General features: G+C 32.6%; 8 protein-coding genes across 23 annotated transcripts; 5 read left to right on the forward strand and 3 right to left on the reverse strand.

Annotated features, from left to right (window-relative positions):
* Window positions 1–36,181: 36,181 nt before the first annotated feature.
* Window positions 36,182–41,831, reverse strand: LOC148620267 (transmembrane protein 11, mitochondrial-like). 4 transcript variants are annotated; one of them, XM_088576995.1, is made up of 2 exons: window positions 41,732–41,831; window positions 36,182–36,762 (listed from the first exon to the last, which is right to left on the reverse strand). In XM_088576995.1, exon 2 carries the CDS (start codon window positions 36,759–36,761, stop codon window positions 36,279–36,281), a length of 483 nt encoding a protein of 160 aa, XP_088433121.1. In that variant the 5' UTR covers window position 36,762; window positions 41,732–41,831; the 3' UTR covers window positions 36,182–36,278. The 4 variants fall into 4 exon arrangements, with proteins under 4 accessions (XP_088433121.1, XP_088433122.1, XP_088433123.1 ...); XM_088576996.1 differs by lacking the exon at window positions 41,732–41,831 and adding an exon at window positions 41,487–41,543; XM_088576997.1 differs by lacking the exon at window positions 41,732–41,831 and adding an exon at window positions 41,303–41,323.
* A 5,834-nt stretch (window positions 41,832–47,665) lies between these two features.
* LOC148620268 (uncharacterized) lies at window positions 47,666–56,289 on the forward strand. Its single transcript, XM_088581020.1, has 3 exons — window positions 47,666–49,108; window positions 54,089–54,237; window positions 56,080–56,289. The coding sequence occupies exons 1-3, from the start codon at window positions 47,988–47,990 to the stop codon at window positions 56,226–56,228; spliced, it is 1,419 nt and encodes a 472-aa protein (XP_088437146.1). The 5' UTR covers window positions 47,666–47,987; the 3' UTR covers window positions 56,229–56,289.
* A 289-nt stretch (window positions 56,290–56,578) lies between these two features.
* Window positions 56,579–81,262, reverse strand: LOC148620269 (DNA-directed RNA polymerase III subunit RPC8-like). Of its 4 annotated transcripts, XM_088581021.1 has the most exons (10): window positions 81,134–81,242; window positions 79,161–79,924; window positions 78,867–78,921; window positions 78,259–78,394; window positions 75,862–75,958; window positions 68,071–68,157; window positions 65,826–65,889; window positions 64,424–64,510; window positions 61,690–61,807; window positions 56,579–58,638 (listed from the first exon to the last, which is right to left on the reverse strand). In XM_088581021.1, coding segments are annotated over exons 3-10 (642 nt in total). In that variant the 5' UTR covers window positions 78,869–78,921; window positions 79,161–79,924; window positions 81,134–81,242; the 3' UTR covers window positions 56,579–58,587. The 4 variants fall into 4 exon arrangements, with proteins under 4 accessions (XP_088437147.1, XP_088437149.1, XP_088437150.1 ...); XM_088581023.1 differs by lacking the exon at window positions 79,161–79,924 and having other exon boundaries at window positions 81,134–81,262; XM_088581024.1 differs by lacking the exon at window positions 79,161–79,924 and having other exon boundaries at window positions 80,864–81,241.
* Window positions 81,263–81,988: 726 nt separating this feature from the next.
* LOC148620270 (jmjC domain-containing protein 8-like) lies at window positions 81,989–94,118 on the forward strand. The gene is made up of 8 exons (XM_088581036.1): window positions 81,989–82,087; window positions 82,816–82,911; window positions 83,403–83,548; window positions 85,428–85,496; window positions 85,833–85,952; window positions 88,576–88,643; window positions 90,783–90,917; window positions 91,497–94,118. The coding sequence occupies exons 1-8, from the start codon at window positions 82,020–82,022 to the stop codon at window positions 91,575–91,577; spliced, it is 783 nt and encodes a 260-aa protein (XP_088437162.1). The 5' UTR covers window positions 81,989–82,019; the 3' UTR covers window positions 91,578–94,118.
* Window positions 93,227–175,178, reverse strand: LOC148620271 (GPI inositol-deacylase-like). 2 transcript variants are annotated; one of them, XM_088581025.1, is made up of 27 exons: window positions 174,942–175,178; window positions 170,634–170,701; window positions 168,603–168,626; window positions 166,658–166,722; window positions 165,044–165,132; window positions 159,704–159,746; window positions 158,660–158,751; window positions 157,287–157,383; window positions 156,340–156,497; window positions 154,977–155,009; window positions 146,538–146,590; window positions 145,307–145,373; window positions 143,100–143,264; window positions 140,229–140,303; window positions 139,423–139,475; window positions 138,901–138,964; window positions 136,011–136,085; window positions 135,240–135,468; window positions 133,458–133,527; window positions 131,542–131,695; window positions 112,595–112,685; window positions 105,047–105,140; window positions 103,239–103,439; window positions 102,463–102,589; window positions 100,914–101,059; window positions 98,982–99,083; window positions 93,227–97,772 (listed from the first exon to the last, which is right to left on the reverse strand). In XM_088581025.1, the coding sequence occupies exons 1-27, from the start codon at window positions 175,074–175,076 to the stop codon at window positions 97,583–97,585; spliced, it is 2,760 nt and encodes a 919-aa protein (XP_088437151.1). In that variant the 5' UTR covers window positions 175,077–175,178; the 3' UTR covers window positions 93,227–97,582. The 2 variants fall into 2 exon arrangements, with proteins under 2 accessions (XP_088437151.1, XP_088437152.1); XM_088581026.1 differs by having other exon boundaries at window positions 175,064–175,125.
* Window positions 108,572–127,369, forward strand: LOC148620272 (uncharacterized). Of its 7 annotated transcripts, XM_088581027.1 has the most exons (5): window positions 108,572–108,749; window positions 109,628–109,668; window positions 114,856–114,956; window positions 117,328–117,397; window positions 122,557–127,369. In XM_088581027.1, exon 5 carries the CDS (start codon window positions 122,637–122,639, stop codon window positions 124,158–124,160), a length of 1,524 nt encoding a protein of 507 aa, XP_088437153.1. In that variant the 5' UTR covers window positions 108,572–108,749; window positions 109,628–109,668; window positions 114,856–114,956; window positions 117,328–117,397; window positions 122,557–122,636; the 3' UTR covers window positions 124,161–127,369. The 7 variants fall into 7 exon arrangements, with proteins under 7 accessions (XP_088437153.1, XP_088437155.1, XP_088437154.1 ...); XM_088581029.1 differs by lacking the exon at window positions 114,856–114,956; XM_088581028.1 differs by lacking the exon at window positions 109,628–109,668.
* A 2,593-nt stretch (window positions 175,179–177,771) lies between the features above and the next one.
* LOC148620273 (nudC domain-containing protein 3-like) lies at window positions 177,772–203,489 on the forward strand. The gene is made up of 8 exons (XM_088581037.1): window positions 177,772–177,916; window positions 179,450–179,531; window positions 182,282–182,378; window positions 184,697–184,892; window positions 186,487–186,589; window positions 190,495–190,671; window positions 201,197–201,385; window positions 203,200–203,489. Exons 1-8 carry the CDS (start codon window positions 177,819–177,821, stop codon window positions 203,326–203,328), a joined length of 1,071 nt encoding a protein of 356 aa, XP_088437163.1. The 5' UTR covers window positions 177,772–177,818; the 3' UTR covers window positions 203,329–203,489.
* A 24,835-nt stretch (window positions 203,490–228,324) lies between these two features.
* On the forward strand, window positions 228,325–250,595 carry LOC148620274 (RYamide receptor-like). Of its 3 annotated transcripts, XM_088581039.1 has the most exons (4): window positions 228,325–229,431; window positions 247,273–247,659; window positions 248,331–248,388; window positions 249,807–250,595. In XM_088581039.1, coding segments are annotated over exons 1-4 (1,149 nt in total). In that variant the 5' UTR covers window positions 228,325–228,729; the 3' UTR covers window positions 249,809–250,595. The 3 variants fall into 3 exon arrangements, with proteins under 3 accessions (XP_088437165.1, XP_088437164.1, XP_088437166.1); XM_088581038.1 differs by lacking the exon at window positions 249,807–250,595 and having other exon boundaries at window positions 248,331–249,015; XM_088581040.1 differs by lacking the exon at window positions 249,807–250,595 and having other exon boundaries at window positions 247,273–248,466.
* Window positions 250,596–288,358: the final 37,763 nt, after the last annotated feature.

Here is a 288,358-nt window from a genome sequence, read left to right on the forward strand (position 1 = left end):
GTGCCTTTGCAAAAATATTTTAAAAGCCGAGAGCCCTGATTCGTAAGTTTTCTTAGTATTTAAAGATGAAGTTTTGTAAAAGTTTATCTACTTCATGTTGCAAAACAACTGGTGAAAACTGGCCATTGATGTCAAGAAATAAAATTCGCAATATCATTATGTGTTCCCGCTATGTGTTTTGCCCGAAAAATATTATTGTTCTGTAAAGTGTACAACACAAAGGCCTTACCAGATACATCACCCTTTTAGGTTTGGAAGTTTGAGACTTTAATATATCAACTAAAGCAATATTATCAATGTGAAACATACTTTCTTATTTTGTAGCTGATTTCCCCAAATTGCCACGGACAATACTACTGGCACAAGCTCTAAAAAGGTAATGTCCCTTAAAATTCCTAAATCTGACCATGTTGAAGGCCAACCAAAAAAAACTCCGTTTGCCGCTAAAATATGCCCCGCACCCCATTCCTTCGCCAACGGCATTGTCTGTATAGAATTGAATGACCTCGTTAACTGTCCAGCCTGACTGAAAAAATATGTTTTTTCGTCATATGATTTGAAGAATTGTAACCACACTTCGATGTACTCTTTAACTTCTAGATTTAATTTTATAAAAGGGTGAGATTTCTTAACTTGTGTTGTAACATCATAATAGCGTCTGTTAAATGCCCGCGCGCAACGTATTGCTTTTCCAAAAAAAGTTCCATGAACCCACCAGAGACTGCAGTTTTTTAGGAGTTATACGATCTTGTTTTAAAAATATTCTAATTCTGAAACCAACAGATGACGTTCTTCTTTAGGAACCCGAATAACCATTTCCTCTGTGTCAATTTTTAATCCCAGAAATGTTAATACAGTTACCGGCCCGACCGATTTATTTTCTGCAATGGGTATACATAAATCCTCACAAACGTTTGAAAAAGCGTCCATAAGTTTTTTGCACTGATTTGTACGCTCTTTCCCGGCAAATATAAAATCGTCCAAATAGTGGTCTAACGTATTTAATTCCGATTTTTCTCTACTAGCCAGTGTAAAAATGTGGTACACTTTTCGAAAATTTTGCAAGGAACCGCACACCCCATCGGCAGGCATTTGTTCATGTAATATTTATCCTCAATTTTGAAGCCAAGCAGATCAAAATCTCCTGGATGAACCGCCAACAATCTGAATGCACTTTTAATATCGTGAACGGCGAGTTCGGCTCGTTTACCTATCATTTCGATTACTCTATCGAAATAAGTATAACGGACTGTGCAATGTACTTTATCAATATTATCATTGATTCCACCCTCAGTCGGATATGAAAGATGTGTGATAAATCGCCAAGATACCCCATCAGACTTGGGAACAATGCCTACTGGGGACACTTGTAAATTTGATATCGGTAAATGTTCGAACGGACCCATTACCCTACCTAAAGAAACCTCTTTTTCTATTTTATTTTTTAATTCATTGCCGTTCTCAAGTGCAGAAATTAAGTTAGGGCTTTCCCTATGAGTTCTTGGGCCACAATATTTTAAACTAAATCCATTTAAAACTCTTGAGCAACATCCCTTAGCGGATAATTTTTTAAACAAACTAACAATCGCTTTGTATTGACCGGCGTTTTACCTAGGGCCCATAAATCTTGGGATTCTTTGTCCTGGGAAGCGTGTGTTGAAATATGTTCCTGTTCTTGGTCGGTTATGGATTTGCGATCCGGGACTTTGAAAACTGACTGTCCCTCGGGGACCAAAAGGACAATGTTTGTGTGCTATTTTGACAAGTGCCGGACAAGGACGGATGAGCATTCGAGCATTTAATACATGTATGCGAATAAATGCATGCTGTGCGTTCACAAATACCCTTGTAATTATAGTCAAAACACTTAGTGACTGGCGACCTCCGCTGAGGCGGATAATTTGATTGAACCACTTAAGTTGAACTGTCATATATGTATAACAGCCAAATTTCCTGATCCATATTTCCAAAGGTTTAGTGGGATCCATGCTTAATTTTAACCGAAATTGCTCATCATAATATTTCGATCCAAGTCCCCGAACCCTAGTAGCACCTAAACGTACCACATGCATATATTTAAGGAGCCCTTTGGGTGTGCAGCTGTATATATGCTTGTATACACCAAAAAAGCATCAGTCCATTTTTCAATGGTATTTATCGTGTTATTTTTTGTTTTGCCAGCAACACCCCATCCACCATGACAACCTGTTTTTCCTGTTTTTCTTGGTTAAGCTTACTCTCAACTAAAGTTGAAAGATCAATATACTCCCCATTTATGATCTTGTTCTTATTGACAAGGGATACATTGGACCCCATGGTTGCATGAATGCTTTGTATTAGATTTATTTGTGTGTGCTGGTTTATACCTTTATCCGGTATGGATGATGAAACCACAGGCACTGTAGTTATTTGTATCGAGGAATCCTCCCTTGTATATAAAATTTCAATACTGTCATCAGTAGTCCTTTGCGTCATGCCACTGGCACTGCTACCAGGCAAAGGTTCTTCCTCCTCTGGGATATCTGGTAGGCCTTGTCGTGGCCTGCTGGATTTTTTGGATTTGCTGCTGGCATATTCCCTGGTTGATTTCCTCTTGCTCCGTCTCATGTTGATGACTTTGCTATACGACTCGATAAGAAAAGAAAAAAAACAAGACTTGTCAGTATAATGCCTGATTATACTTATGTATACGAGTTTTTTACCCCCCCCCCCCCCCCAACGGGCTCACCCGTCCCAATATACTGCTATCATTTCATCATTTCCCGTTCTCTCTTGAAACAGTCCTGTGTTGATTTCAACAATATATTATTATATATTTGTATATTTCAGGTTTTCTGATCGTCGTATGTTTGGTGACAAGATTGATTACTTATTACTTTCGACTTGTCTCTTACTTGTGACCCAGTGAGAACACCAAAGATTATTGAATTCCTACAACGATGTCTCGATTCAAAATCAATTATCATCCCACTTATCACTCTTCGTGAAAATTTTTATTTAGAAAAATTCTGCAATGTGGCTAAGTACTTCTCGTTGACAATACATTGCAATCAAATCCAGACCAATCGACCCATCAATCCTGCTTAAAATGCACAAAAATGGGTTCCTTTGAATCAATCAATCGTTCATCAGTCATTTTCCGTCATTTTTAAAATATTTTCTTGTATATTTGGCGTATCAAAATAAAATTTTTGTTGTAACCATACCCGATTGATGTCTTGAAAGCAAAGGGGGAATAATTGGGCCACATGGCCTTTTATATAGTTCAAGGGGGAATAACTCGGCCAAAATCGTATCCGGATATTTCTCAATAAATTCATCTATTCTTGTAATTGAATAGATGGTCATAATTCTCTACGAGGTCGTCATAACAGCCAGTCCCTTTTCAGTTGTGATGAACGTGGAGTGCCAGTGAGACATTAAATCGAGTTTCAGGCAAATTGTTGTGTTTTTCCGCAAGATGTATTCATTTCCTTATACTTACGTATGGCACATGTTTTGTGATGGTATCTTCAATATATATCTCAAGAGTGGTGTTGTCGTTTTCCCTTTGTACTTGCCAACTATTGGTTCTTACTTGAAATGATTCTAAATGTGAAGACGATAGTTAAACAAAATAATAATATTATCTAACGAAAACATGATCAAATTCTTTACGTTAAATTGGTTATTATACTTTATTGTAAAGCTACGAATAAGTTTAAAAACGCAAAAGATTCCCTAAGTTTATATGTATTACACATATAAATGATGCTAAACAAAAACGGCATGTATGAATGATGTAAAGTCAGGTCGGTATATCTAATGCATGTTGATGTGAAAATTTTAAGTAAGCTTATTTGTAATAGAATGTCTAAGGTTGTGGATAGTGTTATTGGAATAGATTTAGGTTACAGACCACCAATTCAACCAATGAGCATTCGGAACGTACGCAAAAATAGTCCTACGCAGAAATTACCCCTGTTCCTCATAGTGCTGTGAAAAAAGTTCTCATCTTATTTAAAAAATTTAAACAGTTTCTGAAAGGAAAAACATTTCTGTACATTTTATAGGTGCATTTTGCTTCTTGTGATGTGAAGCCTAATCTCCATAATGATTTTTAAATATACCCCTATCTTGTGAAAACACTGGGATTTCCCATGCTATTTATAGACCCTTCACTTCCGGTGACCAGTACTGCACTGCAAGTCTGCTAACCCCACATGCCATTCTGAGGATTGTGAGCTGACATATGTAGAATCATGCTGATATATAGTCATCTGCAGGTTAAAGTTAAGGTAAAGTCCAGAGAAGCCATTGAATATTGTGAAATTAGCATAGAAGCCTATGGGAAGTGGAATTAGTGGTTTTTAGCCTAGACCAAACTTGTGCTATTATGGGGAGGTCTATTTTAGATAATTGTCATTTGCACCGTAATATTGTTGATTATGTGAATCGGAAAAAATTACCATTTGCTTTTATTTCTTTAGATCAAGAGAAAGCTTTTGATCGAGTTAATCATGATTTTTGTTTAGTGTATTGGAAAAGTTTAACTTTGGTCCAAACATTATTAAGTGGATCAAGATATTATATAATGATTTGTCTTCTTGTGTATTGGTCAATAATTTTATTTCGCAACCTGTTAAAATTACTCGATCTGTAAAACAAGGGTGTAGTTTGTGACCTTTATTGTATGTTCTATGTTTAGAAAAGTTATTCTTGATATTGATATTAAAGGTATTCAGCTTCCTGGTTCTTCGGAACAATGTAAAATCTCAACTTCTGGATTTGCAATGGCGGACTATTCGGACGTGAGTTATGGGCTCCGAAAATTTTCTATGTATTTATTGTGTTTTTGGGATTTACATGGCTATATAATAGTGTAGGACTGATTTATATTGATTATGGATTGTAACATAATATTTGGATTGAAGATACACAAAAGGTAGTTGAAGTTATTTACATTTAATCGGACTCAATTTTGTTTTCGTTGTCCAAACTGGCTGAACACAATTTAGTAAACAATAACACAAAGGATGTCAATTGTAATACACCTATTTGAAACTCGATAGAGAGTGCCCGTAGAGTTTTATATGACAATACACAATATAATGTACCATGTAACACTCCAGCATTTAACCAAATACCGATTCCACAACGTTTGATATTCTCTGATCAACCCTCCCCCCAAAATTTCAACACAAACAGTCTACCATTAGAAGCAGTTCTAAGTGACATATGTACGAAATTGAATAAAATCGATTCTATTCCTGCTCTTTTGGGAAACCTTGAAGCCTTGCCGTCTATAGACAGAAGACTCGGTGCAATTGAAAACCGATTTTCACATATTGAGACTGAAATACTGCAAGTAAAAAGTGACATAAAGCAATTATAAAACAGGGCAGCAGGATCAGAAATAAACACTACAAATATTACACAAAGGCTGAATATGGTCGAGCGGCAACGAGACCAAATGAAGTATGAAAATGACGAGTTGAGGGAACGGCTAGTTGATGTTCAATGAGGGAAATGAGGGAAAATCTATTGTTTGGGGGTGTTGAGGAGCACGAGAGCGAAAGAAATGATCCTGACAACATCAACACTGAAAACGTATTACAAAAATTTATTAAAGAAAAACTGGGTATTGATGATGAAATCAGGTTTCATGTTGTGCACAGGCTCAGACCAAGACGTGATCGTAAACCTCGTACCATTGTTGCGAAATTCGAAAGGCGTAAGGATAGAGACCGCGTTTTAAAAGCAGCCCCTGGTAAACTTAAAGACTCTCCATATAGTGTCTACGAACAATTCCCGAACGAAATTATGGAGAGACGGAATTTTCTGTGGCCGGTGTTTAAAAGGGAACAAAGGATGGGGAAAAAAGTTAAGTTTAAAGAAGATAAACTTTATGTAAATGGTCAAAGAATTTATCCCGAGGATGTGCAGCAAATGCGAACACAAGGTCATCAGTACAGCAGGGATACATTTAACGGTAGACGTGTGAACAATGAAAACATGCAAGCTCCAATGGTCCATTTCCCAACACACCCGCAAGGTGGAGCTGTTCAAAACGGTTCCACATAGGACAGGCCAACAAGGGGACAGTTTGTTTTTGATCAATCCTCTGACAATCTTAAAATCTCATGTCTAAATGTTTGTAGTATAAAGAATAAATTGTTATTCAAAGAATTCAATGATATTATAATAAATTATGACATTTTTATATGTACTGAATCAAAAATTGAAAATTTAGATGTGTTGAATTTACCAGAAGGGTATAGTAGTTTTTCGAAGTGTAGAAAACAATTTTCAAAAAAAATCAGGAGGTATTACTGTTATTGTCAAAGAGAAGATATACTTAATTTTCAAGATACTGATTGTGAATTTGTGCTATGGGTTAACATTGAAAATATTATTAAACAAAAACATTTACTTTTGGGGTGCATTTATATTCCCCAGAAAACTCTAAATATTCTTCACAAGAGTCTTTTGACCAAATTGAAGCAGAACTTTTGTCATTAAAAACTGAAGGTACTGTTGCAGCACTGATTGGTGATTTTAATGCCAGATCTAGTACACTGGCTGATTATGTTGTACCTGATGACAATTTAATGAGGTTTTTGAATATTGATGAAATAAATGATGTGCATAACTATTTGTATGAATTTCAAAAGCTGCAAGAAAAGGGTATACCTGTGGATAGAAGTAGTGAAGATAGAGGTCGATGTAGTAATTATGGTTATAAAATGTTAAATTTTTGCAAAAATAATAGTATTTTTATAGCAAATGGTAGAATTTGTGATGATGCATTTATAGGTAAAGTTACATGTAGTGAAACTAGCATTGTTGATTATCTTATTGTTTCGCCAGATTTATTTCCCTTTATAACAGAATTTCAAGTGGTAGATTTTGATTCATTGATCTCTGACGTTCATTGTCGATTACATGTCACATTTTCTATTTTGATAACAAATGATTTGCATGACAAAGGTCCAACGGTGGGTGTTAGTAAACCTGTCCGTTGGATTAGTGACAAGAAAAATCAATTTGTTGACAGTGTTGAAATTAGCTTATTATTACATGTAGATGAACTTACTGATCGGATTGATGAATTTGATGTAAACAGTATTTCGTTTCAAACCGATCTAGATACTTTTGTAGAAGATTTGAATAAATTGTACCTAGATTCAGCTGTAGATACGTTTGGCACTAGGACTGTTTATTCGAATACTCAAAGAAAAATTGATCAACCGTGGTTTGATGGTCAATGTCTTGAAAAACGTAATGAATTTCACAAAGCGAAGAAAAAATATAATCGCTTGAAAAACGATGACAGTCGTCGAGAATTAAAATGCGCTGCGAAAGCATATAGAGTTCAAATGAATAAATGTTATCAAGAGTACCAATTTAAGCTCGAAAACGATTTGCGTGCCACGTCCGAATCAGAACCGAGAGAATTATGGAAAATACTTAAGATAAATAGATCAGGCGATAGTCAATCAAAGATATCTATTGATGAGTTATATGAGTATTTTAAAAATCTTAATATTGCCGCCGAAGATGTCGAATCCAATAAAGATTTCGACATTCCAGATTGTAATGATGGTGTTATTAATGATATACTAAACGGCAATATTACAGAAGATGAGATTTTGAAAGCCGTAAAAGATATGAAAAACGGGAAAGCACCGGGATATGATATGATAGTGAATGAGTATATTAAGTCTTCGATACATTTATTTTTACCCTTGTATGTAAAGCTTTTCAACAAAATACTAAATACCGGTGTTGTTCCTAAAATTTGGACTCTGGGAATCATTTTACCTATTTATAAAAACAAGGGTGATCCCCTGAATCCAGATTCATATAGAGGTATAACCCTGGTATCGTCAGTGGGCAAACTTTTTACTGCTGTTTTAAACAACAGATGGGCAAAATATGCTGATTTATTTGATGTTATTCCTGACGCACAAGCAGGCTTTAGGAAGGGATACTCAACTCTTGATAACATTTTCTGTTTGCATGTTTTGACTGAACTATATATGTCATTTGGTAAAAAATTATACTTTGCCTTTATAGATTTTAAAAAGGCATTCGATACGGTATGGAGACTTGGGTTATGGCAAAAATTGGTACAAAAGGGTGTTAGTGGTAAAATACCTAATGTGATTTATAGTATGTATAATAGCATTAAGTCATGCGTTAAGCAAGGGGGTGATATATCTGGATTTTTTTCGTGTGATCTTGGAGTAAGACAAGGCGAAAATTTATCGCCTTTCTTATTTTCTATTTTTCTCTCAGATTTGGAAGACTTTTTGAATGCCAATAATATTACAGGCCTTCAAAAAGTTTCAGAAAAATGCCAGGACCATCTAGGAGTCTTCATATCAATTTTTGTGTTACTTTACGCGGACGATACTATACTGTTAGCTCAATCTGCGGAATATTTACAAATTTGTCTTAAAGTTTTTGAAGATTTTTGTTCTCAATGGAAATTGTCAGTTAATACTGACAAATCAAAGGTATTGATATTTTCGAAAAGGAAAAATAGAAATGTATTCAATTTTGAATTATATGGTTCAAATTTAGAAATAGTGAATTCTTATTCATATCTTGGTGTACTTGTTAATTATAATGGTAGATTTACATTAGCAAAAAAGAAACTAGTTGAACAAGCACAAAAAGCCCTGTTTGCTTTGTACAGAAAAATTAGAAATATTTCGATACCCATTGATCTGCAGCTTAAATTACTTGATTCATTGATTACACCGATTTTATTATATTCATGTGAGATCTGGGGTTTTGAAAATGTAGATATTTTGGAAAAAGTTCAACTTGGCTTTCTTAAAAGAGTATTATCTATCAGGTCGAGTACACCCAACTTTATGACATAAGGTGAAACAGGTAGATTTCCTTTAGAGATTTTTATTAAGTTACGAATGTTGAATTTTTGGTCTAGACTACTGACAAATGAAACAAAATTATCAAGTATTATATATCAATTGTTGTATAATATGCATCAAACAGGCATGTGTAACTCAAAATGGGTCAATTATTTGAAGTCAATATTAGATGATACAGGTTTAAGCTATGTATGGGATAGTCAATGTGTATTGAGTAGTTTTGATGTAAAAATATGTGTAAAACAAATATTTTGTGATCAGTTTATCCAAAATGGCATAGTGACATTGACAACTCATCTAGAGGACAGTTTTATGCATTACTTAAAGATGATTTTTGTCTAGAAAAATATTTGTTAAAATTGAACAAAAACAGAAGAATTTTTATAAGTAAAATAAGATGTTCAAATGTGAAATTTCCAATCGAGACTGGTCGTTGGAATGGTATTCCAAAAGAAAATCGTTTGTGTCATCTGTGTGACACTGAATCCATTGGAAATGAATTCCATTATCTGTTTATTTGTCCACATGTAGAAATTAAACAGTTAAGAATTAAATACATACCACAATATTTTATAACAAATTCAAGCTATGAAAAAATGAAAGGTATGCTTTCACTTTGTAATGTGAGAGTTTTGAATAATTTGACCATTTTTATACGAAAAATAATTTCATACCTATAAGGAAGATTGTTGTGAACAATATGTATGTACAGTTTATGTATTATATGTTTGTTTGAAGTTCGCCATTGTATTGTTTATGTATTATATATTGTATGCCTCTTATTACAGTGTAATCTGTCTGGAGTAAAATAAAAAACTTGAAAAAAACTTGAGAATAGTTTTTGCTGATGATAGTACTGGTATTTTAACTACAGATAAAAGTATAAGTAAGTTTTTGTATAGGATTGATTTATTTGGTAGAAGTAGTGGTAGTAAGTTGAACTTACAGAAAACTTAAGGTTTATTTATAGGTGAGTGGAAAAATAAAAAAGAAAATCATCGTTTTGGTATTGATTTTGTTGATGTATTGCAAATAGTTGGTATTAAAATTGGTAATAATTTGTCGCAAGATGATTTATGGAATCCTATTTATATTAAGTTTGAGAAAGTTTTGAATAATTGGAAACGAAGAAAGTTATCATTGATAGAGAAAGTTATGATTGTTAATTTATTTGCCTGTTCTAAACTATAGTATGTTGGTAGTATTATGAATATGTCAACGTTTTATATTAAGAAGTTCCAGAAATGTGTATTTAGTTTTATTTGGAGTGGAAAAGTAGAACCTTTAAATAGAAAGACGATGTACTTAGATAAGTTATCGGAAAAGTAGAACCTTTAAATAGAAAGACGATGTACTTAGATAAGTTATCGGGTGGTTTTAATGTCATTGATGTTCAATATAAATTGAAAGCTTTACGATTATAGCACCTATGTGATGTAATTAATAATAGACAGGTAAAGTTTGTTTATTTATCGATATACTGGATTGGTTTAAATCTCCGGTTTTATAATTATAGATTTGCTTCGTTGAGTATACCTCATAGTGAGGTCATCTCGCCATTCTATTTATACTGTATTAGTGTATTTAGAGTTTAAGATATGTAACGGTAGTGTTGACCTAAGGGCGACAACTACTAAACTTTTATATTCTTATTTATTACAGAATAGGAATCATATTCCTAAGATTGTTGAAATAAATCCTACTGTGGATTTCAAATACGTATTTAAGGATGTATTTAATAAGTTCGTTGACAGATTTTCTAGAGATGTCATATTTGAAATAGTTCATGGTATTTTGCCTACCAATAGTTTGATGTGTTATTATAATATTTACAAGTTTAACACGTTCTTTTCGTGCTAAAGGCCTGAGACTCTACGGCATCTTTTCTTTGATTGCTCTTATTTAAAGCAATTAGTATTATTAATTAAGAATTGGATCTTTTCTTTATCTTCTCTTTCTCTGTTATTACAGTTTAAGCATATTGTTTTCCAAGATATTGTTGGTTTTACTAGTGCCAAAGTTAAAAGTGTCATTCTCTTATTAACAAGTTTAGTTTGTAAAAGTATTTGGCTTAAGAGAAATGAGAAAAAGTTTGACAGGAAGCATGCTCTTCCGAATGATATTTTTATGTTTTTTCTTCAGCAGTTGCACTTGCGTATACTGGCTGACTTTGAAAGAATGCCGTATTGCCTTTTTAATCAGTATTGGCTAGTAACTGATCTGTTTTGTAAGATGCAAGATGAAAAATAAGAAGTAACGTTTTTATGAGTTAAATTTTTGACTTTTGTTTAGTTAAAGTCCCCGATAAAGTAAATATTCATCTCATTTTAGGTGATATTATGTATTATTATCTATTGGTCTTTTTCATTTTAAAATGGGAGGGAGGTTCTTGTGTTTTACACAATAGTATAGTTACAGTGTTCCTGTGCATACATGGACATTGTAACATTTTTTCTTCTCAGTTACATGTATAGTATTTATTAATATATAATAGTATTTATTAATATATGAAAAAGTTTTTATTTCATAATATATAGTGCTAGTGTTAATATGTATATAGTTGTTATGTATATGATTGTACTGTCCTATCTGTGATATTCTTCTTAAATTAGTACAACGTATACACTATTTAATGTTTGAAATATAAAAAAAAATTAAGCACAACGCCTATTGATTATCAATAGCTGAACCGACCATATCGATTTGTAGCTAACGGTTGGTTGGACATTTAAATCAAATGTAGTGTTGGCGTTTTCCCTTTATACTTCGTTAGCTATTACTTCTTACCTTAAATGTATAGACGGTAGTTAGACAAAGTAATTATTTTCTTTAAAGGAAACGTAATCGAATTATTTACATTAACTTGATAATTAGCCTTTTTCCTTTGTGAGAAACTACGAGTGTTTCCCAACACGCAAACGATTCCCTAGGTTTATATGCATTACACATATAAATCATGCTAAACAAAAACGGCATGCTTGAATGTAAAGTCAGGTCAGTATATCCATTATGCACACTAATATCGTATCTTTAACCTGAAGACACATGCCACGCCAATATATTTGTACTTGACACAACTGTAGTAGTGTCGTTCCATACAAAGACATGACAGTTCCCATATGTTTGAAACTTGATGTAGGTTGTTTCAATACGGGGAAGAAAACACCAGTAAAAAAAGTGTGCTGTTTCACAAATTTATAACTGTTGCATTTTGATATCAATATCAAAATAGTATGTATAACATGTCAACGATGAATCCCCCTTTCGAGCCGATAACTCGATGTCAAGTACGCTATTCTGTAATTTTGATAGTTAAAACAAGATCAAGATTTATAAAGGAAAATGATCTTCAGATTAGTCGAGTACATAAAAAATAATACTAAGAAAACAAAAACAATGCTGAAATGATATTTCTGCAAGGAAATATCAGTAAAAATATCCTTCTCTCATGTGAACTTGAAATTCAGAGAATTTTAGTTGTATTTAAATACTTCATTTTCTATGACTACTTTTCCGATGGTAAATAAAATTTGCATATTTTACTATGATACGTATGTGATACGTTTGAATCTTTTCTTCCACTTGATTCTGTGGAGATTCGGTAATCAAACATATAACATACACTTAAGAAAAAGGATGAAGATTGTGTTGCAGGAAAACCAATGGAAAAAATTGTTTTCTTGTGATAGTTCATGTTGCATTGTTGTTTATATGCATTATACAGAAACTTTGCAAAACGAAGTGTAGAAACAAATCTTCTACGGCCATAAAGTTTTTGACTATATATTGTTTGTTGACTTCCACATCAATACAGGTCATGAATTCAGTTTTTTGCTACTTGTTAATCATTAGGCTCTACGCCTATTGATTATCAATAGTTGAACCGACCATATTGATTTGTAGTAAACGATTGGTTCGATATTTATCAATAGTGTGGTGTAGACGTTTTATCCTTTATACAGCGTTACCTGTGAGCTCTTGACTTTAATTTGTAGGCTATAGTTAGACAAAATAATAATTTAATTTAAAGGAAACGTAATCAAATAATTTACATCAAATTGATTATAAGCCTTTTTTGGTAAAGTACGAGTGTGTTTCAATACGCAAACGATTCCCTAGGTTTATATGCATTACACATATAATGATGCCAAACAAAACATGGTATGTTTGAATGCAAAGTCATGTCAGTATATCCATTATGCACACTAATATCGTATCTTTAACCCGAAGACACATGCCACGCCAATATATTTGTACTTGACACAACTGTAGTAGTGTCGTTCCATACAAAGACATGACAGTTCGCAAATGTTTGAAACTTGATGTAGGTTATTTCAATACGGGGAAGAAAACGCCAGTTAAAAAGGTGTGCTGTGCTCTTTCACAAATTTATAACTGTTGCATTTTGATATTCATATCAAAATAGTATGTATAACATGTCAAAGATGAATCCCCCTTTCGAGCCGATAACTTTTTATGTCAAGTACGCTATTCTGTAGTTTTGATAGTTAAAACAAGATCAAGATTTATAAAGGAAAATGATCTTCAGATTAGTCGAATACATGAAAAATAATAATAAGAAAACACGAAAACAATGCTGAAATGATATTTCTGCAAGGAAATATCAGTAAAAAAAGTCTTCTCTCATGTGTACTTGAAATTAAAAGAATTTTAGTTGTATTTAAATACTTCATTTTCTTTGACTACTTTTCCGAGGGTAAATAAAATTTGCATATTTTACTATGATACGTATGTGATACGTTTGAATCTTTTCTTCCACTTGATTCTCTGGTCATTCAGTAATCAAACATATAACATACACTTAAGAAAAAGGATGAAGATTGCGTTGCAGGAAAGATAATGGAAAAAACTGTTTTCTTGTGATAGTTCATGTTGCATTGTTGTTTATATGCATTCTGCAGAAACTTTGCAAAACGAAGTGTACAAACAAACCTTCTACGGACATAAAGTTTTTGACTATATATCGTTTGTTGACTTCTACATCAATACAGGTCTCGAATTCTGTATTCTTCTACTTGTTTATCATTAGGCACTACGCCTATTGATTATCAATAGCTGAACCGACCATATTGATTTGTAGTAAACGGTTGGTTCAGTATTTATCTTAAGTGTGGTGTTGACGTTTTCCCTTTACATTTCGTTAGGTGTTAGCTCTTACCTTAAATTTGTAGGCGATAGTTAGATAAAATAATAATTTAATTTAAGGGAAACGTAATCAAATAATTTACATCAAATTGATTATAAGCCTTTTTTGGTAAAGTACAAGTGTGTTTCAATACGCAAACAATTCCCTAGGTTTATATGCATTACACATATAAATCATGCTAAACAAAACACGGTATGTTTGAATGCAAAGTCATGTCAGTATATCCATTATGCACACTAATATCGTATCTTTAACCCGAAGACACATGCCACGCCAATATATTTGTACTTGACACAACTGTAGTAGTGTCGTTCCATACAAAGACATGACAGTTCGCAAATGTTTGAAACTTGATGTAGGTTATTTCAATACGGGGAAGAAAACGCCAGTTAAAAAGGTGTGCTGTGCTGTTTCACAAATTTCTAACTGTTGCATTTTGATATTCATATCAAAATAGTATGTATAACATGTCAACGATGAATCCCCCTTTCGAGCCGATAACTTTTTATGTCAAGTACGCTATTCTGTAATTTTGATAGTTAAAACAAGATCAAGATTATAAAGGAAAATGATCTTCAGATTAGTCGAATACATAAAAAATAATACTAAGAAAACACAAAAACAATGCTGAAATGATATTTCTGCAAGGAAATATCAGTAAAAAAAGTCTTCTCTCATGTGTACTTGAATTTAAAAGAATTTTAGTTGTATTTAAATACTTCATTTTCTATGACTACTTTTCCGATGGTAAATAAAATTTGCATATTTTACTATGATACGTATGTGATACGTTTGAATCTTTTCTTCCACTTGATTCTCTGGTCATTCAGTAATCAAACATATAACATACACTTAAGAAAAAGGATGAAGATTGCGTTGCAGGAAAGATAATGGAAAAAACTGTTTTCTTGTGATAGTTCATGTTGCATTGTTGTTTATATGCATTCTGCAGAAACTTTGCAAAACGAAGTGTACAAACAAACCTTCTACGGACATAAAGTTTTTGACTATATATTGTTTGTTGACTTCTACATCAATACAGGTCTCGAATTCTGTATTCTGCTACTTGTTTAACATTAGGCACTACGCCTATTGATTATCAATAGCTGAACCGACCATATTGAAATGTAGTAAACGGTTGGTTCGATATTTATCATTAATGTGGTGTTGACGTTTTCCCTTCATACTTCGTTAGCTGTTAGCTCCTACCTTAAATTTGTAGACGATAGTTTGATAAAATAATGATTTAATTTAAGGGAAGCGTAATCAAATAATTTACATCAAATTGATTATAAGCCTTTTTTGGTAAAGTACGAGTGTGTTTCAATACGCAAACGATTCCCTAGGTTTATATGCATTACACATATAAATCATGCTAAACAAAACACGGTATGTTTGAATGCAAAGTCATGTCAGTATATCCATTATGCACACTAAGATCGTATCTTTAACCCGAAGACACATGCCACGCCAATATATTTGTACTTGACACAACTGTAGTAGTGTCGTTCCATACAAAGACATGACAGTTCGCAAATGTTTGAAACTTGATGTAGGTTATTTCAACACGGGAAAAAAACACCAGTTAAAAAGGTGTGCTGTTTCACAAATTTCTAACTGTTGCATTTTGATATTCATATCAAAATAGTATGTATAACATGTCAACCATGAATCCCCCTTTCGAGCCGATAACTTTTTATGTCAAGTACGTTATTCTGTAATTTTGATAGTTAAAACAAGATCAAGATTATAAAGGAAAATGATCTTCAGATTAGTCGAATACATAAAAAATAATACTAAGAAAACACAAAAACAATGCTGAAATGATATTTCTGCAAGGAAATATCAGTAAAAAAAGTCTTCTCTCATGTGTACTTGAAATTAAAAGAATTTTAGTTGTATTTAAATACTTCATTTTCTTTGACTACTCTTCCGATGGTAAATAAATTTTGCACATTTTACTATGATACGTATGTGATACGTTTGAATCTTTTCTTCCACTTGATTCTATGGTCATTCAGTAATCAAACATATAACATACACTTGAAAAAAAGGATGAAGATTGTGTTGCAGGAAAGATAATGGAAAAAACTGTTTTCTTGTGATAGTTCATGTTGCATTGTTGTTTATATGCATTCTGCAGAAACTTTGCAAAACGAAGTGTACAAACAAACCTTCTACGGACATAAAGTTTTTGACTATATATTGTTTGTTGACTTCTACATCAATACAGGTCTCGAATTCTGTATTCTGCTACTTGTTTATCATTAGGCACTACGCTTATTGATTATCAATAGCTGAACCGACCATATTGATTTGTAGTGAATGGTTGGTTCGGTATTTATCTTAAGTGTGGTGTTGACGTTTTCCCTTTACATTTCGTTAGGTGTTAGCTCTTACCTTAAATTTGTAGACGATAGTTAGATAAAATAATGATTTAATTTAAGGGAAGCGTAATCAAATAATTTACATCAAATTGATTATAAGCCTTTTTTGGTAAAGTACAAGTGTGTTTCAATACGCAAACGATTCCCTAGGTTTATATGCATTACACATATAAATCATGCTAAACAAAACACGGTATGTTTGAATGCAAAGTCATGTCAGTATATCCATTATGCACACTAATATCGTAATCTTTAACCCGGAGACACATGCCACGCCAATATATTTGTACTTGACACAACTGTAGTAGTGTCGTTCCATACAAAGACATAACAGTTCGCAAATGTTTGAAACTTGATGTAGGTTATTTCAATACTGGGGAAGAAAACGCCAGTTAAAAAGGTGTGCTGTGCTGTTTCACAAATTTATAACTGTTGCATTTTGATATTCATATCAAAATAGTATATATAACATGTGAACGATGAATCCCCCTTTCGAGCCGATAACTTTTTATGTCAAGTACGCTATTCTGTAATTTTGATAGTTAAAACAAGATCAAGATTATAAAGGAAAATGATCTTCAGATTAGTCGAATACATAAAAAATAATACTAAGAAAACACAAAAACAATGCTGAAATGATATTTCTGCAAGGAAATATCAGTAAAATAAGTCCTCTCTCATGTGTACTTGAAATTAAAAGAATTTTAGTTGTATTTAAATACTTCATTTTCTTTGACTACTTTTCCGATGGTAAATAAAATTTGCATATTTTACTACGATACGTATGTGATACGTTTGAATCTTTTCTTCCACTTGATTCTATGGTCATTCAGTAATCAAACATATAACATACACTTAAGAAAAAGGATGAAGATTGCGTTGCAGGAAAGATAATGGAAAAAACTGTTTTCTTGTGATAGTTCATGTTGCATTGTTGTTTATATGCATTCTGCAGAAACTTTGCAAAACGAAGTGTACAATCAAACCTTCTACGGACATAAAGTTTTTGACTATATATTGTTTGTTGACTTCTACATCAATACAGGTCTCGAATTCTGTATTCTGCTACTTGTTTATCATTAGGCACTACGCCTATTGATTATCAATAGCTGAACCGACCATATTGAAATGTAGTAAACGGTTGGTTCGATATTTATCATTAATGTGGTGTTGACGTTTTCCCTTCATACTTCGTTAGCTGTTAGCTCCTACCTTAAATTTGTAGACGATAGTTTGATAAAATAATGATTTAATTTAAGGGAAGCGTAATCAAATAATTTACATCAAATTGATTATAAGCCTTTTTTGGTAAAGTACGAGTGTGTTTCAATACGCAAACGATTCCCTAGGTTTATATGCATTACACATATAAATCATGCTAAACAAAACATGGTATGTTTGAATGCAAAGTCATGTCAGTATATCCATTATGCACACTAAGATCGTATCTTTAACCCGAAGACACATGCCACGCCAATATATTTGTACTTGACACAACTGTAGTAGTGTCGTTCCATACAAAGACATGACAGTTCGCAAATGTTTGAAACTTGATGTAGGTTATTTCAATACGGGGCAGAAAACGCCAGTTAAAAAGGTGTGCTGTGCTGTTTCACAAATTTCTAACTGTTGCATTTTGATATTCATATCAAAATAGTATGTATAACATGTCAACGATGAATCCCCCTTTCGAGCCGATAACTTTTTATGTCAAGTACGCTATTCTGTAATTTTGATAGTTAAAACAAGATCAAGATTATAAAGGAAAATGATCTTCAGATTAGTCGAATACATAAAAAATAATACTAAGAAAACACAAAAACAATGCTGAAATGATATTTCTGCAAGGAAATATCAGTAAAAAAAGTCTTCTCTCATGTGTACTTGAAATTAAAAGAATTTTAGTTGTATTTAAATACTTCATTTTCTTTGACTACTCTTCCGATGGTAAATAAATTTTGCACATTTTACTATGATACGTATGTGATACGTTTGAATCTTTTCTTCCACTTGATTCTATGGTCATTCAGTAATCAAACATATAACATACACTTGAAAAAAAGGATGAAGATTGTGTTGCAGGAAAGATAATGGAAAAAACTGTTTTCTTGTGATAGTTCATGTTGCATTGTTGTTTATATGCATTCTGCAGAAACTTTGCAAAACGAAGTGTACAAACAAACCTTCTACGGACATAAAGTTTTTGACTATATATTGTTTGTTGACTTCTACATCAATACAGGTCTCGAATTCTGTATTCTGCTACTTGTTTATAATTAGGCACTACGCTTATTGATTATCAATAGCTGAACCGACCATATTGATTTGTAGTGAATGGTTGGTTCGATATTTATCTTAAGTGTGGTGTTGACGTTTTCCCTTTACATTTCGTTAGGTGTTAGCTCTTACCTTAAATTTGTAGACGATAGTTAGATAAAATAATGATTTAATTTAAGGGAAGCGTAATCAAATAATTTACATCAAATTGATTATAAGCCTTTTTTGGTAAAGTACAAGTGTGTTTCAATACGCAAACGATTCCCTAGGTTTATATGCATTACACATATAAATCATGCTAAACAAAACACGGTATGTTTGAATGCAAAGTCATGTCAGTATATCCATTATGCACACTAATATCGTAATCTTTAACCCGAAGACACATGCCACGCCAATATATTTGTACTTGACACAACTGTAGTAGTGTCGTTCCATACAAAGACATAACAGTTCGCAAATGTTTGAAACTTGATGTAGGTTATTTCAATACGGGGAAGAAAACACCAGTTAAAAAAGTGTGCTGTGTGTTTCACAAATTTATAATTGTTGCATTTTGATATTCATATCAAAATAGTATGTATAACATGTCAACGATGAATCCCCCTTTCGAGCCGATAACTTTTTATGTCAAGTACGCTATTCTGTAATTTTGATAGTTAAAACAAGATCAAGATTAGAAAGGAAAATGATCTTCAGATTAGTCGAATACATAAAAAATAATACTAAGAAAACACAAAAACAATGCTGAAATGATATTCCTGCAAGGAAATATCAGTAAAAAAAAGTCTTCTCTCATGTGTACTTGAAATTAAAAGAATTTTAGTTGTATTTAAATACTTCATTTTCTTTGACTACTTTTCCGATGGTAAATAAAATTTGCATATTTTACTATGATACGTATGTGATACGTTTGAATCTTTTCTTCCACTTGATTCTATGGTCATTCAGTAATCAAACATATAACATACACTTAAGAAAAAGGATGAAGATTGCGTTGCAGGAAAGATAATGGAAAAAACTGTTTTCTTGTGATAGTTCATGTTGCATTGTTGTTTATATGCATTCTGCAGAAACTTTGCAAAACGAAGTGTACAAACAAACCTTCTACGAACATAAAGTTTTTGACTATATATTGTTTGTTGACTTCTACATCAATACAGGTCTCGAATTCTGTATTCTGCTACTTGTTTATCATCTGCACTCAACATTCAATACTATACAAGTAAATAAAGACATTGGATTAATTACATCAATGATGGAATCCCTCACAGGTGTACAAGATAAACTCCACATTATAGTATTTAATATTTAGCACTGTGATAGCGGATTTCGGGGATTGTCCGATTCCGTTTTTATTGTATTGTATGTATTATAATTTTAATAAATGATAAAAAAAAATACTTGTTTATCATTAGGCACTACGCCTATTGATTATCAATAGCTGAACCGACCATATTGAATTGTAGTAAACGGTTGGTTCGATATTTATCATTAATGTGGTGTTGACGTTTTCCCTTCATACTTCGTTAGCTGTTAGCTCCTACCTTAAATTTGTAGATGATAGTTAGATAAAATAATAATTTAATTTAAGGGAATCGTAATCAAATAATTTACATCAAATTGATTATAAGCCTTTTTTGGTAAAGTACGAGTATGTTTCAATACGCAAACGATTCCCTAGGTTTATATGCATTACACATATAAATCATGCTAAACAAAACACGGTATGTTTGAATGCAAAGTCATGTCAGTATATCCATTATGCGCACTAATATCGTAATCTTTAACCCGAAGACACATGCCACGCCAATATATTTGTACTTGACACAACTGTAGTAGTGTCGTTCCATACAAAGACATGACAGTTCGCAAATGTTTGAAACTTGATGTAGGTTATTTCAATACGGGGAAGAAAACGCCAGTTAAAAAGGTGTGCTGTGCTGTTTCACAAATTTATAACTGCTGCATTTTGATATTCATATCAAAATAGTATGTATAACATGTCAACGATGAATCCCCCTTTCGAGCCGATAACTTTGTATGTCAAGTACGCTATTCTGTAATTTTGATAGTTAAAACAAGATCAAGATTATAAAGGAAAATGATCTTCAGATTAGTCGAATACATAAAAAATAATACTAAGAAAACACAAAAACAATGCTGAAATGATATTTCTGCAAGGAAATATCAGTAAAAAAAGTCTTCTCTCATGTGTACTTGAAATTAAAAGAATTTTAGTTGTATTTAAATACTTCATTTTCTTTGACTACTTTTCCGATGGTAAATAAATTTTGCATATTTTACTATGATACGTATGTGATACGTTTGAATCTTTTCTTCCACTTGATTCTCTGGTCATTCAGTAATCAAACATATAACATACACTTAAGAAAAAGGATGAAGATTGCGTTGCAGGAAAGATAATGGAAAAAACTGTTTTCTTGTGATAGTTCATGTTGCATTGTTGTTTATATGCATTCTGCAGAAACTTTGCAAAACGAAGTGTACAAACAAACCTTCTACGGACATAAAGTTTTTGACTATATATTGTTTGTTGACTTCTACATCAATACAGGTCTCGAATTCTGTATTCTGCTACTTGTTTATCATTAGGCACTACGCCTATTGATTATCAATAGCTGAACCGACCATATTGAATTGTAGTAAACGGTTGGTTCGATATTTATCATTAATGTGGTGTTGACGTTTTCCCTTCATACTTCGTTAGCTGTTAGCTCCTACCTTAAATTTGTAGACGATAGTTTGATAAAATAATGATTTAATTTAAGGGAATCGTAATCAAATAATTTACATCAAATTGATTATAAGCCTTTTTTGGTAAAGTACGACTATGTTTCAATACGCAAACGATTCCCTAGGTTTATATGCATTACACATATAAATCATGCTAAACAAAACATGGTATGTTTGAATGCAAAGTCATGTCAGTATATCCATTATGCACACTAATATCGTATCTTTAACCCGAAGACACATGCCACGCCAATATATTTGTACTTGACACAACTGTAGTAGTGTCGTTCCATACAAAGACATGACAGTTCGCAAATGTTTGAAACTTGATGTAGGTTATTTCAATACTGGGAAAGAACGCCAGTTAAAAAGGTGTGCTGTTTCACAAATTTCTAACTGTTGCATTTTGATATTCATATCAAAATAGTATGTATAACATGTCAACGATGAATCCCCCTTTCGAGCCGATAACTTTTTATGTCAAGTACGCTATTCAGCTATTGATAATCAATAGGCGTAGCGCCTAATGATGAACAAGTAGCAGAATACGGAATTCGAGACCTGTGTTGATTCAGTAGTTAAAACAAGATCAAGATTATAAAGGAAAATGATCTTCAGATTAGTCGAATACATAAAAAATAATACTAAGAAAACACAAAAACAATGCTGAAATGATATTTCTGCAAGGAAATATCAGTAAAAAATGTCTTCTCTCATGTGTACTTGAAATTAAAAGAATTTTAGTTGTATTTAAATACTTCATTTTCTTTGACTACTTTTCCGATGGTAAATAAAATTTGCATATTTTACTATGATACGTATGTGATACGTTTGAATCTTTTCTTCCACTTGATTCTCTGGTCATTCAGTAATCAAACATATAACATACATTTAAGAAAAAGGATGAAGATTGCGTTGCAGGAAAGATAATGGAAAAAACTGTTTTCTTGTGATAGTTCATGTTGCATTGTTGTTTATATGCATTCTGCAGAAACTTTGCAAAACGAAGTGTACAAACAAACCTTCTACGGACATAAAGTTTTTGGCTATATATTGTTTGTTGACTTCTACATCAATACAGGTCTCGAATTCTGTATTCTTCTACTTGTTTATCATTAGGCACTACGCCTATTGATTATCAATAGCTGAACCGACCATATTGACTTGTAGTAAACGGTTGGTTCGATATTTATCATTAATGTGGTGTTGACGTTTTCCCTTCATACTTCGTTAGCTGTTAGCTCCTACCTTAAATTTGTAGATGATAGTTAGATAAAATAATAATTTAATTTAAGGAAATCGTAATCAAATAATTTACATCAAATTGATTATAAGCCTTTTTTGGTAAAGTACGAGTATGTTTCAATACGCAAACGATTCCATACATTTACATGCATTACACATATAAATCATGCTAAACAAAACACGGTATGTTTGAATGCAAAGTCATGTCAGTATATCCATTATGCACACTAATATCGTGATCTTTAACCCGAAGACACATGCCACGCCAATATATTTGTACTTGACACAACTGTAGTAGTGTCGTTCCATACAAAGACATAACAGTTCGCAAATGTTTGAAACTTGATGTAGGTTATTTCAATACGGGGAAGAAAACACCAGTTAAAAAGGTGTGCTGTGCTGTTTCACAAATTTATAACTGTTGCATTTTGATATTCATATCAAAATAGTATGTATAACATGTCAACGATGAATCCCCCTTTCGAGCCGATAACTTTTTATGTCAAGTACGCTATTCTGTAATTTTGATAGTTAAAACAAGATCAAGATTATAAAGGAAAATGATCTTCAGATTAGTCGAATACATAAAAAATAATACTAAGAAAACACAAAAACAATGCTGAAATGATATTTCTGCAGGGAAATATCAGTAAAAAAAGTCTTCTCTCATGTGTACTTGAAATTAAAAGAATTTTAGTTGTATTTAAATACTTCATTTTCTTTGACTACTTTTCCGATGGTAAATAAAATTTCCATATTTTACTATGATACGTATGTGATACGTTTGAATCTTTTCTTCCACTTGATTCTCTGGTCATTCAGTAATCAAACATATAACATACACTTAAGAAAAAGGATGAAGATTGCGTTGCAGGAAAGATAATGGAAAAAACTGTTTTCTTGTGATAGTTCATGTTGCATTGTTGTTTATATGCATTCTGCAGAAACTTTGCAAAACGAAGTGTACAAACAAACCTTCTACGGACATAAAGTTTTTGACTATATATTGTTTGTTGACTTCTACATCAATACAGGTCTCGAATTCTGTATTCTGCTACTTGTTTATCATTAGGCACTACGCCTATTGATTATCAATAGCTGAACCGACCATATTGAATTGTAGTAAACGGTTGGTTCGATATTTATCATTAATGTGGTGTTGACGTTTTCCCTTCATACTTCGTTAGCTGTTAGCTCCTACCTTAAATTTGTAGACGATAGTTTGATAAAATAATGATTTAATTTAAGGGAATCGTAATCAAATAATTTACATCAAATTGATTATAAGCCTTTTTTGGTAAAGTACGACTATGTTTCAATACGCAAACGATTCCCTAGGTTTATATGCATTACACATATAAATCATGCTAAACAAAACATGGTATATTTGAATGCAAAGTCATGTCAGTATATCCATTATGCACACTAATATCGTATCTTTAACCCGAAGACACATGCCACGCCAATATATTTGTACTTGACACAACTGTAGTAGTGTCGTTCCATACAAAGACATGACAGTTCGCAAATGTTTGAAACTTGATGTAGGTTATTTCAATACTGGGAAAGAACGCCAGTTAAAAAGGTGTGCTGTTTCACAAATTTCTAACTGTTGCATTTTGATATTCATATCAAAATAGTATGTATAACATGTCAACGATGAATCCCCCTTTCGAGCCGATAACTTTTTATGTCAAGTACGCTATTCAGCTATTGATAATCAATAGGCGTAGCGCCTAATGATGAACAAGTAGCAGAATACGGAATTCGAGACCTGTGTTGATTCAGTAGTTAAAACAAGATCAAGATTATAAAGGAAAATGATCTTCAGATTAGTCGAATACATAAAAAATAATACTAAGAAAACACAAAAACAATGCTGAAATGATATTTCTGCAAGGAAATATCAGTAAAAAAAGTCTTCTCTCATGTGTACTTGAAATTAAAAGAATTTTAGTTGTATTTAAATACTTCATTTTCTTTGACTACTTTTCCGATGGTAAATAAAATTTGCATATTTTACTATGATACGTATGTGATACGTTTGAATCTTTTCTTCCACTTGATTCTCTGGTCATTCAGTAATCAAACATATAACATACACTTAAGAAAAAGGATGAAGATTGCGTTGCAGGAAAGATAATGGAAAAAACTGTTTTCTTGTGATAGTTCATGTTGCATTGTTGTTTATATGCATTCTGCAGAAACTTTGCAAAACGAAGTGCACAAACAAACCTTCTACGGACATAAAGTTTTTGGCTATATATTGTTTGTTGACTTCTACATCAATACAGGTCTCGAATTCTGTATTCTTCTACTTGTTTATCATTAGGCACTACGCCTATTGATTATCAATAGCTGAACCGACCATATTGACTTGTAGTAAACGGTTGGTTCGATATTTATCATTAATGTGGTGTTGACGTTTTCCCTTCATACTTCGTTAGCTGTTAGCTCCTACCTTAAATTTGTAGATGATAGTTAGATGAAATAATAATTTAATTTAAGGAAATCGTAATCAAATAATTTACATCAAATTGATTATAAGCCTTTTTTGGTAAAGTACGAGTATGTTTCAATACGCAAACGATTCCATACATTTACATGCATTACACATATAAATCATGCTAAACAAAACACGGTATGTTTGAATGCAAAGTCATGTCAGTATATCCATTATGCACACTAATATCGTAATCTTTAACCCGAAGACACATGCCACGCCAATATATTTGTACTTGACACAACTGTAGTAGTGTCGTTCCATACAAAGACATGACAGTTCGCAAATGTTTGAAACTTGATGTAGGTTATTTCAATACGGGGAAGAAAACACCAGTTAAAAAGGTGTGCTGTGCTGTTTCACAAATTTCTAACTGTTGCATTTTGATATTCATATCAAAATAGTATGTATAACATGTCAACGATGAATCCCCCTTTCGAGCCGATAACTTTTTATGTCAAGTACGCTATTCTGTAATTTTGATAGTTAAAACAAGATCAAGATTATAAAGGAAAATGATCTTCAGATTAGTCGAATACATAAAAAAATAATACTAAGAAAACACAAAAACAATGCTGAAATGATATTTCTGCAGGGAAATATCAGTAAAAAAAGTCTTCTCTCATGTGTACTTGAAATTAAAAGAATTTTAGTTGTATTTAAATACTTCATTTTCTTTGACTACTTTTCCGATGGTAAATAAAATTTGCATATTTTACTATGATACGTATGTGATACGTTTGAATCTTTTCTTCCACTTGATTCTATGGTCATTCAGTAATCAAACATAGAACATACACTTAAAAAAACGGATGAAGATTGTGTTGCAGGAAAGATGATGGAAAAAACTGTTTTCTTGTGATAGTTCATGTTGCATTGTTGTTTATATGCATTCTGCAGAAACTTTGCAAAACGAAGTGTACAAACAAACCTTCCACGGACATAAAGTTTTTGACTATATATTGTTTGTTGACTTCTACATCAATACAGGTCTCGAATTCTGTATTCTTCTACTTGTACATCATTAGGCACTACGCCTATTGATTATCAATAGCTGAACCGACCTTATTGATTTGTAGTAAACGGTTGGTTCGGTATTTATCTTAAGTGTGGTGTAGACGTTTTCCCTTTACATTTCGTTAGGTGTTAGCTCTTACCTTAAATTTGTAGACGATAGTTAGATAAAATAATAATTTAATTTAAGGGAATCGTAATCAAATAATTTACATCAAATTGATTATAAGCCTTTTTTGGTAAAGTACGAGTATGTTTCAATACGGAAACGATTCCCTAGGTTTATATGCATTACACATATAAATCATGCTAAACAAAACACGGTATGTTTGAATGCAAAGTCATGTCAGTATATCCATTATGCACACTAATATCGTGATCTTTAACCCGAAGACACATGCCACGCCAATATATTTGTACTTGACACAACTGTAGTAGTGTCGTTCCATACAAAGACATAACAGTTCGCAAATGTTTGAAACTTGATGTAGGTTATTTCAATACGGAGAAGAAAACGCCAGTTAAAAAGGTGTGCTGTTTCACAAATTTATAACTGTTGCATTTTGATATTCATATCAAAATAGTATGTATAACATGTCAAAGATGAATCCCCCTTTCGAGCCGATAACTTTTTATGTCAAGTACGCTATTCTGTAATTTTGATAGTTAAAACAAGATCAAGATTATAAAGGAAAATGATCTTCAGATTAGTCGAATACATAAAAAATAATACTAAGAAAACACAAAAACAATGCTGAAATGATATTTCTGCAAGGAAATATCAGTAAAAAAAAGTCTTTTCTCATGTGTACTTGAAATTAAAAGAATTTTAGTTGTATTTAAATACTTCATTTTCTATGACTACTTTTCCGATGGTAAATAAAATTTGCATATTTTACTATGATACGTATGTGATACGTTTGAATCTTTTCTTCCACTTGATTCTCTGGTCATTCAGTAATCAAACATATAACATACACTTAAAAAAAGGATGAAGATTGTGTTGCAGGAAAGATAATGGAAAAAACTGTTTTCTTGTGATAGTTCGTGTTGCATTGTTGTTTATATGCATTCTGCAGAAACTTTGCAAAACGAAGTGTACAAACAAACCTTCTACGGACATAAAGTTTTTGACTATATATCGTTTGTTGACTTCTACATCAATACAGGTCTCGAATTCTGTATTCTGCTACTTGTTTATCATTAGGCACTACGCCTATTGACTATCAATAGCTGAACCGACCATATTGAATTGTAGTAAACGGTTGGTTCGATATTTATCATTAATGTGGTGTTGACGTTTTCCCTTCATACTTCGTTAGCTGTTAGCTCCTACCTTAAATTTGTAGACGATAGTTTGATAAAATAATGATTTAATTTAAGGGAAGCGTAATCAAATAATTTACATCAAATTGATTATAAGCCTTTTTTGGTAAAGTACGAGTATGTTTCAATACGCAAACGATTCCTTAGGTTTATATGCATTACACATATAAATCATGCTAAACAAAACACGGTATGTTTGAATGCAAAGTCATGTCAGTATATCCATTATGCACACTAATATCGTATCTTTAACCCGAAGACACATGCCTCGCCAATATATTTGTACTTGACACAACTGTAGTAGTGTCGTTCCATACAAAGACATGACAGTTCGCAAATGTTTGAAACTTGATGTAGGTTATTTCAATACGGGGAAGAAAACACCACTTAAAAAGGTGTGCTGTGCTGTTTCACAAATTTATAACTGTTGCATTTTGATATTCATATCAAAATAGTATGTATAACATGTCAACGATGAATCCCCCTTTCGAGCCGATAACTTTTTATGTCAAGTACGCTATTCTGTAATTTTGATAGTTAAAACAAGATCAAGATTATAAAGGAAAATGATCTTCAGATTAGTCGAATACATAAAAAATAATACTAAGAAAACACAAAAACAATGCTGAAATGATATTTCTGCAAGGAAATATCAGTAAAAAAAAGTCTTCTCTCATGTGTACTTGAAATTAAAAGAATTTTAGTTGTATTTAAATACTTCATTTTCTATGACTACTTTTCCGATGGTAAATAAAATTTGCATATTTTACTATGATACGTATGTGATACGTTTGAATCTTTTCTTCCACTTGATTCTATGGTCATTTAGTAATCAAACATAGAACATACACTTAAAAAAAAGGATGAAGATTGTGTTGCAGGAAAGATAATGGAAAAAACTGTTTTCTTGTGATAGTTCATGTTGCATTGTTGTTTATATGCATTCTGCAGAAACTTTGCAAAACGAAGTGTACAAACAAACCTTCTACGGACATAAAGTTTTTGACTATATATTGTTTGTTGACTTCTACATCAATACAGGTCTCGAATTCTGTATTCTTCTACTTGTATATCATTAGGCACTACGCCTATTGATTATCAATAGCTGAACCGACCATATTGATTTGTAGTAAACGGTTGGTTCGGTATTTATCTTAAGTATGGTGTAGACGTTTTCCCTTTACATTTCGTTAGGTGTTAGCTCTTACCTTAAATTTGTAGACGATAGTTAGATAAAATAATAATTTAATTTAAGGGAATCGTAATCAAATAATTTACATCAAATTGATTATAAGCCTTTTTTGGTAAAGTACGAGTATGTTTCAATACGCAAACGATTCCCTAGGTTTATATGCATTACACATATAAATCATGCTAAACAAAACACGGTATGTTTGAATGCAAAGTCATGTCAGTATATCCATTATGCACACTAATATCGTTTCTTTAACCCGAAGACACATGCCTCGCCAATATATTTGTACTTGACACAACTGTAGTAGTGTCGTTCCATACAAAGACATGACAGTTCGCAAATGTTTGAAACTTGATGTAGGTTATTTCAATACTGGGAAAGAACGCCAGTTAAAAAGGTGTGCTGTTTCACAAATTTCTAACTGTTGCATTTTGATATTCATATCAAAATAGTATGTATAACATGTCAACGATGAATCCCCCTTTCGAGCCGATAACTTTTTATGTCAAGTACGCTATTCTGTAATTTTGATAGTTAAAACAAGATCAAGATTATAAAGGAAAATGATCTTCAGATTAGTCGAATACATAAAAAATAATACTAAGAAAACACAAAAACAATGCTGAAATGATATTTCTGCAGGGAAATATCAGTAAAAAAAGTCTTCTCCCATGTGTACTTGAAATTAAAAGAATTTTAGTTGTATTTAAATACTTCATTTTCTTTGACTACTTTTCCGATGGTAAATAAAATTTCCATATTTTACTATGATACGTATGTGATACGTTTGAATCTTTTCTTCCACTTGATTCTATGGTCATTCAGTAATCAAACATAGAACATACACTTAAAAAAAGGATGAAGATTGTGTTGCAGGAAAGATAATGGAAAAAACTGTTTTCTTGTGATAGTTCGTGTTGCATTGTTGTTTATATGCATTCTGCAGAAACTTTGCAAAACGAAGTGTACAAACAAACCTTCTACGGACATAAAGTTTTTGACTATATATTGTTTGTTGACTTCTACATCAATACAGGTCTCGAATTCTGTATTCTGCTACTTGTACATCATTAGGCACAACGCCTATTGATTATCAATAGCTGAACCGACCATATTGATTTGTAGTAAACGGTTGGTTCGATATTTATCATTAATGTGGTGTTGACGTTTTCCCTTCATACTTCGTTAGCTGTTAGCTCCTACCTTAAATTTGTAGATGATAGTTAGATAAAATAATAATTTAATTTAAGGGAATCGTAATCAAATAATTTACATCAAATTGATTATAAGCCTTTTTTGGTAAAGTACGAGTATGTTTCAATACGCAAACGATTCCATACGTTTATATGCATTACACATACAAATCATGCTAAACATAACACGGTATGTTTGAATGCAAAGTCATGTCAGTATATCCATTATGCACACTAATATCGTATCTTTAACCCGAAGACACATGCCACGCCAATATATTTGTACTTGACACAACTGTAGTAGTGTCGTTCCATACAAAGACATGACAGTTCGCAAATGTTTGAAACTTGATGTAGGTTATTTCAATACGGAGAAGAAAACGCCAGTTAAAAAGGTGTGCTGTGCTGTTTCACAAATTTATAACTGTTGCATTTTGATATTCATATCAAAATAGTATGTATAACATGTCAACGATGAATCCCCCTTTCGAGCCGATAACTTTTTATGTCAAGTACGTTATTCTGTAATTTTGATAGTTAAAACAAGATCAAGATTATAAAGGAAAATGATCTTCAGATTAGTCGAATACATAAAAAATAATACTAAGAAAACACAAAAACAATGCTGAAATGATATTTCTGCAAGGAAATATCAGTAAAATAAGTCTTCTCTCATGTGTACTTGAAATTAAAAGAATTTTAGTTGTATTTAAATACTTCATTTTCTTTGACTACTTTTCCGATGGTAAATAAAATTTGCATATTTTACTATCATACGTATGTGATACGTTTGAATCTTTTCTTCCACTTGATTCTATGGTCATTTAGTAATCAAACATATAACATACACTTAAGAAAAAGGATGAAGATTGCGTTGCAGGAAAGATAATGGAAAAAACTGTTTTCTTGTGATAGATCGTGTTGCATTGTTGTTTATATGCATTCTGCAGAAACTTTGCAAAACGAAGTGTACAAACAAACCTTCTACGGACATAAAGTTTTTGACTATATATTGTTTGTTGACTTCTACATCAATACAGGTTTCAAATTCTGTATTCTGCTTCTTTTACATCATTAGGCACTACGCCTATTGATTATCAATAGCTGAACCGACCATATTGAATTGTAGTAAACGGTTGGTTCGATATATATCATAGTGTGGTGTTGACGTTTTCCCTTCATACTTCGTTAGCTGTTAGCTCCTACCTTAAATTTGTAGACGATAGTTAGGTAAAATAATAATTTAATTTAAGGGTAACGTAATCAAATAATTTACATCAAATTGATTATAAGCCTTTTTTGGTAAAGTACGAGTGTGTTTCAATACGCAAACGATTCCCTAGGTTTATATGCATTACACATATAAATCATGCTAAACAAAACACGGTATGTTTGAATGCAAAGTCATGTCAGTATATCCATTATGCACACTAATATCGTTTCTTTAACCCGAAGGCACATGTCACGCCAATATATTTGTACTTGACACAACTGTAGTAGTGTCGTTCCATACAAAGACATGACAGTTCGCAAATGTTTGAAACTTGATGTAGGTTATTTCAATACGGAGAAGAAAACGCCAGTTAAAAAGGTGTGCTGTGCTGTTTCACAAATTTATAACTGTTGCATTTTGATATTCATATCAAAATAGTATGTATAACATGTCAACGATGAATCCCCCTTTCGAGCCGATAACTTTTTATGTCAAGTACGCTATTCTGTAATTTTGATAGTTAAAACAAGATCAAGATTATAAAGGAAAATGATCTTCAGATTAGTCGAATACATAAAAAATAATACTAAGAAAACACAAAAACAATGCTGAAATGATATTTCTGCAAGGAAATATCAGTAAAAAAAGTCTTCTCTCATGTGTACTTGAAATTAAAAGAATTTTAGTTGTATTTAAATACTTCATTTTCTTTGACTACTTTTCCGATGGTAAATAAAATTTGCATATTTTACTATGATACGTATGTGATACGTTTGAATCTTTTCTTCCACTTGATTCTATGGTCATTCAGTAATCAAACATATAACATACACTTAAGAAAAAGGATGAAGATTGCGTTGCAGGAAAGATAATGGAAAAAACTGTTTTCTTGTGATAGTTCATGTTGCATTGTTGTTTATATGCATTCTGCAGAAACTTTGCAAAACGAAGTGTACAAACAAACCTTCCATGGACATAAAGTTTTTGACTATATATTGTTTGTTGACTTCTACATCAATACAGGTCTTGAATTCCGTTCTCTGCTACTTGTTTATCATTAGATGCTACGCCTAATGATTATCAATAGCTGATCCGACAATATTGATTTGTAGTTAACGGTTGGTTCGATATTAAACTTAAGTGTGGTGCTGACGTGTACCCTTCCTACTTCGTTAGTTGTTAGCTCTTACCTTAAATTTGAAGACGATAATTAGACAAAATAATAATTTTATTTAAAGGAAACGTAATCAAATTATTTACGTTAAATAGATAATTAGCCTACTAGTGTGTTTCAATACGCAAACGATTCAAAAAGTTTATATGCATTACACATATAAATGATGCTTAACAACTATCGAAATAGCAAAATATATTTAACTGAGATCAATTTTGTTTATTTCCTCCCATTGCTTTCCTATGGAAAATGGCATTTGTAATAATATTTACATAATTTTGAAACCAGCCTTCAGTGTCCAGATTTCAGTTTTACCACAAAATGCACTAGATCTAGGCTTCATTAAGTTATGTTTAATGAATGTTTAGGTAGGCAATTGGTATCCTATGAAATCCTTGCTGAAGGTTCGATAACTTCATCTCCCTATAGGAGCAAAATTTTGTCTGAATTCTAACCCTCATTTAGTAATTTATTCCGACCAGAAACTCCCAGCCTGGTATGAAATAAACGAGCAACAAATTAGCAGCTATCAAAAGAACCGATTCACACACTAATAGAAAACGACACGTGTTACCATTCTAATTTATGTCGCAAATAACTCAACTCAAAGATGTGGATTTAATCCCTTCACAAAACTTTATTGGACTGACGGAATTTAAGGGTAAACATAAGTATGAACGAATGGGAAAATTTTTGCTCTTCGATGGACAACCCAGAGGAATGGTTCACGAATCGTATTATAGTTATAAAAAAAAAAGAACCGAAATAAGCGTTTACGGTAATATTCAGAAAACATACGATGATTTAAGCGAAACGTCTGAATGTTACATTAGTTTATTCTGGAATATGGTGAAAATATTTAAACATTCTGTCTCGTGAATATATTCAGAAATTGCTTGTAACAGTATGACTTGTAAAACACCCGAGACTATTACTGGTGCGTTTGTAGAGTATTTTGTGGTATGTACATGTATAAAACAAATGACAATGCACATTTCGATAAAACCCACAAAGAACATATAGACGCTATGTACTGCGAAATCGTAAATTCTAATTCTGATATGGTTATAAATATTCCCGTGGGACATATTACCGAAGGAGAGGTAAATGATATCTTTAGTGTTGAAGAGCCGGAAAGCGAGCGGCCATGATAAGATACAGAACGAACACTTACTGTTCGGAGGCCAAACTCTTGTGAAATGTGTTACTACATTGTATAATTTTCGATCGTATTGTAAATGAAGGGTACATTCCTAAAAGCTGGAAACTTGGACTTACTGTACCGTTATACAAAGGGAATGGTACACCAAAAACTGAGCCGAATAGCTACCGACCGGTTAGTCTCCTTCCTTGTATGTTAAAAGTTCTTGCACATAGTCAAGGCTAACACACCATGTCTTAGACTCTTTAAGTTTTCCAAAACGAACAACAGCAAGGATTTCAAAGATACCGAGATTGTATTAATGCATATTTTAACTTTCATGAAACGGTTTATCATAATATAGAGTGTTTTAAATAATGTATTTGTAGCATTTTTAGATAACCGCAAGGCTTTTGATAGTGTTTGGAGAAAAGGGTTAATAATCAAATTACATGAATCACGTGTAACACCTGTATGGTGGTTGATTAATAATTGTTGTATCGATACTAAAAGCGCTGTAGTAGTCAACCAGAACATATCAAACTATTTTTTAGTAAATGAAGTTGTACGACAAGAAGCTGTCTTGTCTGGTTGACTGTACTTAGTGTTCATAAATAGGCTAATATGTAATATTGAAAACGCAAATAGAAATACGGGTATTTATGTTACTTGTTGTGTTCCTTCATTGGTAGATGACATAACGTGTATCGGCACATATCCAGCTCAACTGCTAAAAATGCTTGATATTTGTTTTGAGTACTCAAATAAATGACATTTTGGTTATAATGCAGAAAAGTCGTTCATTTTACAGTTTTTACCTACGTTTAGAGAATTGAACATTAAATTTCCATGGCGTATTGGACAGAAACTAATTCAGACTAGTAACAGCTATACTCATCTTGGAATCGATATCAACTCGAAATTGAAATAAATCTAAATAAAATACGTCCGCCAGCAGAAAAGGACGGAATTTTTTTTTGCATTGAACTGTATCTCGTCTGCATCAACAAGACTGTTTTAACTAGACTTTATTAATCTATTGTTTTACCTACTGTTCTTTATGGCTGTGAAATGTGGACATGCTTGAAATCGATAGACTGATCGCAGTGCACAAGTTCCAACATTTTATAGTGGAGCACATTTTGGGACTGAAAACGTTAACTCCATCAGACACTTGTCATAGTATATTGGAACCGTACCCTATTGATGCTTATATCGATAAGAAACTGTTGTACATGTGTGAAATGATCAAGTGCTATCTGTCGAGGAAGATATTTATCATAAGACTTCTGTCGTTTATGATTGACAATAGTTATAAACATTACGTATTCATTCCAAATATTGTTGCTATCCTTGGTAAATATGGTCTACCTGGATACCTATTGGACTACATACATCCTGGATGGTGACTTTCCTTCCAAACTTGTATGGAAATTAGTAGTCGTTTGTGCAATTGATGACTACAAGGATTTAAATATATTTAACTCCTTGATGAGAAGCAAACATCCGATTAGAACAATCGTATAAGTGATAGTGATTTTTCGAGATTTCGAAACCTTCACCATAGTATTCAATTAGCCTTTTTTTAAGAGAATTCAAAAACGACAGAAATTAAGAGATCCTATTTTATTACAAAACTTTGGGCAGAAATTCCATATTCATCTAGCGGTGTATGTACTTACCGTTCAAAAATATTAATATCCACGCATGATTGAATTGTTCTTCGACTTGGCTTCTATAATATGTCTGGTGGGATATTGTAATTGACAATTATCCTTTGCAGTTGTTTATAAAACTTGACAGTCATGACGGTGACACGAAATATCAAATTTTGCTCGGAAGGATACCAAATACAATCCTGGATAGTGACGAGTTGATTAACTTAACCAAATTATGCCATGTGCACATTGTTCACTGTACTGCCCAATATTCTAGAGCGACAAGATGAGCTGATACACGGTAAGATAGTAGTCTTAGAAATCATGATGTGACTTGTATATATATATATATATGGTTTATACATTGCTATGTGTACTTATATTGTTCATTGTACATGTAATATAATGTTGCCAGTTTCGACTCAAGATTTTGGTAATACTTATCATAAGGATCATTTCAGCAACTGAAAGTTTCTTTCTATCATAGTTTTTAGGATGCTGGCTGAAAACTAAAAAAAAACATCTTTTATCATCTTTCCAGGGCAATAACTCTTACAAGGAGTCGTCTGACAAACTTGATCCCTGGAGACTTTTCTAGGCCTTATAATAAGGATTATTTTAGCAATTGAAAGAATTTGGATAAACCTTACGGTTTTGGAGATATATGCGCAAAACTACTGTCTGACTCCTATGTTCTATTTTCAGTAAAGGCGGCCATGTTTTTTGACAAATCAAAAATCCCCACATCAGTTCTATGCAAGATAAGTGGTGTCAGAGGAGAAAAGTTTAGAAAAATTGTTAATGATGGGTGACGACCACCAAGTGATGGCAATAGCTCACATGGCCTTTGGTCAGGCGAAATAAAAAATCCCATAGCTCTGAAACTAAAAATTCAATGTTCTCAAAAAATATACAGACCATAAGACCACCAAACCAAACAATTGTGTAAATTTGTATACCATAATATGACCTGTCTTTGATGGGCATGTATAAATGTTATTGTATGCAAGTGCAGCAAATATCTCCAGTACAAGTATGGTAATAAGAAAGATAACAATAGGTTTTTATTTTTTTTTATGCTTTTGCGCATACAGTAATAGTAGTTATTGTTGGTGTTTCAGACTAAGTAATTAAAAGTTAAAATTTTCAAAACCAATTATAAATTTTGAAACCACAAAGTACCACAGCTGCCAAAGCAACAGAATTGTGAAGTATCTTCCTCATTGTGTCATCACGTCTTACAAGCACAATAGGGTTAGAACTAGACAAATCACCTATTGGAATTTTTTCCAAACACTTTGTTCCTTTTTCAACTTGATATTTACAACATAAATCCCCTGATGACAAATTATACACAGCTGCAGTACAGAAGCTGACTGTACTCAGTGGAAAGTAGAACAGGTAATGGTCCTTGTTAGAATACATTAATCCTAAAGCTGCCAAACCCGTCACTACAGATACTTTGTGAAAGAAGTTTCCCGTTTTTATCCATCTTACTGTAATTTCTCCCAAATGGAAAGGCTCAAGAATAATATACTTTGGTTTAGATACTAAGGCATTCTGAAATTCTATCTCTGCCAACTCGTCATTTCCCTCGTCTTTAATGATGATATGCTTAGGTGCATCCATTCTAGAATAGAAAAAAAATGTAAAAACTTACTTTAATTGTACTAACTGAAAAATATTTACATACATGTATATAAATACTTGCTTATTTTGAAAGATATAAATATACTGAGACTTTCAATTCTTTAGTCATGCATATTTCAAACAATGACTTTTGATAAATAAAAGTTCTTATTTTCAACTATATAGCTTTATATAATATGAGTTTACAGCATTTTATTTGGCCAGGCAAAAATAAAATATGTTGTCTATTTCCTGCTATCCTACAGCCTTTTTTTTCTTACCCTTAGCAATTTATGGCCATTTTGGCTCAAGTGACATTAATGTTTAGTTTGTTTCCCCATTTACTCAATATAAAGTGTCTTTGAAAAATGCACCATCTCTATTTCTTTCCTGTTGGTGGCAGGAAAAAAGACCATATTTTTTTTCTTTGGGAGGTAAATTAAGGGGTACATATATATGTAGGTACAGATGTGTGGCCCATATCATACATAAATGGTTACATAAAAGAATGCCATATACATGTACAGGTATATAATTGGGTGTCTGTTTTTCATTGTCAGAATGCAGTCACACCTGCCCTAACTGTCACCTTTGTTGAACAACCACTTTCAAACCAGCCTGATTGTTTACCCTATATATCAAAATCTATTCAGTGGCCACCTCTCTAACCCAGTCAGCAGTTACCCTTTTACATGTATGTCCTTAAAAGACTTTTGGTTTGTTTATAATGGCCACTTTTTGTGTATTCATTTGGAACTCCATTTAAATCTTCAATTTGTTCACCATACACATCAGAATATTACAAAAGTATTACTAATGTTAAAATGAGGTTGCAAAAGGGTCAATGACTTATCAGTCGATCTTGCTAATAAATACTAAAAAAATGTGGATAGTAAAAGGCATTGTCAAATGATGTTGAAATCTACTCACCGATAGGAAATAAACAATTAAATAATGTTTAAATCAGTTTGAGACAAAATATCTTAATCAAGTGAAAACATATTGACTCTTGTCGTATGACATGATCCCAAAACAATAACTTCCTCTCTTTAGCTAAAAAAACTATATACAAAATATAAACATACGTGCATATCTATTCAACTTTTCACACTGAATTTTGAAAATTGAAGCATTTGACCAAACCTCTTTTGAAAGGTCACTTTTACCATTCCCTTGTGGTGACCATTGAATAGAAGTTGTACTGTATATGAATGGTGTGGGTAAAAATTCTCAGATCAGCACACCCTTACCCTGTTACTGTTAAGTTACCCCCAAGTGGATGAGACTTGGATAAAAATCTGAAATGAGGATAAGCGTTATGACATTTCATGAGTTAAGGTGTAGGTACAGATATGCAGCTCATATCATAAAGGAGTGGGTTAAGGAGTTAGAAGATTACCAATATAGAAGAGTGTTAATGAACAGTTATTCTATAAAACTTTCAATGATCACTAAGAAAGGACATGAAATCTAGTTATTTGTATTGAAAAACTATTTGATTATTAGTTAGGAGAAAGGACAGTACAATATTTTAAAATAAATCATATTCTGGTGTTTACCTATACTTTAATGAATACAAAAATCAACATAGATGCCAAATTTGATAATCTGAAGTCCAAAAAATAAAATGATTCCTATGAAACCATTCAATAATCAAGCCCTTTTGACACTTTGTTTTCATAATAATTATGTTTCTTAATATTTTTTCTTGAAAATTTTGATACTTATCTTCAGAGTGCTAATATATACCATGTACAAAATGCTCTCGAAGAGCCTAAATTGCTAAACTGGTAAACCATGCCCTATTAACTGAGTAAGTAAAGGTATCATGTTTTGTTACCATGTCTGACAAAAAATTGCTAAAAAAGAGCATGTATTGATGAATGCTTTAAAAGAATACATGAGGCACTGTAAATGTTGTAAATGCCTTAAGTGAGTGTTTTTAGAACCTCTGGAAAAAATTTGAACAGAGGTCCCCCAAAGCCCTGTTATTCCATCGGGTCTGAGGGGGAATTAGCTCAGTATACATTTGCTGAAAAAGAACATAAACTGAAGTTGAACATGGCTATCAAACATTTTCATAATCACCATCCATATCAGGAGACCATGTTTACTATATGAACCAACTATCGTTGAAATCAAAATAAATAAAAAAATTAGCAGGAAAATGGCCACCCAGAACTATCTTTCGTCATCATCTTCAACTTAAAACACCTAGTTTCATCTAGAAAATAAAATTATTGGAAGCTGATCAACTGGTGAAAATGGTCACACAATGGCAGCCAATTTGAAAATGGTTGCCTAAAAATAATTTCAATAATAATGTCAGTCAACTCCCCCCCCCCCTATGTTCTATTTTTAGTAACAGTGGCCATGACTTTTGACCGATGAAAAGTTTTAAATGATCAGTTTGTGCAGGAAACCCTAAAAAAATTATGCATAATTTTATTCAATTCTGTTGCAATTGGTTTCAGAGAGCTGTACACATGAAAACTGACAAAAAAAATCTGTTTCAGGGGCCATAACTCCTACAACAGGCAACTAATCATTTTGAAAATTTCGGCAACGGTCCATCTTCTGATGGTGAACATGATTATCCCCTTCAGAATTGCAACAGTTTTTGAGTTATTTGCAAAAAAAAACTGTATTTAGACCCTTATGTTGTATTATTAGTAACAGCGGCTATGTTTTTTTAACCAATCAAAAATCCAAATGGCTGTGCAGGATACCATTAAAAACAGTGACACCAACTTTCACTGAATTCTGTACAGCAGATTTTGAGGAGAAGATTTTTATAAGTAGACATCAAAAACAGCAAAAAACATCCAAAAGGACAATAGCTTCAACATTCAAATTATGATTTAAGAGCTGAAAAACAAACAAAATTAATATGAAAAACTGTTTCAATCTGGCCAGAATTTTGTCTGGAGGTCTGACACATGAAAAGGCTTTAAAAAACATGTTTATTGTTTTAAACTCTTCCCTTTCAGGCACTTTTATTCATCTAGTCGTGAAGGGGATGTTTTTAAGCAACTAAGGATAGCCAGGTGAGAAGTTACCTGGTCTACTCTTACTAAATTTAAAAGTAATATACTTGTAATAATTACTGTGAGAAATAAAGAAATTTCATGAATTAAAATTTTATTAATCATTAAGGAATAACTGTTGCATTTTTTCAGTCTATGAAGAAATAACCTCAATCAGTAGGTTTACACAATTAAAATAACCTGCTTAGCAAGTTATTTTTAAGTGTGCACCATGGGTATTGAGATTATTTCAAATAGACTGACAAAATATAACAGTCATTCCTTATAATTTTAGTATTAAAATTTAAGGAGTAAATCATCGAAAAATGTTGATGGCGTCACTGTCACATAACAAAAATTGGTCAATGAGATGGACAAAATTTTTTATCCAATTGTAATGTGTGTTACATCTGAAATTAAATTATAAGTTATCAATTACATTTTCAAAAAAAAATATATTTGTACAGATTTTTTAATGTATTGATTTAGCATGTATACCAAAAAGGAGATGTTTTATATACATGTACACATAGCATGTATGGCTAAGAAGAGATGTTTAAAATGCAAGAATATTGAAATATTTTATAGTAGATACTTTAACTTATTACTACTATTTTAATGAAGAACAAACATATATTGGGGATATTTCACTGTTTATCATGAGTTTTCATGATTTTAAAAGGATAAACGATATGCTCTACTATTTAATATGGCGTAGGCATGTACATTGTCTATAGAAGTGAGCAGCAAGAGATTCAACATTTTTTAACATTCACTTTGAGATTAAGTGGTTCCAATTCAGAATATATATAAAGTTTGGAGTCATATCAGTTCTCAGTGGACGGCAGAAATATTTTACACATAACCTGTGACATATAAAATGCAACTGACAACTTTACTTAATTCCAAATATGACTGCCTTCCCTATCTTAGAAAAGCTATGCTTCGATTTGAAAAATACAGTCTGGAATAAATTTTTTTCAAGGTGGGTTAGGTTCTTGAACAGCATGTAGAATAGGGCAGGGAACAAGATCTTATACTTAGTTATTCCATAATAACAACTTGACCTTAAATGATCATAACTAAAAAAGTATTGCGAATATTGAAATAAAACCTTCATTCTAATATGACATGTTTAAAAGCTCTTTCAAAACCACAGGCACAGCCATGGTAAAAAAGTGATAAACCCATCACCAACATTTTGTGCAACACATAGGCTGTGTCTACTCAAACATATGAAGAAACAAGTCCTTATAGAATCCAAATAAATCATGGAAACTCCATTTTATCATTGCTTTACCATAGACTGGCCATTTATGTCTTCACTCGCTATCACTTAGGGTAAAATAATGCGACATTAATGGCCAGCCCACAGTAAAAAAATGATGAAGTGGAGTTTTCATGATTTATTTCTCAAGTTTCCCATTCTACGATATCTTAGCTTCATGCTCTTACCACAAAAATGTTCTTTCTACCGAAACAAACAAAAAAAAGTATTGAAAACAAGTTATTTACTGGTCAAGGTGTAGTTCTTTCCAAGCAATTTCGTCATCTCCTGAGAAACAAAATGCCCAAAATTTAAGACAAAACGTCAAATAGATTGCTGATGTATATTGCCTTAATAATAATAAAAATAGCTATTATGCAATAACTTTCATTAAAGAATAAAATTTTAGTGCACAAAATTGGCGACAAGTACTTCTGTCTTGAAAAATAGCCAGGGCAGTTTTAACCAACCAATCTTGGCCATGACTGTTGATGAACAGGTAAAATAAGGAAAATAAAATTTAAACGGCATAATTATTTGGACTATTTCATCAGTGGCATCACAGGCCCAGTGATATAATCGCTAACAGATCAGGCGATCCCGCCAAAAAGTCAGGATTGCTATAGCTATCGCCCATACCAGAGCAAGTGTACAAATTAAAAGACTTATGAGAGTACCTTTAGCCTTTAGGAGCTTTGAAAAGCCCGGTCTGGTATTTTCACTTTTAATCTCTAACGAGGAGAGGGAAACTAAGAGCATTAACCGATTGGTGGTACTAATTAAAGACTCGAGAAGTCCAGGAAAGACTTGGGATTACGCTATTCCCAAGACAAATACAAGCGTTTACCAGTTGTTTTCATTTTCTTTGCATAGACCTGTATTATAATCTCAGATCTATGGTTCAAAGTTTCATTAAGAAAAAAATATATAGAAAATAGACAATTTCATTTGCACAAACACGTTTACAATAAATGGTTATGACATGAACAAAAACAGAACAATGTAATATACATTACATATAAAGTAAATTTATGACCATGGTGTAAATCTGATCAAAACAGATTGATCTATAGGTTTTTAATGTTTACATATTAATATAATTTCTGTTAAATTAAATTGACCTTCGATTCCAACATTCACTCATGAATTTGATAGTTATTTTTAGTATTTCTATAGAGCTACTGGTTAATATGTATGCTATGTCTCTTGGTGTGAGGTGAGGTTTTGATGAAGAAATTAATAATGGTTGTCCAATTTCATTCTGTACTGATTTAATTTCTTTGCGGTGTGTAGTGGGTGCACACCGAAAAGAAATGATATTCATCCTCTATGTTCCCACTATCACATGATTTACAAATACGTTTTTTTCTCTCTATGTTTTTGTACCGACCCCTTTCTATTTGTAGTGCATGTGCACTCAAACGAAATTTACTGATGATAGATCTTTCTATTTTAGATTTACATAAATCAATATATGGAGGTCTTTTAGACGGAATAAATATTTTACGAAAAAATGACAGTTTTTCACTCATAGCTATTGAGCCTACTAAATTTTGCTTAAACTGATCGGGTAGCTTTGTTCGATTCTTTTGATATAAAATTAAAGGTTATTAAGTTGTAAGTTAAGATGACAAAACCCTAATTTATTTAGTATATTTTTACATGGGACATCCACAAGTTGTTGTTTTTAACTTCTCTGAACACTTCGTAGACTAGTGTATCAGGGGAGTTAAGTATCTGGTTTAAAAATTTAATCGTATTCAATTTAACTTTTAGATGTATATATGTTCTGTTCCGTTCTGCTAAGCATGCATTGTTTGTAGTTTTACTATTTACTCCAAGAATTTCTTTTATGAATTTCAAATGCAAGTGTTCATATGGGTCAGAGTCACTGAAAGTTTTTCCAGCTCACAAGACCTTACTTCCATAAAGAATAACAGGTATTACCAAAGTGTCAAATGACTTTTCAAGTAAATTACAAGGAACATCTATGGATATGACTTTTTTTTTAATTTTTAAACCAGGCCTTTCTTCCCTTCTCCATTAAGTTATTTTTTGATAGATTCAAATTACCATTGTAGTTAAATGTGATGCCCAGGTAACAATAAGATTTTACTGTTTCTAGCATATTTTTATCAATACTGAAGTGTTTGAGAAAACTTTTACCATTTGAATTGAATATTTTTATTTTAGATTTTTTTTGTGTTTACTTCGAGTTTCCATGATATGCAAAAATCATTAAGAATGTTAAGTGCATTTTGCAGGCCTTTTTCTGTTTCTGACAGCAGGCAGAATTATATCATCTGCATACATCAGTGATGTAATTTTTAAATTACCAATTAACATTGGTTCAGTGTTTCCAATTTTAAGCTGATTAAAGATACCATTTATAAACAGATTAAAAAGGGTGTTACTGAGGACTTCACCTTGTTTAACTCCACTACTGGAGGGAAAATATTGACTTAAACCGTGTGGGATACATAGAATAAATGATATTAAAAACTTTATGTTTTGATAATATATAGAAGAGGCCCTCTCGCCAAACCGTATCAAAAGCCTTTTTAAACTCTACAAAGGCGACAAATTTAATATATATATATAACTTCTCAGAATTTGACGACTCTATTCGCTACACTGCTCCATCGGATCAAATTGATACAGGGAAGATATGCAAACGTATTGAAAGGTCTGAAAAATTCCCAACGATGTTAGAACTGTCAAATTTGCGAGGCAATATTTTGTCGTTCCCTCCGCGGGACTCGAACTCGTACCGCTGTGACATCTATGGCAACACCGCCTGCACTAAGTCCAGCGCCCTAGACCACTCGGCCAGCTAGGCTGTATTAAAATATAGCTTTTGCTGGCCGGGTGATTCCTCGTAGGATTAATCTAGGGCTGTAACTTAGTACACGATGTATGGTAGTACGGGTAAACTTATAGAAGGGTCTGAAACAAATGACCTTCTTCACTGCCTTAAGTAAACTGATACAACAACAAAGAACACAAAGTAACTAAAATCATACATACAAAGTAACAAAAGCAAATGTGCAACTCGGACTCCACCGGTAGGGTAAGCGTCCTCTGTTTTTCTAGAGACACCCACCGAGTTGCTCATAAAAAGTCAAGTCCGGGGTAGACAAACGAGGAAAGGAAAACTATGACCTGTTGAATAAATCAGTTTTCATGGTGCAAATGGATACACCATAACGATACACAAGTTCATGATGACGACCATAAAACATCTGTAGAGATGACTTCTTGTAGCAACATAACTCTGTTCCAGAAGCCTATTTGTTAGAGTTCTAGCGCGATACCAAAAGTCTGTGTAGTTTCGGCAAGCTCTGGCATAACGTATGAGTTGTGATATGAACACTCCATACGCAGGTGCTGAAGGGTTGTTGCCACAGATGAAAGGAAAGCTGACAATTCTGAATGAAATCATCACGTTTGTCGTAAAGTTTGGTCAATAGTTTTCCTTTACCATCGATTTCTAAGTGTCGGTAAAGATATGAGGCTGACTTCACAGTGTCTGTAATATCCTTTATCTCAAGTTCTTTGGGGTAGATGCGATGTATCAAATCGCCGAAATTAGGATTGTTTAAAGATAATACGTAATCTATATAGCGGAAACTGAGATTAAAGGATCTAGCCAAACGATATTCTTTCTTTCGGATCAGATCAGCTATAAAGTCAGCCTCATTAGAGTGAAGGAATAGGTCAGCAAGTAAAGGAGCACAATTTGTTCCCATTGGAATGCCGACCTTTTGTTGAAAAACACGTCCACCACACTGGACAAATATGTTGTCGATTAAAAATTCCAGCATTTTGTAAACATCTTCCTCTGTATATTTGGAAGATGATTTGGAATTGTTTCTTACAAAGTATGAGGAATCTCTACCAAGAACTATATATTTGTATCTAGGTGTACCATCTTTTTTTGGAAAAACAACGATATGTAATGTTTTTAGGTCGGGATTTTCACTGAGTGTGGGGAATAGAAGTATACAGTGTTGAAAAATCATATGTTTTAATGCAATTATATTCAGATAATAGTCTTGGAATTGTGTTTCCGATATTAAAGTACATTCATAGAAGTATATACATTCGTGTTTGGTAATGTAATAATTTATGTCATTGTTAGTATTTTCCACCACGCCAAGTGCACTTGCGTATACCTTAATAAATTTTTGTATATATGTGTGTGTGTGTGCCAGTATTTTGTTGTTGTTATTATTATTACTATTTTTTTGGTTTGGTTTGGTTTTGGTTTTGTTTTGTTTATCAGTGTGGTTTTTGATTTGTTTTTGTTTTTTACCATTTCTCCAGATATGGTTTGTCGTGTACATATATATACTGTACAGCTATTAGTGGTTTTGATATGGCAAATTAATCGTCTGATCAAAATAAGAAATAGTAACTGCAAAAGTTATGTTCTTTCGAGCCCATGATTGGAAAGTTAGGAATTAAATTTATGGATCTGTAGAAGCAATGATTTTTATAGTCTACTAATATGGATTAGGCTTAGCCTATATCAGCGAGCACCGTGAGCTTTACACGTATACCGTCTGTGCGAGACTCGTAAGAATAGTCAAGGACATCAAAATTTCGTAGGCAAAAGAGGGGATCCGGGTAAGAATTTCGTCATGAAGTTCACAAGCGCAATGCTTTATTTATATTTCAGCAGCAAGCGAAATCAATATTTTTATAAGAAAATCTTCATTGTTTAATAGCGGGGATTTTTTTCAGTGAATTTTGAACATTAAAAAAAAGCCTGAACCCAGTCTCCCCCGTTCCTCCCGTTTTAAAAATGGTCGAGGACTTAGTAGCACTTCGCCATACTTTACAATTCATATTCAGGAACACATGATCCTTTTTAATTTTTTAGCGGGTCAGATTAACTTGTACAGATACCGAAAATATTACAGTTCTCAACGGATGGTAGGAATAGTGTACACATATCATACATAGAGAAATTCAGACGCGACTGACAGCTGTTAACTCCAAAAAGAAAATTATTGCCATAATATCTTAGAAAAGCTTTGCTTCGATTTGAATAAAACAATCGAAGTTATATTTTTTCCGAGGCGGGTCAGTGGTCCTTTTCACAAAAAATCGTAAGAGTATAATTAGTCGTAAGTTATGACGTCATAGTAAATAAAAATATTGTGACGTCATAACTTACGACTAATTTTACTCTTACGATTTTTTGTGAAAAGGGCCACAGGTTCTTGACAACACAGCAACAATGGGACAGCGGAGATTCATGTACACGTACGTACGCGTACTGTACATCCATGCATCATATTTCTTCTTTTATAAGTAAAAAATAGAAAAGACTCTAAAACTATCAGAAAAGATGATGTTTTTTTTGGCAGGGATTATTTTGAAGGCAAAAAATATTCCAAATTTAGGCCAAATTTTATTTCATATACTCAGCCATGGACCACAGACAAAAATATGATGCGATGTTTCCGCCATTACTTATCAAAATAGGTTTCCAAATAAAAAAGATTAAAACTTTGGCTGCTGCTGAAAAAAAATTATTTTTGTGCCTGGGCATAAAATCCCAGCCCCCCTTCTCTCGAGAAGAAAATGTTCTGTGTCTTACCAAGAACTGATTGTGGTTGTGAAGATGAAGGCTAGGTTTATTTTTTTTCTTTCTAAATTTTCAGTTGAGCGTTCTTAACTATCACAAACTTCTACTAAATTCGAAAATTGTGACGTGTCTAAGCTAAAAATCCAATCATGATATCTTGCCCCAACATGAGTTTATAACCTTTATTGTCTAGAAGTTGGGAGTCTGGTCAATGCTCTATTTTGTTAGTATACTCTGAAGTTTTCTTTGATGTGTTGTTTCGACAATTAAATACTTGTACCAGGTAAAACATTGATATGGTATGACACTTTCGTCAAAAGTAATGAAATAATTAAACATTCAAAATTTCTAAATAAACACCCAAAGTTTTTATTACGCACTAAACAATTGCGCACAATTTGAGTATGTACCGATTTTTGAGTGCGCTATTTTCTATTTCATTTCTCTGTACAATTAAGTAATTTCTGGTGCATGTTAGAAATCCTAATACGGAATAAAAATTTTGAGTGCGTAAATAACATAAAGAGTTTCGAGAAAGGGGAAATGTACGGAACCATTATATGCCTTTCGTGCCACAATAACTGGCTACCAATTCATCAGAAAAAAAATTCCTTATTTAGTGCTTGGCTTATAGTTGTATATTTTTTTGATAGCCTTAAGTTAATTTTCTGCTTCTTTTGAGATATGCTGTTTTTTTTACACCTGAAGTGATTTCTTTTGTCTAGCTTTGTAATTCTAACAATCTGTGTTGCTAAAATGTCCATAAAAATTCTTTTATATATTGATAAAGATGAAATTTTCTTGAAGTAACACGTGTTACACAACTGTAACCATAAATGCTGTCGTCTTTTAATAATAGTAATCATATTATATGGTTTCTGTATACAACCGACGCGATTTTAAGTTGATTGGTGTATTTTAGAAGAAAAGCCAATAGCGGCTTGATTCTTCACTAACATTGGAGTATCGATCCATTATTATTCCACTGCACATCGATCCTTCATTAAATCTCAAATGATCCAAATGAATGAACATGTCCGATGGAACAAAGAGTTGTTTTAAAATTGTTTCCTTATGATAATTCGCGAAGGGAAATTCCATTCTTTGTGTGATTTTTCTGTTTCCTAAAATTTAATTATTCATTGACACTGTTAGTGGAAAGAACTAAATTTAGACGATCAATGAATGGAAAGTCTATTGATAGTAAGATGGCTATATTTCAGTGGTATGGATTATTTGTGTATAATTTTATGAACATAAACACGGCTTTATTCGAGATTTTTAATACAATTACAACGATTCTAAACGAAGTACCGTAATTTCTGATTCGTTCAACTATGTCGACTATAAAAAGGGCGTACATGGAATTATCGAATGGAATTAGGGGATTGAGATTCAATAAGGAGCAGACAAGTCAGACATCGCAAACCAACTCAAACCACGTACAAATGCCAACGTCATCGAGAGAGACTTCACATAACTTGAACAAATATGTCACAAATGGAAATTCCTACGTAGGGGCACGTGTTGTGCGTTCACCAAAACCGTTAATCGCACGAAAAATTAGGAGTCTTTTCGGTAGACATCAACCTGATACTATTCACGAACTCTTCATGGATGATAGGTTTTTATCGAAGTTTTTCTATTATTTTTCTGCAGAAGAACGCGGTATTCTTTCAAGAGTGTGTCACACGTGGAAAAACATTCTCTATCACCCAAAATATTGGGAAAATGTTATGCCAGTACTGGTATTGCGAAATCTCAGCAAGGAGGAAGAAAGCCGACGACTGCTGTTTGAAAGTTTACAATGTCGCTGCTTTGACTCCATATGTTTGTTTGGTGCAATAGACGAAGAAATAGCAGATTTCATAAACCACTGTGCTATATTCAAAAAGCAAATTAGGTTCATCAGCTTGCGAAATTCAAACATAACAGATACGGGTCTAGAAATTCTCTGTAAGAAAATGCCATGTTTGTACAAGTTAGAGCTAAGTGGGTGTAATGAACTAACCGAAACAGGAATGTGGTCGTGTTTAAATCCCAAAATTGTTTCTTTGACCGTAAAAGATTGTATAAATATAGCTGACGACACTATTGGAGCCATTGCTCAACTACTGCCAGCACTTTACGAGCTAAACATTCAAGCGTACCATGTTACGGACGCTGCGTTGGCTTTCTTTAGTACAAAACAGAGTTATTCTCTGAGTGTTTTACGACTTCAGTCATGTTGGGAAGTGACAAATCATGGCATTGTTAACATTGTTCATTCTCTACCAAACCTCACCGTCCTCAGTTTATCAGGTTGTAGTAAAATTACTGACGATGGTATAGAACTCATTGCAGAAAACTTGAGAAAATTACGCTGCCTTGACCTGTCATGGTGTCCCCGTGTAACAGATGCTTCACTTGAGTATATTGCCTGTGATCTTAGTCAACTCGAGGAACTCATTTTGGATAGGTTTGTATAAATGACATTTCAACAACTAGTAATTAAAAAAAAATCCCTCAAGAGTTACAACGAAGGTTTATCATAGCTGGGATCAGTTTCCCTCAACTAAAATTGTGACTAATAAAATCATTTTATCTTGAAGATTTTAGGCAAATCACAGTTTTAGATATTTTTTTTATGAAACCCAGGCTTGCTCACTTAATTTCAGTTCATTATTAAAGAGTTTTAAGGAATAACTTACAATCAAGAAAAGCATTTTACTGCTGCTAAGATAAGGATCAAGGATCGATTGCATTCATGAACATAATTTTGGCAGTCACAGTATTGCACCACTTGCGAATCCAAAAGTGTGTGATTTTTTTTGTACATTTTATAGTTTGTACGCGAATAAAAGTAACCTGTATACATTATATCACATCTTTTAATATATTTCTAGATCCGGCCCTTATAAAAATCATGAATATATTTTTTTCGTAACACATGCTGGAACCAACAATTTATATTAACCGATTGTCATTTTACAGCTGACATTTTGTGTATATGATTTAGATATGACGTAATGATACATTTCATTGACAGTTAATATGACATATGTTTTATCAAGAAAGTTCTTTTAAAATGTCATTTTCAAAGCGGTTTGAATATTTCTGATTAATCAGATAGAAAGAGAAAATGTACATTCAACAACTTGTGAATTGATAACCCATAGGGACCCCCTTGGAGATTCACCTACATCCATTCCAAGAAGGTTCTGAACCAATTAAGGGCACAAATACTAAGCGTTCGATAACAGCTATGAGTCATTCAGTTTGGTGCTGCGAACATGTCTTAATTTATTGATGGTTATAGATTTTTTGATTATGTGGATACAACAGTAGATTTAGGAAATATAAATTCTGTATATAGGCTTCTTCTGCGCAATTGAATTAATCATGATCTTTTTAAGACCTTTTTCAAACATGTTCATTCAATATATAATTGTTTGAACAAAGACACACTAAACCGATATAGTATATCTGGGAAACGAGGAAAAAGAATGAAATTTAAGAAAAAAAAAATAATTAACGAAAGCAGGTGACCCATAAAAAGATTATTAGATAAAAATATTCTACTAGATATAATATTAAATGTCGGAATATTCATTGCCAACTGCACGAAACATAACTGTTAAATAAATGACAAAGACTAAAAGGCCTATATCTCTACGTCATAGAACACGACAAATCATTAAGGGGGTTAGAGGGCGATACGTATGTAGATTGGTATGAATAATTCATTACTCTTAATGCTTCTGTAATTGAATTGTTTTGTCGAACATTTAGCAACAAACATACATTTACAAATGAATTGATATCATTCAGTCGCATTTTTATTGAAGAAAGGAATATTTATTATGTAATATAGCATTGCATCTTATATGGTGGCATCCCAGGGGTACAATAAAAATGGACACGTGTATGTAAGACCAGTTTATTAATCCTTAACAAAATGGATTGATAATTCAAGGAATCGACAGAGAGACAACTGTAAAACTATTTATAATCAAAGTACCCATGTACTGAATCAATTTATATCGATCGTTTGAATTTTTACGCCTCAAATAACCGTCAAATTGCAAAAATACAGGGTTCTAATTCAAAAGTATCTTTACACAGGCCTGTTGTTATGAATGATTAATATTGAACTCTTTATTTTTTTAAATTCACCATTCTGATTACGTAGGGCATTAAAGAAAACACACACTCACGCACACCAAATTGCATGATGCATCGAAGCAGTGCGCCAGAATGCGTAATATTCAGGTTCGATATCGGTTAACATGGAACACATAGATGAATGAACACCTACAGATCAATTATAATAACAAACATATGACCAAAATAACCAAAATAAGAATGATTATTGCAAAAAAAAAACGATGACATCAGACCAGTAAATGATACAATTTCCGAGAAATGCATTATCGAAATTCCTATGTCATCGTCTATGCAAAGTTTCATTTTTTATTTGTCATCTCCGGGCCATTATGTCACGGGTAGCCGTTATAAAAATACATGATACAGTAGGTGATACGTCAGAATGGTTTCGGGATATGCTACCCTTTTGTAAAAAATGGATAAAAGATAGGCGGCAAATAATAGCCGGAAACCTCTTTCTTTATACAAGTTTCTCGATCGAAACCACTGCCTTTTTATCCGCTAGTACCTGCACAAAATATCTGAAGACAGCTTCTTTCTTTATATTTCAATGCTATGATTGATGACTATTTATTATCTCGCAGGGTTTTTCATTTTTAGCTGGACATCAAACGCATGTTTTATTACGCGTCTAAAAATAAGTAGACAACTTGAAAGTGTCGGCACTGAACTACTGGTTTATTCAGTTATATGCATAGAAATTAACAGGTACTGATAAGAGGTTAGAGGTCAACTTTATTTTTAATTGGATCATTGTAAATACAAACCATATTCATCAGCATATTTAGTTCGCAGTAAAAGTTGTTTATTGGGTTTGTGTATTGGCGTAAATAACATAGAATTAAATTTGATATATTAGAAATACTACGTAGTGGACCTAACTATCTGCATTTTAAGCTTCATGGGGTACGCCAATGGGATTAAATTTTTGCGATAGTAAGACTTAGTGTAAAATAATTACAGATGCTATCAGCCTTTACAAATCTAACGGCTCTGGCGACTGCTACTGGTATATCTATGTTGATCTTCGATCTAAATTGATAAAAATACGAGCAAGGAAAACCCAAATCGAGATTGAAAATAGAGAAGAAGAGAAGAAAACTAATAATGAGACTCACTAGTAATGTAAGAGAGCGGCGACCATGGGTATTTAGAGGGAAACAAATACAAAAGAAAAGATAACAAACAAACAATTATAACTACAACTTACAATTTTTTGATGTCAGAAAACTTTTTAAGAGCATTTTGGTCGTCAAAGCCAGTAAATATTATCTTTGATCTATGCATATACTAGTTTTGATTGATAATATATCGTTTTAATTTTCTTTAATTTCGTCTTTCGTCTACCCCGGGACTTGAGTTGTGTATGTCCGTTTTCCATATCCTGTCTTTGTCCCTGGAATACATTTTTTGATTTCCGCTAGAACCTTCGTTCCCTTGATTACTCTTTTATCATACGAAACCTTCGGTATGTTGTAGGGCTGCGTTTTATTTTCAATCTACACTAAATGACACCTAGGAATCCATTAACCCCAGAAAAGTATTCTCGAATTGAAAAGCGTATATCCTGTTACGCTAAAGGAAAGTCCTATCTGTATAAGATTATTCTTAGCGGGGGCATGGAATGATGAATTTTCAAATAACCCGATAGGGACGTAGACTTTCTGGCTTCGGTGAGGGAGAAGTAACTTGCGGAGGTACATGCATAGATTAGTAAAATAGAATGGGAACGAGAGCAGTCAGATTTCTTATATAGTAAAACCTGCATGCAACCTCCGGAATTTCAAAATGGGTGGGGGATATCGATTTCAAAATGGCCGCAAAACAGATCCCTGAAAAACGCAAAAAGAATCCATAAAATTAGTGCACCTATTGTATTTTATGAAAGTTACTCAGATAGCTGATCTTGACATGCAGACATCACACGCGTTAAAAAATGTAGAAAATCCCTTTTTTTTTCGGCAAAATTTTAACATTGTTCAATTTCAATGAAAATCGATATCTAGAGTGTACATGGCATTCTAAATCAATGGTGGCTTCAGATTTTATAAAAAAAAATTGCCATTTTTTTTCTAAATGACCGCCAAAATCAACAAAATGTCAACATTGTTGAAAATTGATTTCTATTCATGGTTCACATTGCATTCTTAATTCAATGGCGGCTTTAGAATTTGACTAAATCCAAACATTTGCCGGTCTTGGCGACTTTTGTATTTTGCTTGCAAACACAGTATCACTTGTTATTATTTTCTTTCTTTTGGTACTTAACTTTAACGACATCTTAAGTACCCGTCAAGAAAATCAGTACCTGTCAGAAGAAAAGAAGTAGTCAATTTTAAATACATTGTATAAACCAATAGGTTGTTAATGTTTCTTCAAGGGCGTAAGGAAATAAACCCAAGCTTGAAATTTGCGTATTGATTAATTGTTAATGAAGTCATTGTAGTCAAGTATATTTTAGGTTTGCAGCTATAACCACTGTCACTCAAAATATTCAGCACTTTATTAAGACCACAGTGAACTTAATGATCAATAGCTATGGACGCCATAGCTTTTAGTACATACATATACGAAGTTCTGTGACATTTATGGCAACACCGCCTACATAAAGTTCATCGCCTTTGACCACTCGGCCAGCTAAACTACATTATAATTGCTAAATAGCCTAGCTGGCCGAATGGTCTAAGGCGCTGAACCTCTCGCTGTGTCCATAGTTAGTAAATCAGAATATTTTTTGAAAGTTATATGCTTTGTCTATAAGAAAATGTGGAATGTCATAGTCATCCTTTTTCAGATCATACCTATGTCTTGTAATAGACCTAGTGATATGAGATACATACCAAAGCTTATTTGGGTTGTGTGTAATTGATGTCATTCCCATTCATAACCCGACTAAGTAACTCATGGGAGCGACTTGTATTTTTTATGATCATAAAATGTCCTAAATACGCTTTCATAGCCGCAATACTACGAATTGAACTTTCTCAGTAAACTGAATATTTTTAGCTTGTTTTATGGTTGTGGATTTTTAATATGGACTATCTAAAATGATAGACGTACGCCAAAATTCGATTTTCTCCCTCAAAGTGTCTTGAAGCATGGCTGTGTAACTAGCGCTTACAATCGTGTTGGTACATTGAATGCGCTAATGACATAGATATATTAGGCGATGTCGAGAAAGTTAGTAAAGTCGATAATTTTTTTTTAAAAGCTGACTCTTTTTGGTACAAATTATTTATTTTATTTTCATTCTTGTTGTCTTAAAGTTGTAAACCTGGGTTCTTTATTGCAGGTGTTCTCATGTTTCTGACATTGGAGTTGGCTATCTGTCTACAATGACGTCACTACAAAAACTATATCTTAGGTGGTGTACACAGGTCCGTGATTTTGGACTTCAACATATATACTCAATGAGGAATCTACGGGTACTCTCGTTAGCAGGTATGTTAGACCAACTATGACTAAAAATTTAATTTTTATCTCGCCGGAGGTGGAAACAATTAGCGAAAATATTTCACTGTATCGGTATACGCTGTTCATTTCTTTAGTTTGTAAGAGACGTTGTCAATATAAGGTTCAATCAAGTTAAGCTCCTGAACACCAAAATAGAATAAATTACATTTTCGACGGTTAATTCGATTTCTGCTGTTAGCATTTTTCAGTGATTTGTCGGAAAATCCATTTCATAATTATGCCGTGACAAAGAATCACAGTCAGTAATTAGACTGAGGATATTGAAGGCACTACAAAGACCATGAAGAAATTCCATAAAATCTATCCGGATAGAAAGTTGATGTTAATGCGTGGACATTGCGTATAGCTGGTATTATTTCCTAACAGATTCCTTGTAATAGAGGTGGTCATATGGCTTGATTAATACGCACTATCAAACATTTTTGCCCTGTGAGGTGATATTCTCAATAGCCACCAGGAAACGTCTGTTTGGTGACATTACAATTCTGAACAAGATAATCATGCCGAGAAGAGATATATGTCATTCATAAATCGAAGAATTCATTTCTCCTTTCCTGTTTGGCATTACCCAAAAAGAAAAAAAAAACAATATCCGAGCAATCTGCACTTTTCATCAGTCAAAATGTTAAATCAATTTTTGTATTATACTTGCCGAAAACAAAAACGCTACCCTTTCAATATATCTTAATATGATGGATTTGTATTTTTGTATTTACCCCAACACCACTTTATTCTTTCAAGAATACGACAGTCACTCCCAAAATTCAATCGCAGTCGATTTTGTGGTATGAATTCTTGTTATACAATTTACCAGACTTTTAGTTTTATAAACTTGCTTCTTGAGCCTCGTTTTCATAAGTTAATGTTGTACTCCTCCCCCCCCAAAAAAACCAAAAAAAACCAAAACAAAATAAAAACAAAAACAAAAACAAACAAACAAAAAAAAAAAAAAAAAACAAACAATAAACAAACCACACAAATTTAAAAAAAAATCAATACATTCCTTTCTTAATGGTACCACTTGATAGAAATCCACACACCTTTACCCATGTTTTTGTTAAGTAAAAAGAAATAAAGGGTCATGTTATAATCCCTAAAGTCAACTACAGTCTGGTGGTTTTTGTATGGAACAATATTATAATAGTGGTGCAATATTATAGAGATCCATACGCTTATACCCGAGTTTCGTGAAATACGTGATTTTGGTCCCCAATTCCCAAAACAATTTGAACCACACCCCCCAAAATTAAATACCAACATTTTTTTTATTACTAGAATCCTGTTGTAAAATTATCGAGATCCATCAAGTTGTATTCACTTTATCTCATAAAGGTTGAAAACCATTAATTCCACTTAACATAGGCTTCAATGCTAAATTCACAACTTTCAATATGGCTTCCCTGTACTTAAAAATACCATATATCAGCACGATTCCACGTGTGTAAGCTCACAATCCTCAAAATAAACCCGAACACCACAAGGTAATTGTACTTATAAAATGTGCTAAAATGGTTTTTCTACCAGGCACACATTCAAATTTTGAAATAAAAATGAGTACTTTTTTCACACCGCTTTGGGGAACTGATGGTAATATTGTTTGAATTGGTGGTATGTTAAACCCCGGTATGTGACCTGAAAACCAAACGACGACAGCACTATACAATTATGAATTATGTACAATGGCAATTACTTTTAATGTTAATGTAGTAAAATGGCTGTGAAGTAATAAAAAACCAACCTACCCACGAAGGTGGAGTGAATATCGTACAATCAGACCAATCATATCAATAATAATATTTTACTTTTCAGGTTGTACTTTATTATCAAGTCAAGGTTTATGTGGATTAACTCAGCTGAGAAACTTGGAAGAATTAGAACTTACAAACTGCCCCAGTGCATCTAAAGAGATTTATCTATATCTCAAGGAGAACATGCATGGCTGTCTCGTCTTGGATTAGATCTGTGTTTAATGAATTGTTGGTGAATCGACATGGATTTCAATAAAACCAATTCTTGTAATGTTGATTTGGACATGACTGGAGTACATGTATAGGTTTTCCATTAAGCTCTGCCCTGGGGTTTTATTTTTAAAATGATTATTTCCAAGCTGCTGGATACATAATATCCATATCAACATTTAAATTAGAAATATTTATTTTCTTTGATGGAAAAAATTAACCATGAACCAAATATAAGATCCCAGGGAATGGTTGTGAATCTGTCTGAACAACGAAGTCTGCTGAAGTATTTGTTTACAGTTGTATCAATGATTGTTGCTCCATTATAAATTACTCATTCAAGATCAGTATTTACAATCAAATTTTTATTAATAGAAATTTGCTTTCTAAAAAATGTAAGTTACAAATGAAATGCTTTGCAATACAACTTGAGACCACCCAAAAAAGTTAAACCTTGAGCAGTACGAACAAGAATGGACACACCATTCAAACTCGATGCACCTCTGAATTAGGATTCTGATTAAATGATTGACATAGCATACATGTATGTTTATGAGACTAAATGAAAGCGTTCTGAGAACTGCCTATAAGATCCCATATCTGACATATCAAAAACCTGACAGTTAAATTTTTGTTTTAATTACATAAATACTAAACATTACCGTAACATTTCATTGATGAAAAAAGTAAATCTGTAAATATGTAATATCTAAAGTGCATTAATGCAAGTGATAGAAAATACTCAGAATACAGTAGAATATATAATCAATTTTCCACATACAGATACAAAAAGAGTAAAACAGGGTGTTACTACAACTCATTAAATTTACATGCTTTCTTCAAGATTGCTTGATGGCTTTAATCTTGTCAATATATACAAAAGACAAAACATCTGTGAAATTTAAATATTATAGTCTGCAAGAAAACTAGTACATTTATGAAAATAATAGTATGTCAAAATAAAGTAAACACAAATTCTTACACTATTATACACATTTATACAATAATTCAAAACAATATTCGATGACGTAAGAATAACTAGTGTGACTTAAATGGCTTCAAACCATATCACTGTTTCACTTTAGAAATAGGCCTCAATTGATGAGTTTTACAACAGTTAACACATGATATTACAAACATTCAGTGGTTGGTTAAGTGCAAATTAAGTCTTTTAAGTTATTTTGTATAGTAATGTCAAAACTTGTGATAAAGAGACTGCCAATGGAAGACTTGGGCAGTGGGTAAAAAATGCATAGAAAACACTGGAAATTTATAATAAAGGGAAATAACTCTTTGATCCATTCATAATTTAGTAGATTTCTTAACAAAATTTGTAAATATAATCTGAGTCATCCAAACCCTGTTCTCTCTGACATCATCATGAGTTTTAAAATACATTTGAACAAAAATAAATTCATGGGATCAAATTTACTCTGTGCCACCAATGTCATGGAGTGTGCCTGGTACCTACACAGACAATCTTTTGATTTTTTGTGTGAAATTAACCCCTAGGGAAAGTTCCAATCTAAATGTTAGTGCAAACAAAATGAAATAGTATAACCAATAAAATATTAAGGAGCAGATCACATAAACTCTTGTCCATTGTTTGGCTGTGCAGAATGTCTTGTCATAAACAAAAATAAATACAACTAATTTTAACGATTTTACTGCTTTTAAAAACATGGATTTTTTTAGAAGTATTTGTTTAAATTCTCACTTCTTTAGACAAATTTATTAAGGTGAACACCTCTATCACATGTTGTACAATGACATTTGAGCATTTATTTTTTTTTGTACAATATGTCTGTATATAGAACATGAAGCTTCCTGGAGGGGTATGTGGTATCTAAGGCTTTATGAGACAAATATCACTGACCACTATGAAGTAAGTGTAGTTATCAGCTATAGCAAATCGGATAAGTCATCCAAGTCATTCAAAACAAAACATTCTGTATCAGTCATTCAAAACATAGCATATCTATATCAGTCATTCAAAACAGAATTATGTATCAGTCATTCAAAACAGCATTCAGTAACAGTCATTCAAAACAAAGCAATCTGTATCAGGTACTCAATACAGTATTAAGTATCAGTTATTCACAGAAGCATTCTGTATCAGTCATTCAAAAGATAGCATTCAGTAACAGTCATTCAAAACAAAGCAATCTCTATCAGTCATTCAATACAGTATTATGTATCAGTCATTCAACACAGTATTATGTATCATTCAATCAAAGAAGCATTCTGTATCAGTCATTCAAAGAAGCATTATGTATCAGTCATTCAAAAGATAGCATTCTGTATCAGTCATTCAAAACATAGCATTCTGTATCAGCCATTCCACCATATAAACACTGTATCAACCATTCCACCACGATAACAGCCCAAGTCCAGGCTCTGTAATGGTACCCTATAATATATAAAGAGTGATCTTCTATAGAGGACAAAATTACACAGAAAATAATTGCAACATACTTTTCAAATGTCTGAAATACACAAAAAAAAAACCCCAAAAAAACAACATACATTTGTCATCTTTTTTGATTCAACATAAAAGTCGTATGGTATATATGTGTTTTCTACATTTTTGTAGATCAGATCAGTTCTAACTACTCACAAAACTGTCCTAGTAATGTCAGCCAAACAATTTTGTGACAGATTTAAAACAATTCTAGAGCCACCTCATTTATCACAGAGACAGCTCTAAGATAAATAATACACACTTTCACATCAGTTACAACAGTTATATCAGTTTGGTTTTGGTTGTTTATAAAATACACAACATTTCAACATATAGAATTTTTATTTCATCTTTGTTTTTAAAAGTCTCCACTGAATAACAATATAGGATTATTGCATTAATATTGGTGAACACTGGAAATGAAAGGAAGTGTTAATGAGTTCAAAGGCAAAAATGGAATATTGCTCCATTTTTTGTATGAATAAAGCATAACTAAAAATATATATAAAAAAATATAACAGAAAATCAAAAGGGTCGAGCTCACATTAATAGGAAAATGAAGTTACAAACATTGTCATTCTAGGCATACCCCACCCTTACAGGAAGTTGATATCAGACAGCACCCAAAATCACTCTTATAAAATATGCCCCATATATACATATATAAAGCAACACACCAAATTAGAGAACAATCAGTCCATTGGGGTTGAATATTTTTTACTGATAGTCAAAAGTATACCATAATATTAAGTCCTATCTGGAATGATGTGCAATTTAAAAAAAATAAAATGCTTCACTTAATATGATCCTAAACAGTTGGAGCAAGTATATATACACACTATTCAAGCTTGATACAGCTCTTAATTTTGATTGCGATTAAAAATTTGATACAGGAAAAGCACTGTGGCCCCTTTTTGCTGAATAAGTACAGCCCCAAAATCAATCTGAGTCTTCCTTTGGGATATGGCATCTTTGGTATGATTGCAAAGAGACCCATTCACAATTAATTGTTATTGTCTGTACATCATGAAATGTGTTTTTTGCCCCCTAATTTATAAATGGCATATAACCCACAAATCAATCCTGGTCTTTCTTTGGCATTTGGCACCTAATGGTACAATTTCAAAGACATTCATTCAGTTATATTCAAATTATTGTCAGGTCATCGCGATGTAGCTTAATACTGGCCCTTTTTTGGCCCCTAATTCCTAAACAATTTCAGTCGAAACCCCTTCAACCTTTCCCAGGGGGTTTTGTTCAGGCATCATGAAAATGATTGTTCTTTTTCTTAATTCCTTAACAGTTTGACGACGGACAACAATGAAAGCATGATACCATTAAGTGACCACAAATTTTTTTGTGGTTGTACAAATATCATTAAATTTAAAAAGGCACTACCATTACTAAGGGCAAGATCACACCCCTGCTTCAAATGGGGTTGAATATAAGTTAGTATTAATTGGCTTGTCTCCCTTTTGAGGCCACCAACAACAATATTTCCTATTGCACATCTACACATAATACACAACCTTCCAATAAAATTTCATTCAAATTACTTGAAGGCCTTATAATCTAAAATCTTCAGTACAGCTATATTCTGTGTATCCAACAAACCCAAGAGTAAAAGTTTTGCTGAAAATGCCGGTACAAAGTTTAAACTTAAAATCTTAATGATTAAGATTAATCTTAATGTGCTCAAAAATAAAAAAATCTTCATACTCTGTTCGACCCTGCATACCAAATCAAGGTGCTGTTAGCACTGGAGGTTTTCATCCTTGTGAAAATAGAAGCAAGCATAGTCAACTTCGAAGATTATATGATGTAAAATGAAACTAATAATAAATTTGCATTTCCTTTATAACTTGAATTTTTTTTATGGATTGTTTTTAATTTTTGACCAGGTTATGCAAGCATAATATTTATAATTAATTTCTAATTAACTAAAGTCAAAATTAGAATTTTTCATTTCATCAAACCTTTATTTAGTTTGAAAAGTATTTGAATTTCGTACTGTGGACTAATTGATGTAAATGACATTACAGTACCAAGTTATTTATGGAAAATAACCTATCATGCCCAGATGAGAAATAAGCAATCAAATTAAATCATTCTAAAATGTTTAAACTGAATGTTAGTGTTTCTAGCAAAGCAGAGGATGCTTACCCTATCAGAGCACCTCGTCCATGCTCCCAGTTTTTAGTGGAATCCGAGTTGGTCATTTGCTTCTGTTACTTTGTATTTTGTATGTATGATTTTAGCTACTTTATGTTCTTTGTTGTGTATGTCTGTATTCCATGTCTGGTCTTTGTCCCTGGATTACATTCTTTTGATTACTGCTATAACATTTGGTTCCCTTGATTACTCTAAGTCTTAAATACTGATTTCAAAGATATGATCTGTAGATCAATAGTAATACAATATTTAACTTCACACACTTTTACAAATTTTGTTTCATTTCACCTATTTTACCAATTTTCAGCACATCCTACTAAAATTGTCATTTGATATAAAAGGAGTTACATATGAACTATATTGTTGCGTAGTGTTTAGAAACAATAGGAAAGTTCCTCTGATGAACTGGTGATATAAGGTATTTAGAATCAAAATCCCAATAAAACCCAATTTAAATTGGCCAAGAAATAAGCAATTTTAATACAAAGTTTGATAAAATGGCTGTTTTTGGCCCTTTTGGCTTCTAATGACTGAACAATTCTGGTCATAATTCTAAAAATATATCTCATTAAGCTTACTCTTATATGATACCATGTAGCTCAATTTTCATGATATACAAGTCAATGCATGAAAAACAATGAACAATTTCACAAAAAGTTGCTAGTGTAAAATTGATCTTAAATTATGATGTCGTAATAGAAAAAGACAATGTCAAACAAATCTACAATTGCAATATCTTGGTGGTCACATTAAAGAAAATATGTCAAATAAAACATAGTAGGGCTTAGACTAATAATTGATTCAATCAAAAACAGATGAAATACCTACTATGATTGTGTATGGAGGTTTTTTGGACTCAGGATCAGGAATATCTGCTGTCTCACCAGGAGTCGCTTCGGGACCTGTTGGTGTAGTGTCTATAAATGTTTCATCTACAACTCGAAATCTGTGAAATAAGAAAATGATATTTCTTAAATGTCAGTGTCATGCTATTTTCTAAGAAAATATTTTATGCAAGAGAAATGTCTATACTCTTAGGTGGAAGGGGGGGGGGTCAGGGGATTATGAGGACCCCTCCATGGAAGCAAAAGAAAGTGTAGAAACTGTTAAAACAAGAATAAAATTAGTTTATTTCAATCAAAGCCCGCATAAATTTTGCCAAATTGCCCATTTCTGAGCCCCATTAAAAATTCTGGTCTACAGGTCTGATGTCAATGACAAATATTTTTATATATTATTAGCACCTTCCATGATTAGTATTGCTTACCTCCCCCAGATAAACGTGCTCCTTCCAAAGCGATGCTTATTGCAAATATGGTTGATAAACAAGTAAAAATTGATCTGAGGTGGGTTAATAATATTGTTATATTCGATTAAAAATGAAAAGTATGAATTATTGGGCTGCATCGAAATTTCATTCGAGATTAACATATTCTAGTCCAATTTTTTTATGGGGTTATTGTACCTGATATGATAGTCAATACATGTATATCAGTTTTTTATGAATGATAACTGTTTTTAAGAGATTTAGACTTTTTTCTATGAAGTGGTGTTGCTTTAAGGGGGTTGAATTACAATTATGTGCTTGTATAATGGGGTTGTTGTTACTGTCAAGATAAAATATGTCTGATGATAAATAATGGAAATTTTTAAACTCCAGAAACTTATTTTAGTCCATATCATTTAATGAAACATATATAAATCAAAATTAAAATGATTTTAAATTAACATCCTAAATGTGTATTACATGTGTTTACAAGTATTTTGGTGTTTTTTTTAATTACAAGATATTAAACTGACCTACATGTATGCATGGTCTATTTAAATGCACATGGATATTTCTATAAAAATGCTTTTATAACCAAGACCTTCTGGGTGACTGCTGTGTTTTTACCCAAAATTCAAGTTTTGGTTAACATGTTTAAGTGAACTCTTACCATCCATAAGTAGATTTTCAATGTATGAATAAAATGTACGACAACTGCAGATCTGGATTTAATGTTCAAAAGGAAGGGTAGAATCCAGAAATTTCTAAATGAGTGTTTAAAAGCTATCATTTGCTTAATTTATCCACACTTTGCAGGCAATTTCCCAATGATAAGACAAATCCTACTCCTGAACCTACTTTATGAATCAAGCTGGTACGGATTAGAATAAGTTACAAACAAAAAAATACATTATACATGTAGCTTTAAAAAAAAGAATTGTAGTGGTTTTTTGCCCTGAGGTTGTAGATATAAAAGGTCATAGCTCATTGATATTCTTTCACTATAAACATATTCACTTAACTGAATTACAGACTTTTTAACGTTTTTAACAAGTCGAGTTTATAAGGCAACACTGGTAAAAAGAAAAGTGGAGGGTGTTCATAATGAAATAAAAATTATTCTTTTCTACATGAAGGAGATACATTTTGCAAACATACATGTACTACCGCTATTTAAGTGTTTAGTTTGGGCACAAACAGCGTACATGCATTCATACACTCAATGAATTTTGAATTTACAGACTGTGCCACAGAATTCCAGAATTTCCCTCCATTGAGTTGCACTTGTAACACAATAAGCACATTTTTGTATGTATGTCTTTGGTACTGAAATTTCCCATTTTGATCATTTAAAGCTAGCTTTCTGTATTTTATTTTACAATCATTGTGTTAAGACATGTAATGTTAAAGTATTATTTCAAAGTCATTAGTCTTTTCATCACAATAGAAACATATAAATCCATGTCTATCCTGCATATCAATGAATGGACATATGTTTTGAACCAAAACAACTTAGGAAAAATGATAATATGCACCTATAATTCATTTATAATTTTGCAAGTCATAGTAAGAAAAAGAATTCAGTTAATGTGTCTTGCTAGTTTTTAAGCATAACAATAACTTTATTTAAATTTTTATGTTCTCAACTGCTTTAGACTATCACATCAATCTATTTAAAAGCCATACAAATCCTCTGCTCAGGTGCTTTGATAAAGTCATTGTTTATCTCTATATGATTTCAAACTTGGAAGTGATTTCTAAGTTTTTTTTCCAAAAAAAAATACAAATGAAAGACATTTTTGTGCTTAGACTTGCCCGTTTACAATAATAAAATAAATGCAGATGAAACAAGGGAAATTTGTTACTATGACCTAGGAATTCTATGAATCTTCAAGAATAATTTCAATATTCTAATCAATACGCATGGATATATCACCATTTTAACTGTTTCTTCATTAGATCAGTGAAAAGATCATTTCTTAACTAATATCTTTACCTAAATCTTCACCTAATTTTTTTCACTTAGATCTGTGAAATATCATGTATTTACCAGATTTATTTACCTACATTTGTAAAAAGATCATGCCTCACTTGATTTGTTTACCTGGATCTGTGAAAAGATCATGCCTCTCCTGAAATCTTCACTTGGATCTGTGAAAAGACATTTCTTACCTGATTTCCTTACCCTGATATGCAAAAAGATGATTTTACTGATATCTTTACCAAGATCCAGGAAAAGATCAATGTTTTTATCTTATTTCTTCACCTATATCCATGAAAAGATCATGTTTTTACCTTATTTCTTCACCTATATCCATGAAAAGATCATGTTTTTCTCCATCAGCTTCATATGCCCATGCCCATAGCTGTTCTTTATCATCACTGAGGAACAGTTTAGGAAAATAAATATATATCATATATCAATTTTGTAAGCATATTGTGAACATAAGCAAAAATCCTTTGGAGATACTAGGTGCTTTCCTCAACCACCTGTTTTATCATTACAAGTAAGTTTATCCTTTTAAACTAATTAGTGATCACACAATAACATTTTTAAGACTCAAGTGTGCATGGATGAGCAGTCACACTCAAAGATGACCAATAACAAGTCTGGACCTACATCACTGTTGTATATTTGTCAGCACAACTATTCAATATTTAGTATGCAAAATTTAATGAAGAATGGATACAATGAATATATCAAAGAGACAACTACCTCAATGGGGGAAACAGTCTGATAGAGTCTGGATTTATCTGGCATTCTGATGGAGTCAGGAGTTACCTGACGGTCTGAGGGAATCACTTGAGGTGTGATTGAGACTGGCACCAAATGACAGTCTGAAGGCATCAGAATTAACATGACAGTACGATGGAGTCTGTCATCATCTGACAGTATGATTGAGTCAAGAAACATCAAAGAGTCTGATGGAGTCTGGAATCATTTGACAGTCTGATTGAGTCAGGAAACATCTGACAGTCTGATTGAGTCACGAAACATGTGACAATCTGATTGAGTCAAGAAACATCTAACAGTCTGATTGAGTCAGGAAACATCTGACAGTCTGATTGAGTCAGGAAACATCTGCCAGTCTAATTGAGTCAGGAAACATCTGCCAGTCTGATTGAGTCAGGAAACATCAGAAAGTCTGATGGAGTCAGGAATCATCTGACAGGCTGATTGAGTCAGTAATTATTTGAGAGACTGATTGAGTCAGGAATCATCTGACAGTCTGATTGAGTCAGGAAACATCCATCTGACAATCTGATTGAGTCAGGAAACATCCATCTGACAATCTGATTGAGTCAGGAAACATCCATATGACAATCTGATTGAGTCAGGAAACATCCATATGACAGTCTGATTGAGTCAGGAATATACTATATTCTTCTTTATGACTTTGTCATTTGATGTACTTTTTAGTCGGCTAGATATTTGCAATATCACACCCTAGACAATGTTATATGAACTAGTGCTATGAACCTGTTGAGTTTGTGTATGGTTTCCTATAAATTTCATGATGTTGAAATTAAATAACTTGAGTTGACATTTAGCAATATACACTCACTCACTATGAAACTTATAAATATACAGTTATCATGATTTAAAAAAAAGTCATAAGAGTTAAGACAAATAATACCAAAATGCATTAATTTGTTGATAAGAGTTTACAGGAACCTTCCATATATTAAAGGATACAATCTGGATGGATGTTGCATTGCATCAGAAGGTATCAGGATGTCATCAAAAAATCCCATGGAGACTGAAGCAAAAAAAATGTTACATTAATCAATTATACATTCAAAGTTAAATGAAACTTGAAGAATTTTAGAAACGGTATCAAGAAACTGACAGATTTTTAGAAATAGTAACAAGAAAATTGCAAAAAATGTCAAATATTGCAATTTCCTGAGCCATAACATGCTATATGATTTTTCTGAACTTTTACTAATGATAGATGATATTCTCTTCATGATGGAGAATTAAAACTCATTCAGCATACTGCTATACTTAATAGACTAAAAGTGCAAAACAAGAGGCTCTCTCAGAGTCTGAATTGCTCACCTGGCAAACCATGCAAACCATGCCTTATTAATTAAGAAAAGGTATCATGTTTTGTTACCATGTTTGACAAAAAATGGCTGAAAAAGAGCATATATTGATGAATGCTGTAAGTTCAACTGAGTATCTAAGGCACTATAAAATGTTGGAAATGCCTTCTTAAAGTTTGAGAACCTCTGGAAAAAATCTGGGAAAGGGTCCATGCCATCATTCCACTGGGTCTAATTGGGCATTAGCCCAGTATTCATTTGCTAAAAAAGAACATAATATAAAGTTAAATCATGGCTACACAACATTTCCATCATCACTATTCAACTCAAAGACCACGTTTACTATGCAAACCAAATATTGTTGAAATCAAAGCAAGTATAAAATTAGTGGGAAAATGGTTGTCAAGAACAAACTTTCAGCATCACTATTCAACTCAGTATACAATGTTTTCTAAAGAAACCAAAAATCACTGGAATCCAAGCAACTAGTGAAAATGGTTGCAAAATGGCCACCTAAAGAAAATTCAATACACCCAGTCAGCTCTGAATATCATGTTTATCTTATAAGTAGCTTTCATGTTCATTATTCTATAGAGAAAAAAATAGCCAAAAAAAAAAATCTGTTTCAGGGGCCATTACTCCAACATTAGGCAAAGAATCATTTTGAAAAGGTCTGTCTTCTGATAGTGAACAATATTATCCGCCATCAGAATTTTGCTAAATTCAATGGTTTTTGAGTTATTCGCAAAAAACTGCATTTTGACCCCTATGTTCTATTTTTAGTAACAGTGGCCATGTTTCTTCACGGATCAAACATACACAGTCATTTTGTGCAGGATACCCTAAGAAACAATCATACCAATTCTCATGGAATTCTGTGCAGTAGTTTCTGAGAAGAATTTTTTAAAGTAATAAACAGCAAAAAATCTCCATTAAGGGCAATAACTCCAACATGGGTCAACAAATTTTCACCAAAATTTGACCATAAGATAGATCTCATCATGCTGAACACTTTCACCAATGTCAGAATTTGGTTAAACCTAACAGTTTAAATGAGAAAAACTGCTGTCTGAACCCTATGTTCTACATTTTGTAACAGAGCCATTTTTTGACAAATCAAATGGTCATTATGTGCAGGATACCCTAAGGAACAATCATGGTAAGTTTCATCCAAATACATTCAGCAGTTTCAGAGGAAAAGATGTCTGAAAAATTGTTTACAAATTGATGGCAATAGCTCACATTGCCTATGGCAAAGTGAGCTAAAAATGGTAAGAATGGCATAAAAGTAACTCTTAAATGGGATATATGGTTTATCTATGAACTCATGAATTCATTCATACTTACTGGTAAACATAATTATATAAGCATTTTGATAAATTTTAAACCATTTTGTACTTCCTATCAATACTGAACTATAATTTATGTCTCAATATTTAATTTTAATGTGGATTTCTTTAACATTCAGACTTTGTAGCATTGTAAATATGTTCACACTTTTGTTTATTTGTTCATATATTAAACATATTAATATCTAAAACTTGCAGGGAATCTTTTAATTCATTACCTTTTAATAGTTACGGTTTTTTAAAATAAAGGAAAAAAAAACTGGTGACAGACCCCACTGAACTATATTCAGTAACAGGGCCATGTTTGTCAACAGATAAAAAATCCACACATTTGATCTAGGAAAAATGCTCCAAGGAACATTCATAATAAGTTTTGTTTTAATTTTTTGAGTAGTGTCAAAAGCCCAGAGGAGTAGATTTTTGAAAAGTTTTAAATGATATCAACAATGTATGCCAAGCTATGGCAATAGCTCACATGGCCCTTTGGACCAGGTGAGCTTAATATGATACTTGGTTAGAAAATTGATATATTTTTTAACTCACCATGGACACCTTCTTTGCTGCAACTTTTGGTCTTCCCAACCAAAATTTCATCCATAAATGGTCTAAACACAACATATCTAAAATGAACTGAAAATAAACAAGATAAACAAGAGTATTGCAAGTATTAATGAAAACATAACATCCCCTACTGAAAAAAGACAATATAAAGAAAAAATGATTGGCAAACTATCACATTAATCTGTACCTTTTGGAATCCTCTTTGTAACTACTGAATAAGGGTGCCAACAAAATTACCGAACACTAATATGATCCATTATCAAGTCAAGCCCAAAATAAATCTCACAAAATGGATATTACATCACTAGAATAGCTGGTACTGCAATGGTTTTGATTTGGTACAAGCATTTCAAAAGAAATGGTGGGTTAAATCTGGGTTTTACAGTGTGCAAAACCTCCCTCATTGCCGTGTGAATATACCGCGGTAATTAAATAGCATTTGCTTGCTATAGTGTCATAATCAGTAAATCAGTGGTCATATCAGTAAAAAAAATAATTTACCAAAAAATATCTGAAAAGGAATATGGTAAGAGATTTTTTGAGACACATTTCCTCATACACTTGATTCAGGAGTCTGTTCTGCAGAAATTAATGGCATTCCAGGAAATCGGAGTAGTTAGTACTTACTCTAGCGTAGCGAATCAAATGTGAAATATAAACATCGTAAGTAGGAGATGAAGGTATATTGCACAGGTAAGGAAAATTTATAATTTTAAAAATTTTTAAAGTTTTAAAAATATTGAATTCCAGACCCAATAAAGATGCTGAACAATCTGTTTCTGTAGTCTCCTTTATCTCAAGCTCTGGTGGATATACGGAAGGTAGGTAACCATTTACCAAAAGAAAAGCTGATAATGGGCAATACATCATCAATACATCTGTATGTGAAATTAAACAATTTCACATTTTTTGTATTACTATTCTTTCAAAAATTCTGAAGAAACACAGTCTTGTATGAATACAACAAGCTAGACCAACTGGAGCAGAGTGATTGCGCAGTGGAAGCGATTTTACGTTTGTTTGTTCAATTATGTAATTTGGAAGCTAGACAACGAGCATTATAACTTTTGTCTACGACCATGATTTTGATTAAAAACGATCTTTCTAATCCTACGTTTATTTACATAATATATACATTCACATATTTGAATACAATGTTTACCGATCGAACTCTAACTGACCATAATTATGTGCCGAATCTGAACAAATAAACCCAATTAACCTAAATGTAACGGGAAAACTCCCCAAATTAACCAATTTGAACTTTTACTTTCTCATTGTCTGTCTGATACAGATCATTAAATATGTTAAACAGCTGACCGCTATCAAAATAATTAATTAGTTCCATGTACTGGATGACCAGACAAACAACGACTATCTTATCTTAACTAGATCAAGGTTACAATTCAATTTCTATGTAAAATTATCAATGAAAATTAAAAGTGAAAAGAAATAAAACTAATTAAAAAAACGTTATCTAAAAACATATGAAAATTGAAGTCAAAAAATATAATTGTCTTCTAAACACCAACTGATGTCTGAACCTGCATTGCATTGCAACTGTGTTTTATAGATGTTGAGAAAAATGTGACTAAAGAAGTGTTTAAAACAGATATACAGAAATACGGAACATAAATCCCAATAATTAAGAGAATAAAATTTCCTGATAATATGCACAATAACATATGGTGTTCTTGCTACATATCAAGTTTACGAAATTCTGTTTGATATTCTTAGAGGAGTTGCAATGACAAGCTGATACATGATGATTTTCAGTAAATATCTAAGGAAATAACTCCTATAAAAATAGACAATCAACATTTCCTAATAATATGCACAACAAAATATGGTGTACATACTAAGTTTCATGTACTTACAATGTAAGTAGTTTGGAAGAAGTGGAGATGACAAGCTAATGCATGATGATTTTTGATAAAAATTCTAAGTTCAAAGGGCATAACTACCATAGAAATTAGTGAATCAAAATTTCCTGATATTATGAACAACTACATATGGTGTTCCTGCTACAAACCAAGTTCAGGAATTTCTATAGAGTGGTTTCAGAGGAGTTGCGATGACAAGCTGATACAATACAAAATGATTTATGGTTAATTCTTAGTTCAAAGGGGCATAACTGCCATTAAATTAGAGAATCAAAATTTCCTGATAACATGCCTAACTACATATGGTGTTCTTGCTACATACCAAGTTTCAGGAATTTCTGTAAAGTAGTTTCAGAGGTGTTGTAATGACAAACTGAAGTGTTATAGATGGAAGGACAGATGGAGTGACCCAACTCCTAGACCTGCTTCTACCTTTAGCAATACAGGTAACAAGAAGTCGGCTATACAAGGGGCACAAAAAGAAGAAATGCATAATAGACTGACAGATGGAGCAACTCTAAAACTATAATACATTCTTTCTAAAAAAAGGCAAAAAATTATCTCAAGAAAAATGATCCATTGTGAAAAAAAAAATTATAGACCTGTAAGTATCCTTCCTATATTTTCTAAAGTTTTTGAAAAGATATATTAAATGCAATTATCTCATTATTTTGACAAAATATTTTTTATGTGCTTTCAGACGTGGTCATGGATGCCAGACCACCCTACTTAAGAGTTTTAGAAGATTGGCGAGCTGCTCTTGACAAACACTAATATGTAGCAGCAGTTTTAATGGATCTTTCATAAAGGTGCAACTCAGGGCTCCATCTGAAGGACTTTGTTGTGTAACGTTTTTATAAATGACATTTTCCTCTTTGAAAAAAGGGCGCCTATATAATTATGCAGACGATAATACCTTGTCTTTTTGTAACCCTGACCCTGTTAATCTCTACCCTTGAATCTGAGTCTCAAATTTTGATTGATTGGTTTCGGTTTAATAAAATGCAGGCAAATCCTGATAAATTTCAAGTTCCTGCAGTGGGGAAAAATACATTTGAGAAAAATCCCTCCATCAAAATTCAAAATTCAGTCCTCACTTGAGATTGATTATAAGTTAAATTTTGATGATCATATCAGTGTGATCTGCAGGAAGGCATCTCAGCAACAGACTAGGCTCTTATTTGGATCGTTTAAGTAAACTAACTATATTTCATACTTTGATTAATTTTGAGTACAGAAAAGAATTAAAACAAATTCAAAAAAGTGCAAGAAAGAGCTCTTCGTTTTGTATATGAGGACTATAACAGCTCTTTCCAGGAACTCCTCATCAAAGCTAGGATGCCTTCACTGCAGATCAGACGGATAAGAACTATGGCTTTAGAAACTTTTAAAATGGTTAATAATATTGCCTCTGTATTTCTAAAAAATCTGGTAAATGTAAAAAATTCTAAATATTCTTTCAGGTATGTAAACTTATTGGAGGTGTCTCAGGTCAAGCAGATATGGTAAAAAATCTTTTAAATTTGCTGTGGCAACACTCTGGAACAGCCTTCCAAACCATTTCAGGACAGAAAACAGTTTTTCTCATTTCAAGAGCCTAATTAAGTCCTGGAATGGTTTGGAATGTCGCTGCTCTGAATGCAGGTAACTTTCTTTTAGATATCATGCTTATTTTCAGCTATACGTTTTGTTTGGCTTCTGCTTGAATAATAGTACTTCTGCATTAGATTTAGTTTCTGCAAGTTTATATACTTTCATGTTTATTTCTCTGCTACATTAATATGTTTTAATTAGTGCATGCTATGCTTATTTTGTGCTTGATTATATGTATTGCTTTGTGTATATGTAAATCAAGATATGAGTCTGACTTCACAGTTTCTGTAGTATCCTTTATCTCAAATTCTTTGGGGTAGATGTGATGTATCAAATCCCTGAAATTACAGTAATGAACCAATCCGTGCAACAAAAATTGCAATCAGTCATCGGTCACCGATCAGTTTCTGGTCAGTCATCGATCTGTAAAAACGATCCATTACACCGATGATTGCATCATGTGACCACAGAGCGGTCACTATATTTTACAGTTTTATTGTTTTCTTTGTCAATTTGACACATATTTACAAAATGTAATAGATTAAAACATCAATTTATACTTTTATTTTACATGTTTTTTTATTTCAAACAGATCTTACTTCATTTTACGTAACAAGACTACGATCAGATCGGTCACCGGTCATCGGTCCATCAGCGATCAATCAGTCAACTGTCATCAATCTGTCAAATCATTGCGCGGATCAGTTCAAGAACTGTAGGATTGTTTAAAGATAATACATCATCTATATAGCGGAAACTGAGATCAAAGGATCTATCAAAACGATATTCTTTCTTTCAGATAATGCAGGCACAGATTTTCATAAAGTACCCAACAAAAAAAAAATTGAAAATTAGACAAAAAAATAATAGTCAATAGTTACTGTCTGGACATCAGGAAAATGCATGTTTCTGGTCCCTTTAAGGGCCCTTATTTCTAATAAGTTCAAGTCTTACTTCCATAATCAATCCAAATCTGACCATTGTGGTATAGAATATTGTGGAACAATATCATAGACATTCCTATGCTTTTACTGGAGTTCATAGTTAAATTCTATGAAAATACTTGTTTAAACCACTTTTTGGCACCTAATTCTCAAACGGTAGGGCTATAACCCCCAAAATCAATACTAACCTTCCTTTTAAGGTTTGTAACCTTGTTAAAAAATTTCAAAAAGATCAACCAACTAATACTCAAGTTATCACACAAAAACTAAGTGTCAATGGATGACACAACACATACAAAGATGACAACAGTGTCATACCAATGTATGACAGCAAATTTTTTGAGGTTGTATAAAAAAATATAAACAGCTTGGCAAGGTGCAGCATGATTACAACTGCAGCATTTCAAACTAGTCACTTGGGGCAAGTATGGACCCAATACCAGTTTTTGACACTCTTAAGTATAGGGACTTACAGTTCATTTTGGACACAACACATGGTTTGGAAATTCAATTATAGAATTCAATTTAATTTAATTATACAATTTAATTTAATTTACCGTAATGGTATTAATTCAATGTGGATCCTGAAAAATTCGAAAGATCTTTTGGAGACAATCAGTTCAAGACTATAATCTGAATATAATAGCATTAAAACCTATGATTTTTCAACACTGTGTACTACTATTCCCCATACCCAGTTAAAATCCTGACTTAAAAACATTATATATCATTGTTTTTCCAAAAAAGATGGTACACCTAGATACAAATATACAATTCTTGGTAGAGATTCCTCATACTTTGTGAGAAATAATTCCAAATCATCTTCCAAATATACAGAGAAAGATGTTTACAAAATGCTGGAATTTTTAATCGGCAACACATTTGTCCAGTGTGGTGGACATGTTTTTCAACAAACAGTTGGCATTCCAATGGGAACAAATTGTGCTCCTTTAATTGCTGACCTTTTCCTTCACTCTAATGAGGCTGACTTTATAGCTGATCTGATCCGAAAGAAAGAATATCATTTAGTTCGATTCTTTAATCTCAATTTTCGCTATATAAATGATGTATTATCTTTAAACAATCCCAATTTCGGGGATTTGATACATCGCATCTACCCCATAGAACTTGAGATAAAGGATACTACAGACACTGTGAAGTCAGCCTCATATCTTGATTTACACTTAGAAATCGATGGTAAAGGAAAACTATTGACCAAACTTTACGACAAATGTGATGACTTTTCATTCAGAATTGTTGTATCGCGCTAGAACTCTAACAAATAGGCTTCTGGAACAGGGTTATGTTGCTACAAGATTGAAGTCACCAATACAGAAGTTTTATGGTCGTCATCATGAACTCGTGGATCATTATGGTGTATCCATCCGCACCATGAAACTGATTTATTCAACGGGTCATAGTTTTCCTTGCCTAGTTTGTCTACCCCGGATTTGACATTTTATAAGCAACTCGGTGTTTCTAGAAAAACAGAGGATGATTACCATAACAGTGTACCTTGTCCATGCTCCCAGTTTTTAGTGGAATCCGAGTTGCTCATTTGGTTTTGTTACTTTGTATGTATGATTTTAGTTACTTTCTGTTCTTTGTTGTGTATGTCTGTTTTCCATGTCTGGTCTTTGTCCCTGGATTACATTCTTTTGATTACCGCTATAACCTTGGTTCCCTTGATTACTCCATTGAAAATTGAACCAAGAATAAAACTAGAGACTCTTAAGAGTTTGAACTGCCTACAAGCTTTGGAAAGCTATATTTTATTTTTTGTAAAAGCAACCATCTTTTACTAAGTAAATGGATAAAAATTCTGTCCAGTAATTTCTGAGAAGATTGTTACATGTAAATGTAATATAATAAAAAAATACTACAGCATGGGCTAATAGATTTTAAAATAATAAAAAATTGAAAAGATAGATCTCATCATGCTGAACACTCTTACCTCATCGGAATATGGCCAAACCTTACAGTTTTGAAGACGTATACAAAAAACTGCTGTATGATCCATATGTTCTATTTCTAGCAACGGTGGTCATGTTTTTTTTCAAAATCAAATTTTGTGCAGACTACCCTCTGGAACGATCACACTAACCTTCACTGAATTGTGTCTTACAGTTTATAAGGAGGAGAATTTTTTAAGGATATGATAAAAAATAGCAAAAAATGTCAACAAAGGGCAATAACTTCAACATAAATCATCAGATTTTAATGAAAATGAAAATTTGGAAAAAGATAAATTTCATCATTTTAAACACTTTTGCCCTCATGTCAGAATTTGGCTGAATCTTACGGATTTGAAGATATATGTGAAAAACTGCTGCCAGACCCCTATGTCCTAATCTTAGTAATGGTGGCCATGCTTTTTCATGGATCAAAATTCAAACAGTCAGTTTGTGCAGAATACCCTAAGGAACAATAACACCAATTAATATTTCATTCTGGCCTGTAGTTTCTGAGCAGAAGATTTTTTAAGGTAATATAATCAATATACTGAGCTTCGTGAACAGTTGGAACAAGTGTGAACACAATATTATTTTTTGACACACTTTAGCATTGGGGCTTAAAGTTAAGTATGGACATAGCAACTGGATAGGACACAATAAAGCACAAAATTTGAAAATTAATTTAAACTTTTCAAAGTCTTATCAAAAAAAAAAAAAAAAGACTTTTTGGGGTTTTGCCCCTTTGACCCCCCATCACTCAAAACTGTAGTTGACATCTGAAATCTGATTGAAAATTACAGTCAGGGATTTTCATTTGAAATTTGAACAGAAATAAAAAAAGAGGTGTGGCCAAAACAGTTAAAGATAAGCCTATCATATCAAAAACAAAAAACTAAAGGAAACTAAAGGAACAATGTGTTCAAATTTCAAAAAGATTGGTTAAGTTATACAAAAGTTTTTGTAAATAAATTAAAGTTAATGGACATCATTCAACAATGACAATGCAAACAAGGAGATACCATTATATGACTGAAAAACAAATTTTGCGGTCATATAAAAACTTTAAAAGCATTGAATGGCAGACAGCCTTCAGTTTATATGTCAGTCTTTCTATAGTGCAAGGTACCTTCAGACATTATACATAGCATGCTTAAATAATAGGCCACAAATCCTGTGGGTTCTTGGTAGGTGCAATACCAGACAATATTACATATTAATCATAGTTAATTACCACTGTAAATCGTTTAAAAGTTCTTTATTAAGTGAAGGGTTATTTGATGGTACTACTTACAGTCAACAACATAAGAGTTTGAACATGCATATAGAAGTATTCATGTACAATGTAATTACAAAAATTAAAAGTACTCAACATGTAAAATAAAATGCTGATTATCTTACCAACAGAGTGTGAGGCACCATCACCAGGAAATATAAAACTCTCTTCTATCTTTGTAATATCCCACAAAGCAATGCATAAACCAACATTATGAACAACCTAAAACATATCAAGACATGTGTGAATAAAACCACTTCTTTGTGTTCAAAGTTATCAAAATGTGAAAAGAATTTTCAAAACTATACATTAATCAGATCATTGATTCTCTCAGAACTTGGCAAATTGAGGGAAAACTAAGGCAAATTTAATCTATGTAGTAAATCGGTGATCTTTTAGGCCTATTCCCTTGGCTTTGAACAATCATTTTCTTCATTCCAGAACATCTACATGTTTTTTAACTTTTCTCAAAATCCATTAAAAAAAGGTCAAGGGGTCTTGATCTGATGAGATGTGGCATAATTGATGTGTTAAAATCCCTGAAAATTAAATATCACCACGATCTGATGAGATGTGGTATTATCAATATGTTAAAATCCCTGAAGATGATACATCCCCAAGATATGATGAGATGTGGTATTTTCAATATGTTAGAATGTAAGATGTAGAGATGATATATTCTTAATACCCATCATATGATAGTTTGGGTTGGTAGTAATAAAAGTAGTTTGTCATTGTTTACCTAGAGAATACTGTGGAAGTACTTTTACTCATGGGTACAATGTACCAATTTTCGAGGATTAGGGAAGAAACACAAATCTGTGGATTCTTGAAATCAAGGTTTTGAGATTTTCAATAAACACCTCAAAGGAAATACCCCTTTCGTTTGGAACCAAATTTTGTGGTTTGGCCTACCCATGAAAACCAAGAAAAATTGCTACGAATATTAGTACTATCACAGTAGATAAAATCTAATTTGTAATTATATTAAACATGGACAAAATGCAACTTATGGTACTCTTTTGTGCATGCTTCTAACATGGTGGACTCTTCAGATAACATTAAAGGTATAAAAATGACTGTTCTATTAGAACAGAAATAAATCATGAAGATTAACACTGTTTTTTCAAAGGCTGGTGTCAATATTACTTGGAGGTAAAGTAAGTGACATTTAAATGGCAACATTGGGTAATAAAACGCTTTGCAGGGCACAGCTTGATACAACCGCTGAATTCAAACCCTGAACAGTTGGGGCAAGTACGAACACTCAATCAAACTTGATACAGCTTTGAATTTTGATCACAATTATATATTTGACACAGGATAAGAATTTGAACCAGAATCCAAATGGTCACTTTTTGACCCCTTTCAACACAAACCAATCTCAATCTTTCTTAGGGAGTATAGCACCTTGTCTTTAATTTCACAGTGATCCATTCCTTTTTTACTCAAGTTATTATCCAGCTACCAGAAAAAACAACTAGTTTCTGGCAGGTGTGTGGCCCGTTATTCTTACTTGGTTCAAATATCTATCCAAGTTCTCCTTTTGTGGTAAGGTAGCTGGTAGTAAAATCAATATGAGATCCATTCACCTTTACTTAAGTTATTGTTCGAACTTAGAGAAAATGCTCTTTTCGGGCCCTTATTTAGCTCTAATTCCAAACAGGGTTCCAGTCTTAACCTCAAAATTCAATCCCTGCATTCACTTGGTGGAATAGCTCCTTGTAATACAATTTCAAAGAGATCCATTTCCTAATAGTCAGGTTAATGTCTGGATATCAGGAGAATGTATATTTCTGTCTCCTTTTTGGTACCTAATTTCTAAAATGTTTACGTCTAGACCCCCAAAATCAATCATACCGGTCTGCCCATTGTGGTGTATAATTATATATGTAACAGTATCATAGAGATTCCTATGCTCTTACTGATTTAAATTACTTGAAATGCTTGTTTTTTTTTACCTATTCTGGTCCTTCATTCTAAAACATGTAGGAGCATAACCCACAAAGTCATTACTAAACTTCCTTTTGTTTAATGCAACCTTGTTATAAAAAGATCAACCTACTAATATTAAAGTTATTGCATGAAAACTAAGTGTCTACGGACGACACAGACCACAGTCATACCATTAATTAGGGCATTATATGAATGTATAAAATTAAACATGATTACATTTCAATTTTGAGATAAAATAGAAGTAAATCAGTAGGAATAAAATCTGTAGACAACTTGGTTAAAAACTAATAACTTATCTATGTCCTTAATAAGATATCAACATAGTCCATCAAATTTTTATCTGCCATAACTGTTTTCTTTTGTACCTCATTTATACTTTATGTTTTAATTGTTTTATTCATTTAAAAGTTTTCAGTGAAAAATTGGAAGAACTTATATAAAATATCTAGGTAAGTTAGGATCCTGGAAGACACATACCATGATGTTTCAATTTATTCAGATTTCAATTGTCAACTATTTCCATTATATGAGAGGTGCTCAGTTCAGACAAATTTCACTGTGCTTACCTTGTTGGCAAACTTTTTATTCAGCGCCTCCACAATGGCATCATTAAACTTGACATTAAACAGCCATGGAGGAATTCTTACTGTATCCTTCATCTCAACTAAGACAAACATTGTTTGGTCTTTAATGTCATTTATCCTAGATAACAAAAGATGTACAATGGAATAAATAAACATAGAAAACAAAGAATGGACAAAAGGATAAATAAAAACTAAAAACTAAGGATGGACAAAAAGATATATCATCCTAGAAAACAAAGGATGGACAAAGTGATATATCATGCTAGAAAACAAAGGATGGACAAAGTGATATATCATGCTAGAAAACTAAGGATGGATAAAGGAACAAATTATCCTAGAACACAAGAGAAGGGCAAAGAGATAAACAATCCAAGAAGATGTGTGTTTTACTGGAAGTAGCAAAAAGTGATTGTCCTTACAGAGAAAATTTAACATTTTCTATAACCAAATAAATACAAATGTTTTATTAAACATCACATCACAGTAAAAATAAGTCAATCCTTTTTTGAGGTCTTTCCTATTTTTTTTTTCTTCTAATTTTAAAAAGAAATGAATATGGTTCAAAAACTTCATGAAATGTCCATACATACATGTATCTTTCTCTGTTGTTCAGTTCCACTGGCAGTACATGAACGAAACCTGCCTCTGAAAAAATATAGCTTTGATCATATTATACTAACAAAACCATAGCTTTTCTAAGATAAGAAAAGCATTCATAATCTTCTCGAAACAGATGGTCAGTTATATCAACAATCTTTGATGTGCATTTGTTTACGTCATAGGTTGTGTGAAAAATATTCACTCCTTCCATGCAGAACTGACATTGTTCCAGAAATGTACAAATTATGAGAATGAAATGAAATTTCAAGTACGGTGGAACTCACCTACTTACTTAGTCCTCTTCCTGCATATCTGCACATAACACTGAGATTAGCTGAAGCCAAGTCTGTCTGTTCTTCAGGTTTCCCCCTATTTCTTTTCACTTTAGTTCACCTTAAAGTGACATTACCTGGGCATACCTTGTTAATTCTAATATAATGAAATGCTCTATCTACCACCATCTCTGATGTTTGATTTTCTGCAATATTTTACTTCATAGACCTTTAATAGAGTTCTTTTTTGGTCAATAGATTTAGCGAAGGCAGATGTTATGGAAGGATGACAGCTTCTTTAAATCACTCTGAACCAGTTTCCAGCATTCTGATCCATAGAGTAATATGGATTTGACATTACTACTATAGATCCTGATCTTAGTTTTAACAGAATTTTTTTTTTGATCTCCATAAAGGACTAAGTTGATAAAAAGCTGGTATTGCCTTGGTCATTCTTAATGATATGTCTTTCAATGTTCCATTTTCCTTGCTTATGATGGTGCCCAAGTACGTTGTAAGTTGTATACTTCTTCTACATCATCATCCTCAAATTCTGTACATGTAGTACAGATTATATTTATTGCTAATTAATATCTTCATCTTCTTTACATTAATATCTAAACCTATTGACTGTGCAATAGTCTCTAGTCAGTTTTGCTGCTTTGTTACTAGAGAGGAGACAAATATCATCTGCAAATTCAAGATCTTCCAAGAATGATTACAATGCCCATCTTATACCTGAATTCCTAATGCTGATCTCATACACCAGTCTCTAGCTATGACAAAGAGAAGTAAGACATAATACAGCATTGCCTAACTCCTGGGGGTACATTCAACCAGTCAAATTGTTCTCCGTTATAGATAAGACAGCATTCATAATTGTTGTAGAATGCCTTAATTAACTGGTAATCTATATGCTGTTAGTATTTACTACATACAACATCTATCAAAACTGTCAAGAGCTGTTTTAATGTTTATGAAATTAAAGAGAATCTTGTTTTGCCATTGCAAAACTTTGTTACAGTGAAACTCACAGTGCTTGCTGTTATAGGCAATATGTACATTGTATATTATATATAATACGGTGGTGGATCCGGAGGGGGCAGGGGTTTCACACTGCCCTTTTTATTGGAAAATATGTCATTTTCATGTTAAATTGACAAAAACGGGCAAATATTTTGTCCCAGCACCCCACCTTTTTTCTGATAAACCACGGCTTGCACTCTCCCTCCCCCTTTTCAAAGTGTCTGGATCCAGCCCTGTAATATTAGTGATGCTTTATGAATTAACTATATTAACTGAATAAAGTTTTACTATGTTCATTAAATATTTATGAACAAAGTGCTTGCTGTTAGAGGGTTTGTCAGTCTCGTTCTAGTTTCAGTTTCTCTTCCTAAATTTCCAATTTAGAACATATTGAAATCCAAAGACCAATCTGCATTTTGTTGTTTACTTCCAGGAAATCGAAACGCTGCAATCGCAATGGTAAATCTTCCATTTTACGCTTTTTTAAACATTTTAATTTTGCAGAACTAGATATTGTCATTCTTTATTAGTATTTTTACACTAAAAAAAATTTGCTTTTTATATTGAACCCATTGATGTGTTAATGACGAATCTCATGCAATGATAGACCAGGACCCATTCTAATAAAATCCAGAGTCACATGACGAGACTTACATATATACCCTATAGGCAATATGCATATTACATACATAATAAGGCAGATCCAGAGGGGGCAGGGAGTTCACACCGCTCTTTTTATCAGACACTGACCATGCTGATCAATTCGAAGCAAGTGAGCAGTTCAAAGTTCAAAAGCTTTACTTAAAGTCGTACATGTAAAACATTACAACAAGCTCTAATGTCACAATGAGCTTTTATTATTTAAAACCGACATAACTTAAGGATTAGCCCATGTGTGTTATAAAGCATCAAAAATAATTATAAAATATTGAACGCATCAACTCTTCTTGTACACTTACAAAAATATGTTAACAGATCTTGCTACATGTACCAGTGTCTAATAAAAAAATAAAGTATCCAGCATGCAATAATGTCTACTTTCAATTTCCAGGTCCTCGTCAACAGGACGCTTTCAGCCAGTCAAAGTAAAATGAACCCGGAGGCAACCAGAGAAACAAACAAAACAAAATAAAACAAACAAAACAAAACAAAAAACAAAACAAAAATAACACCAACAACAACAAAACAACAAATATTGTCGTGATTCATAGGTGTACAATTATAAGGCTTTTGACAAATATAATGACAAAACGGTTTTATAAAACATAGTTGGAATCGTAAAAAACTTAACCAGATCTTTAATTACATGTGTACATGTCTATAATACGAATATAAACAACGATTACACTCTTAACTCTCCATTTAAACTGGGGCTTGCTGGTGTTTAATTTGTTATTGGGGTCCTCTCTTTGCTTACATGTAGGGGAGTTCTTCGCGATGCCATTTGTTAATGTGATTTGGTTTAATCTGATTGGCAAACTATCCATAAATAACATGAGGCATCAACTTAAGACCATCATAACTTTAATTGAAAAATTCTCCTGGTTACCTATACTGCAAATGAAGCTTTGACAATCACTTCTTTGATTGGCGACATTGGCCTTACAAATGCATGTAGTTGATGAATCATCTTCTGCAGGATTTTTTGAAAGGATATTGGTGTTCAAAAAAGCAACAGGCAATGTCTAGTAAATCTTACCCTTACTTAAAAAGTCGGTGCATTTAAAGCTCTACGAGTGCTTTTTTCTTTCTGCTTTCCTAGACGTCTCTAGTTGCTTTCAAATAGAACCCTGTAATTACTTCCTAAATCATGTGTACGTTTAATTTTCAGACCGGCGATTCGACATGCTATTCTACTTTCTGTTCAGTTTTTTTACATGTGTTGTAGGAAACCTCATACATAATGGTGGATGGTAATTTCATAATAGCATATTAAATTCATTCGACAATATCACTTTGATTTCTGTTTTTTATCGTATGCTGTGAAGGTGATTCTACGGTAAATGCTGGATACTTCGAGTCAATGATGATGTGGCATTCTTTTATTAGTTTATTGGCAATGAGTATTATTATTTGTACCAAAATGACATTTAATTTTATTGATAATGCACTTTTATGCTTATGTCTCAATAAATGGAAATATGCGAGCACACTTGTTACATCACAACATGACATGACACATGTGTCTGCTTTAAAAGTTCTAAAAATTACAATTTAATTGCATACCTCACCTCTGAAATACTTCACTGCTTTTGACAGAAAGATTTTGGCCATTCATTCTTTGACAGAGGATCTTTGTAATGTAGAATCTCACTGACACTCCATTCCTATAATGTGATAAACTGAATCATTTAGTTCAATTTGAGTAAGCTTAGCTTCCATGGTAACTAAAATCAAAGGTTTTTAATGATGACACAAACAGTTTAGAGTATTCTCAGACTATGGCATGGAGCCACAAAACTTAAAAAATACCTTGTTTTGTTGTAAAATGGGTGATTATTAATAATGAAGTTAGAACTGAGATTTCCACAGAAGTAAGTTCTATCCTGTTAGAAACATGTCTTACTACTTTGATGAATGTGTGAAATATACTGGTATATTTTCATATTGCACTGTAAACTTTACCTGATTTTTCATACAGGATAACAGATGAAGATTCTATAATAGCTTTCCCAGGTCCTTGTAATGTGGAAATCAGGGATGCTGCTGACCTTACACAGGAAGAATTCCTTGAAAGGTTTTTTGAAAATAATTTATTCTTTTTCATAAGTAGTTACTTGCAAGATATAAAGCAAAGTTAAACAAAACACATCCACATCGGAAGAAATTTAATTTGAATGCATAGAAAGGGGAACTTTATATTTTTTTTTCAAAATTCAGAGTAAAACTGGCTAAAAGTGAAATTTTTTTTAGTTCTATAATTCAACAAAAATATTCAAAACCCTTTCTTGGTAGATAATATCTAAGATAATGACATTCAAAACTTTACATGTAAACACAGGACTTATGATGAGATATAGAAATTAAATTTAAAGTTGCTACTGTACAATTAAGACTGGTTAGTTCATTGCTCATAATCACGAAAATATTATAACAGTTTGGAACAACTGACTCCCTTACACTACATACCTTAAAGATAAATCTGAAATGTGTTGAACTTGATTAAATGATGAATAGGTTGACATTTTAAACATTTTGTAATGCATACATAAAACTCATAAATTACAGGTATGCCTTTCTTAGTCCAGTTATCATCAGAGGTGCTACAGATAACACAGCATTTCAAAAGATGTGTCAGAGAGATTATATGGTGGAACAATTTGGAACAAAGAAGATAAGACTAAGCTCTGCCAATACACATTCATATGAGAAAAGTAAGGTCTTTAAATTCAAAAATGGTAATTATTGATTATAAAATATTTATGCACTTACAGTTCATTCATATTCACAATTTCCATATTTAATACAGAAGGAGGTTTGTCCTCAATGTCATCTAACTATATCTATATAAAAGGAGTCAACTGTATAAAAATGGTTGCTGCCCAATTTATTATTTTCAATTTAACAATTAAAGATTGCCATATATTGTTCTTTAATTAATAGTTTCAAATAAGCTTAGATATAAATTTTTCTTACACACAAATGTCAACTTTATTTGCCCTCAAACATCTGTCTAATACTGATCTAGCTTTGAAAAGGGTGGAGGACCGGGATTAGTTTGAAAAACAGAACATTTTCACTATTACTCAGGAATATAGAACTACATGTAACTCAATATATTATCCAAGTCCCCCTCCCCTTGAGAAGAAAACAATCTATGCGTTATGTTGTTCCCCTTGGGATTTTTCATTGAATTCAAATATTTTGTCCACAGCTATGTGAATAATTATAATGTTTACAGGTACATATGTTATGGTCTTGATTTATTGTTTTTCTTGTGCTCAAATGTCTTTTCATACCCTTCCCTCTTTAAGAGGGAGACTCCCTCATTTTGGGTAATCCCCCTCTTTGAGAAAGTCTTCCACTTGGGAGACACAAAACTCCCTCTTTCACAAATTTCTCTCCCCTACCCCCCCCCCCCCAAAATCTCTTAGCAGAAATATTGCTCAGATTATGTTCTAAATGGCTTATTGAATTGATATAAATACAATGTTTATGTAACATAATGATCATTTAGAAACAATCACCAAATAATTAATCCTTTTGTTGTACTAAATACTCAAATTTTGATTTGAAACCCTTAGTAGATTAGCAAGATTATAATAGATTTTAAACATTTGTCATATCTTTGTACTTGTATTTCTAGCAAAATTATCCATTTTGCTGTGAAAATAGTTGTCATGCTAAATCCCCCTCTTAGAAAAGCTGAAAAGAGGGAGATCTCCCTCTTTGAGCATTCCAAAGGTTAACAGATATGCACACCTTGCAACTTGATTAAGTACAGTGTAGTTTTCATCTACTAGATGTTGTTACCTTACCCTGATTATATTTGAATGGTGAACCTCACTTTTGCATACACCATTTTTGGGTGAGGAATGGGGGTGGGGCAGTACCTGTACGAAAAAAAAAAGAAACAAAAAGAAATGAGTTTAAACGAATAGAATGTAAGTGAATTATTTCATTCTTGATTTGAAATTAAAGCATTAATCAAATAAGTTACAAAAGAAATCCTGTATTATCTGACACTTTAAGTTACAATACTTTGAAACAAGTACTATCTTTAAAAAAAAGATAGCGGACGCAGTAAAATTTATTCTTTTTACTTATAATTTTCTACATTTCATTCAGGAAATAACACATGGCATGCAATGTCTATTTTCGATAGTTTTTTCGAACTTATCAGTGTTTGGCCAGTCAGGAAACAGAATCGTGATCAGGTGACTTGGGTTTCCATGGAAAAGCGTCTTTAAGATCAAAGGGTAAAAAGCGAAACTATACCGACTGCATCAGAAAGAAGACTTTAAAAAAAGCTTTCATGTGAGCTTTTGTTCATATCACCACTGATTTTACAACTGTTGTGATGCAGTTCATTGATTCAGTTTTTGTCCTTATTTCTGCTCATTTCTACTATTTAAAATACTTTATAACATCTCATTTTGTTTCGTTTCAGCTCATTTGGTTTCTTTTTTTTTTCTTTCCGCAGTTTACAGGTACCCTTTCTGGGGCATGGGTTGTGACATTGAGTGAATTCAAAGTAAATTTAAGAGTGACTTTTTGAATCATGTTTTTACATTATGAATACACTGTTTACAGGAGATGTCACATTGAAGTACTATATTGAAAATGTTATGAAACCACAAACCCTCAAAATGCTTGGCAATGGTATGTAATAATTTGCAGTGATTAGAATTAGAATACAGTAGAAGAAGTGCAAACCACTAATTCCTAGCATCAATGCCAATGTAGAATAACATACATATTCATTTAATCAACTGGTTAAGAAATTGCTGATATGAAAACAAGAAGAAAAGTAATAGAAAGCTGGCAATTTTTTGGATAACAATTTCTACACAAATTTTCAGTCCTTTTGTTCAGTTGAATTGCTAATTATCTTTAAAGCAATAAATTGGGAGATTTTCAGGTAATTTCCTGGCAACTGATTCTTGCCCATAACAATAGCAGAATATATTTGCTAAGCAGTGGTATCTTATCTTCCAGAAACATTTTATTGGTTTGGAGATAACAACTACACAGAATGGGAACCAGTATTTAATGAATATAAACCTCCTCCTTATAGACTACCAAGGTTGACAGGGGCTTACAGTTTTGGTGTAGCAAGTAGGTCATAACAGTATTTAGTATAGCAAGTAGGTCATTAACAGTATTTGTTATAGTGAGTAAGTCATTTGCAGTTTTGTTCTAGGAAGTAGGTTTTTATAACTCTACTTGCAAGTGGTAGTATATAGTGATAGAAGTGTCCATCCATCCTTTCATTGCACAAGGTGGCGGGGCATAGCTCTTACCAGTTACTCCTCCCACACCACTGAATGGAATTGAATGAAACATTCACAGAATCTTTATTACATGTTGCACCTCCTATTTTAATATTTGATCTGAACCAGTTTTGGGGTTTCACATAGTGAATCATGGATTTAGTCATTGTTTTATATGGGGGAATGTGGGGACCCATCTCTTAACCATTATTCCTCTTATACTACTAAAAGAATTGAATGGAACTTTCCCAGAATCTTTATTACATGTTTCCATTGTGCATCTCCTATTTAAGATTTTGATCCAAATCAATTTGGGGGTTTCACATAGCAAAACATGGACTTTGTCATTTGTGAATATGTGGACAAGGGTGACACATCTCTTATCCATTACTCCACCTGTTCCATTGAATGGAATTGAAAGAAACTCACAGAATCTTTATTATATGTTCCCATTGTACAACTCCTATTTTAGAGTTTATACAAATCAAAATGGAGGTTAAAAGGTGCATAGTATCAAATGGGGTAGTGGGATATCAAGTTAGTGAGCATTGCTCAGTTTTTTAACCAAATCACATTGAAGTTGAACTCGGTTATTGGTTTGGTGATGGTGGTCAAAGGTGTGTCAACATTGGTTTACGGACAATAAATGGAAAATCAGATTCAACCCAAACTTTAAGATATTGTTACATACCAGGTTAGTGAGATCCTTATTGATTTCGGAGTAATTTGTCAAAGCTTTCCCAGACAATATCTCAAAAAGTTTACACTTGATTTACACCAAACTTTGGAATATTGTTACTTACCAGGTAAGTGAGATCCCTTTTAATTTGTGGGAAATTTTGTTTTAGGACAAGGTCACAGCCATCAAAATCTTAAACATTTTCTGGAAAAATGAAGTTTCCAGACAATAACTCCAAAAGTTTACCTCTGCTTCAAATCAAACGTTAGGATATTGTTGAATGCCAGGTAAGTGAGATGCGTATTGATTTGGGAATAATGTTGGTCAAGATTCAGGTCAATAATGCAAAAAAACTTTACATTTTTTGCATAAGGCGAAGAACTTAAGAAGTTTACATATGATTTAAACAGAACTCTGGGATTTTGTTACATACCAGATAAATAAAACACTATTGATTTTTGGGGCATTTCGTTTGCAGTAAAGATCACAGTTGTCAAAAAGCTTCATTTTTTTTTCTGTGAGGAAATTAAGTTTCTGGATGATAACTCAAAATGTTTGCATCTGATTCAAATGGGACTTTGGAATATTGTTACACACCAGGTATGTGAGAACCAAATTGATTTAACTTGTCTAAAACTTTTCCTTCTCTAAAATGGGAACACAACTTGGCTTGCACATTTTGATTTTCTTGTTTAAAACTATGCTTAGTGCCTTATTTACAGTTTTGGTGTAATAATTAAGATAGACATGAGAAGTTTTTGTATAGTTAGTATGTCATGAACATTTTTTATACCCTGCCACACGAAATTGCAAGGTATCATGTGATATCCTCCAAAATATTGCGTGTCGGTTTGTCCGTCCCTGACAGTTTCCAGATGATAACTTTAGAACAAATCAATGAATGTTTTGGAAATTTTGCATATTTGTTCAGTATTATAAAATATATGATAAATTAATTTTCAGCAAAGTAAAAAATGTAGTTTTTGTGTTAGGCATAAACTGCTTACCATCCCTTTTTTCACCATTACCTGGCAGGATATTACTTAATGTTCCATTATTTTGTGTAGGAAGTAGGTCATGAACAGTATTGTTGTTTTTAGTAGGCTGTGAACAGTTTTTGTGTAGGAAGTAGGTTATAGTGTTTTCAGTAGGTCATGAAAGCTTCTGTCTGTAATAGTCTCGGTAAACTAATATTTTGGAACTTTTTGAGATTGTGAGAAACAGAATTTCTGAAGGGACAGTAATTGGTTAACTTCCTGCTGGCCTCGAAGACAAGCAAGTTATTGATTATATCATCATTGCTAGTCAAATTGATGAGATATACCTGAGAACCAGTCTCAACCATTACAGAACTTAGCATACTTTGCCATTTACATGAAAAGCCCATGTTCGATATTTTTCTTTAACTTTTAAGATAGACATGAATGGATTAAAAAGACAACTTGTAGTTTGTTTTATAGCCATTCATCATAAATTCTGTTGGAGAATAATTGCTGACATTTAGATAAAATCTGACTTTCTCACAGACAAAAGATATTTGTTCACTGATAAAATGTTCTTGGAGTACCAGTTTTAATGGTTGCTGAGAAAACAATTCATGAAATCCATGAACTAAAAAAAATCTTTGACCTAATTATTTTTGTTTACTTAAAACCACCGAGAAATACTGGTAAGTGCCTTGACAGTAAGATATGAAAGAAAAATGGATCCTAATTTGTTTAAATTATCTGCATTTGATTCTAAGTCAAGATATTAGTTATAACTAGTTAACAATTTGCTTATTATTCAGGTGCAGGGACTGGAGTACCCTTCCATTTCCATGGTCCTGGCTTTGGTGAAGTTGTTTTTGGAAGGAAGGTCAGTAAATGTATGCAGCATTCAATATTGTGATCCATCATGGATATTTGACATTCACCTGAATGAGAATCTAATGACTAAACATGCTAAACACATGTTACCATACATCACATTTAAGCACATTCTATTGACCACAATATTTTGTCCTAGAGACTTCTTGAAAAACAAAATAAGAGATTGTAATAAAATCAGTAGATTTATTTACAAAAGACCAATATTTTTCATCTGCAAATACTCCAACAGCAAAACAGTAGTATAAAAACCTAGAGCTAATTCAAAATGGTGCAGATACCTCCACACACTGGTATAGAAAGCAGTAGTACAAAAACATAGAACTAATTCAAAATGGTGCAGATACCTTCACACACACTGGTATAGAAAGCAGTAGTACAAAAACATAGAACTAATTCAAAATGGTGCAGATACCTTCACACACACTGGTATAGAAAGCAGTAGTACAAAAACATAGAACTAATTCAAAATGGTGCAGATACCTCCACACACACTGGTATAGAAAGCAGTAGTACAAAAACATAGAACTAATTCAAAATGGTGCAGATACCTTCACACACACTGGTATAGAAAGCAGTAGTACAAAAACATAGAACTAATTCAAAATGGTGCAGATACCTCCACACACACTGGTATAGAAAGCAGTAGTACAAAAACATAGAACTAATTCAAAATGGTGCAGATACCTCCACACACACTGGTATAGAAAGCAGTAGTACAAAAACATAGAACTAATTCAAAATGGTGCAGATACCTTCACACACACTGGTATAGAAAGCAGTAGTACAAAAACATAGAACTAATTCAAAATGGTGCAGATACCTTCACACACACTGGTATAGAAAGCAGTAGTACAAAAACATAGAACTAATTCAAAATGGTGCAGATACCTCTACACACACTGGTATAGAAAGCAGTAGTACAAAAACATAGAACTAATTCAAAATGGTGCAGATACCTTCACACACACTGGTATAGAAAGCAGTAGTACAAAAACATAGAACTAATTCAAAATGATGCAGATACCTCCACACACACTGGTATAGAAAACAGTAATTTTTCAACCTGTGCCTATCAGTTTTGGAAAAATATACAAGCTTGGAAATAAGTAAAACAATTATATATCATCTAACAGATGGTTAAAAATTAGCACCTTTCTGAACAAAAGAATATGAAGAGAATGAAAAGTGAATTTCGGATTTTTTTTATTCGGCAGAAATAGAAAATTTTCACACCTTATTCGGTAAGCCCTGACTTTACTTGTCATATTGACAAAATTCAATAGCAGGATTTTGGGAATTTTAGGGGGAAAATGGGAAAATTTTCATGTTTTTGGTAATGGGGAACAGCCCTATTTCAGCTCTAAAATCACTGGGAAAAATATTTTCAATCCTAGTCCATTATGTAGCAACTTTTTTCTAGACAGCTATTGACCTTTTGTCAAGATTCAATAAATGTCTCAATTACCTCCTCAAGTAATGATTGTTTCACTAATCTCTCGTTTTCTATGTTGAAACTTTGGATTGTAACTGCTGGGCCTTGGTAATCATACTTTTTGGCTTTGATCTTGTTATCAGATTTTTCTTTATCTTTTGTACATGACAAGATATTAAAAAAATTCCCGCAAAACATTGGAAGTGATTGTACCATCATTTGAAAAAAAAAAGCCAGTTTTGAGCAATCCACCTTCAATAAAAATTCTCCTCTTTTATTCAAACACCATGCTTTCTAAGTGCCAGACTGTCGGTGTTCTTCTGATTCCTTCAGCTTTTCTGGATCTACATATATTCATCCTCTTTCATGCCATCAGTAGCTAGCTGTTAGAGATATGATACAAATTTGACCGCTGCAGGTAACTATCAAAATAAAATCAAACAGCTTCCCAAGGTTATTAACTATATTTCAAATCATTATTTCAACAATTAACAGCTCTATCCTTTTACGTGCCCATGTAACTGTTAGATATATGGAAATTGCATGTGAAGACAAAAGTCACTTTTATACTCATTTAGCAGCCTTACTGTTTTATATCCGCAGTATAAATGTAAAACTGCTTTAAGTAAATAATAACATGAATTACTGGTACAATTTCTGTGATGATTTTAGTTAACATTTTCTAATTTTTAGAGATGGTTTTTATATCCCCCAGAAAAGGCTCCATTGTTTCATCCTAACAGGACGACTTTACAGTGGCTATATGAAGATTATCCTAATTTACATCCTGATGACCGTCCTATAGAATGTACAATAAAGCAAGGGGAGGTAATTCTATTCTATAAAATGTTATGTGCAATAAAATTTGTTCAATGGTTATGATATCAATATGATGTAACTACAATAAATAGCAGCAAGTAGGACATTTTGAGTTGGTGTGCTTATTACAAAATTAGTTAAAGAAGTGAGAAAAAAATTTCCACTGCAAGAAAATACAAGGGAAGGACATTTCTTGACTTTGTTTGCTCAAGGCGAGGGAATCTCAGACACCCTTGCTCAAGATTGCAGTGCTTTGTTTTCTAGAACCCCTGTCTTAATATTTCAGTACTTTCTGAGGTTATGTAGACATAGATATTATAAAAAAATAAAGCAACCCAATAATTGTCAGTGAACCTGTGGAATATGGAGTAAAACCTGCATATATTAGTGATATCTAGACATTTAGATTAAATGCCAAGATTATTGTGACTATATTTTGATTTTGTTTTTTTAGGGGGGGGTTGGTGGAGCCGTATTATGCTCTCATTGTTAATGGTTATAACTCAGTCCCTGCCTTAAAAAAATATAGACAAGAGTTTTGAAGAATTGGTCATCAACAATGAACCAGTGGCTCCTTTTATTTTTCAGATTATTTATTTTCCTGACAGATGGTGGCATGCTACATTAAACATTGATGTCAGTGTATTTATATCAACATTTCTTGGATAAGTTATTAATTTTTAAATGCAGACTGTTTGTATCAGTAAATAAGTAGCAGTCTTTATAATAATCAAACAGGAGGTGAGTAATGCACACCAAAGCCCCATGAAATTCAATATACTATGATTTCTACTTCAGTATCAGTTACAGATCATATAATCATGCACTCTTAGTTGGTTATTCACTTGTACTTTTTAGATGAAAATTATGTGGCTTGGGTATGAATTGGCACTTTGCATGAGTTATTGTTCTTGATTTGGTTGATTTGAGTAGGAGATGAATGTATGGGTATCTAAAATATACTGATCTGTGTACAGAAAGGACTCTAGTTATGTAAAATATAGTACATGTAGACTGAAAAAAAACATTGTTTGGTGGATTTTTCTACACTAGGAATCACTCTATCATTGGCAGTGTCTGAACTTTATATGGATATGTGCTTATAATTTAATTTCAGATGTAACACACTTTATTATAGACCAAATTTGGTTTTATAACAATGACTTCATTAACTTTTTTTGCTGATTTACTTGGTATATTATGATGCATATTTTGAATTATAAAGAATGACTCTTATATTTTTTCAGTCTATTTGAAATAACCTCAATGCCCATAGTGTACACTTGAAAACAACCTGCTATGCAGGTTTTTAGTGTACACCATGTGATAGAGGTTATTTTCTCATAGACTGAAATAACAGTCATTCCTTAAATAAATAATTCACAGATTCAAATTAACCACTGAACTCATTTGTCTGGTCAATTATAATGTATATTGTCGTACTCATTTTTATAAAATAATAATATCAAAGACCATGAATGATATGATATTTTTAAGCTGAAGTCATGTCATGTGTTGTATTGTTGTTAGAATAATTCTTGCATTTCATCAAAATAGACACAAGTTGTTTATGAAACACTAAACCACATTGTTGTCATGAAGTAAAACCTGTCTTAACCAAACCCCCTTAGACATTGTTTGGTTTACCAAGGTCAAAAATACATTAAAATTGATAGACTTTCAAAATAGTCTGGTTTGGACAAGTGTCCTGTTAGGACTGGTACAGTTTTAAGATATAGCCATAATATTTGATTCTTATTTGAATAATTTTAGTACATTACATTTCCATTTAAAAAGAAGACAGGTATTCATTTAACTATTTTGTGTGAAATTTTTTATTTCTATTTAAGTGTTGATTGTTAATGCAGTGTAGTAATTTTAGACTTGTTGAATAGGAAATAAAAAGGTATTGTAAGTATTTTGCAGTGTGTTTCAACCATTTTTCAAATTATATAACCTACTTTCACTATCAGTGATCTGCATTATTAAGTATTTGGAAATTATGCCTGAGATGTATTGAATGCATTTCACAATTCTGCAAAACTTTTACCAATCGCAACTGTTTTAAAGTGTTTTAATTTGAAATCCAAATCCAAATTTTATTATTATTTTTTTATTATTATCTTATCCCTCTATCCTGACAATATAAAGGTTCAGTCCTAACAATATAAAGGCTCAGCCCTGACAATATAAAGGCTCAGTCCTGACAATATAAAGGCTCATCCTCACAATATAAAGGCTCAGTTCTAACAATTCTAGGTTGGTATCCCTCAAGTTCAACCATCTAATGGACCTGTATAGGAAAATATACTCAGACAATAATTGATGGAAATTTATTGCAACATCATCAGAATCTTATGATTAAGTACAGTTTTAATAAAGATGAACACATTAGTTGATGCTGTTGATAAAAAAAATCAAGAAGATAAAATAATAGGCTAAAAACTATGCAACGAACTATAAATGTATAAACGTTAACAATTGTGACCATTCTGGAAATTTTACAATGTTTTACTTAAATTACACTTACTGTCTGTACACTTGGTATATTTTTTGTCCTATTCCAGTTTTTGATAACCCCTAATCATGAACTACCAGGGATAATAAAGAACTTAGATGTACTTGCAGGGAATATATAAATTAATTTTTGTTTATTCTTTGTATTGAATCTCCCCTAAATCAATATACATGTATTTTCAATTCATAACTCAATAGGTAAATGTTATAGTCTATTCCAAATTTGTAAGTTGTATGACCACATTTATTTGGTGTCCAAATTCCAATCTAAATTTACAAGATGAATGAAGCTAAAACCTAGACTCACAACTTGCCCTACCTCTTCACATTTCAATTTGTGCCATCTTATCAAGCTGCACATCATGAACCATTTTATCTAGGTGTTCATTTGTTAGTCACGACTTGTTTATGGTTTGTATGTCCTAACATTTCAATATTTTGGGGGTTTTGTATTTTGTTATAACAAGGCATTATTTGAATCTTATAGTTTTTATTGAACCCCTGCATAGATGATATTTCACTTACTCTATAGAAAGAAGTTAAAAATCTAATACTAACTCATTTTCTAAAAACCATTCCAGATTCAAATGATACCTATATCAAATAGTTATTCCTCCCAGCAGTTACTTTCTTTCTCTGTTACATGTATGTTAGTATTTTTAAATAATAAACATTCTTATAAATATTGTATAATTATCTAGTGTAATGTCACTGACTGGTTAGCTGGAATTACCCAGAATGTTTGGTGGAGTAGACACTTAGATTTGTGTGAGGAACCTAAATTATCAACAGGTTCACTGTACCATTTTATATGGGATCCATAATCCACTATAACAGGTTTTTTGACACTATCAGCCCTGATTAATATTTTTTGTAGATTTCCACTGCCAAATTTATAATGGAATAAAAAAATACCAGGGTAAATTTATAGGTCAACAACTTCAATATAGTATTAAATTGAGGTAGAAATATCGGGAGCTAGTTCACAAAAAGAATATCCCACTTCAACTGGATTTAAGAGGCTGTCCATGTAAAATTCAGGCAGATCCTATAATATGGTTGGCACCTTGTAAATTTTATCTCATTTTTTGTTGCAATGTAATGTACATACCATATGTATGTCAAATAGACAAAGTTTGTTTTAAACCGACAATGGATGGTTCTGAAAATGCATGTAAAGTTCCCTATGAAAGCAACAAAATTTTGCTAAAATGAGAGTTATCTTCCTTTCTTCAATGAATTTCAATGCTTTTTAATGTAAAACATTTCCTTTTAATCATTGAAGTTCATCAAAAACCAACATTAAACTTTGAGAAAGAATTCATTTGTGATATGAAATGGGTAAATATCATTTGGAAACAAAATTTGTCATGTGCCACCCACTGCCTGGTTTTTGCTTAGACACCAAATAAATAAAAGTTCATACCTTCATGCATGTCTTCTTTTGATGCCTAACCATAGTTTTCAGTGTTCTAGGATTCCTATTTCCTGTTACCTGGGGCAAGTGAAGTTTGGGTTAGGGAAAGTTAGGTACTTAGTTACACTTTCCTGTGGCAAGTTGAAAACTTTATATGCTGTAAGGATTCGTTTTGTTAGGAAAACAGTCATTGAGTGTGGGAAAGTTGATTTTTTATGGATTCTTCCTGAGGAAACCTCAATTTCTGAAAAATCCTAGAACACTGGTGTTGGGAAATTGAAATATAATTAACAACAGCATGATCATCAGAAATAATAGAATTAACATAACCAATTAATACACGACAGGTGTTACATGTAGGAAGATGAAGTTGAATAAATTGTTATTTCTATGCTGTTATAGCTCACCTGGCCGAAGGCCATGTGAGCTATTGCCATCACTTGATGTCCATCATCGTCGTTGTCCGTTAACAATTTTTCAACAATCTCCACTGACACTACTGAGAGGAATTATATGAAACTTTGCACAGATGTTCTTTAGGGTATCTTGCACCAAAGTTGTGTTTATATTTTTGATCCATCAAAAAACATGGCCGCTGTTTTTAAAAATAGAACATAGGGGTCAGACTGTAGTTTTTTGCATATATCTCCAAAAGCGTTAGGTTAAGCCAAATTCTGACTAGACAAAAGTGTTCAGTATGATGAGATCTATCTGTGGTCAAATTTTCATTATAATTTGAGTAGCTATTAAGGAGTTACTGCCCTTTTTCCACAGTTTTTTGCTATTTTTAATGTTTCTTTCAAAAATCTTCTCTGACACTATTTGACCAACTGGAACCATACTTTGTATAAATGTCCTTGGGGTATCTTGCACAAAAGTTATGTTTAGTTTTTGATCCATCAAAAAACATGGCCACCATTACTAAAAATAGAACATAGGGGTCAGACTATTTTGATTACATATCTCCAAAACTGTTAGGTTTAGCCAAATTCTGACTTAGGGTAAAAGTGTTCAGCATGATAAGATTTATCTATGGTCAAATTTTCATTTTTATCTGTTAAGCCATGTATTGATCCTTATGCTAAGTCCTACCAAAGTCTTCTTGGGTCAAAATTATTAATAAACTTCTTGTTAAATTTATCGCCATTGAAAGACAAAATTTAATCAGGTGAGCGATTCAGGCTCCTGGGAGCCTCTTATTCAGTTTTACATTGTTAACAAAGATTTTTTTTTTTTTTTTTTTTACATAATTTATCATTTTATTTTATTTAACAATGCAAAATAGTGAAGAATCTTATCCCCCATTTAGGACTCTTGGTGCTTCCAAAGTCATGGGTAAAATTTGTGTTGATTACAGAGACTTTAAGAAAATTTGCATGGAAACATGTTTCAAGAATCACTTAAATTATGATGATAAAAATAATAAAAATTAGGACATTAAAGTCGATACCCTGCTACATTATGGTGAAAAAGGGAGATGGTGAAATGTTCAAAATGGCTTAACTTAAAAAAAAATATTTTGGATTTAGCTTAAAATTATACTTGACCTGTATTTTATGGTGCTAAACAACTGTGAAAAGTTTTTAAAGAATTCCATTGATCTGTTCTCAAGTTCTCATCTAGAAATTGTTGGGGACAGGTAGACAAAACATGCAACTTTTCTGAAGGTATTACATAATACCACATCACTTGTCGTGGCAGGGTATTAAAAACAATCAGTCATAACATAAATATTTTAGTTTATGGTATCTATATAGTGAAACCTGTCTAAACTGAACCCCCCCCCCCCCTTAAAAAGGTGTATGATTTATACTGGTTTATAAAAAGGGTTCTCTGTATCTCATACATCTGATTATACAGAACAAGTGAACCAAAACCTGCTTACTTTAACTTTGTTAGAAATCCAGAGGGAGGATACTGTCAGGTATGCTATAGTTGTTGCAGAAATCTTAAAAAATGAACCAATAAAATGGAGAACTTGCAAGTCTATTATTTTATTACTGATGAGCTTCAGTGTCTAGGTATTGTCCGTTTTATTGGTCCATTAAGATAGACTGATTAATTGTAACATTTAACGTCTTCAACATCCTAATAAATTTCTTAAAAATCTTCAAGTAGTGTAGTAGTTTATGCAGACAAGGTAAAACTTACAGTAGGATTACTTTCTTCAATGGTATTGAAAATAACTTTTTGATGCATATATACATATGATGCCTAATCTTCCTACATAATTTCATCCTGGGAGGTTCAGGAGGAGTTGTGCTTATAAAATATGTGCATAGACAGACTGGGTGATTCATATATACTCAGTACTCTAGACTTAAAAATTAGGCGACACCCTGCCACACAATGGTGAAAAAAGGAAGATGGTGAAATGTTCATAATTAGACAATAGTCCATCTACTCAGTTACATCTCAATAAATATTTTAAGTAGACACTGCAAGGAATGCTACAAACAAATTCTGGTTAAAATTAAGACAGTAGCAAAAGATAACTGTTCACATTCAACTGACAATTGGCACACAATAACATTTTAAACACAATGAACATAACCAAATTCTCATGTGAATTTTGAACACCTCTGACAATATAAAATACATATATTATGTTATACTTGCACATAACATGTGCAATGCTAATGTAATTTTATCTAAAGCACTACTCAGTTTTCAAGTAGAATATAAGCAACTTCCAAAAGAATTGATGAAGTCAATAAAAGAGAATTAAATACTGTAATATCTAATCATATTTTGTGGTTCCAATTTCAACAGAATTTCCATATTTGACTCTGTAGCACAACTGAATTCCTGCTATACCAGATAATACAATAGTTGTAGCATATGCTATTCTGTAGATTGAGGTCATACCATACAACAGCAGCATAACATTTGTAGCATATATCACTGGTACCAAGAAGTAATAAGACTTCCTGAAATAAAAAGCTTAAAGCATGAGTAATGAGTGACACTAAAAAACAAGACTAATCCATATACGGTAAAATACCATTGGACTCAGCTCTAGATCTATTCTTAACCCTTAATTTAAAAATTGTAAGTTTAAATAACCCCATTTTGAAATAAAATGCTTCACAGGGCATACAGCTTGATACAACCTTTGAACAGTTGGGGCAAGTATGGATATACTATTCAAGCTCAATACAGCCTAGAATTTTGATTGGGAATAAGATATTTGACAAAAATCCAAGTGGCCCTTTTTGACCCTCAATTCTAAAAGGTACCAGCCACAACCTCTAAAATCAATTCTAACCTTCTTTTGGGGGTATGGCTCTTTGAGGGTCAATTTCAGAGTTCAAATCCTTTTACTCAAGTTATGAAAGACATCTATGATGGTCTATGATGGTTCGACAGCCACATACCAGTATTTGACCACAAATCTCCTTGTACCTTGTTAGATGTCTTATAATAATGAGATATTTGAGTAGCAATAAAGAGATTTTTGTACTATGTTTGACTTCTCACTAAGTTTGAAGTTAATCAAATAAGGTTCTTTAGTTACATGTTGCCATGTGGAAAAAAAAAATTAAAAAAAATGTGTAAAGTATGAAGTTTATTGTACAAAGGAATCTCATATTATAGTGTGACATGTAAAAAAAAAATCCCATAAAAATATGCAGAAGTAAATTACTCCAAACAGAATAAAGAAATTCCCTAATTGCAGCTTTAACGCCTTATAACTCAAAAATGGTATGATATACATTTGTATCTGAAATCTGATTGAAAGATGCAAGCAAGAATTTTCATAAGGAATCCAATTAAGAGGAAAATTTTGAAATTGGATGAAAAATTAAAAAAAGTTCATTTTTTGATGTGTGGCCTCTTTGACTGACCCCTTACAAGTCAAAAACTGTTACAGGTATCTGAAATCTGATTGAAAAATACATGCAGGGATTTTCATAAGGAATCCAATAAAAAAAAAAAACAAACCTGTTTTGAAATCTGACCAAAAATAAAAAAGTTGATTTTTTTGGCATGACCCAATTTTGTACCATTATACAACTGAAAAATGTCTTGGTGGTCATATATAAAGTACACATAAAAGGAATTTTGTATATATTACCAATAAAAAGCATATAATATAATAATTTAGTCATTTGTGAAGTTCTTGTAACTTATCTTACCTAGCAGAGATTGGATCATCTACTATTACCATTGATGACACTGCTAATACTACTAAAACAGACATCATGGTATTGGAATAATCAGACAAAAACATAGTGTATCTAAAAAAAAAAAAAAAGAAAGAAAAGTTTATACTAAGGTTCTTGTAATAAAATTAGGTGTTTCAGAAATGAAGTGTATATCTCTTAGAAGATTAATCCTTTAACAAACCTGAAAATGGTTTTATTTGGATTAGAAATAATACTAACAATATTACTTCAATATAAAAAAAAAAGAAGTTGAACTGTTGATTTTACAGTTTTGCAGATTTTATATCGTAATAAATTCATCATGTGATGTCAGTGACTTCCCTACCAAAATAGTGAGTCTCCTGTTAGCCTATCAGAGAAACTCAATATTTATTGTCCTGCAGAATTTGATGGGAACTTGTTACCAAATCCTTCCTTCATGGTCAAATAAGTAAGTGCATGTATAATAAAGAACTGTGCTTTAAGTGCATAATATGCCCATTGCCCTTTTAACTTGTCCTAATGCTTTTAATGAATTTATATGATCAACTAGAAATACTGTAAGCCCTGTCAAACACCCCCCCCCCCCCCCCCCAAAAAAAAAAAAAAAAAAAAAAAAAAGTAAATAAAAAATGCGCTATCAAGGCTAACAAAGTTTATTGTTTTGATTTTTCATCCATCCATTTCTATCTTGTTCGAAACACACTTCTCTGGCAAGGTTACCAAGTACCTTATATATTTATTAGTCGATCATCATAACAAATGGTTCGTTTTCATCGATTTTTCAATGAATTTTCCTTTGCCGTTTCCATCTTTTTTTAGAGTAAAACTTCATACCACAGAAAGTTGAATTTGACATTGATACAAATCGGAAGGGAGAAATCAATAGACATGAACAATTCAATAAAGTTTCATAAAAGTTAGTGAAAGTGTTTTTGAGTAATTGTGCGAAGTGTTGATGACAGATAGACAGACAATGGTATACCATAATATGTCCCGCCTTAGACGGGCGTATAAAAACCACTGAGTGTAAAATGACAGTATATAACGAAAATAGGTATTGTATATATATCAAAAAACCCCATCAGGATAAAAAAGTCAGCCCAAGGCTACCCACTGGCCTTCAATGAAGGACAAGAAAACCTCATACCACAGGAAAGGCTGCAGCTGACCCAAAAACATCATCATACACAGGTATAGCCAAAGAATTGCCCCTATATACTCAAGTAACATAAAAATAAACTAAAGGTGAAAATGAAAAACAAGATATACAGGGGAATACAATGAATGTATATATTCTGCACGACACATTATTGATTTCTGAAATATGACATTAGAGTATATTAAATTCAACTAGAAATTTTGTGAGTATGCAAGTGCTCCTTCATGCACATCAATACACAAATGTCTAAACTTCCTACAAATTGTCATCAAAAGCAATAAAGCAATCTAGCAGGAGTTGCACTTACAAGGTTACAATATGTGAAACTCTTAAGTTCAATTATCTAAATAGCATGCTCCCTTCGCAGATATCAGAGTATAATTATATCCTTCATGTGCATATTCACATGATGTCTTACCTTCCTACAAAATTTCATCAAAATACATTGAAATACCATTGAACTCAGCACCATATTTAACCCCTAGTTTAAAAAATGAAATGGAATAAAAGCAGGATAAAAACTTGGACATTGTTAGATGGATAATCTCCTCTGTCAGTGAACTGACAATTTATCTAAATTAACCCAAATCTCTGCATGATGCCAAACCATCCTATACAATTTTATTAAATCTATTCTAAATTCTGTATGGTTCACTTGTTTTACTGTGAGGCAAATATATCTACCTAGGTAAATCTAGCATAGACTTCAAAACCTTGTTATGCAAGGTGGAGAGTAAAATCTTCGTTCATATACTACTTACCTTATGTTTTTAGCCCAAGATATGGAGGCTGGAATACTAAATGCAGTGGTCCACATACAGAGTATCAATAAAGAGATACTCAAGTTAAATTTTGTTAAGGAATCTTTCTGAACAGAATCTCTGGCTGAATGACATAGTCTACATACCTGCAAAATAACATGAACTTGAAGAATTGATTAGTAAGTGCTAATTAAGAAATCTTTATGCAAATTTTTATTCCAATGGTTAAAAGGTTTTTTTACATACTAAAGTGTACAATAATAATTACTTGTTCTATTAATAAAGCTAAGCATTTTCCTAAAAAATGCTGAAGACACATTTGTAAATCTTGATGGCACATTAAAATAACTAACATGCATTAAATAAAACAAACATAACAGTAGAACATTCTGATTACAAGACCAAGACCTACTTCCCATATACACACAGTTGTTTTGGCAAAGTATTCAAAGTACTGGTAGGACTACTCTAGAAACATCTTTGTGTGTGGCTGGTAGACAGATGATGACCTTACACATGAAACATTTGTCTACAAACACTTATGAAACACAATTCACTGAGCTGCTAAGCTTAATAGACTTTGTACTGATCTCCCGTAAAACATATACCGGTACATATGCATGAAGGGGAAGAAATACGGCTGAGAAGTCTTATACTTGTCCTTACAAAAGGAGGATTGGTTTTACCACGCTGATTAGGTAGAAATATCAAGAAAATTCTAACATATCAAGCGTCTTTAAACAAAAAATTGGAATTTTGAACTTGCCTGAAATTGCACTTCAATTCGTGCAAGCTTTTTGAGTTATTGTGCAAACTGTAGATTTTATGAATAAAAACTCACTAAAGAAGAATTGGAATCTTTTAATTGTTGCAGTAATATAAGAAGACAAGCATGGCAATGGATATGTCACATCTGGAGAAATCCTCAAAACAGTATTAAGAGAGAGGCAATATTGAATTAGAAGACAAGGGGATATTTTCACAGTTGGAGAAGAACAAGACGAAAAGACCTGGAAACTATTGACAAGACATGAAATGACACAAAAAGAACAGTCCAAATGGAAAAAGTCAGTAGAATCTTTAACCTCTATCTTCTGTGTTTTGAGTACAATGTCTCTTGAAACAAAAATATACAAATTCTAAGTCAAGAAGTGCATTTTTACCAAAGGCTAGAGGTTCCTTAGCATATTGGGATTTAGGGAAGGTCTGAAACCAGTTGACAGTAGTATACTTAATTAGGTCAATTGAAAATTGCAAATATAACCTCAAATCAACATTAAAAAAAAACCAGATATCTTTATGTTTTAAAAGATCCCTGAAATTATCCCACTGTAGTCCAAATTTCTCCAGATTTTCTGTGCAATGCTTTAGATATGTCATATGCCAAGTATATACAAGATATCAGACCCTTATAATTATGTAGGATAGGCAGATGGATACAATCACTGACACATACCTGCATTCACCTTAGCAAGGGAGATGGGTAATTTATTTTTCCACGTTTTAATTGTATACAATCACACCAGTACTTGTTTATATGTAAACTTACCCAGATAATGAGGACTACATATGATATTATAACTCCTATACTGCCACAAAATATACAGGATACTAAAGCCAACATCAGTACTAAATGCTTCAATTTACCAAATATAGATGTAACACTACATGGAATCCTGCAAAATTACACAGGAGTTATTACTTCACACAAAAAAGGATATTTAAAGACTTAAAAAACTGCTTTAAGGACATTACATTCTATTAAACCTGACACATATCTGACTTTCGATTGTGATTAAATATTTGACAAAATATAACCTCTTGACAAAGTATGAATGTGGTCACAAAACTTAAAAGAAGGAAATTAAGCAATTATATAGCATGGTTCAAAATACAGAAATATTTAAATACATGGTTAGATTTAGCTTATCAAAGAATCTAGAATTCAACTTCTGTTAAAATTTTTAAAAATATTTTGGGCCTTTTGGGCAACAAGGTAGACATAAAATCATCTCCAAGCTTCCCAATTAATTTAAGTTTGATGAATGAGCAGACAAACAGACAGAAAAAAAAATGAAGAAACCATTTTTTGTAGTGGTGTATAGAAAATAATTGGCATATGAAAATGAAATGAAAACACCATATGTACATAAATAAATTATAAACGTACAATACAAATTGAGTTATTCTCCTTTACATTGGTACACTCACATAAGTCAATTTCCAGTTCACCTGATCACCTTAACCTTCATCTACAGAAGCCATTTTTATAAAACATTATCATTATTACCAAGATAAGCAAGGCAATACTTCAAAAAAGCTTACCACCCAAATAAAACAGCAAATATTCTTGTCAGAACCTTCAGTCCACTGATTAATAACACACAATGGAAATTAACAATACCAAGGGATATAATGTAAAGCAGTATAGGTAGAAATTGGGAAAATATTCCTTGACTCATCAGCTCTTTACTGTCATCTTGTGGTAACCCAATGGCCTTCATCAGTTTCTCTACAAAACCTAGTCTGAAATATAAACAGAAAATTTGGTCAACAACAAAAGCAAAGGAAAAAATAACATGAAGTTGCACTAATTGTTGTACTAGGTATACACTAACTCACTATATATAGTGAAAAAGGTGGTGCAAGATGCAGTTTGATACAACCACACAGACGACAAATCCTTACAGTTGAGGCAAGTATGGACACAATTAAAGCTTGATACAGCATTGAAGTTTGATTGAGATTTGATATTTGACACAAGATAAGACTTTAACAAGAATTGTAGTGACCACTTTTTGGCACCCCTTAACTTCTCAATGGTTTTAGTTGCAACCTCCAAAATCAATCCCAACCTTCCTTTAGGTATGACACTCTTAGGTACAATTTCATAGAGAATCTCAAGTCATAATAGAGACGTCAGGAAAATGCTGATTTCTGGACCATGTATGGTCCCTTAAATTCCTACTATGGGTCAAGTCACAACCACCCAAAATCTATCCCAGTATGACCTTAATGGCATAGAATATTGTGGAACAATATTATGAGCAATCATTGACTTTTAATATAGTACAATTCCATAAAATACTTGTTTTGGCCCTTTTTGGCCCAAAAAATCCAAATTCAGTAACAACCTATATTTATTATTCTGGTAGCTTGTAAAATCTTATTAAGGTAAACCAACAAATACTTAAGAATTACTTGTACATGAAAACCAAGTGTCTATGGAAAATGACACTGCTATACCATTATATGACAACAATTACAAAAACAAAAAACCAAAAAAATGTGGTTGTATCAAATGGAAACAGGAATTCAGTTGATAATGGAGAGCAACCAAAATTGCAAACAACGAATACTCCATCTACATAAAGTATACAATATAATATTTGAAATCAATTAGTCCAGTGATAGCTGAGATTTTTATGACAATTTTTTTTTTTATATCAATCCATTTATTTGTGTACTGAAAAACAAGAAATTAATATAGGACACTCACCAATTAAAGAAGCATGGATAAACAGAATAAAAGTGATTCTAATATTCTACTTACTCCTTAAGTTGGGATATTATTACATTTTTAAGTGTAAGTGTTTGTAAGAAAGGCAAAATGGGAAAAATCAGAAACATGCATGTCAAAACCCCACCGATCTGACAATGTAATATTAATCACTCAGACACTTTCTCTATTTGAAAAGACCATTATTTAATTTCTGCATCACTGGCTTTGCACAGAAATTTTTCAATAGAATCTTACAAAAATGAGGTTTTTGACAGAGTTATCTACCCTTGAAATGTTCATTTTCAGTGCATTTTAATGAATTTGTAACTCAGTGGTCCAGCATGATATTGAAAATCACGTCTGTTTTCCTTGATTCTGATGATGCAAATAGCCAAAGTAAACAATTAAAATGATGGGTTTTTCATACCATGTTTCACCAACTGCCTGATTCTTACATGGACTGACACTTGTTTGTCTGACTGAAAAGATGATTCATGTGCTGTTATGTTTAACATAATGTCTGTAAAAGACTGCAACTAATTTTGAGTTAGCAATACACTTTTCTTTTTTATAAAAACATATCAAAATATGAATTGAATTATTTAAAGATCTATGACATAAGTTTACATACTGAAGAAGAACACGTAAAATAGCAGCTATTGGTAATATCTTAAATGGTGCTCCAAAGGCAGCTATTGCTTCTATAATATCAGGACAGGTTTTCTCTGAAACGTAGGCAATAAATGTAAAACAAGCATTCTGAGAGTATTGCAAAACAATACATATTGCCCTACTGGCTGTTTATATCACTGACCCAAATACTACCTTGGATCATCAAGTGTAAATGACAAACTGAGGTTATGACATTGATTTTGAATAGAAGATGGGATATGGACATAGACAAGAAAGATGTTCAAATCCATTTAACAGATGCAGATTTGCATACATGGACAATTAGACAGATTATATTTCAAATTCCATACCAATCTACATTGAATAATTACCCTGTCATTTGTTTTATTAACATATTGTCACATTGAAATAATGTTCACAGGTTTTCCTTAGAAAAAAGTATGTAAAAATGAAATTTTGGTATAGTGCATAAAACTGAAAGTTGGTAACTATGAAAAAAATCAGCAGCGGAACATAATATAAATCTAATCTGTAACTCGTCAAGATAGACTCACATACAAAAAATCAGCTCAATATCTGCAAACATTTAGAAAAAAAGTGCGAAAAACTTAAATTTTAATAAATTCAAGGGCCATAACTCAGTAAAAAATCAGCATAGTGGAATGAAACATTAAATTGATATCTAGCTTATCAGGGTAGACTCACATACCAAAAAATCAGCTCAATATCTGCAAGCATTTAGAAAAAAGAGTGGAGAACTTTAATTTTTTCCCGGATTGACAGACAGGTGGATGAACAGAGTGAAAATCTGTCTCCTTCTGCTTAAGCCAGTAGGGGACTAAACAAATCTGCTTAAGAGAACTACAACCACTTGAATTTAATGATAGGGTTAGGATAAAATATGAAACAAGAGGCTCCCAGGAGCCTGAATCGTTCACCTGGTTGAATTTTGCCTTTCAAGGGCAATAAATTAAACAAGTTGTCCAACAATTTTGACTCAAAAAAAAACTTTAATAGGACTTATCATAAGGATCATTTCAGTAAATGAAAGTCTAAATTTACCATAGTTTTCAAGACATTGGCTGAAAACTAAAAAAAAAACCTGTCATTTTCCCCTGTCAAGGGCAATAACTCTTCTGACAAATTTTATGCCTAAAGACTTTTGCAGTCCTAAAAATAAGGATCATTTCAGCTATTGAAAGAATTTGGCTAAACCTAACAGTTTTGGAGATATATGGGAAAAACTATTGTCTGACCCATATGTTCTATTTTTAGTAACAGTGGCCATGTTTATCGACGGATCAAAAAACCCAACTTCAATTCTATGCAGGATACCCCAAGGAACACTTATACTGAGTTTTGTTTCAATTGGTAAAATAGTGTCAAAGGAGAAGATTTTTGAAAGAAATAACATAAAAAATAGCAAAAAACTTTGAAAAGGGCAATAATTCCAACATGGCTTAATAGACTAAAATGAAAATTTGACTGCAGATAGACCTCATCATGCTGAATACTTTTACCCCTTCAGAATTTGGCTAAACCTAACCATTTTGGAGGTATATGTGAAAAACTACTGTCTGACCCCTATGTTCTATTTTAAGTAACGGTAGCCATGTTTTTCTATGGATCAAAAATCCCCACACCAGTTCTATGCAGGATATCCCAAGGAACATTCATACCAAGTTTGGTTCCAATTGGTCAAGTAGTTTCAGAGGAGAAGAGTTTTGAAAAATTGTTAACGTCGACGACGATGGATGATGAGGGATGCCAAGTGATGGCAGGTTCCAAATTTTCCTGAAATAAATATAAGGGAAAAATAAAAATGGCATGATTTCTTATCGTCTTAATGTTTCATTGTTTATTTTAAGTTATCAAAGTGAGATATTACAAAAAAAAAAAAGAAAAGGTTTACTGCCAAGCATTCAGATATCACAAACACGGATAACAATAAAAAACACAGTACATAAAACAAGACAGTTGTAATGGAAATAAATATATTCTACAAAAAGACATTAAATAAATTGTTCCCTAACAAAATTTTATTCATAAACCACCAATATTTAATTGGTGATGAGATAATAAACCAAAATATTTTAGAGTCCATAGAGACATTTAAGAAAACCAAAACAGGTTGAGTCTAAAACCTATTTCTTTTCAATTTGACATCAGTTCCTTATTCATAATCATTATGGAAACATTACAAAAGAGCTTAGCAATCAATGATGCATTGATGTTTCAAAACTGAAATTCATGTCATCATGAATTTATAAATACATCATGTTCTACTTCAAATTCATATCATTAAAAATTGAAATTTAACTATTTTTGACTTACAAAAGAATTAAACTCTGATTCAGTAAGTATTGATGGTATTTTATAAGGTAGTTAAAATATGTCTAGCATTTGTATTTGCTGCTTTTTCTTTATTACACCTTCAACCTTTAATCAGAATTAAAATCCTGAATATTTTTTTTGATAGTGATAATATCATATCATGTTTTTATCATATTTTTGAAATTTTTATTTGGCATTTTTTAGAATTTCACAGATGTATTATGTTAAAGGAACTGTAGAACTCGGATTGTTTTTTGTTTGTTTTTTTTTTTTTACTGAAGCACAAAAAAAATGTACCATACTGCAGTCATTAATCACAGTGCTAATTTACATATTGTCTGAATCAAAAACCTCCATCACCTTTTCAACAGGAAACGTATGCCAACTTTTTCTTTCATCAAAACAAACTTGTGTACTAAAACTTAAAACTATCTGCTGTGTATAAGCTAAGAAAAATGTGGCCAAACTTTTGAAGTTCACCATGATATTTTGCAGCTACTGGGCATTTTTAAACAGAAGGATGTTGTCTTGTAGAAACTGAAATAAGGAACAACTTATAACTAAGTGTAATAAGGCCTTGAGGCATAAATGCAAGAAAGAACTTGAGATATTATGAACACATCTGCATACGATGTCCAACCTACATAAAATATTTCATCAAAATCCCTTGAGTAGTTTAGGAAGATTTGCACTTCAGAGGTTTTAACATGTAAAACCCTTAAATTGGAGTATCTCACTTTTAAGTCCTCTAAAGTAATAATATATCTTCAGTCACATGTACATATGATGCCCAACCATCCTACGAAATTTCATAAATATCCTAAGCAGTTTCAGTGGAGCTAAAAGATGTAGACATATGAACAGACAGATTTCAATATAAACCCCGAACTTTATTTGCTGGGTATAACAAAAAAGAAAGCCATTAAATTTCAGTTTTTTCTTAACAATATGTCATGCTCAAATATTCATATAAAGAAACAAGTATCAGAACTATTAAACATGCTCTAACCATCGACCATCATAACCAATAATGAACAAAAGGATTAAACCTGCAGAATTATCTCATATTTGAGCATAATGTTTGTGTTGTCAATAAAAAGATAAGAGTGTTTGGTCTCCCTACTTCAAGTGGATATGTTTGTTTGATTAATAGATCACATTTCAGTTTACTTGAGCATATGAAGTGGGTATCTTCTAGATAAACAATATTTTAAAGATTATGGCCTCATAGTCCTTGGTTTGAAAAATAACACCTATCTGAGAGTAAAGATAATCTGAAATATTTGTTTACTGACCAAAGATAGAAAATAGAAAAATGAACTAAATGAGTTATTACTGTCAGAAGTAAATGGAATTTATCAATCAAGGTAAAGATATTTTTATTTTTGTCTTGTTTTTCTTTACATTTAAGGAATTATCTAATTCTCTTGTACATTTGCCTAAACAAAAATCTCCTGAGCATCCTCTTTATTTACTGATAACAGTGAAATTAAATTCTGGATGTTTTTAAATACTCCATAAAATTTGAAATGAGTTTACTATCAGTATTCTGTAACTAGTACATGTACAAAGAGCACTATATGCCTGATCATCTCATCCAGCCAGTTCAAGGAGAAAACTCCAATTTTAAGTGAATTAAATTTTACTTCCACAGGTCATCATTCAATTATGTCAGTTGAGCAGGGGAAGAAAATCAATGAGCAGACCAATTATGTTAACATCATGCATAGTTAAAAACATCATACAAACACCGTCTGTCTAATTTAATCCTAAACATCACTCAAAGCTGTCTCTAAAATAATTTCATCTTACAACTTCTTTCGGGTTTAAAATCACTATTGAAATCAAAAGGTCCAGGACCATTTTAAAGAAGTTCGTTTGGTAAGGGCAAAATTGATGTTTTTTCTCCTGCTCTTTATTGTGTTTTATAGTTGATATGATTGGTTTATGGTAATAATTTGAACACATACTGTCATATATGCCCTTCAAACTCAGCCGAGATTGGGAAAATTAAGAGGGCAAAAGGGGTTCTTACCTAACTTTCTCCTTTGGAATGAAATGTTCATTTGAGGAAAACAAAGTTCCTTAATACAGCTCACTTAAAGTAGTTAGGAAATAGGTAAATGAAATAAAAAAAAGTCCTTAGTCAGGAATTAAGGGTCCCTGCCATTAGACCAACACTGATTCAAACCCCCATCTCTAAAATTAAATGAGCAAATTCATAATAAAATAAAATACTTTGCAGGGTGCAGCTTAATACAACCACAAAAGTTGAACCATGAACAGGTAGGACAAAAATTGACACATAATTCAAGCTTGATACAGCTTTGAAGTTTGATTGTGATAAGACACGAATTTGACTAGAATCAAAGTTACCCCTTTATGGCCCATAATCATGTCAATGTCTAAATGCTGCCAGCCATAACCTTTAAAATCAATCCTAAATTTGCCTTGGGTGTATTGCATTTTGTGGTACAATATGAAAGAGATCCACTCCCTTACACTGGTCATCATATAGACATTAGGTAAATGAAATGCTAGTTCCTTCCCCCTTTTTGGACCTAATTCCTTATACATTTTCCTGAAATTGAATATCAGCCTTTCTTTAGTAGTATGACACCTTGCAGTTTAACAGCAAAGAGATCCATGTACTTATAGCAAACTTTTTGGCTAGGCTTCAGGATAATGCTTGTTTATTTACTCCATTTGGTCCCTCACCCATTCCAGTTCAAATCTTAACACCCACAATCAATCCAAGTATGACCTGAGTGATGCTCAGGGACCTAAATGAAACCAACTGGTATATGTATATGTTAATAGGAACCATTTGATATAAATCAAATGACTTTTCTCTTATGTTTGGGCAGCCATATCAACTTCTGTCAGGTAAGCAACACATAAGCTGTCAATAATTGAAGTTTAAATCATATGGCATTTATAGTTCTAGCAAAGCTATCCTTTGACAAAATCACTAAAAAGCTGTTATGTTTCCTTTCCCTAATGAACACATAAATAGGCTACCACTTGCCCCTTCCTAACAGAGTAACAAACAGGCTGTAAAATGCACACACGTACTCAAAATAATTGATAGGCTACCATATCTATCCCCAACAGCTTTCAGACACATAAGTAGGTTTTAATCCTTTTTCCCCAACAAATACATACATACGTATTGAAAAATATTGCAGCACACACACAAAACCCCATGCCCCCAACTTTGCACTCTTCAATTACAGTTCAGACCCAATACTTGAAAAAAAGTGGTCCTCCTTGACTGATTTCCAATCCAATTGTTATTGCTGTTAATCACTCCCAAAAGTTTGAAGAAAATCCCTAAAATATGGAAATGCTATCCAGATGACATGCCTAAATCATCAAACTTATTACTAAGTCCACCTTTACAGATTTTTATGAAAATCAATCCAAGCTTATACAGCTAAAAACCAAAGTAAAAATCAGTTTCAAAATGAAGGCACTTTATAGGTGACAAGCCTGAATCAATTAACTTTTTATTAAGTCCCCTAAACAAAAAAAAGTGACCCTCTTGACAGATTTCTGTGAAAATCAATTTCATCCAAGCTTATACAGTCACCAAAATTTGAAGGAAATAAATGAAAAATGTAGGCCTAACTCAAGCCACGGTCAGACAGTCAGATGGGTAAAAACATTATACCTCAAAAACACATACATAACATTTTCCTTCTAACAAACTTAGAATTCTCCTTAGATGTCCTCAGCTCCAATCCAACATATAGCATGAATTGTGTTCATTTGTTATAATTAAAACCTTTAGTTTTTACTAAAAACTCAACTGCTGGAGGTTGTGGGATCATGCAATCCCATGTAATGTAAAACTAAAACCTATTAAAATTGTTAGTCACTGCTTACTGCCAAGCATGCTTTATATAAAATTGGTAGTCACTGATTACTGCCAAGCATGCCTTACATAAAATTGGCAGTCACTGATTATTGCCAAGCATGCTTTACATAAAATTGGCAGTCAATGATTACTGCCAAACATGCTTTATATAAAATTGGTAGTCAATGATTACTGCCAAGCATGTTTTAAATAAAACTGGCAGTCACTGATTACTGCCAAGCATGCTTTATATAAAAGGTGACAACTGTTTTATATTAGAGGCTAAGAGTCAAAATTAGAAATACTGTGAGCAAGCTCACATAGAGAATACCCCGTGTTTCTAATAGGAAGCTAAATATACAACCCCTAAGTTCAATTATCTCCCTTTGGGATCCTTCAACAGGAGCTATATTCCTTCATGCAAATCTACCATGGTACATACCAACCTTCCTAAATAATTTCATCAGTCCTGGAGCAGTAACAGGGGAGTTGGGCTTATGTGGTTTCAACATGTAAAACCATTAAGTTGGATTTTCTTCCTTTGGAGTCCTCTGACAGTAACAATATTCCATCATACACATCTACACATGATGACCAACCTTAGTATAAAATTTCATCAAAATCCCTACAGCAGTTTAGGAGGAGTTGCACTGACAAGAAATGTGGACAAGCAGAAGTACAGATTTCTCTTTATTTGTATTTTATATTTCTATTAGAACTAATTCAACCTCTAATGAAAATTCTTCAACCCATTCTCATTGACTGAAATTGCTTTAATGACACATTTTCCATAGTTATGACAAATCAAGAGCTATAATTTGGAAATACAAAATAAAAACAAAAACTGATCACACCTATATTAGTACTTGATCAAAAGGCTGAGCACATCAAAGGGTGTTTTATCACTTATTAGATAATGAACAGCGTAGTCTTGGTGACATTGTTTTTCTAGGAATTATTTCATGATGACTGATTACAGTGTAAACTTGTCCTGATCTTTTCATAGTATACTTCAACTATTGCTGTAAAAATCTACTAAACCGACTTTCACTGACATCCTGGTTTTTGAAATCATTTTCTACAGTGGTATCAGGTCAAAATATATTTGTACCAAAGATATGAATGAATCAATATTTGCTTTAGTATAATAGACCCTTTTGCATTAAGTTAATAAGCATGCTCAATATACACTTCCATAAGGTAGGGTTTGGGTAGAACAAAAAATTTTCCTAGCAAAAGTATATATTGAGTATGTTCCATACATGCTCATTGACCACCATCCAAAACTTAACTCAAAAGGGTCTTTTCCTATCTGGAATTACACAATAATTGGTTAAATAACTTGATGATTACCTTTCCTGATTGTATGTAGTTGGTAAATTAATCCCATCAGTACTATCACTACCAAAAAACAGGGAAATAACTTTCCATAAAATCTTATGAGCTGAAAAAAAAACACAAAATCATATAACTAATTGATTTTATTGAGAAAAAAACATCTCAATATGTTGAAATGGCTTAACATACACATTTTTTTATTTGAGAAAGTATTCATATCAAACTTCTATAAAAAAAACGCCAAACTTCTATAAAAATACATCAAACTGAAAGTATACAAATATGGACCCTATGATAAGTCTTAAAGCAATGGTGATTTTTTAACAAAAAAAAAAACTTGACACAAACTGTCGGCTTATAAAGATTTTATCATCAGTATTAGCAATTAGAGTAAGTAGACAAGACAGTTTATCTGGCATTCTCAAAACCTCCACAATCCAAAAACTTTTAAGTGTGAAATGCATTGTTCCACTTTATCTACAATATATTTTATTATCTACAGCTTGTGTGTAAGTTAGAAAAGGATATGGATTAGCAGTAGGGTAAAGATAAATGGGAATGAGAACAAACAAATCTGATGATTCACTATAAATTCTTATAACATTTAGAGTGTCATATAAAAAAAAACTTTAATTTCATTGCAAAACAGTTAAATTTAGTCAAAACAAATTAAGAAATGTCCACACAGCAGAGCTTTGGTAAAAGTGAATATGACTTTTCAAGTCAATCACATGCTGTCATGCTAGGTATACCCCTCCTCCAGTTTGATTAATCGGAATTGGAGGTTTTTGTGAATGCTATCTATATAAAGCCACACATCAAATTTGAAAATCTGTCTATCCATTTTTGAGTTGAGAAAACTGTGACAAAAATCAGATGAATGTACAGATAAAAGAACAGTGTTCCAATGTCCCCCCGTGTAAAAAGATACATTTCAAATTTTAAGTCCAAGGGCCGTAAGTTCTGTAAAAATCATTCAACCAAAACCAAAGTCGAACTTAACCTGTAACTTCTTATAGTAAGACTACATACAAAAGATAAAACCAATTGGTAAAGCATAACAAAAAAAAAGGGCGGAAAACTTTAAAATCACTGAAATTTTCTAAGTCCAAGGGCCATAACTTCTGTGAAATCATTCAACCATAACCAAAGTTGAACTTAATCTGAAACTCTTTATAAATAAGGCTACATAAAAAAAAAAAAACGCACTTATTTGTTTAGAGCATTACAAAAAAAAGTGTGGAAAACCTGGCATTTCCATGTCCCCTCATGACGTGTCGCATGGGACAAAAATGGATGGACAAGGTGATTCCAGTATATCACACAATCATAGAGTATGGGTAATATAGCCTACATAAGTTCTTAAGACTGTCAATACTAAAACAATATAACTATTAGTCTGTTATGTATAACAGCAGAAACATAGAATAACATCACATTGTGTCATCAGGGCTGTATCTTGACGAGAAATTCGTTTTATAACAAGGACAATTAAGTTTTACATCTTCCTACTGTTTTAAAATATATTCTATGTTTGCTATGTGAATATCCACATATCAATGTGAAACATCTGTTAAGGTCAGAAAGATGATAATTAAACTTTAGAAATAGGAACTGACAAATTAACATTCCTACTTAAAACCGACAAGGTAACATTCCTACTTAAAACCGACAAGGTAACATTCCTACTTAAAACTGACAAGCTAACAATTAAGCTAATATTCCTAATTCTGTATCATGATAAATGAGTCATGTAACAACCTCAAGGTTTAGTCTATCGATGTTTTACATCTTAAAAATTAAGACTACACAGTGTTTTAATATCAAATAGTGACAATGAATCCACCAGACAAAGATGTCAGAGTTTCTTTAATTCTGATAAGTTTGCCATGTAACTTATACAAATGGTATTACATAAAATTTTTATGAGAAATTTTCACCAATATATAAAAGCATAGTGGGAGATATAAGACTGACAAAATAAAACAGATCTTCAATAGGCAAACTATAGATTTCTTTTGAAAAGATAGAAGAAGTATTTAAACTTCTGGACGACTACACACGCTACACTCAGTCCAATTATGTCTGATTAAATGACACACAGAATATCAATACTGAGAAATACTGTAATTAGACTAATCTGTACAATAAAGGAATTCTATAAGACAAATATTTCCTAGTGATGGATGTTGTAACACAAGTAAACCATTGCTGGATTAAGACCATTTAATCTCCATTGATCTACTTACCCAATATCTTTGACTTTGTTTTTCCAGTCGACGTAATTTTTAAATAGAGACTAACATAAAAGAAAACACCCACAGTTTAATAAATTCTCTAACAGACTAGGATATAATGTGGAATAAATCTTTATATGGTATGTATGAATATCTTTCAAGAAATGTTTTTAGGCTTTATCATTACAATTTGCATTATCAAGTTTCTAGACTTATATAATATACAGAATTTTCTTTGGAAGAACACATTTATAAAGACAGCATTAAAATGAAAAATAGTAACAGTTAAGTAAAACAAATGCATGACTTATAAAAAATTTTGGAAATCTTAAAGACTATACTAATTGGTAGAGGAATCATTATATAAAAACATTATTTAGTACAGTTTCAACAAGTATATAATTTTGGAATTCACTCTTCATCTTCAGCCAACCATGCCAATAACTTGAGAACAGTAAAAACTGATTTTCAATAAGAAATTAAATAAAGAGAGAAATGTTCATGCAAGCAAGTAGTTGACAAGTTTTTGGTATGCCCATAGGACTATCACCCTAGATGTGCTATATTTTGCAATCTTGTTTTTACCAAATGCACTTCAGAAAAAGCCTAATTTAAATATGTTAACTTAAACCCACACTATATTAAGTTAAATGCCCAATTGAAACAAAAAAAGACAAATTTAATTTTAGTGTTTTAGTAATTGGAAGATTATACAAACTTAGTGAAAACTAATATGTGTTCAACCATGAGTAAAACTTTTCAATGGGATCATTCTGTGGGTAATGAGTATAGCTATTAAACCAACATTAAATTATTAAAGACTTTAAAAGAAGAAAACATTTGATTTTATGTACTTTAGTTTAAACACATTAAAGAAGGATTTTCATGTCAAGTTCAACATAACAAGAGGCTCCCAGGAGCCTGAATCGTTCACATGGTTAAATTTAGCCTTTCAAGGGCAATAAATTAAACATGATGTTGTCCATTTTTGACTAAAGAAAATTTTGATAGGACTTATCATAAAGATCATTTCAGTAAATGAAAGTCTGTCATAGTTTTCAAGACATTAGCTGAAAACTGTAAAAAAAAAAAAAAAAAAAAAACCTGTCCTTTTCCCCTGACAAGGGCAATAACTCTTATAAGAAGGCTTCTGACAAATTTTATGCCAGAAGACTTTTGTAGTCCTAAAAATAAGGATCATTTCAGCAATTGAAAGAATTTGGCTAAACCTAACAGTTCTGGAGATATATGCGAAAAACTATTGTCTGATCCCTATGTACTATTTTTAGTAATGGCGGCAATGTTTTTTGACAGATCAAAAATTCTCACAACAGTTCTATGCATGATACCCCAAGGAACATTCATACCAAGTTTGATTCTAATTGGTCAAATAGTGTCAGAGGAGATTTTTGAAAGAAATAACATAAAAACTAGCAAAAAACGTTAAAAAAGGGCAATAACTCCAACATGGCTTAATAGATTACAATGAAAATTTGACTGCAGATAGATCTCATCATGCTGAATACTTCAAGTCAGGTCAGAATTTGGCTAAACCTAACCATTTTGGAGATATATGCAAAAAACTACTGTCTGACCCCTATGTTCTATTTTTAGTAATAGCGGCCTTGTTTTTCGAGGGATCAAAAATCCCCACTACAATTCTATGCAGGACACCCCAAGAAACATTTTGACCAAGTTTGGTTCCAATTGGTCAAGTAGTTTCAGAGGAGAAGAGTTTTGAAAAATTGTTAACGACAATGACAGACGACGATGACGACGGACGCCAAGTGATGGCAATAGCTCACATGGCCTTCAGCCAGGTGAGCTAAAAAGTGAATAAGCATGTATAAATATGGGTTTACTTAACCTTCAAATCAGGCAAGAATAAAATGATCAGGTACTGAAAAGTAAATAAAGACAATAAATAATAGATGTCTTTTTTTTAAAATAAAATAAAGTAAGGCTGAAGAAAAACATGTTACGATTCTTTTGTTTTTATCAATTTAACTCAAAATGAGCAATTGCCTATTTCTGATTTTTTCTCTATTTGACACTGATTGATAATCCACCAATGTCAAAGTCTAACCCTCAAACACGTCCCAAGTCATGCAACTTCCAAACTTGGCATTGCTGCTTCAAATCCAGTCTGCTGGAATTGTAGTGACCAATTTTTCTAATGCTGGAAGTTTTGATGGCTTTGTCACTCTTTAATATTTTCTGAGCTAGCTTCCAGTAAATGTGAGCATTCTCTAAGAAGATATTTCTTTTTGATTATATGGTGTATGTTGAGGAATTGAATGAATTGAGTGGATTTCATGGTTTGTTTGTTTGTTGTTTCAGTTCTTTTTTTTACCTCTCATTTCAGGTGATGGTTAAGGCCTTATAAAACTAGATGAAATGCACCTTTAAACAGAATACTTGAATTGGTCATTTAAGTGTCATATTACTTTTCAGTTTGATTTTTAAAATCATCACTGTTTTGTTACCATGGATTTTTCTTTTTTTTTGCAGGGCAATTTCTGTGCTCGCTTTAAGATGTGTTTACACTATCCTATTGCAGATCTATTAATGAACTCTGAAGGTATTTACTATTTTGGATTTAGGTTATATGCTGGTGCATTTTTTGTAATTCACCAATTATCAGTTGTTTTTTTTTCATGAAAATGCAGTTTGTAAAATTGCATAAAACATTCAAAATGACTACCAGTTATCCAACTTAATTTTTGTTTTATGTACAACAAATAGCATTTGCTTCCCTATCACCATATTTTGTTCTTTAATATAGAAACAATTTCCTGAACCTCAATCCTTTACTGTTACAAATAAATGATGAATGCCACAAGAAAAGTAAGTTTTCAGACAGCTGAGATTTGTGTGTATTAATCAGGTCAATCTGATAATCCTCTTTGGAAATTAAATTTGAACAGGAAGTACCAGGTATCATACTACATGTACAAAGATTGAGAAACGTAAACTTTTATAGAGGGTTACATATTTGCACATTAGGCAGGAGGTCTGTCAATTAATTTGTTAGTACTTTACAATTATTCGTGACACTGATTCAAGCATTTATTATATTTTCTGAATTATATGACAAAATTCAGTAATCCAGTGATTAGGTACAAATGAACATGAGAATGTTAAAACAAACTGAGGTAGCCACATTTTAGACATAGGATATTTTTTCTGTATGTTTAACTTTTTAAGAAACAGTTTTGTTGATATTGTGGTTGCTGAGCTCACAATGAGTGTAAGATGTTCCATCACCAACTAATCTTCCCTTAGTATGTGCCATAGGACATAGAGCAAGTACTGGTTGCTCAGAATAAAAAAAAGTTCTATATATTATGGACAAACAAAAAGTTTATTTTATTAAAAAAAAAAATGAACAACTCTAAAATTAAGTCATAAGCCAACAGGGACAAGCATTCTGACAGTATTGCTGATGCAATACAGTGTCCCCTTTCGGCCTTTGAACTTATTGCCATTCTAAGATTTTTTTTATGTATGTGAACTAACAATGGATAGTGTTATTTTTTAACAATCAAGAGAAAATAACTCTTGAACAGCAAAAGCAAATTCCATCAAAATCAAACCGAGCTTCATTTTACAGTATATAATAACATTTTTGCATTACAGAAAGCTGCATAAAGACATTCTCTTTCTATCACCTGGAAAGTTGAAAAAAACTTCGTTATTATGAACTAAAAGGCAAATAACTCTAGAATGACAGCAGCAATTTGCATTTTATCTTAACTTGTAACTTGTCATGATAAGGCTATATACCAAATATGAAATCAATTGGATGAGGCATTACAAAAAAAGTCCGGAAAACCAAGTGTGACTGATGGAGTGCAAACCTAAGTCCCCTTTGGCATTTGCCGAAAGGGGGCAATAAAATTTTTAGATAATCCTGAAGTTTTGGTAATCTAATATTTCGCTGGAAGATTCCCAGGACGAGAAATAGTCATACACATGCACTATACAACTGAAATAATGTTTTAGATTTATATAGATACCATTTTACAATGCAAACTCTTTATCAAATACCATGATCAAGACTGAAATACAAACCTATTTTATATCAAATGTAATATTTATACAGCAGTATATAACCTTTTCACCTCAATAAATAAGCTCAACTATGAAACAATAAGATATAAATACACTGTAGGAATACTTTATCATCCTCAGGGGGTATAAATTGGTAAACAATTCATTTAAAAACACAATTGGCTAATTATAAATCATTTTAACACCATGAATTAGTTTATCTTAAAGACAATCAGAAAACTTAATGGTTCAGAACTGTGTAAGATTTGTGACACAACCTGACATTTCAAAATAACCTTAATATGCACTTAACTTGACTTATTCAGAATGTTTTAAGTATCTGTCTCTATCTCTTGCAAGTACCAGTTAGTACAATGAAAGCATCATTTTAAATATTGAGATGAGGGTAACCAAGTTATTCCACAGAAATCATATAGCGTGTGCACAGACAAATTACATTTACTTTGTTATGTGCTATCACCAAACTGACACATGGTGGCTTTAAATTGAGTATAGAGGATAAATTCTACGTATTTTTTTTCTATAATTCATTCCTCAACTTTCCTTTGTTATGACAGTAAATACTTGAATCAGCAACTAAGTTCATTGTGGAGTTAGAAAATACTGTTTTGTGCAGAACTTTTCATGCGTTCCAAGTTCCCATTCAATTTTCCCATTCATTTCAATAGATAATGTTACAGTTTTGCAGCTTAGTTAAAACTTTTGTCAGGAATAGTCAATATAAATGCCCATACTTTATTCATCTGAATGTAAAATTAATTTCTATCACTTTCATTGAACATAGGACTTACTAATCTCACAGTTGATTTGACAAATCAATTTGAAGATCATTCAAGGGGGGTAACTGCACTGTCAGAATGAAAATGTAGTTTAAATTGGAGCAGACAAAAGTCAATAGAACTTGTACATTGATTTTGGATGATGCATTTAATCCTATACAGACAGCTTCATTTATTCAAAGAAATTGAAAACAGCATGTGGTGAAAAAGAATCATGATATTAATGCACTTGTTTGCAAATAAGATGATCAAATAGCTGAAAATAAGCAAACTATCACCAGGGAAACAACTCTGAATTATTGAAGGTGTTCTCTATTGTTTCATTTGGATATGATTTTAACACATACTTTGTCTGATAATACATTTATAATTTAGTTTTTTTTTTATTATTTGATTCATTGTACATAATCCTAGCCATAGTTTAGTTTACAGCTAAGTTAATATTAAAATTAATACCTAGATTTTTATACCTGTCTGTCCCTTGAAAACCAGCCAGCCCCATTTAAGATTTTCCCCCTTTCAACTCATCATACTTCCTTCATGGCCCGACTATGGTGGTTATTGTACCATGTGATATAGTTCACAGAAATATATATACATAAACTTAATTTATCTAGTTAAATTTTAGAAAATGTTTGCTTCAAGCCCTTTCTTGGCCCCTATTCCTAAACAATAGAGGTATTTACACTTGTGGATGCCACTGACCAAAATAATATATTTTCCTGTTGTTTTCATACTGAATTCTTCCTCAGCTTAAAGATCAATGACCTCACAATTTAAAATTACATTGTTTCATTGACGTCAAAAGGTTATTCAGAGACAAATCTGGGGTCATTCGGAGCAAAATGACAAGTGTGAATTCATGTATTAGGATCCTAATTGTATAACCCCCAAATTAAATATCAATCTTCCTTTGTGGTATGGAATTTTCTTACCAAAAAAAAGATCAAGGTCAACTAACTACTATCCACTTAATAGCATGAAAAAAATGTTTAAGGATGACAGCTCCTTTGACAGCCATAAAAAAGATGGTTCCCAATTCAGCAGTTGACAATATTTGATCTGTATATAAACTTTATCGCAAGTGAGGTTTTGTCATGGTTTTATTCTCTTGTGGCTTTTATTAAGACAAACAAGAGTACAAAAGTTTAAGTTTATTAAAAATTCTTTGAAGACCTTTCAAACATCTGGTTAAGTCTTAATAAAACAACACTAATTCATTCCAAAATAAAAAGAAAAATTTGTCATCAAAAGGATTTGAAAAAATAATCAATAATGTTCATAGAATATATTGTGACCAGTTTTAATTAAACATGAAGAAATGAATGCTTTATTGAAGAATACCTTAAAAGAACAGGATGTAAGCTGGCTGTAAACATTTAGAAAGATTTCAAACAGTATTATAAAAATATTTGTTCATTTGTTGTCACAGTTTGTGTGATTTTACCGAATTCAATTCAGATAATAAAAGATATAAATATTCCCAGAGACTTAACATAATATTTTTTGAAGACTGCAGAAAAAGGAATTTCGTTCAGAAACTATTAAGTTTTACAAGGTTTTTATGTGCAAAATAAACTTATTCCAAAGTTACAGGTAAAGTTTAATATTTCCTATGTAAGAAGTATTTCCTAACTGTGTAGAACTTTAACTAGCCCGTCAGGATATGATGGTCCAAGGAATTTTAATTCTGATATATACTAGTATATACATATTGCTGATGTAAAAACTATAACAAATAAGTAAAATACCTGCAGAATAAATCCACATTGTTCAATGGGAAACAAATCAATATCAGAACAATAAAACTGACACTGGAAAGAGGATTACTTACTTTTAATTGTTTTAAAGTAAATTTATTGAAAATTTCCCTAGAAACTGTTATATTATTAATCTACTAGGTGTCACAGATAATTTTTTCCAGATGTAAGCCTAGTATAGATTCAATATTAAGCATATAATATACCTTTGATATGACAAGTGTACATTAAATACATATTGAAGCAAAAGTATTCACCTCCTGTTGGTCTAGTGATTCTGGTATGAAACTAATGATATCCAAGCCAAAGTATGTTATAATATTCATGATAATCTAGAAACCTTACCTAAAAACATTATATACTATTTTAATAGACAAACAAAAAAGTGAAAATGAATAAATCAAATATATTGGCCAGTTATATATGAAAGAAAAATACAACAAAACTAAAACAAAATAAAATGAAAGCAATGTAAATACCCTATACACAAATAAGATATTATTGTAGCCATTATTGTAAATGTTTTGGATTCTTAACCATATAGATATTGACTGAACAAATAGTTTGAAGGTAGCTTAATTATCCCAACTTTAAATATATTGATAAAAGTTGAAATTTTGCTAAAGGAGTAGTTACACAAGTCAGAATACTAGCAGTCAGTATTTTCTCACTAGTAGATGGTAATACTATTGTAGTTGACAAATATATCAATTTTCCACATGATCATTTATCTTTTTACAAGAAGACATGAGCGCTGATAAAATAAGATTCTAATCAAAGACAAACACTTCAATACTTTTTACTATATATTAATGGTGCTTCATTATAAATTTAGTACAAAAGTATTACTCCCTGCAGTGCGTATTTATTTTCTTCTGACAATAGTTATATTAGATAAGCTCTCTGAGATTATTTACTTAAAACAAAAACGATGTCAAAAACAAATAGAAAACCCAATAGAATTGTCATATTGAACATGGTAGGTCATAGTTACATGACAATCATCCAAACCTAAATCATTCCAACATCTATCATTTAATTATTTCACCTACCATAACTATATTTTGGTGGGAACTATAGTGTGAACTTAGCAACAAAGGAATGTTAATTGTTTATTTCTTTTTCAGAGCCAGCTGCATTTCTCTAGAAGGGGAATTATACAATGCTGACTAAATATAATTATTTAGAAACTCTATAAGTATACACTATGGATAAGAAATCACTTTCATATCATACAAAGGTTCAGGACTGGAGTCAGCTGTATAAATTAACAGCTGATGGGAAAATTTACAGAGATTCCAAAGAAATCACATACTTATCACCACAGAAAATTCAGGAGATCGATTCTTGGCGAAACAATGTCCGAAAGAAACTCAACAAGAATAAATCTTCCAATGAGACAAATAATCAATCTAATGCCATTCTGAAAAAACCTTTTTCAGCAAAACAAAAAGTGACAATACGACCAGAACGTTCAAGGAGTGCCAACAATAGCAGAATTTTTAATGATACGGATTTACATTCTGTCTCAAACCACTTAGCAGAAACTTCTGTACATTATTCCAATATGAGAAAGGATATTTACAACACAAATAAAAGAGGATCAATACAAACTCCAACAAAACCTATCTTAAATGGAACGGCACCTGAAGTACCTAAAAAAATTGATAAAGTTATACAATTTGAAACAAATGTTGACGAGAAAAGTGGTAGTCATGGCAGTAAACATGAAGACGAAGAAGTTTCATCTGATATAAGTTTGGAAACAATTAGTTTAGTATCAACAAGCAGAATGACTGACCGAGGTAAAGTTATACATTTAAAAGACAAGACAATGGTTTCTGTGCGCTCTGTGTCAAACAATTTATTAAATGTCATTTCAATTGATGATTGTAAGTTGGCATTACAAAGACGGCAAGCTATTCCTAGTGCTAATTCTCAAGTAAACGGTAACAAATCTGCTATGAGTGAATACAAGACAATCAGTAGTACTGGGAACTCTGTCGATCTACCTAGACATGACAATAGATCAGTAGTACCTGAAGGCAGTGTCATGACTACCACCTCATACTATCCATCTACTAATCCATCCAGATTATCTAGTCAGCACCCTAAACCTGACAGGAAAGCAAGAGTCACTAAAGCTATTGACAATATGGTCAATGATCGAAAAGTCATGAACAATTTAGATCGAAATTTTGATACAAGGATAGGTACAAAAAATAGATTAGTGCTTCAGAAAGATGAAGGAGGACTTATGTTCAAGAAATTACATAGTGCTCTACGGAAACATGTTGACAACATTCTGGCTGTGCAAGCACATAGTAGAATTCCTAAACATATGAACAGTATGGAAAACCAATTTTCTTCCTACATTGAGCAAATAACAAATTCAATGCAAGAACGAGAGAATGAGGTTGACAATACACCTCATTCAATATCAAGAAACTCTAAGGATAGTTTCTATCATTCTCATTCTAGTTTACACAGTTATAAGGAACCAACAATATTTGAAGAGGAAAATGAAGATGAAGAAAATGATACCCATTCCAAAAGAGAAATTCTCAAAGAAGAAAAGGAGGAAAGTGTTACTGAATCCAATGAAGAGCATAGCCAATTCCAAAATTCTGTGCAACAACACAACGGTGTAGACAGTAAACTTAGTTTAAGTAATGGTTCCTTAGCATCATCTATATCAATTCAGAACTTGTCGGACATGTCCATAGGATAATAGAAACCTATATTTGGAATTTTGGATAAATATCTATTATGTACACATGTTCATATAAGATTCACGCTGAAATGACTGAATCTAATGCCTAATTGAAATTGTTTATCAAGTAATATTTGTCACCATTGGATATACATCCACCAAATATCATTCTTGATTCATACAATGAGTAGAAATAGGGCTAATCAGTACTAATTGTTCATTGAAAAGGAAATCAAAACATCAGCAAAGAGAATTAACAACTTGAAATGGACTTTATATTTGATTTTTTTGATATGTTGTGTTGCTGTTTGAAAGTAGCCAAAAAAAAAAGCCACTAAATAAAATAAGAGTTTTATTAATTCCCTTAGTAATACAATGCCTGAGATCTAAAACTTGTCAATGTAATCCATGGAGATTAGATTCAACAGAGATATTCACAAAAGTGACCTACTGAACCAATAAGGAATTAGCAGGGTATATAATACTGGCCAAACTATATATAGGGAAAAAAGAATGCGATAATAAAAGGCGACAAACAATATGTCTCATCATAAGTAGTACTTGTAGTATACATTTGAACATAACCAATTAGCTGTGCATTATGGTATTATTTGCACATAATTAGTATTTTATATTTAATAGGATTTTTTTTTCATTTTCACCTGTTAACAACTTTATTACAGTTATCAGAGCAGATGTCATTTTCTTTCTTTGGTGAAATTTGATGGAAACTTCAAACAATATACTAGTGCTAGACATATTCCTTATCATGGTTTGGAGAATCCAAGCACAAATTTGCACTATGTAGAACAAATTCAAACCCTATGCCCAAATAAAAAGTGTTTCCTTTGACCAATTTTTGTGAAAATCAATCCCTTCCAAGATTATATTGTTAACTTACCATTCACTGAGGCCTGAAAATAAAAAGGGGGCACTATCCAACCAACAAGCCTAAACCATTAGTATTTTTAACTAAATCCCCCTCCATAAAGTGATACCTCATGACAAATTTCTATGCAATACCAATACCATCAAACCTATTATTGCCACTAACTACTTCACACAGTTTGACGGAAACTGCTCTTATAAGGAGAATATTGATCTCTGTTCACTTGGGGTAAGTGGTCACAGTATTAGTTTTTGACTCACTTAAGGATGGACTTACAGTTTGTTATGGACAAATCCACTGGTTTGGACACAATATAGCACAAAATTTGGAATTCAAATAATAAATTTAAATTGGACCAAAAATACAAATGTCAATGTTTTTGGTGTTGCCTCTTCAACCTCAAATAACTCAAAAACAGTAAGAGATACATGTATCTGAAATCTGATTGAAAAACACAGGAAGAGATATTCATAAGAAATCCAATAAAAAAAGTGGATTTTTTTTTAGGATGGTCCAATTTTGTACCCCAGTTAACGATAAGCCTACCCTGTAAAAAAATTTTAAAACAGAATTTCAAAAGAACAGATTGACATCATTATCATAAAAAATCAGAGGAACAATAGCTTTATCTATCAATATAATAACACCCATTTTCCACCTTTTAAAAGGGGTGGGGCAAAAACTTATGGGTATGGCCCTCTGCCACATACTTAGGAACAATGTGTTAAAATATCAAAAAAAATTGTACAAGTTTTACTCAAGATATAGTAAAAAAACTTATGTTAATAGATGCCAATGACATTGAAAGTATGATACCATTATTGGACTGAATAATTTATTTGGCAATTGTATACAAAATAGAAGTGTTGTCTACACAAATTAATTTCCCCTCTTGGAAAAGTGGCTTTATAAATTTCTGTCAAAATCCATCCCATCCAGAACTGTATTGCAAGCATTTTATAACCATGAAATGTGGTATCATGTCACAAAACCCAAAAGGCCATGTTGTGTAATCAAATACATTAGTAACAGAACTAAGGAGGCAACTAAATGAGCAATAAAATTATAAGAATCTGTCATGTAAATCCTATTAATTAGCCGAGAAATGAGAAACAATAGGGAAAGCAAGTTAAAGATCCCTATTGATTGGCCATTGATTTAGAAGAGCATGTCATGGAACCCTATAAATTGGCCATGGAAATATGTTAGTATGTCATAAAATGGAAGGCAATAATAATTGGCAATAGAAATGTACTAGTTTGTCATACAATGAATGTGATTAAAATAAAAGCAATTTCAGTTTAATAACACAATCAGAGAAAACAGTTTTTTCCATGAAAATATTCAAGTTTAATGAAAAATCAAGTGATTAGCATGATGTGCACATGATTGATACACATGTTTAATCCGAAAAGTTAAAGGTTTTAAAGGTGTCATATAAGTGACAAAACTACCAATGTTGAGCATGGGAACACAAGCAAGGTGAATGTACTTATAAGTAATCAGTCTAATATTTAAACTTGATTAAGTAAAAACAGATTAGTGAACAGTTATTATAAAGACCATTACAGAAATGGTGCAAACAATTTAGTGTCAATATTCAATCTACTACAGTATATCCGCTTCGGAATGTTGAAGATATCATTGTTCCCTTTTGTAGTCTGTTGGTGACTTGTGAATCCTTTTTTCCATCAACAATAGTTGAATGGAATAAACTAGATAGAACATTAAGGGAGATTCAGGCACCAGTGATAAATTAACTGTTCCCAAACATTTTTGCTACGACCCAAGAAATTTAAATGTATTGATAACTCAACTTTGTAATTCTTCATCCTTTTTAAACTTTGATTTGTATAGAGTCAATATTATACAAAGTCCATCGTGTCATTGTGGTCATACGTACAAGACTGCTCACCATAACTTTTTTGTATGCCCTCTTTATAGTAATGCAAAAACCAAACTAATGAACGACCTACAGTGGGTCCTTAAATTTTGCAATACAGACCTACATCTACTTGTTGGTTTTGCAGAAAATCTATCAGAAAAACAATATCAGGTTGTGCTGGACTGTGTATATTCCTTTGTTAAATGCACGAAAAGATTCCTTATTGCTTGAGCTGAATTAGTACACATCACATCAAATCACATCTCACCACATCACCTAATGTTATATTTTTACTGTCTCATCTTAACTTTGAAAAACATAAATAACACTATTGAATTTGTATGCCTATACTTTATTGTAATTATTATTATTTCAGGAGAAGACTTCATAAGTATGTTATTTTACTTGTGACTGATCCATTTTGTTTATTACAAATAAAATAGTTTAAACTAATTCAGGTCAGAGAGTTTAAATCACTTGAACTGTCTCAAGTCACATTGACCATCTGATTCAAGTCACTGGTATAAAAGATAAAGAGTTGAAGCATGTTTACTGAAAGTGTTAACCAACATCAATACCATTATTTATACTAGACTTGGAAATAAAAACTACCATTCATATTTAAGTGTAAGTATTTGTAAGATTCAGGCAAAATGGGAAAATGTCATGCATGTCAAATAACCCATAGACATGACATTATAGTTTCGATCAAGGATGATTTATCTACTGTGAAATGATAACTCAACTTACCAAAATGATATGAAAAATCTTGTTCTTTTTCCTTTATTATGATGGTGCAAATAATTCAATTATATTTTCAAAATGGGGGGATTTTTCATTCTATGTTTCACCCTCTTCCTGATTCTTACTAAAGAGACTGACACTTAAGTACACTTAAAAAAAATTGGTATATATAATAAAAGATGGAATGCTATTAATCACTGCAACATTAATAATGTTAATCAGTTCAGTACTCAGTCTAGCACACGAAATATGTCATAGACTACTACCTATGTTTGCACTTGCTCAAAATATGAAACCCCTGAACACCAATGTTTCATTTCTTGCAAGAAATCTGCTTGAATTTAATACTGGATTAGTCCTATTTCAATATTCTTGGTTTTAAGTACTTCTTGTGTACAATTTATTTCTGGATCTTGAACGTCCTAAGTAGTATATATTGGTTATAATAGTGCTGATTAGAGGTAATTCCTTAAATCATATGTAAAGCTTATCCAAAGATGCAATATTTGAAGATTATTAATATTGTATCTGGATAAAGGACACAATAGAGCAAAACCAGCCATAACCAATGTACAACCAATAAACAAATCCATGTCAGAAATTTATAGATACTGGTATATGAGAGAAAAACAGCTTTAGCAAGACCTTCTGACATTTAAAATTGTTTATACAGGGCATTCCAAACCAACTAGTACAGATCCAAATCCAAATCAAATACTCATCAGCTTGCACACATTGTTATGCTAGGCATATCCCCACTCATACAGGAAGTTGATATCAGGTAGCACCCAAAATCCCCAAGGCAACAGTTTTAATTTTATTGGATTACAGGTTTTCAACCCACAGAAATTGGGTCAGTTGGTTGGAAAAAAAATAATAAATAAAATGGTCACCAGAAATACATCAAAGTTTAAAAAAAATGCATTTCATTTGGGATTTTCAAAGAATCCATCATCAAACATGTGTTGCATAGGCTTTAAAATATAATTCTAATATTATACAATTACATGAAGCTGCACTACACAGCAAGTCCATCAATTTAAAATCTCATTCAGTTTTTGTCTGTCCCGTGATTTCAATGTGGGATACTTCATGTTCTCTGACAAGTTTAATTGATTATAAAATATTACACAATTGTAAATACTGTCTCATGACAGAGACTTTATATTACAAGGACTGGTCACTCCTGACAAAGTCTATATAATGTGTAAAAAAAACTGTGCCTTCCTGGTCTTTATACTAGTGAAACTTAAAGAATTACATTTGACATATGCAGACTTGTGGGGGGAGAGAGAAATTTATTCAGGATTTTCAGAAAATGTTGATACATTTGTAATTTGAAGTCCAATATTTTGTGGACAAATTTTAGAACAAGTAATCAACATTGCTAACTTCTGGGGAACATATGATATAGATTGTGTCTGTCAGAGTTCATTAACATAACAATGGTTTTTGACAGGACTCTTATTTGGTATATAATCACACCACTAACAACCACTATAATGAATGGTTATTTCTTGCATCAGTGGTCAGTATTTGTTTTTCAAGGTAAAGCAATACACATGCCAATGTTGTACTCTTTGAATTTTACTTTGGGGATAATTTGTATGTATTTCATTAAGATGTAGAAAAAAACAGTGGAACTCCATTTATAAACATAGTTTTTGCCACCCCTAATAAAAAATGCTATGTAATAATCTATACTGTTCATATCATATGTTTTATTAGCCTTTCTTCATTTCCTCATTTCTGAAGCCTGATAGCTTTCCGGGTTGATAATATGACATCTGGCTGATAAAGCACTCAATACAAAAAATGCTATGTAATAAACTATGTATATCACATGCTGTATAATCACCTTAAATCCATATCTCAAAATGATACAGCATGTGATAAAGATTTTGCAATATTTTGTAACAGATTAAATATTGCATGCTTTCTTTGTATAGTATTTAGTAATGAAAAGCCCGAGACAGAACCTGTAATAATTAATGTGTGTTTTTCAAAGGCTTTCCCTATACAAGAAAACATTTTGCTGAATATGCACAAATTTTTTATCTAACATATATGGGAAGTTATCCTCACAATTCATAGAGCATTCTAAGTAAAAACATATCTCTGAAAGAAACATGCCAACATCAGAAAATTTCTGATAAGAAATGTAAATAAAATGCTTCACAGGGCACAGCTTGATAAGACCGCAGAGGTAGAACCTTGAACAGCTGGGACACACCATTCAAACTCGACACAGCTTGAATTTTGATTACAATTAGACATTTGACACAGGATAACTGATGTGGTCACATTTTGACCCTTATACCCAAATGGTTCCAGTCAAAACTTGCAGAATCCCAAACCTCTGCTGGGGATAGGGCAACTTGTGGTACAATTTCAAAGTGATCCTTTCTCTTTCATTCAAGTTATCAATCCAGAAATATAAAAAAACTATTTCTAGCCTCTTATTCTTCATTCACTTTTCTTCAAGTTATGATATGGACATAAGGCACATGTCATTACTATTTCAAAAAAATTCATTCAATAACAGTTAAGTTATTGTTTGGACATCAGTAAAATGCATGTTTTTGGTCCCTCTTTTTGGCCTCAAATTTCTAAAAAGGTTACAAGTATTTACCCCCAAAATCAATCCTAGTCTGACCATTGTGGTATAGAATATTGTGGAACAATATCAGACATTCCTATGCTTTTACTGGAGTTGTACAATTAAATACTTGTAGGCCCCTTTATGGCCCTTAATTCAAAAACGGTAAGGGCATACCCGCAAAATCAATACCAACCACCCTTGTAGTCATAAAGATCAACCAACACTCAAATTACTGTACAAAAACATCAAGTGTCTATTGATGATGACGATGGCACCATACTAATTTATAATTTTTTTGTGGTAGTATAAAATTAATACAAAAAACACAATAATAGGGAATCCTAACAAGTGTCACACAATTTGTTAATGGAATTACAAAATTCTGTAAAAGAATATTTTCAATAAGAAGTTTTTTCAACAGATCACTAGAACTATGTGACTTTTCATTACTTTTACGTTTCTCAAATCAATATTGGGACGCACTGGATGCATTAACACTACTTTGAAAGTTGACAAAGAAAAGACTTGTCAACCCCTGTATGATCCAAAGATGAACTTTCCTACAGATCTATTTCCCATCACTTTTAAAAGTTATTACACCAATACCAAGTGCCAAAGAACAACAACCTAGACAACATTTACAGCCATGTTGCTTTAAAAAAAAAAAGGTAAATCAGAGATGAATGATAAAAGAAAGGCAACTCAAGAAATCAGTGACATAAAATTACAATATCTCCAGATACCTTGATCCATTGTAAAAAGCTATTTTACTTTTGACAGACTGTAACGAAGCTCTTATCTGATCAAAATATTTTGTCACACCCATCTTGGCATTAAATCTTCTTTACCTATACCACTTCTACATTACTCCTTAAGTTGCACCATTATAAATTTAATGCATAAAAAAGAATCTTTACAATAGGACAATTATGACAATGTTGCAGCCTTAAACAAGGGAAAACTATTATACAACTGCAATCTTTTCTAGTGCCCATAAAATAAAATCAAATCATTTCCATTAAAGGAGATTTTTGCAATGAAAATTTCAAAACTCTGAACAAAAAGTAACATCATTGTTCTAGCAAACAGGAAATAGATGTGGGATTAAGCAAAATAGCTTACAATGCTACAAATAATTAAATTAAGATGCATGTAGTAATTAAAATCATTCACATTTTGCTGAGGTTTTAGTGACCAAAATCTACAAAACCCTACTCTCTAAGAAAGCAACAACTCTTTCTAGCCAACAATTTGATACACTGACTACAACTCATCTAACCTGTCCAAGACTTTCTGATGGTGCTGCTATAATCTTGAGTTGGTAGGTACATGCAGGGTCTGTATATATCCTAAGGTAAATATTCTCATTAGTGATAGTATCTACAGGAGCTCCACTTTGTAGCTTTATCGAGAGGTTCCCTATTTGGTTTACCCTGCAAATAGATTCACTGTCACACTAAACAAAAGGATTTCCTAACCTCATCTTTTCAAAATAGTTACTGTTGTTTTTTTTTTAAATTTTTTTTGAAATATGTAATGTTCTAATGTCAAAAGATGAGAAATTCCATATTAAAATCAGAATTTTTTTACAAAGAATGTTGAAAAAAGGCCAATTGATGTTCTGAAGATCAATAAAAATGGCCCATAATCAAAAAAAAAAAAAAAAAGATGATACACACGAAGTAAGCAAATTGACAGAAGTGTTGTAACATTAAAAACGGATAATGATGTAATGGCATTGGTCAGTATAGTTAATATGTCACATATGTGATAAAATAGATAAATATGTACTTGTATCTCAGTATAGGTTTTTTTATTTTCTATCTAACAATTTTAAGGCCTGGAAGTCACAAAACTTAAAAATACTTAAGTCTCAGAATATTCTTATTTTTCATGGTATTTTGGGATTTCATGACATCACCAAAAGCAATACATAATCTCAGATTTTTTAATTAAAATTTTTTTTTCAAGGCAGGAATGATACATCAATTCCCAAAATGTAAATTTATGAAGGTACATTTATTACTGCTCATAGTTTTTTTCATGGAGAATGGTCAAACAAATTATAAATCATAATTCTGTATTCTACGCCAAAACAAAACTTTAAATAGCTTACATAATAAATCTACAGAATAAATATTTAAATACACTGTACAATTTAACAAGACAAGCAGACAAAATAGCAGGATAAAATTAGTGTTCTCCTTCATCTCAAATCATCAATACAAAAGGCAATACCAAAGGTACATAACAATACAACAGACAAACAACTAATCATACATACACACAGAAAAATTAATGAAAACATAGAATCAACAAGCTCATTTGACATTTGTAAACTGACCATTCTGTTAGAAGCTTAGAAGTCTTAAGGAAGACATCTTTTTTAAGCAAGCAAAACTAAAAGTACAGCACTTGCAAATGGTAATTTACACAATATGTCTGACCAGTTTAAAAGTAATCAGTCATGTATCTCCAAAGATGAAATTGTGTCTTTAAGTAGGATTTAAAAGAGTAATCAAGGGAACCAAGAATGTTATCCAGAGATAAAGATCAGACAAGGAAAACAGACGAACACAACAAAGAACATAAAGTAACAAAAATAATGCATACAAAGTAACAAAAGTAAATGAACAACTCGAACTCCACTAAAAACTGGGAGCCTGGACCTGGTGCACTGGTAGGGTAAGCGTCCTCTGCTTTTCTAGAAATAACGTTTATGTAACTAACAACTGACAGAAGGAGCATTATACATAGTTTGGCTAATTTAAACAAGAATGACATAAGCTCTACTGAACCATTGAAACAGGTGAGCATCAAACTCGTGACTACGTAAATATTAAGTATTTCTCTTTTTAAGAATCAGGCAAAATATGTATCAGGTGTGACACATAAAGGAAAAAATGCAGAGATCCTAGTGCATTAACCAAGTATTTATAACTGATATGTTACCTCCAGAAATAATCATTAAAGTGGATGTAAAATTCACTTTTTTAAGGTTTTGATAGGTCAAATTTAATCCAAATGCACTATGTAAAAATAGTGGGAAAATTTACCGTAAACAGCTTTTCAGTTGTTTTCTACATGTATTGAATATAATATTTGAGGCAAAAAAGACCAAATTGAGAATTATGATGTGCCACCCATTGCCTGATTCTTACAAAGAATGTTACATGTAAAAGTTAAATACAATACCTGCTAAATGCATATACATCTTCACTACTCCATGGTATGTGTAAAGACATCATGTTACCTTCATGTAATGCTGAAAGAATTAAACATAAGTATCAAATTTAATGTAAAATGATATATTTAAAAAAGTATCACCTGATATGTAAACTCAATCTGTAGTAAATTTCAGCTACCATATAGCCAAAAAAGTAATTTGTCTAGTTTTCCTATATATATTTTACACAAAAATTTACTTTTCATAGCTCTGATACTCCTTAAGAGCTTAGGTTAAGTTGCTGAAGTCATAAGAATTTTGTTAGCCATTTCAATGTTTTCTGATTGGATAAAAAATACTTATCATAAGATTCTTCATGCTTATATCCGTTTTTGGTTGGCTGAGATCATCTTTGCCAGAAAGTTCATACTTGCATGAACTTCGCCAGATCGTTCATACATGCATGAACGCCAGTCAACTTGAAATCAATATGGTGGCCGTGTAGTTCGGAATAGTTTGGCAACGACTTAAATGGCATAATATAGCCGTAAGAGTAGTTTATTACATCCACATTGATTTTACCAGAACAATTTGGTTACTGAGAGTAATTTTTCTGCTAGGGGAAAGAAACTTAAAAATGCTTAAAATCTAACTACAAGTAAAGTCACCCCAAAATTAAATTGTCCCAGAACTAGATTCTATAAATACATTTACCAGGATCAACACACTTCAAAAAAAAAGAATATCCAAATGTTGGGATAAAATTATACATGCATGAACAACCGAAAATATCTGTTTAATTCTATAATAAATCTTCTCAAGTTAAAGCTATGGAACAGTTAGAATAATAACCCCAAATTCAACCAAGCCTTCTGTTAGAATAATAACCTCAAATTCAACCAAGCCTTCTGTTAGAATAATAACCCCAAAACCAACCAAGCCTTCTGTTAGAATAATAACCTCAAAACCAACCAAGCCTATTGTTAGAATAATAACCCCAGAACCAACCAAGCCTTCTGTTAGAATAATAACCCCAGAACCAACCAAGCCTTCTGTTAGAATAATAACCTCAAAACCAACCAAGCCTTCTGTTAGAATAACCCCAGAACCAACCAAGCCTTCAGTCTGAAGTATGGATGCTTGGCTACAATTTAATGGATTTTGCTTGAATTTTATAGTACACTTTATGATTTATGAAATGTTTGTTTTTTTTTAATTTGAACTTGATCAATACCATATGATAAACAATATCAAAGACCCTTCAATATCTTTGAAAAGTTATTATCAGGAAACAGGGGAGAGACAGACTGATGAACACCCAACTTTTTGGAGGGAACCACATAATACTCACCACTTAGGCAGGGTAAGAAAAGATTACATTTATATAAAACTAAACTTCAAGAACATCAAGTTTTCAATTTACCTAGACTTCATACTACAAACTAAGGCAACAAAATTTGAACATACAGCAAGATCTGACACAGTTCAAAGTAAATTACAGAGTAATGTCAGAAATTAGTATAAGAATAATGCTCTATCTTACTAGGTCACACTTTAAGAAAACCATCAACCAGCATTACATGGTAGGCCCTAATGGAATCAACAAAGAAAAGAAAAGAGACTTGGAAAAGGGATTTAGATGCAAACATAAACAAAATGGGGAAAAAAGCTGGACTGAATCAGAACAGCACAGGACAGAGTTGCATGGAGGCAGCTTGATGGCGGCCTATGCCCCAAGAGGGGTAACAGGCTTAAGTAAGTAAGTTTTTGAGTTTGGGTATAATGAAAATAATACATTAAAAGTACACTACCGGTATTAGCGGTACATTGTTTTGGAATGAGTTTAACATTATAGGCTCTCAATACACTATCCAGTCCTTTGAGTTTGAGACTGTAAAACAAGGCATCATTGTGGAGAGTGAGAACACTCACTCCTTTCGTTACACTCTCTGGGTATGTCATGAGAATATCAGGTATGGATGGCAATTTGTAAGATAAATGTCTGTAATCTTTATCATAGGAATCTCCCATTACCTCAACCTACAATAATAAACATAATATTGTACAATAATTTGTTAACACTTATGTTTGTAATATGTTTATTGCCTGATTTTCCATGACTGAAATTTTACACTAGAAATTAAAACTTAGACCAAACTAAAGCTGATTTAAGGACATTCCCAAACCCAGTATAACCATATGGTCATAATAATATCTAGGGTGTGCTATAATGCACAGAGCTATTTGTATGAACATTTTACTTCATTTGATAAATAATTATTGCATGTTCAATTCAGTAGTTTTAGAGAAGTTGCATATCAGAAGATGGTCTCCAACCAATGGCAAAGTCCTAAAGTCATTCAGATGGAAAAACAAAATAGAAGGTGCACAATGGCATCAGGTAATGAAGAATCTGTGCAAGTGCTTCAAATTTCATTCAGCGGTTTTCCAGGAGTTGCGGATTAGAACTAGAGAAATATGAACGAAAGAATTGACAGACAAATGGACAGATAAATATACAGACAGCATTATTACTCTTTACTTCCTGCTTTTCAAGACATTAAGAATGCCCAGTGATTTACCTGATGAGGAACTGCTGGTATTATCAAAACAATATGTGTCATACCAGGATAATTCTTAAAGTCGATATGGATAATCTATGATAAGAAAAAAAAAGAACATTATTTCAATTCACCAATGTAATAAAAATATCACAAGTTTAGATTGAACCATTTAAGAGTTGTGCTAACAAATGCTGAGGCAGACAGACAGACAAACAGAGACAGTGATTCATTAATTAAGTGGGATGATTTTACGAGGACAGTGTCATACGATATTTTGACCCCCGCGAAATATTGACCCCCGGGTTAAAATATCATTGGAAAATTTTAACCCCCCTTATGATAATTTGACCCCCCTGTATGATATTTTTTTACCCCCCCCAATTGCAAGTTGAATACAACAAAGGGGTAAAAATATCACAACAGGGGGTTAAAATATTATAACAGGGGGGTTTATTTATCACAGGAGGGGGTTAAAGTATAGCAACAGGGGGGTTAAAATACCACAACAAAGGGGGTTAATTCATCACAGCAGGAGTGTTAAAATATCGCTGCAGGGGTATTAAAATAACATAAAAGAAGCGTTAATTTGTTGCAGGAAGGGGGTTAAAATATAGCAACAGGGGGTTATAACATCATAACGGGGGGTTAATTTATCGCAGCAGGAAGGTTAAAATATCATAATGGGGGGTTTATTTATCGCAGGAGGGGGGTTAAAATATTGCAGCAGCGGGTTAAAACGTCATAACAGTGGGGGTAATTTATGGCAGCAGGGGGTTAAAATATCATAACAGGGGGATTAATTTATTGCAGCAGGTGGGGGGTTAAAATATCATAAAATGGGGGTTAATTTATCACACCAGATGGATAAAAATATCGAAGTATTGATATTTCCATTGAGCAACTTTCATTTGTGCTTCTATTTTTCAATACAGTTTCTATGAGGCTTACTGAAGGATTTCCATTTAAAAAATATTTGGGATCTGCTTTATATCTTGAAATATTTTTTAACTGGTTATTGTGTAAAAATTCTGGAGGGAAATTTTTCCTTATGTTTTCTGTAGTAGAACATTACCAAATCTTAGTTTTTATACCTCCACTCTTTGCACTTATATTTCCTAAAAGAGTTTCTATCGGGCTAAAGGATTGCCAATAAACAATATTAGTGATCAAGAAAGGCACAAATCACTAATTATAAGCCTCTGCCTGGTTTTTAGGCAGACATGTACTTAAAAATCGCTATCTTTATTAAGTTTTTAACTACTTTTAGCCCTTTGCAACCTTATTGTCAAGGATTAGAGAAATAACCCTGCAAAATTAATATTAAGGTAGTTATTTGGAAACTTGTAGTTTAATATCATAAAAATCTACTAATTTTTATGCAAGACATTAGGAACACCAGGAAAATGCTCACTGCTGGCCCATTTTTGTTTTCTATTTCAAATGGTCATGAACCTAGCTTCAACCATAGCCATCCAATTGTGATATGAATTCTTTCATACAATTTAATTGGCATCCACACATTTACAGAACTTTGAACTTAGTCTGAGTTCATTGTGAGGACACCAGAAAAAAACTATTCTAGACCCTTTTCAGCCCCTAACTCCAAAACTGTTCAAATCACAACACTCAGAATCAATGCCAGCTCTACTGTTGTGGTATGACATCTTTTGGTACTAATTCATCGTGAACTATTCATTTATACCCAAGTTAACTGTCTCAAGACAAAATGCAAATAGATGTTAGAAATAAAACATGTATAGAAAAAATCTTTGACCCGTTACTGAGTTGACATTTTCAGATAACGTGGCCTAAAAGGCCATAATAGCTATTGCTATCACTTGGCGTCCATCGTTGTCGTCTGTTGTCCTTTGTTGTTGTCGTCTATTGTCCCTTGTTGTTGTGTCGTAAACAATTTTTCAAAGTTTTTATTTTTCAACTTTATACACTACACCTCCACACAATCTCATAAATAAATTTATTCAAATATTTTTAGATAATATTTTTGTAACAAAAAACATGAAAACTACTTCTTTTGAAATGCTTACAGCACTAAAATTCCTATTAGACTATATTTTCATACGCTATGGCGAAACCGTTTAATGTCAAGTTATTTGAATTCCCATGGGGACCAATTGTGCTCCTCTTATTCGGCATACGTCCATACCATCATGCAGAACTATTCTACTCCCTGAGACTTCAGCTTAACCCATCTGTTTTTGAGTTATTCGCATAATTCGGCTATTATACCATAATGGTCAATTTTTAGTACCACAGCCATGTTTTTCGCAAAATCTAAAACACACACACACACACACACAGATTGTTAAAGATGTTGTACAGAAAATTCATGCCAAGTTTTGTTTCGATCCACACCAGTAGTTTCATAGGATAACCCTCTACTGTGGTATTTTAACCCCCCTGCTATGGTAAATTAACCCCTGTTATGATATTTTAACCCCTGCTACGATATTTTAATCCCCCTGTTGCTATATTTTAACCCCCTCCTGCGATAAATTAATCCCCGTTATGACATTTTAACCCCCTACTGTGATAAATTAACCCCCCTATTATGATATTTTAGCCCCATGCTGCGATAAATTAACCCCCCTGTTATGATATATTAACCACCCTTCTGAGATAAATTAACCCCCTGTAGGGGGGTTAAAATATCATAAGGGGGTTATGTTAAAATAACACCAAGGGTCAAAATTTCATACCATATATTGACCCTGAGGTTATGATATCATATGATATTTTAACCCCAGGGTCAATATTTCGTGGAGGTCAAAATATCATATGACACTGGATTTCAATTAGCAAATTCTGCTAAGAAGCAAAAAAACAATCATCCCTGATAAAGGGAAACTAATTCATTATGACATTGAAATCTTATGTAACTATGCCTTACCTTTCTGTATGAACCTGATGGTGGTATGGCTCTTCCATTTTGAGATAAATCTTTACATGTCTTACTATAATGAAAAAATGATTTGTTGAATTGACAATCATTACCAAAATTAGCTGTGACTTGAAATATAACCCAACCATGTTTTAAAAAATTTACTGACATATAATTCATATCTTGCCATTAGAGAAATATAACCACAATAAATTTATGCCTTGTGTAAAACATTTAAATATACCAACTCTTTGGCCAGCCTTAAAAAATTGGTCTGCTGTTTATCGATCTCCTAATTAAAAAACCTACCAACTCAAATTTTTTTCATCCTTTCCAAGACAAAAATTTTTTTTATTCTGTTTTTTGCCTAATCATCAAGATAAACAAGTGCAAAAAATAAATGCTCCAGAAACCTTGTGGGGATGGATAAAAAAAAAAAAAAATTGTAAAAAATTTATCTAAGCTTTTCTATAAATCAACTAAAATGAGGGGAAATTGAAACAAGAGCATTATAACCTTGTATAGTCTTACCATCTGTCTTCATTTTTCTCTAATTTACAAATGCAGACCCATTCCTTTAAATCCTTAAAGATAACATATCAATAAGTATAAAATATCTATAAGTACAAAACTGATTTGAAATTTTTAGTTTGCAGAATCCTTTAGTACAATTGTGAATTATATTTTTTTAAGTGAGATTTCACAATCTGAGGATCATACAGCCTTACCCCACCTAAAACAAAAAGAAGAATCATGTATTCTAATGCAACATTCAGGTAATTTGGAATTCAATTGGATAACAATGTGAATTCCACAACTGACTATATGTGTATCTCAATTTTTTTGGCATGCACACTTATTTCAAAGATTTTTAACTGTTATTTTGACAGATATATTTGACTGACACTATGACAGCTAGCTAATTGCTTGAAAATTGAGAAAACCAAATTATTTTTTTGAGATTTAATGTTGCCAATCTAGATTTTAGGCAACACAGTAAATTCAATTTTAGTTTTATTTTTTCTGCTAAGTTTGGTCACCATTGACTCTGTATCAGCAGAGATATAGGAAAAATCATAATCTATAGGCATTTAATGGTAGCAAAACTGAGTGGCAACAGCCCCCCATTGAGCCAACTTGCAGACCTGTGATAAACTTGAAGATGTTAAAATTATAGTCAGGAGTTTAAGACCTCAAAATAGGTGTTTTTTTTTTTTTAAATAAGTTTTTCACATTCTGATATTCAAGTGAAAATGTTCCTTTTTGTGCATGTCTACACAAAAAGGTCTGATCTTGCAAGTTGGAGGACACTACAACTCAAATAACTAGATTCTTACCACATTGCTTATAGCAACAAAAGAATTGATCCCTTCTTGGTTCATGGGAACTACATAATAATAGTCTTGTTGAACCTGCAATAAAGATTGTCAATGCAACAGAGTATGAAAAAAAATGTTATCTATATAAAAAAAACATTCTAGCACAATTTAGGTCTAGATTAAATGTAAAAAAAATGCTTCACAGGGTCCATCTTGATATGACATTATCTGTATGTCCTTACACTTTTAAAATACTTATCATAGGCTATTGTCTGTACACCATATGTTAAATGACACTTTTTTGGCTGTCATATAGAAATAAGAGAAATGTGTTAACAGGACACATGTATACATCATGTACATAGTTATACTTCAGAGCTTCAGCTGATTCACCAATTTCAAATCAATTCAGACCATAATACTGTTTAAAACCTTATTACCAAGTGTTTTGGTTGCTGGATCCTTCCTCACATTCAATTATCATGTATTAACTACTGTCTTAAGGCTCAAGATAAATATACTACCTTTTTTACTGTTTTGTCATTGAAACTTTGAAATGAAAATCAGAACACTATGTAAAACAAGAAAAACTGTGAGCAATACTCATTAACATGATACCTTCCACTCCCCCATTTGATGACATTCGCTTTTCGACTTTCGAAATCCAAAATAAAAGATGTACATTTTGTAAAATAGAAACATATAATAAAGTTTCTGTGAAAGTTTCATTCAGTTCCATTCAGTGATTTAGGAAGATCGATCAATGAGATGGGTCCCCCATGTCTTAATATTCAATAATGACGAAGTCCATGTTTTGTTATGTGGAACCCCAAATTGTTTCCCATCAAAATCTAAAATTAAAAATTTCACAACTGGAACAACAATAAAAATTCTGTGAAGTTTCATTCAACTCCATTCTACAGATTTTTCTGTAATTCGCACCATTCATAGATTTTGAAAAAAATAAACTATTTATCAATTTACATTAATCATCAATCTGCTTTCCATCTCTAAATAATAGGTAAAAACTGATAAAATGTCAAAAATGACACTAACTGAATCACAACTCCAAGAACCGATTTTTTTGTAGATTGCATCAATTATTTTTTAGATATTGAAATACTGAACATGTTATCAATTAACATTAATCATCTATCGTTTTCTAAGTAACAGGCCAAAAATGCCTAAACAAGAGGCTCCCATGAGCCTGAATCGCTCACCTGGTAATTTTCCACCATTCAAGAGTAATCAAGGGAACCAAGGTTATAGCGGTAATCAAAAGAATGTAATCCAGGGACAAAGACCAGACATGGAAAACAGACATACACAACAAAGAACACAAAGTAACTAAAATCATACATAAAAAGTAACAAATGCAAATGAGCAATGACTCATACAAGGAGTCGTCTGACAACTTTTATCCCTGGAGACTTTTTTAGGCCTTACAATACCGATCATTTCAGCAACTGAAAGAATTTGGCTAAACCCATAGGTTTTGGAGATAAAATATGCGAAAAACTACTATTTGACTCTTATGTTCTATTTTTAGCAACAGCGGTCATGTTTTTTTGACAGATCAAAAATCCCCACATCAGTTCTATGCAGGATACTCCAAGGAACATTGATACCAAATTTGGTTTCAGTTGGTCAAATAGTGTCAGAGAAAAAGATTTTTGAAAGAAATAACATCAAAAATAGCAACAAATGTTGAAAAAGGGCAATAACTCCAACAAGGCTTAACATATTAAAACTAAAATTTTATCACAGATAGATCTCATCATGCTAAACACTTATGCCCAGTTAGAATTCAGCTAAACATAATGGTTTTGGAGATATATGTGAAAAACTACTGTCTGACCCCTATGTTCTATTTTTAGTAATGGTGGCCATGTTTTTCAACGAATCAAAAATCCCCACATCAGTTCTAATTGGTCAGGTAGTGTCAGAGGAGAAGAGTTTTGAATATTTGCTAACGATGACAATGATGGATGCCAAGTGATGGCAAGAGCTCACACAGCCTTCGGCTAGGTGAGCTAAAAAATTACTGTCTGATCCCCATGTTCTATTTTTAGTAAGGGGTGGCCATGTTTTTTCGACGAATCAAAAATCCCCACATCTGTTCTATGCAGGATACCCCAAGGAACATTTATACCAAGTTTGGTTCTAATTTGTTAAGTAGTTTCAGAGGAGAAAGAGTTTTGTATAATTGTTAATGATGATGACAAAAAGGGATACCTGAAATCTATTTGAAAACATAGGCCAGGATTTTTATGAGGAATCCCATAAAATTTTCGAAAAAGGACCAAAAATAAAAAAGTTGAATTTTTTTGGCATGGTCCAACTTTGACCCCCCTATAATTTGAAAACAGTACAAAATACATAAAATCTGCCAATCAGCCCCTTTTCTAATGCAGTAGGGGCCAAAAAGTCCAAATTAAATAGGGACCTTCCTTCAGTGGTAAGTGAAATCATATTAAAATCATGGAACAATTGGTCAACCACAACTAAAGTAAGCACAGAGAAATGAAGTGTCCCCAGAAGACAACAGACTACAGTAGGTAAGAGGGTTGGAGAAAGTTTGTATACCCTTGCATCACTCATCTAAGGATAACGTTGATTTTATTGGCTAACCGAGTGCACTCATAACCTTCTTAACTAAATTTTATATTTTAACTTGTCACTCAGGGGAACATAGAAACTACTATCAATCTCATTCAGTTATACATACAACCTGAAAAAAAAATATTGTATTACTGATAAATTACTCTTAGCAGAGTGTTAACTTTGTCACTGATTTTGGTATCAAATACAAAGCAATTGTGTATTGTGTAAATCATGATCATGTTAATGGTTTTAATATTACAACACTAACAAAAAATAAGAACAAACCATTTTTTTAGCAAACTCCCAAGTCTTTTCCGTTTTAATGATCCACAGTATTTCTTCATCTAATACAATGTCACTCCTCCAAAATTCTGGGATAACTTGTGTACCAGGATGATTGAGGAAATAATGTCTGAACACATCCATTTTTTTCTTGGTATCTAAAGTGACCTGTTAAGTTAAAGTGTACAAAGAGTAACAAAGAAAACACAAATGATGTTAAGAATATCTGCAATCTGTTCAATACTTATCTATACATTACTCTTGACATTAAATGTAATGGCAAAATATCATAAAAACTCAAAAAAAGTATCAAATAATACATATTACCAACATGTATTAAAAAAAAATATGAAATAACGTTTTCTATTATACCTTTGGATTTATGAAAAAAAAAAAAAAAAAAAAATTAATGTGCATTTTCTCATTAGCCAAATTTAAGTCTTATTTTTTGCAGTTTTTGTTGTTTTTGTTTTTTTTGTTTTAAATCATTACTGTTTTGTTCTATTTTCAATAAAGTTAAGTACATCAGTACTCAGCTGTTTTTGAAAAAGTGAAATGTTTCATTACCCTGGATTCAGTCACCTCTTTATAAATTACCAAATGAAATAAAACAGTCATGTCCCCAATTTTTTGTCTGTTGTTTGGATATAAATTTTATACAAACCAATTAGGAAATGAAGACTTGTAAGAGAACACTTCCAAAACAAATTTCTAAGAAATCTCAATTTTCATAGTAAATGACTCTAATGATGTAAGCTTGCCATCCTTAATGCCTAGGTCACACATTCACAGAACACCACACCGGCTCCACTACGGATAAAATTCAACGGATGATCCCGGGAAAGTTACTTTCCGTAATCTGACACAGATCCATTACGGATGCAAAACGGTTTATCTATAGGTTTTCAAGTGTCCACAAAAGATAATTTAAATTATTGGCTAATTGGCAACAAACGGATTGTTGCCGTACTACTCGGTTTGGTACAGGATTAACACAGCTAATACAGAAATAACTCTGTTTAATATGGAAGGATATGTATCGTGACGTATGTACTCCTATATACACAGTGTGCTACAGTACAAGTAGGGCCTAGTACATTGTACAGTCCGATACGGAAAAGTTAGAATTGCTACAGAGTGGTATGTAGAAATCCTTGATGAGCAGGAACTTTCAGATTGGCACTGCATCACATGGTTTTGGCACAGACTAAAACAGATCAGTACGTTCAAGTATGGTTTAGTAAAGATATACTATGGTATTTTGATCCATAGTAAAATTTTAAGCTTGTCAAGGATACATGTATACAAGTACTACTATAATTGATCAAGAATGACTACAGCTTCTTTATGTATAGGTACTGACTAATACAGACCACCATATATGATGCCGGATTGTATCCGTAACTAATCTTGTGAGGTGATCAGTGAATGTGTGACCTAGGCATAGCTTTGGAACATGTCTATAGTTTCAAGATAGTAAACACTTTGTCATGAATTTTATCTAAATGAGTAGAGAAATACTGGCATCACAGTGCTTCCCAGGTTGTGGTAGACTGCACATAGATAGGTAGAAAGATGGATATAAGCTCGGACACAATTTGTAATGTATTGCAAAAAGAGTACTGTAAACCAACTAATATTTGCCTTAGTAGACTTTCGTGAATTCTAGTAAATGAACTGATTTGCAGATACTAATTTTCGCAATATTGACATCACTGAAAATTAATATTCCCGGATCTACGATTATCTTGTTAAATAAAATACAAATACATGTAAAAATGAGTTAACTTTGTCTTGTCATGTCTTCCCTCCTATATGACAGGAAACCACCATTTATTGCATAGTGAACGTTATGTACTTTGTCTTGTCAACTGCCTATCGATATTTATGGGTGAATTATTTTAATGCTACAAAACATTATCTAATTGTGAATTAAAAATGAATATTTTATATACCTACGTTTTTTTCAGGTATTAGGACGAAAATTAAAATCAAAGAAAGATAACTGTATTCGATCAACCGGAAGTTAAAAATTTGATGGAAAAATTGTACACAAGACACCCACTTGTTCGCGTATATAATCTTTCACGATTTTCACAGGCTCACGAAAACTGCAAAAGTTCATATCACGTGAAAATTTCTTGGTTTACAGTAAATCAAATATCTTTAAAACTTGTAATGTCAAAATAGATCTTTCGGTCAATAATTACCTGATAAGTAAACTTGTCAATGATGTCAAACATAGCTCTCTTAGTCAACATCACCATTTGCTTACACCTACAAAAAACATAATTTCCATTTCCTTCCCTAAATACTAGTTAATACTAAACTAGACATACTGTGAGCTTGCTCACAAATAGAATAACCCCACTTCAATTGCAGCTGAATATATAACTGGTATGCTCAATTATCTCCCCTTGAAATCTTTTGACAGTAACTCTTCATGTACACCTACCTATGATGCCTGAACTTCCTATTATGTTTCTTCAAAATTCCTTGAGCAGTTTAGGGGTAATTGTGCTTACAAGGTTTGTAAAAACTTTAAGTAAATTATCTCCTTTATGAGTACTACTAAAGTACCATAACTTTAATTATTCATGTATATCTAAATATAATGCCCAACTTTCCAAGAAAATTTCAAAATCAAAATCTTTTGAGCAATTTGAAGTTGTGCATAAGAGGTTTAAATATATAAAACCTTTAAGTTCCCTCCCTTTTAAGTGCCAAACAATTATATTCTTTCATGCACATCTTCAAATGATGCCCAATCTTACTACAAAATTTCATCAAAATCCATTTAGCAGTTTAGGAAGAGTTGTGCATACAAGAAAACAGGACAGAGGGAGGGAGGGCTGACAGACAGGGTGATTACTATATACCCCCTTTTTGTTTGCAGTGGGTATAATAAGTGCGTAGTCTGGTCAAAAACATTGAAGGATGTAGGTTCCACAATGTTCTTGAGGGTAATATGAGCAGAAAATAGGATTGAAGGGAGACAGTAAACGAAGCTAAATGCCTGAAATATCCAAACAAGTTAAAAATGAAATTTAAGAATTTCATACACTATGGGCCCAAAAAATTTACTGCATATGACATTAAAGAAGTCTCTAGTACATGAGTTGACTCCAACTTCCACAATATCATGATGTCATGAAACATGTACAAATTTGGACCAAGGTTTAATCAGACCAAGCAGGATAATAAGAGGTAGACTTATAGTTATACTTCTTAAGAACCATTTCACTTGTCTCATATCTCTTCACAACTTCTTAAAAGTGAGGGATGATTAAAAAAAACTATAGATGGATGAGATTAAGCACAATTTTTTACAAAAATGATTTTAAAACAGCCTCTTCTTTGTTTTTTTTTTTTTTCTGAAAAAGCACTGTTTTAATCATCTCAAATCAGCTAAATATTATTGAACAGAAAAAAAAAACTTACCAAACAGCACAAAGATGATCTGTTGATACCCAGGAAAATGGCACTGACATAGTCTGAAAATAAAAGAGCAGTCAATATGGGACAGGTTAAATTACTATCAGTGATTATTTCAGTCCACCACCATTTCAACTGATCGTATCTTCTACGGTGAAAGAGGGAAAATACTGATCGTAATAATCCAAGTTTCTATGCGCATCAGAATATGAGGTTAAATATTTTGCAGTTCAGATGGAATTGTGCTCATAGGATAGTAACATATAAAACTGAAGTCTAATTCTCTCCTATTATTATCTTCCTTCATGTATATAATGCCAAATATTCCTATTAAGTTCATCAAAACTGAGTAATTTAACAGGAAAAGGTCATACAAGAGATGGCCCAATACCTCTAATGGACTTTGACCTGAGTCAGACAAAAAAGTAGTACATATGTACTGGTAAGACACTAAATTCCAACCAATACTTGGATTTCGTGTAAGAATATCAGTTACAATAATTACTCAGAGAAAAGTGTTATACATTTTTAAAATGCTTGACAAAAAGATGAAAAAAATAATCAATATATTAGTATGTGGGCTGAAATGACCCTGCCGTGCACCCCCCACACTCTGAATCATCAACCAAATTATGATGTTCAGCTTTATACCTCATATTTATACATCTTTGATTCCAAATAATAAACTGAAGCATTTTTGTATTTTTTGGCTACTTTTTATTCCTCGTTGAGACAAAAATCAATTTTTTACGTTTTTTATTCTTCTAACTTCTTCTTTCTACAAAATGAAGTAAATTGACATAAAGAGGTATCAACATGTATTTTTTATTATTGATGACATGTTAGCTTTACAATGGTACCAAGAAAGTTGTGGTAACTTGTAGGGTTTTGAAGGAAAATGAAAAAAATGTACCACTACCCCACCATAAAATCACAAAAATTAACATATTTCTCAATGTCAAAACCCCTTGAGAATCTATGTTTCGGTAAAAAAATAGCTTATTTGGTATTTGCATACCCTGGCATTATACAACAACATTTAATATTTATCCATTCTTCTCATTTCCTGTTATTTTCTTCCTCAGACCTTATTTCTTCTTAGCTGATTCTAAAATATTTGGCAGTTTCCAATGATATAAGGTTTCTAGACTACCTGTAAAAATTCAGTGTGACCATTGCATTGCTGCATGAAGTGAGCTGCCCAGACATGGAATCTAACATGTACCTGACAATGAATGGAACAATCCAATTTGAAGATGATTAGTAACATGTCACAAAAAAGCACAACGAAGAACCTGAACGAATTCAGGTTGTGTGCTACATCAACCTGGTCATCAAGCTCAGTTTAAACACACCATAAGGTCTGTGGATGAATGAATGACCCAATTATAATCTACACATATCTGTAAACAAACGACAGAATGTATTTCAGGGTAGAGAAATAAACTTATATATATATTCACAGTGCTGACCATATATATCCGTTTAAATCAAAGTGCTGTCAGCACTGGAGGTTTTTGATTCTTGTGAAAATTGTAGCATGAACAAAGTTTCAAAGATTACATGATGTAAAATATAATTGTGATCACACATTTGCATTTTTCATATTTAACATCAAGAACTGTTTTTTACATTTATATGTATAAACTAAATGTCAATCCATACTTGAAGTCCAAGTTCACACACAAATACAAATTTTGTTCGATCTCACCTTCTTCCTAAATATTTTAAAACTGTCCAACAGTTAATCTGCATGAACAACTATAGTAACATATTATTTACAATACTCAAATATAAGCAATTTCAGCTTAAGAAAATAACTTCCTTAATCAACATAAGATTTCCAAAAACTTAACACTTTTATCAGTTTGAATTTTTCTGCCAATTTTACTTCGTCAAAATCACTGCTCTTCACTTTCTATTTATTAATGATAAACTATTAATGAAAGGATGAAGAATTTATCAGATAAGAGTGTTGAATGGAACATGCATAACAAATTTTATGCTTCTTGACACATTACTGCCAGAACTAAATTTCCTAAATGCAAATGTAATACTAAATATTTTTTAAGGCCAAAGAGGAGTCCCTCAAATCTTCAGTTGATATGAAGACTAGATCTCAATCCTATTTTCAGAAATAGTAGAATATCACTGAGCTGAATAATTGCAATAAACATATTTACTGGTTATTAAAAAAAGTATTTAATGATATAAAAGGAATTACAATTGGACTAAATTTTTGCGTAGTGTTGAGAAATAGTTGGGAAGTTCCAGTGATAGACCAGCGACATAAGGTATTTTGATCCTAAAGATTAAAAACCCAAAAATCAACAGACATAGGATGAGAAACAATATAAGTCAACGTGCTGGTGCACTGAGTTAAGGAAGACATTAAAGTAATCAAAAAAATAAACCGATCAAAATTTAGTCATTTAAAGAATAACCATTTGTTTTAACGCAGTGTATATGTACACAGTCCGTTTATCAATATATATTTTTGGATCTTCTTTTGTTCTTTTGTATTATTGCTTTTGGTATCCCTGGCTGTACACGTACGTTGATGTCCTCAAATTTCCCAACACTTGAATCACCAATTCTTACAAAATATGAATTCCACTGAGAATCACTGACTATCAATATTCGATGAATATTCAAAGTAAGAATGGATCCACACCTTGAAATTTCGGTTTGGAGATGCATGTAGAAGAAATGAATCCTGCAGACTTGAGGAAGTTGAACAAAGGCCTAATCTCAAGGAAGAAATGAGCAAAAAAAAATTCCAATTAAGTTGGAAAGTAAATGGCATAGAGATGTGTTGAATACAGGGAATATGATGCACTTTGAGTATAAATCCATTTTTTTTCTCTCCAAAACAAAAAAAGTTACTCTTGAAACCATACCCCATGAGTACCACTTTTTTATGATGAATCACAATTGCTGAGTGTTTTATACCTGTCTGCCTTCATTAATGTATTTGCATTTCTTTCACTTTTTTTCTGCATGATTGTTTCACAAATGTGTATAAGGTTATAATACAAGTAACGCTTATGTTTTGCAAATATATAAGTGCTAAGAAATCAGGCTTCATGTTTTTATAGCTTTTTTATTAAGAGATGTTGACATGTACATTTACAGCTGCTTCATGCTATACATACATGTACCAGCACTTGAGAATTATGAACTTTGTTTCATGCTTAAATAGTGTCCCAGCACAGAAATGGTCTGTTTTACTTTTGCTTTCTTCTCACTTCATCTAGTGAAACTTATAAGTGTTAACCACTGAAAAGAAATCAAGGAAAAAATCATAACACTGTCTGATATATGCAAAATGTTACAATGTAAATTCATGAAAATATACATGTATTTTAACCATATGATATGGAGAAACCTCCTCTTGTTGGGAAATATTGTTATATCTACATATAATTTCGTGCAACTCAGGCAGAAATAAAGGTTGGGTGGTTATAACAGTCCCAGGTTTTTACTGGTTTTTAAACCACCTGGTCAATTCTCCCACAGTGATTAATACTGGACGACTGAAAATTTTCAAACAATATTTCTGTCATTATTCATAGTTTTTGCCCTACATTAAAATATGTTGTATTGTATATATTTTATTTCTTAGATTTTATTCTTTTGATATCTCTATCAGGTTGTATTCATTAGGAAAAAAATAAACATTTCTTTCTCTAAAATAATTCAAATTTATCTGAGATAACATAACAAACTTTACAAAAATGTACAGTGTATTTCATGAGCACATCTTTGTTTCAATAACTATCAATAACAGGTAACGAACATGTAAGTAAGTGTAGAACTGGTTACTTTTCACCTGTCGTTGTTAAAACAACATCCCCTAATAACCAGATAGATCATAAAAAGTGGTTTGAAGTGATGAGTTTAAAACAATAAATTTAAGTCATTTCATTTACCAGACAAAAACCTTCTAAATACAGAAAATGGAAAGCTTGCTAAGGATACTGCTTTAAGGCTTCTTCCATGTATGATTTTAGCTACCTACTGATTTATAATGATGTTTTGGACCCCCATTTCAAAATTTCTGGATCAATCCATGAATGTTGATTTATCTATGAGCAATTAATGTCACATTGTAAAGTAGAAAACAAATTAGATACATGTATTACTATATAACAAATATAATTTCATGTATGAAATCTTTAAAGGAGAAGACCACATTATTGTGAAAGTCATAAATATCGAAACTAGTCTTTTGAATGTTCATGAAAATTAAATTGAAACAAAAATTAATTCCTTATTTTAATTAATTAATCGTGATTTAAAATTAGGCAATTTGAATTTCCTGTGTCTATGGGCACCATCATGATCGGTTGAGTTGTGACGTCACGAAGTCGGTTTGTAAAGTGAAAGTAAATAGGTAATTGATTATGATGTTCGAAGAAATCTCAAATTTGGCACTTTCCCCTACAACTGCAACCCAAAATAAACAGAAGAAGAGATTGAGGCACAACATGTAAGCAAATGTCAGACAACACTGATGAACAACGGGACATACTGCCAGAAGACTAGTATGTCATAGGAAAATCTACTTCCAAAGAATGTTCATGTTGCCGATCAACAACTTTTAGAATATTCTCTTTTGTAATTCCTGCAATCGTAAGCTTGACAAGACAACATGTTGTGGTGACTAGATCAACAGGATCGTAGAAATATTTACAGAATATTCTTTGTTTACATATCATTTGCAGTACTTGTATCAATATCAAACCAACTTAGTGACGTCACGAGCCAATCGGAAGCTATCGGTTAAAATCAATAAAGTCTGCTTATGATCTTCCTTCAGAAAGGAGAGCTCTGCAAGATGGCTATTTACATGTATTTCAAAGATTTCGAACTTTGCATAGCCTTGAGCATATTATAAAAGCATATTTTGCATTAAAGATTATTTATTTTTGTTTATGTGGGTATGATTTATCATAAGAGCCGAACTTAATACGAAGGTGGCCTTTCCCTCTAATTGATACTGTACTGTATATACCAGTAACCATAGTTAGAGTACATGCAAATGTATTTTTGTAGTTATCAGTGTAAATTTCTTGTTCACAGACATACAAATGTAAACTACAAATTTTGCTAAGAAATATGACTACACTGTTCTACACTAGCAATAAAAACAGTATTCCTATCACCAGTTTTGAAAATTTTAAATAACTGTGTACATGCAAAGTATATGAATAAATAAGGTATACCTTTAACACTTACTCAGTACATTGTACATGTAAGAATGTCCATGAAAATCAGCTCTTAGAAAAGGTCTACTTTATATAGTCTTGATAATTCCAACACATTTTCAGTGCACTTTCATGGACACAGGATTTCTAACATAACTGTGTCTTTCTTGTGTCATGAAAATCCTGTTTCTTACTTTTTGATCTGCATTCTAAATAAAAGTATCTGGTATATCTTGACAATCTACTAAAAAAGAACCACATTGATAATCAGTTATGACTTACATGGATACAATACACATGTACATTGTATTACTATTTCTTTAAACTCCATACTGAATAGTACATGACAAAATCTGTATCACATGCAGTATCAACAGGAGACTCCTATATCAACTCAAGGGCCACTGGCCCAGGGGTGATATAAGTCGAGGGTTGATACTGCATATCAAACAGATTTTCATGTCATGTTTATTCTTTCTTGTATTTTATCTGTACAAAATGTACTTTAATTGTGTTCTGTGCAAGGTGTGATATATGATAAGCAATATATGTCTAGGTGTGTGATAAAAGGTATGCCATATAGGTCTATTGGTGTGATTTAGAGAATGTGATATAGGTCCATGGGTGTGATTTACAGTATGTGATATAGGTCTAGGCATGTGATATAAGGTATGCAATATATGTCAGTGGGTGTGATATATAGGGTACTTAAAATGAGTTTAGGGGTGTGATATACAGCATGCAATATACTGACAGGTCTAGGGGTGTGATATACAGAAGACAATAAAGGTCTAGGAGTGATATAGAATGCAATATAGATTTAGGGGTGTGATATAGAATGCAATATAGGTCTTGGGGTGTGATATATGGTATGCAATATAGGTCTAGGGGTTAGATATACAGTATGAGATACGTCCATGGGTGTGATGTACAATATGTGATACAGGTCTAGGGGTGTGATATAAGGTATGCGAAATAGGTCTGTGGGCATAATATAGGGTATGCGATAAATATCTACGGTCGGTGTTGAAGTTTGGATCTTAGGAACATGTACAAGTGTATGTGTAATGTCATGGCTCATGTATCCACTCGTGTCCCAAGGACATTATTTATTTCACTGGATACCCCTCCTTTTTGATAGTTCAAGATTACCGGGTACCTACTAAATGTGATGAATAAGCTACATGACCTCATTTCATCCTTACCGTTGAAACAGAGACATTGTTTATGTCTCTGCTTTGAAATCATAATAATTTAACAATTCTGTTTATTTTCTATTTTAAATACTTCATTGTTTGCTACATGTATGTACATGTGTGTTTACCATTTTATTTCATTTATGTACATGTACATATAGTAATTAACATATATGTACACAGTGCTAGCATTTTATGTACAGAAGTTGAATTCCTGGGATCAAATTAATCACACATGAAATTTTCCAATAAAAAGGAGGGGGGTCAACCCCATGCACCCTCCCCTGGATCCACCACTGTAATCTGTACTTACTACACAAAAAGTGTACATTGCAGCTACGAAAATCCATCATTAGAAGCTCCTGGCATCTTCATTAAAAGGGTCAGATCGAGAGAAAAAAAGGCAAATCTCTATTGAGCTTTCCTCCCTGCGAGTTCAAATGTTCAGGCCAATTTGACAAAATAGTCCAGCTCTCTTCATCAAAATTTAAATAGTTAATATCATATAATCATTGAAAACTTGCAGTTCTACACATATTAAATAGCCTTAATATTGTTATACGCCCATATATCGTACGTTAAGTAAACATCACATATTTGATATTGAGTATGATTGGTGGCAGAGTGATATCTTAATGCAAACTTTGCAAGGAGAACAACCCGGAGTGTTATTTTATTAGTTATATGTTGAAATGTCTACCCTGGTTATGTAATTTGGTTGCCGACGATCTTTAAGTCAAGTTCAGTCTATAAATAGACTTCCTTGACAAAAAGGATTTTGAAGCAGTCATCAAAATATGTATTTTTTTCACATATAGTTGAATACAAAATCGTTTGTGAAAGGATCAATTTAAATGAATTCATCAACAAATAATACTGTATTGAATAAAAAGTCAATTATATTAAGTACTTACAAATGTGACACATAATATTTTCATATAAAAAAAAATACTTTCTGAACCAACACATGTATGTTACATCAGATTAAACAGATTTTTATTGTTACATCGACCCTATCAAGCTTACTGAAAACAGTTTAAAACATTAGAGTATGGTCCAAAATTTGTTTGGCCTCAGAAAAAATATCAAAACATCACTGTATGAAGCCTGTAAATAAACCAATAAGTTACTGCCCCCAACTAAATACAAAGGCTGATCCAGAGATTTTGAAAGGGGGTTCGAGGATGAAAGCGGTTTCAAACTTAAAAATGCAAACAAAAACACGGGACACAGTCAGCACAGAGTAAGATGTGTGTTATTTTTTTTATAAAATACCAACAAATGGTATTAATCACTTCAAATTTGTAGATGGTGCATCAGACAAGGACTTTTACATGTATGAGGCTGCAAACATGTTTCCAAAAATGAGTTTTCAGCTCTGGAACCAGGTGTTCTTGTTATTGATGATTATTGTCCCATTCATCCCTTGTGTCAATATTTTTTTTATTTATCTTATTTAGAAGGGTATTGGCTGCATTTTTTACCTTGCTTCAACCTTCTTAAAAATTAAAAGGGAGATATTGACGTCTTAGGGGTGAACTTGAAAGTTACTGTTGGTCAGACTGCAAACAAAAATATGGTTTGTGACTTGAAGGGATTCGACAAGAAAACAAGTTGTTAAATGTTCAGTGATATAACAATTGTAAGACATCTATTTCATTCATGTGTAACTAATCATCATCAAATTGGATTGTTCCATTCATTGGGAGGTACAATGTCAGATTCCACATCTGCCAAGCTGGCTTCATGCAACAATGCAATGGTCACACTGAATTTTTACAGGTTGTAAATATAACAAGAATATGCATGGTAAATATGTCAAAGGGACCAGGATGAAAATAACAGCCCAAGCCCACCCATTGGTCTTTAATGAAAGACAAGGAAACCCTCACACCACAGGGCAAGTCTATTTTGATATGAAGATATGATGTCTCTCAAGAGTTTTATCAAAGTGATTTTATGCAAGTTTTCTTAAATTTGAAAAAAATGATTGTCCACTGAAGACTATATATCCTACTCATTAATGTACGGTTACTTACAGAAGTGCTGATAGATAATTCAGGATTAGCAACCTACAAAAAAAATAATAAATTGTTTTAATTAGTACTAAAAAAATAAATAAATATAACTGGATTAGTAGATAATTATTTCCTCATTGTAGATAGCTTTTTTTTTATGTTCCATCCTTGATGACATTTGTTCAAGAATTTGTTATAAAAACTATAGAAATATGGACATCAAATGCACATAGAATATATTTCCCTTCTTACTTCTTACCAAAAATCAAATTTATTTCATTTGTTTAACATAATAAAAATCTTCATATCAACATGATCACGCAGAGGCTGAAATATATGACAAATTAATTTCCACATACAATATTTTCCAGGTAATAAGAAGAAAGGGATCATCAAAACTGAGTATAACAAAAAATAAAGATCGTAATGAAGGGCAGCATGTCAGACACTTTGGGTAAGGGTGGACACAGTATTAGTTTTTGACACACTTAAGTATAGGGACATACAGTTCATTACGGACACAACAACTGGTTTGAACACAATATAGCACAAAATTTAAAATGCAATCATTTTTTTGAAATCAGACCAAATAAATAAATAAAAAGCTGCACAGTCCTCAGCAAGATAGGATCACATCATGTCAAACCCTATTAACTTGGAGCAAGTGTGGACACAATTCTAGTTTTTGCCACAAATATGCCTCATTATGCCTTATTATACATCTCACGCAAAGGGAATATGTAAGACTTCCTTTAACACACTGTGTGCATCTGTGTTTTAACTATCATATCCTAAGTGGCTGCATCATTTCCGTTATATGTATCTCTTCTAACAAAAATATTTTGAGCCATTCATATTTCTGAGCATCTACATATATAGTATGTCATTATAACTCCAGTAGATACATTCCCTTACACATGTAATTGATGCAAATCCATTCCTGACCAGAATATCTCTACAGACACCTCCAGTAGATAAATACTTCTGTAAGTGATGTCAATCCATTCCTGACCAGAATATCTCTACATACACCTCCAGTAGATACATACTCCTGTAAGTGATGTCAATCCATTCCTGACCAGAACATCTCTACATACTCCTCCAGTAGATACATACCCCTGTAAGTGATGTCAATCCATTCCTGACCAGAACATCTCTACATACACCTCCAGTAGATACATACCCCTGTAAGTGATGTCAATCCATTCCTGACCAGAACATCTCTACATACACCTCCAGTAGATACACACCCCTGTAAGTGATGTCAATCCATTCCTGACCAGAATATCTCTATATACACCTCCAGTAGATACATACCCCTGTAAGTGATGTCAATCCATTCCTGACTAGAACATCTCTACATACACCTCCAGTAGATACATACCCCTGTAAGCGATGTCAATCCATTCCTGACTAGAACATCTCTATATCCTCCTCCAGTAGATACAACAGTTACATGTTTTAGTGTTGTGTTACTGTGTAACTTCCAATAAACATTCACTTTTTCATAATAGTCAGCTATTTTCTTGTCAAAGGCAACCACTGAAAAAAAAAAAACAACAAAAACCATGTTATTTTTGGTTTCCCAACTCCTGTTCAAAATTATGTATAAGGTAACCTATTATTTATTGTAGTCTGTCCATTGAATATTGTTTACTACATCCTTAAATATGCAAAATAATCCTCTTGCATCACGACTGGCCAGGAAAATTTGGAATTTCAAAAAATCTAGTATTCTCATAACTTTAATACAGTCATTAAATGTATTATCTTTGTTTTACTTGTGTTTTTATAAGACCACCATTAATTACATTATTTATAAAAAGTTGATGATAAAAGAAAAGATACTATAAGTAACCAAGTTGTTGAGATTAGGTTTTGGTCTCTAATTGAAGGGTCATTTTAAAGAAAAAATGTAATGATGATGTCACAGCTGTCCTTCTATTCAACAAATTCAATCAAAATCACAGATAAAATGCAGACTTTTACTCCTTTTTGCAGGAGTTAGATATTTCAGCATGCATTAACTACCATTTTTTAATGGCAGATCAATTTACCCCATATTAAAATACTAAATGTATAAAAGAACAGTGTTCCTGTGTAAAAACATACATTTCAAACTTAAAATTCACTAAAATTTTCTAAGTTCAAGGGCCATAACTTCTGTAAATCTTTTATAGGCTAAAGGAGACCTATTTTGTTCTTGGATTACATTCTTCAGAATCTTGGTTCCCTTGATTACACTCCCTGACACAATAAGACAGAATTTAACTTATGAAAGCAGTAGTCCATAGTGTTCCAATGTCTTAATATGATAGTAATAATTCTTACCAGGGAATTGGTGGGGAGTAGCCTGTGTTATAATAGTACCCACAAACTTTTCATCAAATCCTGGTAATGTAAATAAACCTCTGGCAATCATACCACCCTATTGGACAAAAAAAAAACCAATATTTTAATCATTTTTGTTGTATGTCTGAAAAGTGAATATAATCCAATTATCTTTGATTCTTAGATATATGGTTCATTTCATCAACTGAAAGGTTTTTGTTTTTTTTATTTAAGTTTACATTGGGTATTTCTTTTATAACTCATTATGAGAGCTTGTCCTGCTTTTGCACCTGACATGGATCAGTGGTATACTGTATAACCAATAGAACAAAAGTTGTACAGAAAAGTTTTAGTACTCTTCATAAAATGATAATGTGTGGTCAGAGAGATTAACAAACAGATGAAAATAATAGCTCAATTGAACATTACAATTTAGCTGAACTTAAACAAAAATTATATACATGTAGTTTACATCTAAATATTTTGAATGATTTCAAAAAAGTATTTTCAACTGAAACTTTTATCTAATTGCACAAGTTCAAGGGTCAAAACTATACCAAAAAAATTAAACAAAGGAGTAGGTTCGGTAAGGCCCTATTTTGGCCCCAGTTTTCAACATTTTTGAAAGATTTTAGTCTATATAAGCTAGTTTACTTGAAAGGTTATTGGTTGTAGTAAATACATCTCAGCCAATTTTGAATGTTTTTGACCTAACAGCGGTCAAAATTTACACAATATTAAATTTTTTTATATTTTTGCACATATTTTTCTATGGTTTAGGCCTAAAACAGAAGTGGCTGCATCCGTGTTTATCCAAAATACTGACATATATCTGTTGTATCTCACAATACTACACAATATACATAAAAATCAAGAAATAACATGCATGTGGCCATATTTGCTTTTCACAAAAACCATCAAAAATATGCTGAAATATTGAGATTTTCTGGATTTTTCATCATTAAGGCAAATTTGTTGGAGCTACAATGACAACATGCGTTTCTGTTTTGGCCTAAATCTTATCAAACTTGCTGGTGTAACCACCTACATGTATGTGTACAAAAACGTTAAAAATCTTTATTTTGAACAATTTGATTTTTGAGGACAAAATTGGCCATAGCTGAACCTTCTCCCTTAACAAAATTTAAACCTTAACTGTATTTCATCTAGGACAGTTAAAAAAATCCAAAACTATCAAAATAATGGACAGATGGATCCTTATGATGTTGGGAACTAAAATTATACCATACTTTGCATTCTTACATTCACATACAAGCATCATAAGTGGATGTGGTAATGAATCACCAAGATCATTTACTGTCATATTAAAACATGCAAAAATATATGCGTATGCCACATTAGTGCTTGCTTACCATAGAGTGGCCAACAAGTATGACAGACTTTGGAATAAAGGATACATCTTTATACAGCGTCAAAATCTTCTTAACACATTCATGAACATACTCTGTAAAAATATAAATCAAACAAGAAGCTCAAGAGAATCTGATTCGCTCACCTTTAAACACAAAAATCCTTTTAGTTATAGTTCAAAGGCAATAGGCCCATAAAATTTTGATGTATTCAGCAATAAACCACACAAGTTTTGTTGTTGAAAAGTAAAAAAAAAAGTATTATAATTTGGCATTTTATGAGTGGGAAATAGCACCTTAAGTTGTTTAATTCATAATTTAATCTGATATATTTCTTGTAAACCTTGTCACACCCATTAACACATAAAATCAAAGTTTCTTCTTATCTGTAACGGTAACCAAGATATTAGCCTATAAAGAGCTAACTGGTGTATTTTAGGCATTGTCATAAGGGTTATTTCAAAGCTGAAAATTTATATCTATATAGTTTGAAAGTTTAATCCAAAAACACCAAAAATCACCAGTTTACAAGAAATTATCACACATCTGATCCAAAAGAGACCTTTTGCAGATCTTTTTAAGGGAAAGAAAGAAAATCAAATGCATCTCTTACCTAAATTTGATCAAGTAATAGTTCAATCAGGAGAAGACCAACATTATTCCCTTATGGAGGTAGACCTAAGGCAAAGGACACAACTCTTACAAATCATTGGTTACCTTTAAATTCAACATTTTACATCAATCTCATATAAGCATCAGAGTAACTTGGATTGATTTCGTTCTGTTTCAAATGAAAGCTTTGGTGAAATTGTATATGATACAAATATATCACGATTTCAAGAGTTATGTCCCTTACCCTAGGTCTACCTTCTTAAGTTTACAATGTTATACCTGTAAAATATTAGGTTTGTAAGTGTATTGATGTGCATTTTGAATGAAATACATGTATGCAAGAATGCCTTATTTGTTTTTTTTTTTCATTTTAAACATGACATTTCTTTCTAATTACCTTACCAAAGTACAAAAATATCTACATAAATTTATTACCTGTTTGATCAAAAAGCATTCCACCATACAATGCTGATAGTTCCTGAAACAAATTAACTAAACAGATTACTGTTAAAACATTATGAATAGTATACTTCTGCAAACATTTATTAAACAGATTCATAGTTTGGTAGATGCATTGATCAATTGATTGTGGTTTATGTCCTATAGCAGATATTTCATGATTTTCAGGATGAGAACATTTGATCAATCAAAAAAATCCTGATTTGTACTACTCAGATACATTTAGCCAGATTTTAGCTAGCTCCCAGAAGCAACAGTCTAAAGGTAACCTTCTCATATTTTGAAGAAGCAGTGACTACTAATTTCAAAATCTTCAATGTGACAAGGTCATAGATTCAATTTAGCCATAAACTGGGACACCACTATCACCAGACCAACAAGCAGTTAATTATAGTAATATTAAACATTTACTAAACAAGTATATGTCAAAAGATTATAAACTATGCTCATCTTTAATTTTTATTAAACGACTGAGTGTCAAAATACTATCATTTTCAAACATTAACTTAACAGTGTCAAAGCACTAAATCATAGTCATGTTGAAACATTAATCAAAACAGTTTATACAAGATCCCATGGTAAGATACCAATTTTTGTGCCATTTACAATAATCTGATTTAAATGTTTAAATTAAAAATTAATCAAATATGTGGGGGAGTAACCTAGAAACAAGCAATGAAAAACAACAAGACTGCACTATGTAGCCATTACAATGAGTAGGCCTTTACACTGACAAGATGTTCTGAAATCGCTCACCTGGAGAATTTGAAATCATGTGGTCACATCATTTGATCATTTAAACAAACGGTTTTGAGAACCCCTTATACTTACATGTACATCATTCCTGGTATCCACCGAACCACCTGAGCCACATAAGAGCAGAGATATAGGCCAAAATGCGTTTCCCCATAGGGTTTCAATAGTACATGTAAATTTGACTGGCCACAGCCAGTCCTCAGCCATCTGAACCACACAAAAAGTGGAATGTTTGTAGAGGAGATAGAGGTCACTTAAGCCTATCAAGTTTCAAAACATTGGAACCAATGGTTCATAGATGACAGATGACAGACAATGAATGACAGACTCAAAGTGATGGCACAAGCTCACTGGGACCTATGGTCCAGGTGCGCTATTAAAAAAGTAAGCTCAACACAGCTCCTGAAAATCCAAATGCACCAGGGCGCACAAGCTGAGTTGTGTCCCCATTTTAGAGAAAGAAATATTTCAGATATTTTAAAACAAAAGGGTTCTCAATTACATGTCTCTGGTAAGTAACAATATCCAAAAGTTCCACTTGAATTGGACAGGGCATAATCTAGGTGGCGAAATGGAGATTTAAGTCACCAAGAATTTTTTAAAAAATAGTTAAAAGTCCCCAGCTTGTGTTGTTTTAAGGAGGTAGATCTAGGATAAGGGACACAACTCTTACAAGTCATTGGTATGTTTGTATTCACCATTTTACATCAATCTCATGTAAGCATCAAAGTAACTTGGACTGATTTCATTCTGATTCAAAGGAAAGCTTGAAAGGCTTTGGTAAAGTTGAATATGATACAAACACTGATTTCAAGAGTTATGTCTACCACCTTAAGCGAAGTGAAGTCACTGTGAAATTTGACCAAAGAAAGATAACTCTAGCCCTTCCAGGTAATAAACAACCAAAATGGCGGCAATTTTTGTAATGAAGAGAAAACTTAAATTGGAAGAAGTTCACTTAATTTTCATCAGTTCCAAGCAATCCAGGGAATACTTCACCTGTTCTAGCGACTTGGATAATGGATAAAATCAGCAGAACTTATTTGAATGAAACATATTCAACTTATTGAGTTCAAAATCAAAGGAAAACAATCACAAAATGTATGTATATTTTGTGTTCCTTGATATGTAATTTGATGACAACAATTAATCTATTTACTCAATGAGAGACTCTTACAGTGATTTTAATGGTTTTAAAAGACAATCAATAATTGGTAGGTTCAGCTTGGATCACAGTTATGTGTAAAAGTGCATGTGAGTTTAAAATGACACTTCGTTTTGATAAGGCAAAAATAAAGATAATTAAGCTAACTATTACCACTTATAAAAAAATCAGGGAAATTTATTAAGTAATAGACTGCCATAATGGCATATCAAGATGCAGTCATTCATTTATCAATCTGAATTATAACTATCAATTATCTGAAAATAATCCCACTAAACAATGTACATGTATGGCTGTTCAGGTTGATTTGTGCTTTGTATCAATCACAATACAATTGTGCTCATTAAAAAATGTCAAAACAGAGATGATTTACATGAACTATCTTTTTTTCAGGAAGAGACCACATGAAGTTGCAGACCATTCTCTGACTTTAAGACCATGTTATTATAAGAAACATTAGTTCTCAATGACAATCTGATCACTTACTATATTCAATTAAAGTTACTTTTTATACATGTACTTATTCATTTGCAAGTATAGAAAATGGAATTACAGTATTAACCTTATCTCATTTGTTTATTATTTATTTGAATACATGTCCTTGAGATACAACTTCATATCAATGCGATAAAACATTCTAGCTGTGAAGTATGATTTCTCCCCATTCCAGACTCACTTCTCCCTATCACTACTGGAAAGGAGAAGTCACTTCTCCTATTCACTGAATCCTAGATTATGCCCTGATTGGATGCAAACATTTTAAGTTATCATCCAGAAACTTGACTTCTACAGAAAAAAAATTAAGGTTTTTAACAACAGTGACCTTGACTGCAAATGAAGTTCTCCCCCAATCCACATTGTTTTCATTTATCTGGTATGTAATAATATCCAAGAGTTCCTTTTCAATCAGATGTTAACTTTTTAAGTCATCGTCTTGAATCGTAATTTTTATGCAGAAATGTCAATTATTTTGGCATACTGTAAACATAATAATTTTCGCGGGTTGCTAATTTTCACTGATTGTGTCTAGTGAACATACTTGCAGATATCAATTTTCATGTATTCAAAAAATGATAAGCGTTGTATAGTGTTAAAACTCAAATTATGCAAGTACTATTTTATGCGCTTTTCTGTCCACCGGGTATATAATAACCCTCAAAAATTAATACAGTACTTGACCCTGACCTTGACCAAAAGTTTTCCCAAATCAATAGGTATCTCATTTATGTGCCATGTCACAATATCCTAACATTTGGTTTAAATCAGAGGTGAACTTTAAGAGTCATCGTCCGGAAACCTAATTTTTTCTGAAAAAATTTAAGTTTTTTGGCTGCTGTGACCTTGACCTAAAACAAAATTTCCCCTATATCAATAGGGATCTCATTTACCTGGTATGTAACATTATCCCAAAATTTCATTTGAATCAGGTATAAACTTTTTCCAGTTATTGTCCAGAAACCAATGTTAACTAAAGAAATTACCAGTGCTCACAAAAATTGTTTTGTGACATCATTTTAAATGTACATTTGATTCAAATATCAATAAACAAAAGGCTCCCAGGAATCTGAATCGCTCACTTGGTTCAATTTTTGCATTTCAAAGGCTATAATTCTAACAAGGAGTTGTCCGACAATTTTGAATCGTAGAAGACTTTGGTAGGGCTTATCATGAGGATCATTTCATCAACTGAAATTTCATTTCTATCTATTATAGTTTTCAAGATATTGGCTGAATACTGGTAAAAATATCATTTTCTGCCTTTCAAGGGCAATAACTCTAACAAGGAGTTGTCTGACAACTTTGATCTTTGCAGACTTTTGTAGGTCTTAACATAAGGATCATTTCAGGCAATTGAAAGCTTCTGTCTATCTATATGTATCACCGTTTTCAAAATATTGGCTGAAAAATTTAAAAAAGGTTATTAATTCTAACAAGGAGTCATCCAACAAATTTGATACAAGGAAGATTTCTGTAGGCCTTATCATCAGGATCATTTTGGCAATTAAAAGAATTTGGCTAAACCTAATGGTTTTGTAGATATGTGAGAAATCTTCCGAATGACCCCTTTGTTCTAATTTTAGTTACAGCGACCATGTTTTTCAAATCTATGGAGAACACCCTAAAGTATTTTTTTCTAATTGGTCTGGTAGTTTCATAGAAAAAGATTTTTGAAAGAAAAAACATTACAAATAGGAAAAAAATGTTGAAAAAGGGCAATAACTCCAACAAGGCTTAGGTCTCACTAACCACTTCTAACGTTTCCATTACTTTACATGTTAAAAAAGTAATTTTCAAAGTTTCACGGTGAATTCCCAGGACAAATGACATCTTCAAGTTGCATACCGTTGCAAAGCTTGGAAAATAAGGCTTCCAAAATCATTATGCTAATAGTACAATGATTGTAGAAATTCTTCACAAAATTTACTTGAATAAATAATACTGAAAATCCACATTTTTACCTGTTCTGCTAACTGACAGCATGGAGACAAATTACTCACACATGTAAACAATATTCATACACTTTTGTAGTTAATTACATATATGATTTTAAAGTACACATTCTCAGCTTTATTTTGACTACTTTTAATCTTAATACACACAAATAATGCTCTTACAATGCATATGTCTAGGTTCAGCGTGTTTTTGGTACTACATAGGGGTTGGCCATTTGACCCGGAAGTGGTTAGTGAGACAAAAGATTTAACAGATCAAAACAAAAAATTGGAAGAGATAGATTTCATCATGCTGAACACTTTTACCCTGTCAGCATTGGCTAAACTTAGGAGATATATGCAAAAAAACCTTCTGTCTGATCCCTATGTTCTATTTTAAGTAATGGTGGCTCAAAAATCCCCACATCAGTTCTATGCAGAAAACCTTAAGGAACATTGGTAAGTTTTATTCTAATTGGTCCAGAAATTTCAAACGAGAAGAGTTTTGAAAAACTGGTATGAAAAAAGCAAGACAACAACAGATGCCTAGTGACTGCAGTAGCTCACATGGCCTTTGGCCTGGTGAACTGAATATGGGTGGGTAGGTTATGATTTTATTTTATTTTATTTTATTTTATTTTATTTTATTTTATTTTATTTTATTTAATTACTGACTTTTTTCCAATTTTCATAGAAAACAACTTCAAAAACATCTTATTAACCACCAAGACCTTGTGGAAACCAAAAATCGACTAACACCTTTAACATGTTTTGTCATTTGGTGATACTTTTCGTTTTTTTGTTAACTTGAAAACAAGTCACTCAGGGATGTCAAGGCATGAGTTGGTCGAGTAACAGGAAACAGAGGTATAATTTAATTTGGCTTAAAGTAAAGAACTTGTCACACATCTGTCTTAATTAGTACTTAACTGTAAATACCATATACAAAAAAAATAGTATTACCTCATTAAAATCCACTGTAAAGTAATCAAAATGGAAATCTGTTCTCTTGTCCCGAGCTCTTCTGTAGGCCACAGATGCCAAAGACCTCGCTGTTTTTTTAAATTTTAAAAAGATATGTTAAATACAGTGCAATGATGCCAAAGATATTTACTGAATATGGTGTATACAACTAATTCATACAAATGGACAACAAAAAAATTAAGCATTAATTTTCAGAGGTTTTCAATCCAGTAAGACACAAAATATAACTAAAGATACATGTATCTTGTCTCATCTGTGAGACAGAACCTTTACACTAGGTCAGTCAAATTGGGATAATGTTTACAGCAAAAAGATCAACATACACGTATCCCTATGTTAGACATTTATTGGAGAGTATCCTTGCTCTAAAAAGAAAATTTGTGTACACCACATGCACAACAGTAATGAAACAAATGTGAAAAGTATACTCAATGGTTGGAGATGTGTAGAAAAGTGTAAACAAAAGTATACTCCATGGTAGGAGATGTGTAGAAAAGTGTAAACAAAAGTATACTCCATGGTAGGAGATGAGTAGAAAAGTGTAAACAAAAGTATACTCATTAGTAGGAGATGAGTAGAAGAGTATAATCCTTGGTAGATGTGTAGACAAGTGTAAACAAAAGTATACTCCATGGTAGGAGATGTGTAGAAAAGTGTAAACAAAAGTATACTCCATGATAGGAGATGAGTAGAAAAGTGTAAACAAAAGTATACTCATTGGTAGGAGATGTGTAGAAAAGTGTAAACAAAAGTATACTCATTGGTAGGAGATGTATAGAAAAGTGTAAACAAAAGTATAATCATTGGTAGGAGATGAGTAGAAGAGTGTAAACAAAAAGTATACTCCATGGTAGGAGATGTGTAGACAAGTGTAAACAAAAGTATACTCCATGGTAGGAGATGAGTAGAAAAGTGTAAACAAAAGTATAAACCTTGGTAGAAGATGTTTAGAAAAGTGTAAACAAAAGTATACTCCATGGTAGGAGATGAGTAGAAAAGTGTAAAACAAAAGTATACTCCATGGTAGGAGATGTGTAGAAAAGTGTAAACAAAAGTAAAATCCTTGGCAGAAGATGTGTAGAAAAGAGTAAACAAAAGTATACTCCATGGTAGGAGATGTGTAGAAAAGTGTAAACAAAAGTATACTCATTGGTAGGAGATGTGTAAACGTATACTCCATGGTAGGAGATGTGTAGAAAAGTGTAAACAAAAGTATACTCCATGGTAGGAGATGTGTAGAAAAGTGTAAACAAAAGTATACTCCATGGTAGGAGATGTGTAGAAAAGTGTAAACAAAAGTATACACACTGGTAGGAGATGTGTAGAAGAGTAAACAAAAGTATACACATTGGTAGGAGATGTGTAGAAAAGTGTAAACAAAAGCACACCATTTTCTTCCTTTGACCATTGTCAATTTTGATGGGCGAAATAGATATTCAAATCTGATTGATACCTTCATAGGAAATGTACATGTATTTGATAGTGTGACTGAATTGTAAGTCACATCCAGCAGAGATCAAAAGTCTAACTATATAAAGATTTTCAAATTACTTAATGACAACCATAATTTCCAGGAATGAATGTTATAGTTACCTTGTTTATGACTACCAGCATTTCCAGGGATAAACAAAACCGGAACACCATCAACATGTATCTTTCTGCAAACACATGTATATGATTGTACATGTAATATAGAATTGGACAAGCATTAAATTCAAAATCTAATCTTGTATTTTGTTTAGTGACATTTGTAAGTTAACACTAGACTGAAAATAAGTCTAAGCCCATGCTGCCATCTAATCATTTCTAATATACATGTACCTTACACTGGAAAGCTTCACACAATAATCACCACCTACAACCCCTTTTATGTGGTAGCGGTTCAGAGGTTCTTCAGTTTTAATCTGGTTGGTGGTTTTTAATCACTTGAAACTCAATCCTTTCCAGGTCAGCTGCTTTTATTTCATGATTTAAGCTTTTTATCAATTTAAAATATAATGAACTCCCCAAAGGAAGTGAACACAATTTTTCCTTCACTGGATTTTACTTTCCATGGGTGACAAAGAAATGGAAATTCTGTAATTTTGAACCCTGTCAATTATTCAGATTACAGCATTACTGTATAAAATGGAATTATAAAATTTTTATTACTCTTAGTAAAAATGAAAATGAGGAATATAGAAATTACAAATTTTATATAGATTTCCTAAGTGGTTAAAAAAAAATTCAATTTCTTCTAACAAATGTAATTTGTTTTGAGTTTCATGTAAAAAAAGCATTCTGAGAGTATTGCAAAACAAGATATAGTCTCCTATTTGCTGTTTGTATCACTGACCCAAATACTACCTTGGATCATCAAGTATAAATGACATCTGAGGAAATGACCTTAATTTTAAAACTGTGGAAAAAGTCAGCAATGGAACAAAATGTAAACTTTATCTGTAACACTCCAAAGTAGACTCACATACCAACAAGAATGCTACGCATAGCCATATGTCGCACGCTGCTGTAGAAAGAGTTTAATTACAAATGTTTGACACTTGTATAAACAGCAAATTCAAAACTTATGTGCTTTTATAAGTCCATGTGGTGATTCAAGGTTAATGTATCTTAATGAATCAAATTAAGTTAGGTTAAGAATTCTTCATACAACAACAAAAAATCCACAAAAAAAAAGAAAGTGAAAAATGAACAAAGTCCCAAAACTCCCATAAAAATTGTCGAATCAAAAAAGCAGTTGAGTATGATCAACTACATATGGTGATAAACAATCCTACAAAATTTGGTCAAATTCCATTCAGCGGTTTCTGAGGAGTTGCGTCCACAAGGTGTTCCTATTGCAAATAATGTGAAAAATGAAGTAAGTCCCATAACTCCCATAAAAATTGTCAAATCAAAATAGCAGTTAAGTATGGTGAACTACATATGGTAACAAACAATCCTACAAAATTTGGTCAAATTCCGTTCAACCGTTTCTAAGGAGTTGCGTCCACAAGCTTCGGACGCACGCAGCAGACAGACGCACGGATGGACGGACACCAGTATTTCTATGTCCCTGCTCCGTGTTGTGGCGGGGGACAAAAATCAGCTCAATATCTGCAGTTGTTCAGAAAATAAGTGCTGAAAGCTTAAATTTTTTCTGGACTGAAAGACGAACAGACAGACAGACCAATTACGAATCTCTAGTCCTCTTCAACTAAAGCTGGTAGGGAAATAACTAGTTAATTCAGAGTCTTTATGAATTAAAATACAAAATCTCAGAAATTATATACAAATAAAGTGTACATTAAATATATTGTGACAACTAGTTCCTCAAAGTAAAAAGTTTCCCAAATTCATAAATGATAAAATGTTTACTCAGTTTTACTTCTAATTTTGCTCAACATGAACAATGTAAAATGCTTGTTTTACATGTATGCATGTAAATCATACAGTACGTCATTACTTTTATACTTAGTAGCAATGTATATTGTATAACGAAATGAGCAAATTGACAACTGTTCCATATTCCTGTGACCTTATAATACAAAATACCTACCTTCTTAATCTTCTAGCTTGTTCTCTATAAATAAAAATATGTAGATTGGCAAATGTAAATAAATTCTTTACATGGCATAGCTGGATATGACTGCAGAGATCTAACCATGAACAGTTTTATAGGCAAGAATGGACACAGCATTCAAGCTATATACAGCTTTCACTTTTGACTGTTATTAAAAATTTGCCCCAGGACAAAAATGGCCCAATTTTTTGGTCCATAATTTCTGCAAGGTTCTAAATACAAATCTTAAAATCAATCCAAGTCTTCCTCTTGGAGTATGGTACCTTGTGGTATAATTTCAAAGATATCCATTCACTTTTGCTCAAGTTATTACTATTATCCAGACCAAATTTTACAACTGCAAAAATAACCCACCGTACCTTAATTTGCCCCTTGAATAAATTCCAGCTTTCCAATTGTGCCATAGTACCTTGTAGTACAATTTCAAAGAGGTCAATTCACTTGTACTAAACTTAATGCCCGGTCATGAGGAAAATGATTGTTTCTGACCCATTTTTGGTCTTCATTCCAGGGACTGTATAATACTACATGCAATATAAAGTCCCTGCTCATTCCTAAACGCCCCGTGCAGGTCCGGGTGTTAAAAGAATAGGCCTGCAGCAGCGCTAAGCTTGTCGTAAAAGGCGACTAAATAGTGCACAGAACCTTAGCCAGGGGCTAGGGCGTTCTGCCCACAGAGCAACTGGGTTGTGTGCCCCAGGTGGTGGAATGGGGTACCCCTGGTATGTTACATGCTGGGGTTGTCAGGATATAATACGGAAAACCTGACCGCAAACCATAGTGGTGCATACTGTTGGGAAAGATGCCACGATCCTCACACGTTAAAAAACCCTACTGTTGTATTCTCCCGGAGTAGGAACCACAGTAGGCTAAATTGCCCGACCGTACCCACCTCTCCCTATTTCCAGTGGCAATCAAAATTTGTCAACCCCATTGTCCTTGTGTCCCATCCCTTTTTCATTTTTCATGTTCATTTTATCATCAATTTCATGTTCATCGTCTGAATAAGCTGAAATATTGCTGCTCGGACGTTTAACCCCAACAAACAAACAAACAAATCATTCCTAAACAACTGGTTTGTGTCAATCATTTTGAATTACATTATACAATGTAGGTACTATCTGCAGCATAAAGTGACCAAAAATGGCTAAGCTCAAAATTCTAAAAATGTAGAAGTTGAAAGGGAAAGACCACCTTTGCATCAAGTTAGGCTGTTATGAAAAATCATACCCATGTAAACAAAAATAAATAACCTTTAATACAAAACGCACTTTTATAAAATACTCAAGGCTATGCAATATTCGAAATCTTTGAAATACATGTGGATAGTCATCTTGCAAAACTCTCCTATCTGAATGAAGATCAGAAGCAGACTTTATTGATTTTTTGAGGATAGATTCCGATTAGCTCGTAACGTCACTAAGTTGATTTGGTACTGATACAAGTACTGCATATAATATGTAAACAAAGAATATTTCGTAAATATTTCTACGATCCTGTTTATCTCATTATCAAAACAAGCTGTCTTGTCAGGCTTACCATAATACAAATTATTAAAGAAAAATATTCAAACAGTTTTATGACCAGCAACACGAATATTCTTCAGAAGTAGCCAATATAAATTTTCCTCAGCATACTAGTCTTCTGTCTGCAAAACCCATTGTTTGTCTATGTGACATTTGTTTACAAGTTAATTTGGAATACTGAGTCTTGAGGGTACCTTATGGTCCTGTATATACTTGAAGCAAGTAAAATGATTGACTGTACAGTGTTAAATATACATGTAGACTGCTATCCATTACAAGACTGAATACATGTACTATATGTACTTATTACCTTCCACTTCACCTATGACAAGTAGAAAGCTTAAATATCTAAAAGGATTCAAAAGTTTGGAAAGCAGACTTTAATTGTTCAAATCTTCATTTGGAGTTTTGTCTATTGAAATCTACAATCTTAAAAACTCCTAGAACTCAGTTATATATACATGTGTATAAATATATTTACCCTTCTCCATATATATACAACTTGTATCTTGGAAATTGGCTGTTAATTTGTTTCCCTAAAGGAATTCCCTGAAAAAAATATAAATGATATGAACATTGAATTTGTAAATTCACAATACATACATTGTATAGCATGCACATTGACATCGTTTTATTCAATGATTCAATTTATTCAAATTCAAATATGGATACAATTCAGATGGATGATTAGCAACTGACATGTAACAGATCGGATCAAGAACCACACTTCAAAAATAATTTTTTGTCATGTACATGTACCGATCATTGCCAACGTCATTCACTGAGCCAGTATCTCACTACAATTTGAATTAAGTATAGCATTTTCTAAATACATCACATAGTACAAACATTTCATTAATTTGAATTATACAAGAAAATAAAAAGAAGTATTAATCAAATGTAAGTATCTACATGTAAATACATGTATCATAGTTTTCAACTTCATTACTATTTTATATAGAGTATATGGGTATGGCTTATTATAAAGTAATATTATATACATGTACAAACTAGAAAAATGTAACAAAGCTCACAAAAAGATATCCCACAACTCCACCCCTAAAAACTATATGGTCAAAATAGAAAGAAGTTTGATTTTACTTGAGTTTGATATCCAAAGACATAGCATATCTGTATAAAGTTTCAGCAAAAAGATCTAGCAGCTATAATAGAAAAATTAAGTAGTTGCAGAGAAAACTGTTACCCTTGGGCAATGAATGACAAATTTGATGTTTTGAATCACAAAACCCTAAAAATCATGCTAATGGTATTTCAAAACGGAAGGGGCACATACACTGTATCATCAAGTGATGAAGAAAGTGTGCATTACATGTAGTTTCATCAAATTCGAATCTACAGTTTCACTGATACTGTCAGAGGAATTGTTGTTGGGAACATGGGTCTCCCCTTTCTTTAAGTTTGACAAAGTCCATGTTTTCCATAAAAACCCCACAAGTCATCAAAATGAAATAAAATAATAGAAGGTGTAGGATGGCATCATGTGATAATGTTTGTGTGAAAGTTTCACTGAATTCCAATTAGCAATTTCCACAAGTTGCAGATGAAAACTTGGGATACACAGCATGATCACTAAAATGAGTATATACATGTACATATACCTGCTGTTTTTCAAGGCAGATTGTACAAAAATATAAAAAATAAATGTGCTGTAGCAATGAATCAGACAATAATAAACAAAAATTGTGTTGTGATTTTGTTGGAGTAGTTCAAAATGTAAATGTGTATATAAGGAATATTAATAGAAAGATATCATGATAAGGAAACTTGTGAAATTGTGCTAATGTAAAGGCTCACAGAAAAGACCAACAAAACACTCCAAAAATTGGAAAATGAGTGAGATTTTGATTTGTTACCAGTTAAGAATTGAATGTCTCATTTTTGAAGATTTACAGGTGTGTAAATAGTTTGGCTATATGCCTCATGTTGAAAATGTATTGCATGCATCACAGGTGTTTAAACTGTATCTTAAAACTAATTTCTTATTAAGATCATTGAGGACCACAATAGTTCCCACTGTATTAGTCTATATAATAAGGATCATTTCAGCAGTTAAGTTTCTTTCTATCCATTATAGTTTTCAAGATATTGGCTGTTAAAAAAAAACCAAGACTAGATAAAGTGATGCCCCCGCATTTAACCTTCATACAGCTTTATCATAACTCATAATTGTAAAAAGCACTTTGTCAGATGTGATTTTGTGTCTGTCAGACACAAATGATGCCCCCGCATGTGGTTTTGAATAAAACTCAGCATAGCTGAATGAAACTTAAACTCAATCTGTAACTTATCATGACAGACTCACATACCAAAAACCAGTCAAATATCTTCAAGCATTTACAAAGAAAAAGCAAAACAACTATTATTTCAATACAATTTTTTTAAGTGCAGGGCCCATCATTTTGGTAAAACTCAGCATAGAAGAATGAAACTTATACTTGATTTGTAACTAATCATGACAGACTCACATACAAAAAATCAGTTCAATATCTTCATGGATTTTCAAAAAAAAAGTGCAGAAAACATATGGGACAGACAGAATTACAGATGGACGGCACTATAGACGGACGGAATTACGGAAGGACAGGGGTAAAACAATATGCCCCCAAACTTATCATTGCAGGGGCATAAAAAAACGTTATTTTTCCCCTTTCAATGGCAATACTCTTACAAGGAGTTGTCTGAGAACTTTTATCCCTGGAGACTTTTGTAAGCCTTCTAATAAGGATCAGTTCAGCAATGGAAAGAATTTGGCTAAACCTAACGGTTTTGGAGATAAAACAAGCGTAAAACTACTGTCTGACCCCTATGTTCTATTTTCAGTAATGGCGGCCATTAAAGAGCAAAAAAGGACAATAACTCCAACATGGTTTCACAGATTAAAAGGAAAATTTGACCACAGATACAAAAAGTAGATCTCATCACGCTGAACACTTAAACCCTTAAACTCCAAATTTGGCTAAACATAATGCTTTCGGAGATAAATGCGTAAAACTGTCTGACCACTATGTTCTATTTTTAGTAGCATGGCCATGTTTTTCAAAAGATGAAAAATCCCCACATAAGTTCTATGCAGGATTCCCTAAGAAATATTCATACCAACTTTAATTCTAATTGGTTCAGTAGTGTCAGAGGAGAAGAGTTTTAAAAAAATGTTAACGACGGGTGAATGGTGACAACTACTATAAGGGACACTAAGTGATGGCAATAGGCCAGGTGAGCTAAATAAGAGGCTTCCTGGAGCCTGAATCACTCACCAGGTTAAAGTTTGTCTTTAAAAGGCAACAAGTTTAACCAGGAATTGTCCAAAAAATTTGACTCAAGAAGACTTTGGTAGGACTTATCATAAGGATTATTTCAGAAATTGAAAGTTTCTTTCTATCTATCATAGTTTTCAAGATATTGGCTGAAAACTGAAAACAAAAAAAAAAAAAAAAAAAAAGAAAAATAGGATAAATGTGATTTTTCCCCTTTCAAGGGCAATAACTCTTACAAGAAGTCGTCTGACAACTTTTATCCCTTGAAAACTTTTGTAAGCCTTATAATAAGGACCATTTCAGCAATGGGCAGGAATTTGGCTAAACCTAATGGTTTTGAGGATATAATACGCCTAAAACTACTGTCTGACCCCTATGTTCTATTTTTAGTACAACGGCCATGTTTTTCAACGGATCAAAAATCCTCAAATCGATTCTATGCAGAATACCAAAGGAAACATTCATACCAAGTTTGATTCTAATTGGTCATGTGGTTTCAGAGAAGAACAGTTTTGTATAAATGTTAACAACGATGACGACAGATGACAACGATGAAGGACGCCAATTGATGGCAATAGCTCACATGGCCTTCAGCCAGGTAAACTAAAACATTGAAAAAGGGCATTAACTCCAATATAGTTTAATGGATTAAAACTAAAATTTAACAACAGACATATCTCATCATGCTGAAAGAGTAATCAAGGGACCAAGGTTATAGCAGTAATCAAAAGAATGTAATCCAGGGACAAAGACCAAACATGGAAAACAGACATACACAACAAAAAACATAAAGTAATTAAAATCATACATACAAAGTAAAAGAAAGCAAAGGAGCAACTGGGACTCCACTAAAAACTGGGAGCACGGATGGGGCATCAACTTTAAATCAACATAACTTTTTTCATTTTTTAAGATAATTGAAAAATTCTTTTGGTTCCCAAAATTGCAAATAAAATTCTTTTTATCCATTTGAATTTTTAAATAAATATTCAGTAATTAGACTTTATGTGCACAAGATTTTATTTGTAATTTTATATGAAAATAGAGGTTTACAAATAAATATCATTACAAGTTTATTTTTCAAGTAAAAGATTTATAAATCCACATACAAAATATGAATTATTTTATCTATATGCAACATTTCACAGAACCAAAATTGGATATAAAGTAACAAAGTTATAAAGTTTTGAAAATTGGGATTCTAATAATGAACTTTTCAATTGTATATTCATTTGTTTATTTGCCAACTACTTTGACATTTAATGATATGCAAATTAGTGAATATGACATCACTAATGAGATTGGCGAACTCTCCTATAACTCCATATATTAAATGATTGCTATCAATAGATTTTGGCTGTAAATAAAGAAAATTATTCCAACACCATGTCAACATACATTACTTGTGATGAATCAAGGGTTATTACAGTAGACTTAATCAGTCACTATAAAAATCATTGGGTAAACCGGTGTCAAAATGTGGAATTTCTTCAGCAAAAAAAGTGAAATCTTACTATATATTCAGGCATCTCAAACATGTAAGTCATCAGGCAATTATTCTGTTCGTAATTAGTCACATAGTCTAAAATACCATAAACTATCATCCCAACACATGCCAGAGAAATTAAAAGTTTACCCGGCGAAATCATTTTTCGTAGAACTGTATCGGACAAAATCGTTTACGGAAGTGTACAAAGCAAAAACGCGGGAATTTCCGAAAGAATAATTTTGAAAGTTCACATAAACGTTTGAAGAAATACAAGATCAAACCACTCGTTCAAAATACATTTAAGCAGACAACTTGAACAGGCCTGTGAAACGATGTAGTTTAGTGACCTATAACCAACTTTTCACTGTACCAGGGAATGAAACCTGCATGGAGATTCATTTTGATGAAGCGTCGAGTATTGAGTAAAATAAATGTTAACATGAATCTTCAACCTTCAATTTAAAAAAAACAGAACTGAATATACCGTAATCGTTTGCTATAAGGGATGCCCTCAGATGATAATACACCATAAGGATCCACGAGTTCATTATGACGATCATAAAACTTCTGTGGTGATGACTTCAATCTTGTGGCAACATAACCCTGTTCCAGAAGCCTAATTGTAAGAAGTGTATCGCCATACAAAAAGTCTGCGTAGTTACGGCAAGCTCTGGCATAACGTATAAGTTGTGATATGAAAACTTTATACGCAGGTGCTGAAGGGATGTTGCCACAGATGAAAGGAAAATTGACAATTCTAGATTCTAATATTGATATATGTATAAGAGGAATTGTAATCTATGCAATAGTAACGAACTTGGTGATGAGTTTCACTAATTATTCAAATGTCCTTTCTTCAATAATATTTGACTAGAATTTTTTATGTAAATCCAAATACTTTTAAATTTCATGAACTCGTAAATTCATCTGATTCATTCGCACTTACTGGTATTGTTAAATATTGCAAAATTGTCATTAAATATTTCTGAAATGTCATTTTGTACCTCCTGTCATTTACATGTATATGGCAAGCCAAAGTGGAGAAAAATGGGCGTTTTCTAATATATTAAAAATGATTATTTTATTGTTACAAATTCATTTTTTAATATTACAAATTTGACTTCTAACATCACAAAACCCATTTCCAATATTAAAAATTCAATTGAATTTCTAATATTCATTCATTCATTCATTCATTCATTCATAAATGAGATTATACAAAGAAACATTATATTTAAGCGACACTAAACTAAAGGAGAGAAGCACAAAACACAATTACAATGTAATAACTAAGTATACATATATATCACACATTCTATATAAAATGCAATCTCAAAAGGAAGTTATAAAATTTACTCAAATTAATGATTCTGTCATGACACGTCGTGCATTATTAAAGCATCAGTTTTGTCGATCGACCAATTTTGGCCACACATTGTGCAACATGTGAGTGGCATAGTTGAACAAAGTATGTATGATCATCTTTTTCGAAACTAAAAATAGGCTCACGACCGAGAAGAATGTGAAATAATGTTTCGTCGTCGTAAGAAATAGTTCAATATTCCCTATTATTATAATTTTTTAATATTTGAAATTTATTTTCTAATATTACAAAATAATTTTTTAATATTACAAAATGTGTGATATTTAATATATTGAGGAATTTGTAATATTAGAAAAAATATTTTTGTTATATTACGAAATGAATTTCTAATATTAAAAAAATATTTTAGAATATTACAAAATATTGACTTTTGTCCACTTTGGATTGTCATGCATACATGTATTATACATTATACATGTCTCTATGCTTGTTTGTGTATTATGTGCATCTTTCTATCCTATAGTAAATATGTTCACACAATCTGTTTAATTTGTTATAAAATTGTAGTAACATGCCTCATGTGGGATCTTTAATGAAATAAAAAACATAAAATATCGCGATTTACAAATCGAACTTGAAAAGTTAAAATAGACCACCCTGAATGAACAGCAGTGTCCACCATTTCGCTGCCAATGACGACGTCGTACGAATACTTATGTCCAACGTCTGCTACTAAGGGTTTTTTTTTAAATGTCCTTGACTACTCTCACGAGTCTCGCAGGTCTGTACGATCAGGAACTTTATATACACTCCCTACGATAGCTTATAGATGTGTTTTGTCCATTCCCTGTAACATAAAATCCCTGGCTGTTGCAAACTAAGCATAATTAATTTTACACAAAAAAGAATGTTTCCGTTTAATTTCACATACGAATACACCAATGCCATAGACCTGTAACACTGGTGCTAGAATGATAAATAACCTATAAGTATATTAGCCATAAACAAAGAGTTAAGGGTTAAAATTAATTTCCCTATATCGATATAGTGCCGATTTGACAACTTAAGACAAATGCCGATTTCATTGTGGATAAAATCGTATCCATTATCAGCTGGAACGGGGATTGATGCTAGGTACGGTAAGGAATTCAAACTCAATCACTTCTTTTTCTAATCAATATCAAATCTTTCAAAACTTCATCCAAAGTCTTCAGATGAAGTTTTTACCTAGTAATAATTTCAGAAAAAAACGTAATAGTTTGAGAAAGCGACAATAATTAATTTGGTACGGTAACTTCCGGTTACACATTTTATACCTTTGAATTCAGTAAACCGATCAACCAAGAAATATTAGAAAAATATACATCATTTTCTTGACTAGAATTGAATTGAAACGGATTTTTCCACATTTAGCAATTTTCAGTTCTTAACATACCGTAAAAATGAATATTTTAGCAAAATACGGGGAAAAGTTGGTATGGGTACGGATACGGGTTACATAGTTTAGACCCTTCCCAAATCCCCTCATCATTCTGATAGGTAACGTTTCTCTCCCCTACACTAATATACCCCTCAAAAATGAATGATAAATACGACAGTGCTTTCATCGGAATTTTGCAAAATGAAGGCGAAATCGCTGGATTTCTCGATGCAGTAGTCGGATTTTTGTACAGAAGGTCCAGTTTAATTTTCATAATAGAATAATTCCGGGTTTTAAAGCAATCGATGTTAGTTGTTACTTACATGTCGTAGGCAATATCAGTTGTCAGTGCCCTGTACAACACTTGGTCTTGCAATTCCTTGGACGAAATTCCTCTGACGTAGCTACCCTTCTTTTTTTAGTTGATTACTGATATCTTAGGTTGTGTTTGGAATTCAATAGTGATGATGGATTGAAATTGAATCTCTGTGTTCCGTTTGATATGGTTACAAAATGTATATTGCAGACTACATGTACCTTTGTTGATTTTGTGGTACAAAATGTAGTGCGCTCACCACATACATGTGGGTAGATCCATATGGTTCACTGTTGTACCCCAGGCTGAGTTACACCAAATACTTCAATATTGTTAGTCACTGCTTCTCTTCCATCCACATAGAATAAAGGGGACAGAGTGATGTCAAATTCAGAATAATGGGGCTGAGTAAGAGTTCATGCTCAAACTGTATGTATGGGCTGTTACTTCTGTTAGCTGACACACAATAACTACTTGGATTAGTTCAACGGAAGATCTGTTCATTTGATCAAACTGAAAGTTATCAGCATTATAAAAGTGCATGAAATATCTGCTAATACAATATAAAACATGTAGGAGGTAAAACCACAATAAATCAGATTATCAGTGATCTGTATGCAGAAAATGAAATGCATTGTAATATATATACATGTAACTTCCCAGAGGTAATGAAGGGGATTTTCAGTAATTTGTGTTTAGACTCTAACCTACAGTGCATGTACATTTTTGTTCGTATATTTTACTGTCAGCAAAGCCTTTGCAGGTTACCTATTGAATTACTATATGTTTAATTCCAAGTTAAAAAATTTGTTCCTTTTTATAAGACTACAAAAAACAAGGCAAGACTTGCCCAGGACAGTCTTCATAGACAACCTATGTCCTGCAACTTAGCCTTAATAGACTCAATCTTAATCATATGTTTTCTGAGAGTTAGCAGTTTTGATTACGACTTGTTCTATAATTAGTCTGAACAAAATTCAGATTCAATTTTAAATTACATGAACTATTTTATCATAAATTAGAGAATAATGAATGTTCATTTTATACCAATGTTTAAAATGCAAAGAAGTATCCAAGTATTTAAATTGTACTCATGTACTTTGGCCCTGCCGATTGAGTACTCAAATATTCATTTGCATCCCTATTCTAAACATATACTTCTACTTAAAACTTTTCAAAGTTTCTCCATACCACTACATGTTGGAAGTTCAATTCAGATGCACATTGAATGCTTAATACATGGATATTTGAATAAATTTGATTAGAGCTAATATATGTATTGCATAATGTACATGTAGTTGTTGCACTTAACATACACATGATACAGTAATCCAAAATATAATACCATCATTGAGGTATCACTCTCAGTACATTTTATATCTGTCATCTTCCTGATGTTAGAATAAAACCTGAGGTACATTTGTAGACTCTCGTCCAAATGTACTTACTGATATTTGAAATTTTTCTTTTCAGGACTGATTTTTTTAGAATTATGAAAACAAAAGCAGATAAAATGGGCTTTACTCCAGGCACTGCATTAAACCTTCTTGTGACAGTAAGTAAACATTCTGTTTTACTAATAATGGTTGAAAGACGTGAACGTGTCAAGGAAAAATTTATTATTACACCTCTAGTTTGAAGAAGATCAAACAACACTTCAAACTGGAATTAAGGAACAGATTTAGAACACTGCCATTACTATAAAATAAAGAATGAATGAGGTGGAAACATAATGGGAATGCTTCAGTAACAGCTACAATGAGACAGCATTAATTGTACTTGAATCAAGCAAAAAAGAAGAACCAGGATTGGATAAGTGGTAATAGCTGGAAAGAAGTGGAAAACCAAAGACTACTAAAGGAAGAGATTAATGGAACAAGATCAGAGAAAGTGAAGGAAAAGCTGTGACATGAATATATGAATACTAACAAAAATGCAAAGAAAAGTATGAGAAGGGACAAAAGACAATGGTTAGATGGTTTGGCAGAGGAGACAGAAACATCAACAAACAGCTGCAATATGAAAGAAGTCTATAATATCACAAAACCTTAGTGGAGAAAGACCAAAACAGACTGATAGTGTAAAGGATAAGAAATGAAAGCTGAAGTGGAGGAATTGGATATTAACAAAAACCACCAACTAAAGATGAAATTAGATAAGTAATAGAAAGCTTGAAAAATGGGAAAGCACCTGGTATAGATAACATTCATGCAGGACTTTTAGAAGCAAGGATTGAAACAGTCTGAAACTGCCAAAGATCGTACATTTAGATTAATTTATCTAGTATGGAACAAATAAAAAATACAATTTGACTTGAAAAAAAGAATCAATCATCAGATTATAGCAAAGAAAGATGATTTCACTCTATGTGGAAATTGGAGAGGCATTACCTTGATACCAAATGCAACAAAGGTAATGGCTAAAATCATCCAATCATGTTATGTAACATCCTAAAACACTGTGCTGAGTGGAACTCCAACCTTTACATTGTATTAAGCATTCAAGAGTGTTCACAGGGACACTCTTCAGAAGGTAATGAAGTATTCAAGGGTTCATATTTGCTTTTGAGGATTGAAGGTTCAGGTCAGGATCTTTGTAGATATCAAATCAAAAGTCTACCTGTAAAACAAAGTATTTATTAGAGATTCAGTGTAATGTATTGAGGGTCTATACCCTATGGTTTGGTAATTTTTAAAACAAGTCCTAGGTCAAAAATGGAGGATCAGTACCTCAGACCTATATTTATTTGAACCCCTGGTATCATAGGATACCAGAAAAGATTATTGTACCGGTACACAGGCAGTGAATGTACACTAGTTGATGGAACAAGAATTTCAGAATGGTTCACTATCAGATAATATGCAGTAAAGAATGGCTTAAATACCAGTATGTATGGTTTTCTGTTACTGTTAGTAATTGGCTGGATTATGAGAAAAGTAGTATCCAGTAACACTAGTATTATCAGATAGAACTTCACCTCAAAGCTAGATGATCTAGGCTAAGAAGAGGATATAACACTGTTATCTAGCACAAAAGATAAGATGCAGAGAAAAAAACTTCGCCTTGAACATCTATTCAAGAATAACTGGGCTGAAGATAAACACTGCAAAAACAAAGAAATGAGGATGAACACCAACAACAGACTAAATATAGAAATAAATGGTGTGGCAGTAGAAAATGTTAAACAATTCATATACCTTGGTGCTACAGTCAGTCACACATGAGGAAAAAATGAAAACATACAGAGATGGCTAGGGCATGCAAGAACAGCCTACCATAAATTAAGGTCAATATTGAACAGAAGCAGCAATAGCCAAGTTGGAAGACAGACCAAGATGCTTTTTAGATCTAGGGTAGTATCTGCTTTTTTACATGGAAGTGAAACCTGGAAGATAACAAAAGAATATCTTCATAAAACACTCTCCTCCACAACTGTAAAAGAAATATCTTAAAATTGTACTGACCAGTTAAGATCTCCAATTCTAAAGCAAGACAAAGAGTGGTACTAGAAAAGATTAGTACTATGCTGTGACTATGGTGAAGAAAAGAAGGTGGCAGTGGATAGGAAATGTCTTAAGAATGAATAACGCCAGGAATGTCAAAATTGCACTCAGCTGGGCCGCTGAATGAAAGAGGAAAGAGGAAGACCAAAGTAAACATGGAGGAGAACTGTCGAAAAGGATAGGATAGAGCCAGGGTTCAGTCTTGGGCATTTGCATCAAGATTCGCACAAGGTAGATCAGAATGGAGAGAACATGTTCATGTCCCCATTTTCTACAGGGAGACAGGGAATTCAGTCGACATGGTCAAGTCTAGGAGATGTGGTATGATTGCCAATAAGACAGTCATCCACTGAAAGCCAAGCAATGAACATTTTAACTTTTACAGGTCACCACACGGTCCTTAATGATGGGCAAAACTCAAACCATAAAGCAAGCTGTAAAAGGTCCCAAAATAAATGAAGTGAAACTTATATATTCATAAAAGAGAAAAATCGACTTAATCTATAGAAAAAACCTAAAATGAATAACAATGAACATAAAATATGATAACCACTAGACTACAGGTTCCTAGTCTGGGACAGACACATTAAGTATGTGATGGGTTAAACATATTTATGAGCACTCAGCCAGTCAGTTTGAGGGGTTACATTCATGAACAATTGTAAATACAAATATTATAATACTAGTTAGTTATTTTGATTTTGATTTGATTTTTTTTTTTATGGAAACAAATACTGGTTTTTAAAGATATTCTTGTTTTCTTATTTTTAAGTTCACAATACTGCTTGCTGAATCTTTTAAGGCTTTCAAAAAGTATGAGAAGATTGCTGCAGAAGATGAAAAGAGAAGAGAAAGATTTAAGGATTCAGAAAGAATGACAAAAGAACAACAGTTACATAGTAATTTTTTCATTCAATGACTTTTAATTTTCATTTATATGTGACTTCTATATTTTTTCTAGTTTTTTACCTGCATTCATTCTTTGTAAGAAACCTATGCATGGACTATATTGTTCACGAAACTGTCTTGTATAAGTAGAACCTTTTCTCTCAAGCATGCTATGTGCAAAAATATGCAAGAATTAGTTGCCATAGTAATGTACAATTTGAAATTTTCACATGTACATTACAGAATAGTATATAATGAGCACATACATAATTGAACTTTTCTGCACCACTGTCCAACCCTTATAATACGAGACATGTGACTATATCAAAATCGACATCAGGTCGAAGCATTTTTATCCTTTAAGTAGAGATAAAAGCTTCTTAATTAATGCATCTACTCCATGTTCTACAGTGTAATTAGGATTTCAGAGGTAGATTACACTGGTGGCCAGGTGCAGTCCTACTTATATACACCTGGATATGCCCAGAGAAAGAAATATACGCCCATAGAAGGTAAAACACGACCGGAGAACTAATTTTACACTTCATTATATTACACTCTTACTAAGATTAAGGAATGTTTTGTGAATATATATCCTGTATGAATGACAAATTCAACTTTCATTATCTTAAACATTATTTTATGAGACAACATTCTCAATAATTATGGTTAATATGCAAAATTATAATTAGACAAAATCATTTACATGTTAATCAATATAATTATCAAATGCATGAAATTACTTTATGTAACTAGTACATGTACATGTAACTAATTGGCATTATAAGAATTTGTACTTCATTAGTAGCCCAGGATAAGTTCATTTATTTTGTTTTCTTGAATATTTACAAGTTGTGAATTTACGGATTTTAGATAATCCCAATTTTATAGACTTGAACTATTATAAGTTCATGATCAATCAATGTTTAAGCTGTTTTTTTAGTGTTTAATTGCTCTGTATTTGTAGTTAGCATAATATTTATAGTTAGTTTTGATTTCAGTAGGCTTACACGAGAGACTAAATGCCTGAATGCAATACTGAATACAGAACTGCAGTTCTTTGGGCGTATTTAACCTTCTTCGGGCGCATATTACATTTCTTCAGGCGTATATTAATTTCTCCAGGCGTGTCCTGGTGTACAAATATATATTAGTATGACCTGCCAGGTGTTTGATTATGTGATAGCTAGGTCACATGATACATGTACAAGTTAAATTGGACTCGCAATTTTGAAGCAATTTTAAGTGTGATTTTTTGAATTTTTTTACTCAGTGGACATAGAGATCCTGCCTTAACCAAAAATCCCATTGAAATAGAATATAAATAAATGCACACTTTCAGTTTCAATGTATTTTTGGTTAACGCTGGATCACGCTATAGTTGCAAAAGCGCAAAAAATGCTATTTTATTTTATACTGAATAGCTTTTCAGGCTGTTTTTGTGCATTTGTTTTCGGTTGAAATTACAAACTTAATGCATAAATTGAAAATTTACAATATTAATTACATTATTATTGAGTGTTAATAAATTTTTCCAAATGAATGGTAATTTTTACATGATTATTTCAGTAGGCAGAATTACACCTTATGGGACCTCATCCTTTCATTCACACTTTTTTTTATAAAATGATTTCTGCTTCAAATAAAATTTATTACAAAAATCAATTTGGTCATATGTTACATCTCCTAAATGAGCACAAAGTAGTCCACAAATTATATCTTAAAACTACTTGATGTTTCAATAAACAGACCAACAAGATTTGATTTTTTAAAAGCAGATTAAGAAATTCTATAGGTAACTATGAACAACCTTTAAAAGGTAGGAACAACTTCAAAATATTGATGTTTTTATCTGCTTCATCATGATTCATGAGTTGCAGAAATAGCCACAGGTTGTTAATTTTTTGAAATAGTACTAAGAATCATACAAAATGTGATTATTGGTTGGAAAGCCTACATATTTTTATTATTGATATTATGTTTAAAATTCTATTGTAAACAGCAATTAACATGTTTTTCATGTGACCCCTGTTCATAGGAGATATTCATTATAAAGAATGTACTATAGAATTCAAAATTAAGGGAGATAACTCTGTAAATGACACTGAAACGCAATTGGAACTTGAACTTACAATGTGAATAACTCTTAAGAGCAGAGAGATTGGAATGAACGATAATGCATTTCATCATATAGACGGGTCATAAAACAACTTATTAACAAAAACAAAAATATGTAGTCTTTTTTAGGTGTATCATTGTTCACTTATTACAGAATTTGCACGATTCTTACAAGGACTTCTACATGCTTTTTCTTCTTTTCATTTATAAGATATTTGCCCATCTGGTGTCTCCCATAAAGTAACAGGCACTGCTAACAACCAGACTGGAGAGAAAAAGACTGCCAATTCATCTCAATGTAGTAAATCTTCTCAAGGAAATAATCCAAAAGAAACTGTTAACCTTAGTGATACCCATCCTCCAGACAGTGAGCTAGTTGATACAGACCAGGATCCAGAATTAATAAGGTATTATTGTGTTTCATAATGTGTAAAACCACTGCAAATGTACTTCTGCTTGTTCAATTTCCATTGTTTTACGAAATACTATTTGTTCATGGTATTTTGATTTTGTAAGTTAACTTATCTAAAATTGAAAAAAAAATATTAAAATCAAATTGTTGAAGCTCTGAACTAAAGTAGAATTGTAAGACCGTACTTCTTGCTTAATATAGAATTGTAAGACCGTACTTCTTGCTTAATATTAATTGATCCTTTAGATTTCTTGACCATTTAGAACCTTGGGAGAGATGGGTAGGGTCGGGCAATGTAGTCTCCTGTGGCGAAGCTCCTTCTATCGAATACCACAGCAAGGTTCTTTAATGTGCAAGGAAAGTGGCATTTTTTTTCCCACACCCATCACAACTATGGGTTGTGGTCAGGTTTTCCCTATTATAGCTTACATGTAACTTGAAAACCATTTCACCTTTAAATATAGGTCATTTGACTTCAATTTTGGGGACAATTTAGACTAGTCTACAAAGGATATAAAGTGAAACTTCTCCAAAGCGGCCACCACTGGGACAAGAGGAAATGGCTGGTTTATAGGGGTGGCTAATTTTGTGAAAAATAGCAATGCATTCTAAGAGTTTTTTCCATTTATGTGTTCTATAACCCTACACATTGTCAGTTTACTGGTTGAGGCATATTTAATGCCATTTCAAAATTAAAGGCCTTTTACTACATTTCAAAACTAAAGGCCTTTTATTATATTTTAAAGCTTACATCATTTGTAAATAATTTGATTTTACAAACAGAACTACCGACAAAATAATGTTCATGCTTTTGAAAGAGTGTCTATTAAAGAACGAAGGGCTATTGATGGTAATAAATCATTTGTATTGTTTTAGTAAACTACCTATCAATAAAGTGTAATAATTTCACCTCTTTATTGTTTGGCTTGGGTACACTGTCATTACAGATCACATTAATTGACAGTTTAAAGACCGTACTATTAAATGACCCTGATTGCCTGATGTGTGTACACACCAATTAACACCAAGAAGGAGAGACTGTTTTCTGAGGGTCCGGTTTGGAGAAGTTTCACTGTATATGTATATAGCAATATAGCATTTAGCATGAAGTGAATGTGGAATTGTCACTCATCTTGCTACTAGGTGTGGTTTCACATGTTGAAGACCTAGTGGAAATCATCAGTTGAATTTTTCATTGTATTTTCTGCGATTTGGCAAATTATTTGATAGGCTAGAATGAGATGATGTTCGTGGTTTTTATATTTTTTTCGCGAGTAAGCCAGAGTTGCTGATTCACCCTTATCCCAGTCCTATGATTGGGTGATACAAAAAGAGTTTGCCTACGTATTTCTCATGCATGTGTCATTGTAGGATTTTGTGAACGATGAGCTGGTTTCCATACTTTGATGAGATCAGTACCAGTTGGATTACTGGTTTACAAATTCTTACACATCCCTTGCTTTAAATTATTTTTGCCAGGTAACAGATCAGAACGGGAAGTTGCATTAAACCTTCGGTATGCCTGACACTGTGACGTCAGGCAATGAACTGGTAACGTTAACTAATGAAAATTCTCTTATTGTTTCAAGACAACAAGCAGCTTTTCAGAAGAACTCTGACAGTTATAATGGTGCCATCAGAGATAACTACTCCTGGTCACAAAGTATTCAGGATTTAGATGTTCATGTTAAGGTAAACATTCTATCACTGATTGACCTTTCTATGTAAGATAAAAAAAAGTGATCAACTTCCTTAGGATAATCTTTATACACTGGTGATATTTTATTGTCTTAACACTTTGAATATTTCCACATCTTTATGGTCTACCAAAGTATATAAGAAGGAATAATAAACTTTAACAAATGGCACTTTTTATAGTCATGTATGTGAATCTTCACCATTTTGCTTTTCATCTGCTGTATTATACAACTGCATACAATTTGCAATAGTTTAATGGTGTAACAAAGTGAAGTATCAAAAGTAGGCATTTGGTTGGTGGACAGTCAGTATAAGTGTATGGTTGGTGGACAGTCAGTATAAGTGTATGGTTGGTGGACAGTCAGTGTAAGTGTATGGTTGATCCAAAAGATTCCATACCATTACCACACAAGGAAGGTTTGGAATGATAGTTTTTGTTGTCATTGGATTCCTTACTAAAATTCATGCATGCTTTTCCAATCAGATTTCAGATATTTCATATGGTTTGAGTTATAGGCAACAAAGAGGCCACACCACAAGAAAAACCATTTTTTTATGTTTGGTCCAATTTGAAAGTTGTTACCTGAATTATAAATTTGGTGCTATATTGTGTCAAAACAAGTTGCTGTGTCCATAATGGAATGTAAGTTCTTATGCTTAAGTGTGTCAAAAACTGATATTGTGTACACACTTGCCCCAAGTGTGGAGATTAGGAGCCTGTGGTCATATGCTGTGCTTCACAAAGCCTTTTATTGGAAATAAAGACACACAATAATCAATTGCTAGTTATGATCACTAATCTTGAATTTGTGGAGTGTTGCTTCCTATGGTGGAGTTAATGTTGCTTTTTATTGTGAAGTCAGTTAGTGTTGCATCCTATTTGGAGTCAGATAGTGTTACTTCTTATAATGGAGTCAGTTAGTGTTGCTTCCTTTTATGGAGTCAGTAAGTGTTACTTCTAATAGTAGAGTCAGCTAATGTCTAATGTTGCTTCCTATAATGGAGTCTTGTTAGTGTTGCTTCCTATTGTTGAGTAAGGTAGTGTTGCTTCCTATGGTGTAGTCAGTGTTGCTTCTTATTGTGGTGTCAGTTTTGTGTGTTTTCTATGGTATGATAAGTTAGTGTTGCTTCCTATGGCTGAGTCAGGTAGTGTTGCTTCCTGTGGTGGATTCAGGTAGTGTTTCTTCCTATGGCTGAGTCAGCTAGAGTTGCTTACTATATTGGAGTCAGGTTGTGTTTCTTCCTATTGTGGAGTCAGCTAGTGAGGATTTAGCTCACGTTTCTTCCTACTGTTCAGTCAATTAGTGTTGCCTTCTATGGTGTGATCTGTAAGTGTTCCTTTTCTGGAATAAATTAGTGTTGCTTCGTATTGTGGAGTCAGTAAGTCACTAAATGTGACTTTCTTTGTGGTGTCAGCTAGTGTTGCTTCCTTTAATTGAGTCTATTAAGTAATTCTTCTTATTGTAGAGTTTGTAATGTGTTGCTTCCTATGGTGGAGTCAGCTAGTGTTGCTTCACATATGGAGTCAGCTAGTGTGGTTTGTATTGCAGAGTCAGCTAGTGTCGCTTCCTATTGTAGAGTCAGTAAGTGTTGCTTCCTATGATGGAGTCAGCTATTGTTGCTTCCTATTTTGGAGTCTGATGTTAAGTTGTGTTGGAGTTATTGCCCTTTTTCTATGTTCTTTGACTATTTGTTATGTTATTTCCTTCTAAAATCTTCTCCTCTTGACACAAACTTGACCAATTGAAACTGAACTTTGTGTGAATGTTCTTTGACGTATCCTGCATAGAAATTGTGTGGGGATTTTTGATCTGGGAAAAAAAAACATGCCTGCTGTTACAAAAAATTAAAACATAGGGGTCAGACAGTATAATATGGCATATATCTCCAAAACTGTTAGATTTAGTCAAATTCTTTCAGTTGCTGAAATGATCCTTATTACAACGCCTAGAAAAAGTCTCTAGGGATCAAACTTGTCAGACGACTACTTGTAAGAGTTATTGCCCTTGAAAGGTTTTTTAGTTTTCAGCCAATATCTTGAAAACTATGATAGATAGAAACTTTCAGTTGAAGAAAGAATCCTTATAATAAATCCTACCAAAGTCTTATTGAGTCAAAATTGTCGGATGACTCCTTATTAAATTTTTTGCCTTTGAATGCAAAATTTAACCGGGTGAGCAATTAATTCTCCTAGGAGCCTCATGTTTTCCTTTTATGTTCTTGTTATTTTGTTATTACCTAATTCCTTTTGCCTAGTTCAAGCTCATGGGTGACTAAGGATAGTTTGTATAATATGATTTGGTAGTGTGGCATCATCATGATCATTATATCATTTGGTTAACAGTCCATAATTCAATTATCTCAAACTAAATAATATTAAGAATTAATTCATAATTTGGACTGGAACTCTTATGATATTTATTAGAAAATAATACGAATTATGCTTGCAAAACTATCCCTAAGGTTCATTTCGATGTAAGTTTAATGACAGCTGTTGGAACTTAGGCATTTTTCAGCAAAACTTGGTCTGATGCATTGTCCACAACTCCTCCATAATGATTTGCAGGATTGTAATGAAACTCAAAGGAGTATTAGATTGTCACATGGAGATTGCATATTTTCAGGAATGTATGTTTGGGCAATTATTGTAAAAATGACAGCTGTTTTTCAGCAAAGCTTGGTCTGATGGGTTTTCCTCAACCTCTCCTAAACGACTTGCAGGAGTATTGTAAACTTAATGAGGTGCTAAATTATCATATTGGGGTGTGCATATTTTCAGGAATATATATTTGAACAAAAATTGTAGAAAAGATGACTGTTGGAACTTGCACATTTTTCAGCATAACCTGGTCTTCTGCGTTGTCCACAACTACTCCTAAACAAATTGCAGCATTGTTATGAAATTCAAGGAATGTAGGATTATCATATGAAGTTGTGCATATTATCAGGAATTAATGTAGGAATCAGGCAAAAAAATATGACTTAAGTGTTTTTCAGAAAACTGTGGTCTGATGCATTGCATGTAATTCCTCCTCAACGACTTGCATGATTGTTGGGAAACTTAATGGGTTGTTAAATTACCACATGGATGTGCATATTGTCGGGAATTTCAGGATAGTGTTTGAACAAAAATGGTAGACAGGATGACTATCCAAACTTGCACAATTTTCAGTAAAACCTGGTCTGATGTGTTGTCTACAACTCCTCCTGAACATCTTGCAGGATTGATATGAAACTCAGTTGAATGTTAGATTACCATATGGAGATGTGCATATTGTCAGGAAGTAGTCATATTTTGTTACTGTGTTGTCAACACAAAATATTACTGATTGCTGTTTGGAGTTAGGTGTTTAAGAAATGGCAGCAATATGTGTTTCTAAAGTGGGTAGTCTGTCTACTGATAAATATAAACCTTTGCAGCAATATTCATGAAACTTAGTTGAGTTGTTTTTTTTATTTTAACATACACTCTCTGTCAATTTTTGTAAATTTCCGATTTTTTTATTTAGAATTATTTGACTAAAAAAGGGAAATTTCCAATATTTGCACAATAACTTGAAAATGCTTCTAGCAATATTTATGAAACTTTGTTGAGTTAATTATTTTGATTTATGTATACATATAAGCTCATTTTTTATTTTAAAAATATATTATAAATATGTATATTGTGCAATTTTGATCTGTGTGGTTCTTTGATTGATTATGAGTCCATAAGGAGTTTGGCTTAATCAGGTTTCACTGTTTTAATTCCCTCTCATCTTTACTTCAATAATAAAAATATATTCCATGTAAGCAGCCATTATTAATTTATTAATCTTTTGAGAAGGAGCAGTTGGTATTGACTGGTATTAATTTGTCTCCAAGTCAGGTCTTTAGTAACATTTATTATTTTACTTCAGATACCAAAGCATATCAAGAAAGGCAAAGATATTCAAGTATGTATTGATAAAAAGCACTTAAAAGTATCATATAAAGATCAAAGCAAAGATGTTATACTTCTGATGGATGATGAACTTTGCTGGGAAATCAACAAGGAAGAATCTATGTGGAATCTTGTACCCGGTGAACATATACTGGTAATATCTATATGGTGCAACTAATTATTGCTCAAATGATAAGGAAAATACAAGGATTGGATATAATCATTTCAAGCCCTTCACAAATATTATTTTTTTATTAAGTTTTATTTTTTTTAACCCTTTAATGGCACTATCTAAAGAAAATTAAAAATACTAATCAATCAAAATTTTCATCCTATCATTAATATTTTACCACTAATAAACAGAAAGTGAAGAGTTGTGATTTTAACCAAGTAAAATTGGCAGGAAAATTGAGGTTGATCGATAGTGTCTAGTTTTGGAAAATCTTATGTTCATTAAGGAAATTATTTTCATAAGCTGAAATTAGATTTATTTGAGTATAATTACACTGTAGGATAAATAATCTGTTACTTTAGTTTTTGAATGTAGAGGCATATTAACTTGTGGATAGGTTTAAAATTTGGGAAAAGGTGAAATGGAAAAAGAATTTGTAAATGTGTGTGAAGTTGGATACTGTTTAACTATTGATTACAGTTAATATTTTGGAAATCAGTAGTATTGATTGACATTCAGTTCATACATATGAGGAAAAAACAGTTCTAAATAATATGAAAAATACATAAGTATAACCCCAGTTTTATTTCACATCGTGCAATCTTTAAAATTCTTCATGCTACATTTTTCACTCAAATCAGTGTTCATTTATTGTTTTTATCCTACAACCACATTTTCTAAATAAGACGTGATATTTGCCCAAAATAATTGATTTTTTTTAAGCGCAGCAGTCGGCTTGTGCACCTTTAAACTTGTTTCCTATTCTTGATGTTGCTCATACCCAAAAATGTAACGAGATGTTATTATGTTGTAGCGTAATATAGCTTGGCGTTATTCAACACCCTTTTTTTTGTATAATAGTAAATCGTAGTTGCAGGATAAAAGGTCATTTCATGTACTACGTTTATTTGCATTTATAACTGTATACTATACCATAATTCTGAATCTTACATCATTATGAAATCTTAAGACACAGAAGTTCTACTTCTTTTTCATGTGGAAGCTGGTTTCAAATAAGATCTTTCACAGAGGTGTTTACGTATACAGATTTCCCATATTTTCTACGAATTTTGACTTCAAATTACACTCTACAAATTTTAAATATCTCCATAGTACCTTTGTTAAAATTACAGAAAGTTCAGGATTTTACGGATTATTTTCATAGAATACTGTGAAAAATACAGATTGTCATCAAGTGGTATAAACAGATCTGCTTTCACCAATAAAAGTTGTTTGTCGCATCCATCCAGAGCAAGATATATGTAAAATAAGGATTCTTGGCAGTTGAAAATTACTGCCGCTTATGCATGCTTTAACTGATCGGCGTTTTGGCACAGAAAAAAAACCGATTGTTTAACAAAGCAAACAAGAACTATACTTATGATTTTAAGACCTATGTCGGTCTGAAATTGTCATGTTGTTGTTTCACTGTATGTTTCATGTAGCAAACAACATTTTGATTTACCATTAGACTCAAAGGGAAAATAAACTGAACTTGCAGAAATAAACTAACCAGGAGTTAGATTGACAATATTTAAATATTCATGTCTATCATTATAATACACAGCCAAGCAGTACTCACACATGTACCTATGTTTATTATGTTTGGATGTTTTCACCCATGTCTCCCCGAAGTGCCCTACTTTGTTTTAGTTCATTTGAAAAAAGAAAGCTTATACAAACCTGCAAGGTTACAAGAAAAAAAAACTATTCCAATATAAAATAGGACAGGTTGGTATACGGAGGGGTAGAACAAGTCACTATCTTCAAAGTTAGTCCGCCAAGAGGCCAGAGCAATGCAGTTGATATATTCTCCCTTTTCCGCTGAGATTTTCTCATAACCTGACCAGCTTCAAAGCAAAAAATATTCCAGCATCCAGTCATAAAACTGTATTCCTAAAAGGTCTGTGTGAAGGACACAGGTTTCTCAACTTTTTGTTGTAGCTAGAACTGGAAATTACAGACAGTTTTCAGTGTTGTTCTTTCGAGTTAACAAGACGACTATTATTCCACGTTTATCACCAATTTGGTCAATGACTAAGATGGTTATAAAAAACTTGGATATACCAAACAGTTTTGTTGGGTTTTCTTTTATTATTTTTGCAAATATACGAAATATTCACAAATTGACCAAATGAGAAATTGTATTTGATCTAATGGAAATATGACACTTTCAAAGCTGCTATTTAAATTGAAAAGTCGATATTTTACTGCAAAAGATATTAAAAAAATGATTTGAGAATGTGTTTTTTGAATATTTACTTTATTATTTTACAGTATCCAGACCTAAAAGGTCAAGATTGACCTTTCATATCATACATCGCTCTTAAATTTGAAAATTTTGGGCATGTTTACCAAAAACTACAAATGGCACTAGTTGCTAGTTTTTATTGAATGTAGCGATTTATTCTTTTTGAGATGGAATTTGCACTGATATAATGTAAGAACTTTGGAATTTTTCATACCAGCAAAGGAAAGTATTAAAGTCATACAAAATGATACAACATTTTGCCATATAAATCATGATTGACCTTTGACCCCATTTTGTCAGAGACTTGACCACAATTTATTTGTATGACATTGATATTTTAATAGAGCTTGAATTAAGCTTTCCTTCGATATATAATTGAGCTGTATTAATTCCGGTGTAGTAAATTCTCAAAAATCAATATCCTGCTATTATGTGAAGTAGCTCCTTCTAGTACGATCTCAAGATGGTTCAACATATTTTTAGGTTATCAAACTGATGATAAAATAAGACATTGTCTCCAAGGAATAACTGGAGTTGAAATGTATTATATTTTACCCTAAGGTGCCATACCACATCAGGAATTATGCTGGGATTTATTTCGGGATATTGAGTGGAACCTTTTAGAAATGATGAGTCAGAAACTGGCATTTTTATTATGATCAGGCAATTACTTTAACAGAAGTGTTTCCTGATGTCTGTACAATAATTATAGTACCAGTTAATAGGTGGATCTCTTTAATTTTGTACCACAAGATGCCTGGATTTTGAAAAGAACCATTAAGGGATTAGAGACCAAAAAAAAAAAGACCGGAAACAAATGTTTTCCTGAAAACTTGGGCGATATCTTGTTTTACCACTAGGTGCCAATAAATTTATAAAGACTTAGGGTTGATTTTGGGAGTTTTGAAAAGAACCATATAGGAAAGTATGGGCAAAATGGGTCAGAAACTTTTTCCTTATCTAGGAACAATTACTTTAGCAAAAGTGTAGTGATCTCTATGAAATTGTACGAAGAGATTCCATACTGTGAAACTATCATTATTCGTGGGGTACCAATTTTCGTGGATTTCTTGGGTTTGGTAAACCACGAAATTTTGTTCCCAATGAAAAGAACACATTCTTTTTGTTTGTATGACAGAGTTGTCAAATCCATGAATTCAAGAATCCATGAACTGATCATTTTCCTCTAAACCATGAAAATTGGTACCCACAAATAAAAGCACTTTCACAGTAGTACAAGAGAAAAACTTGAATTTATTTGGTTGGTTGTGCATTTGTTATTGAATTTGGAGACAAAAAGGGCATAGGAACAGGCATCTACTTTGCAGAATAGCTTCTTGAGTATAAGCTTGTTTTTTAAACACTTTCATTCTGTGCCTGAAACTTATACTGTCAAACATTTATTCACTTCTTTAATACTGAGCTATACAGCAAGCTTTGAATTCAGACTTGCCCCTGCTATTCAGGGTTTGACCACTGAAATCACCCTGCAAAGCATTTTATTTACTGAGCTGCCAAATTCTTTAATAAGTGTGTCATTCATTAGGACAGACAGCCATGGTAGCCATGTCATTTCTATGACATTTTTGTCAGTCCTATAATTTGCTAGAAATTTAACTGCACCTAACTACCCTTACTTTTTTTCTTTTACTCTGGGTTTTGCCCCCAGATGAAAAAGTGGTTTGCAATGCTGACATCTTGCATCCGTGGATTCAGTTTTAACTCACATGTGCGAAGTGACTGCAAACATTACCTAGTTCTATAATTTACCATGGAAGTTGTTTTTCCAGTTGAAAATAGAACTTTAAGCTAGTAAGTTTGTGCATATGTGAAAATCAGAAATTACCGATTCGGTAACAGCATCATAAGGAATTCTAAAATGTAATGTAATGTCAATGGATGTAATTCATTAAGCCAAAATAACAAAATACATTGGTCATTGGGACAAATATTATAATCAGTCGGTAGGTCCGACAGGATAGGTTCAGCTGCCATTCCAGTGGTATATATGTCAGGACCAATGATGAAATTGGGCACCTCTGTATTAAACAAGTATACATGATACCCTCTATTATATCTACATGTATTAACCCTCCCACATGAGGGCATTTTACAAAATCAGTGGAAAATTTACAATCTCCCACATATAAATGTAAAATCTGTAGGAGGATTTTGGTTAAAATTACTATGATTTTTGGGAAATATGCTAAATAATTGAAATTTTACAATAAAACTTTTTATTGTACGTAAAAATTCCCGTATGAGACAGTATTACAGTACCTGAACCGATCCATGCAACAAAAATTGCGATCAGTCATTGGTCACCAATCAGTTTCCAGTCGGTCATCGATCTGTCAAACTGATCCATTAAACCAGAGATCGCATCACGTGACCACAGAACGGTCAATGTAATTTACGGTTTTTATTTGTCAATTTTACACATATTTAATAATGAAATAGATTTAAACATCAATTTATACCTTTATTTTACATTTCTTTTATTTCAAACAAATCTTACACCATTGTACATAAAACAAACTGCGATCTGATCGGTCACCGGTCATTGGTCACCGATCCGTCAGCGATCAATCAGTCAATGGTCATCGATCTGTCAAATCGTTGCACAGATTGGGTCAAGGACAGTAGAGGGGAGGACTGTTCCATGTAAGGTTTAATAGGTATGCCTCTATTACCTTTTTATTATACGACTTGGAAAAATTTGTTGTCTTATAATCCTGTTGTCATCCTCCTCATCATTTATAGACACTTCAATTTAGTTCAATAACTTGAGTATAAGCGTATAGATCTTAAATGAAGTTATATCACAAGGTGCCATTCCTCAAAAGGAAGAATGGAGTAGTGACTTAGTGTTTAGGACTTATGGGCCAAAAGGGGCCAAGAACAAGCATTTTTACTAATATCCAGACAATAACTTGAATGTAAGTGAATGGTTCTCTTTGAGATTTTACATTTGTACAACAAGGTGCCATTGCACTAAAGGAAGGCTAAGATTGATTTTGGGCATTGTGGCGTTGGTTCTCTTTAGGAATGAGGAGCCAAAAAAGGGCCAGAAACAAACAGCGTCTTGAAGTTTTGACCAACTAGAGTAAATGTGAATGGACCTTTTTTAGATTTTACCACAATGTGTCATTCCACAAAAATAAAGTTGGGATTGAGTTATGGGGTTGTGACTTTTAACTGTTGAAGAATAAGGAAACCAAGCATTACCAGGTATTTTATCATAGGCCACCCCAGGGTAGGGTGGAAAAGGTGGGCATTCACAGGCCTCTTATGAAATTAAAAAAATTCAAAAGTGTTTTGTATTTCAAAACCCGGAAAATACTCAGAAAGGAAATTTGTAGTTCAATAAATTTGTCTATGTAATTTTGTGATTAACACTATTGGGTGTTCACTGATATGATCATAACATCAAAGTTTTGTCCATGTTGTCTTACATAAATTAAACTACCATTATTCTTTGACATGTTTAATTTTTGAATTATGGATATCAGCTCAAGGCTAAAAACCACTAATTCCACTTCCCATAGGCTTCTATGCTAATTTCACAATATTCAATGGCTTCTCTGGACTTTACCTTAACTTTAACCTGCAGAGGACTATATATCAGCATGATTCTACATATGTCAGCTCACAATCCTCAGAATGGCATGTGGGGTTAGCAGACTTGCAGTGCAGTACTGGTCACCGGAAGTGAAGGGTCTATAATAGCATGGGAAATCCCAGTGTTTTCACAAGATAGGGGTAAATTTAAAAATCAATATGGAGATTAGGCTTCACATCACAAGAAGCAAAATGCACCTATAAAATGTACAGAAATGTTTTTCCTTTCAGAAACTGTTTAAATTTTTTAAATAAGATGAGAACTTTTTTTCACAGCACTATGAGGAACAGGGGTAATTTCTGCGTAGGACTATTTTTGTGTACGTTCCAAATGCTCATTGGTTGAATTGGTGGTCTGTAACCTAAAGAGTCACTTTTTGTCTTAGAAAAAATTAATAACTATACAGGTATCTTCCTACACACATACTGAATGCATTTGCAAAGTTTCAGTGAAATGTGACAAGCACTTTTTTAAATATTTGATTTTTAAATATAGGGTAACCAAGTTGCGCGAGCAAAAAAGTGACAATATTCTACCATACTTAAATGCATTAAATATTTGCAAAGAACTTTTTCTGACTTTTCAAATAAAAAAAATCAATCACAACTTTTTTTTTAACAATATTAATAAAGAGATAGATTTAAAAGTAATCATTTTCTGAGAAATTGGTCTATTTTTAAAAATTTATTTCTGACATGCCTCCCCCTTTTTCTTGATCACATGTCAAAAATCCTAAATCTTTAAATTTTCACAAAAGGTGATATGTTTGGCTTTAAATTTGTAAATACAGTGTTTTCACATTAAAACATGACCAGTAAAGGGCACCTAAAGCAAAAAAATTACTCAATAATGGATTTTCCTTGTTGCCATAGGGGAATGCTTATTTGGCCTTAACCACAGTAATGAAAGTGAGTTTTTCCTCATTTCTAACCTAATTTTTGCTCAAATCTACACAAAACTTGATTTCAAGTGCTTATTACCACCATATTTAGGTAAATATAGCCCTCAAAGTTTAATATTTGATATTTTTACTAAATTTTCTACATTTTTTACAAGATAGGACATAAAAATCAGCCAAAAAGACCAATTTTCCATAATTTGGACCTATAACTTAAAAAAATGCATATTTTGAAGGATTTTTGTAGTGTATTCCTCTCATGGCAAAGTTAACAAGATCTTCAAGTAGTTTAAAGCTATTTCAAGAAACTTTTCATTTAGCCATGGCTTCAGCTTAAGGCTAAAAACCACTAATTCCACTTCCCATAGGCTTCTATGCTAATTTCACAATATTCAATGGCTTCTCTGGACTTTACCTTAACTTTAACCTGCAGAGGACTATATATCAGCATGATTCTACATATGTCAGCTCACAATCCTCAGAATGGCATGTGGGGTTAGCAGACTTGCAGTGCAGTACTGGTCACCGGAAGTGAAGGGTCTATAAATAGCATGGGAAATCCCAGTGTTTTCACAAGATAGGGGTAAATTTAAAAATCAATATGGAGATTAGGCTTCACATCACAAGAAGCAAAATGCACCTATAAAATGTACAGAAATGTTTTTCCTTTCAGAAACTGTTTAAATTTTTTAAATAAGATGAGAACTTTTTTTCACAGCACTATGAGGAACAGGGGTAATTTCTGCGTAGGACTATTTTTGCGTACGTTCCAAATGCTCATTGGTTGAATTGGTGGTCTGTAACCTCAAATTAAGGAAATATTTAATTGGAAATTTCTTTGTACAGTTTCATTCGGTGTTGGAAACTTATTCTGTGTGAAACATTTAATTACAATCCAAACTCTGAACTGCATTAATCTTGAATGTTGCGTCCATATTTGCCCCATTTTGTCAGAGTTTAACCACTATGGTTGTATCAAGCTGCTCCCTACAAAATAAATGAAACAAATCTCCCCTCTTTCATTCCACAATGTTCTATTTGTGTGAATAGGCATACAAAGAAAAAAAAAACAGTTTGTTCTTTTTTCCATTATACAAATCTAAATTCCTATAGTATTTCATGTTTCCTTTCAAGACATTAATGTTTTGTACAACCATATCTAATCTACATCTAAATACACAGTTTTTGCTGTAATTAATATCAGATTTATTAGTAAAGATCCATTTATTTAAACAATTAATACATTTTTTTTCGTCTTGTATCTGAGTAGAAAATCTTTTAGATATTATACAAATTATTGAATAATATCTTAGTATATGTACAAAATGTACATTCATAAAATAAGTTGGTTAATGGTCTCATCACATATTTTACAACAGCCACATTTTCTAGATTTAACATATAACCAAATTTTAAAAGAAAAAAAATTAAAAAATTACTTTTCCATTCAAAATTCTCCATGTCAGTACACTATTGCCATGCTTCTACTTTGTGAATAGGCATAACAAAAATATTTTTTACCAAGTCAACGTACAGATATCTTTTACTCTTTGCACAATACATCTTATCTAAAAAATTATTATGTACTCTTAACATTTGCTATTTCATCTGATGACATATCTCCCAGTTCCTCATTAAGACTAATCTTAACTGTCCTGGGGATACTAGAAAGAAGACTGTGATACTTGATGAAGTCTTTGGTTTCACATATCGGGCTAATCTTATCAAATGTATAAAATTATTTAGTGTTTTGATTAACCAGACTTCCACCACATTTTAATTTACAATAACATTAATACCAGAATACTGTCAAGAGTCACAGAATTGAAAATATCTAGACTAAGGATATCTTAAATATTTTAACTGGCAATTTCAAACCTATAATGACGTCTATCCAAAATGGGTTAGTGACTCTGATGCTTGATGCATCTCTGAGTTTTTTTTTTTCAAGGCCAAATATATGAATACCCCCAAGATGCAGAAGCTGCTGTTCAGCAACAGTTTGCCAAGTACCAGAATTGTTCTCTTGAAATATCTTCCCCCAGGTTGATTTTAAGTATGTTTAGAAAGACTTTATGTTAATCATCTTCAGACCACCATCAAGGAAATCACCAATAAGGGTTTCCCTTTTAATCTTCTCAGTCTTCCCATCCCAAATAAAACTATAAAATAATCGATTTAGTTCATCAGTCTTGAGATTTGGGAGTGATGTCAACAGATGAATTATTTTTGGTAGAGTTAGAGATTTAATAACAGTAACTTTACCAAGGAGTGTCAACTTTCTATGTTGCCAACTCTTTAAAAGCTTACTGATTTTTTGTGTCTTTTGTTTTAAATTAATATCAGTCATGTTTGACATGCACAAGGAAAGAAAAGTTAATGCTTAATAGCTTAAAATTAGAATGAGACCAGAACAGTGGTGTGTCAGCACACAAAACATAACCAGAATATTTCTTTCTGCCAGTCCAAACTTCTCTTGTCTTAGAGTTATTCATTTTCAAACCTGACACATGAAAAAATGCGCCTAAAACTTCTAAAGATTCTCTGAAAAATGTCTCTTTACCATCTAATGTTAAAAAAGTGTCGCCAGCATATCGACTAACAAGTGGTTCACAATTATTAACCATAATGCCTTTGATTTCGGTTTCAAAGGTAAGTGTTTCACCACAAATAATAAAAAAGGTAGGGAGATAATGGATCACCTTGGTGGCAGCCTCGCTGTAGATTAAAAAAAAAAAAGGTGGACATGTGACCATTATTTATAAAACAACTTTTAGTATGTGTATATTATAATTCAAACCAGTGACAAATCATTAAGATTTTATGTTAAATTTTCTGATTAGGTTAGTTTATACTTGTGCTGGGTAAATATATTTGGTATGCAGTGGCAAATTCTAAATCTGTTTGATGCATATGCCTCTGCATTTTATGGTCTCTTGAAATTTGATGTTAAGATTTTAATGAAAAAATTGTATTACAAGGTCATTTAACATGAATCACTTGTACTAGGTACTAGTATTGTATTCAGTATGTTGTTACATCACTTCTTCTGACATAGCTTCATATCTCTTTCATGCATATACACACAGTCAAAGTCTATTGATGTGGAAATAGTAACCTTACTGAATACCGGTAATCACTTCATCACACTTCAATATGCAAACAATAATTATACCTGAGGTATTTGTCCACTTTGATGGTTAATTTCTTTTGGAATTCAGTGTCTGGAGCTATCAGAAAATTGCTCCGGACGCTGAACCCAAAAGGGATAATTTGATGGTGTCTGACAGGGAATGGAGTTAACATTTCTTAACCTTGTCCTATCAGGCAAGTTGATGAAAATGCTACTTGTCCAAATTGAAATCTAAGTTGTCCTTTTGGTTAATGAATGTTAAAAAATTAATAAAATTGGTTATCCTTCTGGTTAGTACAATTTAACTTTTACTTGTCCAAGTTGTCTGGGTGGTAATTTCACTTGTACTGTTAAATGTCTTATCCCGGTCAAATGGTTATATGGATATTATAAATAAGCCATAATGTACAAAATTAGTAACAATGTCACCGGCAGTCAGCATTTTGAATTAGAGGGTCTATTTGCAACAGGCAAGACATTTTTCTCTGATGACAGTTTATTTAAGTCATGTTCTAGTAAGGAAATTTCAGCATACACATTTGGAAATTAAAAACTTTAAATGGAGTTGATTACCTGTAATTTAATTCATTTTGTAAATTTCAGATAAATCTGGATAAAAAGCAAGAAAGATGGTGGGAAGCCTTGCTTACTTCAGAACCTAAAATTAGTGTTAGAAAGATTGATGCAAGTAGACCTATGACTGATCTTGATGATGAAGCCCAGGCAAAGATAGAAGAAATGATGTACAATGAAAGACAGAAAAGATTAGGATTACCACAGTCACATGAAAAGGTATGATAAACTTAAAGACAGAAAAGATTAGGATTACCACAGTCACATGAAAAGGTATGATAAACTTAAAGACAGAAAAGATTAGGATTACCACAGTCACATGAGAAGATATGATTAACTTAGACAGAAAAGATTAGGATCACTGCAGTTTCATGAAAAGGTATGATAAAAATAGACAGAAAAGATTAAGATTACAAAGTGACATGAAAAGGTATGATAAACATAAAAACAGAAAAGATTAAGATTACCATAGTCAAATGAAAAGGTATGATAATCATAGACAGAAAAGATTAGGATTACCACAGTCACATGAGAAGGTATGATAAACATAAAGACAGAAAAGATTAGGATTGCCACAGTCACATGAAAAGGTATGATAAACATAGACAGAAAAGATTAGAATTACCACAGTCACATGAAAAGGTGTGATAATGTAAAGACAGAAAAGATTAAGATTAAAACATTGAATATTGCATGACAGAGAAAAGATTATTATCACTGCAGTCACATTAGAAAGTCTATTATTCTCCTAGGCTTGAACAATTCAAATGTGACTATTAAAAATCCTGAAATGGCTTATTTGTTGTATAATTACTTTGATTACTGGTGAGTAAAAAATGTGTTGGCTTACTTGGCGTCTGTTGTCGTCCTAGCCATTGTTAACATTTTTTACCTGCGTCGCAAAAAAAAGGCGGAAGCAGGCCTAGAAATCAGGTCACTCCGTCCATTCATAACACTTCAGCTTGTCATTGCAACTCCTCTGAAACTACTCAACAGAAATTCCTGAGACTTTGTATATAGCAAGAACACTATTTGTAGTCATGCATATTATTAGAAAATTTTGATTGATTTATTTTTATAGGAGTAATGGCCCTTAGAACTTAGAAATTTACCATAAATAATCATTTATCTGCCCATAACACTTTTTTCGTTGCATTTTCCTCAGCAACTATATATCACTGCTGCAGTGGGATATTGATTTGTCTAGCTTGTTCAAACTCTTCTCCTCTGAAACTACTATCCTAATCAGAATCTAACTGATTAGCCAAGTAGTATGAATGTTCTGTAGGGCATTCTGCATTGAGCTGATGTGGTGATTTTTGATCCATTGAAAATTTTGTATCTCCAAAACTGTTAAGTTTTGCCAAATTATTTCATTATTTATTGCCCTTGAAAGGTGAAAAATGACAGGTTTTGTTTTTTTTTTTTACAGTTTTCGGTCAATATCTTGAAATTATGATAGATAGAAACAAACTTTTACTGCTGAAATGATCCTTATGATAAGGCCTACAAAAGTCTGGCCCTTGAAAGGTGAAAAATGATGGTTTTTTTTTTACAGTTTCAGTCAATATCTTGAAAACTATGATTGAGATAGAAACAAACTTTTATTGCTGAAATGATCCTTATGATAAGGCCTACAAAAGTTTGAGGAGATTAAAGTTGTCGGACAACTCAATGTTAAAGCTATTGCCCTTGAAAGGTGAAAAATGGTGTTTTTAGCAGTTTTCATCCAGTATATTGGAAACTATAATAGATAGAAAGAAACTTTTTTCAATTGATGAAATGATACTTATGGTATTGCAAAAGTGATTAGACACGAAAGGGCAGGTAACTTTATTAATGAACTATGCTATTATCCGCTTCAACCAGTAATTGATTTTGACGACTAAATTTCTAACATATTATCCATACAGTCCTACCAAAGCCTTACTTTGAGTCAAAATCGTCGGACAACTCTTTGTTAGAGTTATTGCCTTTAAAGACAGAAAATTAACGGAGCTTGTTGTTTTGAAACTATTTATTTTTGTTTTCAGAAAGTACATGATGTGTTAGCCCAGGCTTGGAATGCTGAGGGATCTCCATTCAAAGGACAGCCATTTGATCCTTCAAAAATCAATGTTGGACAGGATGGAATGGTCTGCATTAATGAGAACAATACCTGATGATGCATTGAATTGACTGAAAATGTGAATATTTACTTGCCTATGTCTATTTGTTCTTGACCACACTTTGTTTGTCATTATGGCATTTAATTGTAATCTCACTAGACAAAAAAAAACTACATGTAACAGTAAAATAACATTAATTGGAGAATGTTATACTACATTTTTCTTGTTAGTGTTCTGGCCCAGCATGCCTTATACATGTATTTTTCACTTGTTTGTCACACTCGACCCTCTATTGGACTGTAATAAAGTCCTTGGTCATGTTAGCTATTGCAGTCACTTAGCGTCTGTCGACCTTAACAATTTTTCAAAATTCTTCTCGTCTGACACTACTTATTCAATTGGAATGTTCCTTGGGGTATCCTGCTTAGAACTGATGTGGTGATTTTTGATTCTGCAAAAAACATGGCTGCCATTACTAAAAAAGAACATAGGGGTAAGACAGTAATTTTTTGTATACACTCTTAAGCCATTAGTTTTGGGAAATTCTTTCAATTGCTGAAATGATCCTTTTTATAAGACCCACAAAAGTCTCCAAGGGATGAAAGTCGTCTAAAGACTCCATTTAAGATGTAAGAGTTATTGCCCTTGAAAGGTGAAAAATGACTTTTTTCAGTTTTCAGCCAATATCTTGAAAACTAAGATGGATAGAATGAAACTTTTGGTTTCTGAAGTGATCATTATGTTTTTGTATGACTCCTTGTTAAGAATTATTGCCTTTGAAAGGCAAAAAAATATGTTTTTGGCAATTTCTAGCCAATATCTTAAATATTATGATAAATAGAATGAAATTTTCATTTGATGATATGATCCTTATGATAAGTCCTACCAAAGTCTTCATTGAGTCAAAATTGTCAGACAACTCCTTGTTTGAGTTATTGCCCTTGAAAGGCAAAATTTTAACCAGGTGAGGGAGCCTCTTGTTGTATTTAAAAAATAAACACATGATAAAAAAAATAGTTGAGTTTTTAATATTAATAATGAATTTTTTTACATTTATTTCTTAATATTTGAATAGTCAAGAGGCATTAGGCCATGATTATATCCAAAAATATAAACTCATAACACTAAAATATTCAATATATAAACATTAGGAAAATGAGTGTTCATTATAATGGCATCACAATGGTGCCACAGTTTCTAAACACTTGCTGAGAATGACTAATTTTCATGTTTATTAGGCACATCCTAAAAACTATATCCACACCAAAAAGATACATTTGAACACATGAAACATTGTTGAATAATGCAGGTATATATATTTGATACGAAGTTGCTTTGGGTGTGACGCTATTAGTTTGACAGAAATGTGTCCAGAAAAGACCATAAAGTACAAAAAGTACAAATAAACAGATTTCCGAATGAGGCAAATTTGTAGCAATTGTTATGTCCTGTTAATGTTCAGAAACCTTCATATTTTCTAACTTTTTATCCATTCAATTCTCCAAATTCACAATTAACACTTTCAACGCTTCTGCATTAATTTTCATTGTATTTCAGGCAAATAAAAGCTTTTTATTCCCTTTCTCTTTATTTTATTAATAAGAATATATATATAAGAAAAAGCTTTCTAAAACTAATGTCCTGTTTTACATTTTTTAATATTAAGAAATTGAAAAATGTCTTGTTCAATGAAAATGAATTTTTTTTATACTAAAAAATAACTATTTATGCCCCAGACGAAAATCACCTATACAACAAGCTCGTTTTACCACTATTGAATAAAACTTGACACAAAACTAAATAAAAATTCCCCGCTATCGATTGATAGCAATGAAAATCTGCGAGGTTCACAATTTTAAAAACACGGGCCAATTGTAAATACTAGGGTCACTATAGAACAACTTTCTAATAACTTACTGGTTATAAAAAACTAACCTACGAAAATATTAGTCCTAATAATGAGATAGCTAGGTCGTTATAACGAGAAACTAATTCGTTATAACGAGAAACTAATTCGTTATAACGAGTTACTAAGTCGTTATTTCGAGATAATGAGTCGTTATAAAAATTTAGCTGTCATTTGAACAAATATTAAGTCATTATAACGAGATACTAAGTATAAGAATAAAACAACACCTGGCACAAAAAGACTTCCATGACTAACATTGCTCAGAAATTCCATTAAAAAGTCTAACACACCCATCGTTGACACCTTTAGCTAGTCACTGTAAAATTAAGTTCAACTGTCCTTTTATGACCACCGGATTATTATTTGAAAACCAGTATTGAAGCAGCTAAGATATCGGGCATTAATTGAATAACAGTGCTCCTTTCAATACAAGCTTGACTAATATGATTTATTGGTGGTATATGTTTGATTAGCACTATTGGGACAAACCAGTAAATGATCATGAAGATATATGACTTCCAATTTCCTGCTGTTTAATTTCTAGCTGCGCAATGCAACAATCAATAGATTTGTTATTTAAAAAACAAAATCGATAAATGTTGCAAGCTTTCATGAAGGTTAATTGTGCACCGTTTTTTTTTTCGCCAGAATAAGATGGTACTTGAAAACATTCAAATTTGACAGCAATCTCGGTTCACTGTCCCTTCTTAAGAGTCACTTTCTGTAAACACAAAAAAAGCCATGTTTGTCATTTTTTCAATTAAAAAAAATTCTCGATTCCTTGTAATTTCATCATTCTTGCATTTTTATGTGTTGCAAACGGCGAATATTCTCTTTTAAATGGCACATTTAATGGCTTTTTATCATATAAAGGTTTTATTCATATACAAGCTAACAAACCTTGGATATTTCATTTGCTTTTGTGTATTGTATGCGCAGTGTATATACATCGTTAGACCCCAACCAGTCAACTTGTATGAATGAGACGATTATCTCCTAGACTCAAAATGAAGAATAAGGGTAAAAAATGACGAGAAAGTTTGAAAGTAACTAAATCTTTACTGGTCGATTAAGACTCCAACAGGGCACCAAAAGATGTCAGAATTGATTCTTGTATGCATGGACAAGAATCGACTATCTATCATATATCTTTGTTAAACAGTACACAACATCAGATGAACTCACAGTGGATGGACGTGAATGGACTTTTTTCAACATTGCATAAAGAAAGCTAACCATATAATTTATTGGTTGAAGAGTATCTCGTGTTACTACAACCGTAAAAATAATGATATCCATTCCCGATTCGACCCGTTTTGCATAAAATGACACTTCCTATGTTCTAAAGGTGATCCCACTCGCCTTCCAGGTTCGAAAGGAAGATTTATATTAGAACATCGTAATTTAGGAATAATTAACCCAGCAGGTCTGTTAAGTTCTTTGCAGATATTTTTCTAACTCTGGATCATTTTCCAAATTAAGGTAAAAATTTGCCCATATCATTTGGCAATTATTATAAATATTGTCAATTAATCTTTGCATGAAAGGCCCCTCCCTAAAATTCGACACGTATATAAAACTGACTTCAATAGCAGTCAATTGTGCAGATTTAAAATTGGTATTCTTGTGGAAATTACTCGATCTGTATTCATGATCAGAAATCAGAAATTAATCTGAAACATATTATCATGTTATGTTAAATGTAGTTTTTTTATCATGATCTGTTGCTAGTTTTTTTTTTGTTTTTTGTTCGTTTTCTATTTTGTACGAAAGCCGATTAGTCTCACAATGAAAAAAAAGTTTTGATCTCGTAATTATGCGATAATCATGTCGTAAATCAGGTGCGTAGCTGCCGTTAGGCAAAAAAGCTTTTGCCTGCACTTAATTTTGCCAAATTTTTTTTTGGAGATAAAATACATCGAGGAGCGGCTTAAATGATGCTCTAAAACGCTATCTCCGCGGAGCTTCGGGGGGGGGGGGGCTTTGCCCACTGGACCTGCTAGGCGCCTTAAGCGGCCCCAGACCCCCTGCCGTAATCTTGCCGACACTTCAATTTGGCCTCAGCTACGCGCCTGTAAATACGCGATAAGAATGAGTTGTCTCGTAATTACGAGGTGATTACCGCTTAATAATAAGATATGTATCGCGTAATAATGACATTAGATTTGTTTTCATTGTGACACTAATCAGATTTTGTACGTTTCCATTTCTAGCTGTTTTTTTACATTTTTATTCGACCGCAAAAAATATTGGACGCATAAGGGTATCACCCTGTCGTCGTTGGCGTCTGTTAACTTAAGTGATTTTATGTTCTTTGTTTGTCTGGTCTTTGTCCCTGGATTACATATTTTTATTACCGCTATAACCTTGGTTCCTTTGATTACTCTTTAGTTTATTTACAAAATCTTGAGTTTAACTATGAAATTTTCATACATTTTTCCTAGGGACATGGCGGAGGGCCCATAGTCGTTGATGATTTTCACCAACCCCTTACTGAAATAATGGACTAAACGGGGGAAATAGGTATTGTCATTAGAAAATGCTTATTGTTGATCCGATTTTTATTATTCAGATTTTATCCTGTCCCTTTGAAATTCTGTTTTGATTTTTTTTTACAGGGTAGGCTTATCTTTAACTGTTAAAAGGGTACAAATTTGGGCCCCCCCCAAAAAAAATCAACTTTTTGGGGGGTCCGATTTCGATTTTTTTTCATTGAATCCCTTATGAATATCCCTGCCTGCGCAATTTGTCGAGTTATAAGGTCTCTAAGAGGCCAAACCCCGCAAAAAGTTGACTTTTTTATTTTTTGTTCGATTTTGAAATTTCTTTATTTGATAGATTCTAAACGAAAATCCATGCCTGCTTCTTTAATCAGATTTCAGATATCTCTTGACTTTTTCGAGTTATAAGGGGTTAATGGGCCACACCCCAAAAAATCGACTTTTTAAATTTTTTTATCCGATTTCGAAATTTAAAAAAAATCTCTATGAAAGAATCAAATCAGATTCCAGACCTACGGTTTTGGAGTTATACGGGATGAACGGGGCCACACTAGCCTCCTCCACAAACCCACTTCTTTATCATCGGTCCGATTTCGAAATTTCTTTTTGTTTTATAGATTGCTTTTGAAAATACCTACCTGTGGTTTTGCAATTGGATTTCAAATATCTCTGCGGTTTTCGAGTTATAAGAGATCAAAGAGGCCACACCCCAAAAATCGACCTTTGAATTTTTTGGCAGATTTCGAATTTAAAAAAAAATCAACTCCTGATGCGTTGTCCTTTTTTATCAGATATAGAATTATTTACAAGTCTTAAAATATACATATACCTGAATATAAAATGATAAAAGTTTAAGAGTAATCAAGGGAACCAAGGTTATAGCGGTAATCAAAAGAATGCAATCCAAGGACAAAGACCAGACAAGGAAAACAGACATACACAACAAAGAACATAAAGTAACTAAAATCATACATACAAAGTAACAAAAGCAAATGAGCAACTCGAACTCCACTAAAAACTGGGAGCATGGACCAGGTGCACCGGTAGGGTAAGCCTCCTCTGCTTTTCTAGAAACACCCGCCGTGTTGCTCATAAAAAGTCAAGTCCGGGGTAGACGAACGAGGAAAGGAAAACTATAACCCGTTGAATAAATCGGTTTAAATTATAAACTCTCCAAACAAATATTCCCAGGTCTATTTCCATAGGTGGTACTTTGAAAATCTTCTCTTGAGACTACTTGTAAGATGGATTGTAACTAAATATGGCATGAATGTTCAGGATATCGTAACAGTCTGTATGTAGAGATTTTTTATCCGTAGAAAAAAGGAGGCCGCTGTGACTAATAAATGAGGATTTTTGGAAATAACTCGAAAACTAATAGGTTTATCAAAATTTTCACGGGGTTAAATTGATCAGCATGGTAAGACGACCTATGCCGAAATTTTCATAATGATTTGTTGATCGATGTTGGACCTGTTACCCTTGAATAGTCAAAAAATGACTGCGAAATTCATTTAATAATACGGAAACTGGGTGGATAACTAGATAACTAAGATGCTCTCTATTGATTAAATTATTCTTGAGACAATAGTACAGTAGGGCGAAGAATTCAGCTTTAGGAGTTTGTTTCAGCTAAAAATACTATTTTTACCACGCGAGCGATTCATGCTCTCTTGAGCCTCTTAGTTTCATATTTGGACCGATTTCTTAAATGTTTCATTAAATTTAAAATTTTGTACTATAATATTGTGTCCAAATCAATTGTTGTGCCCATAATAAACTGTAAGTCCTTATGTTTTTAAGTGTCATAAACTATTGCAAACGACGCGAGCAAAACAGAAATATTTTAACCATCCGCTCATATGAGTATTAGGCGGAACAACATTATTTTCCCCATGGTGACAATAGTGAAACATTAAAGAAATAGCCCTTTAAAATCTTTCTGGAACTTTAAGCTATTTTAAATTAAAAATTCATTTTTCTAACATCCAACGAAATGTGAATCATACATCAAAACGTTTTTTTTTTTTTTTTTTTTTTTTTTTTTTTTTTTTTTTATTATTTTAAGCAGAATGATAAAACCATTATCATTCGGCTTAAAATGAAAAAAAAAAACGGTTTTGCAATATGATTCACATTTCGTTGGATGTTAGAAAAATGAATGTGTTAAAAGAATAGGCCTACAGCGCTAAGCTTGTCGTAAAAGGCGACTAAATAGTGCTCAGAACCCTAGCCGGGGGCTAGGGCGCTCTGCCCACAGAGCAACTGGGATGTGTGCCCCAGGTGGTGAAATGGGGTACCCCTGGCCTGTTACATGCTGGGGTTGTCAGGCTATAATACGGAAAACCTGACCGCAAACCATAGTGGTGCACCGTGTTGGGAAAGATGTCACGTTCCTCGCACGTTAAAGAACCCTACTGTGGTATTCTCCCGGAGTAGGAACCATAGGGCTCCGCCACAGGAGGCTAAATTCCCCGACCCTACCCACCTCTCCCTATTTCCAGTGGCAATCAAAATTTGTCGACCCCATTGTCCTTGTGTCCCATCCCTATTTCATTTCATCCTCATTTCATGTTCATTTTATCATCAATTTCATGTTCATCGTCTGAATATAGCTGAAATATTGCTGCTCGGACGTTAAACCCCAAACAAACCAAGCAATACATGTTCTTCCCTTTTTCTGTCAATGACACATACTTCTAAAAAAAGCATGAAACTTCTAGTAAATGTATTGGAAAAAACTGGGAATCCTGTTTTACTCATAAAAGCCTTTTGACCCACGTTAAAGTCAGTTTTCCCCCTGTGTGGTTCAAGTATCCCCACCTGGTGGTATCCACGACTGAAAAAAAAACTCTTTCTTCATATTGTTGCTGGGGGTCCTGTAGTCCCACACTTGGTCTTAAGCTGTTGTCTTTTTTTGCGTACATATACCTTCATTGGAAGCAAACGGACTGTGGGAATATCGATTAATGCCGTCGCTGAGTAGTTGTTTCAGATGTTCCCAAACTAGCACTACCGTAAAAAAAAGTCTGTCCGTACCATAGTCAGTCATATTTTAACTGATACAGTCCATATATAACTGATAATGAATGTCAAAATGACTGAGATAGACTGATAATGATGGTACAGTCTTTTGTAGTAACTGTTTAAGTTAAAATTTGACTGAGTAAGTCAATATATACAACGCGATAAATTGAAGGCCATTATCAAATTATAAATATACTCTGACAATATATATATACACTCATCTGTTAGCAAAGGGTCAGGTCGAAGGGGGAATGTAACCTACAAATAACAGCTTCTGGTGGAATATTGATGGTAAGGGTAGTAATGTATAACATCAGTGACGGGTTCATTTTGTTGATGACGGTACATGTAGTTGATAAGTGTAGGTTCTATGTGAAGGTCTTTGAAATCATTGACTAATGGTGTAGTGGAGCATAGCTGGGGTAATCTTGTAAGACAACTCTTTGTCTAGTTAGGAATCCAGTCAAGGAGGTATAAATTCTGAGTGGAATGATGATATTGCATATAATACAAAACCTGTAGTTTTTCTTCCGAAGCCTTTTCTCTTTAAGCGATAAACATATCAAGGTAAGGAACCTTGGCGTAATAAGGTCCCTGACTTGAAGAAATCTTTCGAGTTATCTTTGACTGAAGCTATAAAGTTGCACAAGACTTTGGTTTCCAGTTAAAGGTCATATCTACTGTCAGGTGCTTCTTGTGCTATTCGACTGTTTAGGAAGAACCAAGTCATTTTCAGTCTTGTGCATGACCAAGATAAGGTAATTGGTTGCCATTAGAACATACAGTGACCAGAAGTGTGTATAAATTCAGCAGTGTGTTGTCTTCATCAAGTGTTACCGGATAGAAGGGGTGTAACTTAATGTTGAAAATGTAAATAAGTGCCCAGTAGTGTAAGTGTGATTAATTCTAGACAAAAGCTTTTTGAAATATAACATATAAAAGCAAGGCTGTATACTGGAGAAAAACAGCCACAGATGCAAATCTTACAGACTTACAGAAATACCCATTTTTAATTATATCCGGTGAATCCGTGCACCATTGGTAACAATGGATGCTTCACATTGATCTTGGTAAAGCATAAACACAAGAGATGTTCTCGTACCCGCAACACTCCGTCCCATACCCCATCACCCTATGGAGACCTGCAACAACAATATTTTTAAAATATATAATTCCATAGAACGTAACTTCCTGTCAGACTGAAACCAGGTTATCCGTGCTTCCACAACAACATCTTAAATAACGTTATGATGACTTAGTCCTCTATTATACGTAGAAAAAGACTTTACAAAAATGTTGACAATCAAAACACATTTTTGAAATAGTATCTACTTAAAACATGCATACGACAAATACTATGATCACAAGAAATTATAACAAGTTGATTGTCAAGTGATGGACTCCAATGAAATCATATTTAATAATAAAGTTTTAGTTCGCACATTTAGGTCGTTTTTAGCACAATTTTCTGTACATTTCTTTAGGCTAAGTTGATGAACAAATTTATTTCTATATAGAATTGAAGATCTTGAAAAACAATCATCATGTCTGTTAGCCATTCTTGAAATTGCTACTCCAGAACGTGAATGAAACTTGCTATATTGCATGAGGTTGATGGCAATTGAACAGGAATCGTATACGTAGGAGTGAGATTTCATATTGGATGATTTAAAAGTAAACTAACTGAAGATGTGTTTGACTTTTTTGTACCTTGTTTGTCCAAGAAAATCATAGTAAAAACTATAGACAGTTTTATTTCTCTAATATAATAAGACAAAAAGCTTAAATAATTTATTTTTTGTGAGCATTTAAAACAATAGCCAATTGAATATACAATATAAACGACTATAAATCTTTTGTATTATTATGTCGTGATAATTAATTTAAATGATTTTTTCGTGCATAAGGTAGATCTTCACGGTGCTGAATTTGACTTCCAATTTCGACATTTTTATGTTTGAAAATCGCTTGCAGGGTACCAAAATTTGCCTTTTTTTATATGATAAGTATATTGTATTTATATAGAAACCAATAGCTGGTGGACAAAATATCCCTGAGAGTTTTTACCAGCTGAGTAGTCAAACTTGACCTGAACTGTATTATAGTTCATCTACCAAATTTTCAGTGCCACAAAAAACACTTAATTCCTTGAATTACACATGGAAGAACGTCTGTTTTCTGGATCTTTCTATGTATTTGGTTTTTTATGATGTCGGTGAGAGGTCATTCTTTCAAACACATATCAATGTACCGAAACTGATTTGTATTTGCTTTTTTCCGACGCAGTCGATATATCTTCGCTTTTTACCCTTTGATCTTAAAGACGCCCTTCCATGATAACTCAAGTCACCCGATCGCAATTCTTTTTCCCGATTGGCCAAATGCTGATAATTTAGTGGCGTTCGAAAAAAAATGGTTTCAAAAATTGTGTGCCATGTGTTTATGTAAAAAAAATATAAGTAAAAAGAACATAATTTTACTGCGTCGGCTATCTTTTTTTTAAAGATAGTATTGGTTTTACGAGAACGATTAAACAAACGAATGAGCGGTCATCCTTCCGGAATTAATACTAACAAATTACTGACAGTTTATAAACATTTTTATCAAAAGGATCAATCAATCCTCTACATGAAAGTTCGTATTCTTGAAAAAAAATATATACCAACCAAAGAACGGGCTTGTCCTAAGTAAAATCCATCATAGGGAAAGTGAGGAATACTGGATATACGCAGACTAGGTTTTAAAATATCCTGCGAGTGCAATGACAGAATCAAAAGTATATATAATCTTTCAAGACAAAATAACCATAGCGTAAATGTGTAGAATTTATTAACAAAAATCCAAGATAGATAAGGAGTGATGGCCATCGCCACCATACATCATCTAAGATGCAAGATGTCTCTATAGATAGTCTTCTTCCTTTCTTCATACAAAATACTCTTGGACTTCATCACAGTCAATCTATTTTGAATATTGGTTTCCACAGACTCTTTAAACCAGTTTGTACTTAAGGTCAAGATGAAGGAAAACGATCATTTCTTCCACTACCGTTTGCAAACAAAGGTCTTCTCTGCGATATTGTAAGATTTTCTGTTATACCAACTCAATGCGCTACATGGTTGTCACTCCAATCAATTTTTGGTCGTTGGTTTCAATGACACTAATGTCCATTTCCAATATCCCAATAGAAAAATGACTTACATCTTTTAAAAATGCTTTCTTCCGCTTTTCCCTGCCCAGCACATATGTTTCGTTTGATTTTTAATTGATGTTGTTTTTTTCCCTGTATGCATGTATTGGTTCTTTTATGTTGTACTACGACCCTATGCGACTCTAAATTGTTACCTTACCATACGGAAACGTTTCTTATTAACATCGTATTGACTAATTTCCTTTTCTATTGTTATATATAGTTCTATGTATATGAGAAATATTTTTTGACATTTACAATTTTTAACTGGCAAATACAAAAAATGAATAAACAAATCATGTAAGTCCTTACCTAGTTCGGATGGTTTTTCCTGATTGTCCCACTTTTGAAAAATGTCATAGTTTTGATTGTCCCATACAGAAAGTGCAAATTGTCCCATATGTAGTTCATGGTAAAATATTGCTAAAAACATAAGTTAATTATTGTATAATCACAAGTTTCAAGAGGTTTTTTTGTTAACATTTCAGTATTTAAGAAATCCTGCTTGCCATTTTAATAATTATGGTTATTTCTGAAACTTTAGTTATTACCATACATAGTTTATAAACATACCATTTGTTGTACATACACATGTCTTAATTGAAATCATTATTAATTATGTAGTGCACTTTTACTTACATATATATACAGTTACAGTCAAAATAAACACCACATTCAAAACTAGGAAATGTGGCATGATTGTCAATGAGACAGTCATCCACCAAACAACAAGCAACCAAACAATTAAGTTTCTACATGTCATCCTATGGTCTTCTATGTAGTGTTTCAGCAGGGTGGATGTCTCATTGGCAATCATGTCATATCTCCAAACTATAAAGCAGGCTGTAAGAAGCCCCAAAACAAATAATGTGAACTATTCAGAAAAGGCGAAAATCGACCCAATCTACATAGTAAAAACGCAAACATATATGTTTAAAAAAAACAATTTATTCACTTGTAAAGGTCGAACAGTCTATTAATTAGAATTGATCTGTTCAGTTTAGATTTATTTATTCTAAAAAAAAAATGCAATTTAATGCTAGCTATTTCGATTTAGCACTGAACTTTTTTCCTAGATTATTCTGCTTACCATGATGTATTCTAATGAAGATAATGTCTTCCATTAATTGCTGTTCCAAATACCTTCAGTTCATTTACAATAACAGAAAAATGTGTTTGTCTCAAGTTTATAATGTTGAATATCTAGAGGTAAATGCACCCGGATCAAGATATTTAACCTACAGCAAATTTAATGTATTTACGAACATTTACAAACCGAAAAGTACATAACTAAACCATTTTTCCAAATTATAAAGAAAGGCAAGGTATTAATTTTACAGCTAAAATCTTAAGATAAATACAATTTAAATTACTTACCTAATTGCACTGTTAACGAATGAATAATAATATAAAAAAAAATTTCTTTTACACATGCACATGCCAGGCTTAAATACATTGCTTCTTGGGTTTTCAATACAATGTAATATTTCTAGTCAATGATAAAATAGTCATAAAGTTGTGTACTGTCGTTAGCTTAACAGTTTTAATAGGGCTTGTATCCTGTGCTATGTTAATATGATGAAGATATGCATGTTTAGGTCGGAATCCATTTTTTTTTAATTACTTATTTTATAAGCTCCATATAAAAATCAAACACTGGACCACCCTGATTATATATTATATATTGTCGAAATATTCGCGTTCATTTCCCAATATGTACTGAAAATGTCATACTAAAATCTTGAAAACTGTGAGTTTGTGCATTTGATATTTTTATGATTTATATTTACAGTGTAGGTTTTTCTCTTTTCATGGTTTCCAAGACTATGTGTACTCCATGTATTCAATACCCATAGTAGATGCTTTGAAACATGTAAAGAATCAAGCATAGATAAGTTATCCAATTTGTAATTTGTAATTTTAGAAATTATTGTATTTTTTATAAGTTTTTCCATACCATTTTGTCCTATGTGTATCGTATTGGTACTATTTATAAGGTCTCTGCACGATTTGTAGTATAGCCATAGCATTATTTTAGAATTAATATATAGCTTGGCAAGGGTAGGTAGCCTAGCCAATGTCGTATTCATAAATCCATGCAGTTTATTTCAGACACAAGATTTGTCATACTCCTACATAGTTTAAAAATGTCTTATTGTGTGCACCCTTTTTTGGAATATTGCTGTATAAATAGCTCCTTTCCCTCATGTAAACTCTATTTTTTTCAATCTTAATATGCTCATATATAATCAAGTCTAAGGTAAATCCAAAGTGAAACTCTTCAGCCGATGCGAGACTGCAAATTTGCAACGCTCCCTGAGTAGAATTCGAACCCCCTTTTTCTCTCTTATACCTATAGCAATACCGTCTACACCAAGTTCAACGCTCTAGACCACTCGGCCAACTAGACTTTATACGCATATAGCATATTATTCATCAACCGAGTTATACTTCCTCGTAAGTAAATCTTGAGCGCGAACATACGCACATGGATTAAGTGGATAGCGTTTTTGATAGGACAACCTCTGATGGTGTCGGTAAGACAGTAAAGGATCTGCATCGAAATACAGATACATACACATATCAAAAGTCTAATGGGACGTGGGAACTCTACCATATTACTTGCTTCTATATATGATTTAATTATTAGTACACTATATTTTACCATGAATTTAAGCCTCCAATGACATGGCTTGATTTTGTATTTCAAATAATGCAAATAGGGAGATTGAGATATTTTTTTTTAATTTGAAACAAGACTCCGATTTTATGAAGAAATACATCCATGACTTCATATACCTAAAGGCTAAAACTTAAAGATTGATTTGAAATATCAAAGTTGAGGGGAAATCATAAAAAAGAAGAAGTACAAAGATTGGTTTTCCCTGAAATCCTGAAAGTCCATACTTAGGTTTATAGTTATTGTCTAAATTAGATTCAAAAACATATTTTATTTGAAGACTTGTTTAATGAAATTTGTAACTTTAAGATCTTTAGTACAAGTCAATTTCGCATTTGATAACATGATTTGTTACACAATATTTCGATTTATATTCATTTCAATCATCAAAAAGTTTATTTGCTTTAGGAAGGGAACTAAATTAAATGAAGTCATTTGAGTGTAACAAATGTTTCCTTTTAACGACAGAAATAGAAAATGTCATCAAAACCTTCAAAAAGCTTTTAGTTAGTCGCACAATGTATATAATTGATTTTTAAATTGAACAAGTCAACTTCCTACAATATTATTAGAAAGACACAATATGGTTTTTATGGTCTCTAGACGACAGTTAACACATTGTACATAGTTTATGTCGTGGCAATACATAATCTTTAATCACAATAGCGAAAGGAGTTTTATATTGAAGCAATATACAAAACTGAAAATTGAAATAGCCAAAGCTTTTGACTCCGTGAACTCAAGAATATATTGTTGCAAGGGCATTTGAAAACTTGTTTCAACGGACAAAATGTCACCTCAAGTTTCTAAATAGCAGATCTTTACTTCAGACCTTCATGATTAAAAAAATATAGTTGCTAAGGCCTTTTGTTAGGTATATAACAAGAATAGGTATGATGAATATGTCAAAGAAATAACAAGCCCCCTTGGGTGAAAATATCTGCCTAAGGCCACCCATTGAACTTCAATGAACGAGAGGAAACCCTCATACTACCAGGCTACAGCTGACCCCAAAACATCATTATACACAAGTACAGCGTAATAGTTCCTCCTATAGACTCAAAAAAACATATATGTAAACTGAAAATGCAACCGAAACAAGACGTACAGAATCAAGAAATGTCTGACTTGTATGGGCGCAAAACAATGCGGCGAGGTTAAAGTACTTTGACGTTATCACAACCCTCCTCCTTTTTAAACCTGGTCACTGTGCAAGAAATATTACGCAATGAAGCATACCAAAAAAAAAACATCAGTTCCAAAAGATCTGATTCCCTTGTTAAACAGAAATAAATGAACTGATTATACAATACACAAATGTACGAGCAAAGGACTATTACTGACCTGGCAGCTCCAGACCAGTTTAAACTTAAAAAACAGTTTTGTCCTCATCGTACGCAATATCAATCCCAATTATTCTCATGAGTGGTTGTGAACCACGTTATATCATAAGTCATACAATAAGGACACAACTCTTGTCATGCCAAAAACTGCTTTTAAATATAATGTTACAATTTCTATGTAAATACCCTATGACCGAATTAATGTTAATAACAAAAATGCTAACTTTAAAGATTTGACAACAATGTCATAACTATATCCCTTACTTGAGTTGAGTTATTATAATGTCTAACCGAGAAAAAAAATTGAATTAAAAGTTCAGTGTGCTCTTAAAAAACCGTTTCAATAGATCGTTGACAACATTTTGTAACGACAATGGTTTTATGCACAGAAACCAATAAGTGAAATAACGTTTTTCATTTCATGTGTAGTCATGTCGAAGTAAACAATACTGTCGCCCATCGTTGGAACGGAATAATAGGATTCTTTTGTGCAGCTAGTAAGTTATTATATATTAATTAATATCTTGACCAGATTCTTTTATCCTTAAGCTTTTTATGCAAATAATTCGATTTAAGTACTTTAACAGTCGATTTATTTCTACACAGAGGAGCGATTATGTAGCTTTAGTTTTACTGGTCGTTCAAATGGTTCTATCCTTGTAAGCTCAAACACAGAAGTATTATTAAGATTTTGAGAATAAATATGACAATCTCTTATCAAGAATATTTTTAAAAATAACAAAACTACTCGTCAAGGCATGGTATTTAAAGTTAAAAACTTTATATTTATCGAAAGGTAATGATAAACATTACTCTTTGTATTGCCCGGGTTCTTGATAGCAACTGAAACCAGGGTTGAAGACGTTATTTTTTGACGTGTCTGTATACAGAGTGTTGGCACCATGTTTGCGGTACCATTTTACATTTACTGTGTGTGTTGCTGATATGCCATCCTTGTGTCGCATTGTTGTTTGAAAAATGTCTACGAAGGACTGATTAAGATATTGAGATTATATATTGTTCGTAAATGGATTTGACTCGGATAACCAATACGAATTGGGTCCGTTGGATAACAAGAAAGCAGGAACACCTCGCTCCTCGAATGAAAACACGTAACACTACGTTTAACATTCTACTAGGAGAAAATAAAATGTAGAGTAAATCAGAAAATCAGATGTCTTCCCATTGGCCCGATCGATGTCATTAATCCAAAAATACTGTGTATAGAAGATTATGAAGGGATGTCAAAATTAATCGTTCATTTTGTAACTCATTGTAACAGGAATTTGATCTGTCATCTGTCTAGATCAGTTACACAAGTGTTTACATCCTGAGCAGTCGGGCTTAGAGATGGAGCGTGCCAATTAAACCAAATACGTTGTTTACTTTGCTTTTAATATGCTTTGCCGGGGAAATATTTGATTTTTATACCACTGATGTTTGTCGGGGAATTTTTATGTCTTTCTGATATTCCTCGGTGCGTACATATGTCCTATTAATTTAAAAAGTAATTGAAACCCTTCATGCAAAATTGGAGTTAATCCTCAACTTGATGTATTGTACTGTGCCAATATTTTGCGGCTAGGTGCGCATCAACTATATATTTGTTTGAATGATGTTTCTGTGTTAAACGGTTCCGTAAATGAACACAAAAATACCAGTCATATACATATATATTGCAAATTGCGATATGCTGTACACGTGTTTCAAGGAATAACCTCTCGTCAGCAGCATTAGAATCAAATATATAGGAAGATCTGAATAAAAAGATATATTTGTATATAAGAAGTACCCAAAAGCAAAACTATCGAAATAGGAATCCAAGTACATCACCAAGAGGTTCTAAATATGCAATGCAAGGCGTGATTCCTCACTGTTTAGGTATTTTTGACTTGTAATTTAAATTAAATTTTAATTTGAGTAATTTAAAAACCACAATTAGAAAAAAAACATTGTCAATACATTAGGGAACTGGACAGGGAACTGCTTTACACTGTTCTCTATTCCATATGGCACAAAATTTAAGGGATATAGTACTAGTGTTTATAATTGTTTTTATATGGTTAAGTAGAAAAGAAGCAATATCAGTTCATACAAAGGGCTTAAAGTATAATGTTTGTCCTTTTATAACTTTTTGATGTATCTAATGTCACCAATTCAGAGAATCATGTAACTTGTCTCTTCATATTTGATCAAACAAAAGTAAGTTATATGACATAAAGCAGTAGTTTCAGTAACTACTACCTTAATGTTAGACAGCTGATCTCAAAGGAAAAAGGTCGTGCCTTTCTTGGCACTTGGAATTTAAATTCTGCATGTTGAATGGTTGGAGACAAACAAGTCAAAAGCTTATTTTATTTTTTTTTAAATTTTGAATATAATCAGCATCATGAATTTAAGTGTTGAAAGATACAGAATATTTCGTTCAGTTTGTTCACTAAATGACTGTTTTGAATGTTTACCAAATTGCAAAGAGGAGGGTATCTACAAGACCAATAATACCACGAAGTTTGCTTCGGCAGAAAGTGAAGGGAACCAGTTTAACAAATTGTACATCAATGAAATCTAACTGATTCATTCAACCTATGCAAACATTTTGATAATTTGGCATTTTTAAAGAAAGGCTATTCATACCAACAAAAACGTAAATATGTTACGTTAAACCCCCTACCCAAGGAGTAAATATTATATTATGATTACCTTGTTCATCCGTCATTCTGTCTGTCCGAATTAAGTTACAATTATTTTGATTTATTTTATTATTAAGTTAAAAATATTTTTTTAAATTATAAATTTGGTGTATGGCTTTATATAGATAGGGAATACTTTGTAAGGGATTTTGGTTGCTGTCCGATACAAATTTCTTTACGAGTGGGGGTAAACCAAGCACAACATTGCTTTTTTTAGTTAAGGACATGAGTATTTTACAATTGTGTTTACTTGTCATAACGTTATAAAGCCACATAGTATTGCATAATTAATTCAGAACAAAATATAAATATAAAACATTTATTTATGTAATGCAGGTATTATTGATCCTGTAGAAATAAAAACATTACAAAAATAATTATCAAAAATCTTTTAGTCTACTTCAAATTATATCACAAACTCAAAAAAAAACTGACATTCATATACAATTTGATATATATTTTACTAAAATGCCACAAGATTTTAAATTAAATTGATAAAATTTCATTCTAATTCAAATCATATTTTCAAAATATACACTATAGGGAATATGGGTGGGTGGCTTGCAAAAAAAAATTAGGAACACGACGCGGTTCTCAATAAATGAATACATATAACCAAAACGAAATTCAAGACAGCTTAAAATATGACTACTTGCACGTCAGTTCACACATGAGAAGGAGTTACTCAGGTAAATCGAGTCGGTTCATTCCCATTTATCCAACTTTTGGAAATTTCAGGTAATACATGTAAAAACTAAAAGCTGGATAAATGAGATCAAAGGTAATTAAGAACAAAGGATTCTTAAGGCTTGGGGTAAGGTGACTATTGAAAGCCTGGGTATTTTTCAGGATATTATTTTTCTGTAGTTTTTAATACATGAGGCCATTTTTGTTTTAATTTTTTATTTTGTTTTCTCATTTTTTGGGGTACTTTAATGCATGAAAGTAATAATTTTGTACGATGATATTAAGCTGTTTTTTATTCGTATAATCATTTTATGGTAAAGTTGTATATTTTTCATTTGTTCAGGAACTCCAATATTGTGATCCTGGTAAAGTTCCGTCTCATTTTTTATATTTTTATATTGACCAGGTTTTGCATACTGTTTTTTTTTCTCTGGGTTATTATATCTTGTTGAATTCGCAATTGATAAATTTCACATTTCCTTTTTTTTTCTCTAGGACTGCTGATTGTGACGCATATGCAACACAATCATCTTGAAAGAAATGAATTGTTTTGGGCTTCAAAAGAACAAAAACAAATATTCACATGTTTATTGTGCAATATTAAGCATCATATAACATGATAATAGCAATGACAATACAGCATACTGTATCAATCGGATCTCTGTCAAAGCATGTGTGTTCTGAAAGTTCTGAATAATCAGGTATAAGTTTGGGTGAGCTTGGATGATTGGTTTGTTGAGTTTTTTTTATGCCATCCTTCAAGGTAATTTGTGGTCCCGGGTCTCTCGGTCGAATGGTGGTTCCAACGGTCTGGTTCTCTGTCAAGCCGCTGTTCTGTCACGTAGTCGTTGAAGCTGGTCATTTTGTATCGTCTGTTTGATAGTCGTTTAGTGCATTGAACCATACGTCTTCTACTTGGTCTGGTGGTACAAAAGGAAGTGCTGATGCTCGTCGTACATGTTGATAGAGGGTCGGGATATTCTTGTACTGCTCTTGTCAGGCCAAGAGTCTGTACCCTTTTCCATATATGCTGACAGAAGTGGAATTGTGGGGCTGAGATGTTGAAAGTTGTCAAAGTATCTGTCCATTGTTCTTGCAAGTTGATGTTCTGTCTAGTGGCGGGTTGCTGTGTTAGTTCGGAATTGCGTTGGGTGGATGGATGTGATTCCTGGGAAAGTTGTCTATGGTGTTGAATGTGCCTTGACAGTCTTTTTCGGTACATTTCCAGTAGATGAGTTCAGCGTCTCGTCCCTGTTTTCTGGTATTCACATATCTTCATATATCTGTAGCTAGGTATCTAACTGCTAGGTAGTGACCACGAGCATGTGGAATAATCCTGACTTGTGCGTTTGACTGATAATATTTTTGACTGAGGGCCTATATATACAAAATTTGAAAGCTTAGGTTTGCTTACAGAACACTGTTCCATAGGATGATACTTTGAGCACTTGAATATATTGGCTTCTATGCTTGGATGGCTGAATACGAAAATAAGGAAGTGTAACGAAAGCTTAGATTTGTTATGTGTGATTAATACACAGAATCATTAAAAATAATTGAAAGTGGTCATTTTTCACATAAACTTTAATTTCATTAAAGATAATTGAATATTTAATTTGGCCCAATTCATCTGATTTATAATGACAACTAATTCACTTTTTATAAAATATTATATAAATGCTTTACACCTTAATTTTCATAAAATACTTAGTTTTTATTCATTTTTTTTCTTTTAAAAATCTCAAAAAAGTATGAAATTTTAAACAATTTTAGCATATTTTCCCATTACATTGTATGTTGGAACAACATACAGGAACTTATTTCTTGTCATTTTTTTTCTCACGACACCTATTTTGTGCTAAATAAACAACACCTTAATTAACCCAAAACTGAAGTTGGATAATTAGGAATAGACAATTTTCAAAAGTTGGGTAAAAGGGAAGACACCATCAAGTCATATTATTAAAGCAAAATGACCAATGAAAATACATGCACCTGTAGTCAAAACAAATTTGTGGTGGGAAAATCTTTCAACAGAAATAATTTAGAGCTTTAAGAAATTTGTCTACATTAGTTAATAATTTTTTTATAAAATACATTTAAAAAAAAATAAAACATCAAGTATCTTCTATCAATTTATCATAAGAAGTATCCCAGCAAAGGAAACAAATCATCACATCAACAACTTATAATGTCACTAAATGTCACTGATGTATCGGTGATTCCCACGTGTTCTTTTGACACCTGCTGAGTACTGTATTTGTCGGATTTCAGTTGCTGCTTGTTGTGTCTCTTTCATCTGTTTATCAAACAAAGATATTTGGGTGCATATTAAAAATTAAAAAATTTATGGAGTAAATACAACAGTTTTTCAACAATTTGATTTCAAAGATTGAAGTCATCGATTCAAAAGTTCAACAATCGTCATTAATATTGTACTAAGTTCCAGGAGATAAGTTCATATTTATTTAAGCTATGACAAGACACGCTGCTCCACTAGTTTTTTTGGTAAAGGCAATGACTAAGGAAAACAGTCTCCAGTTAATGTCATTTATTAAAATGACGTATAAAATAACACAGAAAATATGTATATATATATACATTAACTGGGAGTATGAAAATAGTGAACATGACACTATATAACAAACAAAGTAAATTGCTCTCCCTAAAAAAATGGAGAGTTTCCTTACAACGAAAAAGGGATGGTATTAAAAACGACCAAAAGCCAACAAAGATACTGAATCAAAGTTGGCTCCGCCATACCTGGAGTAGCGTGAGAAAAAGGGAATAACCCAAAGTGGAAATGAATAAAAAAACAATGTTAATATCTAGAAATGATAGATTTAGTGATGAATCAAAAATGCTGATTGAATTGCATTTGGTATTAAATTGGGCTCAACGCTAGAGTGTCAATTTCATATACATGTAACATGAAAGGAATACTGAATACAGTCATACATGTACATATGTGAACAATTTGACAAAAATCAAAATTATACATGTGTGATAAATAGATACCCTAAACTAGAGATAATGTCAAAGAGCAGGTAAATCCTGACCTCAGTGACCCGATGATTAAATAGGAAAAGAACCCTCAAACATAAAAAAAATAATCCAAAAGAAAAATGCTGTACACTTTAATTTGGTACATAAAAAATAAAATAAACATACATGTACAACACAAAATTAATAACTACATATGCAGGCAAATCCTGGCCTCATAATACTGTTTCCTCATGACATAGACATGTACATGTAGGTAGGCAGAAGAAACTGTCTCCCAAAAAATCTAATGTGTACTAAATGCAGCATCTTTGTTTGTACCAAGTGTCAAACAAAATACTTTAAATTGAACTTTTGGCGTAAATAACAAGTACAGTTTGTACTGTATGCAAGTAAAAACCAAAGTACATGGATACGTGTATGTCAGTTATTAGTAAGGAGGTTGATGAAGCTAAAAATGATTAAAAGCTGCATGATAGATCTGGCAGGTTTACTGCAACCACATCTTTTACGTGTATTAAAATAATTTAGAATAATAATACCATATATTATTTAGGCGAGCAGGCAAATCCTGACCTCACTATAATCTAGACTACAAAAGTTCAACAATCGTCATTAAGACATAGTGAATCTTATGGAATATAATTATCCGTTTCCAGAATCATGGCTAACGAACAAAAGGTTTCGTAGAGTTTCATCCGCTTACTGGGTAAAACCTTCAATCAGTCAGCATGGTCGCTGCCTTGTAAGAATCCTTCCAGAGCACATGAGTTCAACCCAGAACTCTGGTGGAATCTTTATATCTACATTGTCAACATATACTTCTTTCTCCTATCGATGACAACATTACAAGTTATCAAAACAACGTCTAGAAACAAACTGTTGATTCTACCTCTGGTAATAATGGAAATAAAAAATAAAATCTACTCCAACTGACGAACCCTCTAGATGAACCATTATAAACACATGGCGTTAGAAACTCATTTGGTTGATTTATTCTTTTCTGTCAGAGAGAAATTAGAAGGAGCAATTGGCAAATACAAACATTTCTATTGTAGGAAAGCAATTACATGTATCTTTAGAAGACAATAATTTAATATAATTATACAATTATATTACGGCTACATTATGGGGTAAATCTAAATTCCACAATTAGTGGATAAATTAACTTTACTGGCAAAATGTAATATTTCACACAATTTTTATTGATAGAAGTACTTTTAATCAAAGATGCATACGAATGAATTTAAAAAGACTCAATAACAAAAAAGTCATTAAGGAATCTAGGGTTTGATTAAATTAAAAAAACTCTATAAAATCTTTGAGTGGTGATTGGGACGATACGGCGCCCTACAGACCTGCATGATACCACTATAGTGGTGTATTTAGGGTATGTCAGCATTTTGAAAATAGATATTCTGAAAACATTCTCAGCAACAAAAGTAACGCAACACATAGGCTTATTTCTTTGGAATCTAAAATTCTGATGCATATACCTTTCAAATAAATGATTTAAATAAACTGAAAATTTAAAAGATTTTTTGTGGAATCAATAGTATGAAATTTTGTGACAATGAAGATTTTCAAATTCTTTATTGGAACCTTTTTTTTTTACCCAAAATGTATCCATCTTGTAAAAAGATGTTAGGGTCACTAAATAATAGATATTAAAATGAAGTAAAAATGATGTAGACAGTTTAACACATGATGCAAAAGGAGAAACCAAATAGAAAATGTTGAGATCATTTTTGAAAATTCCACATGAGACGTTCAATTTAAAAAAAAAGTAATCAAGGTAACCAAGGTTATAGCGAAAAGAAGGTTATAGAAAAAGAATGTAATCCATGGACAAAGACCAGACATGGAAAACAGACATACACAACAAAGAACATAAAGTAACTAAAATCATACATACAAAGCAATAAAATCAATGAGCAACTCGGACTCCACTAAAAACTGGGAGCATGGACCAGGTGCACCGGTAGGGTAAGCATCCTCTGCTTTTCTGGAAACACCCGCCGAGTTGCTCATAAAAAGTCAAGTCCATGGTAGACAAAAGAGTGAAGAGAACTATGACATGTTGAACAAATCAGTTTTCATGGCGCAGCTGGATACAACGTACGATCACGATGACGACCAACAACATAACCCTGCTCCGGAAGCCTATTTGTTAGAATTCTAGCACGATACAAAAAGTCTGCGTAGTTTCGGCATAACGTATGAGAATTCTTAATTCAAATCTTTCATGACCTTTTCGCTGTTTTGTGGTTCATTGATTATTACGTATTATTCAATAGAAGAAACACATAGGATTGTCGAATAAATAAATTATGCTGAGGCCTTATAAACTTTCGAAGTTTCTAACAACAGATGTGCGACATTTCTTGACACTTTTTTTTCAGATTTGAAAATATATTTATTATGCCATATAAGTCTTGAACGTGAGGCTAAAATTTTTTCAAAGTTTTATGGTAGTTTCAGTAATCGAAAAGGTAATGGAGACACAAAGCACTCTCTTAGACTTGCCTTTTGATAATACTGTTTGAAAAGCAATTACTAGTATTGTGTATTAAGAGTAGCACCTTCTCTTTTTCTGCAAATTTTATGTTTGAGTTTTGATAGATGAATTTAGTGATAAATTTTACGACACATGTTTCTTGGGAAAAAATGTGAAAGAAGCATTTATTACATCTTGCAAGCATCTCCATAGCAGATATTATCAACCAGTTGTATCATATATATTGGCTATTTAATCATGGATCCATTTTCCCTGTTTATTGCTTTTGACAATGTATCAAAAACTGGTAATAGCCCTGAAACGATAGTTCAACAAATGACAAGTTATAAACTAATTCTTTGAACTCCTAAGTCTAAGGTTATCTTTTCATTTGTCAGTTTCGTTTGTATTAGTTTTTTCTCTCGATTTATTCTATTATACTTTTCGATAAGATGTAGATTTCAATAATGACGAAAACTTCTAATTTAACTAAAAAACTGTTAATAACCTTGTATCCGGTCAAATTTTCAAAATTTTAGTTTCTGTCTGGGTTGTTCTTTTACTTTAGGCTTGTTGTACACAATCGATCTGTGTCTGTATCATTCTTTATTGACTTTGTCGAACCAATGTTTAAATATTTTGGAGTTTCTGATATCAATTATACCCCTGATCTTCAATTTTGTATTTTCTTATGTGTCTACACAACTGAATTTTATTGAACATATTGAACATTTGAATTGATAAAAATCATTCGAAACTAAACATAAAAATGCATACAAAATTCCGATATTTATCTGTTAATTATAGCCGTTAAATTTTCGTTTTCCCGATGCACACAGTACATTGTAACTCATCGTAAAGATATTGTTACTGTCTACTTATTATACTATTGTAACTACAACCTGAAGCATAAATTTCACAGAAATGATATAGTTCATCCTTGGCAGAATTTATTAATAATTGCATCTGATAAAAGATCAGACATGTAATGAAAAAGGGACATTAAATTGATTGATCTTTCGTTGTAATATGTTTGAACAGAAGAGACATGGTAGATGCTTGTTGAGATATTACAAACTGGTGTATTCAATTAATATTTTCATTGATCGTTAAGTTTCTGTAATTGATGCTTGGGCTTTATATGACTCGTTTTCTTTATGAAGCGTTCTGTTTGACAATCCTACTTGCCTATAGGATATTAATAACAGGAAATAGATACCTAAATATATTTGCTGCTGTTTGAACTAATCGAAAGAAATTAAGTCTTCATAATTACTTTTCCATGTAATAACCAGGATAAAATACGAGAGTAGGAAATGTAAAGCAACTTTTTATTGTCAATGTTATGATATTCCACATTTATTGCGTCTACAAGAACACAAATTAATGACGTAGTTCGTTAAATGTTCTTTCTGTACAAATTAGATAACAAGTAGCTTACTCCAAGCACCAATGTCACTTTCATTCCAAGAAGTAAAATATATCTGTTTCGCTTTCAATTAGACTTTTTTGCCTAACGTTTATACATATTCGAAACGTTGCTTGTTCAATAAACATTTTTTTTGGTTCTATTGAATATTTAGTACCAATCGATTATATAGACGTAAAATGTCTATTGGGTAATCAAGCTTGGTCAAATATATTGTCGCTTTATTTGATTTTCTCATTAGATGGACGTCTTTATATGAAAACATCGAAATAACATCGTTAACAGTTGGTCAATAGTGTGTATTGTATGAGGTGTTTTACTATAAAAGCTGATGGCAAACCATATCTGATTTTGAATTTACATTGATTGAACATATTGTTGGATTGATGAATGACTACTAAAATCACAAATGTGGTTTTATCCTAGTATAAAAGTGAAAACGTAATTTGTGTGCAATTGAAAGTTGAGAAATGGATGATATGGGAATATATATTCAACGATGAACAACAGTTATATAAATGGAACAAACATTTCAGAACAGAAGATTTCGTCTTTTCTGCAAACAATATTCATATTTCTTTATTCAATTATTATCATTATTGCTATTGGAGGGAACAGTATTGTATGTTACCTAGTGTATGCTTATAAACGCATGAGGACCATTCCAAACTATTTCCTGGTGAATTTAGCGATGAGTGATATCATAATGGCAATATTTTGTATCCCGTTTACATTTGTAGCAAATTTGCTTCTTAATTATTGGCCATTTGGTGAAACTATGTGTCCGTTAGTGAGCTATTTACAAGTAGTTGCTGTGTTTTTAAGTGCATACACGTTAGTTGCTATGAGTTTAGATCGGTATGTTGTCATTGTTCATCCATTTAAACCGAGGATTACCACAAGGAAAACTTTAAGTGTTATATTTGTTATTTGGATTTTATCATTCACAATACCTGTTCCTACTCTGCTCAAATCAAAAGTCCATTATTATTCTAACACAAGTGGTCAGTGTTTAGAACAGTGGGATAATCCGACGTTAATGTACGCTTATAGTACCGGTATAATGATTCTTCATTTCTTCGGACCATTGGCTGTTTTAATATTTTGTTACAGTAGAATTGGATATAATATTTGGAAAAAGGCCTTACACGGAACTGATGAAAATAAACGACGATTACAGATGGCCTCAGCAAAGCAAAAGGTACGGAGACAAAATAAACATAGTGTTTATCTTCTAATACTGGGTTTTATATCTTCCCTCAAAAAGGAATGCAACATTCACTATATGAAATTTACTTTTTTAAATTATAATGATAGTAAATTAATACACAAATAAAAATTTTACTTATCGAAAACATATTGAAATGTAGCATAGTTTAACAAAATTGTAAATTAAATCAGTGTAAGTGTTAGTTTCTGTTCTGTCCACTATTTGCTTCAAACAGAGCCCTAACTTGGCATGTTTTTTTTTCTCGAGCGTGTGGTATTCTTTGTCACTCATAGTTACTGCCCGTTAAAAATTACTATTAGCACGTGAAAACAATTCAGATTTGTTTGCAGTGTTAGTGGTGTGTTTCAAATAAATTTTGGTTCCATACATTCATGGTTTGTTGAATTTGAACTTTCCAATACTTTGTAGAGCGGTTTATGTATTTATGTGCCTTTACGAAATAAAAAGGTTTGTAAAAAAAAGTCGACGTTGCATTTCCTCTTTGAGGGAGTATATATTTAAGCACTGTAAATGCCTTCAAATGTAAATATGAATGTAGGAAACAATTGCTGGATTTTGATGTTAGCCCATTTTGATGGAAGAAAAATACAAATACCAATAGAGTAAGTTTCATAAATAATCAATTACCATGAAGCTGTCAAATGATCTATTAATGATCAGTATGGCACAAAAAAAAAAAAAAAAAAAAACCTATTTTTTCCTAAACAAACAATATTGATTGTCCCTATACTCGGCGTCACATAAATAACATACTGTTAAAATTTGAATAAAAATATTTTCTACGACTTTATTGACACCAACCGTCGTTTAAATTGTCTTAAATGACTTGCTCATTCGTTTAGCCAAACAGCTTCTCAAAAACAAGTCGCTTATTAGCTTAAATCATGCGTAACAAATCCTTACGGGAAAATCCCATACTAATATCCGCCATGTTGGTTTTTACGGGACGATTTGTTTACAAACGAAGTTCGTAAGTTTCCGTCCAACTCCGGTGACAATCGTCTGCTTGATCAACTTCTCGGTATTGTACGTTGTTCGCGTAAAATAAATCCGAGATATCCGAAATAACGCCGAAGTGCATTCTGGGTTCTTCGGTTTTTGGACAAACCATTTAAACGTAAACAACATCTCCTAGCAACCCGATCACTGTAAACATGGCCGAATTTTTACAATGTAAATATTGGTACCTAGAATTAAAATCTGACCGGAATTTAACGATTCAATGTTTAGGGAGAAGCCGTTAGGCTAAACGAATGAGCAAGTCATTTAAGACAATTTAAACGACGGTAGGTGTCAATAAAGTCGTAGAAAATATTTTTATTCAAATTTTAACAGTATGTTATGTATGTGACGCCGACTATAGTGTCTTGTCAAAATACCACAGCGCTCAAGCGGTGTGTTAGAAATGCATAATACTAATTGTATCCCATTATAAGACGCTTTAATTGTTCTTACAATGCATGTCCTTGTACAACGTACACCTATGACAGCATACATGGTTACTGTTCGTGCTACCGCATGATTTCTGTCAATAGTCGTGATACTAGGTATATGGATAATATCCCATTGCAACAAAATTAATAGTATCATCCCCGGAACACAAAAATATAATAAAACAGTTTGATTGTATCATTCAACATCATAACTAGCTGTTTCCCATTAACCACGCTGTCTTCAATGGGCGAATATCATATCTACAGGGATTCATATAAGAACATAAAACCTTACTCGAATTCAAAACTACAGCTCTCATGTTTTATACATGAGGGGTGGACAGGAGGTACCTTTCTCATTCCTCCCACTCATGATCTCCTTTCTCCCCCTTCGTCTTGTTTCTCATCCTTTGTTGCTATTTTGACATGAAAAAATATGTATGGAAAGCTCGGTTTAATTAAATTGTTCATTGTCTTGTTTTTTTTGGGTTTATTTTACAGCTCGTCGCATTTTGTTATTTAACAAGATATAAGTGTTGTTTTTTTTTACATCTACAGAACCTCACTGACTTTTTTTATTGTTTGCATTATATGAGTAAATCTGTTGTAAAGATCTTTGTTTAAATTATAATCATCACAAAAGAACAAATGTGATACAGCTACTACAAGAATGCAGTAGTATCCTCAAAGAAAGACACTCCTCTGCAATTTTAAAGGGGATCTTTTCTGAGGATACTATGAGGTTCTATACTGTACCTTCGTCATGTACATTTGTATAGTTCCTTACGATTAATTAAAGATATCTGGAAGTACAGCAAAATTAGGGCTTTATTTATGATAGATCATACCTCGTGGATTATACCTAATGTTTAGATTCGGAGATGATGTTTGATAAAGTTAAGACTTTATGCAGATTAAAAGGAGAATGCACTCTATATATACTAGCTGGCCGAATGGTCTAGAGCGCTGAACTTAGGTCAGGCGGTGTTGCCATAGATGTTACAGCGGTACGAGTTCGAGTCCCGCAGACGGAACGACAAAAAATTGGCATCGCAAATTTGACTGTTCTAACATAGTTGGGAATTTTTCAGACCCTTCTATGCTCCCAGTTTTTACTAGAGTCCAAGTTGCTCATTTGCTTTTGCTACTTTGTATGTATAATTTTAGTTACTTTATGTTCAATGTTGTGTATGTCTGTTTTCCATGTCATGTCCCTGGAGTACATTCTTTTGATTACCGCTATAAACTTGGTTCTCTTGATTACTCTTTCTATAAGTTTATATTATCTTCGCTGTATCAATTTGATCCGATGGAGCAGTGTAGCGAATAGAATCGTCACATTCTGAGACGACACGATGGCTTCTGTCCGGAATTTGACCGATGGGATTCTAAAATTATAGTCAAATTGGTTGAAAATTTGACCATTACTTTTTTCGTAGCCTCTCGCTTTGCGCCAACATTCTTGAAAGTGTAATTGTTCTTTTTTTCTAGTGATATCTAACCAAATATTTTAGTGCCCCCTAGTACGAATGTCTTTTAAAGATTTTTTTTTTTTTAATTTTTCAAATTTTTAAAGAAGAAATTCTCCTTTCTGCAACCGAGGCACAGGCGCTTATTTCTGTCTATGTGGGGAAATACTATCAAACAGGGGTCGACTATACTATCAAACAGGGGTGGACTAGCAATGCCAAAGTAGAAGAAGGTGGCTATCTGCAAATAATGACGCTCTCAGAAAAATACACTGTGCAATCTTTCAATTTCCTTTACTTATGACAAATGATATATCGTTGCAAAGCAAAATGACTATTATTCACTATAAACTAGGTTTTAATTACCTTGATACTCTGCCTCCTACTATATCGTATCTTTTTATCAATGAGTATATGCTCTAGTTCACGTACTTTTTTTTCTAAATATAACAACTTCCTGTTAGAACCGCACTATATTTCAAGCTGCTCTCTAATTGGCTAAGACCCGTGTTCTATTTTTAAGTAACAGGGTAAGCCTTTCGAATAAGACATTTAACACGGGTCTTAAAACTATCAAGATATTGTATACATACAACTTGCTGTTGAACACACTACGTGTTCGCTGTTATTCAAGTCAAACCATAGCTTTTCGAAGATAGAAAAGGTAATCATTATCTTTTTCGAATATTTATGTAGTCAGTTATATCAACATAGGAGATGTGGAATGATAGCCAATGTGACTGTCATCCACCAAAAGCCATCTAATGAATAATTAAACTTCTATCAATTTGATTTGTATTTGTTTACGTCACAGGTTATGGGTAAAATATTCCCGACATCAGTGGACAACTGTTATATTTCCGGAATCTATACAAATTATGAACAAAATATTAAAAATAAAAAGGATATTGAAGCTGCTCGTAATGGTTAATTTTAGAACTCAAGAATGTTGAAGCTCACGATGCTGGCTTGTATAGGCAATAACTATCACGTACTTAAAACCATAGTTAACGTGAATTACTTTTAAAATGTGATATATGGGAGCAACTTGGCGCACAGACAAGTTTCCCAAATCTACTTGGACCTAGGACATCATCGAAATTATGAAAAATGACATAATATATTGATAAGGCTTCCCTTGCTTATAACTTCATCCTCTTGCCCCTTCCCAAATTTGTAAAAAAAAAATAAATCTTATAATGTATTCAGTCTACTTATTGTTTTTACATCTTTTTTTTTTATAATTCTTCTTTCGTCTAAACTCGGTTTTGTCAGCACAACTTCTCTAAAACCGCTGAATATAATAAAACAAAACTTGGCACAAAAATAGGGCCATATTTGTAATTGTGGAACGTCATATTAAAAAGTCCAACATGGCTGCCATTCCAAAATGACCGCCGTTTAAACTTTTTACTAAATTCGTCTCCCTCCCATTTCTCCTTTCCCTCTGTCTCTTTTCATCTGTCCCATCTCTCCCTGTCTACCTTAACCCTGTCCGCCGACCCATGTATGATGAATTGATTTTTTTTGCACATAGATCACATCTTAAACGATAAAAAATAATTTACGCTTATTGGTTTGTTTTGCTCGATTTCGAATATATACTGGCTACTGTCGTCTTTGAACATAAAAAAAACCAAATACATTGCAGGTAGAGGGAGTATAATTTCATTTTTCAAAGGAAGCTAAATAGTAGATAAGTAAAAAGTACGTGAAAATGAATGATTTGATTTACCATGGCTCGTACATGTATTGCCTCCAAAATGAAAAACAAAACCAATAACAATAAATAAAACAAAAACAAAACCAATAACAATAAATAAAACAAAAACAAAACAAAACAAATCGAAAAAAAACAAAACAAAACAAAACAAAACAAAATCGGCTTAATGGCATTAAAGAGGTTTCCGCCATTCCAATGTCTTATAACCTGCAAAGAAGAAAAATCAAGGTAACAAGAAGTCGAAAGGTAATTAAAACACTTAATCCATGGCTACTGATTACACAAAGAAAAGGAAAATACACAAACACAAAAAAAAGATCATGAAATAATCAATATACATATAACATGCAAATGCTCAATTATTTTCGTAAAAGTAAATGAACATCCTAGTTTCCTAATATCCTTTCTAAAATCCCAAGTACCGCGAACCGCGCTCCATAAATTGGAATTATAACTTTAAAGTTCTTATGGATGACGTCGAGGACTATGCAAGAAAATGGAAAAAAACGAGAACAAGAAGACATTGATTCTCTGTCAGAGTGGTTAAAAGCCGTGAGGTCTTTAATTTTGAAACAAATGAAAGTTTTAAGTAGGTCAATGAGTGCCAAGGCTACATCAGTTTTCAAAGACCCCGATGTAGCAAAAACATTGTCTATTATACATGACAAATATGTTGTCGTACCAGCAGACAAAGCCCAAAACAACATTGTTTTTGTCTGCAAAATGTTTTACACCCAATGTTTATTATCAGAGGTAAACGTAGAAAATAATAGCAGTGATAAGACCTATACTGCTACCACATTCTCCAAAGAAGAGATTGTGGAAAACCATGAATCTGGGCTATCCTCTTTTGGTCTCTTTACCAAGGACGATGGTTGTGATTTACCGTCGATGTACTGGATTCCTGAACTCCACAAGAATCCATACAAACAACGTTTCATAGCTGGATCTGCAAAATGTACCACCAAACATCTTCCAAAACTTTTAACTTCTATACTCACAACTGTCAAAGAGGGTCTGCAGTCCTACCACAACACTTGTTATTCCCGTAATGGTATTAATTCAATGTGGATCCTGAAAAATTCGAAAGATCTTTTGAAGACAATTAGTTCAAGACTATTATCTGAATATAATAGCATTAAAACCTATGAGTTTTCAACACTGTATACTTCTGTTCCCCATACTCATTTAAAATTCCGACTTAAAACATTATACATCGTTGTTTTTCCAAAAAAGATGGTACACCTAGATACAAATATATGTTTTGGTAGAGATTCCTCATACTTCGTAAGAAATAATTCCATATCATCTTCCAAATATACAGAGGAAGATGTTTACAAAATGCTGGAATTTTTTATCGAGAACATATTTGTCCAGTGTGGTGGACGTGTTTTTCAACAAACGGTCGGCATTCCAATGGAAACAAATATCTTTGGCTAGATCCTTCAATCTCAGTTTCCGCCATATAGATGACGTATTAACTTTAAACAATCCTAATTTCGAGGATTTGATACATCGCATCTACCCAAAAAACTTGAGATAAAGGATACTACAGATACTGTGAAGTCAGCCTCATATCTTGACCTACACTTAGAAATCGATGGTAAAGGAAAACTATTGACCAAACTTTACGACAGAATGCAGAATTGTCATCTTTCCTTTCATCTGTGGCAACATTCCTTCCCGTTATGCGAGAGCATGCCAAAACTACGCAGACTTTTTGTATCGCGCTAGAACTCTAACAAATAGGCTTCTGGAACAGAGTTATGTTGCTACAAAATTGAAGTCATCACTACAGAAGTTTTATGGTCGTCATCATTAACTCGTGGATCGTTATGGTGTAGCCATCTGCACCATGAAAACTGATTTATCGAACGGGTCATAGTATTCCTTTCCTAGTTTGTCTACCCCGGACTTGACTTTTTATGAGTAAATTGGCGGGCGTTTCTAGAAAAGCAGAGGACATTTACCCGACCGGTGCACCTGGTCCATGCTCCAAGTTTTTAGTGGAGTCCGGGTTGCTAATTTACTTTTGTTACTTTGTATGTATGATTTTAGTTACTTTATGTTCTTTGTTGTGTATGTCTGTTTTCCATGTCTGGTCTTTGTCCCTGAATTACATTTGTTTTATTACCGCTATAACCTTGATTCCCTTGATTACTCTTCCATTCAAAAAATTGACAGCATGGTGCACCAAAAGGGTAAATGTCCTTTACTTATCTAGAAATCACCCGAGTTGTTCAAAAAATGTAACGTCTGGTTAGGAGAAAGAGAAAAGCTATGACGCGGTGAACAAATCGGTTTTCTTGGTCAGGTGGATGCACATTAACGACCCACCAGTTCACGATGACGACCACAACACTTTTGTAGTGATGAGAATGGTAAAACGTTGTTCCTTTTCTTGGATGAGATCAGCTAAAGTCAGCCTCATAAATTTGAAGGAGCAGGCCAGGGAGTAGCAGGGCGCAATTTTTTCCTACAGTTATACCATCCGTCTATTGAAAAAAAGTAAACCACATCGTACCTGTTGTCGATTGAATATTCCAGAATCTGATAACATATGATTTAGAGTCGTTTTTTTTAGAAATAATCTCTGCCAAGTATAACGTATTTGTAGCTAGGTGTTAGTTACTTAATCGGGATTTCTACTGAGCATAGAAAACAGAATATTTATTCATATGGATTCTTGTGGAGTTTTGGAATAAACAAAATGGACGGAAGATCACATTCATCGTATTATATAGAGAACCAAAAGATGATGAAACTAATGTATAGTCAACTTCCTCCAAACATGCCCATTGAAGTGATAAAGATACCGTTTTACACCAGGAAATGCAAAGTTTTTAATGGAAGTGATACGAAAGAAAGTTCATGTTTCTCTTCGAACCTGACTTGATAAAAAGATAAACAACAATACTGTTCTCGAAAAGAGGAAAGAACTTTTCCGACCCAAGTACCCACTTGTTACTTTAGTACCTGATGAAGATAACAATTATAACTTCATGAACGCAATTACATATACTTGCGAGGCGCATGTAAGAAATAAACTTGTCGTTAGGAAAAAAAACGTCAATACCATTTTATAAATATCATATAATTCTTATTCACACCTTCTGCACACAAGGGGAGACAAACCACTTTCGGTTTAAAATAAAATCCTTGCGATCCTGAAGGGAACTATATCTAGTTGCTAAGTGGGTTTTTTTTTTATTATTATTAAAACCAACTTTAAAGAATGGCCTTTGCTGTTGAAGTAGCATTAAACATTTAGTTTTTTACCAAGAACTTTTTCAATTTTGAAAATGCTGAGTATACTTGTGAGCTGTGTGAGGGCTTCCTCGTCGTTCATTAAGGCCCATGAGTGGCCTTGAGCTGACATTTTTCGTGCCGGTTGGGTTGTTGTCTCAAACCATGTTACATCACTTTAAAGGATATATTTTACTACAACGATGACGAACTACATTGTACTATATCAAAATGTGGTATTAAAAATCGCAAAACATGCAACATTCTTGTAACCGATTCTTACTTCTATAGTTCCCTACAAACAAAACCTTCCATACAAGAAGTCACGATGACTTAAGTTGCAAATCAACAAACTTAATATATGGATTAGAATGCAACTTATGCGGTCTAATATATGTCGGTGAAACACAGAACGATTAAACAAAAGAATGTGCGGTCAACGTTCGGGAATAAATACCACCAAATTCCCGACAGTATATCAACAATTTTAATCAACATGATCATTAAATCCTCTCTATGAATGTTCGTATTTTAGAAAAAAAAATATCATCCGAGGAACAGTCCAGTTCTAAGTAAAAACTATCGTAAGGAACGAGAGGAGTACTGGATACACAGACTAAGTACTGCAACACTTTACGGATGCAATGACAACATCAAAAGTATAAGAACCTTTCAAACCGATGGTAAACTATTGACCAAACTTTACGACAAACGTGATGACTTTTCATTCAGAATTGTGAACTTTCCTTTCATCTGTGGCAACATCCCTTCGGCACCTGCGAATGGAGTGATTATATGACAACTCATACGTTATGCCAGAGCTTGCTGAGACTACGCAGACTTTTTGTATCGCGCTAGAATTCTAATTGATAGGCTTCTGGAACTGTTATGCTGCTACAAAATTGAAGTCATCACTACAGAAGTTTTATGGTCGTCATTATGAACTCGTGGATCGTTACGGTGTACCAAGAACTCTTTTGAAAATGCTGAGTATACTTGTGTGTGTGGGTTTCCTCGTCATTCATTTAGGCCCATGAGTGGTCTCAAACCATGTTCGAATCACAAAGTTTTGGTTACCTACCGACAACTTCATTTAAATCGCAAAATAGCGTAACCAAGGAATCCTCATATTTTTAGGAAACATTGCCGGGAAGACTGCAGAATGTTTTTGAACAAAATGCAGCTTTTGGCTCGTGTATATGTGTTACTATAGCGTTTCATGAGATTTTTTACAAAATAAGAATTTTATTTCGGGGGCGATAACTAAGAAAAAACTGCTTAGCAGGTTCAATCACTAAGGGCCCTTTAGTTGCTTAAATTGTATTCTTAGTATCGCAAAGATATGTCGCAAAACTTTTATGTTATGAAAACCGGAGAAAAAAGGAACAATAATAACAATTAAAAAAACAAAATCTACATACCAATACAACAAAATAAGAAGATATTGATATTACTGATGACATAGCTCTACTTTATAGCTGCAAAAACCGATATAATGCGAGAAAATCAGAAATTTCGAAATAAATTAACAGGGAAATAGGTATGAAAATCAGTTTTGTAAAACCAATCATATGCGCCTTTAATTGTGCAACCAATAAGGAATAAATTTCGTTAGCAAAGATAGCAATGTGTTAAAAAGTGTATTAAAAAAGCAATGGTCTGATAGACATTTGTTATTAAAAAACTGTCCTTGCATGAGTTGCGTACAACAAGATACATAAAGTCTGGAACAGCAACCAATTTCTAAGAGAAAAAAAAATCTGATATGAAGCTGGTCAAGTCATATGTTATTTGTCAAATGTTTATTTTTATGGTAGTAAAACGTGGAATATTAATCAAAGAAAAGAAACATTACTAGACATCTAACATGGATGTCTCAGGAACATCCTTCCAGAATTTGACTTACCAAAGAAAGTTAAAAATTAGATAGTTGGAGAAAGAGCAGATGCAGACAAGATCAACATCATAGGTACAAAAACGACAATTGAAACAGATTAATCATGTACACATGATCCACATTGTAAGACAGACGCACGGGGAAAGCTAAAAAGAAAAAGACCAAGCAAATAACAGGAAGAAGAACAATAAAAAAAAATAAATACTATACCATGATAAAAATATCATAACATTTTGAACTTCTTAGTATTTAGTTTCAGTGCTGTTGATGAGAGGTTAGTCCTTGAAACATGTGTACAGCACAGCGTAACGAAATTTGCAATATATATTCTAGATTGTTTTTTTTTTTTTTTGTATTTGTTTGCGCTATACAATTGTCAATACGAACATTTAATGCGGACATAATAAGAAGTTTTTATGTAAATAAGTCTGCACTAGGCTATGTACTTGAATATTATTCATTACATATCTATCTCTATATGTGGAAACGTTTAACTCTTATAAGAAAGGACAATGATACAGTGAGCTGAGAGTAACTTTCTGTACAACTCGCAAAAGGACACCCTAACATAAGGACATTCATCTTACTCGAAAGAATTCCATGTATCCTTAAGTACCAAAAACCTATTCAAAATTGTGATAAAATGCAAGGTTTCATGGATATTATACAATGATCATCGTTTTCACACAGAAAGGGAACCTCACTGGAGTCAGTGAAAATGTTCGAGTAAAACCGTAGAAATCTCGAATTTGCTTGGATCAATTAGTATATACATGAAGCAGACTTGAATTTACAGAGAAGTGGTATTAAGACCTGAAAAGCACAGATGTATGGATTTGTATCACAAGGTCTGAGACCATTTGTTTCTCATAATCAATTATAAAAAAATTAACCGCAAACGCAAAGGTAAAGGCAATCTTAAGGATCCAGAATTTTATTGATGTTTAAAATAGAAAAAAAATACTGTCTAAAGAGTAAATCTTTTGTGTGTGGTGTAATTTGGACCATTTTAATTTTTTTAAATGTGCAATGAATCATTTAAATTTCACGATACAGCGTTCACTATTCAAGTTTTGATGATCATCACCCCAATTACTCGTGGTTCATTTCCAACACCCGGCGCTCATGGCTCAATCACTTACTGTTCAAAATCATTGTTTACATGTATAATTTTATACATTCTCTCATGGAACTGTAATTAAATTTATTTAATTAGATTAATGTTATAACAGGTCTATGATCCAGTTCAAAGTGTAGAAACTTTAAGATGTTTGAATTGTTAATTTTTCAAGTTCAAGATTAAAGTAATTTGTGAATGTGAATACTTTTGATTTTAATTAACATTATGGTATAAAATGTTAAAAGTGTCAATATTAGTATCATACTGGTGACTGCGACACGTATATTTCTGTCCAAATTTAAAAAAAATTCCAAAATGCATTAGTGCGAGCAGTTGTGATTCTGTAAGGGTCTAAAATCATTGAGTAAAATGAAAAAAATATATATATTTCATGTGGGTAACTGCGTCACAAATATTTTATTTAAAATTCTATAAGTATTACATTTTCTTACAAAAGATATGAGTGCGAGCATTTTTATTTAAATAATGACCTTGAATTATTGTAAAAATTGTCATATAAGTACTATACTGGTGACTGCAACGTATACATTTCTGTCAAAACTCTCAAAAATTGACATATTTTTGCAAACTGTATGAGTGCGAGCACTTTTAATTTCCATTAGGGTCTAACATTTTTGACTAAAATGTTTTTTTTCAACATGACTGACATGTGGAGGACTGCGACACATATACATGTAAATATGACAAATAAATTTCAGTGCAAATTCTTAAAAGCCAGGGGCGTAGCACAAGTTACGACAATTATAAGGCTATGGTCGTACCAATAATTTTGTTGGTACTGCATGCCGTACATAAATTGAATAAGAACAGTATATCAACTAATTAAAATATGTTCAAACATAGCAAGCCTTCCTTCCCGCAGTGACCGCAACTGAAGTACTTGGTAGAGATTCCTCATACTTTGAGAAAGGCGATTCCAAATCATCTTAAAGATACACCAAAAAAGATTATTTCAAAACGCTGAAATTTTTTACTGCGCTAGACTTCTTATAATTAGGCTTCTGTCCATGGAACAAGGTTATGTTGCTACAAGATTGAATTCATAACTAAATTTATGTTTGTTCTCTGTCCGATTGCAGAAATGCCAAAATTACACTCCCTCCACCAATTGATCGATGTTGATCGACTAAAAAGAGCGGCTTAACATTAGCCTTTCGTGACAGCCAAATCGACTTTGGCTGTCACTGAGGTCTAAGCAGAAATGGGACGCATCGGAAAAAACGTGGTTCCAGTCTTGTCATCGGAAACGTTAATTGTACCAAGATTATGGAAGTCTTGACACACGATGACGCGCCTGTAAAGCTGCGTAAAACTGAATGTCTTGGGTAGATGTTTTACACTCTTGGGATCTTTTGTATTGTTTAAACCACTGATCTTACAATTTAGGACCAGTGTCAATTTTATGATGCTATTCATATTGTGAAATACCGGAAATAATTAACCGTAATAGAAGCGCACTATAAAACATGGTGTAACCCATCATTTCCGCTTGAAATAATTTTACCAAGACAAGGCCTTTGCGGTGGTTTATAATATAGCCATTTGTTATATGGACTTTTCTTTTCTTTTAGTATTCTTGCCTAGGGTTTAATAATCCGAAATATTGTCATTACCCTTCATTATGTACGGTCTTTGGGTCTTTTTGTCTTTATCCTCGAATTGTCATGGCAGTCAAATTTAACGTTTGGAATTAATAACGAAGCTGGGTTACACGAATAATGCCGATGTGTTGTTACGCACGGATGTTCGGATGGTGTTCCAGAAAATTGTTAAGTTTTTGGAAGCGCATCCATAATGAACGAATTTGGTTTCCATGGACGCCAAAAATGTCCAACCTGAATTTATTTGTCGAAATTTGCAGTAGCAAATAAATCGAAACTCCTAAAGCAAGTAGGTTCTATTCCTTGTATAACACACGGTAAAAATTATGGTCACTAGAATTGGCTATTTCAATGTTTATGGTTTTTTAGTACTTTCTGTCTATAAACAATTAAATTATTATCTTTATCTTAATATGTATTATGTTCTAAGGATGCTGGTGAGAAGTTAGTCCCTGAAATACGTACATTATATACAGCATAGCAAAATTTTCAATATTAATTTAAGATCGATATTTTGTATGTATTGCCTCCCTCATGTTTGGTCCACTGTTTGAACAAATTAATTCAGTTGTTTTTATACTATCAAGCAGATTCTCTTAAAGGATACATCATCTTCAGTTTGCTTGTGACGAGGACAGTTAGATAACAAATATGGAGCTAGTCAATGTTTAGATTTAAACATTAGTATTGATACATTGTATAAAACTCGTGCAATGTTACAGTTTGGAAACCATCGAAGGATAATTTACATCATTTGAATATTTAATAATTTAAGCTGCTCCTAAACAAGCTTTCTGTTCATTCATATTTCACTTTCCCAACACAACACTGAAATCACTAATTTATATGTAACAAAACATTAGAATTAATAAAAAAACTTCTTCACATAGGATTGCACTATTTTCTCGTTGATACATACAAATTTTGTATTTTTCGTCTTGGTGCAATGCACATTGTCAGACTTTTCTGAAATCTCTTTTTAAGAGTTAATAATAATGAAATAATAATGAAAGAGTAATCAAGGGAAACAAGATTCTAGCAGAAATCAACAGAATGTAATCCAAGGACAAAGACCAGACATGGGAAACGGACACACACAACAAAGAACATAAAATAACCAAAATAAAACATACAAAGTAACAAATGTAAATGAGAACCCCGGACTCCACTAAAACTAAGGGCATGGACCATGTGTACCGGTAGGGTAAGCGTCCTCTGCTTTTCTGGAAACACCCGCCGAGTTTCTCATAAAAAGTCAAGTTCGGAGTAGACGAAAGAGGAAAAATGTAAACCTCGATTCCTTTTTTATTGATCAAAAGGCGTGCATAAAGACGGAAACCGTTCCGAATAAGTTTTTTTTAGTTTTTTATATTTTAAACGCAAACCCCTGCTTGCATTTTTAATCAGATATCTCTTACTGTTATAGGAACCAGAACGGGCCATGCCCAAAAAATAACGTTTGGTCCTATCTTAATGTTTTTTTTTCAGAAAATTGTTTCAAAAATCGCTGTCTGCGTTTTTCAATTATATTTCAGGTAGCTCTAATGATTTTTTTAAGTTATAAGAGGTCAAATTTGGCAACATCCCAAAACATCAACTTTTTTTATGTCAATATATGATTTTGATTCTTTTTTAGATTTTTGTTATGAATTTTTCAATCAGATTTCATATATTAAGATTTTCGACTTATAGGGACGGAAGGCAAATGTGTTTAAAGAGCACCCTTAAAGCAGAACTTCTTTTCACTGGTTGAATATTAAATTTCGTGCAATATATGTCTTAATCTGTTGTAGTGTCCATGTTTAAATGTGTCAATTTGAAAACAAGTAAACACATTGTTCAACATATTGCAATCGTTTCATGCTGCGCTCCACAAAGCTCTAAAATTCAACTGGAACAAGTAAAACATTATCGCAGTTTGATAAGTAGGAACCAACTACGGCACTCATTAGTGTTCATATAAAATATCGTCTCTGAAGTATCCTAATATACTCCGCTTTTAAAATTTTGTAAGATCTTCACGAGTAACAAAATAATTTAGTTTAAATCTGTTTACCTGAGGATGGAACTTAACGTTGAAGTATTACAATAGGCTTTAAATGAGAAAAAAAAAGATTATTTTTATTTTGAACATCAATTGTTCAATATCCTCCTGATTTAAATGCAATAATTTAAGACCGATATTGTAATCAATTCACGTATTAACCTTTAGATACAATATGAGGAAATATCTTGATTATTCGAATTTTTTCTGGTAATTACTCCGGATATTAAAGCAAAAGGCATTCGAATCACTTCATCTGAGTACAAGTCAAATTAATGTTGCAAGACTGCGTTCATATTTAATCTTGCGCATAGAGAAAACAATAATAAAGTTAAACATATACCTCTCTCTGACATGTACAGATAATCTAGTTTTGTTCTCATTGTGTATGCAGTTCAATATATCTGGTGCAAATGTTCCTTCAACTTGTTCATGCAGAATCTCATTATATGTGTTAAGGGAATCATCAAACTGAAATATAAGCGGTCTTGAATTACATATATAATAGGTGCTATATGAAGAAGTAAAAATTGCTCCGTTATTTACTAGTACAAACGTAATTGTACTACTTTATTTAATTGTTTAATTAAATACCTTTTTTACTCGTCATTCAATGAAACATCATTCAAAAATGAGTTAGTGTGTTATTCATTAGCAAGTTATAAGAGCCGGCTATATGACAGATCTAAAAGTTTCATAGAATTGGTTTGTAGCTAGCTCTTTTAATTCCAGCAGAACTAAGACAAGAACAGTTCTACGAGAGTTAGCTCAACTGGAGCTGTCAGACGAGCTGGCACTTAGAATTATTACTTATTGATCTGGTATTTTTTTTTTATTTTACCGTAACGAGTTTTTACTATAGTTGAGATTTTCTTCTAAACAGAACTACAATGAAAAAGCCGTCATACAAGAATTTCCGTGCGTGAATTTTTGTTCTACGAGTATATAGCCATCCTAAGGTAAACGGTCATTTTGGTGGGGCGTTTTGCAGCGATTTTTCTGTTTCTTTGTAAACCTACAACATAATGACTGGCAATTTCATTGTTAATTGGGTATTTTTGATCCGTCGATAACATGACCTTTGCTACTAAAATAGAACAAAGGGGTCAGACTAACAGTTTTTTTTACATACATTGTCTCAAAACCGTAACGTTCAGCCAAATTCGATACGATGTAGAAGTGTTTAGCATAATAAAATCCACACATGTATCTGTGATCAAATTTTCGTATAAATCTGTTAAGTAATGTTAGAGTTGTTGCCCTATTTCGGCATTTTTTTTCGATTCTTAATGTTATTACTTTAAAAATATTTTCCTCTGACCCTACTGCATCCAAATCAAAAACCAAATCTTTATGGTATTCTTCCTTGAAAGGATGTGTAGTTTTTTCATCCGTCTACAAACATAACTGTTTTTCGTAAAAATAGAACAAATTGGTCACAAAGAAGTTTGTCGAATATATGTTCTTAACCGTTAGGTTTAGCCAAACATGGCCGTCGTTACTAAAATATAACATAGGGGCCAGACAGCAGTTTTTTTTCGCATTTATCTCCAAAACCCTTTGGTTAAGCCAAATTCTGACGTAGATGAAAGTGTTCATCATGATGAGATCTGTATGTGGTCATATTTTCGTCATATGTCTGGACTTAATGCCTTTTGTATGGTTTTTTTTTTTTTTTTGGTTTGTTTTTATTTTATTACTTTCAAAAATCTTCTCCCATGAAAGAACTGGACAAAATTTAATGAAAGTTTATATCAGGTATGATAACGTAAACTTATAGAAGGGTCTGAGAAATTCCCAACGATGTAAGACCTGTCAAATTTTCGAAGCAATTTTTTTGTCGTTCCGTCCGCGGGACTCGAACTCGTACCGCTGTGACATCTATAGCAACACCGCCTGCACAAAGTCCAACGCCCTAGACCACTCGGCCAGCTAGGCTATATGAAAAATAGATAGAGGGTCAAATTACTGATGCATGGCACAACAAATCTATACTACAGACCCTTCTATAAGTTTACGTTATCTTCCCTGTATCAATTTGATCCGATGGAGCAGTGTAGCGAATAGAGTCGTCACATTCTGAGACGATGTATATATATATATATATATATATATATCGCAAATTTGACAGTTCTAACGTCGTTGGGAATTTTTCAGACCTTTATATATATATTCCACATAACGAATCGATCAAACTGGTCGTCGAACAGTTATTGATCTCAAATTGAATGGTAATCGATGAATTAGATTTCGTAATCGAACAATTATCGATCAAACTCTATTTGATTGTAACTTTACGTCCTAGGCAGATAATTCATATATTTCAGGACAGGAACGCTCAATCGAACAAACCTGCTTTGTACTAGTTTGACCCGACATTTACGGAAGCATCAGCACGAAGTTAGGCATGTCATGGACACATTATCATAACTTTCAGCCTGTCAGTCGTCACTGTGTCTCCTGCATTTTCATGCTTAACGCTTGGCAACAAAAACAGTGACTCTTTGAGTCTTTGGTATAACTTGGTCGGGGAACCCAAGACCTCGTGCACTCCAGGCGAGCATGCCACCATGGCACCACCGATGAGGTTTTGAATTAGTTACTATCGAGACTTGATCGGTTTCCACGTCTAATGCGTCTTGCCCATTATATGGTTAATATTACACGTACATCTTAATCATCCACATAACTACGTCATGTTGAGAAACCCTCATTTAACAAGAACATTACTTCATCTTTCCTCGTTTAGGCTCCAACCATTTTTATCCTGGAGGTATTTGATGTTGGATAAGATTTTTCTTCACGGAAGTGCAAAATTTAATTTATATTTCAGCAGCAACCGAAATCAATATTTTTATTTAAAAACCTGCCTTTCGGGCATATATATAATTCTTGGTTTACTTTTTTTCAATCTATGAGTAAAAAAAATTCAAATAATGCCTATATACACGTATTTCAATGACAACATTTGTATTTTGTCAAGAACATAAACATAAATAATTAGGATGTGTGTTTACATGATTTGTCTGTGCTTTCTCAGATTGTATGTTTTGTATCTTTTTATGACACCAAAACCGACACAAAATAAAGCGATAACAAAAAGTTTATTTGATTTTCAATTATTTCATATCAAGCAATGAAATATTTATCATAGTGATGACAAATAACTGGAAGCATTTCCATTTTCGTTAAACGATTCTTTATTTAAACACGTACTTTGTTAAGAAAGGAACTAAATTTAGATTTTACTTTTTCAGCTTATAAAGATGATGGCGACGGTAGTTGTATTCTATGCAATGTGTTGGCTTCCATTTCATGTGATAACTTTAGTCGGAGATCACGACCATACAATATACGATAAAACCTTCATGCCGAGTATTTGGGTATTTAGCCACTGGCTTGCAATGAGTAATAGCTGTTATAATCCGATGATTTACATTTGGCTGAGTCCAAAATTTAGAGCTGGACTTCAACTGGCAGTACGAAAATGTTCAAAACGACGGTCCAAGAAATGTGATCTAAACGAAAGTTTAAAAAAGACAGACAAAAACCAGGATATTATAATGAGAATTGAACCTAAATCTTCAAAAGTTGATTTTTATTTCAATCATGGATCTGGTGGTGCTAATTTTGGAAACCTGTTGGTGGGTGAATACGATAAACAACCAAAAAGCATTCACAGTGATACATAAATCCTTACGTAATAAATGAACGTTTGTTCATTACTACAACTAGTAAGACAATTCTTTTTTATGACTATAACTATTTTTCAGTAAACCGAGAAATATCTGACTATGGCAATGCATGTAAGTAGTCAAATTGACACGGCTAAACATTATATCTTTTATAAAACCATCAGAATATCAATGTCGGCGCATCATGCAGCATGGTCGCAGGTTGATTTAAATCACATCAAATGCGAAACACACTCACACACACGATTGTGGTATTGAAATGTCAGATTAAACTGCTGAAAATATAACAGATTTGTACGAAACATATCTTTTTGTTTCATTAAAAGTCTTTAATTCTTATAATTACCCTCTACTGAATAACGTCATGAAAGGACATAGAAAGTCAATTATGTTCTCCTCCATTATTCCTTTAATGTACATCAGTTGTATGTTCACTTTATATAAACGTCTCTTACTTTATTTATATAAATATTTTGGTATATATACCCTGCCACAATGTTAAAGGAAAGGGATGATCGTTAGCAGATCAATAATACATGTCAAGTACTGTGGCTTGATCGTGAATTGAACAAGCAAAGGATCGTTAACAAAATATTTGCTCCTTTTTCCTACATTTTCAGCTAATCTGCCAAACCTTTACAAACGTACTGAGGGTATCTGCAATAATGATAACCATTTGTAAGTATATAAAGGAATGCGTCTTTTATTTCAAGAAACCATTTTTCAGAAAATGCAAACGGCAACATCTCCGCTCGCTTGATAAATGCAGTTTTAAATTATTAAATTTGTTATGAAAACATGCAATATCATAGTATACTTCCTATTAAGCGGAGAAGAATTCATAAGTACGTTTTACTAGTGTCTTATCCATTTTGTAATATGTTGAAGCTAATAAAAGATGTTTTCACTAAAGAACATACATTTGTAAATGTTTCCTTACTGACATGCATTTGTTCGTTTTCGAATAACAAATTCAATATATTGAGGTGGGAAAGAGCTCTGAATAGCTTTAAATCGTTAAATACAACAGCAATTCTAGAGTCGTTTCTACTGACTATCCAATCAGTAAAAGGAGAATTCAGCCTTTGTTTTTATTGTATAGTAGACGACCCACTGTAAAAAACTAACGTTTAACTGTGTCTCAGGTATCCGATAGATACAATTAAAAGCACATTTAGAATAAAAATAAGGTTTTAATCGATTGATTGCGTTTTTGTACTGGCCAAATACACCATTGTAAATTTAGAGAAAAACTTGAATGTAATAAACAAATTACACTTGCCAATAAAAATATTTGTCTGCTTTAAAACGAAAATGATTTACAAACGTTATTTTGAAAAACTCTAGTTTCACGAATTTCTATTATTTAAGTCAGAAGTTTGATTATTGTATGTCTGTTTCCGTCAATCGACTGTTTCAAACATAACGACCAACATATCATAAAAGACGATGCGTCACTTCGAAAGTTAAAATTTGCAGTGTAGTGATGTTTAATTAGTTTGAACAAATTAGTTTTCATGGTGCAGATGGATTTATCGTATCGTTTGGTCAGTAGTTTTCCTTTACCATCGATCTCTAAGTGTAGGTCAAGATATGAGGCTGACTTCATAGTGTCTGTAGTATCCTTTATCTCAAGTTCTTTTTGGTAGATGCGATGTATCAAAATTCTCGAGACTAGGATTGTTTAATGATAATACTTTTTCGATACAACAGAAACTGATCTAACTAAACGATGTTCCTTTCTTTTTGATCAGTTCTCAGAGGCGCGTATGACTAATAAATGTTCAAACTGGCTATTGTGTGTTGTAAGCAGGTATAGAATTGAAGACTGGGGTCCTTCCATTTTTTCACCCAATATCAATTAAGGCGTTAGAAATTTCCATAACTGTACAGTAATCGCAAACAAACAACCAATTACAATAAGGATGAATTTATTATGAAATTGCAGTTTCAAAGTGAACTAAAGATAATATTTCCTTTGAAATGGGAGCCTGATGATGAAAAATATGAAATTTCATATTTGTTCTTCTCAGCACTTTTAGTAAAGTTCTGTTTCTATAGACAAAGTGAATCAGTCATGATTTTTTCCTTTTCAGAAATATGCATAGTTTTGGTTGAATGAGATATTTCAAAGCGATTTCTGATCATGAATACAGACAAAAACGAAACAAGTGAAATTATGTCACTTGAATTGTTGGACATTGCAGTAGACTAAAATCGCAGAAAGATCCACTAAAACACATTATCATTTGCGAGGACACTTCAATATCATCTAATCTTGAGCATATGAAACTGACCAAATACCGTTTTGCCAATTTGTCTTTTTAGATGAACACCATTTAAATAATTGGAAAAATCACAGATTTAATATCAATATAATCACGTTTTTTTTATGTTCAGCTTCGTCCAGACTTAAGTTTTGTATGTATGTTTTACTAGTACTTCAGATTGATATTTTTTCCAACATGAAATACTACATTTTTCAGTTTATAATACAATTTCAAATAGCTGTGCTTCTGTTTTATTACTTGGTAAAACGGAATCCAACACAAACTTGCTTCAAGATTTTGTCTCTAATAGTGATGACTATATCCTAATATGGAGTCCGCCTTGTGGAAAATAAGTGACGGAAGGGTAATAACAAAATTACCGAACTGATAAAATCTAGGCAGTAGTAACAAAAAAAGAACAGTCTGAAAGGAAAGTCCGTATAACAAATGACATATAAGGGCGAAAACCGGAAAGTTGGAAAACCACCGCAATGATCCTGACTTGGTACAGGCATTTCAAAATGAAAAGTGGGTTAAGCCATAGTAAATAATAGCGCTAATATTTAATACTTATGATATACAAGTAAAAACTATTGATTTGTAGACATTATTAAAAATCCATCATCTATAATCTGTTTGTCAGAAACATAATATTTATTCAATATTAGAAATAAACTTTTTAGGCAGCATATGAGACGTATTTTCTAATAACCATGGTCTTAAGTTGTCCGAATAGTCGCTTCTAGCCCTGACATACCTTAACTACACCATATGCAGGGTTAGCTGGTATATTACTGCACATGAATGGAAAATTTATAATTTTAAAATAAAAATAATCGCGTTTGTCATATATGTTTGTACTGAGATGACTACTGTCGTCAAATTCGAGCTTAAAGTCTAAAAATTTCGCGGAGGAAGCTGTGTTAGTAGTCTCTTTAATTTGTAGTTCTAGTGGATAAATAAACGGAAGCCATTTGTCTAATTTAGAATTATTAATGGAGAGAACATCGTCAATATATCGATATGTGAAGTTATAGCGTCAAGCCTCTTTAACCTTTTTTTGTCTTTCACAAGATTTTGAAGGAACTCCGATTCATAAGAATAAAGAAACATTTCGGATTGGAATGTCGATACCTTGTTGAAAATAATTAAGTATTCGTGGTCATACACTTTACCTATTGTTGGAAACTTTGTCCGCAGTGACAACATATTTCTCATGAAGAGAGGATTCTTAGCCTTTAAATATAATACTGAAATATAGTTTTACGCAATTAAGAATGTTCGAGGTTGAGCCACAAAAAAATTATGACTTTATAATATATATGTAGCTAAATTGAAATAAATGAAACTTTTTGCGATCATTTCTTAGTATTTGATAGTAACTTACAATAAATTCATGAACTGATAATTTTTAATTGTTTTGTGTTTAAATTTTGTTATGATTTCCGAAAGAGGAAAACTGATACATGTGTGTAATACATAGTTGTACTATGATTTTATATTACATTTTATTTTTTTTTTAATTTTGATAATTTAGACAGTAATAGTAAGTGAATTTCAGTAAGAGACAAAATCAGTTTGTGGATTTTTTTATATTTTAGATATGTCATATTAAAAGTAAATGGAAATACTTGTGTCCAACGTAAAGGCTTTTGAACTGTATGTGGTAAAGATGATCGTTTATACTTCAGAAGAATATCATGACCTATCTTTTGGTGCCATTTAAATTGACGGTAATAATTTATTTTACTTGGATGGAAACAAAATGTTTCAAAGACAAATGCTTAGGAAAGGCCTAGTGGTCTACCTGTAGACCCCAGTTTCCATGACAACGCTGCACTTATTTTTTCAGCAAACAGGGGGATTTATGTTTATGATATACACGTCTAGAACCTATATAGATCTGCAAAAATCCCTCTGTGAGGGAAAGCTTTCGTTATCTTTCCCATAAACTAGTCATGTCATTTATTGAAATTCCTACATATCTATTACTTTTTTTTTGTTCTTTGAAAATAATTTGTATTAATTAAAATTTTGAGGTTGTGATGTCATTGTTTAAGTTTTTTTTTCTCACAGTTTTGTGTTCAAAGGTTTTGAGCTTCTTTTAAAAGTTGCGAGCCACGAGTTGTGTCCTTTTTGTTTATTCAAATTCAAGTTTAATTGAAATCATATGTCATAGAGACCAACCTCAATTGAATTGCATGCAAAATGTACATATTTTAAAAAAAATTAACTGGAAGGGCTTTATCAGTCATAAACATGTTTATTAAATAAAATTAATGTTTGTATAATTCATTTTTCAAACACTTACGATTACATAGTATTTATATTTTTTTCGATCTGTGAATAAATAACCTTAATCACGTGGTGCACACTGAATAACCTGCAAAACAGTTCAAGCGCGCACCACGAGCATTGAGGTTATTTCAAATAGACAAAAACAATATAACAGTCATTCCCTATAATTTAATTTTCGTATCAAATTCGACGAGTAAGTCATTTCAATGAGTTAATGACGTCACAGTCACATTTCTAAAATTTGGTCTTTGAGACGATGGACAAACTGATTTAACCAATCAGGAAGCGTGTTACTTCTGATATTTAATTATACAGGGATAATAAACATATATAATATTAAGCCTCGTTATAGGCGGTGAAACTCCCTAAAGTGCAAAATAAAGAGATGGTGAAAAGTGCTTTTACCTCTCTTTGTAGCAAGTGAGACACGTTTATGTACATACTAGAGAGATAATAAGCAATGCTGATATATAACCGAGTTTAGCCAATGAGACACCAAAGAGATTATAAACAGTGCTAATATCTGTCCTCATTGTAGCAGGTGAGACACGTTTATGTGCATACTAGAGAGATAATAAACAATGTTTATATCTTGCCTAGTAAGTTCTGGTGATATATTTTTATGTTCATACTAAATAGTTAATAAACAGTGCTTATATCTATCCTCAATGAGGCAGTGCGACAAGTTAGAGTGCATTACTAAGGCATCTGTTCATTTTAGCCGTTGACACACGTGAATGTGCATGCCAAAGATATGATAAACAATGCTTCTATATAGCGCCTGAATAGGCGGTCAGGCGTTATTGTTTGCATACCAAATAGATGAAATACGGTGGTTACATCTAGCCATACTGTTGCAAATGTATGACATTACTGTGTATACCAAAAGGATGATAGTTGGTTGAACACCATTTATGCATTCTAAAGAGGTCATAAACAGTGGTAATATCTGTCGCCATTGTACATAGTGAAAATATGCTTATAAGCATTCCTAATAGATGATAAACAGTGCTATTATCTGCCATGGAAGATGGTGAGTCGCACTGACGTAATTACTAGAGATAGGAATAACAATGCTTATAGCTAGCCTCAAGAAAGCCAATGAGAAATGTTTGTGCAAACCAAAGTGGTCATATACCTTGCTCATATTAAGCACTATTGTAGCTGGTGAGACATTTTTATCTTATCTTACTGAAGAGATGCTAAGCAGTGCTTATATCTAACATCATTGTAGTCGGAGTGACACGTTTATGTTTTTCTAGAGAGATAATTAACAGTGCTTATAAGCAACCTCATTGTAGCCGTTTAAGCATGATAATGTGCATACCAAAAAGATGTGAAAGAGCGCTGATATCTGTCCTCTTTGTAGCCGGTAACATAAATTAATGTGCATAAAAAAAGATATGATAAAGAGTGCTCATATCTAATCTCATTGTAGCTGGTGAGACGGATTTATGTTGATACAAAAAAAAGGCAATGGGACACTGCAAATACTCGTCCTCATTGTAGCCGGTGAGACACGTGTTTTATTATAGCAAATAGCTGATGAAAAGTGTTTATATATCTTTATTGTAGCCGGTGAGATACGTTGATGTCAGTACTAGTGTGATGATAGTGCTCATCTTTAGATTCGCCGATGAGACACGTTAATGCGCATAACAAAATCTGACAAAAAGTGAGAAATACTAAAAGTTCATACAAAAGAGATTATAAATAGTGGTAAAAACCAGTCTCACTGCGGCAGATGAGACACTTTTATGTACATACAAAAGATACAATAAACATTTCTTATATAGATTATGTATCATGCCTCATTGTAGCCGGTGAGATATATTCTTTACATATGAAAGCGACGACAGACTAAGAATATAAATACATGTACCTGTACGAGTACAAGATAGGGAAATCACAGACACCCGAAGGTAGGATTTGATTGTTCTCTAATCATAGGTTATTCTCGATTATTTTAAAAAGAATTTTCCAACAAATATTCGATATTGGTAAGATGTGATTGTCCATTACCTCTAGATTCAATTGTGACATTTTTTTTACTGGAAAGCGCATGTGGAAAGCAATCCATGGGTGGTATAAGGAAATATCGCATAGCTAAAATAGGATTTTCTTGTCTCTTCAGTGAAAAATATCCAACCTAGTTGTAGCTGGTGAGACACGTTTATGTAGATAATAGAATGATGTTAACAATGGTTACGCCATTGGAGCCAGTTTATCTGAATACGAACTAAGGGCGCTTATATTTGCTTTCACTGTAGCCGGTGAGACACGTTACTGTATATACAAAACAGACAAAAGACATTTTTTTATCCTTTGCCTCATTGTATCCGCTGAGACAGGTTTTCGTGTTTACCAAAAAGATAATACACAATTCTAATATCTAGTCTCATTGATGGTGTCAGACACGTTTATGTGCATCCGAAAAAAGATGATAGTGAATATTTATATCTAGCGGCATTGTGGGCGATCAGACATTTAATTAATTTTTGGAATTTTTTTTGGAAACCAAATAAATGACATTGATTGTTTCATCCTGCCTCATTATTGCCGGTTAAACATGTGCATGTGTCTCCATAGAGTCGCCAATATCTTGCCTCACTGTAATCGATGAGACACGTTTAAGCGGATACTAGACAGACGAAATCTAGCTTCACTGTGGCCGACACGTGTATGTCTGTACTACAGAGAAATAAGCTGGTGATTTTTTTTATAAATTGCAAAGATATAAATTAGATAATGTCTCTTTTTATAGGCGTTCTATGTACACGTAGGAGACATAAATTTGTGCATACTAAAAATGTGACAAACCGGGCTTCTATACAGCCTAATTATTCCCGATGAATCACAATTATGTGTAAGCCAATATATAAGAAAAGTTCTAGAGAGTAGAACAATGATTCTATCTAGCCTCTGTGTAGCCGGTCAGGCACCGTTTGTGCATTTCAGAAAGATGTTAAAAAGTGGTAACTTCTGTCCTCAATGTAACTGACAAAGAGATAAAAACAGTGCTCATATATAGCCTAATTATAGCCTCATTGTAGCTTTGCACAATGGTACATTCTTTTTCACGATGGACAAATTTTGATCGCCGGGGATATAAATAATTTTATGTTATAATATGAAGGGGAGAATCATTCATTGATCATTACATTGAATCGATAGTGTATCAAATTTTGCCAATGTTGATTTTACAACAAAAGCATTTTAAACTAAATTATACGGAGCCCTGAAAGAACCATAACATTTTTTGTTAATGTTGTGCTCACATCGTATATATATTTCGTTCGCGCAACATAACATCTCGAGCGCTTAAGCTAATTATACTGCGCTCTCAAGAAATTAACTTGTGCCCACGAACTAATTTCTTGAGCGCATAAAATACATGTATATAATGTGCACACGAAAAGATGTCTTAAGCGCATATTATATAAATTGGGCGTTCATTGCCCATTCTTCGCAGTGTAAGCGAGTGGATCGAGAAGGTTGCATGGTTACCGTTGAATATTGCACATTATATGGAGGATACATATTGTTTTTATCTTGTCTATCAATAGTTTCAGGCAAAATTTCACCGGGACTACTTAACTAACTTTGATCAAATTTAGCATGTAGTTAGGACATACAGTGTACATATTGTATGTTAAAATAATTTTTTTACCCGACAAATTAAGAGATACACCCCTTTGTATTTTTTTAAATCTAATACGAAGTATTTTTTAGCACAGCTATACTGTAACAACTCAACAGAATGAAATAAAACTTGGTCATTATTAAGAACACAAAATGTACTTCAAGAATTCTAATCTGACATTGTTCAGGAGGTATGCCCTTTGAACTTGAGATTTAACAAAAATGCCCTTAAAGTTAAAAATTCTTTTTTTTATTTTCTTCTTTGGAGACATGTATAGGAATCACCATGTGTTGATCTTTTAAGAGGAAGTACTTCCAAGTTGTTCATTCTGTTTTAGTGTACAGTAATTATAATGCATCATATATAAATGTACAGAAAGCAAGATGATTATCGTCGGGTTCTCAGAAAGAGAAATAATTCAACAATTTGAATACCCTTGCATCACTATTACATCGGGTAAGCGCATCTCCTCTTATACCATTCGATATATTTCAATACACTTTACATGAAGTTTAAACATCATATGTAGATATTTATGCAGAAAGCTATTGTAATTAATTCTCTCAGCAATGTGCAGGCGAGGTACATGCATATTTTGTGAGCATGTTCACAGTATTTCTACTGTAGTCATACATCCACCAAACGAAGTAGATAAGAATCACTATGTCTGTCCGTCCACAACTTTGCAACCAATTAACATGACCACCGTCGCTAAAACAGAACAGAAGGTCGAATCATAGTTTTGGATCCAAAAAGCATAATAAAGAGAAAAACAGAAGCAACCCGCCTTCATCAGCAACAGAAGCTGTACAAAACTTCATTTGGTCATAGTTTTCAGATTACTCCTTTTAGGAGATACAGTGTAGTACCCTTTAAAAGCTATGTATGTGGTTTTTAGCCTATGAAATGAAAACCATGAATGGTTTAAGCTCTAAAAATTTAGAAACCAGATGATTTCTTAAAGGAGATGTTACCCTTCATGATGACTATTATGTGCTTCGTGTTCTTAGTTAATAAAACGATAAAAAAGCTTTTTTTGGCTTAAATTTTCAGCTGATTAAGCTTTACAAACGTTTCTCTTAGGTATAAAATGTACGATGATCCCCTCTAGTTCCTTAATATGTCGATTACCATAAGTGCTAAAGAGTCTCGGACCTTAGGGTGATATGGGAGTCTCGTATTGATACAAGGGATACATATATTGGCTTGTAATATTCAGTATTAAACATATACATGCATTTAGTTTAAAGATATTTTTTGTATATGCATTATAAGTGTTTGTTTAAACCCTTTACCGCTTACAATATATCGCATATCATTTATCACACCTCTAGACCTATACCGCATACCATATATCACACCTCTAGACCTATACCGCATACCATATATCACACCACTAGACCTACATCGTACACCTTATAATGTCCCCTTCACACACCGTACTTGAAGTATGGTTAAATATATGATATAATGAACATGACATGTCTAATTCTGTATCACATGCGGTATCAACCTTCGACCTATATCACCCCACGGGCCAGTGATATAGGAGTTTCAGGTTGATACAGCATGTGGTACAGATTTTGACATGTAACATTCAGTGTTCCATAATATTTTTATTTAACACTTTTAACTGGTAAATTATATTAAAAGTTCTAGAATTCATGAAACACAAATTTTAGAGACATAAAAGGTCTGTTTCGAAGGTTCAAGAATGTGTCTATACAACGTTACAGCTTCGTGTGCATCACTGGCTCTTTTCTGATATTGATTTTCGCCATGCATAATAATGTTGCTAAGTCATAAACGGTCGCCCAGAAATGCGGCATTCTGACTTATTTTCCTAATTATATGGGCCCTCCATAGACTGAGAGGGTCCACCGTGCATCCTACCGCTCAACTTCAAGGTGATTTTCAGGTACATTTATACCTCGCATTACCGAATCAAATTGTCGCCAAAGAATATTCTCGGATTCTTTTTTCACTGTAAACAAATATTTGTACCCCACTGGGTAATACTGATCAGAAAATGCCAAATAAGTCATTTTTCACTAAAGCATAAATACTGTAGGGGTTTTGACATTGAAAAAATATGTCAATTTCAGGGATTTTTCGGTGGGGTAGGGGTTCAAATTTTTCATTGTACCCAAACCCTAAGTGTTACCGCAACTTTCTTGGTGCAATTGTAAAGCTGAGACATTGAACTAAATGTTAATACCTATATATGTCAGTTTATTTCGTTCTGTAGAAAGAAGATATTCGAAGAATAAAAAAAACGTAAAAAATGGATTTTTGCCTCAACGATGTATAAAAGGTAGCCAAATATACAGAAATTCTTTTGTTATCTCAGCCCACGTACTAATACTTCTGAAATATCCACAAGGTCGATCCTTCTTTGAAAAGAAAGATGTTTTTTCAAAGTAAGAGTAATGACATACATTAAAAATCAATTTAAATTAGTCATTTGTGAGATATCAAAATTTACATGAAAGAGTAATCAAGGGAACCAAGGTTATAGCGGTAATCAAAAGAATGTATTCCAGGGACAAAATCCAGACATGGAAAACAGACATACACAACAAAGAACATAAAGTAACTAAAATCATACATACAAAGTAACAAAAGTAAATGAGCAACTCGGACTCCACCAAAAACTAGGAGCATGGACCAGGTGCACCGGTAGGGTAAGCGTCCTCTGCTTTTCTAGAAACACCCGCCGAGTTGCTCATAAAAAGTCGTCCGGGGTAGACAAACGAGGAAAGGGAAACTATGACCTGTTCAATAAATCAGTTGAAGCGTCTTAATTACAAGCAATTGGTCGAATAGATAAAAAAACATTCAATGTAAGTCCCAAAGCCTTTAAGTTATTAATTTTTTTTGCAATTTAGAGCATCAGGACCAACCCCAACTTCAGAAATTAAAAGGTGCTCTTAGACCATTGAATTTATACATTCACACTTGAGTGTTGCACATCATTAACACGGAGAGCTGTATATTATTTAGGAAAAGACTGCATATGGAATTTTTTTCGGCAATATTGCGTATGGGTATTTTTGTCAAGGAAGTCTATTTATAGACTGAACTTGACTTAGAGATCGTCGGCAACCAGATTACGTAACCAGGGTAGACATTTCAACATATAACTAACAAAATAACACTCCGCGGGTTATTCTCCTTGCAAAGATATCGTTCCGCCGCCGATCATACTCCATGTCAAATACTGTGTGTGATGTTAACTTTACGTACGATATGGGAGTATAACGATATCAAAGCTACTTAATATGTGTAGAACTGCAAGATTTCAATGATTATATGATATTAACTATTTAAATTTTGACGCAGAGAGCTGGACTACTTTCTCAAATTGACCCGAACATTCGCTCATATCAGCAAAATATATCAGTTGAATCCCTTTAATCTGTTAAGTAAACAATGACGTTGACCATCGTGAGAGATTTAAATATAGTTCATTCTTTATATAGTGATTGGAAGGGGTAGTGGACGATTTTGAGGTAAGTCCAATGATACATTACGATGTACATGGTTGATTAGATGAAATTGTTAAAGTATGTGCGTTTGTATTTGGCAATTTCAATTGGTATTTAGTTATATTGCTTGCATACGATAATTTGGACTGGTTTATTAGACAGGGGATAAACCCATCATTTTCAATACAATGGTATGGTCGACAATTTGTAAACACCCCTTTGGCGTTAATTAACTGATCCAGGCATATGGTTAGGTCATGTAACTTGGGCATATAAAAGCCGTTGCAATCTGTAATTCGCTCTCACTCTACACGTTGACGTACTCCAAAACAGAGTTGGGAAACGTTCTCGGACCCACGTTGGATCTGGGAGTAGGCCAGAGCGTCAATACAGCAGCCCAGTCGCTAGTAGGACATACTCTGACCGAGTTCTTCGGTCAGGTATCCCAAAGGCTGGGCTCCGCCACCAACACCAGTTGGTTCTACTAACCTACTAACATCGACCGTGAGAGGCCTGTATTGGTATTCAAGGTTGTTAAAAAGCCCCAATCATTCATTCAATTCGCTCTCTTTTTGATCTGGTGGTCACAGAGCTTACTAGACGAAAGTCTCGCATAGCGATCGACATCGTCTAAATTGTGATATAAGTTTATTGTGTTATATTAAGGATACTTCTAAGTAGTATTAAGTATTTAGTAATCTTTTGGCGAGAGTCTCGCGATAAGCGATAGACATTTTTCTAGATACCATTAAGTTAATTGTGTTTTATAAGGATTAAGTGAAAAATAGTTACATTATTATGATACTTTGCTCATTTTGTTTAATAAATGTTCAGTTGAGTAACTCACTAAACATACTCAGTGGGAAGTTTCTATTCAACGTTTAGATAAAACATATTGAGTTTATTTTGATTTAGTTAGATTAATTTTGAGTATAGAGAATAGATATATCATTGTGTGTCTATATAAATAAGTTTTACTGTCCTGACGTCGAGGACAGTTTAGCTTACGAGTGAATGAAGATCCCTAAAAGAACCCATTGGGAACGTTAGAAATGAGAAACAATATGTTTTAGTATAAACGCTCGGTACACGTGACATTCTTTTGTATTATTGATTTTGGTATTCCTGGCTGTACACATGCGTTGATATCCTAATACTTAAATCATCATTTCTTACAAAATATGAATTCCACTGAGAATCACTGACTATCAATATTCGATGAATTTTCAAAGTAAGATTGGACCCATACTTTTCAATTTCGGTTTGGAAATACATGAAATTAAAATGAATCCTGCAGACTGGAGGAAGTTGAACAAAGGCCCAATCTCAACGGAGAAATGAGCAAAAAACTGTTCCTTGCTTGTGCTCACTTTGATGTAGACATTTTTTGTAATAAATTATAACTAAAATTTGTCCTTGTCATTGTTGTCTAGATTAGGCAATGGTATGTACAATAAATGCTTACCTTTCTATAGGAATTATTCAGTTCAAACAAGGATAAAAACTCGTGTTGTAAAAATTTCTATGTAGATCATTAAACTAAAAACACCTTTGTTGCTCATAGATTTGAGCAATTTAAGATTCCAATTAAATTGGAAAGTCAATGGTATGTGGTGAATATAGGGAATATGGTGTCTTAATCACACATGATTAAATCCATCTTTTTTCTCTCCAAAACAAAAAAGTTACCAGTGAACCCATACCACATGAATACCACTATTTTTTTAATGATGAATCATTGCTGAGTGTTTTTTACCTGTCTGCCTTCAATAATGTATGTGCATTTCTTTCACTTTTTCTGTATGATTGGTTCACAGATACATGTATGTATAAGATTTCAATTGAAGTAACTCTTATGTTTTGCAAATATATAAGTGCTAATGTTTTTTTTTAAGTTTTTTTTTATTAAGAGATGTTGACGTATACATTTACAGCTGCTTCATGTTACACATACATGTACTAGACTTGAGAATCATGAACTTTGTCTCATGCTTAATAGTGTCCCAGCACAGAAATGGTCTGTTTTACTTTTGATTTCTTCTCACTTTATCAAGCGAACCTTCTAAGTGATAACCACTGAAAAGAAATCATGGAGAAAATCATGACAGTGTCTGATATATGCAAAATGTTACGATGAAAATTCATGAAAATATACATGTATTTTAACCAAATGATATGGAAAAACCTCCTATTGTTGGGAAATTTTGTTACATGTACTTATAATTTCGTGCAAATCAGGCAAAAATAAAGGTTGGGTGGTTATAACAATATCAGGTTTTTACTTTTCCCAAAGTGGTCAATACTGGTCGATTGAAAATTTGCAAACAATATTTCTGTCATTATTCATATTTTTTGTCCTATATTAAAAATATTGATATGGTCTATATCTACTCTATTTCTGTGTTCTAAGGTTTTACTCTTTTAATATCTCTATCAGCTGTATTAATTGAGAAAAACAACATTTCTTTGTTCGAAAATAATTCAAATTTATCTGAAATAACATAACCAACTTTTCAAAAATATACAGTGTATTTCATGAGCACATCTTTGTTTCAATAACCATTAATAACAGGTAACATATATGTAAGTAAGAGTAGAACAGGTTACTTTTCACCTGTCATTGTTAAAACAACATCCCCTCATAACCAGATAGATCATAAAAAGTGGTTTGAAGTGATAAGTTTAAAAGTCATTTCATTTACCAAACAAAAACCTTCTAAATACAGAAAATGGAAAGTTGCTATGGATATTGCTTTAGGGGTTCTTCCATGTAAGATTTTAGCTACCTGCTGATATATAATGATGTTGGGACCCCAATTTCAAAATCTCTGGATCAATCCCTGAAAGTTGATTTATCTATGAGCAATTAGTGTCACAATGTAAAGAAGAAAACAAATTAGATACATGCATTACTATATTACAACTATCATAATTTCATGTATGAAATCTTTAATTGATAATGCTAAGAAATATGACTGCACTGTTCTACACTAGCAGTAAAAACAGTATACCTATCACCATTTTTGAAAATTTTAAATACCTGTGTACATACAAAGTATATGAATAGTTAATGTATACCTTCAACACCTACCTAGTACATTGTTCATGCAAGAATGTCCATGAAAATCAACTCTTAGAAAAGGTCTACTTTTGGTAGCCTTGATATCCAACACATTTTCGATGCACTTTCATGGCCACAGAATTTCTAACATAGCTGTGTCTTTCTTGTGTCAAGAAAATCTTGTTTCTCACTTTATGATCTGCATTCTAAATAAATGTATCTGGTATATCTTGACAATGGACTAAAAAGAATCATATTGATAATCAGTTATGACTTAACATGGATATAACACACATGTACATGGTATTACCATTTCTTTAAATCCATACTGAATAGTGCATGCCAAAATCTGTATCACATGCAGTATCAACAGGAGACTCCTATATCAACTCAAGGGCCACTGGCTCGCCGGATGATATAGATCGAGGGTTTGCCCCGCGGGATGATATAGGTCGAGGGTTGATTCTGCATATCAAACAGATTTTTCCATGTCATGTTCATTCTTTCTTATATTTCATCTATACAAAATGTACTTCAATTGTGTTCTATGCAAGGTGTGATATATGATATGCAATATATATATATGTCTAGGGAGTGATATAGGGTATACCATATAGGTCTATGGGCGTGATTTAGCGAATGCGATATACTATGTAGGTCCATGGGTGTGATATAGTATGCGATATAGGTCTAGGCGTGTGATATAAGGTATGCAATATATGTCTGTTGGTGTGATATATTATATGTTAATAAATATGTAATTTCACATTGGCCCTGTTATAGGTTTAAGGTCTGTCATATTGGTGGAAGCGGTCGTATTGGTCCCAAGGCATCGCCTTGACCTATATTGCATTCTATATCACACCCCTGGACCTTATTGCCTTCTGTATATCACACCCCTAGACTTATATCGCACACCCCTAGACCTATCGGTATATTGCATAATATATATCACACCCCTAAACCCATTTCAAGTACCCTATATATCACACCCACAAACATATATTGCATACCTTAAATCACACGCCTAGACCTATATCACATACTGTATATCACACCCATGGACCTATATCGCATTCTCTAAATCACACCAATAGACCTATATGGCATATCCTTTATCACACGCCTAGACATATATTGCTTATCATATATCACAAATACCATCACTGAATCGCAATATAGATGTGGTACTAACATTGAAGATGTTGACCACTACCTCTTTCATTGTCCTTTATATGTAGTTCAAAGATACTTTGTTTGATAATTAAGCTGGCTCTGTGATATTTTCAAACTAGACTCAAACATCTTATTATCTGAAAGCCCAGAATTACTATATGACGAAAACATTCGTATTTTTAGAAGATTTTTCAGTACATAAAGGTTCAGAAAGATTTCTTGTTGTATGATATATAACAGATTTCATACATGAAATTATGAAATTTGTAATATAGTAATGCATTTATCTAATTTGTTTTCTGTTTTTCAGTGTGACATTAATTGTTCATAGATAAATCAACATTCAGGGATTGATCCAGAGATTTTGAAATGGGGATCCAAACATCATTATAAATCAGCAGGTAGCTAAAATCACACATGGAAGAAGCCCTAAAGCAGTATCCTTAGCAAGCTTTCCATTTTCTGTATTTAGAAGGTTTTTGTCTGGTAAATGAAATGACTTTAATTCATTGTTTTAAACTCATCACTTCAAACTACTTTTAATGATCTATCTGTTTATGAGGGGATGTTGTTTTAACAATGACAGGTGAAAAGTGACCTGTTCTACTCTTACTTACATGTATGTTACCTGTTATTAATAGTTATTGGAATGAAGATATGCTCATGAAATACACTGTACATTTTTGTAAACTTTGTTATGTTATTTCAGATAAATTTGAATTATTTTAGGGAGAGACATTTTTATTTTTTTCTTAATTAATACAGCTGATAGAGATATTAAAAGAATAAATTCTAAGAACACTGAAACAAAGTAGATACTATATTAATTATTTTAATGTAGGACAAAAAACTATGAATAATGACAGAAATATTGTTTGCAAATTTTCAATCGACCAGTGTCGATCACTGTGGGAATATTGACCAGGTGGTTTAAAAACCAGTAAAAACCTGGGACTGTTATAACCATCCAACCTTTATTTTTGCCTGCTTTGCACAAAATTATATGTAGATATACATGTAACAATATTTCCCAACAAGAGGAGGTTTCTCCATATCATATGTTTAATATACATGTACATTTTCATGAATATTGTAGCATTTTGCATATATCAGACACTGTTATGATTTTTTCCTTGATTTCTTTTCAGTGGTTAACACATATAAGTTTCACTAGATAAAGTGAGAAGAAAGCAAAAGTAAAACAGACCATTTCTGTGCTGGGACACTATTTAAGCATGAAACAAAGTTCATAATTCTCAAGTTCTGGTACATGTATGTGTAGTATGAAGCAGTTGTAAATGTATATGTCAACATCTCTTAATAAAAAACTATAAACACATGAAGCCTGATTTCTTAGGACCCATATATTTGCAAAACATAAGTGTTACTTGTATTATAATCTTATACATATTTGTGAAACAATCATGCAGAAAAAAGTGAAAGAAATGCACATACATTATTGAAGGCAGACATGTATAAAACACCCAGCAATAGTGATTCATCATAAAAAGTGGTACTCATGATGTATGAGTTCAATTTTAACTTTTTTGTTTTGGAGAGAAAAAAAGATGCATCATTATTCCCTGTATTCACCACATCTCTATATCATAGACTTTCCAAGTTGATTGGAATCTTAAATTGCTTAAATCTATGAGCTACAAAGTTGTTTTTAGTTTAATGATCTTTAAACTGCATAGTAATTTTTAAAACAAGAGTTTTTATCCTTGTTTGAACTGAAAAATTCCTAGAGAAAAGTAATCACTTATTGTAAATACGTGCACAGTTTCGACGAGTTAAACCCATAGCCTAATCTAGACAGCAATGACAGGGACAAATTTTAGTTTAAATTCATTACAAAAAATGTCTACATCAAAATGAGCACAAACAAGGAAAAGTTTTTTGCTCATTTCTCCCATGAGATTAGGCCTTTGTTCAACTTCCTCCAATCTGCAGGATTCATTTCTACTACATCCATCTCCAAACCGAAATTTCAAGGTGTGGATCCACTCTTACTTTGAAAATTCATCGAATATTGATAGTCAGTGATTCTCAATGGAAAAGCAATAATACAAAAGAACAAAAGAAGATCCAAAAATATATATTGATATTAAACGGACTGTATGAATATACACTGCGTTAAAACAAATAAACAAATGGTTATTCTTTAAAAGGACTAAGTTTTGATCGGTTTATTTAGCTTACAATTCGGTTACATGAATATTTTTGATTACTTTGAAGTTTTCCTTGACTCAGTGCCTCAGCACTTTGATATGTAGTATTTTTTTAATAATCATCTCTCCATCTATATTATTACTGACAACTAACCTGAATGATGGGAAGAAAACAGAGCTGAATCAGACTCATACGTAGAAAGTCACCACTGAAGAGGCCATTGTCTATAAGATTTTTGAAGAGTGAAATACGAAAGGGGGAGATTCTTTTCGTAAAATCCCCCACCAACATTCTATTCTCTGGTTATGATGACTGGTCCCATAATTAACGGGTGGTCTGTTCTGATCACAAATATGACAGCATTTCTGAAACTCGGCTAACCAAAAAAGGTACTGCAAAACAATCAGTCATGGCTCCCAGGAAATATCCAGCAATTACTCCCGGGCTTGTAGACCTAGCTTTCAACCAAATCCTCTGACTGGAAAATCCATCTATACATCCATTGATGCATATCTCATTAGGTTTTATCTGGTCATATGAATCCAAATGCCATATGTGATGGGGTCCATTGGTCGAATATAAGCGCTCTATTTTATTCTGAACACTGTTTCTATCTTAAATATGCAACAAAATTCAAACAAACTCTTTTTGTATTACAAACCCTGCCTGTATGCATTTCATGTTTATCCAGCTGTCCTGATACCTTTATCTCAACAATTTCGTCAATAGGTGTGTGATGCTTCCGACGATATAAGTGCAATCATATCGATATGATGTAGATGATTCTGAATCGAAACCCATTTCGAAGTATAATTGTATATACTCATCCATGATGTTTAATACTGACTCAGAACAGGGAGGATAAGGATCAAAGGTTATAAGAGGGGCGTAAATAGAAGTAAAGAAAATTTTGTGGGTAAAATTTGTGAAAAATCAAGATTTTATGCCCAATTTTTTTTCAGTTCTAGGGAGGGGGCGTACGTCCGGCCTGCAAAACATTAGAATCTAATTTATAATAGTATCTATGTTTTTGAAATACTTTGAAATATGTTGCTATACAATATATTTATCATGTACGCACGAATAATAAAAATATACGCATGAAATACATGACGTGCGTACAATAAAAACTATAGTGTGCGCAAAAAATATTATGATGTGCGCGAACATATATATATTTTTGGTACAGCCCTATCAGGGCTCTATAAAATTAAACATAATCTATTGAAATACAAAAATATTACTATTGTAGTGGTGTGCGAAGTCAAGTAAATGGTTCACGATTCAAAAACAGCTTCCTTCACGAAGGTATCAAAAACAGAAAGTGTGTGAAATATAACATCTTTAAAATGTAAAGTAAAGTAAAAATGATATTACGAATATTTAATTGCATAAAAAATATACAGAAATCTTGATAAAACGTGCCCACGAACATGTTTAAATATTTATTGTTATCTGGTATAGTTAATCTGATAAATTAGACTATGTATACCACCTCCAGGAAAACAGGAAATATCATGTTTTAGGTAAAAGAAAAGAGTTATTATTAACTATAACTGCTATTATCCAATATAATATACATAAATTTATCAAAAAAGGTATCCATTAATAATGCAGCATTATCGTATAGAATGAAAAACAAAGACAATAATTATGGAATATTCACTGAAATACGAACTACTTACGCATTTTAACAAGCTTTTGTCATCAAAAACTTTGGGCCTTATTCCATTTGGTATTTTTACAAAAAAAATAATATTTGATTTTCACCTTCTGCATTTTCATTGCACTGGTCAGCACGACCTATTTTAAAGTTGGGTATACATTACTTTCATTTAATTACATGTACATGTATCTAAAGCAATTGCAAAAGTTTATATGTGTTTTGCATGATATCAAATATTTCATAATGTGACCAAAATTGTAGTAACTTACTGTCCGTGTCATTTACATGTATTAATTTTAGTTCTTGATGATTATATGCTTCTTTTATGTTGTAAAATATCAAAAATGAACAGCGTTAAACTAAAAATCACACGAAAGATCATTATCCCTGGTAAACAAATTTTAAATTCATCATAAAATATTGAAAGCTAAATAAACAAACAACTTCAATTTAACGATCATGGACCAAGTTCGATAAAAAGATTTTAAGTCGGCTGAAAAAAAAACAACTGTTACACTACTTTCTGAAATTTCACGTTTTTAACGAAAGGGGAAAATAAAATACCGAATATAATTAACAGATCCTTGCCGTGTTTACCGTCATAGCGTCATAGTTCTGGGTTCATACAAGATAAAAATGAACCTCTTAAATATCATACACGTGTGTTCTACGTGTGTTTCATGCTTGTAGGAGAACGAGAAATTTACATGAAATGACCGGTTAGCATTTAAAATTACCAAGTTTCCGATTCCGGCACAGGGGCCCGTTACAAGACTTTATAGGTCAAATACATTAGCACAGCCCTTCATTGCTGTTTAATCTGGTTCCTAATCTGGTTCCCTGGTCAATAAGCGACACAAAGATGCTACAACGTACCTCTTTTAAAAAAAATATCATACACATGTATACGTGTTTTTTGTTTTTTGTTTTTTTTTGTATGAGGACGGAAAATTTACATTAAAAGATGAAATGATTGGTTAGCATTGAATTTATGTTTTCGATTCAAACACAGGTACTCGTTACAATTGACTATATATAGGTCATATATATTATCAGGACCCCGATATATATAAATAGTCATTGCCAGTTGTTTAATCTGGTTCATGGTAATTGAAAATATTCGGGTCATCGCGTTTACGAAAGAGTACGCGAAGATTTTAGCGGAAGTCACCCGACTTTCGAGCATATCGCATTCGTGCCATTTCGGATGTTGAAAGTAATCCAAAATCAGTGGCAGAGTATATTTGACGATTAGCGACTTTGAAGAATCCAGTCTTTGATTTGTATAGTTATCATAGCTGCTTGATATTTTAACTGAATTAAGCTTTATATGTTCATCCTCAATAATGAATGTTATGAAAACACTTGTTATGTTTAGAAATAATAGGATTCGGATGTTCCGGTAGTGAAAGCAGATTACTAGTCACAATTTAATCAATTCATACGTTAAAATGTAGTCTACTGTGGACTGTTTCGAATAACAATTTGATATCATTTCGAAAATTAGTTAAATTTATTGCCAAAGGGTTTAGAGTTTAGATGGTAAAATTATCTACGGAACAGTAACTCTAATTTTAATTTTCAATTAACCCGCAAGGAGATTTAAAGAAAATAAGCAGTCGTTTGGATGGACAAGGCCAAAAATGTTTTTATAAGATTCGAGGAGATAAATATTTCGGATATTGCGATGTTATGTTTACTAGATAAATGATTTAAAGACGATACTGTAAGTAGTCTTCTGTTTATAGAAATAACCTTACATTCGTTTTTTTAATATACTATTTTTTTACTTTTTTATTGAAGTTATCTATATAAATTGTGTATGTTAGTTTTATATGTAGTATTATGTAGCAGTCTATTTCACGTAAATTGAAGAAAATTCACTTACATCATGTTATTATACGTATATGTATAACATATAGCTGCATGATAATGACCACGTACATCTGTACATCTTATTACAGCTACATGACCACGTACATCTGTACATTTATTATAACTACATGACCACTACATCTGTTCATCTAATTACAGTGATACTATGTAAACAACAAACGCTAATGTCCTAAAATAGTTTTTACAAAGTAATGGAAATAGATAAAGCATACATTTTACCGTCCTACGTGATGTTAACCGCGAGTTTAATTCGAATTGATAGCTGCTCTATGATTGCCCAAAATAACGTATCGGGATGACAAGTCCTCTATGATTGCCCAAAATAACGTATCGGGATGACAAGTCCTCTATGTTTGTACAAATTAACGAACCGAGTTGACACAACCGCTCTATGATTGTTCAAAATATCAAATTTTCAAAAAGACCGATGTGGTTGAAGAAATGTTAGCGATTTCGTGTTGCATCAATCATTTCATTTTTAGTGTTTGACCGTACTCTGTACAGTGTTTCTGTACATAAGGTTAGAATTTCATAGCTTCACTGTTACAGCGTACATTTATGGTCATTTCTGTAATTAAAAATATTTCACCATTTTCTAGTTCCTATTGGTTCTATGATTTGTAATCCTTAATATACAAAACCCATTTTAGAATTTGATATCATAACTATTCGAACTTAGAATGCACGTATCTCTTTAAAAATACGATAAATAAGCGCCTTTGGAGAATCGGTGAATCATTCAAAGACGAATCCTTGTTTTGTACAAGCTGTTGATGAATAAGATTTTGTTTTGTGGAGTTTTATAACAAAGCATTATACAAATAAAAACTTTATGTGTATCTCATATATATGTCAACCGACAATAGTCTATACTATACATTACATGTATATAAAATAGTAGATAGCCTTTTAGGTATACGAAGTACTAAAAAGTGTTGCTTGCACCACAGGAGTAATCACTTTTTGAATTAGCTATATCTTTTATATTATGATTTTAAGCTATGCCTAATGATGGACAAAGCTCATTGTGTGGTAGTTCCGGTCTTACTTGTACATGGTACATATATAGGACGTCGCACCGTCCATTAAAGTGTTTGAGATTGAAGAATCCAAACTTTGAAATGACATATCTTTGATATCTTTGCATAATTATATGAAAAGTGTATACACCCGATTCCAGTAGCGGGTATAGGGGGTTGCCTCTCCTCCTTTTTTTATTGGAAAAAAAATTCATATTCATGTTCTATATACTCTCAAGAACTTGATACACACCTTCCCAAATGCACTCTTAACCATGAAAACGCATTCAATTATTCTGTACATCAGTATGCATTTTATCATACCGAAAAACCAAATTCATACTTAGCAGAGGAACATTTCCTAAGGTGCCCATGTATGCAAGTTCAACACATATCAGACTTCTGTCACATCTTTTTCATCATTTTGCTGACAACACCTCTATGTAAGTTTCATGGAATTTTAAAAAAACTACATGTAGTAAAAACATGTACATGTATACGTGCATCTTATCTTAATGTACATTCGTATCTTACAAGTTAACAAGATGGTGAGTGTATATAGTCAAAACCTATAACATCTTTGTAAACACAAACACATGAAGTTAATAAATCTATAATAATAATTAAAATAACTACATTTAAACTAAGTAATACATCAGTACAAAATATTTACACAAACACAATATTCAATAATATATAATAATAATACAAGATATATGAAAGATGTAAAAAATGAAAATACATGTGAGCTTAAAAAATGAAAGAAAACAAAAGTATCTGGGGGGAGCCCTGCAGATACTGTATAAATTTTGTCTAATCTTAGTACCTGGGGGAGCCCGGCAGGCACACCTACATCCTGAATCTTAGTGTCTGGGGGAGCTCAACAGGCACACCTACTGACATTTGGAAGCTGTGGAGCTGTGGACTTGATATCTGGGGGGGGGGGCGGCAGATGCCACAACAGATTTCTAACCATTGACAAAACTTTTAGGAAATAAAAGATAACCTGGGGAAGCCCAGCAGGTTAATAACATAACATGATTTGTGCAATCTGAATTGGGATTATAATTAAAAAAAAATGGAATTGACAATTTATAATGCCAGAAAAATGGAATTGGAAACGCTGAAAACATTTAAATGCGTAAATAATGAACAAGTAGCCCCATAATAAGTGACATGACATTCCAATATTTTTACCATTGCAAACATGCTTATATCATTAATTAAATACTGATAAACAGCAAACAATACATGAATATAGTAACACATAACCAGGAGATAGGGGTGGATCACTGAAATTTGTTTGGGGTCCAGCTGCCTCAGCCTAAAAAAATCAATGACATCATGCGTAGGTCATGTGACATGTGCATGTCTATCTAAAAATAACTGTGAAGCTGGGGGAACCAGGAAGTGGAGAACAAACGTATATAAACCTACATTAAAATGTACATTCAAAACTAACAAAAATGGTAAATAATGTCCTAACAACCCCCCTTTTCTTAGGAACTACTGCTGGCACCCTTCCTTTTCAAAGTGTATGGATCCGCCTCCGCCCTGTGTATTATAAAGCATCAGGAATCGATGTCTTTTGATAATACATTTTGCCAAATTTCAATAAATTCATTTGTATCTATTGCGCTTCTATTTATTTCTCCCTAAACAAACAGATTTTCCACACCTTTATTTCTTGCTTAAAATTTAACGAAAATTAACATCGCTCGCAAAATAAAATTGGTTTTAAATATCAATGTGTCTAAGCCCCAAGGCAGGTTTTACGGTTTAAACGCCGGATTCATGGCTTTTCTAACGCAGGTGTTGGTTGATTTTCGGTTATTTTTCGAGAAATGTGCAAATTACTCAGATATGAATGACCATTTTGTTATTCTGTATAGCATTATAAGCATTCGATGCTAAAACGATCAGCGTTTAAGATAACATTCATGTATTGACAGAGGTAAAAGTGTACCATTTTCTCAATCATTCGTGAAATACAAATGTAAACAAAGCCAAATTTGTCCCATTTTAGTTTGCTTTTTCACCTCAAAACGGTCTGCTAAGAACCAAATACATAGCAAACACTCCTTTTATCATAATTCAGTCTCAAAAGTTTCATAAATTTTCTCCTATTTACAAAATTACGGCCTTTCGATTTAACGCCTGGTTTTGACGGTTTTACCCTTCTAGAAAAGACGGTTGCAACGGTATCCATTTTGATATCCTCTCAGGAAATGATCGGAAAATACAAATGATATCAAATTTAGGACTTTTTTGCCGTGTAATAACTGAAGAATTGAATTTATAGGAGTTATAAAGTGAAAAATAGAAAATCCAAATTTTAGCAATTTTTAATACATTTCAATTATGAAAATCACAAGTCATTAAAAGAACCCGAGAACTAACAATTGTGATATGCAAGTACTAAACAGGAAAAACATTTTTTACGGAAGCATAACTATTCTAGGTGTTTTGACTTGGAAGAAATAAATTATGCCAATTTAAGCAACATTTCGATGGAGTTGGGGTAACTATATTGCATACAACTCAATAAACGTAAGTGTTACCGCACATTTTGTGGCACCATCAGAAAGCTGAGACACTAGGTTACCAGATGTTACCTATATATGTAAATTTACCTTTTTTTCGGTAGAAAATAAAAGGTTGAAGAATTTAAAAATGGATTTTTGCCCAAACGATAATTTGTCCCCTCTTATCTCTGCGAATTTTGGACACAGTAGAAGTAAAAAAAAATCAGTTTCAATGGAAATTTTGAGTGGATGCAGCCACCCGAGCAACACAAGGCGTGGAGGTAATCAACCCGTTTAGCCCTTTCAAGTTTAAAAACAATTGGCTTCTGCCAATTATAAAACCTAATGATCGGAGGAGATGATTTTGAAATATAAAAACACCAATTGCAAAATAGCACAAAAAGGGCAATAACTTTACGAAAATACCTCCATGGTTAAATTACATCATGCTGAATACAAAATTCGTTTTTACCTAATGGTTTAAAAAATACAAACTGCTGTTTTATCCTAATTGTCTATTTCAGTTACGACAGTCATGACACCAGTCCTGTGCATCTTATTTTACTATATTTGCAAGTTTGGTAAGAAATTTGAAAATAGCAACAAAAAGAGGGTAGGATAGGTGACCTAAAACGCCGGCATACAGCAGTTGTTATAATTATTTGTTGCATTTTTCGAAATTTCGACATGGATGTACTATTTCGTATACATCATACATTTTTTATTTACGTCTGTAGAAGCATTGAAGAACTTTAGATTGTTTATCCAGTTTAAAATGAATTATTATATAGTGGCAACGAGCTCTTCAAATCCTTCATTAAAGTTTTGAGGTTGTTTTTCTTTCCAGTCTTAGTCTCTATCAACTTTTCGATCTTGACTGTCACTATATATGAACTTGAATCATCAACTGTCTTTGATATACAATGTACAAGTTTAATTTTGTAACAATTTTTTCCACAGTGGCCAGTTTTGAAAGAGGACGGTTGTGATCACGCAATAGTATTTTAACCCAGGCGCATTCTTTGCGCAATCCCAAGTCAGGAATTCCTTGCCTTTGTATCTCTTGTTTAGTTTTCACTATCAGTTTTAAATTACCCTTTATCTGCAGTGTATAGAGGCACTTCTTTCGCTGCATGCGTGGCCTTGAAATGATATTTTTGTTATGGTGGTGTGGTTGTTGTCTCTTTGACATATTTAGAATATCCATTTTCCTGATATTAAAGATAATTTACAAATATTTTGGCCTTCTTCTCTATAAAATAACATGTGGGTTTACGATATTACACATTGGTCATTAGAATTTAATTCTGCATACATCATTAAATGATCGATGCATATATATGTAGTGTGTATATGACGCGCCATAACATTGATATGACAAGGCGATGATCTTGGACTAAATGAAAAATACCTTAACTCAGATGAAATTGAAAAGAAAGATGTACAAATAAATGACATGTTGTAATACGTAAAAAGGATTCAATTACTTTTTGATGATTCCATCTGGGTTCTTTTATCAAAACTTGTCCTGTTCCATTGTTTTGTGGTCGACTGACTGTGTGGTCATATAGCTTGAATTTACTAATTGAAAGAAAATTTGTTTTCTCCCAGGTTGCTCTTGTTGCCATTTAGACGTTTGTGATATGGTTGTGTTGATTCTTCCGCATACTAGAAACAGCGAATTTGAAACTAAATAAGATAGAACTTGTTAAGTGCCTTGCAAGTAGAACATGAGGAGATCTTGTAATTCTTGCTTGTTTTTCTAGTTTTGAATGACGAGGAGACCTGTAGGTGGACAATACTTTTGCAACAAATGTCACTAGATGGGTGACGGCGTAATGTCAATTTTATGGGTGGTTCTGCAAGTCCTTAATTGATGATGAATGCTGTTCAAATTCCGGGACTGAAGGCTCAGGAAAATTCTTGGACAAATTTGGTTCTTTTCAATTGATTTCCCGTGTGTACGCTTATTGCTAGAATGGGTACTACTGTCTTCGTTTATTCTTTGTTTTTGTATTGCAGTAGTCTGCTCCTTGCAATTGGAATATACTCTGCTTTCCGTAAGAATTTTCAGCTTTTTTTTGGATTTTAGGTCCTTTTCTTTCAATGACTTTACACACTTTCGTACTGAATTGTTATTTTTGGCGCGTTTGAACCGCATTTTTTTCATGCGACGTATCTCGCAGGACGATATTAAGTTCAGAACATGTGCTTGTTCAAAAATGGCGACACTTGCAAACCTCGAGATTACTAAACCATTCAACTTTTCTTGTTAAATTTGATATTTACCCTTGTGGTGATATATTTAAGACACCCGGATTCTTTATATAAAGACAAATCGTAATTTCAGATAAATTTTAGAATCTCGAATCGTCCGTTCAGGTAATAATGCATGTCGACTAAGCTCAACCGCGCGTTTTGTTGTCTATTTTTTTTATAGAATTGTGTAGGAATGTAATCATTGTATATATGATCCGTATATCAACTCACCGAGATTTCTCTCAGTATCGGCGAAAAAGTTGTAAATTGTAATTTTGAAAAATTGTTGAAAAATTGGGCATGCCCCCAAACCCCCCTAGCAAATTCGGATCACTTCGTGATTCCCCACCTGTGTTCTTGTCAAGAAATGTTTTAGTGGTTCCCCCTTACCAAAACCTCTGGATCCGGCACTGCATCCGTCCGATACGGACATAACAAACCAGAAATTTGTTATTTGAAATGACAGAACAAGAATCAAGGGTTATATAAACTAACCAGAAGATTTGTTTAGGAAAAATATCCTGATACAAATGTTTATTAAATTTTAGAATAGAACAAATCTAGTTTATTGGTTGAAAAGATTATTTGATGACTAATTATGTGCCTTGATGACTTAATATTATAATTGTAAAAATACACTTGTTAACGGAGGATGGATTTTTCATTTTAAAAATCTAATAAAATTCGGATAACTGAACTGACAACATGCATCTTAATGAACTCAACAACAAAAACAAATATGAATGATAACAACAAAACAACTATCCCTCACCTTGAATAAATAACTTTTAGACATGTTACAAATGTTCAATGTATCTTTGCCTCTATTTGATTTCCTTTACATTTGGCTAACTATATCCAATTTAAACAATGGAAATATAATGTTCAATTAAGTATAAAAAAAAACTAATGAATTAGTCAATTAAAAATCAGAAACAGGAACGAACATGGAATTTCTTTTGTCAAATTAGCAATAGTTTTTCTGGGTATGGTACTTTGAAAACTAGTCAGGTAAACATAAATGCTTCCCACAATCCTTGCAGCCATAATTTGTCTTGTTTGCCATTTTTGTAGTTCATTTAATAGACATGACATCTTGATTTGATTTGCAAGGTTGTTGGTATATGTCTCTGAACTCTGAGTTCTGGTAAGTTAACTGTTGGCCTTCCTCGGCGGATCTCTTGTACGTAACCAGATAATAACTCTTAAATGAGCATATGTGTGAGACTTAAAGTAAAAAGTCTGAAAGCATTGAATTTTACCATTTTTAATAATTTTAAAAATTTTCCTTGGCCATAATATTTTATGATTATAGCTGTAGTATTGTTTATATTGGTCAGCATTATCTGCAACTCCCATGTTTGCTTTATAATCAAACGTTGCCCTTGGAGAAACATCTTTTCTAGAAAATGTACCATTTTCATTAACTTGACCACTCACATCTAACATTGTCATCATGTATTGTGGAGTTGACTGAGACATTTCTTTTATCTTTCCGTATTGTAGCTAATATGGGTCATTTTGTCTGGATTGATAGTCACCTCTTGTGTTGATGTTGGAGGTTTTTTTTCACGCCTTACATCATTCGGCAAACCTACCCTGTTTGTACGTATAGTGCCAAATGCAACAGCACCATTGATAGTTTTCCGACAATTCAGTTAAAGACAGGAATAAGTAAAAAGTTATCAGTGTACGCATGATACCATTGGTTTTGCCTAGGTATATCTAAGTATAATATATATGTAAGATTTATCAAGGTAACCAAGGTTATAGCGGCAATCAAAAGAAAGTAATCCAGGAATAAAGACCAGATATGGAAAAAAGACATACACAACAAAGAACATAAAGTAATTAAAATCATACATATAAAGTAACAAAAGCAAATGAGCAACTCGGACTCCACTAAAAACTGGGGGCATGGACCAGGTGCACCGGTAGGGTATGCGTCCTCAGCCTTTCTAGAAACATCCACCGAGTTTCTCATAAAAATGTCAAGTCCGGTGTAGACGAAAAAGGAAAGGAAAACTATGACACGTTGAACAAATCAGTTTTTTACTTCTGTAACTGTCATCTGCACTTGCCAGCATCCATAACTTAACACCTCATTTGTTAGGTTTGGAGAGTATGTACTGTTCCAGAGAAGTACGACCATTAAAGGGCACCATACATTCATCAATTGTGACATTACTACTTGGAACCGAAAGTATCATTAAAATGATTTATCACTGACCTAATTTTAAACAACGGATCAAACGGATCATCTCTGATCTGTCTGATCTCAACTGCATGATGAAAAAACGTGTAGATATGCTTATCGTATTAAAATTTGTGCGTGTTTGTCAGGGCTCTTTGTTGATGAAAAGATGGGAGTTGACATGATAGGATCAGTAGACCAGTATACCTTGGTGGTAGGTGTTTGGTTTATACACATTTGGTATGTTAGATTAAGAAACCTTTCATTTCTGGCAGGATTGGTGTATCATCATTTATTATCATCTGGCATGTTTGTTATTTAGTAATTGGTTTAACTTGTGACAAATATATAGAAAGGTGGTATTCTTGGGTGTATTTGATAACTGGGTAAAAGTTGTTGGCATGAGTTCCAAAGCTATCAAGACCGTCGTCACTTTTGTTCCATTTCATGCCAACTTCATAACTAAAGCTCAACCAAATTAATAGTTATGTTTTCTGTTGTTCTTTTTCGTTTTTCACAGTCAGCATTTTATAAAAAAACGACAATCACCTCCTGACCAATGTGTAATGGGATGTCTTCGAGATTTACAAATTGAGATAAATTACATTTTTACAATACTAAAGAAATATTTCAATATACCATAGAAAAATGATAAAGAGTACACAGCTTTCAACCATACTCTCACACAAGTCTCTCACATATAATTCAGGCTATTTCCTAGCTGCTTATGGAAGTTATATTTACAACAATACATATATACAATGTAATAAAATTTATGAAAACTTGTGTCCAAAAGTGGCCCATCTTCTCTCAAAACATAACATCTGATTACTCTGCAATTGAATGAGTTCTTCTAATTCATGTAAATATTCGTGCTCTGACTTCAGTTCAATTAAGGTTCTCCAGTAGGTTACATTCAGTTGATAAATATAATGTTTGACTATAAAAATAACATATATGAAAAAAAGGGTCCCAGAGAGATATCCCAATATTAGATTGATTTTGTTCAATTGAAAATGTGTGAACAATGTTTTATTTTTTTTTACAATCGATAAATAAACTATCAATTATGTCTTCTGAACAACAAAAGTTACATAACTTTGTATCTTTTTTAATCGTACTAAATATAAATACTTATTAGTGGGTATAATTTGAAGTATTTTATACTGATAGGTTTTGAAATATGTGAGATTGAATGTCTTTTTCAAAAGATAAAAATATTTCGACCAGTCTGGAATATCACATCCAAAGTCTTCCTCCATTTTTTTTCAAATTTCTCAGTAGATGAATAAAACACTTCATCTTTTAACTTGTTATATACAAATTAAGGTTTTCTTACTGCTAATATATAAGGATTTCAGAAAAAATCTTCCGTTAGGAAATTTTGAAACTAAAATTGTCCATACTAGTTCTTATGAAATCTTTTATAAATATCTGTAGTATTTAAGAAGATAGACCTAGTGTAAGGGACATAACTCTTGAAATCAGTGATATGTTTGTATCATATTCAATTTCAGCAAAGCCTATCAAGCTTCCATTTGAAACAGATTGAAATCAGTCCAAGTTTCTTTGATGCTTACATGAGATTGATGTAAAATCGTGAATACAAACGTTCCAATGATTTCTAAGATTTGTGTTCCTTACCCTAGGTCTACCTCCTTAATTAAATTATTACTGAGAGTCTTATCTCTTATATTATCAAATGAACAAACACATTCTTGGACCAATCAAATCATACAAATACTGAGTTCCACATGCTATTCTTCCGTCTGATATAATAAGGAAAATATAGTTCTTGGTAGAGATTCCTCATACCTTGTAAGACAAAAATCCAAATCATCTTCGAATATACAGAAGAAGATGTTTACAAAAAGCTGGAATTTTTTAATCGACAACATATTTGTACAGTGTGTTGTACAAACAGTCGGCATTCCAATGGGAACAAATTGTGCTCCTCTGCTTGCTGACCTATTCCTTCACTCTTATTGGCTGACTTTATAGCTGCTGTGATCCGAAAGAAAGAATATCGTTTAGCTACATCCTTTAATCACAGTTTCCGCTATACAGATGACGTATTATCTTTAAACAATCCTAATTTTTGGGGATTTGATACATCACATCTACCCCAAAGAACTTGAGATAAAGGATACTACAGACACTGTGAAGTCAGCCTCATATCTTGACCTACACTTAGAAATCGATGGTAAATGAAAACTATTGGCCAAACTTTACGACAAACGTGATGACTTTTCATTCAGAATTGTCAACTTTCCTTTCATCTGTGGCAACATCCCTTCAGCATCTGCGTATGGAGTGTTCATTTCACAACTCATATGTATACCAAAGCATGCCGAAACTACGCAGACTTTTTGTATTGCGCTAGAATTCTTACAAATAGGCTTCTGGAACAGGGTTATGTTGCTACAAGATTGAAGTCATTACAACAGAAGTTTTATGGTCGTCATCATGAACTCGTGGATCGTTACGGTGTATCCATCTGCGCGATGAAACCTGATTTGTTCAATGTGTCATAGTTTACCTTTCCTCTTTCGTCTAACCCGGACTTGACTTTTTATGAGCAACTCGGCGGGTGTTTCTAGAAAAGCAGAGGACGCTTACCATACCGGTGCACTTGGACCTTGCTCCCAGTTTTTAGTGGAGTCCGAGTTGCTCATTTACCTTTGTTACTTTGTATGTATTATTTTAGTTTCTTTATGTTCTTTGTTGTGTATGTCTGTTTTCCATGTCTGGTCTTTGTTCCTGGATTACATTCTTTTGATTTCAGCTAGAATCTTGGTTCCCTTGATTACTCTTTTACAATGTACAAAATTAAAGATTTAATGATAACATATCATTTACACAAACATCCCTCCAGAAAGGATTAGTTAGTTTAATACTAATATCTTTCATATTTGTTTTTCACTTTGGCGTTTAAAGACTGAGTCTCCTTAGTAATCCAGTACTTTTTTCAATAAAATAGTTTGCCAATGGCCTCCATGATTGTTAAAATATCTTTGTAGCATACCAATTTTCAAATATTAAAGAAATGATTGTAAGTGGAACATATCAATCATCAAATACAGTTCTTTAAACTTTTGTTATGGTAAGTTTGGCAGTGATATGAAGAGGTGAATAAGTTTTGAGATTGCCATTGAATTTACCCATTAGTTTCAATTTTCTGTTCCAAACTTTTTCAATATTTTGGCAACATCCTTGATTTTCTTTGAAAAATTGATATCTACCATAGTGGTTAAATCCAGGGAAAAATCCAGGCTGAGTACTTTAAAATTTGAATTTAGCCATTTTACTAAAACTTTGGACACAATGTTTGATCAGATTTTTTTACTTCCTATGCACTGTGCCAATTTTTTTTTATTTGTTGACTTTTCAATCAAAAATTAAGGAAAATTTAAACATTGCTATGTTTCATTTGAAGAGGACTCTTTGTGCCATCTAAAATCAGAAAGGCATCGTCAGCATATTGACTAATTAGAGTTGCAGTGTCATTACATGTAATAATTACTCCATGAGTATCATTATTGCTCATCGTTGCTAGTAAGTCAACTTTTTGACGTGTGACCATTGATGATTACTCTTGAGTACATGATCTCAAAACATTAAAAGAGTATGTCCCAAAATTAAAACTCTTCAACGCTTTGGTTTAAAACTATCTTTCTATGGAGTAAAAAGTTTTTTCCAAATCTACTAGAAGTAATAGACCAGATTCAATGTTTTCTTCTGAATAGTGCATAAGGTCATATAATAATCTGGTAATCTCGCCACTAAATCTATATATCTTTTATAATACCATTTAGAGAGTCAATTATAATGTATGCAATAATAATTTACCTGTACTAACCAGTACAGCTGATGCAATTTAAGACTAATTGGTCTCCCATTCATAAGAAAACATCTATCTTTATCCTCTTTAGGTCTACAGGTAACGACCCCTCCATACTGATATGACGAAAAAAATGTTATTTTTCATAACTAAAATATAATGATCTAAACAAAAAGGACATATATCAATACAAAATAATAAATAAAATCAACAGTGTACCCATCTAATCCTGGGCTTTTCTCATTAGACATGTTTTTCAATGCATAGAGACATTTATTAAAATTCTTAATGATAAATTACCTTCATAGATGGTTTTTTTTTTGTTGCTCATCTGTCAATTTTACTCTGTGATAATAAATGTCTGTGTTTGTGAGGTACATGTGCACTGGTTTTGAGAGAAAATGTTCTTGTTCCTTTCAGATTTATGATCACACTTTTCGTCTGAAATTGTTTTATTTACTGATTTTTGTCTCTAATTTGTAGAAATATTTTGAACATTTTCCACTATTCTCATGCCAGATGGCACGAGATCGCAGTAAAAGGCCAGAGATAATACTAAGTATTTCTGCTCTGTTCAAGTTCATTTTTTTAAATTTATTTTATGTTTCTAGCAACTGATTATTTCGATTGTTACTAAGTTCGGTTTCTAGATCTTGAATCTATGATTCAAGTTTCTTATAGCTCTTGATTTGTTAATACTATATTTAAAAGAAAGACTTTTTTATTTTTGTTTTTAGTATTTAAGAAAAACTATCATTACATTTTAATTTTACATCTAGTAAATTTTCAATATATCCAGATAAATAGTAATCATGGGCACTGTCTTCTATAATTTTTTCAACTTTACAAACATACTCAAAGTCTCTTGCAAGACTAGCAGTAAATGTGAATAAAATATCAGTGTGATCTGTCCTATATCCAGGGATAATAGTTGTAGACTTCATTAGAGAAAATATATATTCATTGGAGTAGGTTGTCGCCTCGTGTATCTTCTAGTCTCAGGATAAAAATATCTTCAAGGATCTACAGGTTCTCTCTCCTATTTTTTTCTGAGAGTTGAGATATTTCTATTTTAAGAGTAATCAAGAGAACCAAGGTTATAGCGGTAATCAAAAGAATGCAATCCAGGGACAAAGACCAGACGTGGAAAACAGACATACACAACAAAGGACATAAAGTAACTAAAATCATACATACAAAGTAACAAAAGCGAATGAGCAACTCGGACTCCACTAAAACTGGGAGTATGGACCAGGTGCACCGGTAGGGTAAGCGTCCTCTGCTTCTCTAGAAATACCTGCCGAGTTGCTCATAAAAGTCAAGTCCGGGGTAGACAAACGAGGAAAGGAAAACTATTGAATAAATCAGTTTTCATGGTGCAGATGGATAAATCATAACGATCCACGATTTCATGATGACGACCATAAAACTTCTGTAGTGATGACTTCAATCTTTTAGCAACATAACCCTGTTCCAGAAGCCTAATTGTAAGAAGTCTAGCGCGATACAAAAAGTTCTCATTCTTTAAAGAGCAATGAGGGACTAATATAAACAACATAATATCTACACTATATATTTCTTTGATCAAATATGTGACACTTTAAAAACATACATCTTCATTTTTCATTAAAAAATACCAATTTTTCGTCATCTAATAAATTTCATAAAATCAGCATTAAAACTACAAGCTCGAATAGCTCATTACGTAATTCGGTATTCGGTATTCGGCATACAAATGAAACAAGTAAAACATGTTTTTCGTTCTCTATACAATTATTTAAATCACACTCACCATACAATCTCCTCTATTCTCCACTTCTAAACCCTCATATCTAAATTTAGCATATTCACTATATCTACCTGGCATATTTTTGCATACATAATTCTCTTTACAATACTAACTTAAAATGAGTAATAAAAAATACACTATCTGTATGTTCTAAGTTTACCATGGTCATTCAACATCAATTCATTATACCACTTTTGTTTTTTATATAACGAAAGATTCATTTCAATACATTTTATCATTTTTGTTATTAAAAATATACACTGTATTACATAAATTAGACATACCAAGCTCTCTAAAGTTACTATGAAGTCTGAAATTCCAGTTCTTAATCTTGTTATTACAAAATGTATTAGACCATTGATATACTTTTTTATTGATTCTGTTGTTAACTATTTTCGTATAAATGGACAAAGACCTAAAAATACAAGACAATTGTTTTATGGTACAAGGCACCCAGCCATATTTCCATACAATGATAAGTTTTGAGCATATTTTCCAACACCCATAAAAAATCTCATGACTCTATTTTAATACTAATTAGCATTTGTACACGCCATTCTGCATATATTGTACATATACTTTATTGTGTCTTGTAACTTGCTCTTTGTTTTTTGGTTTTCTTTTCTCCTTGCCAATGATCGTTGGATGTATGAGAAATTAAGATATATATATCTGTACAATAAATGCAAACAATAAATACGATTAAATGCGTCAATATATTATATTACAAATACTCGGTCACAGAATGTTATCATTACAGACGATATTCTAGGAGAAAAAGGACGATGTTTTGTAAATGATTTTGGAATTACTGACGTTCGATATTCATATAGATAGCTCACCAGATACCATCTCATGCCATGCTATAATGGGTGAAAGTGCTCGAATTGACAAAAAACTTAAAGTGGACAGGAGCTCTTGAAGTAATGAAATATTTTGACACTAAAGCATGTTTTAATGTCGACAAAACTGGTCTCTTTTACCGAATGGACCCTGATAAATCTTTGAGATAATCATCCGATACAATAGGTAAGAAAGGAAATAAAGATAGAATAATTGTTGCCTTATATTGCAAAACCGACGGTTCCGAAAAACGTATGTTTTTCGTCATTTACAAATCCCTGAGTCTGAGGTGTATTAGGAACTTAAATGTTTTAAACGGATTACAAAGCAAATAAGAAGGTCTGGATGAAATATATTTTATTTGGCGATTTTCTACGTTTGTTTTATTCCAAAATGTGAAGAAGCGGCGCCAAGGTCTTCATATTTTTTCTGAGCGAGCGAGGTTACACGCTTTATCATGCATGCCTGGGACGTTGTTTCCGCACAAACGATTGTAAATTGCTGGCGGCATAGACGACCAGGACTCTACATTGATGAAAATGATGAAATGAACGCTTTATTACAGAAAGTATACTATGATCTTGAAATCGATGACGACATGCAACTAACTGAAAGTTATTTATCCATTTTGACCCAAAAAGAAATAAAAAACTTTGAAAACGTGACAGATAAAATTATACTGGCGACCATTACGAATCATTCACCGATGACACAGAATCTGAAGACTCCGCTGACGGCAATAAAGAGCCTCTACTGACAGCATCAGAGGCAAAGTCCGCGTTACATTTATTCAATACTAGGAATCTATTGATTCCACTACCGAGAACGATTTAGCTGTTCTTTTTAAATTTCAGTACAAAATCGACAATGAATCCGTCAAAGATATGCAACAATCTTATATATTATTTTAAGAACTGATATGACCATGGACTTAACAACATTCAATCTATCACCAAATTCAGAAAACGCCAAAAATCTACAAGGACCGATACATGTAGCGGTGTTATAAGACTGTTTTACAGTATATGTATTTTCACATTTACCATATTTCCTAGCTCGAGATGGTTAAATAGGTGATAATGAACATTTCTGTTGACAAAAATAAGGAAAAATAAAATAAATAAATAAAAAAATTAAACATGCGAACAGTTTAACTAATATACAGATTTATCTTACTTCGAGATAATTACTGTGTAAAAAATCCACATATTACCCATAGAGGAAAAAGTTCTAAGAACATGTTTATTAAATAATAGTGCTTGCGTGTGGTAAGCTTCCCATTCAATGATAAAAAATGTATAAAGAGGAGATGGTGAATGGGGATTTTGTATGGGATAATGGGGGTTTTGAATGGGGAGTATGGGATAATTAGATTTAAAAATGATTTGTATACAAAGAATATTTTAAAATGATTTAGATATGAAAGTTAAAATGTCGAAAAATAAAAAAAAAAACTAAAATTGAATTTGATAATGTAATTATTTGATAATGAAAAATATGGGAAATAGGGGATTTTATATCGGGAAATGGGGAATAGGGATGGTACATGAGTATATGGTTTAAATGGTAAATATATACAATTCGAGAGCTTATCGCATGGCAATATAGTAAATATTTGGAAATTTTTGCAGAGCCCATAGCAATCTGTCGAAGTAAGTTTCACAGTTTAACTCATGTTGGCAGGAGCATTCAGAATAGAAGTTTGTTCTGGTGTGATTGTCTAGTATAATATTCATGGAAGTATTGAGTTTGGAACACTCTGGCGTTTCTTTGTTGACAAACTTATACATCGATATTAGTCTCTCTTTTCCCTTCTTTCAAAAGTTACCTCACGCTTCTAATGCTAGGTTATCGTAACTGTTTCATTCAAATTTCTGCGGCGAGGAATAAAACAAAGAGGTAACTTGTACAATTACGTTTTATCAGACGCTTCTCTAAGAGACAATATGAAGCAGCCATTAAATAATCATCAACATCATTTTTATTTACTAATTTAAAACATTGTGTTGCTCGTGTTGTCGTGCTGGATTTACTCCATTCGTACAAAGAGTGAATTCCAGATAGCCTCCGACAAATGTTCTAATATCTCATAAAACTGACAGAAGAACAGTTCTATGACATAGAACAGTTCTTTGACAGTTCTAGAGCCAGCTCTTCTGATAGTTCTAGTAGAGCTGGCTCTTGTAGAGGTGGCTCAAGTAGAATAATTATTCTCGTACAGCTGGCTTATGGTACAGAACAGTTCTCGTAGAGCCAGTTCTTCTGACAGTTATCGTAGAGCAGGCTTCAGACGAACTGCTCTGGTAAAGATTTGCGGAAGGGTTAGTATATAATTACATTAAAAATAATTATGAAGGGTTGAAACGATTTAATTATTTCAGAATAGTACTTCAAAATTTAAACCGAGTGCATGTTTAACATTATACTTAGAAAATTTAAAGTTACATGTTCATATTTTCTATTAAGAAAAATTATAAAGAAGTATCAGTTTTTAACACTTATTTTTGCTTTTTATGGCAAAAGTATGCTAATCAACTGATAGTTTACAAGAACAAAACAAACAAAAACGAAACAAAAACAAAAAACAAAAACAGTGAATATTTAGCGCAGCCTGGCACCGGATGCCGAGACAGGGTATCCCATAAATGAGAGGCGGGAACAAATCAGATCCCATTTATAGGATATGGCCCAGAACCGCATTCCATGTATGGGATATGGTCCATATGTGGTTTATTTCCGATTGGGCCCACCTCCCATTTATGGGCAATGAATTAGTTTTACATCGCGTAGTCTTTCATGAATATAATATATGTTACAGATTGTTTTCAACTTTAATTATCGTCTTTTATACAGTTTTTGAATTTTATAACACCAACAAATTAAGTTCTTTTATTAATGAGTGTTTTATGATATCCCTTTTCATATGTTCAAGGACTACATCCTCTAAAAATCTAGTTTCTCTAAAAGGTGTCTTCCTCGAGTGCCGACATTAAAAGATAACTATTCCACAAATGCAAACAAAATAATTCTATATTCATATTACATGTATGTTATTTGATATTTCTACAAATATTAACCTGACAAAGTTACTAACATATTATAATAAAATATCTTGGTTTATTAACAACAGGTATTATTATTTTCAGTTTAGTGGATTTTTTGGAGGTATATGTGAAAATGCATGAAGTGAAGGTGGATTAAAAATCCTGACTTGGGAGGATGGTCTATGCTAAAATAAATTCTAAAATTTGCATTTAATTCCGAAATGAACAAAACTCTTTTATGTTGGACAATACAAAATTATTGATACATGTACCAACAAATAAACAAAACCCCGAAATTAATGCAATTACCAAATAATGAAATTCACTGTTCATTGACAATTTACCTGTAACTCACTAACTTGCATTTGTCAGTTTAGTTTTGATTACAATACACGTGTTTGTACAACAAATTACAGGTAAACTTTCGGTGTCTTCCTATTTATCCAACTTTTGAGAATTGCCTATTCTCATTTATTCAACTTTACTTTTGAGTTTTTTTAAAGGTGTTATTTGTTTAGCACTAAATATGTGTCCAGAAAAAATGACACAAAATGAGGTCCTGTATGTTATTCCAACATAATAGGAAAATATGATAAAATTGATTAAAATTTCAAACATTTTGCAAATAAGAACTAAATATTAAAAAAAAGGATTTTCATTTGATTTTAATAAAAGTGTTAAAAAATTCTGTCCTTTGAGATATTTTAAAAGAAAAAAAAATGAATTAGTTGTTATTGTCAGTCAGATAGCTGATTTATTATAAAATGAGGAATTTGGTCAAATTAAACTTTTAATTATCTTCACTGAAATTAAAGTTAATGTGAAAAGTGGTCAATTTCAATTAATTCTTTGTGATAATCACACATAAAAATGTAATCTTTTGTTACACTTACTTATTACTGCATTAAGCCATCCAAGCATCCAAGCCAATATATTCGAGTGCTCAGAGTGTCATTCCTCGTGCTCGTGGTCACTACCTAGCAGTTGCTGGCAACATATACATGGTGAAGACCAGAACACAGGGATAAGACGCTGAACTCACCTACTGGAAATGTACCGTAAAAAAATGTCCAGGCACCGTCAACACAAAGACAACTCGGTTACCAGCTTTCTCAGGAATCACAACAACTCACCCTCCAGAGCCGACACCAAAGCTGAATTCTTCCCGTCAAATACAAAAGAACGAGCAAGATGATGTCTGGATCCACTACCAACGCTCTACGACAATACGATAACACAGTTTAAAACCAGGGGATGGGACGATGACAGCAGACAAATCGTTGAGAACATACCAACTTTTCTTTCTAGCAATTCTTCACTCTACAGATAACGCAATTCCGAATTACCACAGTAACCCGCCGCCAGGCAGAACATCAACTTGCAAGGGCAATGGACAGGAACTTCAGCTGGTACTGACCATGTCTTAAAGATTGTTCATGATTTGTTTGAAATAGAAATGAATCT

Source organism: Perna viridis, chromosome 4, assembly GCF_037379345.1.
Source record: "Perna viridis isolate PV_CMFRI_1.1 ecotype Kerala chromosome 4, ASM3737934v1, whole genome shotgun sequence".
Taxonomy (NCBI): domain Eukaryota; kingdom Metazoa; phylum Mollusca; class Bivalvia; order Mytilida; family Mytilidae; genus Perna; species Perna viridis.

Excerpts from the sequence above, each read along its gene's own strand:
- LOC148620267 (XM_088576995.1), bottom strand. The coding sequence starts at position 36,761 with ATGGATGCACCTAAGCATATCATCATTAAAGACGAGGGAAATGACGAG.
- LOC148620271 (XM_088581025.1), bottom strand. The coding sequence starts at position 175,076 with ATGATTTCGCCGGGTAAACTTTTAATTTCTCTGGCATGTGTTGGGATG. Across the intron at positions 170,702-174,941 it reads TTGAGATGCCTGAATATATA|GGAATTCCTTTAGGGAAACA; the intron begins GTAAGATTTCAC and ends TATTTTTTTCAG. Across the intron at positions 146,591-154,976 it reads AATTATCTATCAGCACTTCT|ACTATGTCAGTGCCATTTTC; the intron begins GTAAGTAACCGT and ends TTTTATTTTCAG.
- LOC148620268 (XM_088581020.1), top strand. The coding sequence starts at position 47,988 with ATGTCGACTATAAAAAGGGCGTACATGGAATTATCGAATGGAATTAGG. Across the intron at positions 49,109-54,088 it reads GAGGAACTCATTTTGGATAG|GTGTTCTCATGTTTCTGACA; the intron begins GTTTGTATAAAT and ends TCTTTATTGCAG. Across the intron at positions 54,238-56,079 it reads ACGGGTACTCTCGTTAGCAG|GTTGTACTTTATTATCAAGT; the intron begins GTATGTTAGACC and ends TTTACTTTTCAG.
- LOC148620274 (XM_088581038.1), top strand. The coding sequence starts at position 228,730 with ATGAACAACAGTTATATAAATGGAACAAACATTTCAGAACAGAAGATT. Across the intron at positions 229,432-247,272 it reads TGGCCTCAGCAAAGCAAAAG|CTTATAAAGATGATGGCGAC; the intron begins GTACGGAGACAA and ends TTACTTTTTCAG. Across the intron at positions 247,660-248,330 it reads CTAATTTTGGAAACCTGTTG|CTAATCTGCCAAACCTTTAC; the intron begins GTGGGTGAATAC and ends CTACATTTTCAG.
- LOC148620269 (XM_088581023.1), bottom strand. Across the intron at positions 75,959-78,258 it reads ATAAAAAGTTTGCCAACAAG|GTTGTTCATAATGTTGGTTT; the intron begins GTAAGCACAGTG and ends GATATGTTTTAG. Across the intron at positions 64,511-65,825 it reads ATGCAACATCCATCCAGATT|TGATGATAAAGAACAGCTAT; the intron begins GTATCCTTTAAT and ends ACTGTTCCTCAG.
- LOC148620270 (XM_088581036.1), top strand. The coding sequence starts at position 82,020 with ATGCTATTCTACTTTCTGTTCAGTTTTTTTACATGTGTTGTAGGAAAC. Across the intron at positions 82,088-82,815 it reads CTCATACATAATGGTGGATG|GATAACAGATGAAGATTCTA; the intron begins GTAATTTCATAA and ends TTTTTCATACAG. Across the intron at positions 82,912-83,402 it reads CAGGAAGAATTCCTTGAAAG|GTATGCCTTTCTTAGTCCAG; the intron begins GTTTTTTGAAAA and ends CATAAATTACAG.
- LOC148620273 (XM_088581037.1), top strand. The coding sequence starts at position 177,819 with ATGAATGATAAATACGACAGTGCTTTCATCGGAATTTTGCAAAATGAA. Across the intron at positions 179,532-182,281 it reads CATTAAACCTTCTTGTGACA|GCTTTCAAAAAGTATGAGAA; the intron begins GTAAGTAAACAT and ends GAATCTTTTAAG. Across the intron at positions 201,386-203,199 it reads TACCACAGTCACATGAAAAG|AAAGTACATGATGTGTTAGC; the intron begins GTATGATAAACT and ends TTTTGTTTTCAG.
- LOC148620272 (XM_088581027.1), top strand. The coding sequence starts at position 122,637 with ATGGATAAGAAATCACTTTCATATCATACAAAGGTTCAGGACTGGAGT.